Source organism: Erinaceus europaeus, chromosome 4 (assembly GCF_950295315.1).
Source record: "Erinaceus europaeus chromosome 4, mEriEur2.1, whole genome shotgun sequence".
Lineage (NCBI taxonomy): Eukaryota > Metazoa > Chordata > Mammalia > Eulipotyphla > Erinaceidae > Erinaceus > Erinaceus europaeus.
The window spans coordinates 29225052-29471433 of NC_080165.1; the positions used below are offsets into that span (position 1 = coordinate 29225052).

The 246382-nt window shown below is 39.6% G+C and overlaps 3 protein-coding genes across 4 annotated transcripts; 2 read left to right on the forward strand and 1 right to left on the reverse strand.

Moving 5' to 3' along the window:
• Positions 1-7109: 7109 nt before the first annotated feature.
• SERPINB1 (serpin family B member 1) lies at positions 7110-16698 on the forward strand. The gene is made up of 7 exons (XM_007522189.3): positions 7110-7263; positions 8383-8560; positions 10777-10914; positions 11447-11564; positions 12962-13104; positions 13187-13354; positions 16169-16698. The coding sequence occupies exons 2-7, from the start codon at positions 8393-8395 to the stop codon at positions 16571-16573; spliced, it is 1140 nt and encodes a 379-aa protein (XP_007522251.1). The 5' UTR covers positions 7110-7263; positions 8383-8392; the 3' UTR covers positions 16574-16698.
• Positions 16699-49801: 33103 nt separating this feature from the next.
• WRNIP1 (WRN helicase interacting protein 1) lies at positions 49802-73569 on the reverse strand. The gene is made up of 7 exons (XM_007522185.3): positions 72471-73569; positions 69424-69615; positions 67988-68229; positions 56905-57134; positions 52224-52379; positions 51305-51384; positions 49802-50518 (listed from the first exon to the last, which is right to left on the reverse strand). The coding sequence occupies exons 1-7, from the start codon at positions 73287-73289 to the stop codon at positions 50243-50245; spliced, it is 1995 nt and encodes a 664-aa protein (XP_007522247.1). The 5' UTR covers positions 73290-73569; the 3' UTR covers positions 49802-50242.
• MYLK4 (myosin light chain kinase family member 4) lies at positions 68179-203761 on the forward strand. Of its 2 annotated transcripts, none has more exons than XM_060189156.1 (13): positions 68179-68291; positions 105938-106208; positions 175001-175079; positions 179974-180079; positions 182060-182153; positions 182227-182336; positions 184021-184162; positions 187871-187941; positions 190726-190854; positions 191835-191987; positions 195854-195932; positions 200037-200106; positions 202942-203761. In XM_060189156.1, the coding sequence occupies exons 1-12, from the start codon at positions 68236-68238 to the stop codon at positions 200079-200081; spliced, it is 1335 nt and encodes a 444-aa protein (XP_060045139.1). In that variant the 5' UTR covers positions 68179-68235; the 3' UTR covers positions 200082-200106; positions 202942-203761. The 2 variants fall into 2 exon arrangements, with proteins under 2 accessions (XP_060045139.1, XP_060045140.1); XM_060189157.1 differs by lacking the exon at positions 68179-68291 and adding an exon at positions 101942-102110.
• The last annotated feature ends 42621 nt before the right edge of the window (positions 203762-246382 follow it).

A 246382-nucleotide genomic window follows, 5' to 3' on the forward strand; every position in this document is an offset into this window, starting at 1 on the left:
GGTCAGGTGAGCAGAAACAATGGAAGTGAGTATACCCCTAAGATTGTGGGAGGAGGCAGAAACCTGACATACTCTCACCTCGGCTAAGGCTCAAATCCCTGCTTTAGCAAAGTGGCAAAGAATTTGATCAGAAGAGCACCCTGTCAACTGCTAAGTCACTCTCTCTAGAAATGTGGATATTCTAATAAATCCTGTAGAGCCTGTACAACCTCCTCATGTCCCAACTCCTAATCTTGGAGCTGCCCGGTACACGGAAAGGCTTGGGAGAAGGGAGGAGGGAAGTGCCACCTGAAAAGTAGTCTAACACTGCCACCATGTGCATAGAAATAAGTACAAGTCACAACAGTCTGGGGGCCGAACTGAGAGCTTTTAGCCACTAAGTTTGGTGTTGACAGTTGGGCTATTCTAAGGAAATTAATCTTGTGTCTTGAACAATGGGGTACAGAGGGGTTAATGGTCAAGACTAAACCATTATAGAGTGGGAACATATATTGAAGCATATTTGGATCCATGCTCAGGACACTGGGATAATTTTTAGTTTCCCTCATCTTGAGTTTATAACGTAGTGATATCCCCCTAGAAATCAGGAAACTGATGTTCTAGTTCATGCATTAGCTCTAGCAACTAATACTTCAGTAGACAGAGCAGACCAGATGCACAGAAGAGTAGCTTTCATAGAACCCAGGTGGTGCATTAACAAGCATATTATTGCCCTTGAGACAAATAACAGGAAGAGCCTATTCTGTGTATTCTTACTGATGCTCGGAGCAACTAAGGAAGGAGTCTGGGGTCTCTCACTAAGCTTTCCAGCCAGGAAAGGATCAACAAAGTGATTATATTGACTCCTTTCCTTTGCGTGAGGCTTCTAATATGCTCTAATTTGTATGGACATTGAATTTGGCTTAACTCAAGTTTTTCCATGTTGCCACAGAAGCTGTCAATACTAGAGGACTAAAGGACCTTGGTGTCATGTGCATATCCTGACGCATACCCTGTCACAGTGATAAAGAGTCATATTTAAAAATTTGATTTATTGGGGGATTAATGGTTTACAGTCAAGAGTAAAATACAATAGTTTATACATGTATAACATTTCCACATAACAATACAACTCCCACTAGGTCCTCCTCAGTAATCATGTTCCAGGACCTGACCCTCACCCCCCACCCTTTTACTTTGGTGCAATACACCAATTCCAGTCTAAGTTCTGCTTAATGTTTTCCCTTCTGATCTGGTTTATCAACTCCTGTCTATGAGTGAGATCATCCCATATTCATTTTTCTGTATCTGACTTCTGACTTATCTCATTTAACATGATTCTCAAGGGTTACATTTTAAGAGTCATTTGTGCCAGACCACACAAGAAAATGACATAGACTGGAGGGCTCATCTCTTCTGTACCCTACAGGCAACATAGTTGGTAAAAAAATGTGGAATAAAAAGATACCATATTAAATTATTAAGAGGTAAAAACACTTTGGCTCTATAGATTATTTTTTTCTTTTTTTGCCTCCAGGGTTATTGCTGGAGCTGGGTGCCTACACTATAAATCTACTGCTCCTGGAGGCTATTTTTCCCATTTTGTTGCCCTTGTTGTAGTTGTTATTGTTATTGTTTTCATAGCCATTGTTGTTGTTGGATAGGACAGAGAGAAATCGAGAGAGGAGGGGAAGACGGAGAGTAGGAGAGAAAGATAGGCACCTGCAGACCTGCTTCACCACTTATGAAGCGAGTTCCTGCAGCTGGGGAGCTGGGAGCTCAAACCAGAATCCTTATGCCGGCCCTTACACTTTGTGCCATATGCACTTAACCCACTGAACTATCGCCCAGCCCCCAGCTCTATAGTTTTAATGAACAGCTAGTAGGATCTATGGCCTCCAAATGACAGATCAGAGACATCTGCTGAGATACCCAATGATAGAACATAGCTAGCCATGTTCATAAAAGGACTTTGGGGCATAATTAGCATATGGCTAATGCCAGCCTACAAGTTGAGCTACACTTAAGCAAACCTACAAGGGATTGTGGGTGTGTCAAAAGTGATTTAACCACCAGCCTGCCAGAAGTTGTTCTCTGTTCCTTCGAACTCAGCTGCGGTTTTCTTCTTCTTGTGCTCTCCATGCCTGCTCTCGACCCCAAGGACTGCCATGGCTGCTTCTCCCAGGACCTGTACACGTGGAGCTCAGTTCTGGTAAAACTAACTTAAAAGATTCACAGCTCTATGGCATAATGACTAGCTGATATTTGCCCCTTTGCCTATTTTGCTGTACCTAAATAATACCATTCTATACTGCACTACTGTACCACCATGTAACAAACCTACCATTTGTTTAAACCCAGCCAAACTCACACCTGTAGTTTTTTATTTTTTAATTCTTATAACCCAACACCATGAAGGTATGGAAATCAAAGGAGACAGTCACTACTCCACTCACCATGCGTCAGTGTGTTGTGTTGCTACGATCTGAGCTCATCACACCCAGGAGAGGCATCATCTGCTGGAGTTTGCATCAAGATATATGTGAGTTGAGTGTGTTGGTTCATAATCCTGAATGAAATAGGCTGCTGAGCCCTCACAAAACCCTTTGGTCCTGTTGCAGATTGGATCTGTAGAATGCACTGTACTTGAGATGGAATGCAAACCACTGAGTGAGGGGAGAGCATGAGGGCTCTGTTCTGACATATCCAAACCCACTCCATCTCCTCATAACAGATAGGGCTGCCTCCCCTGGCAAAGTGATGTCATAAGCAACCATGTCAAGTTCCTAAAGCTGTAACCACACTGACATGTGAGGACTAGACAAAGTACTTCTTAGTGAGAAGATCTTCCCATCAAGTTCCTTCTAAACATCTAACCTTCCAGCCCTAGGCTATAGCTGCTCCCAAAGTCTCCAGTCACAAGATGGGTTCCTGGAAGAAATATTTTCTGGTGAATATCTTCTTACAAGGCAAAGGAGTTCATCCAACTGTTGAGGTTATGGGCAGTTGCCTTTCATTAGCTGCTGGATCTCCTGGGAGGTGATTAGAATGCAGAAGGCCTCCAGGCACTACCTTAAGAAAGAATGAACTACAAATTGTAGCATTTTTATTGTTGTTGTTTCCCAGGCCTCACTGCTCTGGGCTGATATTTTTAGCTAACAGAGCTAGAGAGACCAAGGTAAGGTGGGGATTGGGTTAAAACCTGGGTCATGTGCATGGCAAAGTAGACACCTTCCCAGGTGAGCTATCTCATTGACCCTAGGAATTAATTTTTTAAGACTTATTTATTTTATAGATACAGAGAAATCAAGTGGAAAGGAGTAGATAGAGAGAAAGAGAGATACCATCAGCAGGGCTTATGAAGCTTCCTCTCTACAGATGGGGATAGGGAGGCTTGAATCCAGCTCCTTGTACAATGTAACGTGCACTCAACTGATAGTTCCAATGTTGATGCAAAACTCTGGCCCACAGCATATAGTTTCAAGAATGATGCAAATTGTGTAGTCCGGGAGTGACGCAGTGGATAACGTGTTGAACTCTCAAACTATGAGGTCCCAAGTTCAACCCTCGGCAGTACATGTACCAGAGTGATGTCTGGTTCTTTCTCTCTCTCCTTCTGTCCTTCTCATTAATAAATAAAATATTTTTAAAAATAATGCTGAAAATTGGTATTATTGTGTTGTCAGAAAATCCATGACACATTTTTGCATAGAGAAAACACATCACAAGTTTTCCGACAACTCAGTATTTTTCTGTCAAACTGTACAAGCAGTTCATCAAATTTCAAGCACAAGTTTCCTAAAAGTACCACCAGGGGGCCCCAGTGGTCACACTCAGTATTTGGGATGGGTTCATGTAGCTCATCCAGCTTTGTGAACATTGAACACTTGTGCACTCCTACATCAGTAACAGGAAAACTAACCTAAACAGAGTCAACACAACTAAACCAGATTCTTAGGATTGCTGTCACCAGAAATGCACAGTCATTGTGTCACACTAAAGGATAGTTACTGTTGGCACTGACTGGCTGTTCTACAGGCATTTACTGGTACCTTCAAATGGGACCCAATAGCTGCAAGGCACAAATCTCTGGCCATGCCTCCCACTTGGGTGGTTAGGCTATTACACTTTGGGTTTATCCTGGGCAAGGAGTGAATCTGCCCCACTGTGGTCATCTTCATCCCCTCCACTGTTCTGGGGGACATTACAACGTATATTGTAATGTCATATGCTCATATTAAATAAGCTTAGCAAGAAATGATAGCCAATCCAACCTGCTCTTATTGACTACTAAGATTCTACTAATTAAAAAAAGCTGTTTTCCAAGAAAATGACCTTAAATATATTCCTACCTTGCTCATAATTATACAAACAGTTCTTATACAAACAGAATGCTATATGTTCAACCTGACAAGTGTGCAGATGTGTTTTAATTAAGTCACAAGAAAATACAGGTAAGCACCCTGAGGGAGCTGACACCCAATGTAGAGAGAGCTTAGTAATCACTAGATTGATTACCTCCTGACTTCAAAGACATGGGTTAATTCCGCCTAACTTTGAATTTTTGTATAACCAGAAGTACACAGTTTCCACTCTGGTGTCTATATTCTTTTATTTAACAGTGTGTACAACTTTTTGCTATATATTGCCATGACTGGTTCATTTCCATTATTGTGTCTTTTCAGTCATATTAATTTGTGCATTCTTCTGATGATGGGTATTTATAAAGTTTTAGTTTGGACTAGAATAATATTGTGAATGTATCTTCAGGTACACATGTTCAGTTTTGCTGGATAGAGTCCTATAATATGAAGGGTGACGTTTCTGGGCCAGTTAGGATGAGCATGTGTTAGTATGTAGTAGATACACTCTATGAACTGCATGCCATTTAGAATGTCTAAGAGTTTCTTTGAGAGTGAATGTTCATATCTTTAAAGTCGCAAGTAGAACAGCATTCCAATGTCATTTGAGAGGTTAGTAACTTTATCTTGACATTATGTTAGGTAATGCAGATGTTGATTCATGACTGATATATAATGAAGAATTAAAAAACATGAATTTGTGAAAGAAAATAGTAGTGGAGACTAGGCGATGGTACACCAGGGGTTAAGCGCACAAAGTATAAAAGGCAAGGACCTGCGGGGGGGGGGGGGAAGGGGGCACTTCACAAGCAGTGAAGCAGGTCTGCAGGTATCAATTTTTCTCTCCCTCTCTGTCTCCTCTCCCCTCTTAATTTCTCTCTGACTATCCAAAAAAATTAAAATTAAAAAATGGTCACATGCACAATGGATTCATAGTGTAGGTACCAAGCCCCAGCAATAACCCTGGAGGCAAGAAAAAAAAAGTAGTCAAATTGTCATTAATACTTTGTGACAACTATGATGGTTATCCTAGGGTGGGGGTGGGGGGGAAGTCTGAGGTGAGAGTGGAACTATACCCCTATAATTTTATAATATTGTAAACCATTATTAAATGAGTAATATAAATAAATTCAGAAAAAATGGTTAATGTACAAAAGCCAATTTTGTTCTGGATCTTATAAAGTATATGTATTGATTTGGGAAATGGTTTTTAAAAATTCCAAAATGTCCGGAGGAAAAAAAATAGAACTCCTTTTCTTTTAGTTTATGTGTCTTAGATTTCAATCTAACAATGTTTCCATGCCAACCCTTGACTTGCTTACATGGAGCTCTGGGTAGGTGCTGATGAGTGGGTGCTCCGGTTGTGTCAGAACTGATGGAGAAGTAACCACTCAGGTAATCACAGGGATTTACTGGCTAAGCTTACATGGGACCTAATGGCTACATCCACTCCAAGTCATTATAACTGGCTTTCAAAAATGTTAGTTTCCATTTCTAATAAACTGTAAAGCACTCTGCAGTCTTAGTTCTTAAACTCTTGCTGCTTTTTTTTTAAACTACAGAGAGTATTTTATCATTTATTACTTTGACCTTCTTTGCTTTTTTCATTATAAAAAAAATCTATAAACCTATATGAATAAAATGTATTATTCAGACTAATTATTATCCATACTAGTAAAGCACATTATCCATCATAATGCATCGTCCATACTAATAAAATAGTAGAAATTTCTCTTTGTCTCATTTCATGAGATTTGCAGGAAAGAAAGAGAAATGTTTCATGGACATAGGATCATTTCATATCCTTAAATACTACACATCTTGGTGGAATCACACACTGAGGTATTTAAAGAAGAAAGCAAAAACCCATAAATAGTTATTACTTTTAATATTTAAGCACAGCCATTCTATTTTAACATTGCAAAGGGAAAACTAAGCAAGTAATGGACAAGAAATACTTTATTCAAAACATGTGAGTGACTGTCAGGAATGACTGGGTGTCAGGACTAGTCTCACCATAGTACATGAAAGGTAATGAAAGCAAGGATGTGGTTTGAAACTGATTCTGTTTTCTTTTGCCCTCAAAGCCTCTCTGCTCCTCTGCACAAGAAGTTCCAAACATACTTCCTCTCCACCAAAACAAACAAACAAACAAAACAACAAACTAAGCTTAAAAAAAAGACTTTGAAAAATGTATGGCGATATATTATTGCATTAGATTGTATTATGCAATAGAGTATCTCACATTTTATTCATGGATTTGGAATCACACTGAAAGTGAAAAATACAAGTGGCAAAAAAATAATAAAAAAGTGGTCCGGGAGGTGGCGCAGTGGATAAAGCACTGGATTCTCAACCATGAGGTCCTGAGTTCTATCTCCGGCAGCACATGTACCAGAGTGATGTCTGGTTCATTCTCTCCTCCTATCTTTCTCATAAATAAATAAATAAATTCTTAAATAATAATAACAAATACAAATGGCCTTTTATCAAAGGCATAATTAAAATATAAATATATATTTATTACACACATATACATACACATACACACACACATTAGAGAGGGGGGAGCTCACAATAAGAGGTCGAGCATTCAAAAAGGGCTAGCTTGCTTTCTAAGAAGTGACATGTGAGGCCTTAGCAGCCACAGCTTAGTAAGATGTCGCCCATCTGGTCCTTACTGTATAGTTTTACCCAGAACTCAGAAAGGTGGCTGTCATGGAGCGGCAAGTACTAAGGTCAGCCGCTCGCCTCCATTTCCTGGTCGGCCCTCTGGGCACACAGTCCCCGGAAGTCCTCCCGGGGCCGCCTCACCCTCCCAGCGCCCGCAGACACGCCCTTCTGCCAATAATAAGGGCAGCGCAGTGCCCTGTGCTCAGACCTGCAGCCCCACCCTGCCAGAGCCCGTCCAGCGGAGCAGCGGGTAAGGCAGACACCGGGCACTCCTGATTGTGGGTGTTGGGGGTGCGGGAGAGACACCCTCCCCCCGCTGCCACTTCCCACCTCCAGGTGTTTCATGTCCCAGGTCCCCTGCGGGTCAGGCGCTGAGATCCACTGGTCTGATCAGGATTTTGAGGCGGGGGAGAGGAGAGGCAAGCCTTGAGATTTAAATGTTTTTCTTTCCTCCGGAAGCTGTTTGAAAGCGTCTTCTGACAGTCGTGGGTTGGTGCTGCTTCTCCTTTCTTTGCTTGAAGGAAGGGAAAAGAGACTGATACTACGCGATCCTAGAAATTCATCCTCTGCAAAAATAATCCCGTTTATTACACCTAAACCACCACGACAACTGTTACTCTTCTTTGCCTATATTTAGGGAAACTGAGGCTAAGAGTAGAGCTCTTGATGGACGGGCGTCCAGGTGCTCAACTACTGCAGGTGACTGACTGTAGGGGCCATAGGGAAGATACTTGTCAGCTTTTCTTTGTCCAACTGTCCTGCCTGACCCTGAGGCCTCTGATAATTTACAAAGTTTCAAATACTACACCAGCTACCGGACTCGGGGCACTTAACCTCTCTAAGCTTTATGTGAACCTCAAGAATGAGGTTCTTGACTGGAATATGCTTTAAACCACAGTGGGAAATGATCCTGATTTTCCAATGGAAACATTCTTATTTAGGCAAATGAGGGCGATGGAGTGAGTCATTGGAATGATTCGGAGATTTGAACCCAGGGGTCAGAAATGCGTGTGAGCTTGGCAGGACCTGCCTGCTGCTGACTGCTATCCCCAGGTCTCAGGTGACTCCAGCTTGGCCTCTTCTTTAGACTCACTTTTTTTAGACTCAGTGTCCTCTAGTACACTCTGGGTCCTAGTCTTGTGTCACTGTTGAGTCTGTGACTCATCATCCTAAGGTTCACATATCTGCAGTTGGGAAAATGTCTTTGTTTTCCTGAAAGAAAGAAGAAAAAAAAAAAAAAAAGGAAAGAAAGGAGGAACTGTAGATTTCACAGTATTTCAGGGTGCTTAGCAGAGTAATGATGGGGAACTGCAATTGCTCAGTTGCTCAATCTGTGGGTGTCAGCATGTGCCTCTGTTCTGTATTGCAGCCTTTCCACCATGGAGCAATTGAGTACAGCCAACAGCCGTTTTGCGGTTGAACTGTTCCGCACCCTGAGTGAAAAGGATCCTGCTGGCAACATTTTCTTCTCTCCCTATAGCATTGCATCAGCAATGGCCATGATCTACCTGGGGGCCAAGAGCAGCACTGCTGCACAGGTGGCCAAGGTCAGTAGAAATAGACAAAAAGATTCACTTCCCTTGTTTCCTTGCTAAAACATGTATCCAAGAGTGCTGTCTGTGTATTACTGGAATCAAAACATACAGACAATCGGAAAGAATTTCAGCTTTGGCAGAGAGACGTTATTGGGAGAGAACTGCTCCATGGCAGAGGATGAATCTTGGCCTGCTAGCCATAAATAGTACCCATTACATCTCTTATTTTTTAAAATATTTATTTATTTCCTTTTGTTGCCCTTATTGTTTTATTGTTGTATTTATTATTTTTGTTGTTATTGATGTCATCATTGTTGGATAGGACAGAGAGAAATGGAGAGAGGAGGGGAAGACAGAGAGAGGGAGAGAAAGATAGACACTGCTTCACTGCTTGTGAAGCGACTCCCCTGCAGGTGGGGAGCCAGGGCGGCTCGAACCGGGATCCTTCAACCGGTCCTTGAGCTTTGCGCCACGTGCGCTTAACCAGGTGCACTACTGCCCGACTCCCACATCACTTATTTTTAAGCATGATGATACAGGGGAAACTGCATAGACAGTGGAGAAGTTGGTAATGTCGCTTTTAGAGGGCATAAGACCCCATATTTGATAACAGATGTGACTCTGAGCTGTATCTATTATGAATCTATGTGAGCAGGATGCCTGGCAACTAGAGGCCAGGGCCAAGGTGGTGACAATGTGGCAGGTCATTCTTACAGCAGGAAAGGGCACAGTGGAGTTAAAACTTCTTCTTTTCCTTAAGGAATAATTTCGAGAAGGGGAACTCTGACTTTCCTTGATACTGAGAGGAAAGCAGTAGTAAAATTAAGCTCTTTCTAACATACCACTATAACTAGGGAGGGTCTAACTTTGGGTTCAAGTTTATGGACCAGTTCCAGCTGCAAATCTCCTCCTACTACACTTAATGGAAAACCAATTATCTTCACCATACAGATTCAAAAACATTTTAAAGTTTTCAAAAATTCACTTTATTTATTTTAATAAGTCCAGTACTAATTGTTAGCTGTTTCTTTTTTTTAATTTCTTTATTGGGGAATTAATGTTTTACATTCAACAGTAAATACAATAGTTTGTACATGTATAACATTTTCCTGTTTTCCATATAATAATACAACTCCCACTAGGTCCTCTGTCATCCTTATTGGATCTGTATTCTCCCCCCACCATCCCACCCACCCCAGAGTCTTTTACTTTGGTGCAATACGCCAATTCCAGTTCAGGTTCTACTTGTGTTTTCTTTTCTAATCTTATTTTTCAGCTTCTGCCTGAGAGTGAGATCGTCCCATATTCATCCTGTTAGCTGTTTCTTATAGGGGAACACTGGCTTCTATTTTGAGACTTCCCAGGCACATTATGAACTGAGCAAAAAAATAGTTTAAGGGTCCTCTCATTTCCACTGAAACAAATTAATCATAGCGGCTACACAAACATTTCGTATCTCTTTGAGTAGTAGACTTTGTACATACATAGCTTCTTCTTCATAAGAAGGAGCCAGCCCAGCTTCATAAAACCATAAAATGACTCTTGCTTTAAAACTAATACATGGGGAATTAAACTTTTGCCTAATGTTAAATTTAAAGAAGTTGTTTTTCAATAACTAGTGTACTAGTGCCAATATTATAATAGTAGAAAAATACCATTCTCAATCTATAATGCTTTTTTTTTTTTTTTTTAAACCAGAGCACTTCTCTGCTTTGGTTTATGGTGGTATGGGATTGAACCTGGAACTTTGGAGCCTCAAGCATGAGAGTCTCTTTGCATAACCATTATGCTGTCCACCCTGCCCAATCTATAATGTCTTTGTGTACCTGCATAGGTAATGGTTCTTACTTCTTACAGAAGCTACAGACTTCTGAGAATGTTTGGTCAAATCATGTTTGAGACAAAATAAACATATGAACATATCATATGACCTCCTTTGGGAAAAATAGCAGACTTGTATAAATATTTAGTATATTAACCACTCATATTTGTTAAGCTATAATTATAACAAAAAGTGATGTAAAAGCAGGTTGGCAAAATTGTTATGTATCATAAAGCTCCAAATCTTGGTTTCAATATAATTCGTTCTCCACTGAAAAATTAAGTTTTGCACCCTTCCCTACAATTAGTAATAATAAAGCACATTAATTCAATTTAGTGAAACTAAATGTCAGAGAATCACTCTGATTTCAAAATAAATGTTTATAGGCATGTTTTCTTTATTTTAGACTCTTCATTTTGATGAAGTCAAGGATATTCACTCAAGATTTCAGAGTCTGAACGCTGATATCAATAAACGTGGAGCTTCCTATATTCTGAAGCTTGCTAATAGGTTATATGGAGAGAAAACTTACAATTTCCTCCCTGTAAGTACTTTATATCATGTTATGAAACTCACAAGACAATGCAGATATTCTTCCAGATCAAACAAGAGCCAGTGTTGCTTTTTAAAAATTTTCAGAAAAAAATAGTAAGAGTGAAAAGTGTATCAAAGACAATATTCCTATCAGTTTATGTGGTTTTGCTTTATAGTCTTCATAGTGGAAAAAATCCGACCTGACATTTACTAAAGCAAAATGAATTCCACAGTTCCCTTCAGAGTACAACTAGTACATGCATATTTATGAAAATAATAGTCAATTGAGAAAATAAATTGGTAATTTTATATAACACCAGAAATCGAAACTGTACTTAATAATAGTTCACATAGTAAAAATTTAATGGTACTTTTTTCATAATAAAGACAGTATAATGGTTAGAAAGTTTTTAAACAATGAAACTTAATCCTCAGGATAATTTCAGTTGCCTTTAGAGATTTTAGAAAACTATTTCTATATGGAGTTGGAGTTATTCACATCTTTCCTTTCCCCCTCCCTTACCCTTTTTGAATTTAAATAGGAGTTCTTATCTTCAACTCAGAAAATGTATGGTGCTGAGTTGGCCAGTGTGGATTTCCAGCGGGCCTCAGAAGATGCAAGGAAGATGATAAATGAATGGGTCAAAGGGCAAACAGAAGGTAAGAGAACGAGAAGGATATATGTTTCTTTTTTCTGCTCCTCCACTTTCCTTAATAGTGCTTTCAAATTTAAATTTTCTGCGAAGTGGAAAGCTAAACAAGATTTAACTACAGAAGCTATGTTTTCCCACATAAGTTCCCCAGAGACTACATTTTAAACTTAAAACTAATGTAGAATGTAGCATAAAAGAAATACATCTAACCAGTCCCAGATTGTTTAATATATACATATATGGCAAGGAAGATCATACTTGTGAATCAGTTTTCACAAGCTATGTGGCATACTTCATGTCTAAGAAGTCAGACATAGAGTAGATAGGATTAACTCTTACCTCTCCACTCATGAAATGAGTCAAGGCACCTACAGATTCCTGTTTTCCATATTAGGAATTGTTCAAGGCCATGTTGTAGTTATAGGTGGAGATGTGTTTCAGTAGGGTCACTATCCTACCTCTAGGATATTTGTTTAAAAAAATTTTACTTATTCACTACATATCAGAGTTTCATATAGTACAGGCCAGGCCAGAGCACCACACTGGTACAGAGGCTTGTGGAAAATTCACTTGGTCGATTTGAAAAGACTGCCATTCACAAAGCAAAATGCTCATTGTTTATAGCATACTTTTAAAAAGGAGAATTTTCTTATTTTTAGACCCTTAACACATTTGACTTGCTATAAAGTGTGGGCCCTATTTGGGGGGAGTGTAATTGTGTCATCCTGATCTGTCTCATGAATTGTTTTATTCAAAGTAGAAAGATAACACTAGTAAAAAAAATTTTTTTAAAGTGGAAACATACCAGTAGGACTTTCTAAATACTCTGTTGCAGGGAAATGAAGTAGAAAGAATGCATTTAAGGCATAGGAGACATTTCATCCAATCAACTTCACATACTCTCTCCGCCCCCCTCCTCCCTTTACCTCTATCTGTATTAAATTTGAAAAGAAGCAGTCTACTGGGAGTAGTGGAACCACCCCAGTGTCAAAGTGTTTAACTGCAATTCACTGTGAATCAAATGTCAGTTCACCCCTGGAATTCTAAGGGGCTGGGCAGTGACAAATCAGGTTAAGCGCCCATAGTACGAAGTGCAAGGACCTGAGCCCGGATCCCGATTTGAGTCCCTGGCTCCCCATCTGCAGGGACATTGCTTCACAAATAGTGAACCAAGTCTGCAGGTATTTGTCTCTCTCTTTCCCTCTCTATCCCTTCTCAACTTCTCTCTGTCCTATTTAAAAAAAAAAAAAAAAAAAAAGATGGCCACCGGCAGCAGTGGATTTGTAGTGCAGGTACTGAGCCCCAGCAATAATCCTGGAGGCAAAATAAAATTTAAAAAAATCTGGAATTCTCATGTGTGGATTTACAATCAAACAAACAAGACTTACTTTTTCTTTTTTTTAGGAAAAATCCCAGAACTGTTAGCAGCAGGTGTGGTTGATAACACGACTAAACTCGTGCTAGTGAATGCCATCTATTTCAAAGGAAAATGGCAGGAACAATTCAGGGAAGAGGCCACCACTGAAGCACCATTTAGGTTGAGTAAGGTAAGGTGAGGCCGCTGTCTAAAGGACTCTGCTCTATAAGGATGCAGATAATAGAGAATTATTTGTTTTTTCAACTCTTCAGAAAGACACCAAAGTGGTGAAGATGATGTATCAGAAGAAGAAATTTCCACTGGGTTACATTGAGGACCTTAAGTGCCGTGTGCTTGAATTGCCTTACAAGGACAAGGAACTCAGCATGATTATCCTGCTGCCTGATGACACTGAAGATGAGTTTATGGATCTCAAGAAGGTAATGCACCTGTGTTTCTTGCTTCCATTTTGTATCTGATTCTTTTGTGACTATCAAGTGGGCTGTCCTTGATAATGTGTTTACTGATATTACTAATTCTTTCTCATTCTATTGATATTTACTATGCCAGAGCCCTAAAATAAATTTTCAGTAAGCAGTTATGGTTGGGAACTTCAGATGCATACTAAATGCATCATTGGTCAATAGCACCTTGTGGAAGTTCTCTTAAATGAACTAAAATGGCTGTTTATATGAAAAAAAAAAAAAACCTTCAAATTCCAGAACAAATATAGAGCTACTATAACATCCCATTTTTGCTGCTAACTCTCATCACAATTCATATCTATTGTTATTTAAATTTCCAATAGCTGCATGATAGATGAGACTCAAAGTGACATAGCAGCTTGAAAGTTATCTATTTTTCAGTATAAGCTCTCTAGAGATTTCTATAACTAATTTGAAGACTGTGGCATCTTTTGCCAGGGTTGGGCTTAGGCAAAACTGTTAAGATTATGCTTTTTCCTCAGTATCTCTAGATCACTATGTGTTTTTTTTCTAATTGCTATCAAAAGGAACCTAAGTATAATAATTTAGTCTATAGAAGATATATTAAAATTAATATGTTTCCTCTTTCTGTTATATGTCTATGATGTCTCTTTTCTGACCATAAAGTCTCATGAAAAGCTAGAGAGGTAGCTTACTGGGTAGGGTGCCTACTTTACCTTGTGTGACTCAGGCTCAATTCTTTGCACCACATAGAAGTATCAAGGAAAGCTTGATATATGAATGAAAAAGCCGACTAGGAGTCATGAAATCACATGTAGGCAAGACCCATGCTCTGCCAAGAAAAGAAGAGGGGAAAAAAAAAAAGGAAAAAATTCCCAGGAAAAGAATAATCAGCATCAGTAGGACAATGGTTCTATTCTAATCCGTAGTGGTAATAGCTGGCATATATATAGAATTTACTATCAGCCAAACACTTTATGAAAATTAATGCTTGGGCCCAGGTGGTGGCACTGTTGAAATTTAAATTTAAAGGGGGCTTTAGCAGCGACACATAAAAGATTAACTGCAGGGTGCTAAGAATGGGTTTAAACAATTAGAGGCTTTATCTGGGTGATGCAGGGCAAAAAGGCAAATATCTAGGTACTGCAAAATAAGCGGCTCCATTTAAGGTTAAGCAAAAGAGAGGTTTATATATAAACAAACAAACAAACAAACAAAAAACCACTGTGAATGTGAGGGGGGAAGTCTAGCTAAGAAAATGGGCAAAAGTCCAAAGTCTGAAACCAACTTACCCGAGATCACCACATGAAAAGACCAGGATCAGTCTGGAGCCACACCAAATGGAGAGTGCCATGACAAAGGTAATCCAATTGAGAGTGTGAGCTGCTGCAAGTCCTTGCAATTTGTACATTCCCTAGTTAGTGTGTTTGCCCCAGGCTGATGTCATTCGTATGCTAATTGTCCCAAACTCCTTTGGGGGGTCACAACAGTGGCACGCCTAGTTAAAGGCACACATTACAGTGCACAAGGACCCAGTTCAAGCTGTTGAGTGGTGAGTTAGAGCTACAGGTGTCTCTCTGTCTCTCTGTCTCCTCCCTTCCCAATTTCTCTCTGTCGCCATCCAATAGTAAATGAATAAACATTTTTAAAAATTAGGAGTGGGGTGGTGGTGTGCATGATTGAGCACACATGTTACGATGAACAAGGGCCTGGATTTAAGCCCCCAGTCCCCACCTGCAGGAGGAAAGATTTGTGAGTTGTGAAGCTGCAGGTGTCTCTCTGTCTCTCCCCCTCTCTATCACCTCCTTCCTTTTGATTTCTTGCTGTCTCTAATAAATAAATAAAGATAATAAAATAAAAAAAGAAAAATTAATGCTCTTAAGAAGATACTATTATTCTATTTTATATGAGGAGCTCAGACCTTTTAAATTTTACTTAGGAACTATTAGAGATCCATGATCTGCAGGGATCATAGACCATTTCAGTGAGCCCTAGGGTTCAGAGGAAATAGTGACTTAAAAAGAAAAAATCTCTTGGGGCCTGGATGGTGGCTCACCAGGTTAATTGCGTGTAGTTAAAAAAAAAAATCTCATGGGGGGTAGGTGTTGGTGCAACTGGTTGGGCACACATGCTACAAAGTGCAAAGACCTAAGTTCGAGCCCCTGGTCCCTACTTGCAGGGGGAAAGCTTTGCAAGTGGTGAAGCTGTAGGTGTCTCCTCCCTTTCCTCTTGATTTCTGACAGTCTCTATCCAATAAATAAAGATAATTAAAAAAAATCTCTTGTGTGACCTGGAAGTTGGCACACAGTGGGGAAGGTGTCGTAAGGTAGACTCTCAAGCCTAAGATCATGAATTTGACCTCTGGAATTGCAGGTGCCAGAGTGGTGCTCTGGTTCTACCTTTATCTCTGTCTCCTCCCTGTCATGTTAATAAATAAATTTAAAAAGTAAAAATAAAATTTTCTTGTACCACTCATTCATTGCAGTGATGCAGCATAATAGTCTTAGGTAAATAGATGAATAGGTGGGTGGGTACATGAACAGATGGATAAGTGTGAGGATGGAGTGGATTTGTAGATAGATGGTTTATTGATGGACCAAATATACAAATTTACTATATTTGGGCTCTTGATAGCTTGGTACACAGCTCACCTCTATTATCACCAATTACTGAAAACAACTGGTGCAAAACACGAAGGAAACTCTTTGACACCTGATATTATGGGTCTATTTATTTAAATGATGCATTATTAATTTACTAACTCTAAAAATTGTTTTCACTTCTTCTCTTTGCCTATTCTAATTCCAGATTGAGGAGCAGATGACTTTGGAAAAACTGCAAGAGTGGACCAAACCTAAGAGCATGAGTTTGATTGACGTCCATGTCTACTTGCCCAAGTTCAAGTTGGAAGAGAGCTACACTCTCAACTCCCACCTGGCCAGCATGGGTGTGGTGGATCTCTTTAACAGTAACAAGGCTGATTTGACTGGCATGTCAGGAGTCAGAGATATTTTCATATCAAAAATTGTCCACAAGTCCTTTGTGGAAGTGAATGAGGAGGGTACAGAGGCAGCGGCTGCCACAGGAGGCATTGCCACCTTTTGTATGCTGATGCCAGAAGAAACGTTCAGGGCTGACCGTCCATTCATTTTCTTCATTCGTCACAATCCCTCAGATACCATATTGTTCTTTGGCAAACTTTCTTCCCCTTAGAAACTGTGGGAACATAAGGTCAGGCATAGGGCCTTATTATCTGCTTTTTTAGATGATGCCAATTTACATATATTTTTATCAATAAAACTGCTATCAAACAAAAAATACTTATTTTATAAATTCAACCATTTGGCCACTTATAGTCTTTGACTTTGACACAGTATCTATTTTATTTATTTTTATATTTAAAAAAATCCAGTGATTGTTTAAATTTATCAAGCTTAAAATAAAAAAGGAGAAGAAGAAGAAAATAAAAAGAGGAAGAGGAAGAAAACTCCCAGAGTGGGAGAAATGTTAGGGAAAGATGGCTAGATGATCCTGAAACCCAATTCCACTAGGACCTTGAAAGAGGGAAAAAGGAAAGATATTCAGAAATATTAATAGGTGTAGCTGTGCCTTAAAATGCAAAAGTAGGCAGGATCATAGGAAATAAAAGGGAAGGGGGGATTACATGAAACTAAAAAGCTTTGGGAGGGGGTAGATAGCATAATGGTTATGCAAAGAGACTCTCATGCCTGAGGATCCTAAATCCCAGGTTCAATCCTCCACACCACTCTATGCCAGAGCTAATCAGTGCTCTGGTAAAAAATAATTAATTATAAAATTAAAAAGAAAGAAACAAAATTTTTTGCACAGTTCTTAGTAGACAGTTTTGTTGGCTGAAAACTGGTTCTTGCTAGTATTTATTTTAAAAATTCTATTGCCATCTAGGTTACTGCTGGAGCTCTGTGCCTACAGTATGAACCCACCTCTCCCAACAGCCACTCCCTCCACCACCAACGCCCACCCCGTTTTCTTTATTTGGGTAAGACAGAGATTGAGAAGGGAGAGGATGATGGAAAGGGAGAGAAAGAGAAAGAGAGACACTGTTGGGAAATTGTGAGGAGCCTCACAAAGCATTAAGCCAGCTCCCTCTGCTCCACCCTGCATCCCTGATACTATGGCCTATCTACATAATCATTGTTTTGCCTGAAAGATCCCCACCCATTCCATTCCTTTGATCTATCTTCTTTCTACCCTCAAGACCCTCCCTGCCTCCAGCCTTTCTCCGCCCCTTTCCTATCCATTTCCATTTCCAACTTGCCACTTCTGGGTCTGCCCTTTAAAAGCCTGGGCTCTCTGATCAATGAAGGTACTGCATTGTCTCGCCACCACGTGTCTGTTTCGGAGTCATCTCCCTCAAATCGCTGAGTGAGTAGTAGTCCAGGCTGGTCGAGTTCTCTCCAACCCAGAGAACATGTACCTGGGAAGAGTCACCCCCACGCTAGTCCAGCAACTTACAACACTACTTTTGCCCTGCAGATGGGGACCAGGGGCTTGAATCAGGGTCCTTGTGCATGGTAATGTGTGCACTCAATCAGGCCTGCCACCGCTGAGCCCCTATTTTACTTTTTTAATTTATAAATTCAGTATGCTAGAGTCTCAACAACAATGTAGAATCAGTCTAGCAGCATAAACACAGGCACCATAGCAAACTAAACTAAAAATATTGGAATCGTTGCATGCAATTTATAAAACACTTTTTTATCATCAAGATGATTAAAGGGAAGGTTAAACATTTCAGCAACTAACACTGCATATTTTAATTAAAATGAAATGGAAATTCTAGTGATCAGGTGGGGGAGATAATAATGATTATGCAAAAGAGGGTTTTAAAAAATATTTTTGTATTATCTTTATTGTTATTATTTATTATACTATTTATTTATTATCTTTATTATTTTGTATTATCTTTATTGTTGGATAGGGGCAGCCAGAAGTCAAGAGGGAAGGGGGTGATAGGGATAGAAGCAATACTGCTTCACCACTTGCAAAGCTTTCTCCCTGAAGTTGGGGCCTGGGGACTCAAACCCAGGTCCTTGCACATTGTAATGTATGCTGAACAAATTGTACCATCACTTGGCCTTTGTGAAAAGAATTTCATACTTGACACTCTGAAATGTCAGGCTCAGTCCCTTACACCACCATAAGCCAAAACTATGCAATATTCCTATAAAAATGAAGGAGAGGGAAAGAAAGTAAGAAAGATGTTCTAAAGATAAAAAAAAAAACCATAAAGAACCAAACATAAGATTTATTAGTCTATCAGACAGAGATGGCAAAAGAGGAAAGTTGTGAGTTGTTAGATCAGAAGAAATCCATAATTTGTTCCAGAAATAGAAATATAAGAAAGTGAAAAGGATGAATAATAAAATAGTAGGAGAAGAAAGTCAAAGGAGTCAGTAAGAAGATGTTTCACAGGAAAAGAAGGGATAAGAAAGAACACTAGACAGAGTAATGTGGAAAGAGTTACCATTCATGAAATATGGAAGATGGTTTAGCAGGTAGAGTGGAGGACTGGCATGCCTAAGGCCCAGGGTTCACATCTTGCGCTGTATAACTGTATATGGCAGAGTGGTGTTCTGTTCTCTCTCTAATCAAATAGATTAAAAAAAAATTTTTTTTTCCCCCTAGAGTGCTGCTCTACTCTGGTTTATAGTGGTGGTAGGTGGTGGTTGAGGCGGGGGGGAGATTGAATCTGGAATTGAGCCTCAGGTATGAGAATCTTTTTGCATAACCATTGAACTATCTCCCCCACCCAATTTTAAAATCTTTAAAAAATAATAAAAAGCTGCCATTTGAAATGTGTATTCTAAGGACTGAGGAGATAGCATAAAGGTTATGCAAAAACAGTGTCCATGCCTGAGGCTCTGAGCTCCCAGGTTTAGTCCAGCACAAACCAGAGCTAAGCAGTGCTTTGATAAAAGCAAAGCAAATCAAAACAAGCAAATAAAAAAGAACTAGATGTGTAGTCTAAAACAAATTTTAAAAAGCCATAAATTCACAGATTCTAGAAGTCCTAGTAAAATCCCAAGCAGGACATTAGAAAAAGATCCATCTCTGGACACATCCTAGTAGAGTTGGATAACTAGGAGATGATCACAAATTAAATCAGATAGGGAGTCAGGCAGTAGTGCAGTGGGTTTAGCACACATGGCATGAAGTGTAAGGACCTGTGTAAGGATTCCAGTTTGAGCCCCCGGCTCCCCACCTGCAGGGGGGGTCACTTCACAAGCGGTGAAGCAGGTCTGCAGGTGTCTATCTTTCTCTCCCCCTCTCTGTCTTCCCCTCCTCTCTCCATTTCTCTCTGTCCTAAATGATGACATTAATAACAACAATAATAACTACAACAACAATAAAAAACAACAAGGGCAACAAAAGAGAAAATAAACAAAGTGAACAAAATATTTTTTAAAAATCAGATTCTTTAACAATAAATAAATAAATCAGATAAAAAAACAAACAAGGTACTCATAAAGGAAGAGTAGTTAAAAGGGTAACATGTATGTCAACAGAAATTCTTAAACCCAGAAGATTATAGAATGAATAATTTTATAAATTTATTCTAATTTTTTAATCCATCAGTGTATTAGGTATCTTTTTATTTTTATTAGTATTTTAATAATTATTAACAAGGCTGTGAGATAACGGGGGTATAATTCCATACAGTTCGTACCACTAGAGTTCCGTGTCCTATTCCCCGCCATTGCAAACTTCCCTATTCTTTATCTCTCTGGGAGTATGGACCAAAATTCTTTATAGGGTGCAGAAGGTGGAAGGTCTGGCTTCTATAATTGCTTCTTTGCGAACATGGATGTTGGCAGGTGGATCCATACCCCCAGCCTGTTTCTATCTTTCTGTAGTGGTATAGGGCTCTGGAGAGGTGAGACTTCGGGACACAATGTTGAGGTCATCTGCCCAGGGAATCCTAGTAGCATCTGCAACTTGATGGCTGAAAGGTGGTAAGACATAAAGTAGGACAAACTGTTTAATAAACAGGAACCCAAATGCAGGAATAGAGCAGATGAAATTAGGGGTCTTTGTGTGAGAAGAAACTAGGAAGTCTATTTTAGGTATGTTGCAAGGGGCCCATAATTTTAGGAATTTTTTGCCTGAGCCTGATAGCTAACACATAGGTGGACTAAAAATATTGTCTGGGAAGATGTTTTCAGAGTTTAGAATAAGACTAGAAAGCTGGATTAGGGCAGAAAGTAGCTTTTTATATAATTGTAAAAATAACACCAAAACCCAAATCCTGACAACTTAGAATTATTTTATACTCAGGAAAAATATTCTTCAAGATATTTCCAAACAAAAATAGAGGTCATTGTCAGCATATTTCTACTATCTCTCATCCAAATATTCTGAAGAATGTTCGTTATGCAGAGGGAATGTCAGAGTTGTAAGAAAGAAAAAGAACAAGGAAAATCTTAAATATTGGACATTTTAACGACTGTGATCAGATAAAGCAAAATGATCATTTTTGCTGCATTTCAATTATATTAGTGCAGTGTTGTAGTAGTTCAGTCATATTAGGGACAGTGTTGCAGATGTCTCTCCTCTCTGTCTCTTGTCCTCTATAAAAATAAAAAGCTGCCAGGAATGGTAGGGCATTGCAGGTTCCAAACTCTAGTATTAACACTCTTGGCAACAAAATAACAATAAATAAAAGTTCTTATTATATTATATTTTGATTAGCCAGGGATGTCTGTTGCATTGCCTAAAAACAGTCACTAAAACAATAATAAAGGGAGTTATAACTTGCAAAGTAAGCCAAACAGACTCCCAGGAGGTGTGGCCATAGAATAAGTGGGACCAAATCACCTCTCCTCCCAAGACAACAAATAAATACAAGAAACCCAACTGAAGTCATAATCTACAGCTGAAATTTCCTCAGCCTCAGGTGTGGTTGGAGCAAAAAGGGCTGTGGTCCTGGGTTGAAGAACAGCCAAGTCAAATCAGAGCTCTGGGCAATGAGGGGGCTGAGCTGCACCATTTTGGTGATTTCACTTTAAGTGCAGCAAGCAAGTAACATTATTCCTAGTGCTAGAAGAAAAGAGACAGGGGCTTAAAACCTCTCAATCTTTGATTCAGGGGTGTCTGAATTTAAGGCAAGGACACAACATAAAACAGGGCACTTGGGAGTCAGGCGGTTAAGCATGTGAAGCATATGCAGTAGGTTAAGCATGTGAAGCACAAGGACCGGCTGAAGGATCCTGGTTCGAGCCCCTGGCTCCCCACCTACAGGGAAGTAGCTTCACAGGCGGTGAAGCAGGTCTACAGGTGTCTTTCTCTCACCTTTTCTGTCTTCCCCTCCGCTCTCCATTCCTCTTTGTCCTATCCAACAATGATGACATCAATAACAACAATAATAACTACAACAACAATAAAAAAACAAAAACAAAAAAATAAATAAATATAAAAATTAAATAAATAAAATAAATATAAATAAATAAAAAAATATATATTTAAAAAAACAGGGCACTTGTGACCACAAGACAGCCCAAAGCAACCACTTCGACACCCCATTCCACCCACCCACCCGCTGCAGATCATACAAACAAGAGAAACCTAGAGATCACAATAGTACTACCTGCTGGCCATCAAATACAAAAAAAAAAATCAAAAGCAGAGAAACAGAACTAAACAACCAACTATGTCATACGAGCCAGAAAAAAATGAAACAGAGGAAACCCAAGGAATTATAGATTTAGAGAGACCCTCAGAGACAGACAACACAGAGCTCACTATGAGGAGTCTACAAGAAATTAAGCAAGAATTAAAAAGAGCATGTTACTATGGAATTAAAACATAGGAGAGGGGGTCCGGTGGTGGTGCAGTGGGTTAAGCGCACGTGGTGCAAGGCGCAAGGACCGGCTTAGGGATCCCAGTTTGAGGCCCGGCTCCCCACCTGCAGGGGAGTCACTTCACAGGTGGTGAAGCAGGTCTGCAGTTGTCTATCTTTATCTCCCCCTCTGTCTTCCCCTCCTCTCTCCATTTCTCTCTGTCCTATCCAACAACGAAAACCATCAACAATGGTAATAATAATAGCCACAACGAGGCTACAACAACAAGGGCAACAAAAGGGGGAAAGAATGGCCTCCAGGAGCGGTGGATTCATGGTGCAGGCACTGAGCCCAGCAATAACCCTGGAGGAAAAAACAACAACAACAAAACATATGAGAGAGGAACTCATAAAAGAGGTCACTAAGAATCTTCATATCTTGAAAGAAGAACTTCAGTCAGAATTTCAGGGATTAAAAGACACACTAACTGCAATCCATGCCCAGGTAGAAGGATTAGGAAGTAGATCCACACATTCAGAAGAAATAATCTCTAATCTAGAAGATACAGCCAGCCCACTCTTTCAGTTCAAAGATGAGGGAGAGAAATGGTTCAGAAAGACTGAAGCAATTTTCTGTGAAACTGCAGACTCTATCAAAAGATTGAATATAAGAGTGACAGGTATTGGGAGTCGGGCGGTGGCGCAGTGGGTTAAGCACGTGGCGCAAAGCACAAGGACCGGTGTAAGGATCCTGGTTCAAGGCCCCAGCTCCCCACCTGCAGGGGAGTTGCTTCACAGGCGGTAAAGCAGGTCTGCAGGTGTCTATCTTTCTCTCCCCCTCTCTGTCTTCCCCTCCCCTCTCCATTTCTCTCTGTCCTATCCAATAACGAACAACATCAACAATGGCAATAATAATAACCACAACGAGGCTACAACAACAAGGGCAACAAAAGGGGGAAAAATGGCTTCCAGGAGCAGTGGATTCATGGTGCAGGCACCGAGCCCAGCAATAACCCTGGAGGGAAAAAAAAAAAAAAGAGTGACAGGTATATCTGAGGAGAACAAGGCCAAAGGCCCAGAGTCCATTTTCAGAGCAATTTTAGCTGAGAACTTCTCTCAGGAAACCATCAGAACATTCTCATTCAAGAGGCAGAATGATCACCCAGATTTATAAATACAAAAAGACCAATGCCAAGTTACATTACTGTAAAACTATCAAAAGTAAATGACAAGGAAAAAATTGTTGGCTGCTAGGGAAAGGAAAGAAGTTACATATAAAGCCAGAGCTTAATACTCATCAGATTTCTCTTCACAAACTCTAGAAGCAAGGAGATTGTAATGGCATATTCAAAGTTCTAAAGGAGAGGGAATGCCAGCCATAAATATTGTATCCTGCAAAATTATCCTTCAAATATGAGGTAGAAGTAAAGGTTTTCTCAAATATTCAAGAACTAAAGGAATTTGCCACAATCAACTCCACTTTACAAGAACAACTGAACTGAATCCCACAAGGAGGAAGCAAGGAAATACACATTCCAAACACCAAGTTGCAGATGCTACCATGATGTCAGTCTGACTCACCCAGACAGATGACCTCACCAATGTACCCTGGAACCCCACCTCTCCAGAGCCTTGCCATAGTAGGAAAAGATAGCCTTGCTCCAGTAGGGAAAGCTGGCAGTATGGATCAACCTGTCAATGCCTATGTCCATCAGAGAAGCAATTACAGAAACCAGACCTTCCATCTTCTGCACCCCATAATGACCCTGGGTCCATGCTCCTAGAGAGATAAAGAATAGGAAAGCCTCCAATGGAGGAGATGGGATATGGGAACTCTGCTGGTGGGAAATGTGTGGAATTTCACTGCCCTTACTCTATGGTTTTGTCGATATTTTTTATTTTTTATTTTACAAATAAATTAGATTTAAAAAATAAAGAAAAGGAATAGAAGCAGGACCATAGAAAAAAATTGCCAAATATATATAACAAGAGCTTGGTAGCTATAGAAGTAATAGTCAACTTATATCTGTAACCTTGGGAGAATTGCTATAGTTTCCAATGGGGAATGGTGAAAACAAAACTTCGGTGGTGGGAATGGTGTGGAATTATACCCATGTTATCTCATAATTTTGTAAATCAGTGGTCCTGGAGGTGGCGCAGTGATAAGGCTTTGGACTCTCAAGCATGAGGTCATGAGTTCAATCCCTGGCAGCACATGTGCCAGAGTGATGTCTGGTTCTTTCCCTCTCCACCTATCTTTCTCATTAATAAATAAATAAAATCTTTAAAAATTTTTTGTAAATCAATAATAAATCACTAAAAAAAAATGAAGTAAGCCAAAGAGGAAAAAACAAAAAGAATAACAAATATGCACAATCAATCCCAGACCAGAACATTGCCTTAAATTGCCCCCAAAACTTGGTAGTTTATTTTCAGGAGGGTAAGAAAGTGCTTTTAGGGGCCAGGTGTTGGTACACCTGGTTAAGCACACATATTAGAGTGTGTAAGAACCCAGGTTCAAGTCCCTGCTCTCCCCACCTCATGCAGGGGGAGAGCTTCATGAGTGGTGAAGCAGGGCTATGCCCTGCTCTCTGTTGCTATGCCCCCTTAATTCCTCTCTGTTTCTATCAAATAATAAACAAACAATACTTTTTAAAAGAAAGTCCTTTTAAAATAATCAATAAAATAAAATGTGATTTCTACATTGTTCTTTTACTTCAATAGATTATTGCCATGTTCTTGCTATCCTAAATTCTTATTCAGAAATAAACCATAACCAGAATTCTCATCTAAGCAAAACTATTTTATTTCAGGTCAAGTAGACCTCACTAAAATATAATGAGGAAAGGCAGTGGGTCAGCTGTGGTGGCATGTAGGTGACAGCTATTAATATTAACACCAACCTCAAGAAGCGTCACTGTTTTTATCTTACAGATGAAAAAAATCTGTAGATTAACTACAAGGATTTCGTGTAGCCTGGAATTTCCAACCTGCCTGGGATTTCCAAGCAGAATGTTGACTCTTACCTTGAAGCTGAGTAGTGACAAAGGCATTTTGAATCATCATGAGCCAAAGTTCTAGATCTCACTGAGTTTCATCCAGAAGAACAAAAAATGCCTTCAAATCTATTTTAAGGGATTTTTGCTCTTCAAAATTAATACTATGCTTTCCTACCCAGATGTAATTTTCATCAATCAAAATGAAATATCAATTTAAAAATATCCAACTTTCTCTTGAAAAGGCAACATATAACCAGGAATTATTGGGGAAGACAGGTAAACATTTCAGCAGAACCTGGTATGTCTTTTCCCCACGACACAAATTCATCTCCCAATGCTACAAACGTTACCACTAATATCAAGGTTTATTACAAAAAGACCATAATCTGGTTGGGGATTAAACTAACACACACACACACACTCTCTCTCTCTGATGACTCTGTCATTTAAAAAGGAATTCAGGACTAGGTAAGTATTTGTTATACTTTAACCTGAGAGAGGTCAATGGTTCACAAAATTACTGATACAGAATTGCAGTATAGATACTTTCTGATCTAAAAACCAGTCAGTAGCTGCTGTAACCTAAACCCAGTTTACAGGGTGTGCTAAGGTTGTTAGCGAATGAATCAGTTGAAAAGCTACTCTGCCTGTGGATGATTTGTAGTGTGTTATGAAACAATACTGATTTCCTCTTTTTTTGAAAGCTTTTTTTTTCCTTATTAAATACAAGTTAGTTTCCATAAGGCAGAAGAGAATCTGAAGGTGATTTTCTAGTACACTGGAGAGTCTTAAAACACTTAAGCAGGTAGCTTAGCATTGGAGGATAGTGCTTTCATATCTAAGGCTCTAGAGTTTCCAAGGTTTAATCCCAAGCACCCCCAAGATCCTATTATTCTAGAGAGGTGAGGAAGCTTCCTGCATAGCATCTAAGTGAAAAGTTCTTTATCTGCACATGCATTCAATAATAAGCACCAAGTATGTTACTTCTCACTGTCCTAGATGTCTTAGGGTTAATTAATCCTCAAACTGGGTGAATTGTGCACACATCATCATTCACTTCTTTTTATTGCTTTTAGATACTGTTGGCTTTCTTTAATCATTGCACTTATCAATTTCCCTAATTATTGCCTTTGACTTTACAAAAAATATAAAGCTCTTTTAAAACACTGTTTTTTTGACAAATGGCATTTGATAAGGATTAACTAGTGTTTTTGTGCAGTGCCTTCAATACAAGTTCTATAGCTAAAAGTAAAACATACCCATGGATTCAGGACCCAGATTAAGAATTCTCCTAGCACCATAGTAACCATAGTAACCTGTGAAGGTTTTATTTGAATTTGCTCTGCTATCCAAGGAGTTTATTACTGAAGGAAAACAAAACGAAAATCAACAGAATGGGCTCAGATACAGATGGTTCTTAAGATAAAGATCATTTTCAATATGGAAACCATAGGCTCAAGAGAAAAAAAGCAATGTGACAAACATAAGCATATTCATTGATAAACATGATAAAGATCAATCACAAAAACCACATAATTCTGGAAAATGACAGATGTGGCCCAATGTTCTATAAGGTGCTTTCAGATACTACTGTTCTACAGTTTTAAAAAGGGGTCATAGTTCTGTTTATGAATGTGACTTACAGGACACCTGTTTTGCTCAAGTCAAAAAAAAAAATTACCAGGCTTGCAAAAAAAAAAAAAATTCAGTGCAATTAGTACATCTATTGACCATAATTCATTTGCTGAGGACATAGTCATAAACATACAGACACAGTGCCCAACTAGTGAGGAGACTATCCCCCTTAAATGTGCAGAAGTATGTGGCTGTTTAGCCATGGGAAGCACAGTTCCTATGTGTGGAATGGAATAGGAGAGTTGAATACATTGGTTCTTTGGGAAAGTATTTACCTTCACTTGATTGTAACACAGACATTTTCTAATGCAAAGATTCATAGACTCTTGACAAAGATTGTTCATGAGTTATTTATTTATTGAAGACTTTTCTGTCTTTCTGATAGCCAGTCATGTCGCCTGGCAACCATTTCCTTGTTGATTTCATATGTACTTTTATCACTGCTACTATCACTTCAGCACATCTGTCCTTACTCTGTCTCCTCCTACAGAATAAAGTCCCTTTAAATTTTTAACTTTCCAGGCTGTAGAAACAGACTGAAAGATCCCCCAGAGACTGTTTTCTTCCCGTTATCCAGGCAGACTCAACTTGCCTTTGATTCTGAATCATTAAGGGACAAAATTCCTATTGAGTTCTTTTTTTTAAAATTTTTTATTTAAGAAAGGATTAATGAACAAAAACATAAGGTAGGAGGGGTACAACTCCACGCAATTCCCACCACCCAATCTCCATAACCCACCCCCTCCCATGATAGCTTTCCCATTCTCTAGCCCTCTGGGAGCATGGACCCAGGGTCGTTGAGGGTTGCAGAAGGTAGAAGGTCTGGCTTCTGTAATTGCTTCCCCGCTGAACATGGGCGTTGACTGGTCGGTCCATACTCCCAGTCTGCCTCCCTCTTTCCCTAGTAAGGTGTGTCTCTGGGGAAGCTGAGCTCCAGGACACAATGGTGGGGTCTTCAATCCAGGGAAGCCTGGCCAGCATCCTGGTGGCATCTGGAACCTGGTGATTGAAAAGAGAGTTAACATACAAAGCCAAACAATTTGTTGAGCAATCATGGATCCCAAGCTTGGAATAGTGGAGAGGAAGTGTTAGGGAGGTACTCACTGCAAACTCTAGTGTACTTCTGCTTTCAGGTATATATTTTGCAGTAGTTTATGGATACGTGTGCACATAAGCTCTCTCTCACAGAAACTGGTGTATATCTAGGTTATGGGACTTTGTTAGAAAGTGAACTACCTGAGATGAAATTAGAGTGTACTATAAAAGGAATGGTCTCACCTGAGTAATGAAGCTGAAGGGTTGTCATTCCACACGTGAAGTCTCTGGACACAGTCTGAGGTGAAGCATGTTGAGGTGGCAATCGTTGCTTTGGTTAGGTTGTGATCAGCGGATGCAATATTATTTGGTTTGGATTGGGAGATGCATACGGGAAAGTGGGCCCTATCCAAGGGTTCCAGGACTGGGGGAAGTAGGGGCTCTATAGTGGAGATGTGAGGTTCCTGTTGTCTTAGGGTTCAAAAAGACAATCGATAGTTAATGTTATCATCACATTATTTGTTAATTGGGTTAACTTTGAAAAGTCCTTTTGTTATGGTTTGCTGTACAGTATCCAGTATCTTGTATATAGCTGTGCTATTGGATGCTTCTAATCTACTTGGTCTAGGCTTTTGAGAGAGTCCGCATATCAAATACACAGCCTATGTATTAAAAGGATTCAGTTTGTGTTTTGAGAAACTTTGAGACATACAATTGATTTTCCCCTCTCATATTAATTAACTACTGATTTATATGTCTACATTTTGCTAGGAGTGTACATAAACACCATTCCCACCACCAAAGGACTGTGACCTATCCCTCCCGCCCACTCCCACCCCCCACTGGCCCAGGAAGCTGCATGTCTACCCCTCACCACTGGGTTTTTACTTTGGTGCCCTACTTTGAGTTCTTTTGTTTGTTTGTTTTTATATAGAACCCATGACTTCTGGGGCAGAATGTGCAGTTTTAATGAGATTGGCAAAAGTTCAGGTTCAGATTCAATGTGATATAAAGTATTTGATGAGATTTGGATTTGCTTTCCTAGAGAAAATGAGAATTGTGCTAAGCTTTGAATTTTCAAAACAATAGAGCATATTCCTTTCTCTGGTCATAAAAATGTTGGAAGATTCTTTTTATTTTTTTGGCTCCAGGGTTACTGGTGGAGCTTGGTGCCTGCACTATGAATCCACAGCTCCTAGAGGCCATTTCCCCCATTTTGTTGTTGAATGGTACAGAGAGAAATAGAGAGAGGAAGGGAAAGCAGAGAGAGGGAGATAAGGACAGACACCTGCAGACCTGCTTCACTGCCTGTGAAGTGACCCCACCCCCACAGGTGGGGAGCTGGGGGCTGAACCTGAGATCTTTACTCCGATCCTTGGGCTAGGCGCCATTATGCTTTATCTGCTGCATTACCACCTGGCCCCCTGGAAGATTCTTAAATAGTTGTGATTTATCTTTGGAAGACACTGAGAATTTCTTGTAACTGAAAGCAGGCCAGCTGAAGTCAAGTAAAATTGCAGAAGTTCTAGGACTTGGTAGATAGCAAAATGGTTTATGCAAGAGATTTTTGTGCCTGAGAATTGGAGGCCCTAAACACCACCATAAACTAGAGCTGAGTAATGTTATGGTTAATAATAATAATAATAATGTGAGCCCAGACCTACAGGGATGCAGAGGTTATATAAGCTCCTGTGCTGAATATGACCCCAGATCAAACCAGTGGGGTTTACAGTTAACAGTATTTATATACTTTTCCCATATTTGGGAGCTACTCTCTTCCCTGATCCAGCTCTCTAGTCCTTTTTCCAACTATGACACATTCTCCCCAGATAATAACCTGGGTCCACCTACATATTAGATGTCAGGCTCAAGCAAAAACTAATAAAGTCATCGGCCCTCTAGCATATACCTAAAACAGACCTACTAACTTTTTCTAAAATGGAGACTACAATCTTCATCTGCAATTTTCATACATTTAGGTTTATGATTAGTCAACAATTTGTTCTGCATTATATTCAACTCTTTTTCAGCCACCAGGTTCCAGATGATACTATGATGCCAATCCGACTTCCTTGGGCAGAGGACCCCACCATGTGTCTTGGAGCCTGGCCTCCCCCGATTCCTGCCACACTAGGGAAAGAAAGAGACAGGCTGGGAGTATGGATCAACCTGCCAATGCCTATATTAAGTGGAGAAGCAATTACAGAAGCCAGACCTTCCACCTTCAATAATCCTGGGTCCATACTCCCAGAGGGATAAAGAATACGGAAGCTATCAAGGGGGGAGACTGGATTTGGAGCTCTGGGGGTGGACAATGTGTGGAAATGTACCCCTCTTATCTTATGGTCTTATCAGTGTTTCCATTTTATAAATAATAATAATAAAAAGTGTAATAAAGTACTGACCCTTGAAAATTGCTGATGCTTTAGGGATTTTCTTGATGAATTTGTGCTCTTCTGCCCTGAGGACTGTTGCTCACTCTCTGACAATGTTTGAATTTCCATGGCTAAGCTACACTTATTTTAAATAGGTAAGCCCTATTTAAAATAAAGCATGCTGTAATAGGAATAATAATCTTTAGCTAACATTTATGTTTTAGTGAGGATCAAGCATCACTCTTGGTGGGACAGGATCTGAGAACAATGTAGAAATGATCATGAGAGAAAACATGAGGACACTGGGTTCTGGCTCTGGGGAAAATTACAAAATAATGGGGCTTAAACACAGCCTTTGAAAAAACAAACAAAAGCACTGGCTGAAAAGTGTCCTAACTAGGGCACTCTTGTGCAGGGTGTGTGGAAATACCCAAGTACACAGTTATCAGACAAGTATAAGCTTATTCTGATTTCTCCTTCTTCCTCATCAGCCAGAGTTGAAAAGAACTATAGGTTTTCCCAAACTTTCATTCCTGTTTATATTTTTTGTGATGGCTTACATTTAGAAAACCAGGAGTAGAATTTTTGTGACCAGATAGAAGACATCTATTAGAAAACCTGACAGTTATTAGAATTATGATTTAAATTGAGATGCTGTGTCGCAAGGTAGAATTTGAACTGACATACTAATCTCCCATCTTTTATCTTTTATCTTTTCTAGAGATTTCTCTAGTGAACCAATAGCATATATAGAGTCTTTGAGGAAACTATCAATGAACTGAATGTCTTAGGAGTTTGGTTAATTGCACAGAAATAGAAGAGGGGTTCATTTTTTGTTAATTTCATAGTTACTCAGAGGAATCAGGTCTTAAATTAAAACTCCACAGCCATAACATATCAGTATTTTTATTGCATTGTTTCTTTGTTTGCAGACTAAAGTATTATGAGATAATTAAATTAGGGAATGGTGTTTACTAGAAATACCAGTGGTAAAAGTTATGGTAGACGAAGTTATCTACCAGAATAACAGTGATTTTGATCTTTTCTCTCCCCACTATGGTTCGGTTTCTGTCACATGGCAGTAGATGATACATGATGACAGTAGGAATTCGATTAAGTGATTCAGAAGTTCCTTTCCAGTCCTATGATATCATGTGAGAGAACATTGATTATCTTCACATAATCTAATCTTAGGACTGAAAGATAACTTGTTGCCTGCCTTTATTTATTGATTTATATTTTAATAAGACAAAAAAAAGGATACCCCCTTCCAAGGCAGTAATCATAAAAAGAATGTTTGATGATTCCCTTGGTTTCATTGGCTAAAGGAAATAGCACATTAAGACTGGTTTTAGCACTTCTAAACAATATCAGCTACTTCTGAAGACTCTCCAGTTATGAGAGAAAAATCTTTACAGGTTCTATTATAAAGGGGTACTAGATAGGGGGTTTTAAGATCTATTAAAAAACCACTTTCTATGGAAAGTGTTTTATAATTATGATTTTTAATTCTTCTCTCATTATGTAAGTAGACATCATCATCTCCATTTTACTAAAGAAGAGACTGAGGTTCAGAGAGCAAATGTAATGAGTCAGGAGGCAAACTACACTTGACTTCAAACCCTCCTCACTGTACCACCTGTAGCTCTCAGTGAGTGATTGTGGTGGAATCTGGGGTGAGGATGGATGGGCCTGGAGGGAGAGGGACAGATCCTGGCCACTTTTGATGGAAATCTCAAATGATAGAGAAGTTTGGGCCCATCAAACTTTACTGAACTTAGAAACAAAACCCCTCTCATACACATGCCTCCAATTTCAAAATAGATATAGGGCACTTTTTTTTTAAAACAGGAGATCTTAAATCCCAAATAGCAAGTAGACAATAAAAAGATATTTCAGAAGCAGTGTTCCACCTTGCCCTTTATCCCTGAACTAGGCTATTGAGCCAAGATTGAATTATGGCCTCCATACCTTTACATTTCCCATGAATTATTGCTGTCCATGAGTCAGAACTCTTACCCTTTTTTAAATATTTTTTTTAAATCTTCCTTTTTTGTTGCCCTTGTTGTTTTTTATTGTTGTAGTTATTATTGTTGTTACTGATGTCGTTGTTGTTGGACAGGACAGAGAAAAATGGAGAGAAGAGGGGAGGACAGAAAGAGGGAGAGAAAGATAGACACCTGCAGGTCTGCTTCACCGCCTGTGAAGTGACTCCCCTGCAGGTGGGGGCTGGAACCTGGATCCTTACACAGGTCCTTGGCTTTGCGCCACATGTGCTTAACCTGCTGCACTGCACTACCGCCCTACTCCTGAGTCAGAACTCTTAAAGGTAAGTTATTGAAACTGGATTAAAAGGAAAGAAAGGGGAGATTACTAGAACTTTGAAGCTACCACAGAAAACAGCAGGGGTAGTGTCAGCATGAGAATCATCATAATGGGCCTCCAAACCAGCAATACTTCTCTTGGCTGGTTTCCTGCAGTCTGTTTCTTCACTCATGCTTTCTTCATAATACAGGAAACATATGTTCTCACCTCCTGAGTGGCATGAGTTGGGAAACTAAGTTGAGTAAGGTTCTTTTTCATTGCGTCTTCATTTCATGTACCTTTGGGGAGTTTTGAACTTACCCTTCTTGGGAAGAGATTTGAACTTGGGCAGAATGAGTGGGTATCCCTGATATTCCATGCCTGGACCTGAGGCTTTGACTAGTGGTTGAACGTGGCACAAGGCTGGCCTTGCTGTGTTGGTCTGAAGGAAAACTTTCAGGAACCATCAGAAGATGAGCAAAGTTTCTGTCTTCTGGGGAAAGAGATGAGAAATCCCAGGGAAGCTTGTGGGAGGAAGAAAATAATTTGGAAACATGACTGGCTGTTTGATTCTATTTCTGAACCAAACACCTTCCTCCCCCCCCCCTTTTTTAATCACACCAACAGATCTAGGGTAACTTAAAACTTTGTCTCTTAACATTTAATAATAGCACAAATGCCATATTTAAACACAACCCTTTGGGCTTCAGTCTTCAGAAATACAGATTCTAGACTGGAGAGATAGCCCACCGGGTAGGGCCTGTGCCTTGCTATGTAAGGTTTGAGCCTGGCACCACATAGGAGATGCGATGGCTCCAGTGCTGTGGGTCTATTTCTCTCTCCCTGTCACTCTGACTGCCTGAATGAAAAGTGGCCCCAAAGCCATGAAAGCATGCATGTGAGGCCAAGGCAAAACAAAATAATAACAAAGACCTGAGAGAAATACTAATTCAGTAAAGGAGCTGGAACTTACCTGTGCTTCTCACAGACTTTTGGGGGTACTATTGGGCCTGGAATCTGACTTTGAGTAGCTCCATCTTAGAAAATGTTGCTGGCGGGACCAGGTGGTGATGCACCTGTTTGAGTGAACATGCTACAGCACACAAGGAGCCAGGTTTAAACCCCCAGTCCCCACCTGCAGGGAGAAAGCTTCACACGTGGTAAAGAGGTGCTGCAGGTGTCTGTCTCTCCTTCTCTGTCTACCTACTCCTCTCTGTCTCTACTCAAATAAATAAGGAGAGAGAGAGAGAGAGGAGAGGAGAGGTGGGGAGAGGAGAGAGAGAGAGATAGAGAGAGAATATTGTTGGCTGTCCTACTGGCTTTCACTTTAAGTGTCCATAAAAACTTCCTAAGCTTGGATGGGAGTCAGTTCTGTCACTTGTTCCAGTGATACTCATGTGATGGAAAAGAGTAGAAAAAAGATTCTTGAGGCCAGGTGGTGGTGCACCTCGTCAAGCACACACATTACAGTGTACAAGCCTCTGGTCCCCACCTGCAGGGGGAAAGCTTCAGGAGTGGTGAAACAGGGCTGCAGTTGTTTCTGTCTCTTTCCCTCTATCTTCCCCTGCCCTCTCAATTTCTCTCTGTCTCTATCCAATAATAAATACATAATTTTTAAAAAAGAAAAGAGGTTCTTGACATGGACTGATCTTGAGTCTTATCTCCTTACATTATTTTTTTAAATTATCTTTATTTATTGCCAGAAATCAAGAGGGCAGGAGGAGATAGAGAGGGAGAGAGACACACCTGCAGCACCACTTCACCACTACCAAAGCTTTCCCCCTGCAGGTGGGGAATGGAGGGTTTGAACCTGGGTTCTTGAGCATCATAACATGTGCACTGAACCAGGTATACAACCACCCAGCCCCCACTTTGCATCTTCTATGACTTCAACACCATCATCACTTCAACACTATTTCCTGTTCTGGGAATGGGGTGAGGACAGGTAAACAAGGAATAATTGGGCTAAAACTTCTAAAGAAAAAAAAAAAAGGAAAGGAAATAACAACAAATGAAAAGCAAATCGATATTCATTTAAGTCTTCAACTACTTAGAGTCCTTATGTCCTGAGAAGGAAGTAGCCAGGACTGCAGAGAGAAAGGCAAGTGAGCTTGGAGTAGAAAACAAACTGAGCAGTTCCTTCCATTACTGTTTGGATAACAAGCAAACTAGTGAAAAAAATGGTTTATTTACATAATTTTTCCAAATAGATGAATACCTCCTAACAATTTCAGATAAAAAGTGGATAGTCTCTTACTTTTATTTATTTTTTAGAATATTTTATTTATTAAGAGAAAGATGCAGAGGGAAAGTTTCAGGCAGAGAAGGACAAGAGCACCGTTTAGCTCTGGCTTACAATGGCACTGGGGACTGGACCTGGGACCTTGGCACCTTAGGCTTGAAAGTCTTTTTGTATAACCATTATGCTGTCTCCATAGCCCATCCCCTTACTTTTAGACAGCACTGAATGTCCAATAAAATACTTACACTTAGGATGTATATATATATATATGTGTGTGTGTGTGTGTATAATTTTTTTTTATTAGTGAGAGAGAGAAGCATCCAGGAATCTATGCTTCCAAGTTCAACATCCTACTCACTACACCACCTCCCAGGACTATTTATTTATTTATTTATTTTTGTTAGTTTGTTTAAAAGAAGTGTGTAATATAAAAGTGATCCTGGCAGCTAGATATCCTCACTTTAATTGGCTTAAATTGAGACCCAAAGGAGTTAAGGGGTTGGGCCATGGCTTTGTCTCAAAATCTGGCTTTACCAACACTGAAGAATACTAAAAGGATATAGAATGTATATTTGCATTGAATTACTCATTTGCAGAATGAGGAGTTTTCTTTGGGTGATTTCATGGTGAGGCTTAACACTCATATATCTTTAAACTTGTAGAGTTACTGTATTCTACCCTCTTCTAGAGGTAAGGAACCATAGAGAGGCTAAATATTCTAAAACTCCTGAAGCTGTCCAGATTTTATATAATCTTACACATTTACACATACTAGTGGCACTTAATATTTGGGTAGGGGAGTGGTTAATGGTTTACAGTATAGTTTTTGACACATGGGTAAAATTTCTTTAATTTTCTTTATTATCTTTATTTACTGGATTGAGACAGCCAGAAATTGAGAGAGATGGGGAGATAGAGAGATAGACAGATAGATAGAGAAAAAGAGAGAGAGAGAGAGAGAGACCTGCAGTACTGCTTCACCACTTGTAAAGCTTTCCCTCTGCACGTGGGGACTGGGGGGTTTGAACCAGGGTTCTTGTGCATTGCAATATGTGCACTGAACCAGGTGCACTACCACCCAGCCCAGGTAAAGTTTCTTACTCACTATGATAGGTATCTGCAAAACACTCTCAACCCCAGTTTTCCACTTTTCCATCATGCCCCAGGATCCCAGAGCCCCATCCTAAGCTCCTTCTGTCCTCCTTCCCCAGGGTTCTTTGCTTTGATACAATACATTAAACCAAATTCAAGTTTACTTTGTGTTTCCACTTTTCTGTTCTTGTTTCTTAAGTTCCACTCATGAGTAAGATCATCCCGTATTCATCCTTTTCTTTATGGCTTATCTCACTGAACATGACTCCTTCAAGTTCCATCCAAGATGAAGTGAAGAAGGAAATTAATTATTTTTATAACTGAATACAGAGGTCACCTTGCTCCATATCTGAAAGCAATGTCAGACTATAAGGGTTATAAGGGCTGCCTCTATAGGGAATCACAATATCCTTTCCCTTACTTTTCTGGGGTTTCAAGCAGCCACTAGCATACAAGATCCTCTTACTAGCATCTACACTCTAATACGTTTTTCCCCTGCTTCACTCAGACTTCACAGAAAGGTAAAGTAATGCTGATATGGTGATTGGATTATTGTATAGTGAGTGTGGATCCTAGTATAGAAACAAAACATTCTATTTACTATATCCTAAACTACCCAGTTATTATCCACAGTAGTTCAGCAAGCAAGGTGGGAAAGCCATTTTAGGATGTAACTGGCCCATTGTCATTAAAATATCATTGAAATATCATAGATGGGGATGTTTTGGGGTGTCTCTCTCCTTCTCCGGCGGGGTGGCCTCCAGGGGAAAGGTAATGGGCTGGTTCTTTCTCGCTCACGACAGGGGTGACATGAAGTAAAAGACACCAGGGGACTCTTAGCGTGAATCTAGAATCTGAGTCCTTGAGTCCCAGAATCCTAGAGTCCGTTTATTAGCAAAATTAACATGAGTTAAATAGCAAAGCAATGGAGGTAATTATTGTTGAAATATGACAGAAATTACAGGTTTCTTAACAGTCAGCATGCCCCCAATGTAGGGGGCTGGTATGACAGGAATTGATGAGATACAAAACAGTTATTTTCCATGACACAAGCAACTTAATTATCCACCAAAGGTATTTGAGAGAAGCATAGGGGTTAAACCAGTAGGGTGAGACAGAGATAAGATGGATATCAAAGAGCCATATAGTTTGGAATTTCTCTTATCTGGGGTCTGAGGTGTGTTCTTCTGTGATCAGAAGGTGACTTTGAATAAGTGAATCTGCAGCCATGTGGCCTGTAGTTAATGGAGGGAAGTACTGGGGTATCTGTGGGCCTGAGAGTCAAGAAGAAAAGAACCAAGTCTGAGTTTCCCCCCTTATGCTCACCTCAGTTGAGAGAGACTTACCAAGAGGTTATCTTCTCAGACCTCCATCCAAAGATGGGGGTGGTTCTCCCTAAGCTCTATCAGGCCTACACATGTTCCCAACAGGGATGTTTGCTTTTCACTTTTACTAATTTATCTAGTAGAGTGAACCAAGCAAAGCATAGTCTTTCTGAAAGCCTACCAGAGCCCCTACACTGTGGGGTTAAGTTAACATGGTTATTCCAATGGTTGTTCTCAGACACATCATCCATTTTCAGGTATACAAAGACAGACTCTGTCTTTTACATGCCCAGTTCACTGTGAGCAATGGAGGAAATAATTTATTCTAAGTTGGTGGACAAGTGAAGATGTCACACTTTTGATAGATTGGGGGGCAGGATATATTTTAAAAAACCAGATAATAAGGGAGGTGTGGGACTTGAACTCAAATATTTTGTCCTTTAGAAAGCAATAGCAAAGAACTGGGTGATGTATTAGTTGAACACACACATTACAGTGCACAAAGATCGGGGTTCATGCTCCTAGACCTCACCTGCAGGGGGAAATCTTCTGAAGTGGTGAAACAGTGTCGCAGGTATTTCTCTTCCTCCTTTCCTCTTCCCTTTTGATTTCTGTCTGCAATCAAAATAAATAAAATATTTTTTAAAAGCCTTGGGCAACACAAATATGCTTTTAAAAAGGGAAGAAAGAAAAACAGGTAGAGAGAGAGAGAGCGAGCGAGAGAGAGAGAGAGGAAGGTTGTGTGGTTCTCAGCCTGCAGGTTATGTTTGTTTGTTTTTCATTCCTACCACTGGGGTTATCCCTGGGGCTTAATGTCTGCATTATGAATCCACCACTCCTGGTAGCCATTTTTTCCTTTTTTTTTTATTGTGTTGGAGAAAGAGACATGGGGGGAGAGGCAGGGAGGTAGAGAGAAAGAGAGACAGTTGCAGACCTACTTCACCACTGGTGAAGCGTCCCCCCCTGCAGGTGGGGAGTGGGGGGGTTGTACCCTGGTCATTGAGCATTGTATGTGTGCTTGACTTCGTTTCTTCTTGGTTTAGCCTTGTATTTGGTGTTTTATGAGGTCTCTCTCTCTCTCTCTCAGTAATTTTCAATCCACTAATCACACTTGCCTGGATTGATTTGTGTCTAAGTAAACTACTTAAGAGTTAACAGTTGTGGATGTGAATAGTTGTTTCAATGTTATCTCAATCCCTGAGGTGAAGTAAAGTGGCTATTAAGCCTTCTTATGTTCTTTATCTTCCCTTCAGACTACGGGAGACTGAGGGCTTTTTAACTACAAGTAGATTTTTTAGCTTAATCACTCAGTAGAGACCAAGAGATAAAACAGGGTGAGGTGGTGGAGATAGCATAATGGTTATGCAAAGAGATTTTCCTGCCTCAGCCTCTAAGGTCTCAGGTCCACACCACCATAATAAGCCAGAGTTGAGCAGTGCCCTGGTAAAAAAATAATAATAATATATAAAAACAAACAAACCAGCAAACAGGGTGGGGGATAGACAGCAGAGATTCCCATGCCCCAAGGGTCCAAAATCCTGGGCCCAATCCCTGTTCCACCCCAACTAGAGCAGAGCTGAGCAGCTCTCTGTGGCATTGTATTTCTGAATAAATCCTAATTTCTGAGGGAATTATTCACCCTTTTCCCTAATTTATCAGTAGAATGATGTGAAAAGGCTATATTCTGACTATATAGTCCCACCTCTGGACCACCAGGAGAGTAGATTTTCTTGAGTCACCCAGCCGGTTCTCTGCCCCTGATGTTAGTATAGGGTTTCTTTGCTGCTTTCCAGCCCCCAGTAGCAACAGCTATGGATATCCACAGCTGTAAACTGGTGAGGCTTAAGCTCTCCTCCCTTCAGCAGTTTCTTGTTGTTAAAACTCAGACTGAAGGTGGTGCTTCAGCTGGCCAAGTGGTACCAGCCACTCCCAAGTAGGTGTGAACTTTTAGCCTCAGGGATAATCTCCTTAAGCCCTTCTCTGTCCATGAGCCCCACAGTGTTTGCCTCGCCCAAGGCTTGGTGGGTTCCTGGAGTGATCCTAATCTTGTTTTGCTGCATTCTCAGGTGATCCTCTTCTATTTCTAGTTGATTGTGGAGAGCAAAATGCAGCTGCAGCTACTCCTCTGTATTATATTTTTCATTCACATTAAGGAAATACTAAGGCTTTGCAGATTGCCTAGCAGAGGTCACTTGGGCTCTGGCTTCTTAAATCTGGTGGTGGATAGATCACAATCACTCACAAGTGAAAGGTACCTCCCATCTCCATATTCAGTCTGAATCTCTCTGAACTCTGTACCCAAGGACCCAAGACTTTTCTCATTTTCACTATTCCTGTTTCTATTCAATGTAAGTGTGAAAGAGGTGAGGCAGGTAGAGAATTTGAAGGTTCAGTAAGGAGTCAAGTGAATATAAAGGTATGTCTTCTTTTTTGTTTTTTTGTTTCCTTGCTTTTATTTTGTCATATTACTTTTGGAAATACATTATTACACAAATTTAGCAATATGATTATATTATAGTTCACATGTTATGAACACATTGATTTCAAACAAACTCTCACACACAACCATAGACACTGTAGCTTCCTGATAAGCCACTGTCTTCGAAGATAGAAATAGGCTAGGGGTATAGATCGACCTGCCAATGCTCATGTCCAGTGGAGAAGCAATTACAGAAGCCAGACCTCCCACCTTCTGCACTCCATAAAGATCTTTGGTCTATACTCCCAGAGGGATAAAAAATACGGAAACTTCCACTGGAGGGGATGGGATATGGAACTCTGGTGGTGGGAATTGTATGGAATTGTACCCTTTTATTCCACAACCTTGTCTGTCATTATTAAAACACTAAAAAAAAAAAAAAAAAAGGAAAATCTAAATTGGAAATGAGAAAAAGATGGGGTCATATAATATATTCATAGCTAAGCTATTTTAGTGCTTAAAGTGGGATGAGGGGTTTTACTAATAAGTTTCATTGTGTTCTTAAGCTATCTTTTTATTGGGTGTAATCTTATGCATGGTAATATTAATAACAAAAGAAGAAATTAGGAACTACTTATTTTCTGGGATAAATACTGGTAATTATCATTTTTATTCCTTTAAAATGTGACTTGTTTTGAATTTTTGAATTTATCTTCCAGAATGTCTTAATATATCATGTAATGATATATGCTCAGTTTGACATTTCAAAATGTAATAAAGTACCAAAGGTCTTAAAGAAAAAAAGAGAGAGAGGGGAAAAAAGAAATCTGCTTTTGTGTGACATTACTGGCTCCCTTTCTTTGTTGGGAATAGATTTTAAAAAGAGAAGTGTATTTTGCTAAGGGTTTTTGTCTTTCAGGCAGAAAAGGTTGCATTTCCAAGGGAATTAAGAAAGTTAATAAAATAGAAGCAGAGAAGTCAACCTGTGGGCTAGAGCAGTTGCTCACCGGTTAGGGCATATGCACTGCCTTCTGTGTGGCCCAGGCTTGAACCCCAGCATCATGTGTGAGACAATACAACACAAAGAAGCTTCAGCACTTTGATGTCTTAGTCTCTCTTTTTCTATCTGAATTAGAAAGTGATCCAGGAGCAGTGAAATAAATCTGTGCATGACTCCAGCTCCAGAAGAGAAGGAAGGAAAAAAAGAAGGAAGTTGACTTATTTAAAAATATTTTCACATCCAACTTAGCCTGTATGTTTTTCTGTGATCACTTGAAAAAGGTGCCCCCCCTATGGATTTCAACCAATACCACATGTGTCTGCCTGCTCGCACACACAGTCCTATTTCTTACTTGTGTTTGAATCTCAAGTGCAAGGAATTAACTCAGCGGCTGTTTGAAGGGGCCAAGAGATGGAAACCGGAGAGCAAAAGAGGGCAAACTCAGGTGGCGTGGGGCATGTTAGACAGGTCTCACAGCTTCAGATGACACAGCGTGTGCTTGGAGCAAGAGAGAAAAGATCAGTTTCAGAACAGTTAAGAAAGGGGGAAGTGAGGTAGGGGAGGCAAGTATTATGGTTTTGCCCTAGATCTGAAAAGAGCCTTATTGCCCCCCGGAAACCTCTTTCCCAGGTATTTTATAGCAGGTAGCACAGAGCAGCAGTTCTCTAAGAGCAGCTGCATAGACTGGCACAGACGAACATCATGTGGGGACTTGCTAGAAATACAGATATTTAGACCCACTGCAGGCTGACAGATCAGAAATCTAAGGGTTTGGACCAAGGATGTAGCTCAGTGGTAAAGCACATGTTTCACAAGTATGATGCTCTGGGTCCAATTGCTAACACCAGACAAACATTCACCTCCTCAAGAAAAATGTAAAACTCTGAACAATGCACAACATTCAGAGTTTTAACAAGGCCGTCAGGTGCTTCCAGTGCAGAGTTTGAGGGCAAAGTGGGCTGAGCAGGTTAGGGTTTTAGGCAGCCTGGTGACCTCAAGGAAGTCACTCAAGTTCTAAAATCTTTGTCTCTGTATTAACTAGACATTGCCACAGTTCTAGGTCAGATAGTCATTTCAGAAACTGTAAACTATTAACAGTTTTTCATAATGCCTGGCCAATAAGCAGAAGGGATAAAACATTCATATTTGCTTCTCTAGATGCCAGTCAATATGAAGTTTCAGGTGTCCCTGTTAGATTGTCAGCTCTTCTGTTTTGTTGCAGCTTCGTTAGGAAAGGAAATCAAAGAGGATACAGGTGGAAACTACATGGGAGACTTAAATACTGGCTCTTTCTCTCATAGCTAAAGCCTGCTCCCTAGTGGATAAAACAGCAAGGACAGTCTCCTATTTTAGGGCACCTACATACATTATCTTGGTGACAACTTCATTCATTGTGTAGTTGGGCAGTGGCATACCTGTACAAGGACCAAGATTCAAGGCCCCCTGTCCCCACCTGAATAAGGAAAGCTTCAGGAGTGGTGGGCATCTCTCCCTTTCCATGTCCTCTTCCCCTCTCAATTTCTGTCTCTATCCAAAAACAAACAAATACTGATTTAAGTCTAAATGTTGAACATAGTGAACATAGTGTTTACCATAGAATGTTTAGACTCAAATCATATTTAAGATTATGGCCAATTGCTACTTGCCTTCAAATTCTTTTTTTTTTTTTTTTTTTTTTGGCTCAATAGTGGGGTAGTTTCTTCATCGGTTCTGTTCCTCAAGTACTGCTAAGTTTATTTCTAGGCTGTTATTATGAATAGGATCTTTTCCTGGTACATTTTCTGACTATAAACAGTAGTCCAGGAACTATTTTTATATATACTCTGTATGTGTTAGCTTTTTCAGGTTATTCTTTTTGGTATAAAATCATGTAGAAAGAATTTAGTTTCTTCTAACATGTAGCACTATTAGAGATCTGTCCAAAGTAGATGTCCTTCATTGTTTCTGCAAACCTACTTTCTAACCTTCCTACCCTGATTTTTTTTTTTTTCATCATCAAAGTTATCATTGAGACTCAGTGCCTGCATAATTCTACCATGCCAGGTAGTTTTTTTTTAATAGAGGATGAGAGACAGAGATAGAAGAGACATCTGCAGCACTGCTCTGCTTATGTATCTTCCCCTCTGCAGTAGAGACTGGAAGATTGAACCCAGGTCTTTGTGCATGGTACTGTGTGCACTCTACCTGGTGCACCAATACCCTATTTCCCTAACCACCCTGGTTCCCTTACCACCCACCCACCCTTGCTTTTTTTTTTTCTTTTTCTTTTTTTATTTAGTATTTTATTTATAAAAAGGAAACACTGACTAAACCATAGGATAGGAAGGGTACAATGTCACACAATTCCCACCATGAGAACTCTGTATCTCACCCCCTCCTCTGAATAAATAGCTTTCCTATTCTTTAACCCTCTGGGAGTATGGATCCAAGGTCATTATGGGATGCAGAAGGTTGAAGGTCTGGCTTCTGTAATTGCTTCCCCACTGAACATGGGTGTTGACAGGTCGATCCATACTCCCAGCCTGTCTCTCTCTTTCCCTAGTGGGGAAGGTCTCTGGGGAAGCGGAGGAGCTCCAGGACACATTGGCAGGATTGTCTGTCCAGGGAACCCTGGTTGGCATCATGCTAGCACCTGGAACCTCCACCCTTGCTTTTTAACCCCAAAAACTTCTGGTTGGTTCCACCAGTGGGAGGCATCAGCAGATCAGAGAGTAAGAGAGGAAAAAAGACAGACTATTCCTATTTTTATATCCTGCCCACCTCCCCATTCTGCTCCCTGTTCCTACTGAGAGGAGCCACAGTTGCTGGTTTTCCTCCTTTGATGAAAGAATACAGACATATCAGAAATCCTGACTATGAGTCCACGATTCTCAACTTCTTGCTCTTGTTTCTTCAATACTTGAGGCAGAATGGCTTCCTGTCATTGCAAGCTATTTCTTAATTACTTTAAATTAAGCATCATAAATATTATCAATAATCAAGATGATGAGCAGAATACATACCTAATTTGGTATGGGTTCCCAAGCCCCAGCATTACAGTATTTTCAGGGAGAAAAGCACTTATCAGAAAACAATCACAGGCTTCTCTAAAAGAGCAGTTAAGGGAGTCGGGCAGTAGAGCAGCGGGTTACGCACATGTGGTGCAAAGTGCAAGGACCAGCCTAAGGATCCTGATTCGAGCCCCCGGCTCCCCACCTGTAGGGGAGTCGCTTTACAGGTGGTGAAGCCGGTCTGCAGGTGTCTATCTTTCTCTCCCCTTCTGTCTTCCCCTCCTCTCTCCATTTCTCTCTGTCCTGTCCAACAACGATGACATCAACAACAATAACTACAACAATAATAAAAACAAAAAGGGCAACAAAAAGAAAATAAATAAATTTTAAAAAAGAGCAGTTGAGAGAGCTCTTGGAAATTTATTTTTAAATATTTATTTTATTATTATTATTATTTATTCTTTCATTTATTTTTAACCAGACCACTGCTCAGCTCTCGATTATAATGGTGCTGGGGACAGAACCTAGGACTTGAGAGTGTCAGGCATTAACTTTTTTTTTTTTGCATAACCACTATGCTATCTCCCCAGCCCATCTCGGAAATTTAGAACAAGATGTCAAAAATGACAGAGTGAAAATTAAGTTGAGGAAGTCTCCCAGATTTAGGGATAGGGGCAGGCAGTGGTGCACCCAGTAGAGTAAATGTTACTGTGCTCAAGGACCCAGGTTCAAGCCCCGTCTATACTTGTAGGGGGAATCTTCACAAGTAGTAGTGTTGCAGGAGTCTCTCCCTTCCCCTTCCCTCTCAATTTCTCTGTGTCTATCCAATAAATAAATAAATAAATAAATAAAAATAAAGACCAAAGGGATAAAAGCAAGCTGGGAAAGAAATATTTACAAGGGATAAGGAGAACCAAAGCCTATGCTGTAGAAAGAGACCAGAGGAGATAAAGGTTATGGGAACCCAACCCTATGTAAGAATATGGGCTCTGCCTCAGATAACCCTGGCCTCACCATTTTTTACCTGTCAAGTTGCTAAAACATTCTATGCCCCAGTCTTTTTTTTCCCAAAATGTAAATAATGTTATTTAGCTCATTGGGTTGTTATAATTAGTTCAACCACTATGCTGAGAGCTGACTTGGTAGGTATTATATTCTCAGTAAGACAGCCATCAACTCCTCTTACATGTAAGCACCACACCTGTCATTGATAGCAACTTTCCCTTCAAATATAATTTCTCCCTTCAGACCACTTCTTACCATCACCATCTCTCACTGCCTCTCCTAGAATACTGCAAATGCTCCTCTGCTGTCTTGCACCTTTGCCTACACTGCCACCTAGTCTCAACACTGCGACAAAAGAGATTCTTATAAAATTTAAATTCAGTTCTGAAAGACAGCTCAATGTGTGAGGTCCTAGGTTTGAAACTCAGAACCTATATTGGAATTGCTATTAACACACTGGGGAAAGACTCATGGATGGTGACACGTGCTGTGGTTTCTCTCCCTCTGAAATAAAAAAAGTGAGCTGGTCTTTGAGTGGTAAAACCACATGTGAGGCTCTGATGCCATAATAAAAATGAAAGATTCACAGTCAACACTATTTATACACAATATTTATACACCTTCCCCATATTTGGGAGCTACTCTCTTCCCTGATCCAGTTTTCTGGTCCCCTTTTCTAGCCATGACATCATCTCCCTAGACAATAACTTGGATCCACCTGCATTATCAGGTGTCAGCCTCAAAAAAATAAAACAAACGAACAAAAAACTAGTATAGTCATGGGGTCTTTGGAATATAACTAAAATAGGACTACTAACTATCTACAAAACGGAGACCCCCAAACTTATCATCGGAACCATTCCAGCCGTTAGGTCCATGATTAATCAACAATTTGTTTGGCTTTATATGTTGACTCTTTTTTCAGCCACAAGGTTCCAGATGCTAGTATGATGCCAACCAGGGTTCCCTGAGCAGATGACCACACTAATGTGTCCTGGAGCCCCACTTCCTCAGAGCCCAACCCCATTAGGGAAAGAGAGAAGCAGGTTGGGAGTATGGATCAACCTGCCAATGCCCATCTTCAGTGAGGAAACAATTACAGAAGCCAGACCTTCCACCTTCTGCACCCCATAACGTCCCTTGGTCCATACTCCCAGGGGGATAAAGAATAAGGAATTGTAGGACCTGATCAAATTGTAAGTAGGGCACCAAAGTAAAAACCCAGTGGTGAGGGGTAGACATGTAGCTTCCTGGGCCAGTGGGGGTTGGGAGTGGGCGGGAGGGATGGGTCACAGTCCTTTGGTGGTGGGAATGGTGTTTATGTACACTCCTAGCAAAATGTAGACATATAAATCAGTAGTTAATTAATATGAGAGGGGGAAATCAATTGTATGTCTCAAAGTTTCTCAAAAGACAAACTGAATCTTTTTAATATATAGGCTGTGTATTTGATATGCGGACTCTCTCAAAAGCCTAGACCAAGTAGATTAGAAGCTTCCAATAGCACAGCTATATACAAGATACTGGGTACTGTACAGCAAACCATAACAAAGGGACTTTTCAAAGTTAACCCAATTAACAAATAATGTGATAATAATATTAACTATTGATTGTCTTTTTGAACCCTAAGACGGCAGGAACCTCTCACATCTTCACTATAGAGCCCCTACTTCCCCCAGTCCTGGCACCCTTGGATAGGGCCCACTTTCCCGTATGCATCTCCCAATCCAAACCAAATAATATTGCATCCGCTGATCACAACCTAACCAAAGCAACGATTGCCATCTCAACATGCTTCACCTCAGACTGTATCCAGAGACTTCACGTGTGGAATGACAACCCTTCAGCTTCATTACTCGGGTGAGACCTTTCCTTTAATAGTACACTCTAATTTCATCTCAGGTAGTTCACTTTCTAACAAAGTCCCATAACCTAGATATACACCAGTTTCTGTGAGAAAGAGCTTATGTTCACACGTATCCATAAACTACTGCAAAATATATACCTGAAAGCAGGATTACACTAGAGTTTGCAGTGAGTACCTCCCTAACACTTCCTCTCCACTATTCCAAGCTTGGGATCCATGATTGCTCAACAAATTGTTTGGCTTCATATGTTAACTCTCTTTTCAATCACCAGGTTCCAGATGCCACCAGGATGCTGGCCAGGCTTCCCTGGATTGAAGACCCCACCATTGTGTCCTGGAGCTCAGCTTCCCCAGAGACACACCCTACTAGGGAAAGAGAGAGGCAGACTGGGGGTATGGACCGACCAGTCAACGCCCATGTTCAGCGGGGAAGCAATTACAGAAGCCAGACCTTCTACCTTCTGCAACCCTCAATGACCCTGGGTCCATGCTCCCAGAGGGATAGAGAATGGGAAAGCTACCATGGGAGGGGGTGGGTTATGGGGATTGGGTGGTGGGAATTGTGTGGAGTTGTACCACTCCTACCTTATGCTTTTGTTCACTAATCCTTTCTTAAATAAAAAAATTAAAAAAAAAAAGAATAAGGAATTGTGTGGAGTTGTACCCCTCTTATCCTATGGTTTCTTAAAAAATTTTTTTATATTTATTTATACCCTTTTGTTGCCCTTATTACTTTATTGTTGTAGTTGTTGTTGGAGAGAGGAGGGGAAGAGAGAGAGGGGGAGAGAAAGACAGACACCTGCAGACCTGCTTCACCACTTGTGAAGCGACTCCCCTTGCAGGTGCGGAGCTGAGGGCTCTAACCGGGATCCTTACGCTGGTCCTTGCGCTTTGCGCGCTTAACCCGCTACGCTACCGCCTGACTCCCATATCCTATGTTTTTTGTCAGTGTTTCTTTTTTATAAATAAAAATTTAAAAAAGGAAATTTCACTTGACACTCCTTGCTAGCCTTGTAAAAATCATCCATCCCCCACCACCAGCCCACACACACCCATGATCAAAAAGCTTCTACACAATCTGAATCCCATCACTCTAACCTCAACCTCAACCACTTTCTCCCACTGCAGTTAGGCAGGTTTCCTTTCTGGACACCGTATCAGTGAGGTAGTTTTCTTCCTGAGGGCATTTGTACTCACTGCCTCTGCCTGCTCGTCTTCTCCATCCACCTGAACAGCATGCCTACTTCCTGTAATTCCTGATACACCTTTTCCCAGAGATCTACCCTGGATTTTGTTTTTTACTAGAGCACTACTCAGCTCTAGCTTATGGTGGTGCTGAGGGTTGGATCTGAGACTTTGGAGCCTCAAGCATAACAAGTCTCTGCATAACCATTAGGCTATCTACCCTCACCCCACCCTAGTTTCTTCAGACTCAAATGGAAACCTTATCTCCCCAATCCCTGACTTTCTCCTTAGAATTTGTCATTAACTGACATTAAAACATTCATTTTCTTTTTTAAAAAAGATTTTATTTACTAATGAGAAAAAGAGAACACTGCAGACATCAACTCTGGTACATGAGCTGCCAGGGATCAAACTCAGGACCTCATATTTGAGTCCAACATTTTATCCACTTCACCACCTCCCAGACAGTTTCATTAAGCATAGGATATTTGGACTCTTGCTAGCTCAGCATCAAAAGTGCTTACCAAGAAGCAAAAACTCAATACTTTTTGAATTAAAAACGAGATTTTACTGTAACCTGAAGACATGTGCTTCAAGGTGGTTCACTGAGCACTCAGTAAAACCACCGAGAACTTTTCCAACACGAGGAACAGAAAGAGAATTCTGCAAGCTCACAAAGGCCACAAATGAGAACATCTACATTTCTCCATTGCAACCTGAACTAAAGAGTGGAACTAGAGTCATAATTTTGACCTAAAATTTATTACAAGTCTATCAAACAGATCTGAAGTAGAACAAAAGCATTTTCAGACTTCCGAGGCTGAAAAATATTTGCCACCCACATACCCTTGAGCCATAAAGGCATTCCAGGATGCAGATCACCTAAATAGAATCCCAGTCAGAAGACAGGACACAAAGGAATGATGACATCTAGGATGACAACAGTACACCAGAACACAATCAGAACCTATTGGGGATGGGGGGCAGAGGGCCTCAGTCATTGATGCTGACAACACTGGTAGAACTTGTCTTGTATAAAAAATAATGAAATAAATCAAGAAGGTAAGGCATGCTATTTAGAAGACAGGAATTCTCATTCAGGAGAAAGACAGATTTCAGTCAGTGAGGAAGGCAATCCCCAGGGGAGGGTGCATGAAGGGGCAACATTCAAGATATGACATTATGGGCCCATTCTGGTGGACGTGTATAAAAATGACTGGTCAGAAAAAGCAGCTCAAAGGGAAATAGAAAGGGAAACTCAAAGCAGGATTTGACTGAATTTGGAGTAGGGCACCAAAGTAAAAACCCTGGATTGAGGGTGAGGGTGGATGTTCAGCTTCATGGGGTATGGGGTGGGGGGCATGAGATGGGACACAGTCTTTTGGTGGTGGGAATGGTGTTTATGTACACTCCTATTAATCTGTAGTCATATAAATCACTATTTAAAAAAAATAAAAATGACTGGTGAGGAATCCAAAGAGTCTTAAGTAGATAAAAGGGGTGGGGGTGGATAGCATGGTTATGCAAAGAGATTCTCATGCCTGAGGCTCCAAAGTCCCAGGTTCAATACTGTGCACCACCATTAAGTCAGAGCTGAGCAGTGTTCTGGTAAAAAACAAACGAAAACACAAAAAACAAAGCAGGAGAAAACTAAGGCGACTAAGCCACAAGATAGTGGCGATGATGCAGCAGGTAGAGCACATGCTCCACATGCATAAAGCCCTGGGTCTAATCCTTGATATTTCACATAATGTAGCAGTGCCCTGGTGGCTCTCATAAAACAATTTAAAAAACGAAACAAAATTTAAAAAGCTAATCTGGATAAGTACTTATGTATATGGCATCTTTAACTTTAGTTAAAACAACAATAAAACAGGAATGTACCACTCAGAAATCAGGAGCTACAAAAGAAACTGGAAGACAGTGAGAAATGGCAACGGAAAGCTCTTAGATTCCTTTACAAGCCATTTGAAACAGTGCGTATGTATTCCTTTAAGACCAGAATGAATTTTCAAAACATGTATAGCAATTTCTCACTAAGTTCTCCAATCTTTAATTTTTTTTCTCCACAGTATTTCCTTGCTAAAATGTGATGGTGAACAATGTTGGTGCCTAAAATCCCAAGTGGGAAAAATAAAAGAATTGAAGAATACTTTGAAATAGTTTTATTGGCTCATAAGACCTTTGCATATAAAAAAAATACTCAACACTATGCAGTATTAAATCACAATTACATTTTTTTTACCAATTGAAACTACCCAGAATATACATTTTTAAAGAAAAGAAATCCTACAGAACTGAATTCTGAAATGACATTATGACTTAAATACTATGACAAAATAGATAATTCCTTATAACATTAATTCATTGCACAAAGCTGCCAGATATTTTCATAAGCATAACCAATGCACAGAGTGCCAATGAACACAATTTCAATGTTATACATTTAGCTGAAGTAACCGTGCCTCCACCTAAGGGCCTCTGACAGAATGTTGGTCTGTTTTTAACTTCCACCTAGTAACTGACTTCACATCCTTTCTGCCCTCACTAAAAACAAGATACCTCCTTCCATGGCCATAGCCTCAAAACAGTCAGCATCGCCTCTGCTTAAAGAAATCAACTCCTCTCAATTCTTCTGGTAGGTAGTCCTGATCCACAGGTTCACTGTACACGGGGTTGTACTTATAGCCCTTGCCGTAGCCCAAGTCCTTCATCAGTCTGGTGGGTGCATTCCTCAGGTGCAGCGGGACCGGTGGTAGAGGCCCTTGGTGGTTTCTCAGACAGGCTTTGACATTGTTATAGGCACTGTACACCTCAATAGACTTGGGAGCCCTGGCAAAATAGACGACACACTGGGCCAGAAGCACCTGGATGCAAAAGGACACATCTTATTAGGAAGATCCAGCAGGTTCCTGGATTGTAGAAGACAATGTAGTCTCAAGTTAATTTTTTTTTTTCTTTCTTTTTTTTTTTTGCCTCCAGGGTTACTGCTGGGGCTCAGTGCCTACACCATGAATCCACTGCTCCAGGAGGCCATTTTTCCCCCCTTTTGTTGCCCTTGTTGTTGTAGCCTTGTTGTGGTTATTACTGTTATTGTTGATATCGTTTGTTGTTGGATAGGACAGAGAGAAATGGAGAGAGAGGAATACAGAGAGGGGGAGAGAAAGACAGACACCTGCAGACTTTTATCATTGTCAGTTACCCAGACTTTAGGTCGTTAACTCCCCTAAAGTCTGGATAACTGACAATGATAGAAAGGAGGGCTCTAGCAGATAAGTAGTTTCCTTTCTATTTATAGCAGAAAAACTTCTGAGGTTTTTCTTGAAATCCTAATAGAAAACAGATAACTAAGAAACTATTTTGTTTTCTGATGAACCTGCAGAGATTTAAGTGTTTTAATACTCCGACCCTAAAAACTCTGAGCGCTACCACTGAACCAAAGACTCCTGAAAACAGATTAAGGGCAAGAATCCCTTGCACTGTAGGCCCCCATTCCCACCTACATTCTGCCCCCAAGATTTAAAAATGTGAATCAAAAACCTGTAGTTTCTCCTGTGACCCAGTTATTAATGAAGGCAGACCTTATGGACATATCCACAAAGGGAAAGAGCTCAAGAGAAAGGAGCTGCTTTGCAAAGAACTAAACCAATTACCTCACATTCGGGCATGCCTATGAAGTGACAGCCTTGGTAGGCAGCAACGGCTTGTGTTAATGCAGATGGATCCGCCAGACCTGTCACACAAAAGGCAAAGAAAAATATGAATCATGATGTCCTTCAAACCTTGGTTTGCCCTTGTGCCAGTCAGAGATAATCATTACTTTTTGACCAAAAAATTCCAGTTAGTTGGAGTTGGTGTATTGCACCAAAGTAAAAGACTCTGGGATGGGAGGTGGGGTGGGGAGAGAATACAGGTCCAAAAAGGATGGCAGAAGACCTAGTAGGGATTGTATTATTATATGGAAAACTGGGAAATGTTATGCATGTACAAACTATTTTATTTATTGTCGAATGTAAAACATTAATCCCCCAATAAGAAATTAAAAAAAAAAATTCCAGTTAGTAAAATGGCCTGTGTGGTGTCAGAAACTGGTTCTTCATGGAGGAACCAAAACTACATCTAGTAAGTGCGGTGGGGGGTATGGGGGGGGGAGATCATATACAAAAATTAAGGAACAGTGACACTGAGTGAACACATTAAAAAAAAAAAAACATTTCCTAGCATTGAAAAAAAGTAAAGCTTTTCTGACCCTTTCAGTCATGACTAGAATCTTCTATTTCTCTCTCAGGAGCTATCCAATAGGATTCTACACGTCTAACTCCAAAGAAAAACTTAATATATTTCTTATTACAATACTAATATTAGTCAAATTATTACTAAAGAGAAAGATGAAAATGACAGGTTTTAGGAATATAAAATTCTCAAAAGCACACAGTACCATGAAGTGAACTATTTCTCACACATCCCACATAGTAGGATGTCCGGAGTCAAAAAGCTGCAGCAAGCCCTCCCCTCAAGCCAGTTCGAATATATCAGAATGTCCTGGCTTCTGGGTCTCCTCACCACACTCACCTATGTCCTCACTGGCAAACCTCACAAGTCTCCTGGCCACGTAGAGAGGGTCTTCTCCTCCTTCAAGCATGCGTGCAAGCCAATAGAGGGAGGCACTCTGGTCTGAACCCCGCATGGACTTATGTAGTGCAGAGATACAGTTGTAATGCTCTTCTCCTGGACAACACACACACAAAAACATTTGCTGAGGTACAGGTAGGAAAAGGGACTCTGAAGGGCTCATAAGACTCATCTGAATTATGTGTTCATTTCACTTGACTAGTTTTAAAGAAGCCCAACCTAATAAAGGACCTGAGGTGATGTGGTTGACAGTGTTCTCAAGATGCTGAGTGGTGGCACCCACTGAGGGGAGAGGTTCCAACTTTGAAAGGTCCTTCTCCACACCGCTAGAGGGAGAAGAAAGTGATTCTGAGATTCTAGTCCCAGCACAAAATCCCACTGTCACTCTGAGAAAACTGGACCCCAGGCCTGGCTGTAGCCATTAGGCTATAGAATCAAATGACAAGGACAACTGTTATAGCCCATTTGCTCGTTGGTGTCATTTCCAGCTGCTTTTGTGATATCTGAAGCCTGTGGTAATCTAAACCCCGTATGAGGACACCTGTGGAGCAGGATCCCAAAACAACTGGCACATGGAACAACAGCTTGTACTCTGAGAATACAATAGCCCCTCCTCACACCAGGACTTAGTCCATTTTTTTTTTATCCTAGATTCATTCACACATAGACATTATCAGTGAAATGTTCTCCAGTTCTCCAGAAAACCACATTTACAGAGAGAAAAGTATAGCTGAGCATGTGCATTTACACACATTTCACTATCGTCTGACTATCCTCTTCTGCAAGTTCAAAAGAGGATACTTTCTGAGAAAGCAGAGATGATACTCTATTAGTAACAGTTCTTCACTAGAAACTCTATAGTCTGAGTTCCTCATCAAGCCAGTGACACCAACTTTGCAAAGTGGATAGACCCCAGAACAAATGCTGGAAGCTGACCACAATGATGATACTTGAGTCTTCAGAAGATATGGTTCAAGATTGCTACCAAAGGAGAGATGGCCTGAGAAGTTGACTGTAGGCACCCAAGTACCTCCCATTACAGAAGCAGATTCACACTTTTTAGTCATTTCTGTGCAAACTGAGCTGTTTCCTGTCCTGTTTACTCAGCTAAGTCACAGTGCATGGGAACTGATTGAGAAAAGGTTCCTGGGTCTACGGCCAAACCACCCTAAACGCACCCCATCTCATCTGATTTCGGAAGCTAAGCAGAGTCGGGCCTGGTTAGTACCTGGATAAGAGAAAGGTTACTGGGAGAGGTGCGTATGGTTCTGTCCTCCACAAACGCTACACAGATCTCATCTCTCTGATCCTACAGTACCTCAGGCTGAAGTTGCATATGGGAAAAGAGCCAGGCAGTGCAGGCTTTGCCAACTCTGACATGAAGGTGGAAGAAGTCATCTCTGCTTCACTTTCTATCAAATGTTAACAAGGAGATAGCAATAAATACTCCTGACAAAGGTCAATTGTTTTTTTTTAGACCTTCGCTGGCATCCAATGCTAAGAGACATATGATGAAGAACATGAGTTCTGGAGCCAGGCAGCACTGAATGTCACTTACTAGGTCTGAATATCACTTACTACCTATGTAACCAGGGGCAAATATTGGTCCTTTGTTGAGTCTTGGTTTCTTATGTAATGTGGGAATATAATTTACTTAGCTCAACTTGGTTGCACTACATAGTGCTTATCTGGGATACTATTTAAGAAGTTGTATATTATTCTATACTAGCCTTCATATTTTGTTATTTATATTGCTCTAAAACCTTAAACAAAACCACACTATTTATATAGAACTCTGATCTCCATGTGTGCCAGAGAAATTATTCTCACCTGAAAACTTCTTCACTCTGACGTATTAACATCTGACCTAGTTACTAGATCCCACAGGTGGGTAGCTAGCTATATCCTAGATGACATGTAATCACTAAAAATCTGAGAGTAAAAGTCTGCCTCACCAGAGTTTAAAAAAGCCAAAGAATATAAGCTAGCAGGTTTCCATGACAATGCTTCTATCATTCCTATTTAGGGAACAAAGTCTGTAAGGAACAATTCTCAGGATTGGTATTTATGAATATCTACAGAGTTATTGTAGAGATGTACATGAGTGTAGGGGGTTGGGTTGATTACACTAAGTGTAAGATTTGACAATCATATATGTGCATGCACTCATATATGTGCATATGTGGACGCAAGGTGTTGAGAGTAGGTTAATGCATGTGTGAAGAGGGTTAAGTGTGATTGTGTGTGAGTGGATGGCACTGGTGGCGAGTCTGGGGCCTACAGAGCAGGGCTGACCCAGAAGTAGCACAGACAGGGGAAAAGATACAGACCTGCATCTGAGAATGAACTTCAAGACCTGCATCTGAGAATGAACTTCACCACTTGCTTTATGAACTGAAGCAAGTTTTATCATCTTTAAAGTGGGAGTAATGTTAGTAGCAAGCTCATTTTTGAGAATAATAGTAAGATAATGTATTGGTAGCCAGAAAAGTCATGACACTTTTTTTTTTTTTGCATAGAAAAGTATGTCATGACTTTCCTTTCTTTTCTAGATTTAATATTTACTTATTTATTCCCTTTTGTTGCCCTTGCTGTTTTATTGATGTAGTCATTATTGATGTCGTTGTTGTTGGCTAGGACAGAGAGAAATGGAGAGAGGAGGGGAAGACAGAGAGGGGGAGAGAAAGATAGACACCTGCAGACCTGCTTCACCGTTTGTGAAGCGACTCCCCTGCAGGTGGGGAGCTGGGGGCTCGAACCGGGATCCTTCCGCCTGTCCTTGCTCTTTGCATCCACTGCGCTACAGCCCGACTCCCAGTCATGACTTTTCTAACAAATCAAAACATAAAAGTCTCAAAGATTCAATGTTAACTATATCTATGTTAAACAGTAGTAGCCCTTTCGATTTCTGCCAGTTGGATATGAGGTGAAGATCAGGTTTGGTCAGTTCAGGCAAAAGACGAAGTTTCACTGAGGACACTTAAATCAAGAGAAAAGCCCGAGACAATACAGACTCCAACATGCAGGGGTAATTTATACCCCTTAATGTTAATTCCTATCTCTAATTCTTTTATTTTGATAAAAGTAAAGCAAAATTCTCTACATCCAGAAAGTTCACTTTTCATTTTCCAAGCAGGCTGTAACATCTAGGAAACAGGAAGAATCAGATATCTTAGTCCATAGACAGTGTTAGGTAGCCCTGCTACAGGTTCACATTAGGAAGGAGACTGACTGCTTGCTAAGTGTGTCTGTGGTAGCCTCATTAATGTGTCCCTAATGCTCCTCAGCCCAGTCCCACTGTCAGGGCACACTGAGGCAGGAGCACTTCAATCACCCCCTAAGGTCACACACAGTGTATTCTGTTCACTCATCAGGTGGCAGTGCCTGGAACCACAGTCATTCCTGAACAACTCTATTCTTTTCAAGCTATGAAGAAATACTCTCATCTCCAAAATGCTTCTGGAAATATTGTAGAATAGTTCTGGCTTATGTGGTATCTGGAGTGTTCAATTATCAGCTTCTTGTTCTGGCAGGGCTTTTAATAGCGAGGAAATTTGATTCTGGTTACTGCAATATGAGTCCATCTAGAATCACACAAGTACTAAAGCCTCAGAAATCCAACCTAATCTACGGGATGCTATCTCATCACAAACTTCTTTTTATAAGGATACAAATGTGGTGCACATATGATACTTAATATTGCCAAGTCCTGGATCTGGTAAGAGTTGGCATCAAATTTGATATCTATAAATGTGATTGTGTGAAAACAAAAAAGCATGCACAACAAAATTAACACTTCAAATACTTCAAAGTTAATACTTCAAATACACATCAAGATTCACATTAACTTATTAGTTTTAAGACTCTAAAATTTTAGGATTTTAATTCTCATTAAACAAATAAAAATACTTCATTTATCGAAAAAAATCCTCTTGTGAATTCATCACTACTAAACTATACCTACAAGAGATAAAAACCAGGAGAAGATTAAAGACAAATCATGGATTTAACAGCAAACTCAAGTCAACAGAAGGTTGGAGGATGGTGGCCCTGTAGAGGGCAAGAGGTGAAACAGACTGTGATATAGGAATATACTAGTGCTTTTGTAGGGGTAGTGGTAGGTTAGTCCATTTTGAGAAGGTGAAAATTGTACTTCAAAACACATACAGACTTGTAAGCTAAGGTTAACTCAAAAACAAAATTACAAGAAATACTATCAACTGAATGCATGGGCTTCCATAAATGCTTATGATCTAAAAAGTGGAGAGAAGGTAATAGAAAAATATCTAAATATATATATATATATATATATATATATATATATATATATATACACACACACACACACACACACAAGTTTGAAGCCTGAAAATTTAAATCTGAAAACTCTTTAATTCTTATCACATCAGCTGGAGATCAGGAAGCTAGTTCTGTACCTCTCTTGAAGGTCAGGGACCTAGGTCTTTGAAACCAGGCTCTGGAGGGAGGCTTAACTCTATTTCTAAGATGGAGTGCCAACTCAGAATCAAGTTCACCTTTGGACCCAGCTAAAGGTCAGACTTCTGGAAAAACAAATGTTATTTCAGTAAAGTTTCATTCTTTTCACATTACAGTTGCTTACCTGCTCGATCATATAAAATGTGAGACCGCTGGAGGCCTTCCTTCACGTCATTTTCAGTAATCAGGACTCTACTAGGAGAATAGGTTTGCCCACTCTTCTTACAAAACATCTTCCTAGAACTTAACCTGGCCAACACTGCCAGCTGCAGTCCATTCAAGCCAGCCCGGGCATCCCCATCACTCAGATAAGCCAGAGTGTCCACTGCTTTGTCCTCAATGAATACGGAGGGTCTGCAATACAATCAGTGTTAACCTTAATTTCTGACTGTCACACTCTCATTAAAATATTCTGCAGCTTTTCTTAGCAGGGTCATTAAAAAAAACTAGACTAGGCTCAAGGTTTCTGACTCTCCCCTTCCCTCCGCACAGAAATTTATTTTAGAGAGAGAACCAGGGATTCACTCTGCCATACACAATGTCAGGGACTAAACTCAGAACTTCATGCTGAGTCCAATACTTTTTTATCCACTGTGCCACTTTCAGGTAATCTGCATTTTAATTCTTTTTTTATTTTTTTATTAGATAGGACAGAATCAGGTAGAAAGGGAGAGAGCTAGAGAGATACCTGCAGATCTGCTTCACTGTTCTTAAAGACCCTCCTCTGTAGGTGGGGTGTGGGTGTCTAGACCCAAGTCCTTGTGCGTGGTAATGTGTACTCAATCAGGTGTGCCACCACCTAGCCCCAACTGAATTTTTTTTTTTAAAAAAAAGGTACAGAAACAGATCAATGAAAGAAAGATGATAGGCTTTCTAGAAAATGATGTTGGTGTTACTGTACATACACAGGCAAAAATATTAAACCAACAAAAATGTCATTTAATTCTTTTTTTTTAATTAAATTTTTTTTTCCTATTTATTGATTTTCCCTTTTGTTGCCCTTTTTTATTGTTGTTATTGTTATTGATGTAGTCATTGTTAGAACAGAGAGAAATGGAGAGAGGAGGGGAAGATAGAGAGAGGGAGAGAAAGATAGACACCTACAGATCTGCTTCACTGCCTGTGAAGTGACTCCCCTGCAGGTGGGGAGCCGGGGGCTTGAACCAGGATCCTTATGCCAGTCCCTGTGCTTTGCGCCATGTGCGCTTAACCCACTGAGCTACCGCCCGACTCCCTCTTATTTAATTCTTAACTCACCTGTTAACAGGTTACCCATTACCAAGACTGAGAACCAACTTCATCTTAAGTCATGAATGTGTTTTATTGTATAAGCACGTGCATAAACACATATAAGGGAGAAAGCAAAGGTTCTAAAAAATTAATATTTGACATGTATTCACCCCAGTTCTATTCTGCAGAATAGTTAAAGCTGCAGAAATACCAGCCCTAATTATAATGTACAAAAAATATGCTTCACAAACCATGTGTCCAACAACAAAACAGGAAAATAAGCAAAAGATTAAAGATGAATCATGGACTTAACAGCAAACTCAAGTCAACAGAGGGTTGGAGGGTGGTGGGCCTATAGATGAAAAGAGGTCTAATCGATGAGTGGCTGAGAAAACTGTATATATACACAATGGAATACTACTTAGCTATTAAAAATAGTGATCTCATTTCCTTCACCTCATTTTGGATGGAGCTTGAAGGAATCATGTTAAGTGAGGTAAGTCAGAAAGCAAAGGATTAATATGAGATAATCGCACTCATAGACAAAAGTTGAAAAATACCACCATGATGCCAACCTGCTGTCCCTGGGTAGACGATGTCACCAATGTCCTGGAACCCTACCTCCCCAGAGCCCAACCACACTAGGGAAAGATTAACAGGCTGGGCGATAGATCTACCTAATAGATCTACCTATCAACGTCCATGTCCAGCAGAAAAGCAATTATAGTAGCCAGACCTCCCACCTACTGTGCCCCATAGAGATCTTTGGTCCATACTCCCAGAGGGATAAAGAATAGGGAAACTTCCAATGGAGGAGATGGGATATGACAAGCTGGTGGTGGGAGTTGTGTGAACTGTGCCCCTCTTATCCCTCAATCTTGTCTATCAGTATCAAATCACTAATAGTAATAATAATAATGAAAATAATAAACTGAAAAATAAGAAAACACAAAGAACTTGGACTGGCTTTGGTGTATTGTACCAAAGTAAAAGACTTTGGGGGGGGTGGGAGGAGTGTTCAGGTCCTGAAACATGACTGCAGAGGAGGACCTAGTGGGGCTGAATTGTTATGTGGAAAACTGAGAAATGTTACACATGACCAAACTACTGTGTAAAAGCCATTAACCCCCCTAAATAACTAACTAACTAAATAAATGTACCTATCTAAAAAAAAGCTTCATACGTAGTCTAGTTGCAGGTTAAACAGGTAAGTTCAGTAATTTTTCACACAGGCAAGAGGCAGCATTGCAATGTGAGGCTATGAAAGGAACAAGATCTGCAGTCGTATTTCCTCACTTCACAACACACTAGGTTTGTGATACTGTGCAAAGGAAGACCTAGAAGCAGGTCTCTGGGAATTTGGCCAGAGAATGAGCTTCCAAGTGAGTATAGGTAGTCCAATCCTGAAACATGGTCAGTGAAAATTTTGTCAATAAACAAGGAACTGACCCCTAACTGGTATTTCAGGTATAATGTAGTATACTGATAGGTGGGCTTATCATTCATCTTTAGATAATTTAATGTCACCTATTTTTTTAATGTTTATTCAGTAGTGTGCTGTACATCATACTATAATAAAACATAGAAAAAATAAACTGTACTATAGGATGTACAATAAACAAGCTAGTATATCCTACACTGACTGCAGGAAAAGGACTGAAACTAAGAGAGGTAATGGGAGACCAGACACTTGAAGCTGATCACTTCAACAACTTATCAGAGAGCTGGTCATAACTCCAAGCAGTTAACAAACAAGTAGATCACTACATGGGGAACAGTTGTATTACTCACATGAAGTCTGCACAGAACAGTGGGTAGGGGTGGGGGTCACTAACCTGGGCATCTAGCTAGAAAGACAGCAGCAGACTTGTGTCAGAACTTATCTGTGAGACCAAGAGTAAGTTACCCAACTTCTCAAACATCAGGACTACACATAAAAGAAGGCCTATGACTGATTTTCAGGCTTAATTAAGCAAACCTTTTCTAATTTTTTAATCTTTTTATTTATTTACTGGATAGAGACAGTCAGAAATTGAGATGGAAGAGGGAGACAGAGATAGAGACCTACAATGCTGCTTCACCACTAGCAAAGCTTTCCCACTGCAGGTGGGGACCGGGGGCATGAACCCGGGTCCTTGTGCATTGTTAACATGTGCGCTACACCAGGCGTGCCACCACCCAGCAAAACTTTTCTATTCTTATTCCATAGGGAATCTTGTCTAACCAGTTTAATTACTTAGAGAGGTCTTATTAATTTCTGGCTGAGCTGATAGCTACACATTTGCAAAGTAGAAAAAAATAGCTTTCTGAAAAAATATAGCTCACCCAATGACATTACCAACTTTCAGTTGAAAATGTCTGTATTAGAAATGTACAAATCAGAGACTTAGAAAAAACACAGGCACCATCTGATGGACTGAATAAATGGCTGGGGTGGTGTATGGAAGAGGGTACAGCTTGTAAATGAAGGTCGAGGCTGAATCCCTTACTGCACACTCATCCCCACTACTTTGGCAAATAGTGTGAATAACACTAGTTTGTCTTTTATTCACTGAAAGATTTCAAACATCTTTAATGTCTTCTTCCTTTCCTCATTTATCAGAGCCAAACCTTCTATTTATTATTTTTGTGTCTCTCCCCAAATCAAAGGTATCTGTTTTGTCTTACTTAGATATCATCATACTTCTGACTACTGCCTGGGCCCCAGAGCTATGCAGTTCCAGTCTAGAGGCTGTCCTTACTCCCTCCTAACCACACCTCACTGGCACTTTGTAAAGTCAACTGACCATTTCTCTAGTAGTAATTCGTAGATTTCAAATGATTTGGAAAGAAATGACAAAACATATACTAAAAGAAAGACGTAAGGAGGGATCAGCATCAGAGGGGGCGCAGTAGCAGCCAAAGTGAATGAGTAGGTGTGTGTGTGTGTGTGTGTGTGTGTGTGTGTGTGTGTGTGTGTGTGTGTAGATGCAAAGTGCCTAAAATCTCATTTCAGCCTCAGAACTAATAAAAACAATGTTTGCCATTTTCTTTATAGCTTTCTAGTAACAGAGCTGAAAACCCAGTTGCAGGAAGAAAAAGGGAACAAAACAGGAGTCCTAATCAATCCTAACTGACTAAGCTGAGCCATTTTTGTTTTTACTACATCTGTCATCTATCTTCACTAAAAGCTGAACTCCCAAAGGAAAAAAAATAAGTTTTATTCTGTCACCTTTGTGTCTGGTAGAGCTTTCAGTAGTCATAGACTAACTTAAAATTTCTCCCAATCTCAATGAAATATGCATTTTTAATTATAAAATATGGAATGCATTTTTATAAAATTCCCATCTCTACTACTTGGCAGTAGATGACAGCTACTATGTCATGGGCTACATGTCCTCTAGGGTCCACTTCCCCTTTCACAACCATGCACCTAATATCTAGTTTTAGAATAATGCTATGCAGAGTTTGTGTCTTTAACAAATATTTTTTTTACAAAAACAGGTGAACTACTCAGAACTACAAATAGTCCCTTTTTTAAAGCAAAATTTATTTTATATTAAATTAAGAAAATAGAAACAAAGGTATTAAAATCAGCAATAACAACATAATAACGATGACAGCAACAAAATGGAAAAAGTGGCCTCCAGGAGCAGTGGATTCATAGTGCTGGCACTGAGCCCCAGTGATAACCCTGGAGACAAAAAAAAAAAAAAAAGAAAGAAAAAAAAGAAAAGAAAAGAAAGCAACAGGCTGGAGCCAGGAGGTGGCATATCAGATAGAGTGCACAAATTACCTAATACACTCATCAACAAGCACAAAGACCCAGACCCAAGCCTCTAGTCCTTCACTGCAGGGGAAGCTCCATAAACCATGGAGATGTGCTGTAGGTATCTCTTTCTCTCCTTCTCTATTTTCCCCCCTCCCTTCTTTTTTAAAATTTACTTATTCTGGATGGAGACAGAGACACTTGTAGCACTGTTTCACCGCTTATGAAGCTTCTCTGTGGGTGGGGACCAGGGGCTTGAACCAGGTCCTTGTGCACTATAAAACACACTTGACCAGGTGTCCTTCCTTCTTAATTTCTGCCTCTATTTAATAAAGAAGCCAGGTGGTAGTAAATAGCATAACAGTTATGCAAAGAGACTCTCATGCCTGAGGTTCCAAAGCCCCAGGTTCAATCCCCCTGCATCAGCATAAGCCAGGGCTAGGCAGTGCTCTAGTAAAGGAGGAGGAAGAGGAGGAGGAGGGGCTGCAGCAGCAGCCACCGCTGCCAACAGGCAGAATGTTCCATATGTTTATAAACATGGGTCTAAAAATGAGTATGTATTTTATGTGGTAGAAAAATAGGATCCATCTTCCAATTTTAAAGCTCTGAAGAAAAGCCCTAGTTATTCTGCAGTTATCCATTTTAATCAGCCTGGAATCATGGGAATGGGAGTGCTGCCACTTTAAATGAAACCAGAGTTGAGTATTTTCATAAGCTCTCCTCACCCTCACTCTTCTTCTTCTTCCACATGATCCACATTCCAAATTTCACCCTATCCAAAAATGAAGGAGTATTTTTAAACTCAAGTGAATCTGAGCAGCGCAACTCTGTTCAACTAATAAAAGTTGACCACTGATGGCACTCACAATGGTCACAGTTAGTTACCATGTAGAAATTTGCTAAATAACACTGTATACACTCAAAACGCTCTACCTGAACTCTTGATTTTCTCCACTGAGGTTCTGAAGAGTAAGAAAGCAAAATGCTTTGAGATCTTAGGAGAGAGAGTAGACGAAGATGCGCAGGCCAAGAATGTTAAAATAAGGATTACTTGTACTGATACTGGCAAAATTCTCCTGCAAACAACAACAAACTGTGGCATTAGAAATATTATAATCCTAATTAATAAAATTTTAGAAAGCTTAGTGTCTTCAGTGAAGAGAAATGCTTTGACCATAGGAAGATGGGAAGCATTTTACAGAAAGCTTCCTCTTGTCCTTTTTCTTCCAAGGGTCTGAAACTTTCTGCATGTTGATTTTCCTAGTAAATGGTGTTGGGACCTGGGAGTATTTTATTTGGTTACTTATTCATTTATTTGTTTATTTATTTATTTATTTATTTTGTGGGGCTAAGGTCTCATGCATGTGTGAATTCTACCACTCTTAGATAAACTTTTTCTAAGTAGGTAACAGAGACGGAGAGAGTGTAGGAGAGATTCTATGACACTATCCCACCATGCAATTGTGCTCCTATGAAATGCGAGGGGTTGAAGAACTCAGATCCTGGTACTTGGTAAGGCATGTGCCTTACTAAATGGGCATCTAGTTCTATTTAGCTCAGTAGAAATTTAAATTGGAGGAGTAAGAGAAGGCAAATGTACCTATTTTATGACACAATGAAAAGTATATGGCTTAAAATTCTCCCCAAATGATACCTTGAATCTTTTCCTTAAGAGCATTAAAAGAACATTCCAGGGTCAGTAACAATTTACAAAGTGATAATCAAGCAAAGGTGTACACAGGACAACAGAGAAATTTTCTAAATGTAGATATGTACACCAAATCATAGATCTATCTGCTAGTCCTGAGATCTTCATGGACAGACCATGACTACACGTATTTTCAAAATGTATCCCTGGTATGTGTGATGGCAGATCATGCTAGAAAACATTAGAATAAAATTACAGATGGAAATCTTTGGTCACTAGCTAATCCTTTATGAATAATCTGAAAATAAAGAGCTAACCTTATACAAAGAATACTTATATACAGAGAAATAATATATAGAGAGAATATATAAAAAATATAGAGAATGAAGAGTTGCACTTACACAAAGAAATATAAAGAGATGGGGGCCTGGAGGTGACACACCAGTTAAATGTATGTGTTACCATGTACAAGGTACCACAAGGCCCCCAGCTCCCACCTTCAGGGGAGTGGGGAAGCTTTACAAGTAGTGAAACAATGCTGCAGGTGTCTCTCTTCCTCTCTATTTCCCCCTCCTGTTCCTCTCTGTCCTATCAAATAAAGGGGGGGGGGGGGAAGGAAAAAAATGAACACCAGGAGCAGCAGATTCGTTGCAGACACCAAGCCCTAGCAAGTGGCAATTAAAAAAAAAAAAAAAAAAAAGCAAGGAAGGGAAAGAAAAGTTACAGTATTAGTATTCACCACAGCATTTTAACTTGATACTAAATGTAAGTAGTTCTTCTAATCTGGTACCTAGACCACTTTAAAAAGCTAAAGTAGTTCAGTAGTTAAACATACCTTTAAAAACTGGCTCTGTCACATAAAAGCTAGGTGATCTTGGGCATACTATTTAACATTTCTGTGCCTCAGTTAAGTCCTTTAATAAGGAAGATACAGTGATATCTATTCTGCAGATTAGAGGAAATACAGACATGTAAAACGTTTAGAGCAGTACCTATCACATCATGGTACTCAATAAATGTTAGTTTTTAAAAAAATTATTATTGATGAGGACCATTTGCTGCTCAGTAGCATGTGTTTTAAAATAGCAAATCTACAAGGAAAATTCTCTTAATTTTACTGCTCCCAACATAATCAACAAAAGTGAAAGTAAAAAAAAGTTACTTTCAACCAAATAGAGAACACTTAAATTATACAGATGATAGATGTCTCCATTAACCCCAGGGTGGTGGTATACACATTTCTAATCACATCACAACACATACCTGGTCAGATGTAGTGAAATGAATAGTGCCCTCAAAGATATATTCAAGTCCTAATACCTAGGGAAAAAAAAGCCTGTGGATTCAACTGTGTTTGTTTAAAATCTCGAGATAAGATCTTTGTGGTTTTAGAATGGGTCCTATATCCAATGACAAAAGTTGCTATAGGAGATAGTAAAAGCAGACAGACATAGAGAAGATCATGTGACAATAGGGGCAGAGATTGGAGTAATCCTGCCACAAGCCAAGGAGTGTCAGCAATCACCAAAAGCCTGAAAGGACTCTCTTTAGTGTCTTTGGAGAAAGTGTAGCCTTGACAACAGCTTCATTTCAGATCTTAGACCCCTAAAGCTGTGAGAGACTCATTTCTGTTGCTTTCAGCCACACAGGTTGTGATAACTGATCATGGTAAAAAGAGGAAGGTGTAGGAGAGCTACTCCAGTGTTTGCTCTTATGCCATCATTTACTAAGCCATGTTACTGTACTTCTTTTTATCAAAACAGTTTAGGAAAACTTACTAAAATCTACTCTAGTGGTCCAGGAGGTAGCACAGTGTGTGAATAAAGCATTGAACTCCCAATTAAGAAGTCCAGAGTTCAACCCCCAGCAGCACAAGTATCAGAGTGATGTCTGGTTCTCTTTCTCTCCTCTCATTCATAAATATAACACTTAAAATCTACTTTAAATCTATAACCCATTCTAGCCAGTACCTTTAGTCCTGACATTCTTTTTTTTTGTTTTTAATTTTTTTATTATCTTTATTTACTGGATAGAGACAGTCAGAAATTGAGAGGGAGGGAGGGATAGAGAGGGATAGAGACAGATGGACACCTGCAGCACTGCTCCACCACTTGTGAAGCTTTCCTCCTGCAGGTGGGGACTGGGGGCTCGAACCCGGGTCCTTGTGCAAGTCCTGACATTCTACTATCTTCTTTTCAATGCTAGAATAGAATTCAACTGTTTTTGAAATGCAAGCAAAACAGTTCAAGTCATTATTAAAAACGAAGACAAGGGGAGGTACTTCAGTGGGTATAATACTTGCCTACCATGTTTGAAGCCCTAGTTTCAGCCAAGTCACAGTTAAGTAAAGAGTACTGTTTTGCAGATATTTCACTAAAGCTGGGAGCTAAGAAGAAGTTGAAGTTCTGTCCTTTGGCCCTTCTTCCTTTTGGTGCTTACAATACAGATGCAATGGCTAGAGTCCCATTAGCCAACAATATAGATCTGAGAGAAAAGTTTTACTTAAAATGGCTGGACAACCCAGCCAACTCCAGGTACCTCTATTAGGAAATCACTTATAAGGTAAGAGCTTTTTTTTATGATCTATGACACTGTCAGAACAGCTAACAAACAGACCAAATAATCAAGCTTAAGTCTTTACTTTCACTTAGCCTGTTGCTTTAGTTTGCTCAGGCAACAGTAGTAAAAGGAACAGACTTGCTACCTGGGTAATGGGGCAATCACACCTTATACTGGACTGTGGTGTCCCCTCCACTTCTACCCCAAACTGCTTTTCTCAAACTGAGAGCTAGTAATTAATTATAATTAGTAAACTACTAATATTTACTAAGCACTATTTCATGCTAGTCACTATGCTGGGTGCTGGAGATATCAGCAGAAGGGCAAATTCCTATTCACCTGACCTGCCAAGGTAGTGTGGGATATAAGGTAACTAAGAGAATAAAATCAACTCATAATTAGGATTACTGTTAGGGGCATCAAAGTGGAAAAAGTAAACCACCTATTAGGTATGAGAGGCTGTTTCTGACTGAACTGCAACTTTAAGAACCACTGGATCATTTTTTGCATTAAGATCTGTTTCATTAATAAATCTTAATTCTCTCACTAAATTCTCTCAAATTTGAATCTGTATGCAAATAACCTGAGAATCCAGTTGAAATGCAGACATCCTTCATGAAGTGAGCGCTGTCCTCCCTTCACTCACTTACTGATGGCATGACAGTGATTGGAGAGAAGGCAAAACTTGACGGAATCTTAGTAAATATTCCATGCAATAGTGGCACACAAAAGCTTTTGAGGCATGATAACCAGTATACAGAAAACAAACCAACAACAACAAAAAACACTGTCAGAGGTTAGGATGCTTCCTGCCTCATTCTTTTAACATTCAGTTATAGGACTTTTGGAGTGAATTGTAGCTGAAAGCAAAACTGTTCTTGAGGAGGAGTTGGCAGTGGTCCCTTTCACCCCTGACAAGCGTTAGCACATGGAGGACAACTAATGGGAGGACACCTAACATTCCCAGAAGATTCAAGCTTTTTAGTCACGATTCTTGATGGCTATCCTATCACAACTCTGCAGTGATGCAACTTTGTTCTGCTTGGGGATCCTTTAGCCAAATGTTTCCAGGCTTTCATGGGGGCACAGTCTAATTAACTCCTCTTTGTTTCTGAGAGAGAAGCAAATGTTAAAAGGCCAGACACATTGGGTGAAACAGTTGAAATCTAAACCCTGAACCTAAAACTATGCCTTGTACTTTAATCCTCAGAGAAGAGTGGCACCAGAACTTGGCCTCAGGGCAGCTAACAGCAGCTGTGAGGTCCTCAGTACCAGGGGGTGGACATCAGCTTCTCATCTGACCAGATTCTGTTCCACTGCACTATTTCAGCTGATACAAGAATAAATCTTAATGTGAAGGAAAATCTTTGACACAAGTAACCTAGTAAATCGTTCACAATCTACACCATGCATATTAATGAACTTAAGTAGCACTTATAACAGAAATAACTTACCAAAGGAAAGGGACAATTTCTAATACACTATTTTCAATTAAAACTCCTTTACTTCTATAGAATTGAGTTTGACATTTAGAGAGTGCAAAAATCATCCTAAAGAGATTTAAATAATACAGAAAGACTTTCATTAATTTTTACTTAAAATTTTGGAAGAGCAAGTGTGGAAAATGAAATTAGAATCTGCGTATAAGTCTAAAAAAAAATTGTAAGTTCAGAACATGAAGGACAATCATCAATAAGTTTCCCATAGTCTTCCAAATCTTAGAAGAAAAAGATGTGCTAGGAAAAGAATCAAATCCCTAAGTACAAAAGTAAGAATTAATAGGGGCCAAGCAATAGTTAACTCTAAAAAATCGTATTCATACATTAGGCTATAACATGTATCATTAGAGAAAGGAAATGTTTGCAAAGATATATCTGTTGGCTGATACGTATAATCCTTCCTCATTACTAGGTATCACTTCTCCTCTGTCCCCACCCCCTCCTTACTGCCAGCCAACCAGTTCTGGATTCTGGCCAGGAAATTCTCTGGGAGGTGTGTGCCTCCTGGATATAGCCAACTTACTCAGAACTGCTGTTGCTGCTATGGCTCAGAGGGTCAGTGGGACGACTGGAGTCTAAGACATGGATTCCCAGTGAGTTGATTGCTCGCATTAAAACAGTCACCATTGCCTCTACTGGAAGCTTCTCAAGAACAATAACTCTACAGCGGCTCAAAAGAGCAGCATTGACTTGGAAGGAAGGATTTTCTGTGGTTGCACCAATCAGTGTGATCGTCCCACATTCCACGTGAGGCAGGAAGGTATCCTAACCATGGGAGGAAAACAGAAGAAAGATATTTCAGTCAAGGCGAACCTGCAGAATCTTAAGTAAGTTGGCTATCTATTCCTTCCTTTTCCTAATTGTGAGTCACAGTTTTAAAGTCATAATGCTATGTTGGGGGAGTGTGTTATAGACCTTTTTATGCCTAATTCACATTTTTTGGGAAGCTTGTTCCCATGCTGGAAAACTTTTAGCTTAAGTACAATTCTAACTAGTGATTTCTTTACTTAGGATGGTATTTTCTATTCCAAGACTAAAACAGACCATGTATATAGTATTTATTTTTAGAAGTTATAAGAAAACACATATAAAAATCTCTTCCCCTGAAAATATTTGATCATATTATTACTCGTCCTAACAGACTTGGTGAATCTGCATTGGCTGACTGTACACTGCTGAATGCTGTCTTTCAGGGGAAAAAAGGCCAACATAAGTTAATGTTTAATCAGAAATCTACAGTGGTAATACTCAGTTAAAATTCAGAAAGGTTGTTTTGGTCAAAAAGACTAAAAAAAAAAAAGGCTTAGGAGGGTCTTGTGAAATATTTCTATTCATGATTTTAAAAGCTGCAACAGATATATCAAAGTAAAAACACCAATAAAAAAAGTTAATGCTTAGGAAGACTATAAAGTGGATTTATTTATAAAACTTGCCCTTTACTTTTATTTCTGAAAATAGTAAGTAAGTAGCAATGATTATCTTATAATGGTCACCTTGATAAGAGAGGGCCTGAAGTCATAGAAATAGATTTTAACTTTGGAAAAAAAAAGGCACCACTTTGTAGTGGATACATTTTAAAAAGACTAACATAATAATAATTTTATAATGAAATTAAACTACTCACGATGACTTCTAATATTTAGATTAAAAATTTCTACACACAAAGTGATTCAAAGAGTCTTTTGTGATATTTATATGTAGCTTGGGGCTAGACCAAGAATTGCATTTATCAGAGAGAGCGGGTTTTTTTTCAGTCACACATACACAATTAAATGGAAAAACAGGCTCAAAGGAGATGGGCAGATAATCTATGTGTTTTGTAGAGAGAATTAATAATGAATGATACATTCATTCAATACTAGCATTGGTACAGCACTTTATTCTTTCAAAGTGATTTCACATATTCTATATTCTGTTAGATGTCCACCATGACAAAAAGGCAGAAGGAAGTTGATATACCTGTTGAGATTTATTGAACCGATGAATCTCATCAATAAAAAGGATGGTTTTCCTTTTGAAGAAGCTCTTTTCATTCTGAGCTTGCTTTATGACATCTCGCACATCATTTGTTTTGGCATTTGTCGCAGACAATGTCACAAATCTTATGCTATGTTTCTTGCTGTTGTTAGCTATGATGTGAGCCAGAGTGGTCTAGAAAAGAGGACACACAGAATTTGGAAAGCTGGTCAGACACAGAGAAAAACACCCAAGGGGTCCTAACCTAAATAGTATCCACCTCTGAAAAATGCTAACAGCGCACAGTCTGAAAAACACATCACATTAAACAAAATTGTTTAAGTTCTAAGTATAAAGGAATGCAACAAAATCACAAGTTAACCTGTATCTTTTCTGCTACGTATCTAGACCCCATGTTATTCTTTTGTGGGGGTCTAAGATCTTTGGAATCCTAGAAGAGCAGCTGTGCTCATTTAGCAGAGCCTAGTTGACAGCTGTGACCTCTTCCAGCCAAGAAAATATTACTACTGAAGGACTGACTACATGTAGAACCAGAGTGCAGACCCTACAAATCAATCAATTCCACAACTGAGAGCTCACCAGTGCAGCTTTGAAAAGGCTAGGGAACCTCCCAGCGGAAGGACCATTGACAACTACTTAGCATTTAAGACGACTGCATGCAACTTCTGTCTACTTTGACAGTAGATAAGACAACGGTACCTTGATCATGTCAGTACTTACTGAGAAAATAGAGGCAAGAACCAACGCACTTCTTAAGAGCATTTAGCATGAAAAAATTGTTTGTGGTAAAGTAGTAAGGATGGGAGTAAAGAAAAAAACGATGACTTAACATGAGCCAAACTTACCCTTAAATGAATCTGAAAAGGAGGCACTTTTGATTTCTTAAGTTTCTGCCACCTTTGATAGTGATCGTTTTCTTTAGCAAATTACACTCTATGGGCTCTATGCTAGACTTACATCACTGAACAATCCAGCTCACTAAATCTCTTGCCTGGCATCTTTTGAGTTCATCCTACTTATTTCCTTAGGGACTCTGTTCTTGCCATCTGGGAGCAACTGTTGATCAGTCTTCCTCAGGAGCTCATGAAAAGAGTTCATAGAGGAGCCAGTTGGTGGTGCACCTGGTTAAGCACACTACAAGTAAAGAGCTCAGGTTCAAGCCCCAGGTCCCCACCTGCCCAGGAAAAAAACGAGTAGTGAAGCATGGCTGCAGGTGTCTGTCTGTTTCCCCTTCTTTTCTCAATTTCTGTCTGTATCCAATAATAAATAATATTTTTAAAAAGAAAAAAAAGTTCACGGGCAGTAACTACGAATACCACTTACTGCTCAAATGCTAAAAGGTTTAGCAACTAAAAATCTTTCACAATGGCAAAATGTTATTGGAGGTAGATCTGGCCAATTCCTGACTGAAGGAAATGCATGAGTGCAAACAAGACAGATGGCATAAAACCATCAGGATGCATACCAGGAATGGAATAAAAAGGAGGGTGCAGGGGCCAGGCGGTGGCATACCTGGTTAAGTGCACAAGGACCAGGTTCAAGTCCCTATTCCCCACCTGCAGGGGGAAGCTTCAGGAGTGGTGAAGCAGGGCTAGAGTTGTCTCTGTCTCTATCCCTCTATTTTCCCCTCCTCTCTCAATTTCTGTCTCTATCCAATAGTAAATAAAAGTATTAAAAAAAAAAGTGTGATCAAGTGGTAGGAAATAAACCTGGACTGAAAAACGAGAAAGATCTTAATAGCCCAGGGTTGGGGAGATAGTTCAGTCTGTCAAGAGAACCAACTTGTATAACTGAGGCCCAACTTGTCCAATTCCTGGCACTACATCATGGGTCATGGTAGAGTTGAACAGAGGTCTTGTCTCTTCCTCTCTTCTAATACATATTTAAAAAGACAGTCCTAACAGCCCTAGTGCACTAGTACTCTGAATCTCAAAGTTACCAAGGGCTCTTTACACCCTAATATTAAATCTTGATGTTCACTCACTGGTGTTCATTCTCCATCCTCCATCTAGAATACAAACAAATCAAATATTTAAATACCTCTTAGCCTTCTCTCTCTCTCTCTCTCTCTCTCTCTCTCTCTCTCTTCACCAGGGCACTGTTCAGCTCTGGCTTAAGGTGGTGTGGGGGACTGAACCCCTGGACCTTGGAGCCTTAGGCATTGAGAGTCTCTGCATAACCATTATGCTATCTACCTCTGCCTCACCTTCTTCTCTCTTTTTAAAGTGTTCTTCCAACCATATGATTTCAGACCCACAATATCTTATAACTGCCCTCCACTGGAAGTGTGCTAATTCCTAGGACACCGACCTGCACTGCTGTTACTTCTCTAAGGCACACAGCCTTATAAGCAGTGTTGTCAATGCCTGATGAAAATCACTTGCACAGGGAATAACAGTTTGCCTATTCTCTTCAATGTATTTTCAAGGACAGATAAAAATCAGTCTTTTAAGCCAGTAGCTAGAAGGAGGTGGGAAGGAAGTACAATCCATTTTTTTCTGTACAAAAAAAATTCAATTATTTTTTTTCAAAGCTGACTTCACATCCCTCTAATGGAATCCGCCAACGTTCCTCTGCAAATTTTTCTATCTTGCTGCTTGTTTGCAAATTAGGTCACTAATGTGGTGTTTGCACACAAAGGTCGAATCAGATCTGATCGTCCATATAAGTCTTGTAAATCTGTGAATGCTGACATTTTGGTGAGTGAGACACACACACACACACACCCTACATCTTGGTGTGAGTGAGAGACACACACACACATACACACACACCGACCCAAATCGTGTTCTATGAGGGGGAGGGGCAGGGGGCGGGGGCGGGTTGCACCCGCTTTAACCCCATCAGGGTCTCCGCCCGTGGCCCCGGTCAGTGCCCATCTCAGACGGTGGCAGAAGGCTCGGGCCTCAGTATCCAGGCGAGAGGGGCGGACCGCTGGGGGCTGGGGGAGGGACGGCTCAGGGCAGGTGAACCCCGAGCCGGTCCCCGCACATCAAGGCTCGGGAGCCCGCAGCCTCGGCCGCACTCACCTTGCCGCAGCCCGGCGGCCCCCACAGGATGAGCGAGGGGATCTCGTTGGTGTCCAGAAGCGACCGCAGCAGGGTCTCCTGCCCCACGGCTCGGTTCTGCCCGATGTAGTCCTGCAGCGTGTCGGGCCGCATCTTGTCGGCCAGCGGCTTGCCCTCCAGCATCTGCCGGATCTCCTCTGCCGCCAGCGCCCGCGCGTGCGGCCGGCCGGCCCCAAAGGCTGCGGCGTCGGGGGCGTCCGCATCCCAGTGGCCCGGGTCTTCCTCGCCGTCCGCATCGGCGTCCCCGTCGCCTCCCGCCTCCTCCTCCTCCGGAGCCTCCGCCTCGTCCCAGCTCCGCGGAGACGTGCTGCTCGCGGCCGCGGCGGCGGCGGCGGCGGCGGCGGCGGCGGCCGGCCTCTTGCCGGAGCCCTTCCTCCCCGGGCTGCTGGAGCGGGCCACGGGGAAGTCGGGGATGAGGCGGGCGCCGCTGGGCGTGGGCGGCGCGTCGTAGCTCTCCCGACTCTCGGTCTCGCCCCCGTCGTCGCCCTCCTCGCCCTCGCCCTCGCTGCTCTCGGCCGCCGTCGGGGTGGCCGGCTGCTTCAGCGCCGAGCTCTCCGACAGCCGCCGCTTCTTGGCGCTGGGCGGGGACGGTCCCTTGGGCCGCTCCCCGGCGCGATGCGGCCCGGCCGCCGGCTCAGCGTGCCCGGCGGGGTTGAGCAGCAGGCAGCGGTCCAGGTGCGAGTTGATGTGCGCGGCGGGCATCATCTGCTGGCACACGGGGCACTGCACCTGGTGCAGCTGCGAGAGGAAGGGGTCGTCTTCCGGCCCGCTCACTTCCATGGTGGCCGCCGCCTGCCCCCCGCGCCCGGCGCGGCCGCTGCAACCCCTGCCCACGCCCAGGGCAAGCGCGGCCCGTGGCTAGGCCCTGCACCGCGCGACCCTCGCTCCGGGAGGAAGAAGGATTCGAGCGGGCCGGGGGAGGGCGCCACTCATGCCTCACGTCCGGAGCTTCCCGCGTCCTCCCGCCCTCGGCAAGCCCGCGGCGTTGCCACGCGAGGAGCGTCGGGAAGAGTAGTCCGTATAGGTTGGCCCCAGCTACCGCGGGCCCCGTCTCGCTCGGCCTGTCGGGAAATGTAGTCGGTGGGAGTCGGCCTCACACACACACCCCCGACACACCTACGGCCGTTGCTGGCCGCGTCTCGCGTGGCCTATCGGGAAATGTAGTTGGAGGTTGCTCTCTCTTTTTCCACCGCTCTCCCACTTCCGGCAGACCCCTGGACCCACCTTAGTGTGGGCCTTTGAGATCCGAGTGTGACAGGTGCGCAGGACAGGGCAAGAGGAGCCGCCCTTGGGCACCCTTAGAGGCGGAGTCCTCAAGAGATGCTGGGAAAGTGACTTTCTTCTCAGGGGAGCAGAACTCACTTGTGGGGAGGAATGAGTGTGGGAGCGATTTATTGTAGTTGGAAGAAACCAGGGAGCGAGGTGGGATTCACAAATGCCGTTCTAGGAAACTGGATAAAGGGATCTGACTAAAAGAAAGAATGCAAGCGACTAGGCAAGATTTAAAAAAAAAAAAGTGTCCCTCCCTATTGAGCAGAGAAATGCAAATAAAGAGAACATTCCACCTTATCGTTGAAAATTTTGGTCTCCTACCTCAAGTATACACTTAAATGCTTGTCTCGTATTTATTTATACCAGAGCACTGCTCAGCCCTGGATTATGGTGTGTGGAGGACTGAAATCTAGGACTTTAGAATTTTAGTCAGGAAAATCTTTTGCATAACTACTAGGAGATTACTTCTCCCTACACATCTGCTATTTTATAGTTAAAAGGTGAACTTATTTAGTTAAGTTACACACACAAGATGTGAAAAGCTACGTGGCTTAAAAATCAAACTAAACTTCCAATGAAGGGGATGGGATATGGTGGTGGGAACTGGATGAATTGTATTCCTCTTATCCCACAATCTTGCCGACCAATAATAATTTTAAAAAGAAGTTGAAAAATAAGAGAACACTAAGCAGAACTTGGACTGAAATTGGTGTATTGCACCAAAGTAAAAGACTCTGGACTGGGGACCTCGGGGAGTCGGGGTTCAGGTCCTGGACCGGGCGAGGAGGACCTAGTGGTGGTTGAATTGTGGAAAACTGAGAAATGTTGCATAAGTACAAACTACAGTATTTTACTGTTGACTGTGAACCATTAATCTCCAATAAAGAAATAAATCAAACTACTCAAAAGCATTAAATATTACATTGTAGACAGAAAAATGTAGACCATAAGGGGGGGGAATCACTAAAACATAAAAACAGTTTTCTACATCTGTGAATGATGGGGTTAGCATTCCCTGTGGGTTCACTGCCCCCCCCCACCTGATTTTCTGCCCTTTTTTCAAACTGTATCCTGGATGTGAGAACGATCTAGCTGCGACATCAGTCACCCCACTGGTGGCCTGGGTTGGTTCTGCTGATCTGGCTGGCTAGGTAGGTGTCCCCTTCCTCCCTCACTGCTCCATGTGCTTCCTTCCTGCTCTCTGGGTCTAAGAGGAGTCCTTCCCGAATAGAGGTAACTGGTCTTCCGTTGAGGGTATATGGAGTAGCTGCGCTCCCCTGCTAGAACCTCCAAACAAGCTCTCAAACTGTATCTTAAATACACACTTTTTAAAAATAGAGAAGTAGAGAGAGAAAGAATAAAGAGACTACATCACTAGTACTTCCTTCAATGTGGTGGAGGTTAGGCTGGAACCTGGATTGTATATACATGGCAAAGCACTACTCTATCCAAGTGAGCTGTTCACCAGCCCTAAAATGAGTTTTTTATGTAATCTACTATTGCACAAGAACTTCTTGAAAAAAACTTCTTATCTAAAAGCAAACACTGGGAAATTTCACTAAACTGTTTGTAGGAGGTGACTTTTTACAAAAGGAGGAGTAGCCTCACAAAGATCTAGAGTAAGGTAAAGAATAATACTAAAAAATATCAAAAATAATTTCTTTAATTGATATTGAATATAAAGTAGGTACCTGGACATCTTAATAATTATAAGTAATGAGCTGATTTTTTTAAATGACATTTCTAACTTGAAATGTTAGGCTCAAAAATAAGATTAGTCAGAAGGTTAAGCAAAAATTTGTTAGAGGTGGGGTACGGTCCTGGGTTGAAATGCTGGTGCCACATCTTGGGCCTCACAGGAGGAATCTTCATAAATGCTGGAGTAGTTCTGTGGTTTCTCTCCTGTTTCTCTGTCTCTCTAAATAAATAAGAAATGGAAAATAAATAAATAATGAGTTCCAGGGGTCTCTCAGCAGTATCATGTATATGTGAGATTTAGAGTTCATTTTATGCTCCATTACAAAAAATGAGTTAAGTGAAGAATGTTTATTCTCTGGTCCTACATAATTTAAAAATGTGCAGGGTAGGGCTGGAGAGACAGCATAATAGTTATACAAAAAGACTTTCAGGGTTAAATCTCTAGTACCATCGTAAGCCAGAGCTGGGTAGTACTCTTGTATATCTATCTATCTATCTATCTTTTTGTATGTTTCATTAAAATTAATAATATACACAAACATATATAAGAAAATGTTCAGAATGGATGATCATTCACTTTTTAAACATTTTTTATTTGTAAAATGGAAATATTGACAAGACCATAGGATAAGAGGGGTACAGTTCTAAACAATTCCCACCACCAGTACTCCATATCCCATCCCCTCCCTTGAAAGCTTTCCCATTATAGGGTGCAGAATGTAGAAGGTCTGGCTTCTGTAATTGCTTCTCCACTCAACATGCGTGTTGGCAGGTCAATCCACACTCCCAGCTTGCCTGTCTTTTCCTAGTGGGGCAGGGCTCTGGGGAGGCAGGGTTCCAGGACACATTGGTGGGGTCATCTGCCCAGGGAAGTCAGGTTGGCATCATGGTAGCATCTGGAACCTGATGGCTGAAAAAGATTTAAGGTATAAAGCAGAATAAGTTGTTGACTAATCATGAACCTAAAGGCAAGAATATAGCAGATGAAGACTTGGGGGTCTCTATTTTGGAAAAAGCTAGTAGGTCTATTTTAGGTATATACCAAGGGGCCCATGACTTTACTAGTTTTTGCCTGAGCCTGACAGCTAACATGCAGATGGACCCAAGGTATTGTCTGGGGAGATGGTGTCATAGTTGGAAAAAAGGACTAGATCAGGTAAAAGAGTAGCTCCCAAATATGGGGAAAGTATATAAATATTGTTGACTGTAAACCCCATCAATCTGATCTGGGGTCCATAGTCAGCACAGGAGCCTATGTAACCTCTGCATCCCTGTAGGTCTGAGCTCATATTCTACGGTCATGGCTAGGAACTCTCCAAGCTGCCCCAATTTCAGGACCCATCTTTCTCAAGTGGTAGAGTATGTTGTCTACCCTCCCTTTCGAGAATGGAACAGTCCCTACCACTGTTGATCCACATTGAGAGCAAGGTCCTGTAGGGGCTCAAAAAGGGGTCCATTATGTTTTTCCTGATGGAGATGACTAGTGACAGTGGTAAGAGGGATCTGTTAGAGGACTAGGCCCATCTTGGCTGTGTGAGAATCCCAGGACTCCCTGACTAGGACCCCAGGTGGATCATTAACTTTTATAGGTATTTATTTATTAGAAGAAGAAAGTGAAAAAAAAATGCAGTAGGGGCAGGCTTGAACATGGGCAAAGATGGACACAGATGGCAAAGCAGCACACTATCCAAGCGAACTATTTCACTAACCTGATAGGCGTTTATTTTACTTAAAGTTTCTTTCTTTTAATATTTATTTAGAGGAGAGAGAGAGAGAGAGACACCAGAACACTGTTCAGCTGTGGTAAATTGCCGTGTGAGGAACTGAATCTGTGGTCTCTGAGATCTCAGTCACGCAAGTTGGTGTTCTAAAAGGCTGAACTATCTTCTTGGCCCTATAGCTTTTTATGTATCTTTCAGAGTAACAGGCACAGGAACATCTCCGAAGCAAGTACTTCTCTGGGAAGAAGTTGTAGAGGAGGAGAAAAAATATTTTCCCTCTACTCTTTCAAATTCAGTAGTGGAGTCTTATAAATCAAAGGAGTAAAGGACAGATTAAAAAGAGAAAAATATTAACATGCAATAGCATGCATGTGGTAGTACTTAGTAAAGTACTAAGTACTTAGGGGTGATTAGAACCTCAGCTTATTTAAAATTTCACCAAAGGAGCTATAAATATGTAGAAAAGTGACAAGATGAAGAAAAGTGTGGTGCATTTTCTTGGGTGGCAGCTTGTGGAATGGTAAGTTTATCAGGGAAGCAATGACAGATAAGGAATAATTAGTAGAGCTTCTTATATAGGTCCATCAAGTCCCATCTGGGTTGCCAAATTATGTTCTGGGGAAAAAAAGGGTGGGGGTAGCATCTGTCATGCTTTTTTCTCAGCAAAGAATTGAAGGGAGAGCATGATATTCAGGTAAATTGAACTTTATTTAAAAAAAACATTCAGGAGTCAGGTGGTAGCACAGCAGGTTAAGCGCACATGGCGCAAAGCTTAAGGACCCCTGTTAAGGATGCAGGTTTGAGCAAGCCCCACCTGCAGGGGAGATGCTTCACAGGTGGTGAAGCAGGTCTGCAGGTATCTATCTTTTTCTCCCCGTCTGTCTTCCCCTCCTCTCTCCATTTCTCTCTGCCCTATCCAACAATGACAATATCAGTAACAACAACAATAATTACAACAATTCTTCTTCTAGCGTTTGCCCTTCTTCCGTAGCCAGTCAACAGCATCAGGTTGAGCCTGATGTAAAGTTTCGAGACCTCCTTTGAATCTGGAGAGGTGGCAGTCGTTGACTATGTGGGTCGTAGTCTGTCTGTAGCCGCAGGGGCAGTTCGGGTCGTCTCTGGTTCCCCAGCGATGGAACATAGCGGCGCACTGGCCATGGCCTGTTCGATAGCGATTGAGGAGGGCCCAATCATAACGTGCTAGGTCAAAGCCGGGTTGACGCTTGCAGGGGTCTGTGATGAGGTGTTTGTTCTTTACCTCAGCTGACTGCCAGCTCTGTTTCCAAGAGACTGGAACAGAGAAGTTCAGTGTAGGCATAGGGGACCAGATTGGGTGACGAGACGTCAAGCGTTGAACAGGGTGGGCGAAGATATCCGAGTATATTGGCAGGTCTGGTAGAGCGTAGACGTGGGAAATGAACTTAGATGATGCCGCATCACGACGAATATCTGGCGGGGCGATGTTGCTAAGAACTGGCAGCCATGGAACCGGGGTGGAACAGATGGTTCCAGAAATGATCCTCATGGAGGAATATAATTTGGAATCGACCAAGTGGACATGGGGGCTACGAAACCATACTGGGGCACAGTATTCTGCAGTAGAATAGCATAATGCCAGAGAGGATGATCGCAGTGTGGAAGCGCAACAATAAAAAAGGGCAACAAAAGGGAATAAATAAATATTAAAAAATTTAAAAAAAAAGAACTTTCATATGTTAGGGCATGAGAGAGAAGAAGAGAGAGAAAGAGACTGACTTACATTGTGGTGGTCACATGGTAATCCAGAAAGAGGGAGAGAGAGAGAGAATGAAATGTTCAGCCTTTTAAAACCAAAGCCCCACCTACACCTTCTAAGTCACACCTGAAACCACTCCACTTTTCTGGGTGGTACCTTCTCCCTCAACATTCAGATGCCATCTCTGGACAGAGTTGTCTCTGGTGATTAACTTCTTGTGTGAGGTCACTGGGGCTTCACTCTAAGCCAGGGTTTTCAGACAGAAAGACAGAAATAAAGACAAATACATCACAATACTTAAGCTTCCTTCATAACAGTGGGGACCCAAGCGGGATCAGATGCATAACAAAGCAAGTACACTATTCAAGTGAGCTATCTTGTCAGTTGCACAGTAATTAACTTCTGCCCTTTCTGGTGGAGAGGGGAGGGAAAACATCTTTACAAACTTACGTCCTGCTTTTAGGCAAATAGGGGAGGACAGAGAGTTTTTCTTATATCTGTCCTTTTTTGCTTGCTTATTTATTTGTTTGTTTGTTTAAATTGTTGTCAGGGCTATTTCTGGAGCTCTGTGCATACACAGTGGCGACTTTTCCTTTCCTTTTTTTTTTTTTCTTTTTGATAAAGACAGAGAGGGCAAAGGGGGAGAGGGAGAGGGGGAGGTGAGGGAGGAAGAGAGGGAAAGAGAGAGAGAGAGAGAGAGAGAGAGAGAGAATCTTTTGTAGCACCAAATCATCATTCATGAAGCTTCCTCTCTGCAGGGTCTTGAACCCAGCTCCTTATGCCTGGTAATGTGTGTACTCTACCAGGTGCACCACCACCCGGCTCCATATCTGTTGTTTTGTAATTCTCTTTAGCTCAAAAAAAAATCTTATCAGAGTATTTTGATGGGCATATTATACTACCTTTCAGTTTTAAGGACTGCCCTTAAAATAGATTTTGAAGGAAAGTATTACTAGATATGTAAAAAAAAAAAACTACATAAATTTTAAACATTTATAGAAATATGTGTGCATATGGTCACCCTTAACAGCTCCCAAATATTTTGAAACAATGACTCATGCTAGTCAACAACTGTGAAATTTTTTGAATACTTTTTTTGATAAATGTAAGCCCTAATATTTTTTCTAAAAATAGTACATGTTTATTATGGGAAATACACTGAGAGATCATTATTGCTAATATCTTAGGAGCTTTTCCTAGTCTTTTAACTGTATTTCAAGACTATGTTATATTCTGAGGTTCTAGTTTCAATCCCTGACATCACCATCAGCCAGAACTTAATGCTCTTGTCTCTCTTTGTCATAAAAGTAAATTCATTAATCTTAAAGAGATTATACTGGGTATCTGTTTTTTCACACAAACACTAAATATTCATTTTATTTTAATTAGCAAGATAAATAAATACAGAAAATCTGAGTTCTGATCAACTCAAGGTTATAGAGGTTCTGGGCATTGAACCTGGGTCCTCAGAGGATTAGGCAATAAAGTCTTTTGCATAACCATTATGCTACTTACCCATATATATGTATACATATACACACACACATATGCATACACAAGCATGTGTATATATATGCGGAGATAGACAGAAAAGCAAAGCTTAGCTCACGTTTATGACTTTGCCATAGAATAAGTGTTGGGCTGCTGATTTAAAGTCCTGTCTTCTTGTAATGAAGAATCATGTGCTCAATTTCTGTTTTCTTTCTTTCATCTTTTTATTTGCTTCAAACTAAACAAATTTGAACATAGTTTTCCTGAGTGAGAAGGACATTTCTCAAAATGGCTGGTTTATACTACTCTGTATTTATTGATAGATGTAATTTTGTACCTATCTTGACAGTTACTTAACATGCCTTTTTAAAGCTACTATAATGAAAAAAATATCATTATGCAATGTGGAGTAAAGTTTAAAAGATACAAAACCAATTTTTACAGTATAATTCTATCTTTTCTTTTAAATAAATGTACTTTCTTCCCATATGTTTATAATATATAAGAAAAAAAATAAGAGAAGACAACATTCTGAATATATAAAGATGTTTTGTTGGATTCTTATTAAATTAAACAGTTATGTATTTAATAATCCATTAGACATCTAGGTATATACATTCAAAAGAAATGAACACATGACTACAGAAAAACTATCATAGTATACATAGTATATATATGTATCACTATCATGTTTACATACAAGAATAAACTTGAATTATTTATTTATTAATTTTAGTTAAAACAGAGAAATTCAGAGGAAAGGTGAATATGGAGAGGAAGAAAGATTGACACCTCCAATACTGTTTTACCACTTGTGAAGCTTCTCCCCTGTGTATGAGGACAGGGGACTTAAGCCTGGTTCCTGATACTCTGTAAAATGTACATTCTACTAGATTATCCACCAATGACCCCCTAAAATTAAATTTCTTTACTGTGGTGTACTCTGAAGTGAAAATAGCACTGGATTTGAATTTCTGGTTTGGGTTTGAATTAGTACCAGAATGAACTTGGGCAAATTCCCTCTTTTCTCAGCCTCAGTTTACCAGTCTAAAAAAGGAACGCTAATACCTGCCTTATCCTCCATTAATGCAAATTATCTAATTTTATTAGGACTGGTGAGATAGTTCACCTGGGATAGTGCTTGCTCTGCCATGCATGAAACCTGGTTTCAAGTCTAGTCCCCACGGGTATGGCTGAAGGTCCTTCAGTGTTGTGTTGTCTCAATATCTGTCTGTATATCTAAAAATATAAACTCCAGCAGAGAAACCCTGGCTATGACTACACACACATACACACACACACACACACACACTTTTTAAATTAATGTAAAATGCATTCTTTCTTTCTGAACCCTAGCTCATTTTGTCTGAAGTTCCAAGTTTTCTCCACTAGATGGTGATACTAGAAAAATAAAATAAACTATAACAAATTTTCTGACAAAATTTACTCAAAATTGACTCAGCGTATATACAAATTAATTTGGATTATCTTAAAAGATCAAAGGGTTGAGCTCAATGTAAAACAATCCAACTGAGGCTTAATTTTTCTCCATTTACACCTTAATTGCTTTCACCTGACCTTGGTTGTTTACTGTAAGTAGTGTCCTTCTTTGTCCTACTCCCTCCCACCCACCCATGAGAACAGGGATGCTGTATTCAGTAGGTCACTCAAGCCCACTATTTAATGACCACAAGTCAAGTGTCAGTCTGGCTGAGATGTCTAGGCACAGGTAAATGATAAGCTTCCTGATATTATCAGCCCTCTAGACATCATCTTGCACCCTCATACATATTCACACCCAAGGTACATTGAAAATTTTGAGTCCAGTTAATCCCACCATGAAGCACATCCCTGACATTTTTAGTCACCAACTTAGAAGTTAGTATTGTGCTCATCTGTTCCCCTTCTACTTTGTGATTCCTCTCTCCCAACTCAATAAATACCATGTTCCTTTCCTGACTTTCTGCTGGTGTTCTTTGGAATCTATGCTATATTTGTATGTTTGTTTGGGGGATGGGGAGGGGGCAGACACCAAGACCAGAGTGCTATTCAACTCTGGTTTATGGTAGTGGGGATTGAACCTGGGACCTCTGGGACCTGGGTGCTTAGATCCTGTGTTTTAATACATTAAGTTATCTCTCCAATTCTGTATTTATTTTAGTAATTTATTTTTGCCTCCAGGATTATCGCTGGGGCTCAGTGCCTGCACTACAAATCCACTGCTTCTGGAGGCCATTATTTTTTTCCTTTTTTAAAAAAAATAATAGGATAGGACAAAGAGAAATTGAGAGAGGAGGAGGAAGATAGAGAGGGGGAAGAGAAAGGCAGACACCTACAGACTAGCTTCACTCTTGTGAAGCAATCTGCCTGCAGGTGGGGAGGGGGAGCTGGGGAGGGCTTGAACTGGGATCCTTGCACGGTGCTAGGTGCTATGTGCGCTTAACCTGGTACTCTACTGCCGGACTGTTTTTTTTTTAACCAAAGCACTACTCATCTCAGGCTTATGGTGCTGCTGCAGATTGAACCTAGGACTTCAGAGCATCAGGCATAAATGCTTTTTGCATAACCATTATGCTATCTCCTGAACCCTTCAACCCTGTATTTTTTTTATTAAGCTTGATCTAATAAATTGCATGCATTATTTGCTATTGTAAATAACACTTTTTGAATTGTTCTATTTTCTAATTGAGTTGCATTGACATAAAATTAATACATTGGTTTATTAATTATTTAATATTTGGCCTTTTGGATGAACACTCTCATTTAGATTTTTTTTTTTTTATGAGAGGTAGAGGGAAATCAGGGAATCTCTCAGTCGTGTGGAAATAATACCTGGGGTCTCACATATGCAAGGAATATGTTCTACTTACTAAGTTACCTCCCTGACTACATAAGTGATATCCAGTTGGTAACTGAAAAAAAACATAGCTGGTCCTTGTCCCTGGTTCCTGGTACAGAATTTCAAAACCTTTTGGAATTTCCTATTATATTAAAGAGATGATTCCCTTTGGACCACTAGATAGTTTCAAGATGGAAGCCAGTCTGAGGAAAGATCAGTCACATAATTAGAGAGTTGAAACTTGTGTGGAAAAGAAAAAAAGAAAAAGAAGGAAAAGAAAAGAAAAAAGAAACTTGTGTGTGTGTGTGTGTGTGTGTGTGTGTGTGTGTGTATATGTATTTTTTTTTTTTACAAGAGCAGTGGTCAACTCTGACTTTTGGTAGTGATACTGGGGATTAAAACTAGAACTCAAAGTTGCAGACTTGAAAGTCACTTACATAGCCATTCTGCTGTTTCCTAGCCCTAGAGGGTTGACGCTTCTGGCCAGTCATCATTGGAGAGAGGAAAGATGTTGGAAACTGAGTTGAACCATAAGGCCAATGATTTACTCAGTTGTGCCTAATTAATGAAACCCTAATAAAAACTCTGCCTAGAAGGTCTGTATCTGGGACCATGTAAGAGTTCGCCCTGTTCCTGTCTTTCATTAAAAACAAACAAACAAATAAATCAGTCATCATGAGTAGAATACTTTTGGTGAGTTCTGTGATTGGTTTTATTGAGTTAACAAACCTGGGGGAGTTGTGGAAGATTCTCAAATCACATCCAGCTGGTCAGCAGCATGGATGATGGATCCCTGAAATGTAAGACTGGTGTCCGAAGTGAGGTCTTCCTTCATAGGACTTGGTTCTTAACCTATGGAGTCCACTTCGAACTCTGAGTAGCTGAAGCTAGAGCTAAACTGAATTTTGGGACACCCAATGGATGTCAGAGAATTGGTGTCAGGATTGTAGTTTTGCCTTTTCCTTTCTATACATTTATCTCTTATTTTTCTTTCTTTTTTGAATTGCATTGGTTAGTATTAGGTTTGCTAAATTACAAGAAAAATCAAATTTCTTTATCTTATAAAGTGATATGTGAAGGAAAATTCTATTTTAATCCTTTATTTTAAAAGCTTTCTAGGAATCCCCTTTTCTTTTTCCCCAGAGCACTGCACCACAGATATCTATCTCCTCTCTCTCTCTATCTCCTCTTTCTCTATCAATCTGTGCTGTCAAACAAAAACCATAAGGTCTCACATCATGCCTATGTGAGTTACTAAAATTCAAATAACTGACAATAACAAGCATTGCTGAGGATGCAAAGTAGCTGGAACTTTCATATATTTTTGGCTTCTTACTAGTGAAAATAAAAAACTTTGAAAAACTTTTTGCTGGTTTCTCATAAAATTGGACATATACCTATTTTATGATCCAGTCATTTCACTCTTAGGCATTTTCCTCGAAGTAATGAAAATAGATGTCTGCAAAAAAAAGACTTGTAAAAGGATGTTTATAAATCCTTTGTTAATAATAATGGGGATGAAAACTGGTTAAGTTAGTGGGTGAATGAGATAAACATCGTGGCATATTCATACACTACAGTGTGTGAAATACTATACTGTAGGAAAAAAAGATGAGCAACTGATATATGCAGTGACATATTCTGATAAATAATATGTTGAATGAAAGAATTCAGACACAAAAGATCACAGACTATATGACTATATTGCTAGGAAGTTCAACACCAGGCAAGGCAAGGGAAGCTTCATGTTAGAAATCTGAAGGATGGGTTTATTTATTTATTTATAAAACGGAAACACTGACAAAACCATACGATAAGAGGGGTACAACGCCACACAATTCCCACCACCAGAACTCTGTATCCCATCCCCTCCCTTGATATAGACCAGGTCCCATGAGCCTATGTTCACATGTATCCATAAATTAGGGCAAAATATATACCTGAAAGCAAAAGTACACGATAGTCTGCAGTGAGTCAGTATGAAGTTCATAATGAAATAGGGTCTACTTAGACTTAGATACCCTCCTTACCTACTTCCTATTATACTTTTCTCACTCACTCCCAAGCTATCAAAGCAAGGACTGCAAAAGCTGAATAAGGGCAAGAGACTGGCATACTTTAACGATGACTCTGTAGTCACTATCAGGCCACCCCATCAACTGGGGCCCTAGTCGGGAGTCCTGAGATTCCCAAACAGACAAGATGGGCCTAGACCTGGAATAAATCTCTCTCTCCATTGTTAAAGGTCATCTCTATCAGGAACAACAAAACAGACCCCTTTGTGGGCCCCCATAGGATGAGCTAAACATCCCTCAACTTGGATGAACAACGGTAGAGAATGTTCCATCCTTTGAAGGGATGCTGGACAACATACTCTATGCTACACCTGAGGAAGATGGGCCCCGATATTGGGGCAGCTTGGAATGTTCCTACTCATGACCACAGAATGTGAGCTCGGATCTACAAGGATGGGTGTTTTAAGAATGTGAAAGAATGAACTGAAAGGGGGCATAATGGAAATGCTTGATAGGTTGATTGAGATCTTCGGTAATCAGATGTATATGCCTTTCAAAACCCTTAGAACTGTGTATTTAAGATTTGTATTTTTTACTGTCATAAAATATTACCTCAGTTCAAATAACACAATAAATTATAAATAAATAAAAAATAAAAACATCTACCCTCAGCTTGGATAGATAAATACACTATTAATATCATCTCCCCCCCGACCCCCTGAAGGGTGCCCAGCTTGGCAGAACTAGAAAATCCCTTAAGAAAAAAAGGAACTATAGCACTCAGTTCACTCATACCTCTTTGGATTTCCTCTTTTTTTTTATTTCTTTATTGGGGAATTAATGTTTTACATTCAACAGTAAATACAATAGTTTGTACATGCATAACATTCCCCAGTTTCCCATTTAACAATACAACCCCCACTATGTCATTTATCATCCTTCATGGACCTGTATTCTCCCCACCCACCCACCCCAAAGTCTTTTACTTCGGTGCAATATGCCAATTCCATTTCAGGTTCTACTTGTGTTTTCTTTTCTGGTCTTGTTTTTCAACTTCTGCCTGAGAGTGAGATCATCCCATATTCATCCTTCTGTTTCTGACTTATTTCACTCAACATGATTTTTTCAAGTTCCATCCAAGATCAGCTGAAAACGGTGAAGTCACCATTTTTTACAGCTGAGTAGTATTCCATTGTGTATATATACCACAGCTTGCTCAGCCACTCATCTGTTGTTGGACACCTGGGTTGCTTCCAGGTTTTGGCTATTACAAATTGTGCTGCCAAGAACATATGTGTACACAGATCTTTTTGGATGGATGTGTTGAGTTCCTTAGGATATATCCCCAGGAAAGGAATTGCAGGGTCATAGGGTAGGTCCATTTCTAGCTTTCTGAGAGTTCTCCAGACTGTTCTCCACAGAGGTTGGACCAATTAACATTCCCACCAGCAGTGCAGGAGGGTTCCTTTGACCCCACACTCTCTCCAGCATTTGCTGCTATTACCTTTTCTGATGTATGACATTCTCACAGGAGTGAAGTGATATCTCATTGTTGTCTTAATTTGCATTTCTCTGACAATCAGAGACTTGGAGCATTTTTTCATGTGTTTCTCGGCCTTTTGGATCTCTTCTGTGGTGAATATTCTGTCCAAGTCCTCCCCCCATTTTTGGATGGGGTTATTTGTTGTCTTGTTGTTGAGTCTGGCAAGCTCTTTATATATGCTGGTTATTAAACTCTTATCTGATGTATGGCATGTAAAGATCTTCTCCCATTCTGTGAGGGGTCTCTTGGTTTGGGTAGTGGTTTCTTTTGCTGTGAAGAAGCTTTTTAATTTGATGTAGTCCCATAGGTTTATACTTGCCTTAGTCTTCTTTGTAATTGGATTCGTTTCATTGAAAATGCCTTTAAAATTTATGCAGAAAAGAGTTCTGCCAATATTTTCCTCTAAGTATTTGATAGTTTGTGGGCTAACATCGAAGTCCTTGATCCACTTGGAATTTACTTTTGTATTTGGTGAAATACAGTGATTCAGTTTCATTCTTCTGCATGTTTCAACCCATAGTTTCCAACACCATTTGTTGAAGAGACTCTGCTTTCCCCATGTAATGGTCTGGTCCCCTTTGTCAAAGATTAGATGTCCATAGGTGTGGGGCCTCATTTCTGGGCTCTCAATTCTATTCCACCGGTCAGTGTGTATATTCATGTTCCAGTACCAAGCATTTTTGATGACAATGGCCCTATAATACAGTTTGAGATCTGGGAGTGTGATGCCTCTAGTTCTGTTCTTTTTTCTCAAGATTGTTTTGGCAATTCTAGGTCTTTTCTGGTTCCAGATAAACATTTACAGCATTTTTTCTATTCTCCTAAAAAATGTGCTTGGGATCTTGATGGGGATAACATTAAATTTGTGTATGGCTCTGGGTAATATATTCATTTTGATGATGTTAATTCTTCCAACCCATGAACATGGAATATCTTTCCACTTCTTTGTGTCTTTTTCAATTTCTTTAAGTAGTGACTCATAATTTTCAGTATACAAGTCTTTCACTTCTTTGGTTAGGTTTACTCCTAGATATTTTATTGTTTTTGTTGCTATAGTAAAAGGAATTGATTTCTGGATTTCAATTTCTTCTAACAGTATTTGCATAGAGGAATGCCACTGACTTTTGAATGTTAATTTTGTAGCCTGACACCTTACTGTATTGCCTGATGATTTCCAAAAGCTTCTTGCTGGATTTCTTAGTTTTTTCCATGTATACTATCATGTCATCTGCAAATAAGGAGAGTTTGACTTCTTCTCTTCCAATCTGTATTCCTTGAATTCCTTGCTCCTGCCTGATTGCTATGGCAAGAACTTCCAACACTATGTTGAATAGTAATGGTGATAGTGGGCATCCCTGTCTAGTACCTGATCTGAGTGGAAATGCTTCCAGTTTTTCACCATTGAGTATGATGTTGGCTGTAGGTTTGCTATATATAGACTCCACTATCTTCAGGAATTTTCCATCTATTCCCATTTTTTGCAGTGTTTTGATCATAAAGGGATGTTGTATTTTGTCAAAGGCTTTCTCTGCATCTATTGATATGACCATGTGGTTTTTGGTCTTGCTTTTGTTGATGTGGTGGATCACATTGATTGATTTACGTATATTAAACCAACCTTGCATGCCTGGGATAAACCCCACTTGGTCATGATGAACAATTTTTTTGATATACTGCTGTATCCGGTTGGCTAGAATTTTGTTCAATATTTTTGCATCTATGTTCATCAGACATATTGGTCTGTAGTTTTCTTTTTTGGTTGTGTCCCTGTCTGCTTTTGGTATCAGGGTGATGTTGGCTTCATAGAAGCTGGCAGGGAGTATTCCAGTGTCTTCAATCTTCTGGAAGACTTTTAAAAGTAGAGGTATTAGTTCTTCTTTGAAAGTTTTGTAGAATTCATTTGTAAAACCATCTGGTCCAGGACTTAATTTTGGGGAGACTTTTGATAACTGTTTCAATTTCATTAGCTGTGATGGGCCTGTTCATGTTATCCACTTCCTCTTTACTTAGTTTTGGAAGTTGGTAGGTATCTAGGAAATCGTCCATTTCTTCCAGGTTCTTTAGCTTGGTGGCATATAGTTGTTCATAGAAGCTTCTCATGATATGTTGAATTTCTGCGGTGTCTGTTGTGATATCTCCTCTTTCATTTACTATCCAATTTATTTGGGTCTTCTCCCTTTTTTGTTTTGTGAGTCTGGCTAAAGGTTTGTCGATTTTGTTTACTCTTTTGAAGAACCAACATTTACTTTCGTTGATCTTTTGTGTGGTTTTCCTATTCTCAATGTTATTTATTTCTGCCCTAACTTTAGTGATTTCTGTCCTTCTCGTTGCTTTAGGGTTCCTTTATTCTTCTTCTTCTAGGTCTTTAAGATGTGCACTCAGGCTGTTTATTTGTGCTTTTTTTTGTTTCCTAATGTGTGCTTGTATAGCTATGAACTTCCCTCTTAGGACTGCTTTAGCTGTGTCCCAAATATTTTGATAGCTTGTGTCTTCATTTTCATTGAACTGTCGAAACATTTTGATTTCTTCCTTGATTTCCTCTTTGACCCAGAAGTTGTTAAGAAGTATACTGTTGAGCTTCCACATTTTGGGACTGTTACTAATCTTTTGTTGATTGTTAAGTGTTAGTTTAATTCCACTGTGGTCTGAGAAGATGCTTGGGATGGTTTCAATGCTCTTGAATTGGCTGATGCTATCTTTGTGGCCTAACATATGGTCTATCCTTGAGAAAGACCCATGTGGCTTTGAGTAAAATGTGTATTCCAGTTTCTTGGGATGAATGACTCTGAAAATGTCCAATAGTTCTAGTTTATCTCTTCATTTAGCTCCCTTATGTCTTTATTGATTTTCTTCCTGGATGATCTGTCAAGTTGAGAGAGTGGGGTGCTGAAGTCCCCTACTATGATTGTGTTACTGTTAATATATTGCTGTAGCTCTTTCAGTAGAAGCTTGATGTATTTAGATGGCTTCTCATTGGGTGCATAGATGTTAATAATTGTTAAGTCCTCTTGATTGACTGATCCTCTGAGCATTAAGTAGTGTCCATTCCTATCTTTTTTAATCTTATCTATTTTAAAGTCTATCATCTCAGATATGAGAATAGATGCTCCTGCCCTTTTGTGGGGGCTATTGGCTTGTATGATAGTTTTCCATCCTTTCACTTTAAGTCTGTGTTTGTCTTGTTGAGTTAGGTGGGTTTCCTGTAGACAGCATATTGTTGGGTTGTGTTTTCTGATCCATCATCCTACTCTGTGTCTTTTAATAGGTGAATTCAGGCCATTGACATTTATTGATATCAAAGATTGAAGATATTTTAACACCATTCTTGTAGAGTTTTAGAGTGTTTTGATATATGTCCTATTTGTGGTGGTCTGGTTGTTCATAGGAGACCTTTCAGAACTTCTTTCAGGGCAGGCTTGGTGATTGTTGATTCCTTCAACTGTTGCTTGTCTGAGAAGGTTTTGATGCCTCCATCTAGTCTGTATGACAGTCTAGCAGGATATAGTATTCTTGGCTGAAAGCCTTTCTCATTGAGCACTCGATAGATATTTTGCCATTCTCTTCTGGCCTGTAGTGTTTGTATGGAGAAGCCTGCTGCTAATCTTATGGGTTTTCCTTTGTAGGTGACTCTTTGTTTTTCTCTTGCAGCCTTGAGGATCCTTTCTTTATCCTTATTCCTTTCCATTCTAAGTATGATATGTCTTGGTGTCTTTAGGTCTGGGTTAATTCTGTTTGGGACCCTCTGGGCTTCTTGAATTTTTATATCTTTGATGTTGTCTAGACTAGAGAATTTTTCAGCTACTATGGCCTGGAAAATGCTTTCTTCCTCTCCTTCTCTTTCTTCCTCTGGTATGCCAATAATGCGTCTATTGTTTCTTTTGAAGTCATCCCATAGGACTCTGTTGTTGTTTTCAGCATCTCTTAATCTCTTTTTGAGATCTCTTACTTCTTTTTTAGTTGTTTCTAATTCATTCTCAATCTTGCTAATTCTGTCTTCAGCCTCATTGATTCTATTCTCTCTGCCCTCTACTGTTTTCTGGAGTTCATCTATTTTGTTGCCCTGCTCTGATACTGTTTTAGCTTGTTCAGCTAGTTGCCTTCTTAGCTCAGTGATTTCAGCTTTCAGCTCTCTAATAACCATGAGATAATTAGAATTTTCTTCCATATTCTCATTTGTTGTTCCTGCATTTCTGATTACATTTTTTTCAAATTCTTTACTCACTCCTGTTATTATTTCCTTAGCTAATGTTTGGATGTTGAACTCGTTATTTTGTGCTTCACCCTCTGGAGGACTTTTAGCTGGGCTCTTGTCCTGGTTCGATTCTCCAATATTTTTTCTTGTTGTTTTAACCATTTTATATATTATGTTATGAGTTCCCTTTATCAGTACTTTTCAAATTATTGATCACTATTGCCTGGATTGACTTGTGTCCAAGTAAGTTAATTAAAGGTTTCACGGTGGAAGTTAACAGTTATTTCAATCCCTGAGTTGGAGCTCAGTTGTTTAAAAGCCTCTTTCTTTTTTTTTTTTTTTTTCCTTCCCTGTAGGCTATGGGAGCCTGAGGGCTTTTAAACTATCAATAGGCTTCTTAGCTTAACCACTGACTCTTGACCAAGAGATAAAGCAGGGTGTGGCAGAGAGACTTTCACAGCCCCTCAGCTATGCCACTGAGGTATAGGTCTTCTGGGTTTCCTGTTTAGATCTCTGTCCCCTGGTGTCCCTCCCTGTCGCTGCTCCATATTCTGAGGGTAGTAGCAATGGAGACTCAGAGTTGCACTTGGTGAGTCTCTGGGGAGTCCTCTCCTCCCTTCAGCTGTCCCCTTGTTGGTGGAGCAGACTGGAGGTGGTGTGTCAACTGATAAACTGCTGAACTGTTGGCAGTCACTTAATCTCTCCTTAGGCCCCTCTCTCCTCTCTGTCACCAGCCACACGTGTTTGTACTCACCGGTGATTTACTGGGTTCCTGTGGTCATTCTAGTCCTGTCTTGTTTCTGTCCCGGGTGGTCTCCTTTGGTATTCCTAGTTGATCCAGGAGAGGAGAGAAAGCGATCTGCTGCTCGTAGCTCCACCTCCCAAAAAACTCGGATTTCCTCTTGATTAGTAGTTACTTACAATTTTATCATGCCCTTGGTATGTCTAAGAAAATTCACCAATGTTTTATTTTATTTAGCACTTGTAGTTGGCTTTAGCAGGAATACAGATCTAAGTTTCAGCTGCCACTATTGGAATCATCATCATTATCATCATCACCGTGCCATCATTGTCAGGGCTTCTCACAACTTTGGATTTTTCAGATAGGAGGAGAGAGGCAGGAATGAGGAAAAGTGTCACAACACTGAAGCTTTCCCTGAGGTGCCCGTGTGGCCTTCTGGGAGATTCAAACCTACACATTATTATTTTTATGTAATATTCTTTTTTAAGAAAACTCTTTATTTATTATAGAGTCAGAGAGGAGCTGAAAGGGGTGGGAGAGATTTGGAGGAGAGATAGAAAGAGAGAGAGACCTGCAAGACCTGCAGCACTGCTTCAACATTTGTGAAGCTTCCCCTCTGCCCTCTGCAGGTGGGGGGCAGGTGGGGAGCAGGTGGGGAGCAGGTGGGGAGCAGAGGCTTGAACCTGGGTCCTTGTGCCTGGAACCATGTATGCTCAACCAAGTGTGCCATCACCTGGCCCCCTGACAGATCTTTGATCTATTAAGCTGACATCTCAAATGTTAACACCCCATAGTAATTATAAACCACAAGTAGATCATCCCTTATGAATATTGGTGTAAGATGTGGGATAGTCTTTTGCCACTCAGCAAGAGCCAGGAGACAAATATTCTAAAAGTGCCTTTCTCAGCAGAAGTGTGGCTGCCTGTGGATTTTCAACTTGCCTTTACAATCCACCTGCGTAGAGGCTGGCTCTTGAAGTCATGAACTCATTTTTTTTTCTTTTTAATTCCTCTTTTAATGTATATTTTTAAATTTTATTTATTTATTTTAAAAAGGAGACATTAACAAAACCATAGGATAGGAGGGGTACAACTCCACACAATTCCCACCACCAGATCTCTGTATCCCATCCCCTACCCTGATAGCATTCCCATTCTTTACCCCTCTGGGAGTATGGACCCAAGGTCATTGTGGGTTGCAGAAGGTTGAAAGTCTGGCTTCTGTAATTGCTTCCCCACTGAACATGGGTGTTGACTGGCCGATCTATACTCCTGTAGGACTATGTGAAAGCTTGGTAGAGCTTAGGGAGCTCTCCCATCCTTGGATGGAGGTCTGGAAAATATACCCCACTTATTAGTCTCTCCCTTATAGGGGATGAGCCAAGAGGGAAAGCCTCCCTGACTCAGTTTCCCCTTGTTAGCCTCTCAAGCCCACAGAAAGCCTACAAGCCTCTCACACTTAGTTCCCCTTGCTAGCAGGCCAAATGGCTGCCTGCTTGAGGGTTCACTCAAAGTTCACTATAGTTATTCAGAGTTCACACATTCACTATAAGTTCACCTTTTGATCATATAGGAGAACACACTCTATCATACACCCTTGCCAGTACCTTGCAATGAGAACCCCAGATCTATTTCCTTGATTTTGATATCTATGATTTACATCAAGCCTTGTCTCTTTCTGTTACATCTAATTCTACTGGTATAGCCAATATGTTTTTCTTAATATCTTTGGATAATTAAGATGCCCGCATGGAAAACAATTACCTTGACCTTTTGGTATCACATCAATTCTTGTCATTCCTACCCCTCACCACCATAGGGGTAAGTTGACCTTTAAGAAACCTGTAATTTCTGATATATGTGAAAAATGTGCTTTGTTCTGTTTGCTATAAAGCCTTGTGTTTTGGGAGTTGGGCTGTAGCGCAGCGGGTTAAGCGCAGGTGGCGCAAAGCACAAGGACCGGCATAAGGATCCCGGTTCGAACCCCGGCTCCCCACCTGCAGGGGAGTCGCTTCACAGGCAGTGAAGCAGGTCTGCAGGTGTCTATCTTTCTCTCCTCCTCTCTGTCTTCCCCTCCTCTCTCCATTTCTCTCTGTCCTATCCAACAACGATGACAACAACAATAATAACTACAACAATAAAACAACAAGGGCAACAAAAGGGAATAAATAAATAAAATTTTAAAAAAAGCCTTGTGTTTTACTCTGAATAAACTAGAGGTTCATATTAGGGTCTCTCAGCATTCTTACTGCATTGCAGAGTCCCTAGAACTTGCGATGAAGAAGCCAGTGGCTTACCTTCTGGTTGGAGGCACTCCACATGAGTGCCAGCATACTCCCAGTCTGCCTCTCTCTTTCCCTAGTAGGGTGGGGCTCTGGGGAAGCAGAGCTCCAGGACACATTGGTGGGGTCGTCTGTCCAGGGAAGTCTGGTCGGCATCATGCTGGCATTCAGAACCTGGTGGCTGAAAAGAGAGTTAACATACAAAGCCAAATTGTTGAGCAATTATGGACCTAAAGCCTGGAATAGTGCAGATTAAGTGTTGGGGGGGCACTCACTGCAGACTATTGTGTACTTTTGCTTTCAGGTATATATTTTGCCCTAGTTTATGGATACGTGTGAACATATGCTCTATCTCATGGGACCTGGTCTATATCTAGGTTTTGGGACTTTGTTAGGAAGTGAAACACCTGCAATGGAATTAGAGAATACTATGAAAGGAAAGGTCTCACCCGAGTAATGAGGCTGAAGGGTTGTCATTCCATACGTGAAGTCTCCAGATACAGTCTGAAATGAAGCATGCTGAGGTGGCACTCATTGTGTTGATTAGGTTGGGATCGGCGGATGCAATATTATTTGGTATGAATTGAGAGAAGCATGTGGGAAAGTGCACCCCACCCTAAAGTTCTAGGACTGGGGGAAATATAGGCTCTATAGTGGAAATGTGAGGTTCCTGTGTCTAGGGTTCAAGAAGAGAATGGATAGTTATTGCTGTATTATTAAATTATTGTTTGGTAAATAATAATTATTATTTGGTAATTGGGTTAACTTTGAAAAGTCCCTTTGTTAGGATTTTCTATATAATACTCAACATGTTGTATATGGCTGTGCCACAGGTTGCTTCTGTTCTCTCTGGTCTAGGCTTTTGAGAGAGTCAACATATCAGAGACTCACCCTATGTATTAAAAAAAGATTCAGTCTGTGCTTTAAGAAGTTTGAGACACACAATCAATTTTTCCTCTTTCATATTAATTAATTAGTGATTTATATGACTACAAATTAATAGGAATGTACATAAACACCATTCTCACCGCCAAATGACTGTGTCCCATCCCATCCCCCCCCACCCCCCACCGCCCCAGGGAAGCTGGATGTCCACCCTTACCCTCACCCCAGGGTTTTTACTTTGGTGCCCTACTCCAGATTTAGTCAAATCCTGCTTTTAGTTTCCCTTTCTGTTCTTCTTTCTCAACTTCTGTTGATGAGTGGGGTCATTCCATACTTATCTTTATCTTAAGTCATGAACTCATTTAAGTCTTGAGTGAGAAGAGTCCTTAAGTCTTGAGTGAGAAGAGTCCCCAAGGACTTGGTAGAGGTGCAGGAAAAGAAAGAGAGAGAGAGAGAGAGAGAGAGAGAGAGAGAGAGAGACTCTGCAGAGTAAGAAAAATTCTAGATGAGTCAAAGAAGTCAGAATGGAAATCAAATATTTTGAGCGAAATAATACAGATTGGTACATATTTTCAGCTTGAGAGATGTGACTAAGGCAATATTTAGAGACATGTATCCTTAAATCCAAAAAATATTTTTAAGGGAAAATTGTGAGGTGATCTCATTCAATAACCATAGATGTGAAAATCCTGAAAATAAAACATTAACAATCAGAAATACAGGAAAATGTTAGTGCCCAATAGTCAAATTGAGTTATTCCCCAAAACTCAAGACATTATTATGCTATTGTTCTTTTGAATTACTAAACAAATTTAAACATATAAAATAAAACTAATAACCTTTTATGAATATTGATTATAACACAATTGATTTTTCTACCTACTGATGTGATTTTTGCCTTTTTTGTTGTTGTTGTTAACATTCTTATTTATTTATTTATTTATTCATTCCCTTTTGTTGCCCTTGTTGTTTTTATTGTTGTAATTGACATCATCATCATTGGATAGGACAGAGAGAAATGGAGAGAGGAGGGGAAGACAGAGAGGGGGAGAGAAAGATAGACACTTGCAGACCTGCTTCACCTCCTGTGAAGCGACTCCCTGCAGGTGGGGAGCCGAGGGCTTGAACCAGGATCTTTACACCCGTCCTTGCGCTTCGCGCCACATGCGCTTAACCCAATGCGCTACCTCCTGACTCCCCTTGCCTTTTCTTTTTTAAATAACTTATTTAGAGGGCAGGGTGGAATGCTTCATGAGTGGTGAAGCAGGTTTGCAGGTGTCTCTCTCTCTCCCTCTATTTCTTCTTCCCCTCTCAATTTCTCTCTGTCAATTAAAATAGAAAGAAAAATTATTTATTTGTTCTTTTTTTAAAATAGAGAAATCAACCAAAGTACCACTCAGCCATTTATGATGTTTATGGTGTCCTTCTTGTTTGTATATGATTCCTGGATCTAATCTAGGGTCTCATGTATACAAGGCGTGTGCTCTACCACTAACCTCCCTTGTCTCAGAACTTTTACCTTTCAGAGAAAACAGCACTTCTCAGAGAGTGTATGAAGTTTTCAATCCATCTTCCATCAGTCCTCAATATCCGCCTTATTGCAGTCATTTTCCCCATGGAAAATTTCTCTTCTGAACCTTACCCTCTTGAAAAAGCAAACCAATATTTGATATTAGGTCAGAAAAGCATGACTTGGACTTTGGCATGGCTGTAATTTCATGCCTTGTGACTATGATAAGCCTCTCTCCTAGATCTTGAAATTCATTTCCAGTCTAGAGGGTAAAAAAGAATCCCTGAGAATGTAAACATAAATATATCCTTCTTTCAGTTCTTAAAGTTAGGAAATGACATTTTGTGCTGCAGGAGTGAGATTTTTAAAAATTGGCTATGAACTATCTTGGACTTTGTCAGTTGTTTGGAACAGTTACACAGTAGCATGAATTTCATCTTATGGCAAGCATTTTGTTTTGTTTTTTCATTTTTAGGCTAAAAGATTAAGGAAGAAGAATTTGTATATGGGATTGGGAGACAGAAGGAATCCTTAGTATTGGGGCTGGGATTAGAAATGGATAAGTATGAATTCATGATTTAGCATATATATATTTCTTTTTTTTAAATTAATAGGAGTGTACATAAACACCGTTCCCACCACCAAAAGACTGTGTCCCATCCCATCCTTAGAAATAAGCTCTGTCCATTGAATGTATTAGAAGAAATGGCATTCCACATCCTAGTCTTGATTTTGAAATATTCTTTTCCTGAAGGGGTCCTTCAAGGAATGGCAGATTCTAGAAACTGGGCAAGAAAAATACAGGGTGAGACTTCAGCTCCTTGTTATGCCAGAAAGAACTTTGCAATCATTGTCATGGTAGTTTTTTTTTTTAAAGATTTTATTTATTAATGAGAAAGATAGGAGGAGAGGGAGAAAGAACCAGACATCACTTTGGTACATGTGTTGTCAGAGATTGAACTCAGGACCTCATGCTTGAGAGTCTAATGCTTTAGCCACTGTACCACCTCCCAGACCACATCATGGTAGTGTTTGAACATTTTGATCATCCCAATAAGACTTTATTTATTAATCCATGGCCCAGATCACAGCTTTACATGCCAACTAATTCTACTTTTTGAGTCTAAAGATTTGCCTTTTCTGGACATTCCCTATAAATGCGACCATATGTCATTTTTTTCAGACTTTTATTCACTTAGCATAAAGTTTCTGTTTATCAAGTTATAGTCAGGAATCAACATTTATTATATGAAGAAATTTGTTGAATAGTACTCTATATATGACAGTATATATTATATATATATTTATCAAACTAATTGGTAGACATTTGGGTTGTTTTAGATTGAAGAGGCTATGAGTAATGCTGTTAGGAATACTCAGTGAATAAGGCTTTGTGTGTTCATCTTTTTATTTTTTGTGGGAAGACACCTAGCAGAAAAATTGCTAGGTCATATGGGACAGAACTTTTTAAAGAAACTGCCAGTTTTCCAGAAACATCTGCCCCATTTTATATTCTCATAATCATGTGACCAGATGTCAAATTGCTCCACATCCCTGCCAACATTTGCTTTCCACTGTTTTCTTTATTATAATTTTTTTTAGTATTTTTTCTAGTGAAATGCTATTTTATTGTGACTTTAGCCCGTATCTACTTGATGACTGTTTTGAACATTTTGAACATCTTATTACCTACTCATTGCTATATCTTCTTTGATAAGATAGCTATTCAAAGGGCTGGGCAGTGGTGAACTTGGTTGAGCACACACATTAGCACCACTGGAGTTCCTAACAATGGGCTTTTAAGAGTTTGTTGTATATTCAGGATAAAAGGTCTTTATCATGTATGTGATTCTACAGTATTTCTTCCAAGTCTTTACATGAACCTACCTTATCTTAACTCCATATGGTATCTTTTTAGTAGAAAATATCTTGAATTTTGATGAAGTGCAATTTGTCAATTTTTGCTTTTATGGGTCACACTCATGGTACTTTTTGAAATGAAGAAATGTCAGTAGTAGCATTAATAATAACAATACCGTCCACTCACATTTTGATATATGTAAAAGTTGCTCCACTTCGGTGTGTAAATGTTCAAGAGGTCATGCTGCTTTGGAAACATTCAAAATGCTTCATACAAATAGAAATTGCCAGGACTTTCTGGCTTGGTTTGAATGCCAAACAGTACATATTGTTCTTAATGCATCTATGCAAAGCTGTTTCCTTTTTTTGCCACTGGTGTTATAACTGTTATAACTGGAACTTTGTGCCTACATGACTGTATTATTTCCAGCTGACTTTTTTTTTTTAGAGAGAGAGAGAGGAAGAGGGAGAGGGAAAGGGAGAGAGAAAGAGAGAGAATGAGACACTTGTAGCACTACTCCATCTCTCCTGTGGTCAGAAAAAAAAGAAATTAATTTTTGTCTATTTTCTTTCTTTCACACATTCACACCCAACCTATTATGAATGGAAATTTTGATTTATAAAAGGTAGGTAGATTTTCTTTTTCTTTTTTTTTTTTTTTTTTAACCAGAGCACTGTTCAGCTCTGGTTTATAGTGGTGTGGGGGATTGAACCTGGGACTTTGGAGCCTCAGGCATGAGAGTCTGTTTGCATAACCATTGTGCTATCTACCCCTCAGATTTTCATTAATAATATTATATTTTCTCTGGTTCACAAATTGTAACAAGTATTTCATATCTAGGAAGATGTTGAAATAGGGGAAACTGAGTATGGGAGATAAAGAAAGTCTATACATTACATTTTTTTTTTTTTTTACCTTTTTTGTTAGTCTAAACTTACCCTTCTAAAATTAAAAAATAATTATTAAGAAAAGAATGGGAAGAGCAGTCTGTTGACTTTGGCTCATCAGAGCTTGCTACAGATTTGTTGGCATGGAGGGAACAGATAGTCTGGATGGTCAAACCATCCGATATTAATATGCTCTCTTTCTTTTTTTAAATAAAATATTTTGCTTATTTATTATGTATTGGATAGAAATAGATAAGTTGAGAGGGAAAGGGAGGAAGAAGAATGGAAGAGAAAGAGAGAGAAAGAGAAAAAAAAACGATTTCACAGCTAATGAAGCTTTCCTCCTAGAGTTGGGGACCAGGGGTTTGAACCTGGGTCCTTGCTCATATTACCATGTGCATTCAACTAGGTGTGTCACCACCCTGTCCATCCCTATAAGCTCTATTTTTTTTGTGGGGGGGGTGATTTGTCATCCTGTCATAGTTCTCACACATAGTTATAAGAAAAATGGGTACATTTAAATCAGTTCTAGTTATCCATTTCAATTTTGTTAATTTTTTTTTTTTTTTTTTTTTTTTACCAAAGCACAGCTTAGCTCTGGCTTATGGTGGTGTAGAGGATTGAACCTGGAACTCTAGAGCCTCAGGCATGGGAGTCTCTTTGCATAACCATTATGCTACCTACCCCCTCATAATTGGTCATTAACAAATATTCATTATTAGATGTCTTTGACACTTGGATTGTAGTATTATATACTCTTTGCTTAGCTACTCTTCCTGACCAGTAAAGTTCTCTAATCCTAGTTACTCAAGTTCTACTTTAAAAAGAAGAGTCTGACGTTAGTGCAGTGGGTTAAGCGCGGACTGGCATCAGGATCCAGGTTCCAGCCCCCAGCTCCCCACCTGCAGGGGAGTCACTTCACAGGCGGTAAAGCAAGTCTGCAGGTGTCTATCTTTCTCACTCTCTGTCTTCCCCTCCTCTCTCCATTTCTCTCTGTCCTAACAATGATATCAACAACAACAATAATAATAACTACAACAAAACAACGGCAACAAAAGGGAAAATAAATAAATAAAATATATATATTTTTAAAGTTGTTATAATTGTTTCTGTGCTACTAAGAATGGAAGCATGTATTTTTTATCTTATATGGAATGCATTGATCTGAATTAAAAAAGAGAACTTGAAGTTTTTGAAAAACAAAACATTAAAGGTTGATATTAGTAAAATCAGTAGTCAGTGAAGACTCTATATGTGAAAATTTTTTAGGACTTAAAAGATTTGTAGAATAGTCTATACTCATAGTTCTAGGTTTATGTTACTTAATTTAGGAATGTATCACTGTTAAATTAGAGAGGAAAAAGGCTGTTTGCATGTGAATTCTATTCTTTCTCCTCCTCTTTCTCCTCCTCCTCCTCCTCCTTCTTCTCTCTCTCCTCTTCCTCTCCTTCTCTTTCTCCTCCTCCCCTCCCCCTCCCCCTCCTCCTCCTCCTCCTTCTTTTCCAGGTTGCTGCTAAGGTCTGTTAATGGTGGTGCTAGGGATTGAATCTGAGACTTCAGCATCCCAGGCATGAAAGTGTTTTTGCATATACTTTATGCTATCCTCCCAGCTCTCTGATATGGATTCTCTTGTGATGGAAGGCTTAGGAGAGTACATGAAAAGCCAGCCTTTTATTTATTATGATTTTTTTAATAATTCCAATTCTTTGATGACTGCCTTTGGCTAACCACATGTTATAAATATTACAAAAAATAGAGGAAATTAAACAGTTCTTTTTAAAAAATATTTATTTATTCCCTTTAGTTTCCCTTGTTGTTTTATTGTTGTAGTTATTGATGTCATTGTTGTTGGATAGGACAGAGAGAGGAGGGGAAGGCAGAGAGGGGGAGAGAAAGACACCTACAGACATGCTTCACCGCCTGTGCAGGGACTCCCCTGCAGGTGGGGAAGCCAGGGGCTCGAACTGGGTTCTTTACACCGGTCCTTGAGCTTAGAATCACGTGCGCTTAACCCACTAAGCTACCACCCGACTCTTAAACATTTTTTTTTTAATATTTATTTATTCCCTTTGTTGCCCTTCTTGTTTTATTGTTGTAGTTATTATTGTTGTTGTCATTGTTGGATACGACAGAGAGAAATGGAGATAGGAGGGGAAGACAGAGAGGAGGAGAGAAAGAGAGACACCTGCAGACCTGCTTCACTGCCTGTGAAGCGACTCCCCTGCAGGTGGGAAGCCGGGGCTCCAACCGGGATCCTTATGCCGGTCCTTGTGCTTTGCGCCACCTGTGCTTAGCCCGCTGTGCTACAGCCCGGCTCCCGACTCTTAAACATTTCTGAGTCTTCAGAAGACCTAACATATTCTTGTTTGATATGTTCAACATGGAAGATGGGCAAACTGTTGTCGTTGTGGGGTTCCCTCAGCCTTAATACTTCTGTTGGGGAAGAGCATGTAAATCATCCTAAGTCAGAAAAAGGAAGAAAGGTAGAGGATATGACACAAATACAGTTTTGTAATTCTGAGAGTATTGCCACACTGAAGAGAGGGAAAGATGAAGGTGATATTTCATCCACTGTTCAGTTAGTCCTCTCCTTACCTGACCTCTGAAATGGAGCCTAGTGACACTAGTGAAAAGCCTAGTGTCTAAAATTAATATTCTTCCCCATCTGACTAAGAAGGCAACAGCTGAGCAACATGAGATCAAGGACATATTAGTTTAAACAGGGGCTCAAAGTGCTATTTGAGAGAGAGAGAGGACACTTCCTTTCAGAGTGAACACTTGTCTTTTCAGAAGTCTTTGGATGAGTGTAAAAGATTTTCATCAGAGAACTGAGGGTTTGTTCTGAATTCTGCAAAACTGCCCTTTATCTGGCAAAACTTAGACTCTACACTGGAGTGATCCAAACTCTAAGATGTCCTCCTATAATTGGTAATTACCTTTTTTAATTGTTGTATCTGTCAAATATTCTTCTCTTTATTTCTACATTGATTTAAATTAATTGTACCAAACTATAGGTAGCCCTTAATATTTAACAAACAACATATTTTGAACTTAAACTTCTGTTTTGGCATGTGGCTTCCTGATTGTACATGAATATCATCAGTAATAACCTCTGAAACTTTAATTATAATATGTTCTATAAATAGCCATGTGTCTGTCTCATTATTGTAATTTTCAGGGTAATTTGAATACTGTCAATACTATTTTATAATGTATTTAATCTATTAGAATAGATTGCTTTCTGTTCTTGTTGACTCTTTTCCTTTTTGTTTCTATTTGTTATTTTCTGTGGATGGTTTTCTATAATGTTCTTATCTACTGTAAGTATGTTTCCTATTTGCCTTTGTGTTCTATTTTATTTTGTGGTTATCATAAATATTGTTTCTAGCTTACAGTATCTATGAGTCCTTTTCAAGTTGACCTTAGTTCACCAACATTGGACTATGTCATTCTGTTTTGCTCTCCCCTTTCCTGCATTTAGTTTTCCCTGTTGTTATTATATTCCTAGTTCACTAGGAATATAACAATATATTCTAATACTGATCATCACATAAAAACTTGGGATTCTTTTTTTTTTTTCTTTTCATGTGGGACTCCTCTCAGTATTTCTTGCTAGGCAAGGTTGATAGTGGAAAATTCTTTCAGTTTCTGAATGCTTGCAAAGATCTTTATTTACCCCTCACATTTGAAGGATAATTTAGCAGGATACAGAATTCATGACTGATAATTCTTATCTTTTAATACGTTGAATATGCCATTCCACCCCCACCTTTGTCTCTAGGGGTTGTGATGAGAATTCTGATGAAACCCTGATCTTTCTGTCTTTGTATGTGACTTTCTTGCTTTCCCTGGCAGCCTGAAATATTTTTCCCTTGTCCCTGGTATTGGGTAGTTTCACTATAATGTGTCTTGGTGTGTGTCATTTTGGATTCAAGAATTTAAGTGTGTGTTCACATTCTTAGATTTCTATGTTTTGAACACTGCTCAGGTATGGAAAATTCTCTGTTTCAATTTCTTTGAATATGTTCTCTACATCTCTCCCCCTCCTTCTTCCTCCGGGATCTCAGTAACTCTGATGTTCATCTTTCAGATAAAGTCTGCTATTTCCGAGAGAAGTGCCTCATTTTCCCTAAACCTTTACTCTTCAAGAATTTTAAATTCACTGAGTGTGGTGGTTGTGTCTTCTAGTGTTGATATTCTCACCTCCACCTGATTAAGTCTACTTCTGAGGCCTCTTACCTCAACCTGAACTGCATTCAAAGTACCCTTTAAGCCCTGAAGTCCTGTTTGGAGTTTTTTTTTTTTTTCCCCAAGTCCTTGAATCTTAACTTTAATTTCTTGACTTGATTTCATAATGAGTTTTCTGAAACTGTCTCAGCTGCAGATCTAATTTTGTGCCTGCTATGGAAGTTGGGGGGAAGAATATTTTGAACATGAGGCAGGTTCCCACAGGAATTCCTGAGGTCCCCTGCTGGAGAGTTTCTGAAATGTGCTTCTACAGATGATTTTAAATTGAGAATAAGTTAGTAGAAGCACATTTCAAACTCTCCAGCAGGGCACCTCAGGAATTCCTGTGAGAACCTGCCTCATGTTCAAAATATTCTTCCCCTCAACTTCTATAGTCAAGTGATGTGTAGATGCATACATAGGTGTAGATCTCTAGTACTAAAGTGATATTATGTTTATTACTTAACTTGTAAGGCAAGTATTCCAAGGAAAGGCAAGGATTTGAATTTCTTGGCAGCTATTTGCTAGTAAACATGCAAGGCAAGAGCTCTGGATAGCTTCCCTAGGAGAGAGGATTACAAGGAAACATATTTCTTTCTTTTTTTTTAAATCTTTATTTATTAGATAGAGACAGCCAGAAATGGAGAGGGAACGGGGTGACAGAGGGGGAGAGAGAAAGAGAGGGAAACACATTTCTTAAAACTAAATAACTAACTTCAAATATTTCAAGGTGTAAACAGAGAAGAATTTTGAAAATGGCTTATATGGTGGAGATTACTTCTTTTTCTGTTTGTTTTGAACAACACAGTTCACAGGTTTTGACTTAATTATTTAACATATTTAGACTTCCACCTAGCAACTGAATGATACATGTGTTATATTTATTTAGAGACAGAGGAAGCAGAGAATGGAGGGGACTATAGCACTAAGCTTTTTTAAAAAAAAGATATTTACTTATTCCTTTTTGTTGTCCTTGTTTTATTGTTGTAGTTATTGATGTCGTTGTTGGATAGGACAGAGAGAAATGGAGAGAGGAGGGGAAGACAGATATGGGGAGAGAAAGACAGACACCTGCAGACCTGCTTCACCGCCTGTGAAGCCACCCCCCTACAGGTGGGGAGCCAGGGGTTCAAACCTGGATCCTAACGCCGGTCCTTGAGCTTCGCGCCACGTGCGTTTAACCCACTGCACTACTGCCCGACTCCCTGTGGAGATGACGTCTAAGTAGGGAGCAAAATTCTCAGGGGAAGTATGACAGACCACTTATACAAAAAGTGCTTCTCAGCAAGGATCAGAACAAAAGGCAAGGGAATTCTGTATTTCCTTCTCTTCATTTATTATTTCCATTTTTTAAAAGGTAGGATGAAACAGGCATATATATATATATATATATATTTAATTTATTTATAAAATTGAAATATTGACAAGACCATAGGATAAGAGGAATACAATTCCACATAATTCCCACCACCAGAGCTTCGTATTTTAGTGATTTCTTATTATTTGACAATACTGTACATATTTGGAAGTAGAGCCCTACTCCTTTATGTGTGTATAAGACTCATAGAACCTAATACCAAAATTTCAAAGCCATCATATTAACAAATTAAACCTCTACCCATATCGCCCACTCTTATACCTCTTTCTTTCTGTCAAGTCCCATATTTTAGAGTTTGAGTTGTTTTTTGTAGTGTTTTGCTTACTTTGGTAATTTATATTCTGCATATGAATGAAACCATCTGGTAATTGTCTTTTACATCCTGACTTATTTTACTTTGTAAAAATCACCTCAGCTTTGGACTATGTTGTGGAAGGTACAATTTCATCTTTTTAAAGGGTTGAGTAGTATTCCTTTGAGTGCCTATCTCATAACTTCTTTACCCAATCACTTATCCACGTGCATCTATTTTTATCTTTAAGCTGTTCAATCAATATAAATTTTACTTTATGTTTGTCTAATTTTTGACCAGACTGTCACTTAGTTCCTGCTACTGGTGTTGCTGAGGATAAAACCTGGGTTGTATTGCATGCAAATCCTATGTGCTACCACTGTACTTTCTCCTAGACCCTTAAATCTTACATTTTGCAATGAAGAAAAATGTTTAGCCTCTCAGTGAAACTTCAGCTTGTTTCTGATTATTTTTTTGAAATAAGTAAAAACTTTATTCTTTTAAAATGCTAGCATTTGAAACAATATTAATATTAGTATTTCTGTTCTTTATTATGTATTCTCCAGTTTAAGTAGAAGAGACTTCTAAATTCTCATGGGTCATTTCTATTAGACATCAAATAGGTGAATGATGAGAATTTACTTTGTTTTTAAGTTTTATTATTTTCATGAGAGTGAGGGGGGAGAATGGAAGAAGAGAGAGAGAGAGAGAGAGAGAGAGAGAGAGAGAGACCAGTTTGGCATATAATGGTACCAGGGATTAGACCTGGGGTCTCTGGGACCTGAGTCCTCAAGCACATAAACCTAATGCTCTGCTGATGAGCTATCTCCCCACCATCTTTGTTTTCTTTCTTTATAGTCAAGAGGAAGGCACCATCAAAAGTCATGAGTGTGTCCTGATTTACAAAGCGGAGTCAGAGGGAGATGGCAACCACTCTGCAGACAATAACCTAATTGGACTCACCACCAAGGTGTTCACAGTGAAGAAACTGGAAGAAATCAACACGTGCTACAACAGTAATGGGCTGGAGAAAATGACAATTTTTCAGTGCATGGATAAGGTTGAGAAAGTGAAATGTTTTCTGGAAGAAAGTTCTAGTGAACAGGATTCAAGATCTGGAAAGAATGAGGTAATTGTGTGCTAATTTAGTTTTCAAAAAGCATGAATTCTACCTTATCTTTTCTTACACAAGTCAATAAATGTTGCCCAATAAGACCCTTTCCAAATGCTTTCCATCTAGGGACTATTTCTAAATAGGTAAATGTCCAGTGTCTCTGAAGACTGGATGTTGTAAACTACATGACTAAATATATGAAGTCCTTACTTAATATTGTCAATCAGAGTTCACGTTGCCAGTATGCCGGGCTAGCTTCGCGGTGGGAGACAGACAACCAGGGACACATGGCTGAGCGGAGAAGCAGTATTTCTTTATTCATGAGCTAATGGTTCAAAAACCTAATCTAATCTAATCTAATCACAACCTCATTCTGTCCTGCATCCTTTTCCTCCAGTGGCAACATCAGGAACCCAGGAAGTACCTAGGATGGGGGGGGGGGGAGCGGGGAGAAGCAAGAAGCTTGAAAAGGCAAGGACTAAACCAAAATCTGCCCGAAGCAGGGGGAGTGAGACCAAACCAAGGTAACAGAATGACCATGTAAATAGACCACAACATCAAGCAATGTAACAGAAGGGATTCCAGAAGCAGAACTAGAAGCATACCAACATAATATTATTATTTGGTTCTTGGGAACTGTGACTTTAGTATATAGAAAAGCGGACTGTAGGGGATTGTTTTCTCTTCCTCATCAATGTTATAATGATACAGCATTGACTGAAAACAATGTTACTTGAGGACCTGCTATAAACGGGAAGATTTTTCGAGCTACTTTACATTTTGATTAACAGTTTTGAAATTAGGAAAGAGAAACACGTTTCTTGTGGGTCATCTTCAAAAAGAGGAATTTAGATATAAAGCTCACAGATGTCCTGCAGAGGTGCAATTTCTCTGCAAAAGGAATTGCTAACTTCTTCAAAGTCTTGAACTCTACAGGGTAAGCAACTGGACTGGTGACAATGACTATTAGAGGCAGGGCTAGCAAACCTTGCCTGATGGCACACCTGTTATATACATCAGTTGTGCAAAACAAGGGGTCTAAGCATGTCTGACTGCTTGGTCTTTCATGTGGGCCTTTCTTTGTCAGTGCTTACTCATGAATTCATAGAGTTTCATTTCCTAACTCAGCTTGGTTCTCATAGCATTTACTTAAGAACACGCAACTGTTTTCGGTGTCACCTTTTCTCTAGACAATGCTTCTCAATGTCTGGGGAAAATGATATCCACCCATGCCTTCTCAGTAGCTTTCCCAGTAATGAGACATCAGAGGTATTAAAAATCATCAAGGCCAACTCTGCATTCTGGTGAAAAGCTAGCAATAATGATTTTTTTTAATATTTATTTTATTTATTTATTCCCTTTTGTTGCCCTTGTTGTTTTATTGTTGTAGTTATTATTGTTGTTGTCGTTGTTGGATAGGACAGAGAGAAATGGAGAGAGGAGGGGAAGACAGAGAGGAGGAGAGAAAGATAAGACACCTGCAGACCTGCTTCACTGCCTGTGAAGCGACTCCCCTGCAGGTGGGGAGCCGGGGTTCGAACCGGGATCCTTATGCCGGTCCTTGTGCTTTGCGCCACCTGCGCTTAACCCGCTGCGCTACAGCCCGACTCCCCAGCAATAATGATTTTTAAGAATCAGAGCAGATGACTCTTATAAGGTAGGTCTGGCAAATACCCTTCCTGGTGCAGTTGTTATTCTGATATACACAATTCAAATAGGAAGGGACTATCTAAAGATACAACATAAAATTATACAGAGACTCTAGATGTAAAGGACAGAGGAGATTTTTTTTTTTTTATCCCAAGTGAACAATGAATGATAAAATGTACTAGGAAGAAATGAAGCATGTTGGAACTTACATTTCTTGAGATCTACTATTTTCCCCCATGAGTTAATAATATCTTCACTGACATCAAGCAGAAATTTCCATAGGCGAAATTTAAGCCAGGTATGAATGACTTGCCCATTAGAGTTGCTGATAATACCGATGAATACTGTATTACAAAATTCAACAGAAGGATTTCCTCAGGACAGAAAAGACAAAAAATATTCTTAGAGACCTTTGGAATAGTCAAATGTCTATAAGTATGTGTATAAATTTTATTATTTTCATGGAACTGATTTTTTTCAATTTTTTTATACATGGCCAGTATCTCTAAAGAGGGAGATGGCATAAAGATGGAACATAAACATTTTTCGGAAGAACTGCCTTTGTGATCACAAAGTACTCCAGAATGTTGGCAATGGTTAGAAGTGAAACATTTGTCCAGCTTGTTGAGGGAAAGGTTGAAAATGTTCCTTAGAAATCCTAAAAAGAAAAAATATATATAAGTAAGGCCTTTGCCAGACTGACAGAATAACAACAGTTCAGAGTAAGGACAGTGAAAACCCCCAGGCTTATGACATTTACAGGTGAAAAATTAGCAGTCAGCTTCTAGTCATTGTGAATATCAAAAGAAAAGGCTTCCATATCTGGCAATTGAATAGGAGGTAATTGAATGATACAGAAATCTGCCCTGAAGCCAGGGTGGCTAGCTATACAACTTCTTCACCCCATGTCCTACAAAATTCATTTTCTGTTGTAGGAATATAACCAGTGCACTCCTGCCTAGCAGAAGGCAGTTGGTTCTAGCTCTTTGCTGGCATGCCCCCTTCTGTATCACTCATGAGACAGATGGATCCTTTTTACTGTTTATTCTTCTCTTCCCTTGGTGACTATGTCTTAACTTGTTTATTCCAATAAACTTTCTGTAGCTTCAAAAAAAAAAAAAAAAAGAACTTCCTTAATAGCGAGTTTAATATCCCTTGTGGGGCTCTTGATTTCGGTCCTGTAATCCATGCTGTAATAAGTGAGGAGGAACAACTAGAAATTTCAAGTGTCTCATTCAGTTTCTTCCTTACAAATGGCCAGAAACATCAGCAATAAATTTCCTTGTCTCTCTTTTGCCTAGTGGAGAAGGGATGGGCACAGGAATGCAAGGCGCAGAGTTCTCCTTTCTGTGGCTGCCAAGGGCACCGCACTGGAGCCAGAAGTTTTTGGCAGTGGGTGGGTGGGGAAGGGCATTCCAGAAGCTCAGATGTCTTCAGGGGTGTAGACAGAACTGGATAACATGCCTCTACTGTCTGCTGGGCCTGGTACATCCTTTTGATACCACCCTTCTCCCTCTAGAGACTACAAAAATATGCTCGTCATAAATTTCTCCTCCTGCTCTTCTTTCTCTTTGATGCCTTCTCTCTTAAAGAAGATTATCACTGCTAATCATAGTAGAAACCTTCACTGTGATACACTGAAAAGAATTTACTCTGAATTTTTGATATTAATATCAAAATTTTCTTTCTTTTTTTTTAAGGCTGGCAAGATCATAAATTTTATGACTTATATTTCTAAAAGCTTGGTGAAACTCAGATTCTTTTTCTTTTCCTGCCCTTAGCTAGATTTAAAAAATTCATATAGTTTTTTTCTACACAGAATTTATTCATTTTTTTCCTCCAGGGTTATTGCTGGGTTCGGTGCCTGCACCATGAATCCACCACTCCTGGATGCCATTTTCCCTCCTTTCTGTTGCCCATATTGTTGTAGCCTCGTTGTGGTTATTATTATTGCCATTGTTGATGTTGTTCGTTGTTGGATAGGACAGAGAGAAATGGAGAGAGGAAGGGAAGACAGAGAGGGGGAGAGGAAGATAGACACCTGCAGACCTGCTTCACCGCTTGTGAAGCGACCCCCTTGCAGGTGGGGAATCGGGGGCTTGAACCGGGATCCTTATGCTAGTCCTTGAGCTTTGTGCCACCTGTAATTAACCCGTTACATTACTGCCCAACTCCCTACCCTGTTTCTTTCTTTCTTTTTTTCTGATATAATATATATTATTTATAAAAAGGAAACACTGACAAAACCATAGGATAAGAAGGGTACAACTCCACACATTTCCCACCACCAGAACTCCATATCCCATTCTCTTTCCTGATAGCTTTCCTATTCTTTAATCCTCTTGGGAGTATAGACCAAGGTCATTGTGGGATGCAGAAGCTGGAAGGTCTGGAGTCTGTAATTGCTCCCCTGCTGAACATGGGCATTGACAGGTCGATCCATACTCCCAGCCTGCCTCTCTTTTTCCCTAGTGTGGTGGGGCTCTGGGGAAGCAGAGCTCCAGGACACATTGGTGGGGTTGTTTGTCTAGGGAAGTCTGGTTGGCATCATGCTAGCATCTGGAACCTGGTGGCTGAAAAGAAAGTTAACATACAAAGCCAAACAAATAGTTGACCAATCATGAACGTAAAGGCTGGAATAGTGCAGATGAAGAGTTGTGGGGGTCCTCTGTTTTGTAGATAACTAGTAGGCATATTTTGGTTATATTCCAAAGGGCCTGTAACTGTATTAGTTTTTTTTTTTTCCCTGAGCCTGAAATCTTATATGCAGGTGGATCCAAGTTATTGTTGGGGAGATGATGTCATGGCTGGAAAAAGGACCAGAAAGCTGGATCAGGGAAGAGAGTAGCTCCCTAATATGGGAAAGGGCTATGAATATTGTTGACTATAAACCCCATCGATTTTATCTGATCTGGGGCCCATATTCAGCTTAGGAGCCTATGTGACCTCTGTATCCCTGTAGACCTGAGCTCACATTCTGTGGTTATCAGTAGGAACATTCCAAGCTACCCTAATATTAGGACCCATCTTCCTCAGGTGTAGCATAGATTATGTTGTCTAGCCTTCCTTTGGAGGATGGAACATTCTCTACTTTTGCTGATCCAAGTTGAGGGCAAGGTCCTATGAGGGGTTCACAATGGGGTCGATTTTGTTGTTCCTAATAGAGATGACTGGTAACAATGGAGAGAAGGATTTATTTGAAGTATAGGCCTAACATGTCTGTTTGGGAACCTCAGGACTCACCGAATAGGGCCCCAGCTGATGGGGTGTCCTGATAGTGACTAAAGAGTCATCGTTAAAGTATGCCAGTCTCTTACCTTTATTCAGATTTTGCAGTCCTTGCTTTGATAAAGTTATCTTTGGAGTGAGTGGGAGAACTGTAATAGGAAGTAGGTGAGGAGGGTATCTAAGTCTAAATAGACACTATTTTATTATGAACTTTATACTGACTCACTGCAGACTATTGTGTATTTTTGCTTTCACCTACCCTGATTCTTAATGACTTTTCTCATTCTACTATATTCTAAATTACCTACATAGTTTAGAATTTAAAAAAAACTTAAAAATGTTTTATTTTATTTTATTTTTTATCTTAGTGAGAGAGCTATAAATACAGAAAGACAAAGAAAGACCAGAGCACTGCTCAACTCTGGCTTATGATATTTTTGTGGTCTGAACCTGGGACTGAAAAGCTACAGGCATGAAAGTCATTTGCATAACCATTATGCTGTCTTCTCAGGCTGAATTAAAAAATTAAAACTTTTTAAGAGAACTCCACAGTAAGCTAGGTCTACATCTATATAATATGGTGTTGAAATCAAGTAAAAAAATATAATATGACATGAGTGATGAGTTTAATAGCTACTGTGTTAATATCACTAAGTCATAAGTGGTTAATGACTCTCATAACTATAATTAGTATTATTTTTATGTAATCAAAGCCAGATTTTCCTCTTTCATTAGTTATCTGTTATATAAACTAATGCCTTAGAGCTAATTTACTATCCACACACACATTTCTTATTTGTTTAATGACAGATAAAAGATCTAGAGAATCTCAGACAAATAGACTCTGTTTGGTTCTGTCTGCCCCTTTTTGCTCTCCCCCATTTCTTTACCTTTTTAAAAAAGTCTTAAAACATTTTTAATTAAAAAATAAATTAGGGGGTCAGGCGGTGGCGCAGTGGGTTAAGCACACGTGGCGCAAAGCGCAAGGACCGGCGTAAGGTTCCCGGTTCGAGCCCCCGGCTCCCCACCTGCAGGGGAGTCGCTTCACAGGTGGTGAAGCAGGTCTGCAGGTGTCTATCTTTCTCTCCCCCTCTCTCTCTGTCTTCCCCTCCTCTCTCCATTTCTCTCTGTCCTATCCAACAACAAAACAACGTCAACAATGGCAATAATAACCGCAACGAGGCTGCAACAACTAGGGCAACAAAAAAAGGGGGAAAAATGGCCTCCAGGAGCGGTGGATTCATGGTGCAGGCACCGAGCCCAGCAATAACCCTGGAGGAAAAAAAATTAAATTAAAAAAATAAAATAAATTAAATTTTTAAAATTGTATTTACTTATTGAATAGAGACAGCCACAAATTGAGAGGGAAAGGGGACATAGAGAGGAAGAGAGAAAGAGACACACCTGCAGCACTGCTTTATCATTTGCAAAGCTTTCCCCCTACAAATGGGGCCTGGGAACTTGAACCCAGTTCACTGCACATTGTAACATGCACGTTCAGCCAGGTGCACCACCACCTGGTCCTCTCTCCCCCATTCCTTACATGCATTCCTGGTTTTCATACCCAAGATGTAAGGTGAAGCTGTGGGGGTAGAAATTAAGGGTGACACAGGCCATGGGGCAACCTGCCAGCTTTTAGGGTGCTTGTATGCTGCACAGGTGCTCCAAAGACCAAACAACAAATTATTATTTTTTTAAAATTTCTTTATTCAGGAATTAATGTTTTACATTGAACAATAAATACAATAGTTTGTACATGCATAACATTTCCCAGTTTTCCATATAACAATGCAACCCCCACTAGGTCCTCTGTCATCCTTCTTGGACCACTATTCTCCCCCCACCACCCACCTCAGAGTCTTTTACTTTGGTGTAATATGCCAATTCCAGTTCAGGTTCTACTTGTGTTTTCTATTCTGATCTTGTTTTTCAACTTCTGCCTGAGAGTGATATCATCCCATATTCATCCTTCTGTTTCTGACTTATTTCACTTAACATGAATTTTTTAAAGTCCATCCAAGATTGGCTGAAAATGGTGAAGGCACCATTTTTTATAGCTGAGTAATATTCCCAAACAACAAATTATTAGTGGGTTGTGCAAAACAATGCAATGGACAGGAGAGCTGGAGCAATGTATGGTTCTTGGTAGCTTTGGTTGCTGTTGGTACATTCAACAAAACGTGGCATTTTCTGACTCCCCTCTATGAAATTGTCCAAGCAGTGGTGTGTACTATAACTTAGATCTCAAAATAACATAGCTGAGGGTGGTGGATTTGTGATTATATTGTATTTATTTACCGGAGCACCTCTAAGTTCCAGCTTATAGTGGTGCCAAGAACTGAATCTGGGATCCCTGGTGCCTTGGGCATGAGAATCTGTCATCTCTAAAGTGCTGTTATTTCCCTAGTCTAGATTTATGAACTTAATTCCCTTGGATCCTCACCAGTAAGATAGGAGAAGGCTCCTTGGCAGAGTACCAGTCACAGAGGCAGATATGTGTTTCTGCCAGTGCTAATTGTCCTTGAACTTGGGACAAGCTCATTTGCACTGGTGTCAGCTGCAGCCAACAGGTTCCCTTCTGACCCTTCACCGGTTTCAGATTTCTCACCCATGCCATCCAGTTTTTCCTTTTAAATAAGCAGGTTATCTGTTGATGGTGTAACTGGAAATACTTATGGCAAAACTCTACAAGAAGCTTCTGCAGTTCAGCAGCAATTACTTTCCAGAACAGAACAGAAAATAGAACGTATGTTCGGAAACGAGCTTGTGTTAGCACAGGGGAGGGAAGAAGTGTATGAGCCAAGTGACTTCTATAACTGCACCCAGACAATGGACATGTCCTTCAGAAGAAAAGACATCTGGATGATAGGGAGCATGTGTCTTCTCTCATCTTCGGTTCTCTGGCTTGTGTTCCGGTCCTTGATCACCCGCAGAAGTCCCAGACAGACTCCCAAGGACGCACAGGTAGAAATAACACTTCACATGGAGCTCTGGTGGTGGCAATTGTACCCATTTTATCTTATGGTCTTGTCAGTGTTTCCATTTTATAAATAAATTAATTTAAAGAAATCTTAAAGAAAACACACACACACACACACACACACACACAAGAAGTAACACTTCACTAAGCCAGACTCATTTTACTGTTCTGTTTGAATGTCCTCAATATCCCAGTGTGTGATGCTTACAAGAGGATGGGATGCATGTCCCATTAGTCTTTGCTCAGGACTTGGATCTTAGGAATAATAATAATAATAATAACAATAACATGTGGCACAGGGCAGCATGTCAAAAACATGCACCAACTTTCAGGGGAAATGCCTCCCCCAACATCTATTCCTGATGTATGTTAAAGCTGCCAATATATTTTTGTTGTGAGAGTTAAAAATAATGTTACTATCTCTTCATTATCTCATTTGTGATATGGCTTAATTTTGAAAAGAAAATAACATGAGAGCAAAATACCCTCTCCCCTTGTTAAGAGGATAATTGCAAAAATAGTTTCAGAAGAGCAGCCATGTCTTCTGAGAAAGCTATCGAGTACAACCCTCTGAGATATTTTCTTTGAGCTGTTGCCTGATGATGCCTTCCACTGACACCAGAGCTATTCTAGGTATGGCATTCAGTCAGGAAAGTAGAATTCTGACAGGAGAGAAAGAACTTAGAATAGAGGTTTTGGCACTTTCTAAGAAAGCGTATTTTAATGTGAAAATGTTTCCTCCCACATATCTAATTCTCTATTTCAATTAGCAAATAATAAATTGTTTTTAATAACAAAATAAAACAGCTTAGAAAATATTACATGAGGGGCTGGGCATTGGCTCACCCAGTTAATTTTACATAGTACAAAGCTCATGGACCTGCACAAAGTTCCGGGTTTGAGTCTCTGCTCCCCACCTGCAGGGGGGAAGCTTCATAATGGTGAGGCAGGTCTACAGGTTTCTCTCTCTCTCTCCTCTCTCTCTTCCTCTATCAATTTTTCTCTATCCTACCCAATAAAATGGAAAAAATAGCTGCCAGGAGCAGTGGATTCATAGTGATGGCACCTAGCCCCAGTGACTGGAGGCAAAAAAAAAAAAAAAGGAAAGAAAGAAAGAAAATATTACATGAGACTGTCTGAAGCTACAGCAAGTTTCCTCAGACTTTTCCATTATTATCTTCTCCCTTCACAGAGGTTTGACAGGCTATTTCCCCAACTGGATGAACCTCTCCCATGAAATTTTAATATTACGGGTATACTGCCCATTTATTTTGTGCTTTGTACATTAAAAAAGAGTAAAATATTTAAAATTGATCCTAAAGAACCAATTTTCAACCCTGTGGGGGTGATATTCTCCACTGAGAACACATGATTTACAGTAAAAAAAAGGAACAATTTCTCCAGGATAGCTGGGTAATTTATTCATATACCTGTATATCATATTTATTTATAATTTGAGGAGAAATCACTAACCCAATATCTTGCTGATGTATAGAGGACTGAGAATGTTCACAGTCACTCTGATTCTCCTCAGAGAAGCTAGCACAATATCAGGAACCTTTAGGTTCATGCTCTATCTTAGAATAGTTTATCATCTGGTCTGTCTTAGTTGAGGGCAAGGTAGAAGCAACAGGAGAATAACTGACAGACGAGAACAGGCTTTTTTAAAAAAAGTATGTCCCCTTATTTTTTATTTTCTTTTTATTATTAAACAATTATTTGTTTGTGATAGAGAACCGGAACATCATTCGGGCACATGTGGTGCCAGGGACTGAAATTGGGAACTAGTGCTTTTAAGTCCAGCTTTAAGTCTGTGGCACCACGTCCTAGGCTGCTAGTATGTCTCTTTAGATCTGACCAAACAACACGGTTAGCTGTATATTTTCAGGGTTAGTCACTACTGCTCAGTCATTAACCATTTCAAACATCTATCTTACCTCCTAAGACAAATGCTATGGAGAAATGTCGTCTTCTATATAGAAAAGAGTAAATTATTCAACCAAGCATAAGAATCTAACATTCGGATATCAGCAGTGGCACACCCAGTTAAGCATACATAGTATGAAGTACAAGGACCCCTCAATAAACTGGGTTTGAGTCCCCGATTCCCACCTGCAGGGGGCTCTGCTTTATGAATGGTGAAGCAGGTCTGCAGGTGTCTATGTTTCTCTCTTCCTCTCCTCTCTCAGTTTCTGTCCAAGCCCCAGCGATAACCCTGGAAGGAAGGAAGGAAGGAAGGAAGGAAGGAAGGAAGGAAGGAAGGAAGGAAGGAAGGAAGGGAGGGAGGAAGGAAGGAGGAAAGGAAGAAAGAAAACATTCAGTGTATTTCCCAAAGAAAAGGACAACATGGTGCACAGACTAATTAGTAATGTTGTGGGTATGTGCATTCAAAAAGTTTTGCACTAGATATTCAGAGTAGTGCACATGGATAGTGTGCTTGCCTTTTCATGCCTGTAACCCAGGTTCTAGTTCAGTCCCTACCACACTGGGGGAAACTTCTGTGTTGTGGTATCTCTCTTTCTCCTTCTATCTCGCTGTATCTGAAACAAGTTGACTCAGAGGATTGAAGTCCCAGCATTGTCCCCTCAATTCCTTATCAATTAGTTGGTCTCAAGCAGCTTCTGGAATGGAAACCCAATGTACTTTATTAATTGTAAACAAAGTGTCTCAACATAATATTTTATAACATAGTCTCATAGTTTTCAATGATTATATAGAAATGTAGGTAACCTACTAACCATCTTGGTAATTTCCAGAAACACATGATTTTAGAAATCTTTTGATAGAGGTATCAGAGAGCCTTATTTCAGTGTTCATGTACTCTTTGTCTCCAATCAGGATATTAAATGATTGAGTGGTTTTCATTCAGGATAGGTACCTGTCTCTACAAAGTTCTCGGTGTTACAGGCCAGACATAACAGATCAGTCATTTTTATGTATGTGTCATTTTTGGTTCTCAGAATAATGATTCAGATTATGGTAGTTTTGTGGTATTTGACATAATAGAAGAAAGAATATCTTTTAAATTTTTTATTATCTTTATTTATTGGTTAGAGACAGAATTTGAGAGGGAGGGGAGATGAGAGGAAGAAAGACAGAGAGACACTTGGAGGTGGGGAGTGGGGCCTTGAATCCAGGTCCTTGTGCATTGTAACATGTGTGTTCAACCAGGTGCACCACCACCTGGTCCCCAATATCTTTTCTTTCTAAAAGTTAAAACAGTGTGGAGGAGCTGAGGAGACAGCATAATGGCTATGCAAATAAATTTCATGTTTGAGACTCTGAGCTCCCAGGTTCAATTCTCAGCACCTCGTTAAAAACAAGCAAACAAACATTGCAAGTCTGTGTACCTAAGTAAGAAAATGTTTAACATATTTGATCACAAAATTCATAAATATAATTCATCAGCTATGTCCTTATCTACTTAACCTGATACAGCATGACTATAAAGATCATGTTTAGCTATTAGCACTTCCAGACATGGATTTTTCCCATACTATCTTCATGATTACATATATATTAAAAGTATGTGGCTGGAAAATTGGCTGATTTGGATAATATATTGCTCTGGCATGTGCATGACCCAAGTTCAAGCCTGACTTCCACTGCATTGAAGGGAACTTCAGAGCTATGGCTTCTCTCTCTGTCCCTCACTGCCTTTCTACAATTTTTTAAAAATATATATTTATTTGTTATTAATAGTTTGTTACAAGATAAACACTATAGTTCTCCCAAGTCTTATAGTTTGCTGCTTATGCTTTGTTTGGATTATTTTGACAAGTTCATGTAAATCATATCTCTAGCTTTCACATATAAGTGAAACCATATGGTAGTTGTCTTTCATCTCCTTACTTATTTTAATAAACATATTTACCTTCAGTTCCATCCATTTTGTCCTAAAGGACACCCATATCATCTTTTTCTGATTTCAGAGTAGTATTCCAAAGAATATATATCCCATAACTTCTTTAGCCAGTCATCTGATAAAATAAAAAACTACGTAACATTACATACTTTTATTCTTTTTTCTAACAAATTTTTATTAGTGACTTAATATTGATCTATAAAATTATAAGATAACAGGTATAGTTCTGCACTGTTCCCACCACCAGGGTTCCATATCCCCACTCCCACCACTGGATGCTATAGTAGTTCTCCCAAGGTTTCAAATATGGGTTGACTAAAATTTCCACAACTATTCGTCTATAGTTATGTATATCTGCCCACTTTTTTTTAATGGTCCTTCCTTCCAAGTCACACCCACACCTATCACTACTTCTGAGTGTCTTTCCTCTTTCCCTCTTCTCTCTCTAGGTCCTGATGGAATTGGAGTTCAGAGTTCTCTGGTCATCTTCCCCTATCATTTCTCTTTCTCTAGGAATATGGACCAAAATTCTTTTTAAGGGGTGCAGAAGATGGGAGTTCTGGCTTTTGTAGTTGCTTTTCTGCTGGACATGGGCATTGGCAGGTGGACCCACACCCCCAGCCTGTTTCTATCTTTCCCTAGTGGGGCAGGGCTCTGGAGAGGTGAGGCTCTGGGACATATTGGTGAGGTTGTCACCTAAGGACATACTTTAAATTTTTTTAGCATTTAAAAAAAATTTCTTCCTCTGTTTTGGGATCTTACAATTATTGGTTTTTTTTTTATTAGTGATTGAATAATTATTGACAAAATTGTGGGAGAAGAGGGGTATAGTTACATACAATTCCCACCTCCCTCCACTGGAAGTGTCCCTAGTCTTTACCTCTCTAGGAGTATGGACCAAAAGATTTTTATGGGGTGGAAAGAGGGACATATTTTTATTCCTATTGATTTATATTTTATTATAAAGACATTAAAAGTTAGTAAAAGTGGTAAGTAGACTGAAACTATGGCTTTGATGTTCTTAGTCTAGCTTCAAAATACACAGTAACACATTTTAAAAAATGCCTAGCTAGTTACAACCTAAACTCAGTCACCCCATTTCTTAGCAATGATTTGGTTTCAAATACCCTGTGGAATGGACAGTCAAGAGGCTCTTTCAGGGTCTTTTTATAAAGTTATAAAAAGTAATTATGTAATTGCTTTTGATAATACAGAGAGAACTTGAGAGGGGAAGAGAAACACTTGCAGCACTGCTTCACCACTCTTCACCACTGCTTCTGTCCTGCAAGTGGATCCGGGGGACTTGAACCTGGGACTTTGCACATGTTAATGTATACTCTCACCTTAGTGCTCCACCACCTGGCTCTTATTTGTTGCTTTTAACTCAGGTTCTCACAGTCTATTATCATGGAGTGATAATAACAAAAGGGAATGGTTGATTTTTTTAAAAAAAGGAAAGGATCTGATAAAACAAGGTAATTTTATTCAGTGAATAAGTAAGTGCAAGATACATATTTAGAATACAAATGATTTTTTTTCTTTCCCTTTGTTACCCAGAATATTTTTACAAAGATGATTCATATTAAGGTCTTACATTTGATTGCTTGTTAATCTCTATTTAGGTTATCTTTACTCTCTAAGTAGAAAATGGATAATGATAAATGTCAGGTTCTGTTTCTTTCCAGACTTCTGGAATGAGCATGTTGAGTTGATATGACAATATGGATATCTTTCTACCATTTTTTTGAAACAATATTTATTTGTTTCTGCCTTCTTAAGGTGGTGTTTGTGTTCACTTATGTGTCTAGGATCTATGAGATCTAGTTATTTATCTATCATATTTAACACACGTGTAAGTGACCCTTATTGTGCTTCAAACCCCTTTCTAAGCACCTTACACATAATAACAATTGCTGGCATTCACAATGAATTTACTATATTATAGGCCCTATGCTGAGGACCTTAATATAACATCCCATTTAATCCTCACTATAGAGCCATGAAATTGGTATGGTTTTCATTTCTGTCTCATAGATAAGTAAACTGAAGCTTAGTGAGATTAGGGACTTACCCAAAGTTATGCAGCTGTCCATAATATCTCTTCTTGAGTGAGTTGGCTTGTCTAACACATGAAATAGGTTATTAAGTTCATTTGTAGAAACTTTAACTGGAATCCTTTTTCCCCCAACTATTTGAAAATAAGTCATTTATGATGAATTATTTGAGGACATATTGTATTATTTCACATAATATGAGCTACAGTTCACATTTGATGATTATTTTAATTTTTTGTTGGATTCCTTTCTCCAAACACAACTAAATAGAGTAGATAAAATGGTCCAGTTTGTCTGAAAGGGCAGTTTGTCTTGGAACAGTGAGGTCATGGTGCCCTCTAGTGGCAATAAATGGTAAAAGTTGCTGAATCTTACGCTGAAGGCAGATTGCTTTAGGTAATTCCCCATTCTAATAGTGATAAATCTGTAAAACAATTCTAAATCTATTTTAAAATATTTTTTAAAAGAAACCAATATTTTATTATTTCGGTAAATCCATTCTCTGTTCATAAACATGAAATAGACACTAGTAACTTGAACTAATAGTCTTTAAAACATGTACAAACATTGGGAAATTATAAACAATTCTACTTGTCTACTTTAAAAATATATTTTTGCTAGAAATATATTCATCAATATTTCCTGTATTTATTGTACTATATTCATTATCACTATTTGTCTTCACTAATGAATGGAATTGGCTGTTTACTAAAGAAAGTTCATGAAGGTAGATAAGATACTCCAAAGCTTATTTTATTTACCTTTCTATATATTTTTCAGTATATAGTTTCAAACAAGACCACAACTTCAACTTCTTCTCTTATCTTTATGACACTGAGCACAATGTATACATTCTGTATCTTTTAGTCTATGTTTAATAGCACTAATTCTACAGAGTTGTTATATATAGCTGTTCAAACAAGAATTTGACACAGGTGAATAAACAAGTGGTAGCTAAATCTTTACATAACTCTGGGCATCTTTTCAGTAGCTTGGACTCTTCTACTATGAGCTCCACAGAGCTAGATTCCTGAAGGGAAGAGAAGAGGTTTTATTTTATCAAAAGTATGTTATCCGCCATGCCTTGAGTATTATTGTACAATGCATAGCTAGTTCAAGCCTGGATTAGATAAAGTTTACAGAGGTCTATAAACTCTCAATTTACCTTCACTATCCCAAATATGACAAATTGAACTAGAGAAGATTCCACTGGTGTCCTGTTTACATCATTGTCTCTTAATATTTCAATTGGTGAATGATCAAATTCGACTTATTGTCAGAAACCATGGAGGAGGCTGTGTGGTGGTGCACTGGGTTGAGAACTCACATTACCATGTATGAAGGAAGACCCAGGCTGGAGCCCTTGCTCCCCACCTACAGGAGTGGGGGAGAATTCATGAGTGGTGAAGCAGGTCTGCAGATGTCTCTCATTCTTTCTCCTCTTTTTTTTTTTTTGTACCCTCCTTCCGTCTCAATTTTTCTCTGTCTTAGCTAACAACAACAACAACAACAACAAAAAAGGGTAGGGGAAAGTGTAAATAGCCACCAGAATGGTGATTCATAGTGTAGACACTGATCTCTAGTGGTAACCCTGGTGGCAATAAAAAGGAGGAAAAGAAAAAGGAGAAGGAGGAGGAGAAGGAGAAACAACTATGGAAATAGACACGTTTCTCCCACCTTCTCTCTGTTTTGGTTCCCTAAGAATTGTCCCTGATCTTTCATTCAGAAGATCACAAATGGTATATTATAGAGTTGCATATATAATGAAATTAGCCAGGGATAAAATGAAGAATTTCCAGAAAGTTATCAGCCTTAATGTCTAGCTCTTAAGTGAGTCCACTAAAAGATAAAGATGTAAACTTATAGCCTATTGGAATCTACTTCTGTTATTCTAACATTGCTTTTGCATGGTCAGTATTACTTTATGTAGCATTATTCATAATATTCCCCAACACATTTGTTGGAAATCTCAGTGCATATTGGAATGTTAAAGGCTCTGGGCCACTTCCTGTTAAAGCAACAAACATTTTAAACCAGGCACACAGGAAGAGCTCTATCAGTGTTAACTTTTGCTTGAAACATTGTTAGCATTATAATTTACCCTCAGAGCTTTTGAAATCTGTACCACCAGTGAATTCTGCTGCTTCTTGAATCATGATCACATCTCAGGGCATCATAAAGTGAACCTTGGGATATGCTGGGTAGAGATGATTTTGACATTAGTATAAAATGAACCCAAATTCAAATGGTAGTGGGATTTCTTGCCAGCTGCATGACATTAGCCATTTAACTGAAGTCTTGGTTTTTGGTTTATGAAAATGATGTAATAGCACCAACCTTGCAGGATAATTGGGAAGGTTACATAACCTAGTCTAGCTGTGTTAGTCTGTGTAGCTGACAAAGTGAACAATAATCTGTTATAATAATTCTGTTCCCACTTCTTTATTATACTTTATTATTTCATTATACTAGTTATTATTTATTTATTATTTAATTTATTTATAAAATAGAAAATGTCAACAAAACCATAGGATAAGAGGGGTAACATTCCACATGTTTTTTTTTTTTTTTACCACCAGAGCTCCATATCCCATTTCCTCCACTAGAAGCTTTCCTATTCTCTGGGAGCACAGACCCAGGTTCATTATGGGGTGCAGGAGGTGGAAGGTCTGGCTTCTGTAATTGCTTCTCTGCTGGACATGGGTGTTGGCAGGTTGATTCATACTTCTAGCCTGTTTCTATCTTTCTCTAGTGGGGCAGGACTCCAGAGAGATGGGGTTCCAGGGTACATTGGTGAGGTCATCTGCCTGGGAGAGTCAGGTTGGAATCATGGTTGCATCTGCAACTTGGCGGCTGGAAAAGCATTAAGATATGAAACAGAACAAATCATTCAATAATCAGGAACCTAAAGGCAAGAATATAGCAGATAAGATATGAGGTTTCCATTTTGGAAAAAGTTAGTAGGTCTATTTTAGTTAAATTCCAAGGGAATTTACTAATTTTTGCCTGAACCTGATAGCTAACATGCAGGTGGGCCAAAGGTATTATCTAGGGAAATGGTGTCAGAGTTGTAAATAGGACTAGGAAGCTGGATCAGGGAAAACAGTAGCTCCTAAATCTGGGGAAAGTATGTAAGTACCACTAACTGTAAACCCCATCAATTTGATCTGGGGCCTATACTCAGTGCAGGAGCCTGTGTAACCTCTGCCTCTCTGTAGGTCTGAGCTCACATTCTGTGGTCATGGCTAGGAACATTCTAGGCTTTGCCCATTGTCAGACCCATCTTCCATGAGTAGTAGAGGATTTTGGTCCAACCTCCCTTTGGAGAATGGAATAGTCCCTACCATTGTTGATCCACATTGAGGGCAAGGTCCTATAGGACCCACAAAGGGGTCCATTATGTTTTTCCTGATGGAGACGACCAGTAACAGTGGAGAGAGAGATCTGTTAGAGGTGTAGGCCCATCATGTCTGTGTGGGAATCCCAAGTCCGGACTCCCTGACTAGGGTCCTAGAAAATGAGGTGGCCTCGTAGTAAGCCAAAGAGCCATCATTAATGTATGCCAGTCTCTTGCCCTTAATCCAGCTTTAGTAGTCTTTACTTTGTCTGACAAGGCTAGCCTTGGAGTGATTGAGGGAAATGAATGTGAGCTTAATGTGCAGCTTGACCATACAAGAATCCGGCATGATGCCCAGCCAGTCTATCTTGGCGTTACTCTCGATCGCACCCTGTCATTTCACGAACATTTCATAAAAACTGCAGCAAAGGTGGGCGCGAGGAATAACATCATTGCAAGACTGGACAGCTCCTCCTGGGGCGCGAGCGCTTCCACACTACGATCATCATCTCTGGCATTATGCTATTCCACTGCAGAATACTGTGCCCCAGTATGGTTCCGTAGCCCCCATGTCCACTTGGTCGATTCCAAATTATATCCTCCATGAGGATCATTTCTGGAACCATCCGTTCCACCCCGGTTCCATGGCTGCCAGTTCTTAGCAACATCGCCCTACCAGCTATTCATCGGGATGCAGCATCATCTAAGTTCATTTCCCACATCTACGCTCGACCAGACCTGCCAATATACGTGGATATCTTCACCCACCCTGTCCAACGCTTGACGTCTCGTCATCCAATCTGGTCCCCTACGCCTACACTGAACTTCTCTGTTCCACACTCTTGGAAACAGAGTTGGCAGTCAGCTGAGGTAAAGAACAAACACCTCATCACAGACCCCTGCAAGCGTCAACCCGGCTTTGACCTAGCACGTTATGATTGGGCCCTCCTCAATCGCTATCGAACAGGCCATGGCCGGTGCACCGCTATGTTCCATTGCTGGGGAACCAGAGACGACCCGAACTGCCCCTGCGGCTACAGACAGACTATGACCCACATAGTCAACGACTGCCACCTCTCCAGATTCAAAGGAGGTCTTGAAACTTTACATCAGGCTCAACCTGACGCTGTTGACTGGCTATGGAAGAAGGGCACATGCTGGAAGAAGAAGGAAAATGAATAGTAAGCGAGGAGATTATCTAGGTCTAAGTAGAAACTATTTGATTAAGTACTTTATGCTGTCTTTTTAAGGTCTTTCTACTTGCTTGCTACACTTATTGGGTCACTGAAAATTATTGTTCACTTTTGCTTTAAGGTATATATTTCCCCTAATTTATGGAAACATGTATACATGTGCATTGTCTCTTGGGCCCTGGTTCATAAGTGTTGGGGCTTTGTTAGGAAGTACACCACATGAAATGTAATTAAGAAGTCCTATGAGCTAGGAACGGTGGTCTCACCAGAACCGAACGATTGACATTGCAGGCCTGTCGTCTGTGGACATAATCTGAAGTGAAACCTGTGGAGGTGGTACTGGCTGCACTGATTAGGCTGAGATCAGCAGATGCAGTATCAACTGCTATGGGTCAAGAGAAGCCTATTGAAAAACGAGCCATGCCCCAGAGGTTCCAGGATTGGGAGAGATACGGATTTTATAAAGAATGAAGAGGGTTCCTGATTGTCTTAGGGTTTAAGAAGACAGTAGATACTTATTATTATAACCAGGTTATTTGGAAATTTGGTTCGTTTTGAAAATCTCATTATTAGGAGTTTCTGTATCATGCAAGACCTCACCATGATTTATGTCGTTTAATGCTATTTACATATAGCTCTATCTAATATAGTGACTCAGCTAGTTTCCGCTGGTCTCTCTTTTTTCCTTCCTCTCCTATGACTTTGAAACTCTTCTCTGTCCTTTAAGAGTACTCTTCCAATCTCATCACACTTGAGCTTTGTAATCTGACCTCACCAGTTTAGATTGCTTATATTGTCCTTTAGGTATAAACTTTTAAATTCCCCTGCCATCTATGTGAAAGGTTCTGGTGTTCTTTTTTTAGTTTTTATTTCATGGGTTGGGATTCTACTACAAGTTGGAACTCCTTCTCTTTGGAGTATTTGTGTCCTTTAGTACAGCCCCATTATACAGTGTCTGTTCTTAATCATGTTCCATTAACTCACAAAACAGCTTAAAAACATTTTTCACATTTTAAGTTTTTAGACATTATAGTTATTAGTATATTTATTTCAAGTATTTAAACTAAGTAATGAATATGTAGTCTCTATCTTTCGATGTATAAAATATAATAATTCAAGTATTTTTTTCTTATTAAAGACTAAAGATGTCATTGTCCTAAGGGAAAAAAAGAAAGAAAAAATTTGGATTGAGAGAATCAGGTAGTTAATGAGCGAAATAATATTTAGGTCAAATATCTATTTCTAGAAAATGTGTTGCTATGTAGATATTTTTGATAATGTAGTGATCTCTTGGAATGAAAGATGATGAAACTCTCAAATAATAATACAAACTATTTACATCATGAGCACTTCTTTTGCCTGGTTTATAATTGATGGTTCAAACCTAAGGAACATTTTCCCCCCTGAAATGTAAATAAGCAATAACTAAGACTAGACAAAAAGGAAAACCTTAAATAGTATATAAAAGGAGTGATGACAATTTTTTTTCTTAATTCATGCTCAACTGACCCTAGCAACTTTATTAAAAAATTATTTAGAACTATAGCCAACAGATCTTGTATAGATACTCAAGTCTTTTTTGGAATCAACTATTGAAAATTATAACACAAGAAAGAAGAACATAGTTTTAAAATATTTTTATTTATTCATTTATTTAGGCTAATTACAGAGAGAAATTGAGAGGGGAGGGAGACAGACAGAGAGACCTGTAGCATTGCCCATCATGTCTGTGTGGGAATGACCAGGGCCCCAGGTGGTAGGTTGGCCTGGTAGTGACTAAAGTGTCATCATTAAAATATGCCAGTCTCTTGCCCTTATTCAGCTTTTGTGGTTCTTACTTTGTCTGACAAGGTTAGCTTTGGAGTGATTGGGGAACATGTAATAGGACGTAGGTGAGGAGGGTATCCAGGTCCAAGTTGAAACTATTTGATTAAGTACATTATAGTGTCTTTTTTGGTCTCTCTACTTGCCTGCTTCATTCATTGACTCACTGCAAACTATTGTGCACTTTTGCCCTAAGGCATATATTTCCCCCCAACTTGTGGATACATATGTACATATGCCCTATCTCATGGGCCCTGGTCTATATCTAAGTTTTGAGGTTTTGTTAAGTGCACCACCTGAAATGGAATTAAGGAGTCCTATGAGCTAGGAAAGGTCTCACCAGAGCACTGAAGCTGAAGGGTTGGCATTCCATGCCTATCATCTCTGGACACAGTCTGAAGAGAAACATGCCATGGTAGTACTGGTTGCATTGATCAGGTTGGGATCAGCAGATGCAGTATCAGTTGGTATGAATTGAGAGAAGCATGCAGGAAAGAGGTTTCAGGACTGGGAGAAATATGGACTTTATAGAGAAAGAGGAAGGTTCCTGCTGTCTAAGGGTTTAAGAAGGCAATAGATAGTTATTGTTATAGCCAAATTATTTGGTAATTGGGTTAACTTTGAAAATCCCATTGTTAGGATTTGCTGGAGCATACAGACCTTGCCATAATTTGTGTCCTTTTATGCTATTTACTTATAGCTATAGCTTATAAAGTAACGCCACCAGTTACTTCTGTTCTCCCTGGTCTAAGCTTTTAGAAAATTTAATATTTCAAAGAACAAGTGATTATTAGAAATGTATTAACAATTTGAGACCGTTGTTGGGAGTATGGATCGACCTGCCAATGCTCATGTTCAGTGGGGAAGCAATTACAGATGTCAGACCTCCCACTTTCTGCACCCCATAATGATCCAGGGTCCATAGTCCCAGAGAGATAAAGAATAGGAAAGCTATCAAGGGAGGGGATTGGATATGGAGTTCTGGTGGTGGGAATTATGTGGGATTGTATCCCTCATATCCTATGGTCTTGTTAATATTTCCATTTTGTAAATAAAAATTTTAAAAAAGCAAAAAACCTTGCAAAATATTTTATTATTTTTTAAATTTTTATACACATTACTCTTCCTTTTTCAACCTAATTAATTTATTATTGGACAGAGACAGAGAGAGCTTGAGAGGGCAGTGGGAGATAGGAAGAGACAGACACTTGCAGCTCTACTTTAGCACTCATGATGCTTTCCCCCTGCAGGTAGGGAGTGGGTGCTTGAACCCAGGTCCTTGCACACTGTAGTGTGTGTGCTTAAGGAGGTGCACCATCTCCTGGTCCCCAGAATAGCTTACTATTTAGCCCATTTTTAAAAAACTCATTTGGGTACCATTTCTCATCTTTTGTGAACATTGTCCTTTTACATCCTCGTGTACCACAACCCCAAACTTCTCTTCAGCCTCTCCCTCTCTCTCCTTCTGCAGAGTCTTTTTCTCTAGTGGGCCTCGGTGCCTGCACTACGAATCCACTGCTCCTGGAGTTTATTTTTTCTCTTTTGTTGCCCTTGTTGTTTATTGCAGTTGTTGTCATTTATATTGTTATTGCTGCTGTTGGATAGGACAGAGCGAAATTAAGAGAGGACGGGAAGACAGAGAGGGGGAGAGACAGACACCTACAGACCTGCTTCACCGCTTGTGAAGTGACTTCCCTGCAGGTGGGGAGCCAGGGGCTCGAACCGGAGTCCTTAGCCGGTCTTTGCGTTTTGCGCCATGTGCGCTTAACCCACTGCGCTACCGCCCAGCCCCTGAGTTTTACTTTGTGTTCTCCCTCCCTGTCCCTATTTACTAGATCTGGCCTCTAAGTCAGATCATTCTGTATTTGTCCTCTTTTTTTGTTTATCCAACTTAACATGATATCTTCAAGTCCCTCCCAATTTTCAAGGTTTTTCTGGTAGAATGTGTGCCTTGTCAAGTGTGCTGCCCAGGTTCATGTCCCAGCACCACATAGGAATACCATGGCACCGGGGGAAGCCTAGGTGCTGTGGTGTATCCTCCTTTTCCTGTGTCCTTTTGAATGAAAGGCAGCTTGGGACCTGTGAAGTTGTACATACATTGGGCTTCAAGCTCTGGAAAAAAAAATCTCCAGTAAATTTTTATGAGTTAACACTGTTGCAGGGTAACCATTAGGTTACTTTCTTTCTTTTCTCTCTAGTCTTGCTCCTATCAGGAGATGTCAATTGACACCTAAAAAGATGATGTTGGGACAGGATAAATAATAAAATTATATTAAATTTCAAAAAAATTGAATCTTTTACAGTTAAAATATTTCTGTGATCATCTGAGGTTTCTTATCTATAGAGTGAAGCTGATATTAAAAACAAACACATTTGCAGTGGCTCAGCTGCTTAAGCACACATGGCGCAAAATGCAGGGACTGGCGTAAGGATCCTGGTTCGAGCCCCCAAATACCCACCTGCAGGTTGGCAGGTGCTTAACTTTCTCTCCCCCTCTGTCTTTCCCATCTCTCTTGATTTCTCTCTGTCCTATTCAAAAACAACTACAGCAATAACAATAATGGCAGCAACAAGGGCAACAAAAATGAGCAAAAATGGCCGCCAGGAGCACTGAGCCCCAGTGATAACCCTGCAGGTAAAACAAACAAACAAACAAACAAACAAACACACATTTTAGGTGGCTCTTGGCTCTTCTTCTTCTAGCGTTTGCCCTTCTTCCGTAGCCAGTCAACAGCGTCAGGTTGAGCCTGATGTAAAGTTTCGAGACCTCCTTTGAATCTGGAGAGGTGGCAGTCATTGACTATGTGGGTCATAGTCTGTCTATAGCCGCAGGGGCAATATCCTCCCGTGAGTACCCATTCATTGGGGAAACTGACGATCCTTCCTAGCCGACTGAATCCACATGGATCCCAGTCACTTTCAAAGCCAGCAACAAGCAGCTCCTGACAGCTCTTGGCTCTAAATTAGTATCACACGAATGCCAGTTGATATCATTGAGTTTCTGTCCCCTCCTGTTGTTTAACTTCTGATGCTCTGGTGATTTTGAATTTATGGACAATTGTGGATATATTTCTATTTTCTATTATCTATTTATTTATTGGATAGAGACAGTCAGAAATTGAGAGGGAAAGGGGAGATGGAGAGGGAGAGAGACAGAGAGATACCTGCAGCACTGCTTCTCCACTCGTGAAGCTTTCTCCCTGTGTGGAGGAACATGTGTGTTCAACCAGTTGCACCACCACTTGGCCCCCAATATATTTCCATTTTTACCATAATCTTTTCTATCTTTGCATTGGCTGCATCAAGACTAAATAGATATTTTACAATAAAAATTTTGGTTCTTTCACTTCCAGTAGAGTCAGAAATCTTTCTCTAAGAGAAAGTAGACTTCTTCCAAAGTTTGGAAGAAAAAGATCTAATAGTTAGCTGAGGTGGCAAAAGAGAATCCATGCAGGAAACAAAAAAGTCAGATGGAAATAATTTTAAAAGAAGTATATGACACGAAGACTTCCTGAGGAATGACGTTGAGAATTATTTTGTAAGGTGTGATGCAGGTAGAAGGGCCTGTTTCTATGGATAATTATAGCAAAGTAAACCTTCCTTGAGGCTATTTGAGGAGCTGAATGAAATCCAACCCTGGTGTTACTGGCCCTAAACATTTCCACAAATAGGAGAGAGCAGATGGGGACAGGAGGTAAAAGAAGGTTGGGAGTGGATGCATGTTTGGGAGGAACAGCAAGAACTTGGTGGAATGAAGCTCAATTCTCTGCAATGTTAGGTCATTATTAGCAAAAACGAGGTCCCCTGTGTGGTCCTTTTAGCCATTCCTGAAAAGCCCTCAAGCTTTTCAGCTCTATGGCATTAGTGGAAGATTTGGCTAACCTCCTGGAATGCTGGGCCCATACTCTTGCCAGACTCTATCGACCTCGGGGTTCACTTGATATAACCAGTGCTGCACAGTCTCTGGGGTCACAGCAGAATTGGCCAATCCACTGTCAACACTTGGGTCCAGCTCAGATGGAATCTGTATGTGTGGCCTGAGCTGGATGCTACTAGTTCTATAAATACAAGCACTTGTGTTGTTCTGCTCAGGCCAACTGGAAAGTATTTATCTAATGTTCCCTGAGTGCTCAGGCACCCCAGAGGTTCCACAGAGGAGGCCAATGAAATGGAAGTTACAGCTTAGGAGCCTATGTGACCTCTGTATCCCTGTAGATCTGTGCTCACATTCTGTGGTCAAGAGCAGGAACGTTCCAAACTGCCCCAATTTCAGAAACCATCTTCCTTAGGTGGAAGATAGAGTATGTTGTCCAGCTTCCCTTTGGAGGATGGAACATTCTCTGCCTTGATCTAAGTTGAAGGCAAGGTCCTATGGGGGCCCACAAAGGGGTCTGTTTTGTTGTTTCTGATAGAGATGACCAGAGAGGGATTTATTTGAGGTCTAGGCCCATCTTGTCTGTTTGGGAATCTCAGGACTCTCCCAGTAGGGCCCCAGCTGATGGGGTGACCTGATAGTAACTAAAGAGTCATCATTAAAGTATTCCAGTCTCTTGCCCTTTTTCAGCTTATGTAGTCCTTACTTTGATAAGGTTAGCTTTGGAGTGAGTGAGAGAAGTGTAATAGGAAGTAGGTGAGGAGGGTATCTAAGTCTAAGTGGATACTATTTTATTATGAACTTTATGGTGTCTTTTTAGGCCTTTCTATGTGCTTGCTGCATATACTGACTCACTGCAGACTATTGTGCACTTTTGCTTTCAGGTATATATTTTGCCCTAATTTATGGATACATGTGAACATATGCCCTATCTCATGGGACCTGGTGTATATCTAGGTTTTGGGACTTTGTTAGGAAGTGGACCACACGAAATGGAATTAGAGAATCCTATGAAAGGAAAGGTCTCACCCGAGTAATGAGGCTGAAGGGCTGACATTCCACACTTGACGTCTCTGGACACAGTCTGAAGTGAAGCATGCTGAGGTAGTACTCATTGTGTTGATTAGGTTGAAATCAGCAGATGCAGTATCATTTGGGATGAATTGAGAGAAGCATGAAGGAAAGTGAGCCCCCCCCTAGAGCTTCCAGGACTGGGGGAAATATAGGCTCTATAGAGGAAGTGAGAGGTTCCTGCTGTCTTAGGGTTTAAGAAGGCAATAGATAGTTATTGCTGTAATCAAATTATTTGGCAATTGGGTTAACTTTGAAAATCCCTTTGTTAGGAGTTGCTGTATCATACACAACATCACCATAATTTATGTCCTTTGACATTATCTGTATATAGCTGTGTCTTATAGAGTAATGCCACTGGTTGCTTCTATTCTCCCTGGTCTAAGCTTTTAAGAGAGTAAACATCTGAAAGACTTGGACTATGGTCTCTGCACTAAAAAGTTTGAGACATTCAACCAATTTTCCCCCTCCCATATTAATTAAATAGTGATTTATATGACTACAAGTTAATAGGAGTGTACATAAACACCATTCCTACCACCAAAAGATGTGTCCTATCCCCCCCACCCCCACCCCTCACACACACACACAGTGAAGCTGAACATCCACTCTCACCCTCCATCCAGAGATTTTTACTTTGGTACCCTACTCCAAACTCAGTCAAATGCTGCTTTGAGTTTCTCTTTCTGTTCTTCTTTCTCAACTTCTGTTTATGAGTGGGATCATCCCATACTTGTCTTTGTCTTTCTGACTTAGTTCACTTAACATAATTCCTTTTAGTTCCATCCAAGATGAGTCAGAGAAGGTGGGTTCATTGTTTTTCATAGTTCCGTAGTATTCCATTGTGTATATATACCATAGTTTTCTCAGACATTCATCTGTTGCTGGGCACCTGGGTTGCTTCCAGGTTTTAGCTATTATGAACTGTGATGCTATGAACATTGATGTATGGGCCCCAGATCAGATCAAATCAATGGGGTTTATGGTCAACATTTATACACCTTTCCCATATTTGGAAGCTACTCTCTTCCATGATCCAGCTTTCTGGTTCTTTTTACAACCATGAAATATCTCCCCAGACAATAACTTGGGTCCACCTGCATATCAGATGTCCGGCTCAGAAAAAAAAAAAAAAACCACTAGGGGAGTCAGGAAGTAAAGTGCATGTGGCGCAAAGTACAAGGACTGGCATAAGGATCCCAGGTCCAGCCCCTGACTTCTCACTAATATAGTCATGGACCCTTTGGAATATAACTAAAATAGGACTACTAACTATCTACAAAATGGAGATCCCCCAAATCTTCATCTGCACTATTTCAGCCTTTAGGTTCATGATTAGTCAACAATTTATTTGGCTTTATATGTTAGCTCTCTTTTCAGCCACCGGTTTCCAGATGCTAAGATGATGCCGACCAGACTTCCCTGGGCAGACAACCCCACCAATATGTCCTGGAGCCCCGCTTCCCCAGAGCCCTACCCCACTAGGGAAAGAGAGAGACAGGCTGGAAGTATGGATAGATCTGTCAATGCCCATGTTCAGTGGGGAAGCAATTACAGAAGCCAGACCTTCTGTATCCCACAATGACCTTGGGTGCATACTCCCAGAGGGTTAAAGAATAGGAAAGCTATGGGGGGGGGGGATGGGATACGGAGTTCTGGTGGTGGGAACTGTGTGAAGTTGTACCCATCTTATCCTATGGTTTTTATCAGTGTTTCCTTTTTATAAATAAAAATTATTTTTAAAAAATGGAGGTTACAGTGCTCACCTTGATTAGTTCTTGTCTTACATTATGTATTTAAAATATGGAGTTCATTATATTGCTCTCATCTGAGTTTGTAGAATATATAGAGATGGTGTGCCAAACATGCATTACTATGAGTGAATACTCAGTAAAAAATAGCTAATCTTATTGATTTTATTGTTATTACTACTTTAGAAGATTGTCATTCAGTTGAGGTAGGAATGTCTGATTATATGAATCAGGAAAAAACAAAATTTGCAATTTCACATGTGGTCTTGGGGACTGTACATTTCTAAACTTTACTATTTATTTATTTTTGCCACGAGTGCCTGCATGATAAATTCACTATTCCTAGAGGACATTTTTACTATCTATATCTATATCATATCTATCTATCTGTCTATCTATCTATATAAATTAGACAGGACAGAGAAAAACTGAGAGAGGAGGGGGAGATTGAGAGGTAAGGAGAAGGATGGACACCTGCAGTTCTCCTTCACCATTTGTGAAGTGTACCCCCTGCAGATGAGGAGCAGGGGGTTTGAACCCTGGTCATTATGCTTGGTGATATGTGTGCTTAACCATGTGAACCATCATCCAGCCCCTAGAACTGCACTTTTCCACATGTAGCTGACTGGTCTAAGCAGGCTGACTTCCAGGAAGTCTATAGACTACCACTGTTAAGGTCCTCCTTGACTCCAACTGAGGTTTATACAGAAGGGCAGCCACTCCTCTGGCTGTCAGGCACATTCTCCAGCAGTGGCTTTACTACAGTGTAGAAGAGATAATAGGATGATCTTCTGTCAGGGTTATTCTTTCTTGCCTGCCTATTGTTAGTCCCCTTAAAACTTGAACTTGGATGGAGAGCTTACGGGCTTCTGGTATATGATAGTGAAAAAGGATCCAAGTTGGGGGGAGAGAGTGTCTTATTGATACTTACTATGGGGATGAGAGGTTGTACCTATGCATATTGCAAACCATAAACTCCTCAATAAAGTGAGAAAAAAAAACTTGAATTTGAAACTGCAAGTTCTGGCATTTGTTCTTTCCACTAATACTCATTGAGTGCCCAATTGGGAGGTATTGGATAGAAGAGATTGGATTCAGTGGTGTGTGAAAAAAGAAGAGCCAATGTAGGAATTTCCACCTTTATGTGTGAGTGTTTAGGAACTTCCATCTATACCCGAAAGATGAGCAGGAATAGAATCAGAAAGCCTACTGGAAGTGGTCATTTGGAGTGAGTGGAGGAAGGATGCAAGGCAGAGGAAGGACAATGAGCAGCTAAGCTTTAGATCAGTAACTAATGTTCTGGATTAGCTAGAGTCTATTGGACTACAAACCTTCTGACCAACCCTAAGGTGCAGACACCAGTGGAGGACATGTTCTTATTCCTTCAGCAAGTCTGGTTTCTTGCTAATATTCCTTCCATTACGTTGCCATCCCTTAAAGTTCGGGTGTTTCCAAAGCTCAACTTGGGACTTCTTAGAAATTATTTCTGGTGCTACTTCCCTTCCTTCTGAAATTACTATCACTATATTTTTAGCACATTTTAGGGGAGTAAAAGCATTACTTACCTCAGTTTTCCATAGAACCACTTCTGATGAACTAGTTCTTTTAAATCCATTTTTTTTTTCCAGGCTATCCAACCTGAGTTAACTTTTTTGTAAAGAAAGGTCTTTCGTGGTTTATAAATTTTAATGCAGGATGCTAACTGCCAGGATAGTTTTTGGATCACAACCAGGGATTTAACCAGCTTTCCTTAACAGATGAAATGGGGCGAGCCTGCCTGGCACCTGGATACAGTGGCCCTTTCATTATTCACTTTCAAAGTCATGGCACCTCCTGGTTTTAACCTCAGGACGTCAAGAATTTTCTTTTAAAACTTGTTTCCTGGAAACAGGTCTTTGCTGTGCTAATGGATAATTTTTCACTCTGTATTTTTTTAAGGTGCATAAATTCAGTTTTTTTTCCTCTTGTGGAAAAAAAAATCCACTAGGGTGTGGATGGGGGCATGAAAAGTGCCTCCTCTGTACTAACTACCACAGGCCATCCCTGTCTTGGATTTTTCAATATTTCATTAGCAAGAAGTGATTTGTACACTGCCCTATTCATTCTTTATTCCTCCTCAGACACTGGGCTGATTATTTTGATTAAATGTGCTGAGTAAGAGAATGTGACCTGAATATTAGCTTAAGTGAATGCCAGAGCCTTTAACCACACAAGGACCCGTTCCCTGGATATTCAGAGTTCCTTATTTAATGCTATTATTAAGGAAAGCTTGGTCTTTTCAGACTTGACTGCTGTTTATATTTTCATATCCTTTCTCCCCTTTTGCTGGGAAATTCTTCTGCAATATAGGGTCACTCCATGCTGGCAAAGCACTCTTGTACAAAATTTAAAAAGGTGTCTCTCTCTAGGGCAATAGATTTCTGGGGACCATTTTTTCCCTCCTATATGTTTCTTGACTTGACATCTTGGCAACTGTTGTTTTGGGAGAAGAAAATGACATCTCTTGATTGGACTTAGCCCAATTCTCCCAGCCCATTTGCCTTCTAGAAGGGCAGTCATTTTTTTTTTTTTTTTTCTCCTCCAGGGTTATTGCTGTGGCTCAGTGCCTGCACTACAAATCCACTGCTCCTGGAGGCTATTTTTTTCCCTTTTGTTGCCCTTGTTTACCATTATTGTTCTTATTGTTGTTCTTATTGCTCTCGTTGTTGGACAGGACAGCGAGAAATCGAAAGAGGAGGGGAAGACAGAGAGGGGGAGAGAAAGACACCTGAAGACCTGCTTCATCGCTTATGAAGCGACTAGAAAGGCAGTCTTGTTCAGTTTGTGAACCATACACTCAATGGCAATATCTTGCCAGAAGGCAAGACTTTGCTATTAGCTAGTTGTCTATTCATTCTTGTTGAATCTCTTAATTTCTCAGAAGACTCTAGACAATGTCTTTGCAGAAAATAGTGGATTTTCCCAGTAAGGCAGTGTTTTTTTTTTATGGTTTATTTCTTCTTTTTAAAATTTTTTTTAATTTATAAAAAAGAAACACTGGCAAAAAAACATAGATAGGGTAAGAGGGGTACAACTCCACACAGTTCCCACCACCAGAACTCCCTGATAGCTTTCCTATTCTTTATCCCTCGGGGAGTATGGACCCAGGGTCATTATGGGGTGCAGAAGGTGGAAGGTCTGGCTTCTGTAATTGCTTCCCTGCTGAACATGGGCGTTGACATACTCCATACTCCATACTCCATACTCACAGCCTGTCTCTTGTTGCTGAGGAGTTATTCTGATGCAGTCTCCGCCCCCAGGTTTTACTACGCCCTGCGAAATCCTAGCAGTGCCCCTTCAACCAATCCTGGCCCTACACCGCACCCCTGGTTGTCGCCCTTATAAAAAACCCCCTCACCCTCCCCTTCTCTCTCTGGGCTCTCAGCTCTCCCTCTCTGAGGTCTCGCTCCCTGCTCTCCCCCCCCCCCCCCCCCCCCCCCCCCCCCCCCCCGTGGACAGGTAGTGGGGACGGCCATTGCCGGCTGGCCCCACGTGGTCTGAACCAAACCCCCCCCCCATCCTATAATAAAGATTTGTGTACCCCTTTGCTCTGGACGTCCGCTCTCTTCTCCGCGGTGCAGCCCGACACCAGACTGCCACAACAACAGTCTCTCTCTTTCCCTAGTGGGGAAGGGCTCTGGGGAAGCTGGGCTCCAGGACACATTGGTGGGGTCATCTGCCCAGGGAAGTCCGGCTGGCATCATGTTAGCATCTGGAACCTGGTGGCTAAAAAAGGAGTCAACATATAAAGTCAAACAAATTGTTGACTATGTTTTAAGGGGGAAAACTGACCTTGTGAAGATTGCAGGCAACATTTCCACCCAGATACTCATAAATATTGACCTGGGCTCAGTACTTTTTCTGTAGGAATTGCTAATGTCATCCTAGTTGTATAAATGGGAAAAGAAATCACAGAAATCACTATCATTGGTTAATTTTAATCTTTATTATTTTAATGTATTTATCTTTATTATTTTAATTTATTAATTAAATTATCATTATTAATCTTTATTATTTTAATTTATTAATCTTTATTATTTTAATTTATTATTGGATAGAGACAGAGAGAAATTGTGAGGAAAGGGGGAGAAAGAGAGGGAAGAGAAAGAGAGATACCTGCAGTACTACTTCAGCACTTGTGAAGCTTTCTCCTTGTGGGTGGGGACCAGGGGCTTGAACCTGGGTCCTTGCACACTGTAATATGTGCACTCAACCAGATGAACCACAGCCTGGCCCTTCATTGGTTAAGTTTTAATAGAGGCATTGTCAAAAACTCCCCTCCCAATAGTGGGTAAATGCAATGAGGAGTAGCCTTCTCAAAAAAACCAAGAGATCTTCAGCTTCTTCCTAGAGAGGTTCAAAGTTATTAAAACACATCTTAAGAATTAAAGTCCAGAGTCTGGGTGGTAGTGCAGAGGGTTAAGTGCACGTGGCGCGAGGTGCAAGGACTGGAGTTAAGGATCCTGGTTCGGCCCCGGCTCCCCACCGGCAGGGGAGTCACTTCACAAGCGGTGAAGCAGGTTTGCAGGTGTCTATCTTTCTCGCCCTTTCTCTGTCTTCCCCTCCTCTCTCCATATCTCTATGTCCTATCCAACAACAATGACATCAGTAACAACAATAACTACAACAAGGGCGACAAAAGGGATAATAAATAAATAAATAAATAAATAAATTTTAAAATAAAAATAAAAATCATTAAAGTCCACAATCTGGAGGGTATCGCAAGAGGTTTAACAAAAACAAATCGCGTTGAGGGGATCTGATTACTGCTGCCAAAGGAATCATAGGATGCTAGTGTGAAATTTTAATGTCAGATAAACAATGGCTCCTTTTAGGCTATGTATGTTCATGCAATGTTTGGAATATATTTATTCCAAACAGTTACTTATCTGAAATTGAAATTTTACTGGGCATCCTCTATTTTGATTTGTTAAATAGTCATGGCCTGGTATGCTGTCATTGCATATCAGACTTGGGTGCTTGAAACTGCAGATGTCTCAGCTTCACTCCCTAATATGGAGATATGCTGGAGAGAAGAGGTGCTTTGGTCTTTGTATCATAAATATACATAAATAAATCTTAAAAGAAAAAAGGTTGCTATTGAGGTGATTTGTGCTATGACTCTGAGCTATAATGCTAGACTTTGGGAGATAAGGTGTGTATGCTTTTTCTGAAATGGGTTGCAGGAGAAGTGAGAACACCTGCAATCCATTGATCTACCCATGAACAGTGATGGGGAGGGTGGCGCAGCAAAGGTGTTATTACTGTTCAGGGACATTATTAACAGCAGCCTACTGGTACCTATAATATACAGAGGGACAGAGGTACTCTCTTGCTTTTTTTTTTTTTTTTTTTTTGAAGATGGGGCTTGGTTGGTAGAATCATGAGAGTCTGCTGGTTGGGAAATGAGGGTTCTATGAATGAGGTTGAAAGGACAAAAGCAAATCTGAATACACTCATTCTCTAAGTTACTGAAGAAATGTTCACTAATTACAAAGGACTGTGCTACTATGTTAACCATAACAGAAAATCTAGTGTGGGCTTTGCATCCATAAGGACAACTGCCATTTTCACAAAGCTAATCTTTAGCTTATGACTCATATCCAATGCAATATAACTTTTTTCTTTAATGTGGGGAATTCACACTACAACAATTAGCAGAATGGTGGAAGTAAAGGTACAGACACTTAAGACAGTTCCTTGGGAGACAGAATAGTTAAAAATAGCAGCTGAAGTCCAGAGAGATTCTTTGCAGTTGTTCCTTCTCAGGGAAGAAGGATCTCTTCATAGTGAGACAGGGGAAGGCTTCAGGATTATGGGTATAGAGCCCAGAAAGCAGTTCAATCTGGCCTGATTTGATGTCTATATTTATTCCATATTTTAAAGGCATTTTCTCAGAACCACCTGTTAATTTTAATTTAGCTGTGTTCTTTCTCACAGCTGGATATTTACCTGTTAATTGCCTTTCACACTTCTGTTTACTGAGTAAGTCACTCTCTCTTGCCATTCACTTAGCTTTAGTGAAGTGTCACTAGTCCCAGCAGTCCTCTTTTTTTTTTTAAATCAATATCTGTTGGGATCATTACAATGTCAAGTTATATAACATCTCCCTCAGTTAGGCCCATTACAGTACAAGTATATATAACAGAAGAAAAATATATACCCTGGCCCCTTTGGCTCCTAGTCCCCACTGAAGGCTCTATTTTAGGAGGCATGGTAGGCAACTTAATGGGGCAAGGGTACATAGAGGAAAGTCACAGAAGATCATGTGTTATTGAATAGGATCTACAAGCAGTTCAAGTAAAACAGGAAGTGGGAGAAGATGAGGCTGAAACGTAGGTAGATTCAAGGCCAATAAGAATCTGATAGGAAGGCTTGAATCTCCTGAAGACTGGACATTATCAAAAAATTTCTGTCTGTTAACTTTTCTTCAATTAGTTTTTTATTGTTTTTAATAGTTTTCTACTGAACTTAAAAATTACCCTTTCTTCAGATAATCCGTAGTAAATTATATAAAAGAAATGTAACTGGCCCCTCCAGCAGAGTGGGGAACTCAACCACTCCCATTCGGCATAAACCAGGAGCGCCACACTACCCAGCCCCTCTCATACCTTTTTCATTTCCGTTTTTTACCACAAAAGTTTCATGGGACTTTTTTTTTGGGGGGGGGTATAACTCCTTCTTTGGGTCAGAATTTTAGAATAGTTAAGTAGTGGAATTCGTGCTTTTTTTTTCTTTCTTTCTTCCTTTCTTTTCTATATTTTTTTAGATTTTTAAAAATTTAATTTGATAAGGCAGAGAGAAATTGAGAAGGGGGAAAAAGAAAAACAGAGACAGAGAGACACCTACAGGACTGCTTTGTCACTGGTGAAGCTTTTCCCCTTCACATGAGGGCCCAGGGGATTGAACCTGGGTCCTTGTGCATGGTAACATGTGACTTAACCAGGTGCGCCACTGTCTGGCCCGAGTTCAAGCTTTAAAAAAACCATTTATTTATTTGTTTATTTTTATTGCATAGAGACAAAGATGGGAGGGGAAGAGGAGGTAGAGAGGAGAGAAAAAGAGACACCTGCAGCACCGTTTCACTGCTTGAGATGCTTTTTCTCTGCAGGTGGGGAGCAGAGATTTGAACTTGGGTTCTTGAGCACTGCAGTGTTACAACGTGTGCACTCAGCCAGGTATGCCACCCTCTGGCACCTTTTTATGTGTGTGATGGGACAGGATTCTGTTTCATTTCAAAGTAGGTAAACTTTGTGTCTAAGTAAGTTAATTAAAGGGTTCACAGTGGTGGAAGTTAACAGTTGTTTCACTAGTATTTTAATCCCTGAGTTGGAGCTCAGTGGTTTAAAAGCATCTTTTTTTTTTAATTCCCTGTAGGCTATTGGAGCCTGAGGGCTTTTAAACTATCAATAGGCTTCTTAGCTTAATCACTGACTCCAGACCAAGAGATAAAGCAGGGTGTGGCAGAGATAATCCAGTGGTTATGCAAAGAGACTTTCACAGCCCCTCAGCTATGCCACTGAGGTATAGGTCTTCTCCTGAGTTTCCTGGTTAGACCTCTGTCCTCCGGTGTCCCTCCCTGCCACTGCTCCAGATTCTGAGGGCAGTAGCAATGGAGACTCAGAGTTGCACTTGGTGAATCTCTGGGGAGTCCTCTCCTCCCTTCAGCTGTCCCCTTGTTGGTGGAGCAGACTGGAGGTGGTGTCTCAGCTGATAAACTGCTGAACTGTTAGCAGTCACTTAATCTCTCCCTAGGCTCCTCTCTGTCACCAGTCACATGTGTTTGTATTCAAAGGTGATTTAATGGGTTCCTGTGGTCATTCTAGTCCTGTCTTGTTTCGGTCCCGGGTGGTCTCCTTTGGTATTCCTAGTTAAAGTAGGTAAACTTTGGTTTTCATGTTGATACAGCTTTTTTTTTTTTTTTTAAGGCTTGCAAAGACTGACAAAGAACAGAAATAGAGCCATCTCCTGTCCTTGGAGTTCCTCTTGTCTGCATCTGTGCTCCTTGAAACCACAGTGGAGTTTATTTGAACCAAATTTTTGATAAGAACAGAATTTGACATCTATTTAAAATTTACAAGTATTCACATTACAGAGTTGGTCTTTCCTTTTGTAGATAATAAGTCAGTTCAAAATTATTCACACAACAATTTGTTTTGCCCTGAGTTATTATTTGACTATATAATAAAGAAAGCAAAGGATTCAGGGGTTGCTTTGGTCTGGGCTTCCTTTGAGTTACACCATTCCTTGTAATGCCTTAACACTCTTGCCATGGCTTTTGCTTCCTGAAGGCTGGTGTGAATGATTTCCTCAGTGTCTAAAAGGAGAAGGCACCAAGGATGGATATACTTATGTAGACAGCTAGCCTTGAGATCTGGTTTCATAAAAACCATTCACTTAAAAGTCTCAAAAACACTTCATGCCATTTCCCAGTAAATGGTTATGCCTTTGTGTGCCCAGAGCTCCTTCATTCCTCTCACCTACTACATCTTCTCAGCTTTTTATTACATATGTCTGTAACTTGAAACATTTTACTATTTTGCAACTCTGTAGTTACAGGGTCTCAGTGCCATTTATAGACCTTAACCAGCAGTGTGGATTTCTTTCAAAAAGTGGGTATGTAGATTATTTTCTAGCTTTCTTAGAAGTGTTTTAATGCCCACATACCTCATGAAATACTTGGTAATATAATGTATGTAGTTGGTAATGAGAGAAGTCAGCTAAGAGAAGAGCCAGTTCCCTACCTCTGGACCCCATCTAGAACATCAGTGTCTTGAAGTAGAGTAGATGGGGTCACATAATTTTGAGATTAATAAATTTTTTAAAATTTCTTTATTGGGGAATTAATGTTTTACATGTAACAGTGAATACAATAGTTTGTACATGCATAACATTTTCCAGTTTCCCCTATAACAATACAACCCCCACTCTGTCATCCTTCTTGGATCTGTAGTCTCCCCATCCACCCACCCCAGAGTCTTTTACTTTGGTGCAATACACCAATTCCAGTTCAGGTTCTACTTGTGTTTTCTTTTCTGATCTTGTCTTTCAACTTCTGCCTGAGAGTGAGATCATCCCATATTCATTCTTCTGTTTCTGAATTATTTCACTTAACATGAATTTTTCAAGGTCCATCCAAGATCAGCTGAAAACAGTAAAGTCACCATTTTTTTTTATAGCTGAGTAGTATTCCATTGTGTATATATAGCACAATTTGCTCAGCCACTCATCTGTTGTTGGACACCTGGGTTGCTTCCAGGTTTTGGCTATTACAAATTGTGCTGCCAAGAACATATGTGTACACAGATCTTTTTGGATGGGTGTGTTGGATTCCTTAGGATATATCCCCGGGAGAGGAATTGCAAGATCATAGGGTAGGTCCATTTCTAGCCTTCTGAAAGTTCTCCAGACTGTTCTCCACAGAGGTTGGACCAACTGACATTCCCACCAGCAGTGCAGGAGGGTAACTTTGACCCCACAACCTCTCCAGCATTTGCTGCTGTTACCTTTTCTGATGTATGACATTCTCACAGGGGTGAAGTGGTGAGATTAATAATTTTTTGCAGAGCTTTTTTCCAGTGAAAAAATATTTTTTAATTTTTTTTACTAGTGATTTAATATTGATGTACAAAATTATGAGATAACAGGTTTAATTCTACAATGTTCCCACTACCAGAGTTCTGTGGCCCTATTCCCTCCATTGGAAAATGCAGTAGTTCTCTCAAGATCACAGATATGGGTTGACTATTATTTTTATAACTACCTATATTTGTATATATATATTTGCCCATTTTTTTCTATGGTCCTGCCTCCCCTTCCTTTCTAAGTCATACCTACAACTATTACTACTTCTGAATATCCTTCCTTTTTCCTCTTTTCTCTTTGGGTCCTGGTGGAATTGGAGTTCAGAGCCCTCTGGTCATCTTCCCCTAACATTTTTCTCCCACTTAGAGTATGGACCAAAATTCTTTTTGGGGCTCATAAGGTGAGAGTTTTGGCTTCTGTAATTGCTTCTCTACTGGACATGGATGTTGGTAGTTCAATCCATACTCCCAGGCAATTTCTTTCTTTTCCTGATGGGGTAGGGCTCTAGATAAGGGCAAAAGACTGGCTCACTTAATGAGGACCTTTTTGGTTAATACCTATCATCTGGAGCCTAGTCAGTGAATCCTTGGATTCCTACATAGATACAATGAGTCTGGAAGTCTAATAGATCCCTCTCTCCACCATCAATGATTACTTTCATCGGGAACATTATCACAAGCCCTCTTGTGGGCTTCTCCAGGACCTTGCACTCACTAGAAAGTAGCAATGGTAGAGACTGCCTCATTTTCCAAAAGGAGCCTGAGTTATCCTACCATGCCACCATGGTCCTGAAATGAGTACAGTTTGGAATGTTCCTAGCTGTGACCATGATCTTGCAAGTTCAGACTAAGAGGGACGCAGAGATTATATAGGCCCTTGTGTTAAAAATGAATTTATATGGGCTCCGGGTAAGATTTATGAGGTAAACATTTAATTGTATATATATTTTTTCTTTGAGTTTGGTAGCTACTCTTTGCTGTAATCCAGCTTTCTAGACTCATTCTCAACTCTGACACCATCTTCCCAGAAAATATTTTTAGGTAACCTGCATGTTAGCTAGCAAGCTCAAACAAAAATTACTAAAGTCATGGGCCTCTAAGAACACACCTAAAATAGACTTCTTAGCTTCTATCCACATTAAGATCCTTATTCTCATCTGCTATATTCCTACTTTATAGTCAATATTTATTAAACATTTAAAAAATTATATTTATTTATATTCCCTTTCATTGCCCTTGTTGTTTTTTATTGTTGTTATCGATGTCCTTGTTGTTAGATAGGACAGAGAGAAATGGAGAGAGGAGGGGAAGACAGAGAGGGGACGAGAAAGACACCTGCAAACCTGCTACCACCCAAATCCCCCATTTTTTAAAAAATTTTTAAAAATATTTATTTTATTTATTTATTCCCTTTTGTTGCCCTTGTTGTTTTATTGTTGTAGTTATTATTGTTGTTGTCGTTGTTGGATAGGACAGAGAGAAATGGAGAGAGGAGGGGAAGACAGAGAGGAGGAGAGAAAGATAGACACCTGCAGACCTGCTTCACTGCCTGTGAAGCGACTCCCCTGCAGGTGGGGAGCCGGGGTTCGAACCGGGATCCTTATACCGGTCCTTGTGCTTTGCGCCACCTGTGCTTAGCCCGCTGCACTACAGCCCGACTCCTCCAAATCCCCTTTTACTAAACATTTTCTCCTGCTTTATATCTTACTGTCTTTTAGTCACCAAGTTGCAGATGTTACTATGATTCCATCCTGAACTACCTGGGCAGAGGACCTCACCAATATGCCCCAGGACTTCACCTTTCTGCAAAGCTTTTAATGAGTAATATCAGTTGTGACCCCTCTTTTCTCCATAATCTTTCAGAGATATTTGATCAATCTGAATTTCATTCTAGAATGGTTTATCTCTAAATATTGCTGATATCCTATAATTTACACTCTTTTTAATCCTGGAAAGGCCACCTACCCTGTTTTCTACCCTTTTCTTTCTTGTTATAATCTTATTTAGAAGGAAGAACGTAGTATTTTTAATACCTCATATGTCTGCAAACAACTTTATTTTACACAAGGATAACATTTTATTTGAATTTTAAATCTAGGCTGGAAATCATTTCTTTTCAAAACCTAGAAGATACTGTACCACTGTCTTTAGACCTTAAATCTTGCTATTGGGGAGGTCAAATGAGTTCAGAACAATGGTCTTTTGTATACAGCACATATTTTTCTTTCCTCCAGTTCAGAAGGTTATTTGTTCTTGAGATTCTAAAATTTCATAGATTGAGCTTGTATAGGTGTTTCATTCATTGTGCAAGACATTCACTGATTCTGAGGGATATCTTTCATCCTACAAAATATTCTTGGGTAATTTCCTATTCTCTTTGTTTTGTTCTGAAACTCCTATTTGAATGTTGGATATGCTAGTCTGGTCATTTAAATGTGTTTCCTTTTTGTCTTTATTTTCTTCTCTTGTATCTGGTTGCTCTGCTTTCAGAAAAGTTTCTTACATCTTCTTATCTATTTCATACTCTTTATTTCCAAGTGTTTCTCTTTATTCTCTGATGTGAATCCTATTTTTGTTACATATATTTATACATTTTCTATTTCTTTGAAAATGTTGTTTTTTAAATTTTCAATTTTTCTACATAATCTGTCTCCTCCATTTTGCTTAATTTTATTTACTTTGGTCGTTTCCTTTCATTGTAGGACTAGAGTTCTAAAACTTGTTTTCATATGCAGCTCATACAGAAACCTTTTAAAATTTAAACCCAAGCCACATGTCAGACCAATTAAATGGTAATATATGGGGATAGGACATAGGTACCAGCGCTGTCTCTTCCCACTCTTATATGTGTAGACAATCATAAATCCTTTTAGTATTATACTAGTGGGGCTTAAAGGAGGAGAATATGTAGAATCAGACTAGATAGAAAAAGGCACTTGAAGGAAGTGAGTTTGAATTCAAAGGATCCTATTGACAGATACACACGTATATTAGTATTTCAGCTACATTTAACTTTTGTAAAAGGGATTACTGTTTAAAAATAACTCAGGGGGTCGGGCGGTGGCGCAGTGGGTTAAGCGCACATGACGCAAAGCACAGGGACCTGCATAAGGATCCCGGTTCGAGCCCCTGGCTCCCCACCTGCAGGGGAGTCGCTTCACAGGAGGTGAAGCAGATCTGCAGGTGTCTATCTTTCTCACTCTCTCTCTTTCCCTCCTCTCTCCATTTCTCTCTGTCCTATCCAACAACGAACAACATCAACAATGGCAATAATTAATAACCACAATGAGGCTACAACAACAAGGGCAACAAAAAGAGGGGGAAAATGGCATCCAGGAGCGGTGAATTCATGGTGCAGGCACCAAGCCCAGCAATAACCCTGAAGAAAAAAATTAATAAATAAAAAAACTCAATTTTTTCTTTCACTATGACTGGTTCATGTTTAAACCAGTAAAACCCTTTGTAGTCAAAATTCAGAAATTTATAATTAGTTATAGCGATCTTGGTTAAAGATTACATTTTTTCTAATTGGCAAGAGAGGACACTATTAAAAAAGTAGTGTAAACAAGACTGCAGATTGGTAATAAAGGTAAGAGAGAAAACACTCAAGGATATTATTAGATCGTAAATGTAGAAAGACAAATAATTCTTGTTGAGGTGAATCTGACATGACATGCAATTGGATTATACTTCATTAACTATTAATTTTATTACTGAATTAGTAGAACTGGAATAAATTCATGCTCCTTTTTAAACAAATTTCATATCACTTTACAACAAACTTTTCATCAACCTGAAGTCATCATTGTTGAGGATTTGTTGCAACACAAATGACAAACAGTGACATGTAACTAAGTAAGTCATTAAACACAGATAGGTGATTCAAATATAACCCAATGCCACACACCCTCACTTTCAATACAGTTACTTGGCACATTTAGTTCTGTAGTGGGGTGGGAAAATACTGTATTTAGTTACTTTTATACTCATAATTTCACCTGTGAAACAGGCACCCCTCTTTGAATATTCCCAGGGACCCTTATGAAATATGGGGAGAATTATCTTTCAGTCTTCCAGTGGGGGTGTTGTTGGTTTATTTCTTTTTAACACTACCCACTGACTTTGCTTCCTTCCCAGCTTCCTCCCCACCCATCTTCCTTCCTTCCTTACTCCCTTCGAACGTTCCTCACTGATAAACATTCATTGTGCTGGTCTTTATTTCTGAAGATACCTGGAGTGTTTTTTTTTTCCTGATGTGTGGGTGGCTATGATTCAAGGTTATAACCCAAGATTTAGTCACACAGCCTGCTTTTTGAAGAGAGAGAGAGAGAGAGAGAGAGAGAGTGTGTGTGTGTGTGTGTGTGTGTGTGTGTGTGTGTGTGTGTAATACTGACTTTCTTTAAGAATTCCCAGGGCTTTGCTCAAATCGAACGTGTGTGTGTGTGTGTGTGTGTGTGTGTGTGTGTAATACTGATTTTCTTTAAGAAGTCCAGGGGCTTTGCTCGAATTAAATCTCCCATTTTTTTTCACTCCTTGTTATTGTAGCTGGTTTGCAACAGTTGTCCAACACGATGTCAGTGCTATGGGTGGAAGAAAACTACATTATGAGAGAGAACGTTTCTTTATGGATCAAATGGGACTAGTGTCTTCCAGCCTTATAAATATGTGGGGGAAAATCACAAACTCCCTTATAATAGTTGCTATATTTCTGTTATTTCCTGTTGAGAAAATACAAGACGAAAGGCTATTTTTATTCAGCAATTCTTTCAAATAAGTTTGAATTTTACTTACCACACCAGTATAAACAAACATTTGAACAATGGTCATACACTTAACTACTTGCAAATATTTAGTCAGTGTGCTACTTAGGCACACATTGTATGTGACTTCTAGAAATAGAGCTGTAACTTTGGTGCATATAAAGGTTTAGATCCTCACAATAAACAAGTCTAGTGTTGCTGTTTGAGAGTTGAGATTTCAGGTTGGGGAGCTAGCACAGTGGTTATGTCAAATGAATCTTATGCTCGATGTGCCAGAGGTCTCAGATTCAATTCCTAGTACCACCATAAGCCAGAACTTAACCATGCACTGGTAAGATAAATAAACAAACAAATGAACAAACAAACAAGTCTCTGAAAGAGAAGAAGCAGGAGTGATGGATAGGAAGGAAGTTTCCCTTGAGAGTTTTCTTTTCTGTTTCAATGGCCACCCCATCTCATTCACCCAAGCAATCTGAAGGATGTGGCTTTCTGGTAGAGTACATTAGCAAGGCATCTGTTAGAAGGGAAGATGGGAGAAATTATAGGATAGTCTATGACATGACCAGTCTGAAGGCCTAATGCTGAGAGTGTGTCTGGAATCATAGGTAACAAGTGTGCTTCTGTTGGAGACACATAACTAGAAGGTCAGGATTTCCTACTTTTCTAATAGTATCAGACTTTATGAATCTGGTATTTTTTTGGGGAGCTAACTTTAAGGAATTTCTTTCTTCTTAAAAATTCATTTTTTTTTTTTACTTTTATGAGAGAGAGAAAGAAAAAGACTAGAGGACTGGCATGTAACTGTGGAAGGAGTGGGACTGAACTTGAACCCTCAGTCATGCAAGTCCTGTGCTCTAACATGCTGAGTTACCTCCTCAGCCTAAAGCTTTTCTGCAAAAAAAAAAAAAGATAAATACCTACATCATCTCCCCATAGGTTCTTGTGAACATTGAACAAGATGATATATTATTTTTTATTTATAAAAAGGAAACATTGATTAAACTATAGGATAAGAGGGGTACAACTCCACACAATTCCCACCACCAGGACTCTGTATCCTATCCCCTCCCCTGATAGCTTTCCTATTCTTTAACTCTCTGGGAGTATGGACCCAAGGCCATTGTGGGTTGCAGAAGGTGGAGGTCTGGCTTCTGTAATTGCTTCCCTGCTGAACATAGGCGTTGACAGGTTGACCCATACTCCTAGCCCATCTCTCTCTTTCCCCTAGTGGGGAAGGGCTCTGGGGTAGCAGAGCTCCAGGGCACATTGGTGGGGTTGTCTGTCCAGGGAAGTCTGGTTGGCATCAGGAACCTGGTGGTTGAAGAGAAAGTTAACATGCAAAGCCAAACAAATTGTTGACCAATCATGGACCTAAAGTCTGGAACAGTGCAGATGAAGAGTTGGGGCGGGGTCTCCGTTTTTTAGATAGCTAGTAGGCATATTCTAGTTCTATTCCACAAGGCCTGTGGCTATACTAGGTTTTTTTGTTTGTTTGTTTGGGGTTTTTTTGCCTGAGCCTGAAATCTGATGTGCAAGTGTGGAAGGAGCGGGACTGATCTCGAACCCTCAGGCATGCAAGTCCTGTGCTCTAACATGCTGAGTTACCTCCTCAGCTTAAAGTTTTTCTGCAAAAAAAATAAATACTTGCATCATCTCCCCCATAGGTTCTTGTGAACAGCGAACAAGATAATATATTATTTTTTAATTTTTATTATTTTATTTTACTTTTTATATTTATTTATTTTCCCTTTTGTTGTCCTTGTTGTTTAACATTGTTATGGTTATTAACGCCATTGCTGTTGGATAGGACAGAGAGAAATGGAGAGAGGAGGGGAAGACAGAGAGGGGGAGAGAAAGACAGACACTTGCAGATCTACTTCACCACTTGTGAAGCAACTCCCCTGCAGGTGGGGAGCCAGGGGTATCCTTAAGCTGGTCCTTGAGCCACGTGCACTTAACCTGCTGCGACACCGCCCAACTCCCAAGATGATATTTTAAAAGCCTCATAGCAGAAACTCAGAGACACTGATGTTTTCAATGTGACCTCTAGTTGTGGAGATCAAGGTCATATGGACCTCAGATTGGGTGGCGGCTAAGGATAGGTGAAATGCTCAATCTTTACTTTGAATCCCCAGTCTATTGTGCTAAGATGAACATGCACTACACTCATTTCCCATGGTCATATAGCATGGTGGGAATGACTGGAGTCCCGAAGGAGGTGCAAATTGGATTGCAAGAAGTGTGAGAACTGCTCCACACTGCGTGTCTATGCTCTATGGATCTCTGTAGGTATCCACTTTATATTTCAGGATTTTAATTTTTTTATACTAGCTCATTTACAAATGTTTGATCAGGTGTGAACTTCTGCAAAGAAGACTATAAAAAAGCAATTTAGCTAGTGAGTCTGAAATGCCATACAAAAGGTCAGACTTTATACAGATTTACGTCCTGTACTTCAGAAATGAACAAAGCTTCATTTTCTTTTTTCATTTCCTTGAGAGGCTCCTATAAGGAAAGTTCAGGAGTTCACAGTGACCTATTTTGGACTGTTCTTCAGGCAATTACATCCCTTTGCTTTTTCTTACATTCTTCTCTTTTCCTGAAATGTCCATCATCTCTCAGTCCACCTGGCATAGCCCCATTTATCTTTCAAGACCAGACACATGCAGAATCTCCATGCCAAAGTCTAGATAACCCAGGGCCCAGGCAGAAGAGTGCCCTCTTCTATGTGCTGATTTGCTACCTGTCTTGATGTGATATCCTGATGATTATAATAGCATTTATGGAGAGTCTGCTACAGGATAGGCATTCTTCTAAATACTTCAGAATACCTAACACTTATAAAATATGTGACGACTATTATTCTCCCGATTTTACAAATTAAAATTGAACACAGAAAGATTAAAATAGCTGGGCAACCAGGTGGTGGCACACCTGGTTAAGCACACACACTATAGTGTGCAAGGACCCAGGTTCAAGCCCCTGATCCTCACCTGCAGGGGGAAAGCTTCAGAAGTGGCTAAGCAGGGCTTTAGGTATCTTTCTCTCTCTTTCCCTCTCTCAACCTCTTCCCCTCTCAATTTCTCTCTTTCTCTATCCAATAGTAATAATAAAAAAGATTAAAGTAGCTTCCTTATGCCCACACAGCTAAGAAATTCCAAGTCAAATTTTGAACTCATTTTCTTTAATAATTACAGTACAACGTATTAATTACTCTTTTTAGCAATGTACTTACCAGTTTCCCCTACAAAATAATAAATTTTCTGTTAAGTTCTCTTGCTTATTCTTCTGAGCATATATAATAATTCATCTTGAAAGAATGAGTGAATGAATGCGTGAATGTGTATATATACTTTGTAGCATGAGTAACACAGTCACAGAAAACTTTAAAATGAAGATTGATTACTCTGTCACTTCACAATAAACACTGGTGACCATTTCTTATGATTTCTCCTGAAAGCTTTAATAATATATGTGTAATTCTTAAAAGGATTTATGGAACAAGATTTAAATGACTTATCCAAACAGGTTCACAGTTGATGTTCCTTGCTTATACACGCAGATCTATTTTCAACTTAAAAAATAAATAAAGTGGACCGGAAGGTGGTACAGTGGATACAGCACTGGACCCAAAACTTGAGTTCCTAAGTCTGATCCCCAGGATTGCATGTGCCAATGTGATGTTCTGGTTTGTGTTCTCTCTCTCTCTCTCTCTCTGTCTCTCTCTCTCTCTCTCATAAATAAAATATTTTTATGAATAAGTAAAAACCCAAAGAAGGGGTTAGTCATAATATTTTGATTATAAATTGATTTTGTATCCATCAAAATGTTTAAATTATTGATCATAGCCCTACACTAATATATTTCAAAATGTTTTAAGCACATGACAGTAACCTAAAGAGTCCTTTGGGGGGCCTGGGAAAAGCCATAAGGAAAGAGATAATGATCGATCTTAGTTAACTGCTTGTCCAAAGTGTGAACTGATAATCTTTTAATTTCTGTTATTCTTCTGCATTTACAACACAGCATTTACTAGAGTTTCTGTTTAAGAAGTCAGAGAAAAAAAAAACTTGAGCAGAGCATGAAGACTCTAAAATTCATAGTAGAATCTTGAGAGATGGAATATTGGGTGTGCTTGCAGGCTGTGGTTTCTAGGTAGCACAGAAAGGGTTCCATAAATCTTGTACTTCCCAAGAGACCTTGGTTTCACACATGTTCTGAGTTCTTCTGTGCAAATATTTCATCCCTTTCTCTGGCAGGAAAAACACCTTCATTTTCCATATGGTGCAAGTTCACATCTCTTTCCAAAATAGCTCAAGATAACAAGAATTTGGGGAAAGGGAAACTTGAGAAGCTCATAGTCACTAGTGATTTGGATCCTCAACTACAGACTAAACACTTGTAGTGGATCTAGCTTGTTCTTGAAAATCAGCACAAAGTTCTGTTTGAAATGTCCTTTAGGGATGTGCTCTTTTGTTCTTCTGACAGTAGAGAGACCCTCCTGTGCTCAGATTAGTGCATCAGGAAGAATATCAACACATCATTTTCTCTACCCACACTTATCTGAATCAACCTTTTTTTTTCCTATGCAGAAAGTTGTCAAATAACACAACATATATATTTAGCTTCTACTATCAACAACAATAAAAACAACAAGGGCAACAAAAAGGAAATAAATAAATATATATTAAAAAAGCAAAAAAATTAACAAATTTACTGTATTAATCTTTTTGAAGTGTATATAGTTTAAATGGTATTAGTATACTCATACTGCAGTGTAAATATCACTGCTGTCCATCTCCAGAACTCTTTTCATTTTGTAAATCTGATACTCTGTGTTTATTAAACACTCATCCACATTTCTTCTACCTCATAGCCCCTGGAAAATCACTTTCTGTCTCTATGAATTTACCTACTCTAAGGACCTCATGTAAACAGTCTTTCTTTTGTTTTCTTTTCTTTCTTTCTTTTTTTTTTCTTTTAGAAGATCAGTCTATTTGACTGACTATAATGTTTTTAAAATTTATCCACTGTGGCATGTCAGAATTTACTTCATTTTGAAGGCAGAACAATATTCCCTTTCTCTATGCACCACATTTTGTTTATCCAGTCACTTGTTGATGGATATTTGGCTTGCTTTCATCTTTTGGCTATTGGGTACTATGCCACAGTGAACAGGGTAGTGCAATATCTCCTTGATTCTTCTTGGTTTGGGTTTTTTGAGATACATACTCAAAAGTGGGATTGCTTTCTTACATAATATATATATATATATATATATATATATATATATATTCCATCATAGCTTGAGATTCACTGCTACAGGCTGACTTTTTCAAATAGAAAGAGAGATACTGTGAGATATAAGAAGAGATATTGTAGCACTAAAGCTTCTCCTAGTGCTGTGTGGGCCAGAGGCTTGAAGCTGGGTTGTGCCCATGACAAGCTGGCACCATCCTAAGTGAGCTATCTCCCTACCCCATATACTTTTTTTCCCCTAAGGAAATACCATTTTATTTTCCATGATGGCTATACCATTGTATATCCCACTGATAGCACATAGCACTATGATTCTTACTTCTTCACATCCTCACAATACTTGTTTATTTATTTTGAGTAGTAGTCAAGCTAAGTTTGGGTTTAAGAGGGCAGCCCCTTGTGTTCTTTTTACTACTTTTCATTCCAGAAAAAAATTATTCTTCTTCCTGAGCTTAGGTGAGAGCAGTCCAGTCTTGTTTGTGTTTTGAAGCAGAGCTCTCTATTGAGTGGTATCTCAGGACATATTTACTGCCTACCTTTGGGACTAAATATGGAATCTGACCTTTCAAAGGGGCTGACTGGGACACCCTGCATCACCTGACTGTTTGCTCCTCAGTGACCTCCCCATGGGAGGTCCCTGTGGTCTGATCCTGTCCTGACACCCAGGGTGGGACTCCCCTGTTTCTAACATAATCCTGGTGACTGCATTATTCAAACTTATGTAAAGGCCTCATGCTTCCCCTAGTGCCAAGGTTGTGCACTCATCCTGTTTCAGTAGTGGTGACAGACTGAGAGACACACATGGAGCACTCTCTCTTTTGCAAGTAGAAGGAGAGTTCAGAGCAAATACTGCAGGCACTTGAAAAAGCTTATTTGAGGAAGATGATTTTTTTTTCTTCTGCTTTTCTTTTTCCAGAAACATTTACAGATGGTAAATTCTAACTTAACCTCACAACAGTCTTTGGAAACAACAGAAAGGAAGCCCATTTGATAAAGAGAAACTTAGTCTTTGAGACTTTTTTTTAAAAAAAGATTTATTAACCATGGTGAGAGAAAGTATCTCTCTAACATGCTAGATACTGGGAATTGAACTTGAAACCTTGTGCTCCTGAATCCATTGTCTAGCTATTTTGTCACTTCCTGGGCTACAATCTTTCCTGGGCTATAATCTTTGAGATATTAAATGCTTTAGCAGAAATGAGGCCAGAACCTAGCTTTCTGACTCTAGAACAATAGTCTATCTTGATGGAAATGATTCCATTCGGGTGTTAACATAGATTTGAACAGTTTGCTTTCTTCAGGATTTTTTACAGTTGAAATTAGGTACCTTGTTGAGTGGTGATAGAGAACTTTCTCCTTAAATCATGGTATGATAGCCCAAGGTAGGAACTTTGTGAAGACAGCTGGGCCTCAGCTGGGCCCTCTCCCTCATTGTCTCAGTTCCTTTCCCCCTCATTCTCCTTCTTCTATTCTTCCACCTTCTATTTCATTTCATTTTAAATTATTAGTGATTTAACAAGTGCTTATAAAACCATAAGATTACATGGGTATAGCTTCACAATCATTGTGCCCACTATCCTAGTTCTTTCCCAACACAAACATACTTCCCACCCATGTCCCAACACAATCCCCATAGTTTTCACGAAGTCTTGATGACAGTGTGGCTACTGCTCCCCACCCCCATAAATACATGTATTTCAATTCAGGGCATTTGGTAACAGATACAAGCCATAGCAATAAGAACCCTTGAATATAAAACATTGAAGGATAAGACTTGACTTTTCCTCTTCCCCAGCCCCACACATTGTTTCTTAATGCACAGTGGGGAGGGGGTTTGAAAGTAGGGGGTGGTGGGAAGTAGCACAATCATTATGCAAAAGACTTTCATGCTCTAGGCTCCAGAATCTCAGGTTCAATCATCTATGTCTTCTTAACACTAGGAGGTAGTACTTAGTAGTTCTCAAATCCTTGTTTATAGTTGATTGGTCTTCCTTAGTTTAAGCTTAGAAGCCATTACTTAAAACTTTCATGATCATGCTAATCAACTTTTCAAAACATGACAATTATAGACTAATGAATTTGCTGAAATTTATTGTTACTCTTAGCTCAAGTTAGAAGTCATCTGGCATTTATATCATTTTGGCTTATTTCCTCCAAGCTCATCTGTCAGTTCTGGGGACCTCTGCTGAATATGATCCCAAGAACATCATAAAATTGCTGTTACAGGGATAATGGTATCAGAGGGTTTTAGAATACTGTGAATGTAGTGAAGGTGCGGTGACTGTTTCTTTATATAATGATGTTCTTTGAATGAGTGACCAGTGACTTCTACTGGATTTGATTATATTTCACAAGAAGAGAATGAGAGAGAGAGAAAATGTTCTGACGTGTCGTTCTGGATATAGAACCTGGGGCTTTCCATATGCAAGTCCTGTGCTCTACTCTACTGGAGTCACCTCCATGGCTGACTTATTAAGATTTTTAAGTGACCTGAAGTATAGAAGATTGGGCAGAACTCACAGGACTATTTGCAAATATAAGAGCTTCTTCATAAATTATTTATCTTCAGGGTTAGGTGGTGGTGCACCTGGTTCAGAGCACATGTTACAATGCTCAAGGACCTGGGTTCCAGCCCCTAATCCCCACCAGCAGGGGGAAGGTTTTGCGAGTAGTGAAGCAGTGTTGCTGATGTCTGTCTGTCCCTCTGTCATCCCATTCCCTCTCAATTTCTTGTTGTATCTATCCAATAAATAAAGATGATAAAAAATTAAAAACTTAAAAAGGTATTAAAAAGAGAATTATTAAAAAATCATTTATATTCTGGAGTCTGTTAACTTGACATCTAAGAGAGAGAGAGAAGATGGGTACCCATGAGCTCAGCAGCTGAACACCATTGATAGACAGAAACCCATGAGATTTTTGGCTTATTATCTCCAAGATTATCCATCGTCTCTGGTGACCTCTGCTGAATATGATCCCAAGAACATTATGAAATTGCTGTTACAGGGATAGTGGTATCAGAGGGTTTTAGGATACTGTGAACTTAGTGAAGGTGCCATGATTGTTTCTTTATATAAATTAAACTAACAACAGTTTCTATCCTGCTGCTAAACAAATTCACAGACACACAAATGGGCAAGAAATGTACTTTTGAACCTCCATTTAAAGAGCGTTTTACTTTTGTAAGTCTTGTTCTAACTGGGACTGCTTCCATAAACACAATGTCAGCATCTTCAGTTTCCACTTAGGCTAACATTTTAATATCTTAAAGAAATTCTATCTTATTTAATGAAACAGTGCTCAAATATGGAAATTTTTCTTTCATTTCACCTTATCTCTTTGAGGACAGGGTCATTTCTCTGTTTATTTCTCTGTTGGTCAATCCTAATACATCACCAGCACATTCTATTAAAAGTTTGGTTAATTAAATGCTAATTCACCAAATCTGAAAAAGACATCTTGGCTGGTCCAATATGGTTCACATTTCACAAACTTTGCAAATTAAAAAGCTAGCACCTTAACAAGCTAACTTGAGGGCAATGGTTCCCAATGTTAACTGCATATTAAAGTCATACAAGCTGCCAGAGAAAACATGTAGGATACCCGTTAAAACAATTTCAGATAGGCCCAACAAGACAGCTCACCTGGGAGCATGTCAGCTTTGCCATGTGTAAACCTACATTTGAACCCGGCCCCATGACATTGCTGTGGCGTCTTTCCCCTTCTCTCTCTGTCATTCCCTTTCAATCTGAAGAGAGAGAAAAAAAAATTTTTAGTTATCAATGAAGAAAGTGCTTTCCTTTTCTTTTTAAAATTTTTTAAATTAAGTATAAGCATGTCCCAAATTTTATATGGGGCATATCATCCTAAAATGATTTGTATCTTATCTGGAATTTACACTTAACTGAGGAGCCTATGTGTGTTCATTTGTTAAAGTTGAGAACTCTAAACCTCTCAAAAACACCTAAGTGTGGACCCCTTATAGAGAATTGAATATAGTCTGGGATGAAAGGCGAGTATGGTGCTTTTCAAAGCTTCTCCAGGTAATCCTTTTTTTAAAAAAAAGTATTAATAAAAAGGAAACACTGACAAAAAACATAGGGTAAGAGGGGTACAACGCCACACAATTCCCACCACCAGGACTCCGTATCCCATCCCTTCCCCTGATAGCTTCCCTTTTCTTTATCCCTCTGGGAGTATGGACCCAGGGTCATTATGGGATGCAGAAGGTGGAAGGTCTGGCTTCTGTAATTGCTTTCCTATTGAACATGGGCATTGACAGGTTTATCCATACTCCCAGTCTGTATCTTTCCCTGGTGTGGCGGGGCTCCAGGACACATTGGGGGGGTCATCTGCTGAGGAAGTCTGGCTGGCATCATGGTAGTATCTGGAACCTGGTGGCTGAAAAGAGTTAACATATGAAGCCATACAAGTTGTTGATTAATCATGAACCTAAAGGCTGGAATATTGCAGATAAAGATTTGGGGTCTCCGTTTTGGAAATAGCTAGTGAGTCTATTTTAGGTATATTACAAAAGGCCCATGACTTTGTTTTTGCCTGAGCCTGACATCTGATATGCAGGTGGACTCAGGTTATTGTCTGGGGAGATGATGTCATGGCTGGAAAAAGAGCGAGAAAGCTGGATCAGGGAAGAGAGTAGCTCCCAAATGTGGGAAAAGTGTACAAATACTGTTGATTGTAAACCCCATTGATTTGATCTGGGCCCATATTTAGCTGGTGCTGAGGGTCACTGGCCTCTGCAGTTGTGGATCACTTAAGAAGGACCATTTAGGGAGTCAGGCAGTAGCTCAGTGGGTTAAGCGCACGTGGCGCGAAGCACAAGAACTGGCGTTAAGGATCCGGGTTCGAGTCCCCGGCTCCCCACCTGCAGGGGAGTCACTTCATAGGTAGTGAAGCAGGTCTGCAGGTGTCTATCTTTCTCTCCCCCTCTCTGTCTTCCCCTTCTCTCTCCATTTCTCTCTGTCCTATCCAACAGTGACATCAATAACAACAACAGTAATAACTATAATAACAATAAAACAATAAGGGCAACAAAAGGGAAAATAAATAAATATTAAAAAATAAAAAAAGAAAGACCATTTAGTCTGCATCCTTAGGCAAGTTCACTGTATGCAAATATCAGAGGTGAACAAACCTTGATTGTATAACACCTCTAGGCCATTTGGGGTAGCCTGTTGAGATCACTATTGTAAATATTTCATTTGTTAACTGGATCTTTCTAAGCTATCTTGTGTTTTAACTTATAAATCTTATAAATCACCTCAGTGAATTGTAGACACAAATATTTGATATGAAGTTGGCCCTGGAGGGCCAGGTGGTGGCACACCTGGTTAGGTATTCACATTTATAGTGCAAAAGGACTGGGGTACGAGCCCCTGGTCTCCACCTGCATGGGGGAAGCTTCACAAGTGGTAAGGTAGGATTGCAGGTCTCTCTCTCTCTCTTCCTCTCTATCTTCCCCTCCACCATCAGTTTCTCTTTGTCTCTATCCAGTAACAGACAAATAAAACTTTGAAAAAATGAAGTTGAACCTGCTTGCATCCTTGACTTCTCTCTGTCCTTTCTTAAATGAGTTTTGATTTTAGGAATTTGTCCCTATTAGAATTTTTTGGGAAGTGCAGAGCCACTAGGTTCTTTTTTGGTACCTCAAACTGCTGTGTAAAGCTTAGGCTGACCTTAGCCTCTACGTAGTTCAAACACTTGTGTTTCATACCATAATTAATACGTGTTTTTCATGAGTATGGTCCTTTTAGACCACATCCATACAATAGCGCCCCTTTTCTCAAGATGCTCCAGGTATTACTATATGAATTTGTTGGACTCTCTTCTAGAGACCAGAGCTGCATCCTCAGACCTACGCTCAGTATTCAGGGTCTTATTAACCAGGATCAGACCTTTCAAAAAATAGTTTTCCTGATCAGAATTCCAAGTACGTTTCTCTGTGCCATTTACCTATCTGAACTCTGGATCTTGCCATGACCGTGAGTTCCACATGTACCTCCTTCATAAGCCATATTCGGTGACAGAGAAGTTTTAGTGCATGTAGGTTTGGCTCTGTCTTGTTTTGAGTGGGATCCTATCCACTAGAAGACCCACAGATGTCATAGCACTATTGACAGAAATCAGAACAAGGCTCAGGCAAAAAAAAACTAGTAAATTCATGGGCCCCTGGACTATACCTAAAATAGACCTACTAGCTTTTTCCAAAATGTACACCCCAAATCTTCATCTGCAATATTCTTGCCTTTAGGTTCATGATTAGTCAACAATTTGTCTGGCTTTATATCTTAACTCTTTTGCAGCCACCAGGTTCCAGATGATACCTTGATGCCAATCTGACTTCCCTGGGCAGACGACCCCATCATGTGTCCTGGAGCCCCACTTCACCAGATCCCTGCCCCACTAGAGAAAGAGAGAGACAGGCTGGGACTATGGATCGACCTGCCAATGCCCATGGTCAGCAGGGAAACAATTACAGAGGCCAGACCTTTTCAACATCTGCACCCCATATGGGTCCATACTCCCAGAGGGATAAAGAACAGGAAAGATATCAAGGGAGGGGATTGGATGTGGAGCTCTGGGGGTGGGAACTGTGTGGAAATATATCCCTCTTTTCCTATAGTCTTGTCAATATTTCCATTTTATAAATAAAAATAAAAAATAAGGGAAGCTATCAAGGAAGGAGATTGGATATGGAGTTCAGGGGGTGGGAACTGTGTGGAAATGTACCCCTCTTATCCTATATTTTTGTCAATGTTTCCATTTTATTAATAAAAATTTTAAAAAAGAAAGTAAGAAAAAGTGAGGTGCAGGATGTTGAATTTTTATTTATGTAGGTAAAGTCCAGAAGAAGGTTCAATGTTAAGATCTCATCATCATAGGGATTTGGGGAATAAAGACACAATTTTGAGATCATTTATATAGTTTATTTGACAGAGTTGGTGAGTTTTCCAGGATGAATAAAATCTTGGTCTAATGTTTATAGGTGTACTAATAGATGTGTAGCTAGGTAGTTTCATGATGAGCGAAAGAAGGAAGGAAAGCCAAGTTGTTATTAGTTTCTGATTCTGCATACAAAATAAGGGTCACTAACAGAATAAGATCTAGGATGAAGAAGATGTTAGAGAATCAGCATCATCTGAAGTCAGATGGTACACAGTCACAAAAGCAGGCTAAATATTTTATCTGCTTTGGGTAGGGGGTTTGCCAAGTGATCATTCCTTCACTCCTGGGCCCACTTTCTCACACTTTGGATAATATATACATATGGAGAGAAGAAGAGGGGGAGAGGGAGAGGGAGAGGGAGAGGGAGAGGGGGAGAGGGAGAGGGAGAGGGAGAGGGAGAGGGAGAGGGGGAGGGAGAGGGAGAGGGAGAGGGAGAGGGAGAGGGAGAGGGAGAGAGGGAGAGGGAGAGGGAGAGAGGGAGAGGGAGAGGGAGAGGGAGAGAGGGAGAGGGAGAGGGAGAGGGAGAGGGAGACGGGGAGGGAGAGGGAGAGGGGGAGGGAGAGGGAGAGGGAGAGGGAAAGGGAGAGGGAGAGGGGGAGGGAGAGGGAGAGGGAGAGGGAAAGGGGGAGGGGGAGGGGGAGGGAGAGGGAGAGGGAGAGGGAGAGGGAGAGGGGGAGGGAGAGGGAGAGGGAGAGGGGGAGGGAGAGGGAGAGGGGGAAGGAGAGGGAGAGGGAGAGGGGGAGGGGGAGGGAGAGGGAGAGGGAGAGGGAGAGGGGGAGGGAGAGGGAGAGGGAGAGGGGGAGGGAGAGGGAGAGGGGGAAGGAGAGGGAGAGGGAGAGGGAGAGGGAGAGGGGGAAGGAGAGGGAGAGGGGGAGGGGGAGGGGGAGGGAGAGGGAGAGGGGGAGGGGGAGGGGGAGGGAGAGGGAGAGGGAGAGGGAGAGGGGGAAGGAGAGGGAGAGGGGGAGGGGGGAGGGGAGGGGTGGGGGAGGAGAGGGGTGGGGGAGGAGAGAGGGAGTGAGAGAGAGGGGGGGAGGGAGAGGGAGAGGGAGGGGAAGGGGAGGGGAGAGGGAGAGGGAGAGGGAGAGGGAGAGAGACAGAGAGAGAGATAGAATAAGGAAGGACAAGACATTACCACACCATAACATCTTTGAGATTTCTTTGTTGCTGTAGTATTTCCTTGTTGCCATGATATTGTGGTACTCCCATGTGGTGCTGGAGAGGGAATCCAAGGTCTCATACATGGTAAGGGGCATGCTTTACCAAAGGTAGCTATCCCTTAGTCTTTAGATATTTTTATTTATTTTTTTATTTATTTTTCATTTCTTTATCGGGGGATTAATGATTTACAGTCGACAGTAAAATACAATAGTTTGTACATGCATAATATTTTCTGGTTTTCCACATAACAATACAAGCCCCCACTAAGTTTACCTCTGCCATCATGTTCCAGGATCTGAACCCTCTCCTTCAACCCAGAGTCTTTTACTTTGGTGCAGCATGTCTTTGATATTTTTAAGTGCTATATTAGAGTTGGTCACTGAGAAAAAAAAAATCAAAGTTTTTAAGACTATAAACTGCATAAGCAAATATATTTACTGAGGTATAGAAGTCAGAGCATGACAAAAAGAATACTATAATGTGAACATTCCATTATAGGTAAACCATACAGGGAGAAGATCATAGCTTTTCATTTAGGAACTGGAGAGCATAGTAACAAGCCAAAAGATTAAGTTGACTGAAGCATATAGTCCTGAACACAGCTAAAAAACTTCCTCTTACGAAAGCACAAGTAGAACCTGAACTGGAATTGGCATATTGCTCCAAAGTAAAAGACTCTGAGGTGGGGGTGGGGGGCGGGGGAGAATACAGGTCCAAGAAGGATGACAGAGGACCTAGTGGGGGTTGTATTGTTATATGGAAAACTGGGAAATGTTATGCATATACAAACTATTGTTTTTACTGTTGAATGTAAACCATCAATTCCCCAATAAAGAAATAAAAAAAAAACTCCTCTTAGAAGCTGAGAGCTACCAGAATTCCTATGCTTATTAAAAGTAGCCAATTTATTTCTGCTCAACCCAATGATAAAGGAAACTGGTGGCATAAGTCAAAGAAAATATACTATTTCATTATTTTTTATTGGATCGATCACTCTGTCTTTTTTGTTAGCAGAGGAAATGTAAATAAAGGTGAATCATGAAAAATATATTCTTCACAACTGAAATTCATGGCAATGAAGATCACATTATATGGCAAATCTGTCCAGATCAACTTTGACAAGATTAACTATTTGTCATCCTCTGAAAAAATAAATGTTAAAGGAGAACACAGCAAAATCTAATGCTTAAAGGCAGGTTTTCAGAAATGGAGTTTTCCTCAGAAGCACTCATCTGTTATTTCTAAGCAAGTGTATGTCTATCATTCACTGTTAACTTTCCCTCATTTTTGAGCTGATCAGTACTTGAATTTGGTAAGATAATTTATTTTAACATTATTAGTTATTCAAATGAAACACTTTTTTGACCAAGTTAGTTTAGATGTAAGGTTGGGGTTGATTCTATCAAAATTCTTATTTGATTAAATTTTGATAATGATACTAGATAATTAGGGGAAGAGATTATGTACGCACTTTGGACCTGAATTTGGCTAAATAAGTATTAGCAGGAGCCATAGTTAGTAAAAATATGAATACTTATGAAATACATATGATGTGCTATTTTATTAAGACCTGTTATCATGTTATATAATGGATTGGCCTTAGTTATTCAAACTCTTTAAAAATAGATCTTACAGATTCTGAGCTGAGGATTTTTTTTTTTTTTTACCTGAGTTTTCATTTAATAGAGTATGGATTTTTCAAAGGAGGTTCAATCCTCATCTGGCTAATTTTGTTTAAAACTTAAAAGAAAGATTACATTTGACTTTGATATTTATGGTCACACTTAATAGGGGGGAAAACCCTTTTGAGGTGATACTAACAAAAAGAATTCACTAAATGTGCTTATTACTTTTCATTACATCTACCTGGAAACTGAACTAATTTACATTTAAACAGAGTTTCTCTCTTGGATAGGAAAAGTTGGTGCCAATATGAATAATTTGGGGGCAGTGAATAGAAAATGAACAACAGCGAAGCATGTGAGGAACTTTTCATGTTCAGATGAAACCAATGCTGCAACACTAAGTTATATATTTGTATAAATTTACTCTACCAATAATGAGGTCAGTTTGAGAAACACATTACTTATAACTGAATTAAATCAAAATGAAATATTTTACAATGGTTATTAAATGCCAAATTGAACTGATCTCATTATATGTGAAATTCAAGTATATTTAGACTATTGCTTAAATTTTAATACATGAAAATAATGAGATATGACCAGAATCCTTGGACAGTGTTATTTCTGTTTTTTAAAGCAGTTTCTCATTTCACTGTTTAGATTTTCTGGAATTTGATGAAATAGTTTAGCATATAAGTATGGAATACATAATACTCCTCAGGAAAGGAAGAGAGGACATATACAGACTTATACTGTTCCATGCCAGCATTTTGCTCATGACATTTATTTAAGGTTGTTAACTTTGTGTATAAGTCAGTGTTCACAAAGCAGGGAAAGTTCATTAGGCACTTTGAGAAAGGCACAGCTGCATGCAGTAAACATAGATGGAGCACAGCTTTATATGGGGTTTCTAACTGAAAACAGACTTTAATTCTAGTCTTGGAACACTCACAACCAAACTCTCCATCTGTGCTTTTCTGCTGCAGAGGCCAGCTGTCACTCGTAGTGGGCACTTATTTATTTATTGCTATTCTGGGTGTAGGCAGTCAGAGGAGGAACTCTGCATTACTTTCGATTCATATACAGAATCAGGTCATGGCTCTTCTCTCCTGGGATGGGGTTTCCAAGTGGGACTCTCAAGCACAGAAACTAAGGAAGCCACCTGTTACCATTCTGTGGGTCAGTCTAGTCCAAGGATGAAAAGTCTCTTTAGATACTGCATTATTTTCTTCCCCCTGTTCTTTGCTATGTCTTATTGGGGAGTGAAAATAGTCACTTCAAAGTTGACATATGTACTTCTTATTATAGCAACTTGATATCAAAGCATAGATTAATACCAATGTTATACTTATATCAATATCTATTTTTAATATGTACTTTATTTGTTTATTTATTTTGGATAAATAAAGAAATTAAGAGGGAAGATGGAGGTAGAAAGGGAGAGAGAGAGAGAGAGAGAGAGAGAGAGAGAGAGATACCTCCAGTACTGTTTCATGGCTTGTGAAGCTACCCCATGTAGGTGGGGATTGGGGTTTTGAACCTGGTTCCTTGAACATTGTATGTAATGTGTGTGTGCAACCAGGTGCGCCACCACCTGCCCCTCAACTTCTATACATTGTTGAATGTACAATAACAAATGAGAATAATAAAAAACAAGTACACATTTGAAAAATGTAGGGGGCTGGGTGTTAGTGCAGCGGGTTAGGTGCACATAGCATGAAGTGCAAGGACCAGTGTAAGGATCCTGGTTCGAGCAACCAGGTCTCCCCTGGCAGCGGGGGGGTCTCTTCACAAGCGGTGAAGCAGGTCTGCAGGTTTTTATCTTTCTCTTCCCCTCTCTGTTTTCCCCTCCTCTGTTAATTTCTCTCTGTCCTATCCAACAACAAAGACATCAATAACAACAGCAATAATAATAACAACAACAATGATAAGCAACAAAAAGGAAAAAAATAGCCTCCAGGAGCAGTGGATTCGTAGTGCAGCCCACCAAGCCCCAGTGATAACCCTGGAGGCAAAAAGAAAAAAAATTCAATGTGGTGTGTAGATGTTTGTTAAATAAGATAAAGCAAAGGCAGAGAATTATACTATTACATTTATATTTTAAACATTATACAAATCTCCTATAATTAGATGAAAATGAGTTATGATCTTAATTTTTATCTTTAGATGAGCTACAGGCTCTTTAGTATTTCTTCAAATTCAAAATGGATTTTGTGATTTAGTACATTTCTTTTTTTTGTCTGATCCTATATTATTATTATTATCAATATTTATGTTGCTACTGGGTGAGAGTTACAGAGAGAGAGGGAGAGCTAGAAAGTGAGAACAGGAGAAACACCATAGCACTTCACTGCTGGCGAAGCTTTCCCTTTGCTCCCATGGAGTGGCCAGGGACAGGTGTCTGAGTCCTTGTTCATGATAGAATATGTACTTTGTCAGGTGAGCTATCTCCTGGTCCCCTGATATCGAACTTGTAGGCTATTGTGGTTTTTAATGGTAAATTTTGTGACTAGGGATACAAAATAATCACATATTTAACTCATAGAGTAGTGAGGCAAAATTCTCCCGATAAATAGAATCTTGAAGCACTGCTTTACCGATTGTGAAGCATCCTCCCCTGTAGGTGAGGACTCAGGGATTGAACCTAGGTTCTTGAATAAGATGATGTGTGCACTCAACCAGGTATTCCACTGCCCAGCCTAGAAATTGAATTCTACTATGGCTTCCTCCATAGTACTAACAAGCTATAGTTGGGAGGGTAGTAGCTTTGTGTCTACCTTTCCCTCTTTTTTTTAAATTTACTTATTTATTTATTCTCTTTTGTTGCCCTTTTTTGTTGTTGTAGTTATTATTATTGTCATCGTTGTTGGATAGAACAGAGAGAAATGGAAAGAGAAGGGGAAGACAGAGAGGGGGAGAGAAAGATAGACACCAGCAGACCTGCTTCAATGCATGTGAGGCGACTCCCCTGCAGGTGGGGAGCCAGGGGCTCAAATTGGGATCCTTACACTGGTCCTCGCACTTTGCGCCATGTGTGCTTAACCCGCTGTGCTATCGCCCTACCCTTCCCTCTTTTTCAGTTCTTAATTTCCTGTTTTGAGTTCATAATGTAACTGAAGGGGTAGATAGGTCTGAGGTGCCAAGATTTCACAACAGCCTATTCTTTTCTCAGCAGATTAAAGTCTCTTCCTCTATAAATCTCTTCAAACAGCAATGCATTGTCCTGTGTGTGGGGAGGCTTTTGTGTTCCTGGAAGAAGGTGTCTTTCTGTGTCCCACCACCTGGATTTGAACGTTTTTTCTCAATCTGTGGAAAGTTTGCTTTTTCATGTATTATTGTGGATGCTAGCAAGGATATCCAAGCCCACTCTACTGGGTCACCTTGGCCCCACCTACTCTCTTTTTCTTCTTCCTAAAAGACATTAATTTCATCAGAGGAACTCTATCTGGATTACTTCATCAAAACCTAGTTACCTCCCAAAGACCCACAAACTAAAAACCACAATATTGGGAGTAAGAGAGTCAAAATATGAATTGGGGGAGGGAGACAAACATTAAACTGATAACAGAACCTTTATACCTTAATGTTTCATTTCTGTAAGGCCTGAGTTTAGAGAACAGTGACAAGCTGTACCACCTGATAATCAGTTTTGCATTCTCTTCTGAGTCTCTGCCAGGACTCAAGGATCAGTGTCTAGATTCTGAATATTCTGTGAAGCTCACTGATACTCCACACATGGTTGGATTGCCACTGGCTACTGCCTTGAAAAACAGCCCACATCTACTTCACCTAATGACTGTCTTGGCTCCTTACTCTCCCCCCCCCAACCCCCCAATCATCCCACTGAGTTCCTATAAACATGCTATTTGCTCCTTGTAGATGGAGACAAAGTTTAAGCTGAGGAAAAGGAGGCCCTGATATACATTTCACAAAACATTGCTTCACACCAAGCCATTGCAGATGATACTGAGGTTCAAATGTTCCTCAAATGTTTCTGTTCATGAGAACCCCCTGGGGGGTTATTAAATACCAAATTCTGATTGGGTAGGTAGAGGGGTGTGGTATGAACACCAGCATTCCTAACAAACTTCCAGTTGATGCTTGTCCTTGGGATTACTTTGAGTGACAAAAATGAGATAACAAAAAAAAAATTTGAGGATCATCTTAGACTATTAGTTCACCTCTATAGAGTTTGCATGACATATTTAGATTCAATGATTTTTTTTTTGAAGGCCTTTTCAGTTTCTTAATGTGTTTCAGAGTCTTGTTTAAGCCACTTTGTTTTGCAGTGTTCTTGCAGAATTTGCTTCATAGGAGGAATATGTGGCAAGGTCACTTATTCAGAGGTGAAATATTTTACTCAGTGATCTGAGTTCAGGTCTTTGTGCTTGCTTTACAACCTGTGGGACCTCATGTCACCTAACCTTAGGAAACACTGAGTTCTCTGGAGCTTCTACTGGAATCTGCCACCTTCACAAGCCAGGCTGTTAGGAGAGACTGATCCTAAATCCTTTCCCACAGCAGAAGACAGGAATGATAAAAGCAAGCCTAAAATAAAATTGAAAAGCATACTGAGAACACCATGTGAAATGATTGCTTATAAAACTGTCTGCAGTAGGTGAAGGAATCAAAGGGTTTTATTAGGTAGTGAAAAAGAAAAAAAAAAACATTGTAAACTTCATGGGAAAACATTCCAAGTTTGGTCTTATCTAGTATAGAAAAGGAATTTTACTAAGACTCAAATTAGCATCCAGGAGCTATAATCCCATTTGTTCTGCATTTGAAATTAGTTAAACACACAGAGAGAGAGAGAGAGAGACAGAGAGAGAGAGAGAGAGAGAGAAAGGGAGAAAATAAGAAATACAGACACACAGAGAAATAGTATTGCTCAATTTTGGCTTATAGTGGTGCTGGAGACTAAATTTGGGATTTTGGAGACTCAAACATGAAAGTCTTTTGCATAACTACTATGCTGTTTCCCCAGCCTGAGGGTTGTAGTTTCTTATTGAGGTGGCTACACAGTTTTTCAAGCTCTCCGAGGCTATCCCAAGAAAACAAAGGCATGCTATAGTTGATGATTTTTAAAAATGACAAGAAACCAGTGTATTTTTATGTTAAGCATTTCCTTAATTCAAGAGTCTTCTCTTCTGCTCATATTTGTTCTGGTGGAAGAATTAATTTACTTTTAGTTTATGAAATTTTGTTTAGGAATCCAGGCAAAGTAGTCAAGTTAAGGACCAGAGTCATGCTTGGGCATGCTGACTTCTTAAAAACATTTTATTAATGAGAAAGATAGGAGGAGAAAGAGAAAGAGTCAGCTACCACTATGGTACATGTGTTCCTGGGGATTGAACTCGGGACCTCATGCTTGAGTATCCAATGCCTTATCAATGGTGCCATCTCCCGGATCACTGAACATGGTGCTTTTTAAAAAAAATTGATTATCTTGCTTGGTACTAGCTTCCCCCTCCCCAGGATAATTTTTGGAGGGAAGTCCAATATTGTAGTCTCTAGGACAGTCTATCTTGGACTTATACTAGTGAACCACCTGGAATGGAATTAGAGAATCCTGTGAAAGGAAAGGTCTCACCCATGTAATGAGGCTGAAGGGTTGACATTCCATGCCTGACATCTCTGGACACAGTCTGAAGTGAAGCATGCTGAGGTAGTATTCATTGCATTGAATAGGTTGAGGTCAGCAGATGCAGTATCAGTTGGTATGAATTGAGAGAAGCATGCTGGAAAGTGAGCCCCACCCTAGAGGTTCCAGGACTGGGGGAAATATAGGCTCTATAATGGAAGTGGGAAGTTCCTGTGTCTTAGGGTTTAAGAAGGCAATAGATAGTTATTGGTATAATCAAATTATTTGGCAATTGGGTTAACTTTGAAAATCCCATTGTTAGGATTTGCTATATCATACACAACCTTACCATAGTTTGTCCTTTGAATATATTATATTATATTATATTATATTATATTATATTATATTATATTATATTATATTATATTATATTATATTATATATCTGTATTTTATAATGTAATACCACCGGTTGCTTCTGCTCTCCTGGTCTAAGCTTTTAGGAGAATCAACATTTCAAGGAGTCAGCCTATGGTCTGTGCATTAAAAAGTTTGAGACAGTCAATCAATTTTCCACCTCTCATATTAATTAAATAGTGGTTTATATGACTACAAGTTAATAGGAGTGTACACAAACACTATTCCCACCACCAAAAGACTGTGTCCCCTCCCCCCCCCCCCCCCACACACACACTAGTGAAGCTGAGCATCAACCCTCACCCTCCACCCAGAGATTTTTATTTTGGTGCCCTACCCAAACTCAGTCAGATCCTGCTTTGAGTTTCCCTTTCTGTTCTTTCTCAACTTCTGTTTATGAGTAGGATCATCCCATACTTGTCTTGGTTTTTCTGACTTAGCTCACTTAAAATAATTTCTTCTAGCTCCATCCAAGATGAGTCAGAGAAGGTGGGTTCATTGTTCTTCATAGCTGCGTAAGATCAAGATATGTTTCTTAGGATGCTCTAGAAGTCTTTTTTTAATGTTTTACTTAGAAATAATTAGCATATATCTCCATATAAGTTTAAAATTTGCAATAGAATTAGGTTATTTGTATGCATTATGAAATGGTAATACAACAGGTCACTCATTGTGTGTAGATACAATAAATGTAGTAGAAACAATAACAAGAAAAGAAAGGATAAAGGACAAAAGAAAAAAACAACAACTCCTCATGATGAGTACTCTTAGGATTTACTCTCTTAAATTTCCTAATATCATAAATCAGTGTTAGCTATAGTCACCATATGGTACATTTCATTCCTCATACTTAATATTTTATATATTTTTGCCAATTTTCTCTAATTTCCTTTCCCTCCCCACCTCTGGTAATCACAAACTCAATGTCTTTTCCTATGGGTTTTTAAACACACTTGTAAGTTCTACATATAAGAGAGATCATACAGCATTTGTTTTTTCCTGACTTATTTCACTTAACATATTGCCTTCAGGGTCCATCTATGTTGTCATGATCAGTTTATTTATTTTTTTTTCTCCCACCAGGGTTATTGCTGGGGCTTGGTGCGTCCACTGCTCCTGGAAGCTATTTTTTCCCTTTTGTTGCCATTGTTGTTTATCGTTGTTGTAGTTATTATTATTGTTGTTATTGTTATTATTGTCATTGTTGGATAGGACAGAGAGAAATCGAGAGAGGAGGGGAAGACAGAGAGAGGGAGAGAAAGATAGACACCTGCAGACCTGCTTCATCGCCTGTGAGGCAGCTCCCCTGCAGGTGGGGAGTTGAGGGCTTGAACCGGGATCCTTATGCCAGTCCTTGCACCTGGCCCTGATCAGTTCATTTTTTTATAACTGAGTCATTCTCTCTATCTGCCTCTCTCTCTGTTTCTTTATCCAGTAATTCTCCCACGAGCATTTAGGTTGTTTCTATCTCTTGACTTTTGTCTGACAGTTGGGTGGTATACCTGAAGAAAGACTATTCTCACATGAGAGGTCAGTCCTGAAAATACTTATTCCTTTGCCATTCATATGACCTACCACTGTGTAATGATTTAGATGGACCAAAGGTGATGAGAAGAGTGTATTCTATCGGGGGAAGTGACACATCAGTGGATGGTACAAACAAATAAATGATCATAATATGGCAGGAGTCCAGAGGAGACAGCGTGTATCATAGCCTTTTTCCAGCAGTCTTTTTGCACCTTTGAATTATTTATTAGTGATTTAATAATGATTAATAAGATTATAAGATAACAGGGGTATAATTCCATACAGTTTCCACCACCAGACCTCTGTGTCCTATCTCCTCCATTGGATACTTCTCTATTTTTTATTCTTCTGTAATCTGGACCAAAATTATTTTTTTACATATTTATTTATTTATTTATTATTGGATAGAGACAGAGAGAACTTGAAGGGAGAAGAGGAGATAGAGAGATATCTGTAGCCCTGCTTTACTTTTTGTGAAGCTTCCTTCATGCAGGTGGGGACCAGGGACTTGAACATGGGTCCTTGTGCACTGTAATTTCTGGAACTGATTAGCTGTGATAAATGAGGGACGAGTGTACTAGAATCGAACTGACAGTTCTAATTATGAACTTGCCTTTAAATTTGCTAGTCAGAATTATTCTTTTCTTTCTTTTTTGAAAGTATTTTTCTTTTAATGTATTTTATTTATTTATTTGGGTAGAGACAGAGAGGAATATAGAGGAAAGGGGGAGATACATATAGGGGGGCAGGTGGTGGCACACATTACAGCTTACAAGGACAAAAGTTCAAACCCCTGGGCCTCACCTGCAAGGGGAAAGCTTCATGAGTAGTGAAGCAATGCTGCTGTTGTCTCTGTTTCTCTCCTTCTCTATCACCCCTTTCTCAATTTCTCTCTGAGAAGTAAATAAAATAATTAAAAAGTAAAAAAGAGGGAGGGATAGAGAGAGAAAGAGAGACATCTGCAGCACTGTTTCACCATTCACAAAGCTTTTCCGCTACAGGTGGTGACCAGGGGTTTGAACTAGGTACTTGCATATTGTAGCATGTACGCTCAGCTGGGTGCACCACAGCCTGGCTCTAGAATTTTTTTTTTTTTTCTAAAACACATATTTCAAACAATCGGAATGTGAGACATAATGCTCTTTAGAAGTATGGTCTCCTGGGAGCTGGGCGGTAGCTCAGTGGGTTAAGCGCACATGGTGCAAAGCGCAAGAACTGGTCCAAGTACAGGGGCCATTGTAAAAATCCTGGTTCAAGCTCCCCAGTTCCCCACCTGCAGAGGGTTCGCTTCGCAAACAGTGGAGCAGGTCTGCAAGTGTCTATCTTTCTCTCTCCTCTCTGTCTTCCCCTCCTCTCTTGATATCTCTCTGTCCTACCCAACAACAACAGCTATAACAACAATAACAACTACAACAAGGGCAACAAAATGGGAAAAATGGCCTCCAGGAGCAGTGGATTTGCAGTGCAGGCATGGAGCCCCAGTGATAACCCTGGAGGCAAAAAAAAAAAAAAAAAGAAGTATGATCTCCAAATTGCTACTAGTACAGGACATTAAATCATATCTTGATATATTTATTTTCTTATTTATAGACTACATGCATTAATAAAGAATACATGCCCATGGGGGTGAGAGAAGAGAGAGGAACCTGAACATTGCTCGTGTAATTTCACCACTTCAGGCTACTGTTTCATTGGGGGTGGGGAGGGGAGAGACTGGAACTTTCCTCTGTTATAGCATATCCCATTTAGTGAGGGCCTCAAATCTGGGTCTGGGAATGTAGGCACCCTACCCAGTGAGCTCTCTCCTGCCCTCTATATTCATTTTTATAAGCAGCTTTTAATATATTATAGACACCTAAAATTATGTGTCTAATTTTGTTATTATATTTTAAAGCATAGGTAAAATAAAACTTTTAAAAGAATAGAAATATGCTCTAACATTTTCTTAAAGATCCCTGAAGACTGCCCCACTTAGAACGCCAGTCTGGGAAATAGGGCGAAGGGAGAATAAATTAGTGTGTTGGAAGATGATGAGTCACCCCCCTCCAATGATTCCTCTTGCTCATTAGTATGAATTCAAGGAGGAAGACAATCTGTGATATTTTCATCCATTAACAGAGGATAATCCTTTCAAGAGCATTATGTCCTGTTCTCTTTTCACTTTAGAACAACAAATAAGACATAAATATACTCAAGCTTGCTATTTCAGCAATTTCTCCACTTGGTTTGAAAACAAAGTTAAAGCTTTTCATAATGAAGTTGCTTTCTAGAAAGCAAAGAAATAACTCATGCTTTTGGAAAACTCTTTGTTCAAAGTTCCTCTAGATGTCAGTATTACATAGGGAAATGGAAATAGCCTGAAAAAGACCCTTTCACATCATTTAAATGGTAAGATATATGTGATATATAGTAGGCAAAAAAAAAAAAATGACAGCATCATTTTGAAGTTGGTTTCATTTATTCTTCAACATGAACAGCTTATCCTGTTGGTCAAAGCAGATTGCTGAACCTAGGAATGCTGGTGCATTGTGTGTATGTTTAGCACTGACAGCTCTGAGTCAAAAGCTGATGGATAAGCATTCTAGGAAATTTTACAGCTACTTTCTGTTTGTGATGAGTTGGTGGATGGAAACTGATTGACATTCCAGTTTGTCTGATTAAGTCCACACAAGTTTTTACTATTGTGTTCAGGCATTCTAGAACACACCAGAAGTCCAGTGTTTATTTACCAGGAGTTTTCACTTCAGACTCTTTCAGCTATAAAATAAACACAAATTATTAAACTATCTGAACTTACTTATTTTCACAAATGTTTTTTTAGATGTAGGTTTAAATTCTTTCTCCTCTCTTCTGTTGATCCTAATCTTATGACAGGTAAATTTTATTTCTGTACTCTATTGACTGATTTTTTACTTTATGTCCTTCTTGATCTTCTTTTTTTATCTTCCAAGATTCTGAAGGTATGGTAGTCACTAAAAGTTAACAATGCATCTAGAGTAAAATCTTTCTAATCTTTTTTTCTTTCTTTTTTTTTTTTTCCCCACCAGAGTGACAGTACAGTGCAGTGGTTAAGAACAAAGACTGAATTAGACAAATGAGCTAGAAACCTGGCTTTATAATTTTTAACTAGAGTTGGAAAATTACTTAGCTTCATTATAAGATGATTTAATAGTATCTACCTCCAGCAGATTTTTATGAAGAGCTACTAAGTTAATAATGAAACATACTTAGAAAAGTGCTTCATGCATGGTACAAGTTTAGTATATATTAGTCTCCGGGCCGGGTGGTGGTATACCTGGTTGAGCACACATGTTACAATGTGCAAGGACCAAGGTTCGAGCCACTGCCCCCCTTAGCAGGGGGAAAGCTTTGTGAGTGGTGAAGCAGAGCTGCAGGTGTCTCTGTTTCTCTCCCTCTCTGTCACACCCTTCACTCTCAATTTCTGGCTGTCTCTATCCAATACAGTTAACAAAACTTTGAGATATATTTATTTAAGTATGTATATGTATAAAGTATATTTATAATATATATATTAGCCTCCACTACTACTGCATGATCATCATCACTATCAATATTATCACATCAGCATGTTAACTACCACCACTACTATAATAATTATCACTATTATGTGCAAACTCTGGTATAAATGCCAAGAATTAGAAAATAAACTAGTCTTTTTTTTGGTCCATTTGAGACTAATAACCTATTGGAAATTGGTAAGAAAAAGGGTCAGTAAAATGTCGCAAGGAGCAGGAGTATAGAGTGCTGTGCAAAATATGGAGGTGAGAGCTTTGTTAAGGAAACCAGTGGACACTTTCTTTGCATTTTCAGTTAAGAGAAAATTACAACTATGAGGTGCTAATATCAAATTATATATATAAAAAAAACCGCTGAGTTTTGCATAGATTTACCAAACATGCCTCTATGCTTCAAGGCCCTTATCTGAAAAATGGAATTACATTGGACCCTATGAAACTGCCCTTTGGATTGTTTAAAAAAATATATATATTTTTGTAATGTATTTTGATATCTATGGGCTCCTCTTACAGGTAGTTCCATGCTTGCAATTTACCCTAAGGAAAATTCAAGACAATTCTTTTTCCTTCTAAAAGACTGATTCTATAATGAATTAATTTATAAAATACAGCTTTAAAAATTGTAATAATTTCAGTGGATTGGACTAATGTTTACCTCTTATGTGACATTTCAAAAGAGTTTGCAAAACTAATTCAGAGAAGCAAAAACTGTGATAAGAATGTTTATCTGCTTAGGAAAAGGGCCATCTGTTCTAAGCAATGTAAAAGCTTCATTTATAAAAGCCTACTCTGTAGTTAACAAAACCTAGTCACACGTATCTTCTTATTTTAATTTTATTTGTATTTGGACTGTATCCACAAAATATAAACAAAGGGTGGTATACACATCATCAAAGCTGGACCTTTGCTCTGCAAACCATGCCAGAGTTTTATATTTGTTTATTTCTCTTTAATTTTTATTTATAAAATGGAAATATTGACAAGACCATAGGATAAGAGGGACACTACTCCACACAATTCCCACCACCAGAACGCTGTAGCCAGTTCTCTCCCCTGATAGCTTTCCCATTCTTTATCCTTCTGGGAGTACGGAACCAGGGCCATTATGGGGTGCAGAAGATAGGAGGTTGGGCTTCTGTATTTGCTTCCCTGCTGAACATGGGCATTGACAGGTTGATCCATATTCCAGCCTGTCTCGCCAGAGTTTTATAGAATGTGTTTAGATGTAAATGAATGCATTTGTTGTCAGATGCTGCCGTTTATTCAAGATGTTTAATTCAGAAATATTTTGTCCTTTAATTTTTTTTTCTGACTCATATAGCAAAGTGGTTCTAAATCTAGTCAACTTGACCATTTCTGGAGAGTTTTCTGGATGTCACAACTGGGAGGTAGAGAACAGGAATGCTGTTCATCATCCTACATTGCTCCTGACATTCCTCACGACAAAGACTGAGACAGCCTCAAGTGTCATTACTGCTATGAACATTGATATAATAGGTAATTTCAATTACCCAATTTTGTATCCGCAGGCTAAGGAGAAAGCATGGCCACACCCCAACCTGAAGGAAATTGCACATGGCAAAGGAAAAAGGACCTCAGCTCTCATAGGTAACATCTTTAAAAGGCTAGAAATGTGTGGTTAAAGGAAACTCTCTATTGAAAGTGATGCTCTTCAGAAGAAATTATACACTTATAAAAGCCTATGTCAGGAAACATACTGTTTGAATATCTTTATTTGATTGGCTCTAGGTTCTCCTAACTGCAATCTAGAAAAGATCTGGTAACCCAATTGTCAGTCAATTGGTCAAAATCATATCAATCTTGTTTTTCAAAAATGTTCTGCTGATAAAGGGAATCCTGCATAGAGCTGTCATTATGTGAAGACAAAAATTATACTAATCACACGTGTCTTCCATTAAAAGTGTTTTGTTACTTGTGGTGGCTTTTAGAGAGATCTTCCCAGAAGAACCAGCCCTTCTCTGAGAAAGAAATGGTTAACAAATTCAACAGGAAAAATGCTGAGAAGACCAGTGTCTTTCTAGTTCAGAGAAGTTTTGCCCCATTTGAAGCAGAAAGACTACAAGACAAGGTAGAAGATTTTCCTTCAAGAAATTTCATAGAGTCAACAGAAAATAAAGATGGAAGAGACATTTCTTACCTAGAGAGACTAAACAGAAAAGAAAACGATACGGTTAGGGAAAATACACAAGTATCTGTAGACAAGACTGAGCAGTCAGTGTTGAAAGAAGAGAAAAGTGAATTTCATTCTAAAGAAGATACTAGTGAAAGTGACACTGAGGAAAAAGGAAAAGCAACAATTGCAAATGACACAGTTCTGGACAAGAGTTCAAATAAGCAGGAATGTGTTGATAAAACTAATGGTGATCAAGTCTGTGAAAGGTAGGATTTAAAGCATTACACTTTGACAACTTATTTTTTTTTTGGATAGATCTATATTGTTAAAATTTAAGGTCACATCAAAAGGATGAATGAATTTAATATTCAAAACAATGATTTAGAATCTCCTTTCTGGGTTTTTCTTATTTGTGTTTTTCTTCTGGCCTGTCACGTTCCCAGGCATTCATTGTTTCCTAAGTCTTCTGCTAAAACTGATAGACGAAGATAATAATTAATTTAGTGTTGATCTTAAATTATTAGTGCTCATATAAAATGTTCTAATTTTTAGACATATAGATCACACTCTTCTTTTACTAGGGGGTTCAACTTAGTATCAACTTGTATCCCATATACAATCAAAATAAAATAGAGTAGCAACAGTGCTTGGAGAAAGGTCTGATTTATATAAGATTGGCCAAAGTAATAAAGAGAATGCAAAGTGTCTCAAATCTACTTTCTAGGGAGAATTAAGGAAAGGTGTTTTATCAGACAAGATAATGGTGAGAAAGAACTTTAGGGAGGAAAAAAGGGAAATCTGTATAATTTTGTGTAATCAGATTTCTTTTTTTATAATTTTTTAATCTTTATTTATTTGCTGGATAGAGACAGTCAGAAATTGAGAAGGAATGGGGGGTGATAGAGAGGGAGACAGAGACACTTGCAGTACTGCTTCACCACTTGTGAAGCTTTCTGCCTGCATGTGAGGGCCAGGGGCTCAAACTTGGGTCCTTGTGCACTGTAACCTGTGCACTCAACCAGGTGCGTCACCACCTGGCCCCGTAATCAGATTTCTTGATATCAACTAAAGCTGGGACTGGATTGTAAGCACTGTGATTGTTAACTAAAGATGGCATAGTAATTCTAGTTATGTTTACAAAGGGGGAATTAAAATAACAGAGACTCAATTACATTTTCTATATATAAGAATTAAATAGTGATCAGATATACCTTAAACAACTCACCTATTAAAATGTTTACTTACACAATTATAATTGAAAAGTTGAAAAAGAAAAAACTTCAACCCCAAATTTGTGGGGATTGAGTAAAAAGTAGATTACTGACTCTTCCTCAACTGAAAAACTACATATAAATTCAGGTAATTACATTTTTAAATTTTCTAGTCATAGTTGAAATCATGAGGTATCAGAATTTATCTTTAAATCTTTCACCATTTTATTAAAACTTCTAAATATCTATACATAAATCTCCTTTAAAGAGAGGGAATTTAAGTGGTGCTGTCTATGTGTAGACTGTATATAATCTGTCTTGATGCATGTTCCCTTTGCTTAATTTGAAACTTAATTGTTACTGGACCAAACATAAGAATAATCACAATGCTAATGAAACTCTTAGCAAAGACAGTTTGGTAATCATATACATAGTTCTGTAAATAGTATTACAACCTCCTTCTTTTCTTTTTGCAGTATAAGATTTATTTATGCTGCATTCTTACCATTAGTAGGTCTTTTGAAAGCATATTTTAAGATAAAGTATAGTGTCTTTACATTAAAAAATTCAGGAATTAAGTAGTCATTATTCCACCTTATGATATACTTAAAACAAAGAGGACCTAAATATCTGTATTCTTATTGGGGGAGGAGGTATTTAAGATGTCACCTGCTTGGGGGCCTTATGTATGTGCAATTAATTTCACTGTTCTGTGCCACTTTTTTTATTCAGAGAGAAAGAGAGAGACACCACAGCAACAGAGCTTGTTATCAGAGAACCTCCCCTGTTATTCTGGGGCTCAAACCACGGTCCTACCCGGTGAACTATCTCTCCAGCCCGAGTATCTTCTTATTTTTAATTATGTATTTTACAACTAAATGTGAAGGAGCCTTGTTTTTGAAGAGTTAAGCATAAACACCAATGTTTACTAAGAAACCTGTCTGTAGAGATGTGCCTACGAAATCTGGAGCTGTCAGAAAACTGAAACTAGGTCAATTATTAAAGGCTTATTCTCATTACTGCTAATATCCAGAGAAATTACTGCTTTTAGTTATCCCTGAACATAATCATTTCTATTGTCTAAAGGGCAAGGGAAAAGAAACAAACAAACAAACAAAAAGATCAAATAGGTTAGGTGTGCATAAAATGACTTTGTAAAAGGGCAGTGGAATAGTGATGGGTTGCAAAGAAGTCACTAGAGAGGTTCTAGGTAATTCTAGTTTTCCACATCCCTTATAATGCTACTTAGATTGGAATGGGACATGAGAGCTCCACTTATCCCAGACCACTGAAATGACAATCTATGTCTCTCCACCAAAACACCATTTGGAAGAAGTGTAAATTCAAAGAATTTTGATCATCTGAAAGCTCTCATCCTTGAAACTTTTAGAGCTGCAGCTGGGTTTTATTTTCTAGGTGCATCAGCAATGCAAAAGCTCTTTCTTCACAAATCCCAGGAAATTCTGCAGTAGGACCCATTTTCCAGAATGCGGAGCAAACAGATCATACTAGCAATAGTAAGCGAAGAGTGCCAGAGGAGAGCTCCATCAGAGAGGTCAACAAAAAGAGCAGAACAGATGTAGCAGATACAGGAGAAAGTCACATAGCCAAAAGGACACAGGAAACCAGACAAGCCCAGGGAAGTTTACAAGGTCAAACCCTGGAATCTACTGGAATTAATATTTGCCAACCACAAGATCTGGTGACCCTTTTGGGTAGGAAATAACTTTTATTTAAGCCTTTTTAAAGCTTCTAAACCGTTTCCACCAAGCATTTACAATTAAATTTCACTTAATCTAACAACCTGATGGAGATATATAATGCTACATTGATGTTATTTGTTTATGTAACTCAATTGCTCTCTTTCTTTCTTTCTTCCTTTCTTTTTGGTCTGAAGAGATGAATGCAATCAAGAAATTTCTTTCATGACTTTTTAATTTCTCAATGTATTTATGGTGTGAGAGGGCAATGTTTATATCAAAACAGTTTTTGGAGATTGAATATCTTTTTTTTTTAAGATTTTAAAACTTGGCAGAGTGTCTAGCACAGGACAAGTACTCAAGAAATACATGCAGAAAAAGTGAAAATTTAAAGCAAAGTTGTTATCTACTCACCTGTCTTAATATACTTTGAATGCATGTAATAAGCTGCATGCAGGACACGTTTAAGTAATGACTAAGTGGAGAAATGAATAGGCTCATGCATGAAATTTTTAACAGAATTCTGTAACAGTATTATTGAGTAATTATGCATTGTATAACTGAGGTGGAATAGAGTTTAAACACCTTGGTTAGAAGGGAAAAATGGGTGAAATTTGAGAGCTATGGAATATATATTCCTCCCACTTTTACTGGGTGTTTTATTTCCAGCCAGTCAGGAAAAATTCATCTTTGTACCTTTACTGTGTCTTAAATAAAGCCTAAAATACTTTGGAAACTTATATATAATACTATCAAGCACTTCAATAACAAGAAAAAACTTCTCATTTTTCTTTTTTGCTTTAATTAAAATAATAAGCTTTAAAAAAGTGATGTTTAAAATGGATCAAATAATTGCTCATATTTGAATTGATATCATCTCAGTCTTGGAAGTATTACCAGTTTGGGTTGTTTTGGGGTTGGAGATTTTCAGCTATTTTGACATTTCTGAAATCTGTCCAGCAGTGGTCTTAACAGTCTTCTCCATACATATTGGGTATCATCTTCCTGTATCACAGATCATAACATGAAATGAATATATTTTTTAAAATTCTTTATTGGGGAATTAATGTTTTACATTCAACTGTAAATACAATAGTTTGTACATGCATACCATTTCCCAGTTTTCCATGTAACAATTCAACCCCCACTAGGTCCTCTGCCATCCTTTTTGGACTCCCCCCCATCCCCAGAGTCTTTTACTTTGGTGCAATACGTCAATTACAGTTCAGGTTCGACTTGTGTTTTCTCTTCTGATCTTGTTTTTCAACTTCTGCCTGAGAGTGAGATCATCTCATGAAATTAATATTTTTATTTGTGCATCATTAGGTGTAAAACAGATGGCACATAGCATTTACTATTAAGTGAGCAATCTTCTACTCTGAGATCCAGTGCTTTGTGTTATAAAGAGGTCTGGTAACTAGGTAAAGGATGCTCTTTCTTTTCTTTTCATCTTCTAGATGATCTCCAGGCTCCACCTGCCCCATTTAATCATCGCATTGTAACAGCCAAGCAAATAGCCATCAACAACTACTATACTGTGAACCGAATGGAAATTTTAGGAGGGTAAGCAGTGCTTAGTTTTTCCGTAAGAGAAGAGAGATTTCAAGGAGACAAGGGCTTCAAAACATTTGTCTGTCGGCTTTGAGCTGAGAACCTAAATCATCATAAACACAATGTAAGAGATTTAAACCATTTCTGAAAATTCTCACTTATACCAGAAAGGGTGATGCACTGACAGTGACTAGATCTCACATTATTATTTGCTTTGCTTCCCATGTTGTAATGTCTGAAAAAGAGAGAAACCCAATGTGAGTCACCAGGAGCTTTAGAAGCTGTCCAAAATTTAAATCCTCAGAAACATAGCATAGCAATGCCTGATAACTCTGTCTTCCTTGTAGCACTTGCTATATCCTTTAAAAGCAACATTAGTGGTCCTGCAAGTGGCTCAGTGGATAAAGCATTGCGCTCTCAGGCATGAGGTCCTGAGTTCAATCCCCAGCAACACTTGTACCAGAGTGATGCTCTGGTTCTTTCTCTTTCCTCTTATCCCTCTCAGACACAAACAAATACATAAACAAAAGAGTAAATATATATTAAAAAAATAAAAGCAACATTGTAGATTTTCTATTTATATGGTTTCCATACTAGTTATCCATTTAAACTGATAACTTTCCTCACGGAAGATCATCTTAATGTACACTCTCACTATGACAAAGGAGAGCAGAGTACATCAGGGACTGAGCTCATTGCTGACAATGATCCTTCTTCCTTCCTTGCCACCACTATTCCCCTTAAGACCTACATTATAAAGTTTACCATTACTAGTGTGCATATGTAAAATAAGGGGAGGGTAGCCAAAAATTTATATAACATATGTACATGCATGTGGGAATCATGCATAATTATCAGAGTACTGGTTGCTATGATGGCTTACTAGGGAGTTGTTGATATTTGAAAGCCCTTTTACTCTTTCTCCATTTCATATTTCTTTTGTCCTCTGCTGCACAGAATCACTTGGCCTTTCGCACCTCAGCCAATTGGCCATGTAGAACTCCCCTTAAGACCATGATAAAGCGCTCAGAAATTTAAATTCTGGGGTTGGGCAGTAGAACAGTGGGTTACGTGCATGAGGCGGTGAAGCAGGTCTGCAGGTGTCTGTCTTTGTCTTCCCCTCTCTGTATTCCCCTCCTCTCTAAATTTCTCTCTGTCTTATCCAACAACAATAACAATAACAAGGGCATCAAAAAATGGGGGAAATGGCTTCCAGGAGCAGTGGATTTGTAGTGCAGGCACCAAGCCCCAGTGATAACCCTGGAGGCAAGAAAAAAAAAAAGAAATTGAAATTCTGAAGAATGAATAGATGTGATGAGAGTCTGTGGTATTACTGTATACGGTAGTTTATTTGGGTCTCAGGGACCTTATTGGCAAGTTAACAGCTGTTTCCCTAAAGCAGGATGGGTATTGGCAGAAGAAAATTTGAAACACGCCACAGCATTTTTTGATGTTTCTGATCAATAGTAGTCAGTGGCTCCTTCAGAACTTCTTTTCTGTCTCTTTAGGTAGAAACAAGTCTTCTGGGTTGTACAGAAACCTGACCCGGAATGTAATCGTCTGTCCTGGGCTCTGCTAAATAATTGGTGGCCAGGGCATGTTCAGTAAATAACTTGAGTATATAACTTGAGTATAATTAAATCTGCACTGTGTCCTTTAAAAAACAGAGTTTATCACTGCACAGTTGGTATACATCTTGCGCCAGGTAGTAAGTCTGGAGTTTTCTCATACCCACCCACCACCTAGTAGTCTCTAGAATAGACATAATCACTATATTCAATCAGCACGAGACTCTCAATCTGTTTGGACAGCAGGAATCGTGTGGGGTGACCTACGGGATCAAAGCCCTTGCAGAACAAATTGTGTGAGGATAGCGGGTGTGAGGACATGAGGGGTGGTCCAACTTAAGTGATGTGACAGCCTTGCTACACCAGACATTGCTAATTACACACTGTTGAGCCTCACACTGAACATTCTCCCCTTCTCCGGCAGAGGGCGCTTTGGCCAGGTTCACAAGTGTGAAGAGAAAGCCACAGGTCTGAAGTTGGCAGCCAAGATTATCAAGGCCAGAAGTGTCAAGGAGAAGGTAAGGACTGTGGGATGTGGATCTCCCCTGGCTACTCTTCCCCATGTGCTAATGTGCCTTTCCTTCTGCTAAGGATGAAGTGAAGAATGAAATCAACATCATGAACCAGCTGGATCATGTCAACCTCATTCAGCTATATGATGCCTTTGAGTCTAAGAATGAAATCATCCTGGTCATGGAGTAGTAGGTGTTTCTTCCTGTCTGTTTTCATAATCTGAAAAGTTCCAGAGCATTGTCCTATAGAGAGCTGCCCACAACTCTTTCCTACCTCAGAAGGGGCTATATTAATGCTTGACTTACCGTTGATTATGACTTGCATGTATCACTTTCATAAAGGACCTGATTTAGAAACAGACACCTCTGGCCTGAATTTTTACTGATATGTAGTTGATAGAAAGGGAGAGCTAGCTTTGTATTTAATCTATACTGTCAAAAATCCAGCCTAAAGAAACTTTCTAGGTAACAACGAGGGAAGTGAGTGTTGAACTACTATTCTTCATCCTCAGCCTAATAGTTAGTACAATGTTCAAGGCAAATTCTGAATGATTAGAGCTAGGAATATTCCATTTACTTGTATATTCATATATTCTTTCTTTAAATTGTTTTATTATCTTCATTTATTTATTGGATAGAGTCAGCCAGGGGATGAGAGATAGGAAGAGTGACAGAGAGACATCTGCAGCCCTGCTTCACTGCTTGTGAAGTTACCCTCCTGCAGGTGGGGAACAGGGGCTTGAGCTCAGGTCCTTGTTCACTATAACATGTGTGCTCAACCAGGTGTGCCCCCACTTGGCCCCTTCATTTAATTTTTCTAATTGAGGTAACATTGGTCTATAAGATTATGTATGTTTCAAGAGTACAGTTTCATATCTCTTCAAATGTATGTACCCACAGATATATACCACCCAAAATGCCAATGTCCCCCTACCACAGTCCTTTTGACCTGTACCACCCTATACTTCTTATAACCTCACTTCTGGGGTCAGAATTCAATAGTTTGTTCTTCTTTGGCTTTGTCTGTTTCATTGCTTTAATCCTATATATCCCACATGAATAAAACTACTTGGTATTTGTCTTTCTCCTAATTTATTTCAGGAAGTTTCTATTTAAAATCACCTTGAGGAGGTCAGGTGGTGGCACATTGGGTTAAGCAGACAAAGTACAAAGTGCAAGGGTCCATGCAGGGATCCCTGCAGGTGCTGGGAGGGGAAGGGTGGCTTGACAAGCAGGTCTGCAAGTTTCTAATTTTCTTTCCCTTTCTCTATCTTCTCCTCCCCTCTCAATTTCTCTCTGTCCCATCCAATAAAACAGAAAAATAAAGGGCCACCAGGAGCAGTGGATTCATAGTGCTGGCACAGAGCCTTAGCGATAACCCTAGAGGCAAAAGATAAAATAAAAGAAAATAACCCTGATAAAAAGATTTAGTTTTTAGGGTTTTTTTTTTTTTTTAGATTTTGTAGTACAGTAAGGAATTTTGGATAACACAATATCTCAGATCAGTCACACTGATGCTAGTTTAAGGAAGCTCTGCCTAACCTTTATTTGGTGTGAAGTAAGGTTAGGAATTCCCTTTCCCAGCTTCTTAGAATCCTCTTTATTTTCACCATCCACTAGAAAAGTACTGATATGACCTATTCTGCAGGATCTAGAGCTGTAGCCACTGAATGAAAGGGTTTTGAGCTTTTCCATATGTGAAACTGATGGTAGCTAAAATAGGGACCTGCAGCAAGAGAGTCATCTAACTGAAAGTGCAAGAAAGTAGAGAAAAAACAATGGTGCCCATATTTGCTGGAAGAGTTAAAAGTATAGAAAACATGTTTTCATTAAGGAACTGTGGCTCAGGATATTCTTCCTTTTCTCTCTACAGTGTGGACGGAGGAGAGTTATTTGACCGCATCATTGATGACAACTACAATCTGACTGAGTTGGACACCATTCTCTTCATTAAGCAGATTTGTGAGGGGATAAGACACATGCATCAAATGTACATTCTCCATTTGGACCTGAAGGTAGAGTTTTTTTTTTGTTTTTTTTTTGACTTTTTTTTTATTTTTATTTTTTTTTTTATTTTAGGAGGGGTACAACTCCACACAATTCCCACCGCCCAATCTCCATATCCCACCCCCTCCCCCGATAGCTTTCCCATTCTCTATCTTTTTATGTTATTGAGAACCCTTTCCAACTTTCTCTCTCCCTCTCTTACTTTTATTATATATATATATGTATATATATATTTATTTTACTAGAGCACTACTCAGCTCTGGTTTTTGGTGGTACATTAGATTGAACCCAGACCTGCAGAGCCTCAGGCATGAGAGTCTCTTTGCATAATCATTATGTATTCTATCCCTGCCTTCCAACTCTCTCCCTTCATAGGGCTCAGTATGTCTCTCAGATACTATACACTAATTTGTAGTTTATTTTACTTAGCCCCAGTAGTAGACTTATTCAGATTTCTTGAGTCTTTCATTGGTTGCAACGATTTTATAGATGTCATAGTGGAAGCAAGGTCAAAAGCAAAGGGTCATGAATTAAGGGAAGAAAAAGGAAGTTGACTTGGCTCCCTATTGCTCCCTAGCTGGGAAAATTTATGCTGCCACTAGGTACATGCATTGGAATTAACAAAATTATCTCTTTAGTCCTAGCTTCAATCATAAAATAATCACATTTTCCCATATTTAGAAAGTACTGTTGAAATTATTTGTGGTCTTAAATGCTACAGAGCAGGGTAGCATGGTAAGTGTGGGTTGGGCACCACTATTCCACAGATGGTGGAAGCCCATATGAACAATAGGGAGCCAAGTCATCTTCCTTTTTCTTCCCTTAATTCATGACCCTTTGCTTTTGACTTTGCTCCCACTATGACATCTATAGAATCATTACAACCAATGAAAGACTCAAGAAATCTGACTAAGTCTACTACTGGGACTAAGTACAACAAAATACATCTTGTGTGGCTCAGTCATTTCTCAGTTCCCAGTTTGCATAGCATGACAGTGAGATAAAATATGTTTTCTATATCACACACCATCTATTGAAAATCATTGGGGATTGTAGAGCTAAGTAAATTTCACTTCCTTAAATAGGTTTCCACTGGCCTCCCTTTCTATAACTTGGCTGCCCTAGCTACCTTGATTTATGTGCATTGCTTCCTTCATTTACAGGGGTTAAGGAAATAGTATATAAAATGACAATGTCAGAGGTTAAAAATCATTAGCAAAGCCCTTGACTATAAACTGGGTTTGATAATGCATATTTTCATGGAGCATTTTTATTGACTTAGGACCAGACTTAGGACCTGACATACTGTAAGTCAAATAACTCCATATGTGGCTTCATAATGTTGATTGAAGACTTGCAATGGCAAATTTAGTTAGGGCTGTTTTGTAAAGATAATAATAAAGGTAGCAGCTGGATGTATCATTAAGGATCAGCCATCCCTTTCAAAAAGTTCCTTGGAAGGAAAGGGGCCAGAAATGTTGAGTGCTTGTCACTATGTTGGGGAGATGAGAGACAACTTCAGCATGGCTTTCTTTATATTTTCTGCATTTTGGACTTAGTCAATAAATATATTTTAACTTTATTATTTTTTAACTTTAAAAATATTTATTTATTCCCTTTTGCTACCCTTGTTGTTTTATTGTTGTAGCTATTATTGTTGTTGTCATTGTTTGATAGGACAGAGAGAAATGGAGAGAGGAGGGGAAGACAGAGAGGGGGAGAGGAAGACTGACACCTGCAGATTTGCTTCATTGCCGGTGAAGTGACTTCCCTGCAGGTGGGGAGCCAGGGGCTCGAACCAGGATCCTTACGCCTTGTGCTTTGCACCACCTGCGCTTAACCCACTGCGCTACCACCCTGCTCCCATATTTTAATTTTATAATAAGAGAAAAAGTATTTAAAGTATCCTCAGAGCTGCTTCTTTGTATTCTGAGAATAATTTTTTATGCTATCATATCTTTTGACAATTGGATAGCTTTATGCATCATCAATTAGTTATTTAAGCATGGAACCAAGTGTTTCATATTTAAATATTTATTTTTTTGAACCAAGTATCCTTATACAGCAACCACTTCTCTGTAAAACATTTTTTTATGTTTTTTCTTCTTTTTTAAAATGACACATGTTTGTTTATTTATTTATTTTTATTTGTTATTGTATAGGGACAGAGAAATTGAGAGAGAAGGGGGAGATAGAGAGGAAGAGAGACAGAGAGACACCTGCAGACCTGCTTCACCACCTGTGAAATGACTCCCCTGCAAGTGGGGAGCTGGGGGCTCGAACCGGGATCCTAACTGGTCCTTACACTTTGTGCCACGTGTGCTTAACCCACTGCACTACCGCTCAACTCTCTGCAAATCGTTTTTACTTATAAGGGGATGGGTGTTGATGCACCTGGTTGAGCGTACTTGTTACAATTCACCATGACTTGGCTTTGACCCCCCAGGCCTTACCTGAAGGAGGGAAACTTGGAGTGGTGTAGCAGTGTTGCAGATGTCTCTCTTCCTCTCTATCACTTCCTTGCCTCTCGATTTCTGACTGTACTGTCTTTATACAATAAATAAATAAAGATAATACAATTTTTTAAAGTTTTTACTTATAGACATCTATTTTAGAGATATTTTATGAAATTATTTCTAGTCTAAGGTAATACTGAATATTGACAAGAATAAACCATGTCATTACATTGTGCTTCCACATCACTTATGGTCTTAGTAAACCAGGAAAGGTAGGCAAAGGTAGTTAGGATACCATCTAAAGTATGACAAGTGGAATATTAGGGTTTCTGTGACGTGGCTACTGCTCCCCTGCTGCACATACATACAGAAAGACATACCACTCTCCTGTTTTTAGGAAAGAGTTGGAAATAGAGCTTGAAAGTTCCAGGCAATTCTTTGACAACTTTATTTCTTTTTCATGGATGACCTTAGCTTTAAATACATAATTTCTTATGTTTCCCAGACCTCAATTTTTCCATCCTAACAAATGTAGGTATATTTGTAAGACATTCTATAAACACCAAGTTACAGGATTTCTCTCTACGTTTTTCTGTCTTCACACCAAGATTGGCAGGGCTAAGTCTTACCAGAGTCAAATTCCAAGGGAACACTTAGTCAAGATATTTCAGTGTGGAGACAAAACTCAGCAGAACTTTGAAATTACAGAGCCTGAAGAACAGAGGGAAAGACTTCCTTTTGCATATGATTTTCCCATAGACAAAGCACAAAGGGACAGTCTAGAGGTCAGAAGCCGTCACATTATATTGCAGACTCAGTGAGGCTGTTTGAATGAACCAGGCCATTTCTCTTGGAACTCATAAATCCTTGGGAAAAACACTTCTGCAAGAAGGGGAAATTCATACTTAATAATTTTAGGGGATGGCTATGTCAAGTCTGAGCTGGCCTCCCAAAATCCATTCGGAAAACACTCAAGCAGTCTCCTTTTCTTTCTTCCCTTATGGAAGCTTCTGCCTGAATCATGCCTCAGTTGTGGAAACAGCAAGAGGACAAGCAGGGTAATGCAAGATTGGCAGGGCAACCACAACCTCATTCACCACATAATTAAAAGAGAAAATACCCAACACAAACAAGCCAACCCCAAAGTGAAAGGGCTGATATGTTTGTCCTGAGCATCGTTGTATTTTTAGTTGTGGTTTAAGGATGATTTGAGTGAATGATGGTTGTTTTTATTGCTAATGTGTCTCTTTCTCCTGGCAGCCTGAGAATATCCTGTGTGTGAATCGGGATGCTAAACAAATAAAAATTATTGATTTTGGATTGGCCCGAAGGTATGTCTATTTGGATATAGAGTATGAATGAAGTTAGGAAGCATGATAAAGTCTCTTGCAAAGATAAATTGAATATTTCCCCTGGATTCCTACTCTTTATTTAGATTTCTTTTTTTTGCCTCCAGGATTATTGCTGGGGCTCAATACCTGCACTATGAATCCACTGCTCCTGTGACCATTTTTTCAATTTTTTGGATAGGACAGAGAGAAAGTGAGAGGGGAGAGCATGACAGAGAGGGAGAGAGAAAGGTAGACATCTGTAGACCTGCTTCGCTCCTTGTAAAGTGAACTCTCTGCAGGTGGGGAACCAGGAGCTTGAACCCGGATCCTTGGGCGGGGTCCTTTTGCTTCCTATTATGTGGCTTAACCCAATGCGCCACTGCTCACCCTTATCTCTTATTTACACTTTACAAAAAAATATGTTCAGTTTTACCTGCTGATTTTCAGATTTGAATTTGAATACTGAGAAATTTCCATATTGTATATAGATGAAAATATGAAAAAATTAAGAGCTAACACAGTGAAATTATTAAACTTGAAGCTATTAATTTAGAATTTGAATGAATTCATTTGGGTCTTTTATATTTTTCCCATCTATAAAGAGAAGATTTACTTAATAAAGAAACTAGCATTTTAGGGAGCCTGGTGGTGGCAGAGCAGGTTAAGCGCACATAGTGTGATCCTGGTTGAGTCCTTGGATCCCCACTTGCAAGGGGTTCGCTTCACAAGCTGTGAAGCAGGTCTGCAGGTGTCTGTCTTTCTCTCCCCCTCCCTGTCTTACCCTCCTCTCTACATTTCTCTCTGTCCTATCCAACAACAACAGTGGCAATAACAGCAACTATAATAACAACAATAAACAACAAGGGCAATAAAAGGGGAAAATTAAAAAAATAATAATAAAAGAAACTAGCATTTTAAACAAACTTGCAAAAGGTTCTGACTTGGATAAACATTTTTATCTTCTTTTTAAAAAATATTGTATTTCATTTGAGAGAGAGATACAGAGAGATACAAATAAATAGACCAAAGCACTGCTCAGCTCTGGTTGACCCTGCTGCTGCTGATTCAGTCAAGGTTATAGCTGGGGCTTGGTGCCTGCATGGTGGATACATTGCTCCTGGTAGCTATGTCTCCCCCCCCTTTTTTTCCTTTTCCTTTTCCTTCCCTTTATTTCTCCCCTCCCTCCCCCTCCCCTCCCTCCTCCTCCCCTCCCCTCCCATTTCTTTCCATTTTGCTTCCCTTCCCTTTTGCTTCCTCCCTTCCCTTCCCTTCCCTTCCCTTCCCTTCCCTTCCCTTCCCTTCCCTTCCCTTCCCTTCCCTTACCTTACCTTACCTTACCTTACCCCTCTTTCATTCTTTCTTGGATATAGATAAACAAAAACAGAGGAAAAAGAGGGACAAAGATGAAAAGAGAGAAAGACACTTACCAGTAGCACTGCTTCAATAATCATGAAGCTTCTCCTCCAGCAGGAAGGGACCAGGGACTTGAACCCAGGTTCTTAAGTACAGCAAGGTCACTTCCTGGCCCCTTTTTAGGGGAACAAAGACTATACAGGAAATTTAGCACTTTATTTATTTATTTATTTCACTAAAGTTGTTGCTGGGATTCAGTACCTTCCCGTGGTGCATCCCGTGAGTACCCATTCATTGGGGAAACTGACGATCCTTCCTACCCGACTGAATCCACATGGATCCCAGTCACTTTCAAAGCCATTAACTGGCTAGGGAAGAAGGGCAAACGCTAGAAGAAGAAGTGCCTGCATGACTTTGGGCCTGACTCCAGTGGTCATTTCTTCTTTTCCTTTCCTTTCCTTTCCTTTCCTTTCCTTTCCTTTCCTTTCCTTTCCTTTCCTTTCCTTCCCTTCCCTTCCCTTCCCTTCCCTTCCCTTCCCTTCCCTTCCCTTCCCTTCCCTTCCCTTCCCTTCCCTTCCCTTCCCTTCCCTTCCCTTCCCTTCCCTTCCCTTCCCTTCCCTTCCCTTTCCTTTCCTTTCCTTTCCTTTCCTTTCCTTTCCTTTTTCCTTTCCTTTCCTTTCCTTTCCTTTCCTTTCCTTTTTCCTTTCCTTTCCTTTCCTTTTTCCTTTCCTTTCCTTTCCTTTTTCCTTTCCTTTCCTTTCCTTTTTCCTTTCCTTTCCTTTCCTTTCCTTTCCTTTTTCCTTTCCTTTCCTTTTTCCTTTCCTTTCCTTTCCTTTCCTTTCCTTTCCTTTCCTTTCCTTTCCTTTCCTTTCCTTTCCTTTCTCTCTTTTAAGATAAAGGATGAAAAACAATGAGAAACTGAGGAAAGAGAGAGAGAGATAGAGATAGAGACAGATAGATAGATAGAGAGAAGGACATTGTTACAGCACTGTTTCACCACCTGTGAAGTTTCCCCCAAAGGTACTCCCATGGGATGGCCAGGAGCTCAATCCCAAGTCATGGAGTACAGTAACGGGCACTCTATTTGGTCAGCCACTTCTTGGCCCCCAAGCTTTAGCATACTGGTGATTAGTAGAAAATGGATGCCATAAATTGTTGTATTTTGTTTATTCATCAAGAGAGGCTTCTTCAAGTCATATACATGCCAAGAACTGTATATCTTTTGATCATATTAAATAATTCAGTTGTTTTAATTATCCTAGTGACTTTTGGAACTCTAAGTATTTTTTGAAGTGTTAAAATAAGTCTCTTAAAGAAGTGATTCTATTTAAAGTGTATTTGTGTTTAACTAGCTGTATGGCTGAATCTAAATCTGTTCAAGTTCTGTGATTTTTTGATTGACACTCCCCACCTTTACCACATTAATTTCAGATACAAACCTAGAGAGAAACTGAAGGTGAACTTTGGAACCCCAGAATTTCTTGCCCCTGAAGTCGTGGATTATGATTTCGTTTCCTTTTCCACTGACATGTGGAGTGTGGGAATCATTACTTATATGCTGTAAGCAAATCACCCGTTTTTATGATACTGATCTCAGTTCCTTTGCCTAGTCTATGACTGTTTGCCTCTTTGAAAGGAAAGATCACTAATGTGTGTCTTTTACTTTTTCTTAATTTTTATAGGAATGAGAAAGAGAACAAATCATATGTGGTATCAGTGATCAACCCCTGGGCCTCTTCTATCCAAATTCTGTGCTTTACACTCAGTCACTTTCCTGGATGCATAGCTTAGACCTTTATAATCTGAACAAATTATATCCAGTTAGGCTTCACTGAATCCTATGGGGAAAAGGAAAACATCCTTTCTCTGTACATCACTTGAAAAAACAAGTGCATGTCTATTTTACTAATCATTTCAACTGGCCTAAAAATGTAAAGAAAACAACTTGTAATGACTAATTCTTTTTTAAAAAATTATTTTATTTATAAAAAGGAAACACTGATAAAAACCATAGGATAAGAGGGGTACAACTCCACACAATTCCCACCACCAGAACTCCATATCTCAACCCCTTCCCTGCTAGCTTCCCTATTCTTTATCCCTCTGGGAGTATGGACCCAAGGTCATTGTGGGGTGCAGAAGGTGGAAGGTCTGACTTCTGTAATTGCTTCCTCGCTGAACATGGGCATTGACAGGCTGATCCATACTCCAAATGACTTATTCTAACCTTCCTCCAGGTTACACTCTGGCATATACTGTCAGAGCAGAGTATGGGAGGCTACTTTGACAATTGTAAAATGTTTTGTAAAGGAAGTTGCCCTCTTTGAGATACATATTGGAGTGTAGCTGTTGCTGTACTTGCTATTATTAATTCATCAGGAGTAGGGGAGGGGAGAAGTGGGCATTTACTTGATGTCAAGTATATATTGCATTTTATATTTAATTATTGGTTTATTGCCTTGCTTTCAGTTTTAACTGGCAGAACAAAAAAGGTAAATAATTTATTATAAAGTACTTACCCTGGATTCTGTGTCATCTAGACTTAGTGGTTTATCTCCCTTCCTGGGTGACAATGATGCTGAGACTCTGACCAATATCCTGGCCTGCAGATGGGACTTGGAAGAGGAAGAATTTCAGGACATCTCAGATGAGGCCAGGGAGTTCATCTCTAAGCTTCTGATTAAGGAGAAGAGGTACCTCAAGTTCATTTAATTCTCTGGAAGAAGTAGCGGCAATCAGGAAACAATTTATTAGAATTCATATCAGGCACCTACCAAATTTCTTAAGTTGTAAATGGGTGAGTTTGATATTTCTGAATCAATTTTCTAAACCCTTGCTCAGGAGGCTTGAAGAAGACTGTAAAAACACCTTTACTACTATTTTTAAAAAAATTTGTTGGTGGGGGTGGGGTGTTGGTGGTGAATGGTTTACAGAATAACCTTTAGCACATAGGCACAACCTCTCATCTTCCTTGTATTGGTGTCTAGGAGACAGAACAGGATCCCAATGTCCCTTCACACTGTCCTGCAAACAGGGGCTCCTATTAGACTTTAGAGAACCTACCCTAAAAATGAGGGGTTTGGGATAAGTTATTGCTATATTACTATTTCATATTTGTAAAGAATTTATGGTTCAATATAGTGAAATAATGAACTACCACATCATTTAAGAACCTATTGGCCAAACTATACTCATTTTTTTGTAGGTATGATCTCTTTTGATCCCTACCCAGGCAAAAACTATTATCACTATTTATGGTTGAAACTAAGTAGTTTGGCCGCAATCACATGGTTAGACATTGGTGGGGCTGATAACCGAACATAAGTTGGTCTTCCCCAAGGGCTGTGTATACACATTAATTCAAAATTCTGTGGATGAAGAAGAGTGATATGATGTTGAAGTTTCCAGAACTTGCATTTTAAAATTCTGGTGAAGGGAAGGATGTTGTGATTAACACAACAGGTACACTATTGCAGTTGATTTTACACCTACCACTTAAAATAGTAGGTAATATTTAAGATTTTAGGGATAATACAAACAGTATTGTTTATTATCTTTACAGTGTTTAAGTTATTAATAAACATGATCATGGACCAATAGAGAACTTTGGTAGACTGAGGGATAAAACGAGTAACAGATATGGCACAGTGATATTCAGAAAGTTCCTTCACTGAAGCACTCAACTGAGTATCTATAATCTGCCAGGAAATTACCTATGGTGTTGATAATAGCTATATAAATCCCAGTTCCTGCTTTATAAAAGATGAATTATAGGAGAGGTGAATGTCTTTCAAAAGACACAATACTATGTCATTAATGCAGAGATAAAGTGTACTTTTTAGGGACCAGAACTGAGCCTTAAGTGGTAAAGGAGGACTTAGCCAATTTACAGGTTTTAGAGGAGAGACAATGGGCAGATATTTAATAGATGCAGGTTATCAGCATGATGCTATTACTATTACACATTACTGTGTAGTGAAGACATAAAAAATGATGATAACTTTTATGTCTATGATAGATGAGAAAAAATACATTTTACAAATATTCTTTTATTTGTAATATGCCTTAATGGCAATACAGTGGCAAATGCATATTATCAACTAGCATTTTACAGACTGAGAAAACTGATGCTGTAAATCCATTCCTTCTGGTTTGTGTGTAGGTTCATTAATACTACAGGATATAAAATATACATATGAGGAAAATGACTGCTAGTTAAATATGGAAGTCACTACTGGAATGAAACAAAAGTCAAAGTCAAATGCCACTATCAAACAATAAACTTCTGGAATACAATAGAAAATTTGAAATTGTACTGAAGAGCTTCAGGAACGGTAGAATAGAGCTGCAGGTGTCTCAGTGTCTCCCTCTCTATCTCCCCCTTCCATCTCAATTTCTCTTTATCCGATAATAAATAATTTTTTATATTTTCACTATATATATACACATTTAGGGGTTTCTACTAATAGTGATGCCATCATCTAGTCACTAAGCTTTCTTACATTGACTAAAGTAAAGGCTTATATATTCTTCAAGTCTTATGGTTCAATTATTGGGTATCTGGTAAGGTAGTTTTATTGAAGCCTATAAACTAAATCTTCATGATTGCTTAGAACTACTTCCTTGAAATAAGCAGACTTCAGATTGTTATACAAATTTATAGGTTTATAGTTTTTATTTTAAAAAGTCACTGTTTAATGTGATAATTGTTAGAACACAAGTCAAATTTACACACCTTTGCCTCATTATAGATAAAGATCTTTATTATTCTTCCTTATATCAGCATTTTGAAATTGTTTAAATCTTTGCTGGGTCAAAAGGTCTAAAAAGAAAGCTCTTTTTAAAGATACTGAATTTTTTCTGTAAGAAAAAGAACTACAAGGCGGGGAAGGGAAAAAAATGAATTACTTGGTATTTTCAAATTTATTTCATTCTTCAAAACTTCATTCAGAAGTCAGATACACATATCATTCAAAGTTTAATATAATATTGGTTTTGCAACCATAAAGGATCATTATAGCACTTTATTGGTATAATAATAAATATGCATTTGCTTTCTAACTGATTAACAGAAATTACATTTAGAGAACTAAATTTTTTCTTTTTTTATTTATAAAAAGGAAACATTGACAAAACCATAGGATCAGAGGGGTACAACTCCACACAATTCTCACCACCAGATCTCCATATCCCATCCCCTCCCCTGATAGCTTTCTTATTCTTTATCCCTCTGGAAGTATGGACCCAAGGCCATTGTGGGATGCATTGTCCCACCAACAATTTATTTTATTTTATTTTACTTTACTTTATTTTTTAGCATTCAAATTTGTTTTATTTTATTTAAGATGTAGCGTTTGATATGCAGCATTAGTTTTTTTTTATTTAAAAAAAGGAGACATTAATAAAACCGTAAGAGAAGAGGGGTACAACTCCACACAATTCCCACCACTAGATCTCCGTATCCCATCCGCTTCCCTGATAGCTTTCCTATTCTTTATCCCTCTGGGAATATGGACCCAAGGTCATTGTAGGTTGCAGAAGGTGGAAGGTCTGACTTCTGTAATTGCTTCCCCGCTGAACATGGGTGTTGACAGGTCAATCCATACTCCCAGCCTGCCTCTCTCTTTCCCTAGTAGGTTGGGGCTCTGGGGATGCAGAGCTCCAGGACACATTGGTGGGGTCCTCTGTCCAGGGAAGTCTGGTCGGCATCATGCTAGCATCTGGAACCTGGTGGCTGAAAAGAGAGTTAACATACAAAGCCAAACAAATTGTTGAACAATCATGGACCTAAAGGCTGGAATAGTGCAGATGAAGAGTTTGGGGGGGGGTGTCCTCCATTTTGTAGATAACTAGTAGGCATATTTTAGTTATGTTCCAAAGGGCCTGTGACTTTACTAGTTTTTTTTTCATTTTTTTCCCTGAGCCTGAAATATGATATGCAGGTGGACCCAAGTTATTGTCTAGGGAGATGATGTCATGGCTGGCAAAAGGACCAGAAAGATGGATCAGGGAAGAGAGTAGCTATCTCCCTAATATGGGAAAGGGGTATAAATACTGTTGGCTGTAAACCCCATCAATTTGATATGGTCTGGGGCCCATATTCAGCTTAGGAGCCTATGTGACTTCTGTATCTCTATAGATCTGAGCTCACATTCTGTGGTCATGAGTAGGAACATTCCAAGCTGCCCCCAAATCAAACCATCTTCCTCAGGTGTAGCATAGAGTATGCTGTCCATCCTCCCTTCAGAGGATGGAAGAGAGAACTAGTGCATTTTATAAAGAATAGTTGCTTATATTTGAAAGTGCATACTCAGTTATTAACAATGATTTTTAAGTTTTTGCCTTGCTATTATCCTAATTGAACTTCATGGCATCATGACCTTAAATAAGGTTATATATACAATTATTGATAACACAATTTTAGAGCAAGTGGTTATCTGTGAATTAAACATTCAGATGTTTAGTCTACCAAATATCAACTTAGAGGTTGAACAGAGGAGTCAGCCCTCAGTTAGTGTGTCCTTACTAACAACTAACAACTTTCTGCATTTGCTTTTAGTTGGAGAATAAGTGCAAGTGAAGCTCTCAAGCACCCTTGGTTGTCAGACAATAAGCTCCACTCAAGACTTAAAGCAGAGGTAAGTAATCAAGGTGTGTTTTTTAGACTGCTTCAGTCTTTTGATGATCAGATGAGAGAGGCATCATGACCTTAAATAAGGTTATATATAGTTCCTTTTCTCACAGTTCTAAACAGGATACATATGCCTTTTAAAGGAAGTCTTTAGAATTCAAACTTCTATACTTAACCTCTGTCCTGGGCAAAAGAAGTCTTAAGGCTCAGCTCAGTCCTGATTGTAATATAAATATATTTGAGGATTCTTCTTTTTTTTTTTTTTAAGTACAAATTGTTGAACAATCATGAACCTAAAGGCTAGAACAGTGCAGATGAAGAGTTGGGGGGTACTCACTGCAGACTGTTGTGCACTTTTGCTTTCAGATATATATTTTGCCCTAATTTATAGATACATGTGAACATATGCTCTATCTCATGGGACCTGGTCTATATCTAGGTTTTGAGACTTTGTTAGAAAGTGAACCATCTGAAATGGAATTAGAGAATCCTATGAAAGGAAAGGTCTCACCCAAGTAATGAGGCTGAAGGGTTAACATTCTATGCCTGACATCTCTGGATATAGTCTGAAGTGAAGCATGCTGAGGTGGTACTTGCTGCACTGATTAGGTTGGGATCAGCAGATGCAATGTCATTTGGTATGAATTGAGAGAAGTATGCAGGAAAGTGAGCCGCACCCTAGAGCTTCCAGGACTGGGGGAAATATAGACTCTATAGAGAAAGTGGGAGGTTCCTGCTGTCTTAGGGTTTAAGAAGGCAATAGATAGTTACTACTATAATCAAATAATTCGGCAATTGGGATAACTTTGAAAATCCCATTGTTAGGATTTGCTGTATCATACACACCATCACCATAATTATGTCCTTTGACATTATTTGTATATAGCTATGCCACCAGTTGCTTCTGTTCTCCATGGTTTAAGCTTTTTAAAGAGTCAATATTAAAAAGACTCGGCCTCTTTCCATTGTTACTGATCATCTCTATCAGGAACAACACAATAGACCCCCTCTGTGGGCCCTCATAGGACCTTGCCCTCAACATGGATCAACCACAGTAGAGAATGTTCTATCCTCCAAAGGGAGGCTGGACAACATATTCTATTTTCTACCTGAGGAAGATGGGTTCTGAAATTGGGGCAGCTTGGAACATTCCTACTCATGATCACAGAATATGAGCTCAGATCTACTGGGATGCAGAAGCCACTTAGGCTCCTAAGCTGGATATAAGCCCTAGATCAGATCAAATCAATGGGATTCATAGTCAACAATATTTATATGCCTTCCCCATATTTGGGAGCTACTCTCTTCCCTGATCCAGCTTTCTGGTCCTTTTTCCAACCATGATATCATCTCCCAAGACAATAACTTGGGTACACCTGCATATCAGATGTAAGGCTCAGAAAAATATAAATAAATAAACAAATAAAAAATAGTAGACTCATGGGCCCTTTGGAATATAAGTAAAATAGGCCTACTATCTATCTATAAAACGGAGACCCCCCATATCTTCATCTGCACTAATCTAGCCTTTATTTATTTATTTATTTATTTTTAAAGAAAGGCTTAATTAACAAAACCATAGGGTAGGAGGGGTACAATTCCACACAATTCCCACCACCCAATCTCCATATCCCACCCCCTCCCCTGATAGCTTTCCCATTCTCCATCCCTCTGGGAGCATGGACCCAGGGTCATTGTGGGTTGCAAAGGTAGAAGGTCTGGCTTCTGTAATTGCTTCCCCGCTGAACATGGGCATTGACTGGTCGGTCCATACTCCCAGTCTGCCTCTCTCTTTCCCTAGTAGGGTGGGTCTCTGGGGAAGCGGAGCTCCAGGACACATTGGTGGGTCTTCAGTCTAGGGAAGCCTGGCCGGCATCCTGATGACATCTGGAACCTGGTGACTGAAAAGAGAGTTAACATACGAAGCCAAACAAATTGTTGAGCAATCATGGACCCAAAGCTTGGAATAGTGGAGAGGAAGTGTTAGAGGGGTACCCACTGCAAACTCTAGTGTACTTCTGCTTTCAGGTATATATTTTGCAGTAGTTTACGGATACGTGTGAACATATGCTCTCTCTCACAGAAACTGGTGTATATCTAGGTTTTGGGACTTTGTTAGAAAGTGAACCACCTGAGATGAAATTAGAGTATACTATGAAAGGAAAGGTCTCACCCAAGTAATGAAGTTGAAGGGTTGTCATTCCACACATGAAGTCTCTGGACACAGTCTGAAGTGAAGCATGCTGAGGTGGCAATCGTTGTGTTTAATCTAGCCTTTAGGTTCATGATTAGTCAACAATTTGTTTGGCTTTATAAATTAACTCTTTTTTCAGCTACCAGGTTCCAGATGCTAAGATGATGCCAACCAGACTTCCCTGGGCAGACAACCCCACCAATGTGTGCTAAAGCCCCACTTCCCCAGAGCCCCGACCCCCTAGGGAAAGAGAGAGACAGGCTGGGAGTATGGATTGACCTGTTAACGCCCATGTTCAGTGGGGAAGCAATTACAGAAGCCAGACCTTCCACCTTCTGCACCCCATAATGATCCTAGGTCCATACTCCCAGAAGGATAAAGAATAGGAAAGCTATCAGGGGAGGGGAGGGGATACAGAGTTCTGGTGGTGGGAACTGTGTGGAGTTGTACCCCTCTTATCTATGGTTCATGCCAGTGTTTCCTTTTTATAAATAAAAATTATAAAAAATATGCATTATAAAATAAAGAGAATGAGAAGACAGAGATTAGAACACCACACAGCTCTGGCATAAGGTAGTACTAGAATTGAACCTAAAGTGTCTGGAGATATAGACATGCAAGTTCTGTGCTCAAACAAGCTAATTATTTTGTGCCTAAAGGAGGCACTCACTGCTTCTTAAGCAAATGAAAGTTTTTTTTTTTTTTTTTTTTTTGCGATTAGGTTTAGTAGTTTTATGTCTTCTGCATTATGCACAAGACAGAGACTCTCAGCCTGGCCTCCTCCTCACCCATCCATAGATAACCTCCCTTCCATCAGAAACAACTTTCAGCTAGGGTGGTACCAAGCATTCCTGAATGACAAATCTATTCAAACACAGCAAGCCTATGCTGTAGCCTTCACAAATATTTGGGGGGGACAGGAAGAGAAACTGAACAAATATATTGTTTTCTCACTGAATGAGTAAGTCTTCTACTTTTCTTCTTATTCCCAGTGTAGTTACTTTAGCTCATGTCCTTTTTGTACTTTACTGAACTAATGAAATAATCACAATCTCCTCTAATTCATTAAAGCATCATTCCTTTAATTGCTAATATAACACTACCTCTTGATCAGAAACACTTTGTGTTCTCCGTTGTCTACACAAAACATTCCCCATCCTGCAGTCCAGAACTGCTCCTATTGTCTGATCTCAGTTTTCTAGCATTGCCTCCACTGCTCCTTCCAGATAATCCTCACCTAACAGCTGTCTAATATTTACTGTAAATGCTCCCTCTTTGAAATGCTCTTCTCCATCTCCAAACTAGAGATGTTTTCTCTGTCTCCTAGATTCTCTTCTGTGACACAGAAATAACTCTATTTTTAGAGATCTTATTTATTTTCAGATGGAGGGGGAGAGAAATAGCAGAGCACCGATAATCTCTGGTATGCGGTAGTACCAGGAATTGAATCTGCAATTTTTGGAGCTTCATGCACCAAACCTTTATGTTATTTCTGCAGCTGACACTTAAACCACTCTTATCTAGTGTATTTGAACACCTGGAAGAAGTAATTTCTGTGTATGACTTACCTTTGTGATCATTGTAGCCTAGAGTCAGACACTTAATGCTTTACTAAAGTGAGTATGTATTGACAAAAACATGTGTAAAAAATTATTATTAGGTGCTATGCTTTTTATCCCTGACTCTGAGAGGAAAGGGAAGGAAGAGTCACAGGAGATTTGGAGACACACTGAGTTGGAGGTTGATCTGCAGACTGGTCATGTCGGGAATCTACCATAGCAATTTAACTTCAAAAGCATCTCTTGAAGAGTAACTTCTCTTCTGTAGTTAGTATTTATTCCAACTTTTCTCATTCTATAATTCTGAAACTACTGAAACAAGTTCTAACTTTCTTCAAATATCTTCTGGTTTTCCTAGAGAAAGAATTGCCGCTCTGATGGTCAGGATCCTGTAACCAAATAGTTTCAGGAAGGTGCCAGTTTGAAAGGTTGGTCTTACATATTTTTCTGAAAGGGTGCTCATGTAAACCTTCAAAGAGAGGAACAAGCAAGAAATTGAATGTTGTTGTGTAGAGCAGGGCAGTGCTTGAATGAGAGTGGAGATTCCAAAATCAGACTTTTCTCTTTACAGAATGGCTCTGCCATTTCTAGCAAAGGAATCTCAGGTTCCTGTTTCGTAGGTTGGGAATAGTCCTATGACTGACTTGTTGAGTTACTTCAACAAGATAGTATAAATAAAGCTCTAAGACCAGGATCCGGCCCATAGCAGGTATTCAGTATTTATAGTCATATGTCACTTCATGATGGGGACTCATTCAGAGAAATGTGTTATACTATTGTGCAAATACAGAGTGCACTTCTATACTCCTAGGTGGTACGGTGTATTACATACCTAAGCTGTATGGGGTAGCCTACTGAAATCACTGTCATATATGTATGTAGTCAGTGTAAAACACCATAAGCATTGCATGGCTGTAGTTTAATAGATGCTATAACAACAGAAATGGCCTCTGATACAACTGTGTGAAAACAAGGGAAATAATATCTTTTTGGTAGAGAAGAAGAAACAACATCTTAGATTCAGAGACGGTTTCACTAGCCCCCAATCATGCTGTTAGCAGTGGTGATGTATTAATAGCTCTGATGTCACCAAATCTAAAGCTCATACTAGTTTTTCTTCCCTAAGCTGCCTTCTGGTCTTGGAACCCAAAGAAACCACAACTTCATACAAAGAAATATGTTCTCTTCTACTACACAAAGAAATATGCTCTTCCCCAGAATTTTGTCAGATTTATTAAGAGATCATTTTACACCTGAATACCTTCTAGTAGAGCAATAAATTGACTCAATTTATGCCCCTAGAAAATTTTTTTATTATGGAGGACTTTTAGAAATCCCAACATTGAGATCTTTTTTGGGGGGTCATCTACTTTCCAGCCAGTTAGATCCCTAGTCTTGGGCAATAAGTCCAAGATAATTTTTGCAACTCCATTTTAACAACTATACAGGACTTAACAGCTTATAAGTCTGAGTCTTTGCTGTCCATTGGTATTACTTATTGTAATTTGTATTTAATCTGGTCCTGAGGTCTTTTTGTTTATCTTTTGACAATCAAAAGATGCTGTGAATCTCTGTTAGGATAAGATTAGGTATAAATAAATGGCAACTTTTACTAAACATCAGAAACCAGAGTCAGGAAAGCATTCAAGCTTTGATGGTAAAGTCACTCAGTTAGGAGTCTCTCACTTATTTAAAGAAAAATCTATGGACAGTCAACAGGAAGACTTGTGCTTTCTATTTACAAAGACAACTCTTGTTTGTCAAATTAAAAATGGCATAAAAGTTTTGGGGAGCGTAAACGACTTGTGTCTTATTACAATGTGGAGAAAGATCCCTGAGGCCTTGGTTGTAGTGCTCACCAAGGTAAAATCCAGCCATCTCTGTACTGGTGTTTGTCGGGTGTCTGCTCTGTGTCTTTTGTCTTTTCCCCTAGAAGCAATTTTTTGCCCCTAGCCACCACAAATACCACGGGTTTGCCACAAACCACCTTCCCACCATAAACACTGTTGTCACTTGGGAAGCCTGGTGGTCATGAATTCTTTGGGTGATGGAGCATTGTTGACAGGGTATGGTGGGGGATGAATGAGGAGAAATGGTGGTGGGAGGTGGTGTGTCCTTACTACTAGCTTGGCTCTTTGAACCCAACATGATGGAAGATAGTGACTGGGATGTAAATTGAGACAAAGGATTTGAGCTGGTAGCATGATGCAGTCAGATGTCATCTCTGCCAGCCTTGTTGGATGAAATCCTTTCTAACCTCAGTGAATTTTCTCTTCAGCAGAACTGGATGCCCTCCCTTCCTGGGGTGCCTCAAGCCCCACTGGCCTCAGAACTTTATCTTCATTCTGCTGTAGGTCGTGGTAGCAGGAAAAAAATTTTTTTAGGTCTAGGTAGTATAGATGCTTCTTAGTTTATTTTGCTTTTATATTCCTCTCCTCCACAAATTAAAATTCAAGCATAAGATATTAACTCTGGAGCAGCCTCATCACTGAAGAGTGTTCAAAAGATAGACCACTCTTCACAATCGTATTTCCTGCCCGAGTAAGATGAGGTTTGGGGCCAAGATATGTTTACAAGTAAAACCAACTTAGAGATAATATTGCTTTTTAAAATCTGGTTGTTGAAAATTATTCCTGTGAATAACTTTCACGGGAATAATTTTCAACTTCCAGGCCTGAACAATAAGGCATAATCCACAATGTAAATTAAGGCATATAAATCTCCTGCAATTTGTTAGAGGTTTTTTGATGCATGGAGGAAACCTTCTAAAAAATCAACCTGGTGGCATTTTGTTTCTTGTTTCTGTTGCCTCTTCTGCCAACCTGGGAGACAGACATTCAGGACACCTCTCAGATCTCTGGAAATGATGTGAGGTGGCAAAGGGTGTGTGGATCCCAGGTCAGATATGATGGAAAAGAGATGCAACTATTTCCACATGCTCTGAGGTCTCCCTTTGATGCCGAATGAAGCTGACAAGACTTAGGGAGCTGGCCTGTTTCATATGAATCAAAGAAACCTTGCCCTTCAATATTACAGACTCTTAAAGTATCTTGCATAAAGTGGAAAAAAGCAGGAAAAAAATAACTCTGGTACGCAGTGAAATCCTTCAAGGGGTTTCTTCCTGCTTGTCCCCTTCCCCCTCCCCCCACCACACACACATTATAAAAAATCATCTCTGGTTTTCTCTAAGGGGCACAACCAACTAATTACAATTTTAAAAGCTCTGCTGAATTAACCAGAGTCATATTTTGTTTGCTTTGCAGGAAAACTGCTGCGGTTGCTGCTGCTTTGAGAAGAGTTTTGGAAAAATCAGCAGTTCTGATTCCTTGACCCTGTGATGACTGTTGGCCATAGTGGAGAAGTTGCAACCGTGTTTGTGTTTGAACTTTGAGAACCTCTGCCACAGTTGTGGGGGTGTCCAGTACTGTGATCTGGGGGTGCAGGAAAGTCTCACACCTCTTTAATCACACCCCAATATCCCATGGTAGTATACAAGTGGGACTGTGTCTCCTTGCCATGTTGAGGTGTTTCTTTTTAATTTTTTTTAATCTCATGGGTCTATTAGTTCTGTTATTTCTCAGATCACTAGTGTGATCATACTCGAGTTATTTGATATTTTTCTTAATACCTAGGGGTTTCATTTAAAGAAAGGAGCTGCTTTTATATTTAACTGTACTTTGTATTTCAAATGAGTACTTTTCAAATCATCAGAAAAAAATTTGAATATTGGGAGACCTTTGAGTCCTTAGGTTCTCAGACTGCATTATTATGATTTGGTCAGAAATCAGGTGAGTCCAGTTGACAATGATTTGTCTCCTGGAGCATATGTTTCTTTGAATTTTGAAGCGAGAGGCCTAAAACCTGACCTCGTCCGTTTATTCTGAGTTCTTCTTTAAACCCATCAGTTTCTTCCAAGCAGTTGCTTTTATTTTATAATGAGTAGCACACATTTTCACAATGCGTTTACTCCCTTTTCTCTTCCGATTGAACATTGACTAGTATAAAACATACTGGTTTTGATGCGAAGTATAAGGGGCATCAGTTGATGGTTAGTCTTTAAAATCATAACTTTTGGAGTAATGTTAATTAACACTCAAGTGAGCATCACCAAAGCTGCAGCTGTGAGAAGAGAGGGGGTCTTACATGTTTGAAGAACAGTGTTTGGCTTCCAAAGGTTTTTGGACATGAGAATGATTTCCATTTTCACACACACACACACACACACACACACACACACACACACACACACACACAACTATTAAGGGAATAAGCCTTCCTATCTTTGGCACAGAAAGACACAGGGCCTATAATAAGAATAATGTATATCTTTTCTTTATTCAGAAGAGTCAGTGAAAAAAGTCACACTTAGCTCCTATCCACATAACATCAAGCTCACCATTCAGCTTCTTAAACTATCCTCAGATCCTCCATTTCCAAGTAACTGGTGTGTTGTGATCACTTACAGTACCGGATTATCTGTAGCTGTAAATAGTTATTGATGCTGGTTATTACAATAGTGGTGAAATGAAATAAGAAGTACTTGTGGGTGAGGGTAGATTTAATTTTCATTTATTTTTCTCCATTTTTACCTTGTATCTACCCAGTGAGTCCTATAACATGCTCATGGATAAATAACTATCCATGCAGAGTTCTTATTCTCTTATGTAAGGTAAAGGGGAAGGAGAGACAGAGAAAAAATGTATAATTTAGTCAAGGCCATATGCCAATTTTGTGGTCATTCCAGCTATAAAACTGACTCCTTTCTAGCCTCTGCTTTTACATTATGAACCATTCTTTCCCCCTTAAGCCTGCACATTTATCCAAAGCTGGTTTCTCCTATTCCTGTTATGTGACTATGCTTAAAATGTTTAATTTAGTTTCCTTTAAAACACATACACACACAACAAAGCTCTGTGACTGAAGTGTTATATTACCATGCTATCTTTAGCTGATGGTATTCATTGAGTCTGGAAAAACACAAGCCAGTGCATGTATTAATACTCAGACCACAGAGAGCTGGCCTTCATTCAAAGGCTAAATAAGACGCAAGGGTCTGATTTGAAACCCCTTATGCATGGGCGTTTTCTGTCCTGTGGTGTGGATTCTCTACCACTTGAGCAGGAGGCCCCTCTTTTGCATGATGTGCTGTTCACATCATCATTTCTGACTCATGTTGGCAGATAAACCTTACTAAGATCCTGCCACACATGGAAGAAACATCTTGGGCCAAATGAGGGACTGATTTCTTTGCCACATTAATCCACTAATTAACCTGCCTATGGTGGGTATAATTTTTTTTTTCTTAAAGAAGTTTAGAGAGGAGACTCTACTTTGAAAATGGTTCTCCTTTGAATTTGTAGTTAGACCTCCACATTTGGATGAGGAGGTACCCCCTCCAACCCAGTGGGGTGCCTTTTATAATAGAGCTGAGGATAGTTTGCATTGCAGAGTTGATTTTTACAGTCTAGGGTTACTGTGAAATGGAAGTGCTTCAGCCTCATGTTCATCCTGTCCACTCCTGCTACCCCTCCCCCACACCAATGTCTGGCTGCATCGAAATAATCCTGTAATCTGTTAGATTGCTGCTCTGACGAAAGTGGGGATTTTGCAAAGCAGTGGAATCAAACCAGATGCAAGCATGGATGTGAGAAAGTTGAGTGTTACTAGACTGAGATTATTATAATCAGTTTTTCCAAGAAGACATCAAGACTTGGGAATCTGTATTTCTCCTCAACCCCTTCAGTGTGCATTATGGTTTCACTTACACATACTAGATAGTTGCCATTAAGTTATCACCCATCTGGCACCTCCCACTGCCTGGAATGAACTAAATTCACTATCCAATAAAGGAAAAACTATTCCCCCATTCATTATTTGTGAGATACCAATATTTAACCAGAATCTGTTGCTTTTGAAAAATTATGGTGAAAAGTGGGCATGCCCCACTTGAGGAAATGAAGATTGAGTCTCATCCAAATTGATTCTGTGAAAAGACTTCTAGATTGACATTGGTAATGTCACTTACCCATCTCTCACATCTGTTGAGTATCATGGCATTTTGCATGGCTTGTATTCTTTTTTTTTTTTCTGAAAAAATGAACAGAGGCATGCTGCCATTGTCACTGCCCACTCTGCTGTGAATGTGTTCTGAAAGATGTGCAAGCATGCATTTTCACCAATTTTTAGGAGAAATTAATGTAGCAAAACTACTTCCTGTCTTAGAATTACAAAATGTATTGTATATTCAGGAAATGAGGCTTGCTTTCCGCCACCCTCCATGTTCCTTCTGCTCCCTGTCAGCTAGCCAAGCAGTGTTGATACCATACATGTTGTCACTCAGTTTGGACTGCAGGCCAGTGATGGAAACATTATTTGGAAAATTCATTTGTGTAAGTGTAATGAGCAGAAGAGACAGGTACCTCATTGGTGTGGTCATTAGGGTTAATCCAGTTCTGTGTTCCTACTAATTCCATCAGGATGTACCACCTTTGGGCTTCATGTTTCAATAGCCATCATGAAACCTACTTTGCCTCACTCTGTCTTTAATTTTTTTTTTTCTCATTTCTTTTTCACTCTCAGTAAAAAAAAAAATTCTCTGTGTCCATCTTCTTATTCACCATGATGCTCCCCTAAAGATTTCTTGAGATGAAGACTATATCTCCAAAAGTAAGTTGCTTTCTGTCCTAAAGAAAGCTTGATAGAGAATTCATTAGATGGTGAGCTACTATATTCAGATGAGTAAGTTCTTTGGATATCATGAACCATACCACTTTTTTTCATATTACAAGTTCTCTGTATTTCTCTTTGCTCCATTTTAGGCAGGTAAATTTCTGTAACTTGAGCAATTTCACCTTCCATGAAGGCTTATAACTCAGCAACTACTCCTTATTCAAAAGGTCAGGAAAAACACCTGATACCCAGTTGTACATATATTGACTTGAGTATCTTCTGTACTTGTCTCAGATAATTGATGTCCATGGGTCTTTTTTGATGAGGTTTATCAGTGTGGCTAAGATATAAATGCAAATTCCTTATGTGGTGATTGGATACATCATGTATGTATTTTATGTTTAAACACAATTACATTCAGTTCTACTTTTTTGCCTTAAAATATGTAAAAGTCATTTATGTATACTTTATTGAAAAATAAACATGGATCTTATTTATTCTTTGGTTATGAGCTAAATTATTCAATGAAGTGGACTTGTAAAATACAAAACAAACCTCTCTTATTCAGTGCCAGGGCCTCCTAAATCAGGACCTCATGTATGCCCAGCCCTATTGATAAGCAGCCTCTTGGCACAACTTTTTCACTATTTCTTATGAGAGAGTAGAAAAAAGAGAAAAGAGACAGACAGCAAGAGACACCATGACATTGTTTTACCATTCACGGAATTCCCTCTGTCCTGCCCCTGGTGTTCCCCTGTGGTACTATGGTTTGAACTTATGATCTCATATGTGGAAGGTATACACTCTACAGGGTGAGCTCTCTCCCTACCCTCAAACTCTCTCATGAAAAGGTCTGACATATTTGCTTCACAACCAGTGAAGCAGGTCTGCAGGTGTCTATCTTTCTCTTTCCCTCTCTATCATCTCCTCCCCCTCTCAATTTCACTCTGTCCTATTCAATAAAATTGGGGAAAAAATGGCTGCACAAAGTAGTGGATTTGTAGTACTGGCACCGAGTCCCAGCAATAACCTTGCAGGCAAAAAAAAAAAAAATGTCTGACATATTCAGTCCTGAGATATGAAGAAATCAAGGTGGTGTAAAAGAACAATGTCTCAGAGGATTCCAGAACCATCCATAGAAATACATGTCGGCCTCATGGGAGAAAAACAACTCCCACATTTGAAAGAATGATAATTACAATGTACTAACACAAGATTCAAGGTTTTTACTCTATTAATACAAAGCTATATCTGAGATATCGGTAAAATAACTGTGTCAAAACAGTGTTTAATAGGCCAAAAGGCAGTTAATAGCAATTCAACCCCATTTTAAGTACCTTTCTGAATATTCTTTTTTTTTCCCAGGGTTATTGCTGGGGCTCATATTGCCTGCACCACAAATCCACTGCTCCTAGAGGCTTCCCCCCCTTTTTTTGCCCTTGTTATTCTATTGTTGTGGTGGTTATTATTGATGTTGCTATTGATGTAGTTGTTGCTGGATAGGACAGAGAGAAATGGAGAGAGGAGGGGAAGACAGAGAGAAAGATAGACACCTGCAGATCTGCTTCACCACTTGTGAAGCGACCCCCTGCAGGTGAGGAGCCAGGAGCTTGAACTGGGATCCTCACGCCAGTCCTTGTGCTTTGTGCCATGTGCACTTAACCCACTACACTACTGCTCGAGTCCCCCTTTCTGAATATTCTTTATATATATATAAATGTATTGGGGAATTAATGTTTTACATTCAACAGTAAATACAATAGTTTGTACATGCATAACATTCCCCAGTTTCCCATATAACAATATTCTTTAGACCCCAGAAGGTACCTGCTTCAGTAAACTTATTACTGAGAAACCCCAGGATGAAATAGCTGTGAGTCACAGGTAGCCATATTGTTTTGCTTTCTGAGGTCAGTGTCTTGGCCAGAAATGCTGCTGTTCAGTTCTAAGACCTGCACATGTGCCTACCGATGATATTTAGGTCCATCTCAGAACTCCCATTTTAGCCCAACAGTTGTCAGTGTCAAAAAAAATTCCTCAACAAAATCCAACTTGAGATAATCCCATTGAATTTTCTTTATTTTCAATTATAAGCAGAGAGTTTTCACACAAAGTGATTCTGCCCTCTTTTTTTTTTTTTTTTGTACTTTAGTCTTTTCCTACTTAAACTTCTAAGTGAGGCATTCTGACTTCTTCCTCAAAACAAGGACAATTTGTTGACCATCTTGAGTCATTAAGATATCAAAGAACTATGGGTCTGACTTTGCCTCTGGCACAGAGATCATTAAGTCCTTAGAATCTCCTGAACAATAGCAATGAGGAAAAAATTGTTGTTATTAAATGTAAATGCCTTCCAACCACACATGAATTTACTGCATGGAAGTGACTCATAGTATATGTCTGATGGTCATGGGGGAACCAATCATGTGATTAAGAGGGTTTTAACCCACTCTTCCACTTCCTGAAAAGGAGATGGTTCTGGGGATTGGCCCCATGGTCACATATTCTTATCAATCATACCTATGTAATGGATCCTTTATAAAAACTCCTTAAAAAGGTGGTAGTGGTGGGTATTGGAGAATTTCTGAGTTGATGAACAAAAATGCAACCACATAATTAGGGGATTGGTTCACCCCAAACTCTACAGAGACAGGAATCCCTGTGCTTAGGCTCTTTCTGTATCTCAATCTCTGTACCTTTCCATTTAGCCGTTAACTTGAAGCATTTGTTACTATAGCATTTATAATATATTGGCAATAATAAGTAATATTTACTTCCTGCATTCTATGAACCATTATGATAGGTTATTAAGCCAGAGGCTGACAGGTGGCTCACCTAGTAAAGCATATCCTATCATGCACAAGGACTTGAATTTGAATCCTGGGACGCCTAAGGGATCACCGACAGTGAGGGGTTTCAGGAATGATGAAGCAATGCTGTGGTGCTGTGTTGTCTCTCCTCTCTCTCTCTGCTTTTTTTTTTTTTTTTTTTTTTTTTTTTTTTTTACCAGAGCACTGCTTATGGTGCTGGGGATTGAATCTGGGACCTCAGCACCTCAGGCATGAGAATATGTTTGCATAACTATTATGCTATCTCCCCAGTCATTTTCTCCATCTCTGTATCTCTCCACCTCTCACCTTCTATCTAGAGGAAAGAAAAACAGTGACCACCAGGAGCAGTAGTGTTGTACAGGTATTGAACCTTAGCAATAACCTTGGTGGGAAAAAACAATCTATATGGAGGGAGAGAGAATAAGAACTTTAGAAGAAGTCATGGAAAGTCCTGGTTTATAGTCAAGTCAGAGTGTAGATAACCTGAGGGATGCTACTTGTGACTGTGTCTGATGTGGGTTCAGTCTTGTAGAACTGAGTCCTTATCTTGTGCACTATTTCTAAGTACTAATTTAATGTGAAGGTAAGACTCCTACATATTTAATCTTAATTGTAATGTGTAGCTAAGCAGCTTTCCTTTGCCCTCTAATGCCAGCACAAAACTGGCCCTGGTAAATAGGTCTATCTTTTACTAGGAATAGATTATCCCAGCTGGAATTACAAGGAGCTGAACTTGAAGATAAAGATGACCTTCATCCTCTGTCAAATAAGGGTGATCTTTCTCTTCTCCCAGCCCTGAGGTTCAGGAAACTGGGGGGTCTCCCTCGCTGTTGTCTCCACGTCCAGCATGGAGTAAAGTCCAACGATAAGCCTGAGAGAAGGAATGAGAGGTGATTGGGGTAGGGAGGACCGTGCCAAAGACATGGCAACTTTATTTCTGAGTCTCCAAGATTTATACGGAAAGCAAGCAATTCTACACAATACAAGATTACACAAGACAGTTCTACACAATACAAGATATCATGATTTACTGGCAGTTAAAGATCAATCGTTTATTGTTAAGATCAAGTAAGTTACTGGATTTTGCTGTCCTCTGCTAATTATTTACTTACAAATTTATCCTTCTACAGTTGCTATGTTCCCATTACTATTTTTCTATATGTACCTAGTTCCAGGAATATGATCAACTGAGCATAACAGTAAAACAAGGGAGTGGTTACATGCCTTCAAGTCTACATCAGCCAGCCGAGGCATAAACAATAACAGGGAAGTTAGCGGAGCGCCACCAAAGGTCATGGTGTATCCATGTCACCCCTCCTGGCTGACCCTCTTCTCGAGGGGCCTGCAAGGGGTACCATGCCACCCCTCCCAGCCATCCCTCTTAACGAGGGGCCTGTAAGAGGTTTACCTTGAACGCTGTTCCCAACACCTCGCTATGCCTACTTGATTTCCTCCATTGACTCTTCCCAGATCTAAAAGGGGGGGCACAAAGCCAAATTCAGGATTTCCATCTACTAGATAGGTAAGTGGTTCCCAATGCTCCCTTTCTGTAAATTATATACTCTAACATATGTCTTCCTCAAGAGTTTTAATTTATGTTCCTGGGATGTTAGTGTACAATTAGGGTCCCATGAACAATGCTAATCTGTATTTAAAAGACTCATGACCTCCACTGCAGATCTCAGGGCCTCATAGCTCCCTCTAGCTATTTCTATATACTTTCAAAATATTCTCACACAAGCTTAGAAACTTACATGTTAGCAAAAATTGTCTCTTCTGGCAAGACACCACCCAAGGGCACTCCCACAATTTCCATCAGTTCACCCAGCAACAGATGGCTTTGCCAAGGCACTGCTTCCTGTCTTCCCTGGAGGTCAGCCCACCCAGGTACAAGTGAGAGGCATTTCCTGGAATCCCAAACCACACTAAGGCTATGGGCACAGTCACTCAGAAGTTCAGCATATGTTCACTATCTTTGTCAGCAAAGGGAGTCATCACATTTCATGGAATCCGCTCCAGAACTGTTACTATTCCAATAGATAGAAGGTGTCTAAGTGAAAACAATAGTCTACTCCCTCATCACTTGACTTCTAAGTGATAATTGGTGATGCAATCAAAGGAAGGTTCAGCTGAGTTCAACCATACCTACATGTAGTGAATAGCAGATATAACCAAAGTTATATGAACATCCTTCAAATGAAGCCTCAGTTGCTTTAGGTCATCTGGCAGTGCCTTACATGAAAAGGTCACTCAAAGCAGATGTGAAAATATTCTGATCCTAATATCCATAGGTAATTTTTGTACAGTGTAGTACTAGCATAAAGGGAAAATTATAAGAAAAACATGAAAATGTAACAAGTTTATCCACTGCATAAAAATTAGATAAGTAACATAGTTGTGGTAAGGCTTACATTTTTAATCAGTGTATATCCCTCCCATATGCAAAACACATAAACCCATTCTATATATTCCTCAGTCTCATCCCATTATAATATCAGCTCCAAACCAAGAATTTCATCTTCTGCATCAAGTCTAGTTGTGCAAGTTTATTTTAGATACACACACACATAATAAATAAATAAACCAGAAAGAGAGAGAAACAGAGAGATAGTGACACAGAGGGACAGAGGGGCAGAGGAAGAGAGGGGCAGGGGAGAGAGAGAGGGAGAGAAAGAGAGAGAGAGATTGACTAAAGCAGCAAAATTTCCTTCAATGTGGTGGGGGCCAGACCTGAACCTGGGTTGTATATATGGCAAAAGAGCACATAATCCAAGTGAGATATTTTCAGCTCTAGAAGAGGTTTTTGCATGAAGTTATTTTACCCATGTGTCAACAACTGCACTGTAAACCAACCCCCAATAAAAGGGAAAAAAAAGAAGAACTTCTATATTAATTGGTGGATAGGAACAGTACAGCCACTAGAAATGTTTCTATTCAAAGTGAGGGGAAAGGGACAATACACAAAAACCATTGGTCCATAGTGATTAGGAAATCTGGCAGGGCAAAATTTGAGAGCTCCATGTCTAGGACTGAGCTTTCCCCTTCCCAGGAATGATTCACTGTAACTCTTGGCTCCACCCTGTGACTCTTGGCTTTACCTTTGAGTCATTCATCCTTGTCTATGAATGTGAAGCTGTATAGGGTTCTCAGTATACTTCCTGCCAGCAGAAGTTGAGAATATAAAGGCTTCTTTCCTCTTTGTGCTCTCTGCCCATTTCAGTACAAGCTGGTGGAACACCTGGCAATATGAACCTTTTAAAACTTTATAGGTCTCCTGTGAATTTTATTGGGGTTGACTCTATTAGACAAAGACCACACCCACATGTTTCTTTGAGATAGACTCTTCTTTGGACATTTGCTAAGGCTTTTGTAGGACCACCACTTGCAAACTTCTAAGAAGTCTTTTTGTTTGATTTTCTGATGCACTGTCTGGATATTTCTGAGTCTTTTTAAATAACTGCAAACATTTGACATCATGTCTAGATCATGTTTCTCAGCATCTCCTGAGTTTGATCTTTACCTAGAAACTATTTTTTGCTGTCTGGAAAGTCTGAGAATGTTAATTATTTTTTGTGTAAAAGTTCTTCTTGGGGGCCAGGCAGTAGTGCAATGGGTTAAGCCCACATGGCAATAAGTGCAGGGACTGGTTCCAGCCCCAGCTCCCCACCTGCAGGGGGGTTGCTTCGCAAGTGCTGAAGCAGGTCTGCTGGTGTCTCTCTTTCTCTCCCCCTCTCTGTCTTCCCTTCCTCTCTCGATTTCTCTCTGTCCTATCCAACAACAACAGCAAGAACAATGATAAACAACAAGGGCAACAAAAAGGGAAAAAATAGCCTCCAGGAGCAGTGGATTCATAGTGCAGCTACTGAGCCCCAGCAATAACCCTGGAGGCAATAAAAATAAAGTTCTTCTTTTAGTTTGCCTCTGTCTTTTCAGAGCTTATTGTAAATATCAAACTGAGATCAGGAAGTACCTTCAATAATCTGTGGAAATCTGTTCAGTTAGATCACACAGCTCATTAAGTATGTTTTTGACATGTCTTACTATTTATTGCAGGTGACATGGTTGGTAAACTTTCTACCATTCCATAAAAAAGATGATTTTCTTGTAGTTTTAGATAACATGTTCTTCACTTTCCTCAATCCCTCACTCACAACCCCTTTAAAAGTTACTAGAGCTGGGAGTCAGGCAGTAGCTCAGCGGGTTAAGTGCTGGTGGCCCAAAGCGCAAGGACCAGTGTAAGGATCCCGGTTCGAGGATCCTGGTTCTAGGCTCTGGCTCCCCACCTGCAGGAGAGTCTTCACAAGCGGTGAAGCAGGTCTGCAGGTGTATATCTTCCCCTCCCCCTCTCTGTCTTCTCCTCCTCTCTTGATTTCTCTCTGTCCTATCCAACAACAACAACAAAACAACAAGGGCAACAAAAGGGAATAAATAAATAAGAATATAAAAATCAACAACAACAACAACAAAAAGTTACTAGAGCTACAGGGAACACTTGTTAAGGTGCTTCAGGCTTTCATTAATACTTCTTCCAAAGTGTTTGGATTTCTACTTTCCTCTACCCCACCAGTTCTTTGTGTTCTAGTTATGAATCCTTATTTTGCTGGATTTGGAATGATAATATATCAACACTATTAGAAAGACTTACTAAATACACTTCCCATTGTATCTAAACTATAATGTTCCTTTGGCTCAGATTATTTTTTCCATTCTATATCCCATCACATAACTGATGGCAAACAGGTAGACTATTATGAATAAGTAAGACTTTATTTTCCATGTGAATTCATAATTTTAAGTTATTTCCTTGATACATATGCTTATAAATATGTCAATTTGAGAGAAAACAATCCAGCAATGATATTAATAATTCTTGCTAATTAATGTCTGAACTTTTTTTGCCCTCAATTACTTCACACACCTGTTCACTGTAAATTTCCTTAGCAGTTTTTACACCATATTAACATTGCCCAGAACTTGGATATACACATGAAGCTTTTCTGAATTTTAATTATTTTCAAATTAATTTTAATATTCTGAATAAATTAAAACTTACCCATATGCTTAATAAAATTGAATTTTATATTTCAAAACATTATGAAGTTTTACTAAGGTTTCAAAAGACAATGTATGTTCTGCTTTTATAAATGCTTTTAAAGTTATTTAAAAAAAGTTTCACTGAAAATCTTCCCTTTTGCCCCAGATCTTAGCAGCTTTTCCCATATGCAGTAGCTCAGAGCTTTCCAAGATAAAATGTATTTTTTGCTACTCTGCCAAGTTCAACTTCTCTCACTTTGCTTAAATCAGAGTCCATAGTTTTGGTTCTTATTCTCCTTACAATGATTTCAACTTTCCTCTACCCCACCAGTTCTTTGTGTTCTAGGCTGTGTTTAGTTAGGAGACTCACTGCTTAAAATAGTCCACAACATTACATTACCAATATAATAATGAGCACAAATGAGTGTATGATTGCTCTTCCTGTGACAGTCTATTGAGACTTGTAATTCTCAGACTTTAAAGTTTAGAGTAAGAGGATATCTTTTTAAATTTTTATTTATTTGCCTCCAGGGTTATTGCTGGGGCTTGGTACTGGCATGACAAATCCAGTGCTCCTGGTAGACATTTTTTCTGTTTTAAAGGATGGGACAGAGAGAAATTGAGAGAGGAGGGGAGATAGAAAGGGAAAGAGAAAGGTAAACACCTGCAGACTTGCTTTGTGGCTTGTGAAGCATCCCTGCTACAAGTGGGAGTGGAGGCTTGAAAGCAAGATCCTTTAGCTTGTGCTTGAAAGCAAGATCCTTAGCTTGTGCTAAGCTCCGTATGCCACTGCACAGGCCCTGGAGTAAGAGGATAACTTTAAAACTGGCCAGAGCTGGCTGAGGGGGCAACACGCTGCTTCAGGGAAACTGGTGGTGACGGTTAGTGCACAGAGAAAGACACAAACCTCTGGGAGTACTTCAGAGAGACAGCTCAGCAGGCGGGGTGAAAATGCTGTGGTTTAGGGTAGGGGAAATAGTGGCGATCCAATCACAGAGCCATACCTCATACCACACCACCGTCATGGCCATGCTCTTAGTCAAGGAACTTGTGATGAGAGAGTCTCCGCCTCCAGCCTGGAGTTTTAGGCTCCAAGTTGGGTCCGTAAAGTGGAGAAGGGACACGCCTACCGCCTCTCTTGGGGAGGGCTGAGGTCTACCCTCTCAAAACTCGATGCAGAGATGATAGGCCTCAATGGGAGGCGGGGGGGGGGGGGGGGGGGGGGTTCCGATATCTCCCACAACCCCCAGTCTGGCATTGTATCTTAATAGCCCTTTTGATTTAGTTGTTGGTTGTTTTCACATGGTAACACTATAGAGATTGCTTAGGGGAATAAAATGTATTTATATATGGCATATGAATTTTCTGGCTTTAAAAATAACTTGTGTTTCATATATGTATTTATGTATGCACACATGCCTAGATGTATTGTCAACGCAATGGAAAAACCAGATAAAGACAGATTAATCTCCAGAACCAAACTTATAAGCCAGTTCTTGCCAATTCATCATTTCCAATTATCCTTTATTGCAACAAAGGCAGATATATTGATAACTAACTAGAAACAACTGAGATATTGAAGATTCTGTGTTTTAGTTAAAATGTATCTATTATTTGTGATTTAACATTGGTTTACAATGTAAGATTTCAGGAATATAGTTATGCATCCACATATGTCTATAAACTTACCGCACTCATCACCAAAGTTCTGTGCCCCCACCCTGCCCTAAAGATACTTATTTTAGAAACCTGCCAAGGAATAACCTATTTGAATGACTACTGTACTCAAATAGTTCTTCTCTATATCTGTGCCATGTTTCCCTTACTTCAGGCACTCTTAGAAATACCCACTGTCCTTTTTCTGTAAAGGTTTCTTTAAAAATTTGTATTATTTCATAACTGGGGGACTGACCCAACTGATAGAGATTGATCTTGCAAGCCTGCAGTTCCCAGTTTAACTCCAACAGAACATCTCTCTGTCTGTCTGTCTGTCTGTCTGTCTCTCTTTGTGTGTATGTAACTTCATTGGTGCTTTTAAAAGTAGTTTTTGAGTCAATACAGGAGGGAAACGGGGAATCTAAGAGCAAGGGTAAGGAAAGTACACCCCTAAATGACTAGTATTGGGCAGGCCTAGAGAGAAAGGTTTAATCCATGCCTCTTTGTAACCCTTCTTTCCTGTCCCTCCTATTTCATTCCCATATTACTAATACAAATATTGATCTGTTTTCCAACGAATAAAACACTGCTTGCTTCCCCTCCTGACTTTCATATATATAGAATCATACAGAATATACACATTTTTGTTTGCTAGTCTTCATGAAATTTAATTATTTTTAGATTTGTTCATGCTATATCAAAAGTTCATTACTGACTACTAATTCATTTATGGAAACACCCTTTTTGATGTATTCACTTGTTGATGGACATTTGGTTTGTGATCAGATTGGCTTTTTATAAATAAAGCTACTATGAAAATTCATGTATAGGTCTTTGTATAGATATATGTTTTCTTTTAAGGGGATACATATCTGGGAGTGAAATTGCTGGATAGCATGGTTGTTGAATATTTAATTTTTAAAGAAACTGCCAAACTTTTTCACAGTGGTTATACTATTCTATGTATACAACACAAAGTTCTTTCACGTCTTTTCTGATGTTTGGCAGGTGCAGTTGTTTCTTTTAACTTTAGTCGTTCTAGTAGATGTGTGGTGGTATCTTGTTGCTTTCATTTCTTAATGGCCATTTCTTTTGCGTGTCCATGCTACATTTATATATCTTACATGGTAAAATATCTTATCAACCTTTTTGTCCTTTTTATTGAATTGTTTTTCTTATCATTGCAATTTGAAAGCTCCTGGTGGACATTTTTCTATTGTTGTGGGCATTGCTGCTGGCTGCTGTTGTTGGATAGGACAGAGAAAAACTGAGAGATGAGAGGAAGACAGAGAGGGGCAGAGAAAGATAGATACCTGCAGACCTGCTTCACTACTTGCGAAGCAACCCTCCTGCAGGTGGGGAGGCGACTTCTAACCGGTATCCTGGAGCAGATCCTTGCGCTTCACACTATGTGCATTTAATCTGGTGCTTTACTGCCCAGCCCCATCTTGATATATTCTTGATGCAGATGCTTTAGCAGATGCACAATGTGAAAATATTTTCCTCTACTTTGTGACTGACTTGTCTTTTCATTTTCTTGACAATGTCTTTCAAATGCAGGAGCTTTTAATTTTGAAGTTAGGTTCAGCAACTACTCTTTTTGGTGATGATACTAAGATATATTTGTCTAAGACAAAGGCACAGAGATTTATTTTTTTCCTCCTACATTTTCTTCTGGAAATTTTATTACAAGCTTTATGTTTATGTCCATTACTCCTTTTTGGTACCTTGAATTTTTCCTTGTACCATGAATTTTTGTTCATGGTACAAGGTATTGATGAATGTTTGTTGTGGTGGTAATGTGCTGTTTCAGTACTACATTTTGGGGGGAAAAGACTTCTTTGTTGCAATGATATTATACCTTAGTCTAAAAGAAATTAGATTTACGTATGTAGTTTAAACTCTCTAGTATGTCTCATTCATGTCTTAGTCTATCCTGATGCTAAGATCACACGTGTTTTGATTATTGGAATTTTTTTCTACTATGTCTTGAAATCAGACTCTTAAATTTTTAGATTTTTAAATCTGCTTTGGTATTCTAGGTTCTTTAAATTCCCCTATGAATTTCTGAATGAGTTAGTTAATCTCTAAAGGAAAATCTTTTTTAGAGTACATGTAGTCTTGGAACTACATTGAACCTATAAATTATTTGGGGGGAGGATTGATATTTTAAAAATACATAATCCTCTGATACATAAACACAATGTTTATACATCTCATTAGATCTTCAATTTCTCTCACTAGTGTATTTTAGTTTTCATTGTTAGGGTCTTTGACTCTTTCTAGTAGATGTCATTACTAAATATCTTGTATTTCTTGTGTAATTTAGTCTTACTCTTTAATGCTGTTGTAAAAATAAAATAAAACTGATTTTATACATTGACCTTTTTTTTGCCTCCAGGGTTATTGCTGGGGTTCAGTTTCTGCACTATGAATCCACTGCTCCTGGAGGCTATTGCTTTTCCCTTTTGTTGCCCTTGTTGTTTATCATTGTTGTGATTATTATTATTGTTGTTGTTGCTGTCGTTGTTGTTGAATAGGACAGAGAGAAATTGAGAGAGGACGGGAAGACAGAGAAAGGAAGAGAAAGATAGACACCTGCAGACCTGCTTCACTGCTTTGAAGTGACCCCCTGCAGGTGCAGAGCCCTGGGCTGGAACCGGGATCCTTATGCATGTCCTTGCGCTTTGTGCCATGTGTGCTTAACCCACTGTGCTACAGCCCAACCTCCATACAGTGACTTTCTATCTTGCAACTTTACTGCACTCAATAATTACCATGGAAAATCTGTGTATTCCATTTAATTTTATAGGAAATCATGGAATTAAGATAATTAAGATATTTTATGTAATATTTAAAAATAAAGTAAATAAATAAAAAGATATTTCATGTAAAACTGAGACAAATTTACTTTTTATTTCCTATCATGGACACATTTTATTTCTTTTTTATTTCCTAGCCAGCACCTCTTGTACAGTTATTAATATAATAGTAGGGTAAGGACAGACAAACTTGTCTTGTTCCTGACCTTAGGAAAAAAGCAATTTACCCTTTCAACACTAAGTGTGATGAAGCATTTTGTTCCCTCTACGTACCTATAAAGTTTTTCCTTTTAAAATTATGATTTTTATATTGATTTTTTATATTGATTATATTTCCAGTGTTAAATCACCCATGCATTACTAAGGTAATTTGATTATTATTTTTCATATATATGTGTATAGATATATATGTTAGAGTCGATTTGGTAAAACTTTATTTACTTTTTTTTTTACTTTTTTTTAAATAAGAGACAGTATTGTGTAGCTTTGTTGTGCTATCTTTTGGTATAAAGGCCTCAAAAAATGTACTGAGTTTCATTTGCTTCTTCAATATTTTACAAGAATTTACACAGAATTGATGTTATTTTTTCCTTTCATGTTTCAAAAAATTCACTAGTGAAGTCATCTTGCCTGGACTATTCTTTGTGGAGAGTATTTTTTATTGCAAATTCAATTTAATTTCTGTATTAGATAAAAGACTACTGACAGTATCTTATTCTTAAATTAATGCTTGCAAGTAAAATCTTAAGAGGAATTTATCTGTTTCATCTAAATTTATAGGCTTCAAGTTGTTCAAATCAGTCTTTATACTCTTCCAAATAGCTGCAGAGTCATTTTTGATTTGTGAACTTTATCAGTTTTGTTGACTTTCTGAGAGAACCAACTTTTGTTTTAATGCTTTTCTTTATGATCTTTCTACTTGCTATTTTATTTATTTCTGTTATTATTTTTTATTGTTCTCTTTCTTTTCTTTACTTGGTTTTAGTTTTCTCTTTCCTTGCTAACTTCTCATGGAGGAAGCTTAGGCTACCCACTTGAAATATTTCTTTATTTCTAACATTGGAATCTGATGTAAATAATTACCCTAGGTACTATTTTGGTGATAATTTCAATGAATTTCATATTAAAAATTGGGCCATAATCTAGAATGTTCCCAGCTGTGACTATGGACTGTGAGCTGTCTGACAAGGACTCATAGGTTGTACAGGCTCCTATGCTAAATATGAATGGATATGGGCCCCAGGTTAGACCACTGTGGTAAACAGTTAATTGCATTTATATGTCTTCTTCAAGTTTGTGAGCAACTCTCTGCCCTAATCCTGCTTCCTAGTTCTACTCTCAACTCTAACACCATCTTCCCAGACAGTATTTCTGGCCCACCCCCATGTTAGTTATCAAGCTCAAATAAAGAGTATTAAGATATAGACTCCTAGGAATATTCCTAAAAAAAAGTCTTCCTAGCTTCCTTCTACCTTAATGTCCCTACTTTCATCTACTCTATTCTTACTTTATGGTTCCTGTTTAATTAAACATTTTGTCCTGTTTTCCATTTTACTGCATTTCAGCCACCACGTTCCATTTGATACTATAATTCCATCCTGACTTCCCTGGGCAGATGACCTCACAAGTGCTTCTTGGAACCTCACCTCTCCAGAGCCCTCCCCCAGAGCTTTCAGGGAAAGATAGAAACAGACTGTTTGAGGAAAAAAAAAGTTATTGGTGATTTAACAATTTAACATTGATTTATAAAATTATAAGATAACGGGTAAAACTCCTCACTGTTCCCACTACCAGAATTCTGAATCCCCAATCCCTCCATTGTAAGTTATAGTAGTTCTCTTAAGGTTGCAGATATGTGCTATGATTTCTACAACTATCTGTCTATATTTACCCATTTTCTAAAAAAAAAAAAAGTTTTAGATTAGTGATCATGAATTCACATATAAAACATCAGAGTGCAGTCAACTTGATGCTGGAAAACTGTTTCAAAATACAAATACACATGAAAACGTACTCATAAGTAGATTTTCCTCTGCACATTGCCTTGTGAAGTCTGCAAGGAAAAGCTACACTTTTAAATGGAAAAATATGGAAGCATATTTGGGCTAATCAGATATCCCAGCCTTTTTCTTAGGTAAAATCAGTATTTGCCAGTGAAATTATTCATTGTAAACATGTCTGTGAGCTTCACTGATTAGATGCCCCTGTCTAGCATCTGTTTTAAAATTGATCTGTAAAGTGTTCCATTACTTCTACACCTTAACTTATGGTCTGAAGCTGTGTTCATAGTTGTCATCCATTCTAGAACTGTTTAAATTAGTGCAAGCTTTTTAATTGAGTGCCAATATACTCTAGGGATAAGCTGGCCTCACAGTTACCCAAAATGTTTAGCCAGATCCTGGTAATTTATGATACTCGGTAATGACATGGCTAATAAAAGGTCTTCACTATTAAGAGCTTATCTGAAATCCTTCCTCTTGCCTTCTGATTCCCTACTGTGAGCTGCTTGGGGATTTGTTTGTCCTTGTTTCTCCACCCGTGAGAGGACAAGAGTTTTGTTCCAGGATGTCAGTTTCTCAGAGAATTAGAGACATCTACTCCAAACAGCAAGGTGATGTGACCTCCACAGAGCAGCCTGGACATATTCAGCTGACATTTCTAAAGTGGCAGAAACCTTCTTCTTCTTCTAGCGTTTGCCCTTCTTCCGTAGCCAGTCAACAGCGTCAGGTTGAGCCTGATGTAAAGTTTCGAGACCTCCTTTGAATCTGGAGAGGTGGCAGTCGTTTACTATGTGGGTCATAGTCTGTCTGTAGCCGCAGGGGCAGTTCGGGTCATCTCTGGCTCCCCAGCGATGGAACATAGCGGCGCACCGGCCATGGCCTGTTCGATAGCGATTGAGGAGGCCCCAGTCATAACGTGCTAGGTCAAAGCCGGGTTGACGCTTGCAGGGGTCTGTGATGAGGTGTTTGTTCTTTACCTCAGCTGACTGCCAGCTCTGTTTCCAAGAGACTGGAACAGAGAAGTTCAGTGTAGGCGTAGGGGACCAGATTGGGTGACAAGACGTCAAGCGTTGAACAGGGTGGGCAAAGATATCCGCGTATATTGGCAGAAACCTGAAGATCATCCTCTCTCTCCAAAGTTCAATACAGCACAGGTAAATCCCTCCAGGCCATTTGGCAAGTGTCCGTTCGCTCTCAGAGCTCTTATTACACACATGCATATTATGTCCATCCATGTCAGGAATAAGGCGAAGGTATCAGATTATCCCTAGTGCATCCTGTCTACTGTTGAGATCTGGGACTAGCTTTGCAGGTGCAAAGCACAGGGCAGGAAGTGTGCCCTTGGCTTGTCTGAAGGAACTGGATACCATTAAAGTTAGATCATTAAACCTTCACTGCACGCTCGTTTGTGTGATGCCTTAATCTAAGTTTTAAGATTGTGGCACAGTGGTGGCACACAAAGTTCTTCCAGAGTCAGGAAGACCCATGTTATTACAGTGTTACAAATCAGAGGATCAAGGGAAACCTTGAAATTGTTTCAAACTCACCTACTTGTGTCTGTGTAGCCTTGAAGGGGTACCCAAACCATCTCTTAGAGTGAACTGCCTGACCTGCTCCTTTAGCATCTCACATTATGATGATGAGTTTGTGACCATTAGAAGGATGGATGGTGCTAGTCACCCTCCTTTCATTGGGTCTGGATTTCCCACAGCACCTGTGCCACACACTTCAGCCCCCAACCCCTGATGTTGGTACAGCTGCACAGGCAGGTGTACCCAGTTGACTCACCCCTTAGAGCCCCAGGACTTCTTTCTAAGCCATGGAAATTAACTTTGTCTGAACAGGCCCAGCCCTAAAGCAAATAACTCTTGGGGAAGTGCGAAATAGTGAGCCATATCCAACTTCTTCCCCTCAAGAGAGAAACTGAGGCGTGATGTTCACAGTTCCCTAACAGATCCTCATCATAGCTGAAATTTGTCTCTGCGGTTATCAGTTCAACAAGTCTCCATGAAGGTATTCCATCCTTTAGGCTTTTCTGCATCCTCTTTCTAATTCACTGGGCAGCTTTGCTCAAAATTCACCTGCCTCCAGTGTCCTAGGCTCAGTTTTTGAAATAACTCAGAACAAAATTAGACGCCATGCCAATTCCCTTAATGTTGTTGGGTCTATGTGTTAACAAGATGACCACTTAGATCATTCAGCTAACTCTCCACCACCTGATTAAGTGGAAAAGAAGGTTGATTTAACTGAATAAACAAGCCACTGAGGATTTAAGGACATGATGTTCTCTATTACTATTATTACTTATCTGACTTTTGTAAAATATTTTTAAATTTTATGTGAAACAGAGACCAGAGCATCACTCCATAGTATGTGAAGCTAGTGATCAAACCCAGGACCTCGGTCATACAAAGCCGGTATCTTGTGCTTATTTTTAAGACAATGAATGTGAAAGTGAAGACTCCTTCCTACATGTCTCCTTTCCATACATACCATCAAATTCTAGACCTCTCTGGACTCATTTCTTCCTCATTTCTCTCCATTCTGCTTTGCCTATAGCAGTTCTCCCTGCAAGGTTCTATATATCCCTCTCTAAAACAGTCAGGACTCCTTAAGACAGTTGAAGTACAGGAAAAAAAAATCTCTTTGCTAACCAATCTCTGATCTCCAGTTCTGTTCCCAAAGACAGGTAGCTTCACTCCTGAAGTTTCTAGATTGTCCTGCTGAAATGAGAAAATTCTGCCATTGTCATTGCTCCTTTGATCAGAAGAGTTGACCCATTAGAAAGTGAAAGAGCTGAGCCTGTGCTAATTTTTAAACTTAGTCAAATACTCAGAAAAGTGGACAGAAACGAGGAAGAAATGAATCCAGAGAGGTCTCAAATTTGATGGGGAAATATGGTGTCTGTATGGAAAGGCGATGTGTAGGAAGGAAGTGGTCTTTACTTTCCATTGTCAGACTAGCACTCAGTAAATATTGAAATGGAGGTTGCATGGGGGGAATCTAAATTTTCTCTGGACTTAATGAGGCAATATTTACATATAGTAAAACTCAGGCATTTGAAATGCACATACTTGACACTGCAAACACAATGCATAGTACAGTGTGATGACTTTTTGTAGTTTTAGACAATGATCCCAAGACACAGGACATTTCTAACCACACAAGAGTGTCCTTGTCTCTCTTTCTCTCTCAAGTGAAACTACCTCTATATACCTCATGTGAAATAGATAAATCTTTAAAAAACAAAAGACAAAGGTGGGGGTAGATAGCCTAATGGTTATGCAAGGAGACTCATGCATGAGGCTCCAAAGTCTCAGTTTTAATCCCCTGCACCACCATAAGCTAGAGCTGAACAGTGCTCTGATTATAAAAAAAAAATAATAATTTTCTGGGAATTGAAGATTCACATATAAATGTGTGTGCCTATCCATATCTGTGTCTTCATGTTTATGTGTAGATTTGTATTTCAATATGTACATGTTCACACACAAATGTTTGTCTATATCTATGCACGTATACTTTGGTGTGTTCATACATGCATGTGATTATGTGTATGCAAGTATGTTGAGAGATATGGGGAGGAGAGATCAAAGTGGAATGCTTAGAGAATGGCAACACTCTGATTCTCCATCATTTATTCCAGAGCTAGTCAGTTACATTCTTACTTTAAGTTTTTGTTTTTTTGATAGAGACAGAAAGAGTGAAAGTGACCACAGTACCAAAGTTTCCTTCAGTGCAGTGGGGGCTGGGCTCAAACCTGAGTCTTGCACATGGCAAAGCAAAGCACTATCCAAATTCACCAGCTCTACATTTATACTATAAGGAGGACAGCAGAAGCAATTGCAGGAGTGAAGGTGATATTCTCAAGGCTCTGCTTTCAGCTTTGGTCCCTGTTTATATATTTTATGCCATGTCTCCCTAATAAGTCTTGATTCTGTCAGAGGTCAACTGCTCACTGCTAAAAATGGAATGTTTTTTATTCATTTTTTTAATTTGGGCAGATGACCTCACCAATGTGTCCTGGGATCCCACCTCCTCAGAGTCCTACCCAACTAGGGAAAGACAGAAATAGGCTAGGGGTATGGATTAATCTGCCAATGCCCATGTCCAGTGAAGAAGCAGTTATTGAAGCCAGACCTTCCACTTTCTGCACCCCATAAAGATCTTTGGTCCATACTCCCAAAGGGATAAAGAATAGGGAAATTTCCAATAAGGAGGTGGGATGCAGAACTGGAACTCTAGTGGTGGGAATTGTATGGAATTGTACCCTTTTTACCCCAAAATCTTGTTGATCATTATTAAATCACTAATAAAAAAATGATGCATTGTTGTGAACATCTGCACAATGGAATTAGTCCTTGAATTCAGAATGACACTTATCCTGTAGTTAGGATACCTAGACCCTACTCTGACCTCCTTATCAGACCCTCCAAGGAAGTAGCCTGAGCATTGACTTTTCAAATCTTCTCAAGGGATTCTCATGGTAGAATGTTGATGAACATTCAGTGCCAGAAGGAGGGTTGATAAAATGTACTTGGGTGTGTGATGATGAGAAGATCTAGGTTGTAGACACCTACTATGGGGAGATGAGAGGTTGTAGCTATTTGTCATCAGCTATACTGTAAAGTATTGACCACCCAATAAAGTGGGAGAAAAAAGTACTTGGGTTTCTAGCTGAATATCAGTACTCAAGTGTTTCTTTTCCAATCCTCTCTTCTGGCTTTCAGTAACTCTATCCACATTTGGAATCCCTAACTATTCCTAAGAAGGCAGTTTCTATGATGAATCCTGTGTTTCCCTCAGGCGTCCTTGATCACAGCATTTGAACTGCCCCAACACTGATGTTTATATTTGTACCTCTTTGCATGAGCAAAGTTAACATAATTCTTTTAGCAGGAAAATGAGTAAATAAGATGAATGTTGAGCTGTAGGAAACAGACAATCTTTCAGAGTATGCTTTCTTTTGTTTTAAAGCGTCAAACACTCAAACAGACACATAGATTAAGTTTTCATAGGAAGCTGTGCAAATCCTCTAACCGCAGCAATATAATTCAGGGCTATAATTCTCTACTACTGAAAAGAAAAAAAACACTTTTGAGTGAAGATAAAAAGCAAGTGATAAAAATGAGTAGTGTAGGACAATTGAACTACAGTCACCAACTCTTATACTAAGAATGCCTAAGAAAGCCAGATGTGTGGCTGTAAGCAGGCTCTATTTAGATGACTTCCAATTCCATCTCTTTTCTAGGCCTGGTCAAAACTGCAGTGGCTTCCCACTTGGTAAGTTTTGTCTATCAAGGTCTAGTTCTCCTGTGACCTAGTCTTTCCTTTCCCCAGGTTTTCCTGGAAACCACTGGGTGGTTACACTTCAATCACCATCTGGGTGGCCCTGAGCCTCTAGGCTGATTCTTCTTCTTCTAGCGTTTGCCCTTCTTCCGTAGCCAGACAACAGTGTCGGGTTGAGCCTGATGTAAAGTTTTGAGACCTCCTTTGAATCTGGAGAGGTGGCAGTCGTTGACTATGTGGGTCATAGTCTGTCTGGAGCCGCAGGGGCAGTTCGGGTCGTCTCTGGCTCCCCGGCGATGGAACATAGCGGCGCACCAGCCATGGCCTGTTCGATACCGATTGAGGAGGGCCCAATCATAACGTGCTAGGTCAAAGCCGGGTTGATGCTTGCAGGGGTCTAGGCTGATGAATTAGGGTGTTGGATGGGTGAGCCCCTGTGTGGTCCAGCCTGATCACTGGTTGCTCTCCAGATACCAATCAGGCACTGGTTACATGGGATCCAATGGTCTCCAGTCTTAGTTGACCTTCCTCCAACCCCCAATGCACTGTTAGAAGGAGAGGAGTGGTGACTCATGGGGAATGGAGTTGGAAAAATGAAGACTCCCTAGGAGGCAGTGCTTCATTGTGAATCTGGACAAAGTAGATCTTTCTTTTATCTTTTCGTCTCTCTTCTCCATCACCCATCTATTATTATTATTATTACTAATTTACTTACTTATGGAACAGCTGGCCTTGCATCTGCATAACCTCAAAGCTCAGAATCACTTTTTATTTATTTATTTATTTAATATTTATTTATTCCCTTTTGTTGCCCTTGTTACAGTTTTATTGTCATGGTTGTTGGATAGGACAGAGAGAAATGGAGAGAGGAGGGGAAGACAGAGAGGGTGAGAGAAAGACAGACACCTGTAGACCTGCTTCACCTCTTATGAAACGACTCCCCTGCAGGTGGGGAGCCTGGGGCTCGAACCAGGATCCTTAAGCTGGTCCTTGCGCTTTGTGCCACGTGCACTTAACCTGCTGTGCTACCGCCTGACTCCCTCGGAATCACTTTTTCATTCTGACATTGGGCACAGGAACTTCATCCATTATTATAGTATCTCTCACGTGGTGCCAGATATTGAACCTGGCCAGTGCCCCTGGCAAGGCCTTGTCCAGTGAACTACCTCACTGTTTCCAGGACTGAGAGGATCCTGACCAACTATATCCTTATATTTTTCTTTTCTAAGACAGAGGAACTCACCTTTCTGTAAGATTCCCCGAAGACAGCTCTACCATAACACACCTATCTCGATGGCTCCTGTCAAAGAAACAGAAAGTAAAAAAGCGTGAGTAGGTGCAGAAACTAGAACCCATGTACTACTGGTGGAAATGTAAAATGGTGCAGCTGCTATTGAAAATTATATGGAAAGTAGCCCATCATTTGATCCACTAATTCCTCTTCCCCTTCCCATCATTCCTCTGTCCCTTCCACTCCCCCCCCCTTTTACCAGAGCACTGCTCAGCCCCAGCCCACATGGTGTGAGGGATTAAACCTGGGATCTCAGAGTCTCAGGCATTAAAGCCTCTTTGCATAACCATTATGCTATCTATCCCTGCCTGGCTCACTCTCTCTGTATCTCTAGTTCTACTAACCATACTAACCACTACTAAGCATAGTAATAAAATATTAAATAAAAAAGAATTTGGGATGGAGAGACAGCTAGTAGTTATCTCTCTCTCTTTAAACCTATCTCTCATTAAGAGAAATATTAATAAAGTATAGTAAAATATTTTAAAAAGAAGTACTTGGGCTGGGGAGACAATTCAGTAGTTACCATCATTCTCTCTGTATCTCTTTCTCCGTACTAAATATAATAATACAATATAGTAAAATTAAAATATTTAAAATAAGAGAAGACCTTGCGCTTAGGAGCCATTCTAATAGTTCTGCAAAAGACTTTCATGCCTGAGGTTTCAAGAACCCAGTTTCAATCCTCAGCACCACTGTCATCTTGAGCTGAGCAGTGTTCTGGTATTCCTCTGTGTCTTTCTCCTATTTCCCTTTTTCTTGCTTTTTTTTGTTTTTTAACCAGGTCTGGCTTATGGTGGTGTGGGGGGTTGAACCTGAGACCTCTTGAGAGTCTGTTTGCATAACCATTATGCTACTTACCTCTGCCCTGGGCTCTATTTTTCTAACTGATACTTAGAACTCCATTAGCAAACATCATTTTTCCCACAGCAAGATTTTAATTCTCTAGGCACTCTAACAACAAAATAAACTCAAAAGTCACTTTTTATATTTTCTTGAAGTTGAATCAATTTATTTTGGGGGTAGATCTTATACATAAAATTCTGAGCACTTCCTACTTTGGAATACCATATCTAAATATAAATGTATATATATTTTCTACTTTACTGAAGGTAAATTTCTTAAATTGTTCCCTTGAAAGAATGTCAAAGTGTCTTACAAAAATGGATCTTGTCAATCTTACCCACACAATAGTCGAGTGGAATGGAAACAAGAGTGGAAGAACTAGACTTCTTCCAGCTATGAAGAAATAGAGTTGAGGCTTCAAGATTGCACAGCCAGGGAGTGGAAAAACCCAGAAGGGATGTGTCTTCTTTTACTACAATACTCCACCCCAATTTCCAAGTATGCTACAACTTTTCCTCAGTCTAGACGGGAGGTATTTACAGCAAGTGGTTGAAATTTAATGAAACGCTCTGTTAACGACAGACTTCATCAAGCTTGGATTAAATGTTCAACTTCAAGTGCGTGGATGAGAGAAAACGCCAGATTTCTGCCTCACAGAGAACCTAGATTCTGGGCTTATATATCATAGCCTTACTAAACTAGTATTTTTACTTAATGAAAAAGAAGTATTAACCATTCATTCTGCCAAGGTATTTCACAAGCATTTATGGTCCACAATACATTAGTAGAGACAGAAAACCAACATTATAAAATGCCCTTTAAGAACCTGAGCCTGGTCCCGGAGGTGGCACAGTGATAGAGCTTTTGACTCTCAAGTGTGAGGTCCCGAGTTCCATCCCTGGCAGCACATATCCTAGAGTGATGTCTAGTTGTCTCTCTCCTCCTATCTTTCTCATAAATAAATAAAATCTTTAAAAAACAACAACAACAAAAACTGAGCTTTAGCGAATTCTGAACTATCTAGAATTTTCATTGACTCTCTGCAGACAAAAAGAAACACTAACTTTTAAAAAAGTGGTATTTCTCCTTTTCAGATTATGCTTTCAATGGTTCTAATGCTTGCTGGGGAATTCTTTTCATCGCTGGATGATGGTTACAACGGGATTACTGGGCAATCTTCTTTGCCTTGCAAAAGCCCAAAATTCAAACCAGTGTCTGTTCTTCATGGATTCTAGCTCTAGTTGGCCATCAGAGGGCAGTGTTGTCATTCACTACGCAAAAGTCCCTCTTAACAGTTTGGTGTGGTTGCCAAACCATTTGGGGCATCCAGCGCTTGGAGTGGACTCCATTATTATTTTTTGATTTATAAAGCGCCATTCCTCCAGATTCCCCACCCCCAGCTGCTTTACAGAAAGTCCGCAGAAGCGTTAAGAAGCATGGAGAGCAATCCCTGCAAAGAGTAAGGTGGCCTGTTGGACATGCGCAGGTGGACATCTGGAAAGAAATCTGCTGACAGAAGGGCCCTGGGGGCAAAGGCACAGGCCAGGGTGGGGAAGGGTCACTGGCAGGGCGACACGTGTCCTTGGTGAGCCGGGAAAACAGCTCTATTCATTGGGGCTCACGCAGGAGTTTGTTCCCATAAAAGTAGGAGGGAAGACACTTTTGGACGTTGGAAATCAAAACATTCCCGGCTCAGACCTGCTGGGCAGCAATCAGGCCTTGTTCTGCATCCAGCCCCGGGGAATGGCTCCGGAAAGGCCCCGCTCAGTCAGCGGGGAGCAGAACGTGCTTCCCATTGTTTAGGGAACTGATGCAAATGAACCTCCTGATCCGGGAACTGCGGGGCGCTGGGGAGGCTCATCAGGGCGGAGGCTACAGATGGAGCCTTTTTAAGGACAGCTGAGAGGAATTATAAATACGCTGTCCTGGGACTCTGCAAAGGAATAAGTCACTAATGAGGGCAAATCAGAGGGGAATATGTTGATGGGATAATAACACAAAGAAAGCCGTTTGATAAAAATGACACAGACCTTGGAGTGCAGGAAAAACTCCAGGACACACAGAGAGGTAGTGGGTTACTAGGACACCACCTGGTGTTGTAATTCATCTATCATGCTGTCTCAGCACCTTTTAAAGCATTTCTTCCAAGAATCTAGCAATGTAGGCAATGCTCACAGCAATACAGATAAAGAAGCTGAAGGCTCTATGTTCAAGGTTAATTATCTTGTGAGATCAGAAGGAATGAAGCCCCTTGGCTCTCAGACACCAAGACCCTTTGCTACATTTTTATGGGCTTCTCAAGAAAAACATGACGATGTCCTGGAATCGTGAGAGTGTGAGCCCACACAGTCACCCAAGCATGTTTGCCTTTATTCTCAAATTGTTCTTGCAACTGAAAGGCAAGGGGTGACCAGTGGAGCGGGGGGGATGCCAGGGCTCTTCTTTATTTTTATTATTATTTTTTAATGACTCAAGGCCCTTTTTTATTATCTTATCTATTTATTTTATTTTCCCTTTTGTTGCCCATGTTGTTTTTTATTGTTGTAGTAGTTATTATTGTTGTTGTCGTTGCTGGATAGGACAGAGAGAAATGGAGAGAGGAGGGGAAGACAGAGAGGGAGAGAGAAAGACAGACACCTGCAGACCTGCTTCACTGCCTGTGAAGTGACTCCCCTGCAGGTGGTGAGCCTGGGGCTCGAACTGGACCCTTATGCTGGTCCTTGCGCTTTACGCCACATGTGCTTCTTCTTTATTTTTTAATCACATAGGGTTATCATTTGGGGCTGGGTGCTTGCAGGAATCCATCACTTTCATTAACCATTTTATTAACAGAGGGTGAAGGTGAGAGAGGAAGAGATACCTGCGGCATTGTTCCACTGCACACGAAACTGCCCATTTATAGGTGGGCACAGGAGCTTGAACCCAGACCCTTGTACGTGTCAACACCTGCACTCTACTGGGTGAGCCTCCACCTAGTGCAGGGCTACTCTTCTCTGTGTAGTTTCAGGGTGGAGCAAGGAGTGGACTTTATCTTCTTAAAAGAACTGGCCCAGAGGGTTCCTTCCTGTTATCTTTAGTCCTGTTTTTGCTCCCTTTCTGGAGCAGTGGGAATGGGAGGTGGGGAAGGGGGCTAGAAAGTTGCATCCCAGAAGGGCAAGGAGGTAACACATTCAAGAACTTGTTAGAACAAGCCTTAGAGAACATATCCAAGTCATTGTCACCCAGACCAGGGAATGAGGCACATTTGGTTAAAGAAACTGAAAATTACAGCCCGGAAAAATGTTACTCTCAACAAAGATGCCATGGGTTTATATCCTTACTAGTCTTGTTATTTTAGTTTGTTTTGGAAAACAGTAACATCATTCTGTTTTAGGTAAAAGATAAAATTGCAAATCCTGGGGAAAAGCCCCTTCAGTGGTTGATGTCATGATAAAATAAAATAGCACACCTGTGGCAGTGGTAAATCTTGGGATAAAACAGGAGAGAAGGTTCCTCAGAAGAGACAGATGGGGAGGTGGGAGCCCTCTGGGGCAGCCAGGCCTTAGTCTGAGCCAGTCCAGTAGATGAAGGAGGTGAGGAGGGTCTGGAAGGATTTGCTGATGTAGTTATTGATGAGCCGGCAGTGGATTTCCAGCCCTCAAGAGAAATCTAAACACAAGATGGAAAAGGCAGGAAAGTTGGCCTGGGGGATTTGTTTATAGTTGACCTGCCAACTTTTTGAAAGAAAAATGGATCCTAATGAATCAAAGAAAGGGGAACACCAAGAGGAGGAAATAAAGGACAATGTGATATCACCATGGGTGGGATATAGAAGGACCTTTTGCCTTTGAGCCCTGTTCCTGGACTTGCCTCTTGATAATGTCTCAGTGCTAAGGGTCTGGAAGTGGAGGGCACACCTCACCATCTATTTTTTAGAGTTACTTAAAATTTATTTTTATACATATAGAGAGAAATTGAGAGGGTATGGGGAGTTAATAAAGGAGAGAGAAAGAGAAACACCCACAGCACTGCTTCAGAGCTTTTAAAACGTCTCCTCTGTAGTTGGGGACTGGAAGGTTGAAACTGGGTCCTTGTGCATGGTAACATGTACTCAACCTAGTGTGCCATTATGCAGCCCCTACACAGTCTATTTTTGTCTCACACATTCGTGTGATCTATTTAAAATTTCGGCTTGCCAAGTTCAAATGGAGATGGGTTTGAGCCATTACTGTCTCAGTACCTTCATGGATGGACAGTTAGTGCTGGGATGGGGGTCTCCAAGGTGGATCTGCATAGTTGTTGTGATTTTAAAGACCTTCACTGAGGAGCTATCTCAGTTTGTCTGGGAAAGCAAAAATCTGAATGAATGAATCCCAATATGATGTTGGGATGTCAACAGCTGCATCTCTCAGAATTCCTTCACTAGCTTCTTCCTCATGCATGTGATTCAGAGGCATTGAACCATGAGGAAGAGCAGCCCCCAGTTCTAATTTTTCTGGAATAGGCTTTTATTATATGGGCAGAGAGAATTTGAGACAGAAGTGGAAGAGAGAGACAGAGAGAGGGAGAAGGAGAGGGAGAGGGAGAGAGAGAGAGAGGAAGATACCTGCCACACACACACACACACACACACACACACACACATGAGAGAGAGAGAGAGAGAGCTGCCACACTTCTGCATCATTTGTGGTTTTCCTTCTACAGGTGGGGACTGAGGACTTGAAACTGGGTTCTTGTGAGTAGTAGTGTGTATGTTCAAGCATTCTATTGGGTACACCATCTTCTGTCCCCTCTGGGATTGACTTCGAAGGTCAGAGATGTTCAGTCTCCAAGAAAGTCACCACATTTTATGGAAAATGATTTTCCCCAAAATTTATTTTGTAGTGTTCAAGACATTTTAAAAAAAAATCTTTGTAACTCTCAAGTCCTAGGTATTTTGTAGATCAGAAGTTACCCATGTTAAGCTTCAAGTCATTCAAGGAAATACAAACTATGATACCCATAGTTTCTGTAGGTATGGAAATAGAAACCTTTTGTAGTCTTGTGACTCATTCCAGGTCTTAGCTGGTGGTAGTAAAGTTGGGATTTAAGGAACTGGTTTCTTACTCAGACGTTTGGAATCTTCCTTTTTTGATCTTTTTTTCCCCCCAGGTCCCATTATCTGGGGATAACCAAGAACACCTCAATAAATGTTCTTCAAAACATCTTCTTTTTTTATTTTTTATTTTTCCTGGTACCTTTGATGGATACTTTTCTCCCAGACACCAGCAGTGACTTCCTTTTATCACCCCTTGCAGTCTAATCTTCCTCCCTCAACCACCTTCTCTAGGCAACCTTAGTTCTGTTATCAATATTCACTAGTTTGCTTCTTTATTCTGTTTAATTTGTTCATTAATTTTGCATCCTTAATACTATAGACATGGGTGCAATCATCCAATAACTGTCTTTTCTCTTCTAACTTATTTTACTTTACACAGTTCCCTTGAGTTCCTTGTACTTTGTCCTAGATGACAAAATGCCATCCTTTTCAAAGCTGAATAATATTCTATTAAATGAATGTACCATGTTTTCTTTATCCAGTTGTGTATTACCAGGCACTTTGGTTGCTTCCACATTTTAACTCTTGTGGGGCAACCCTACAATAAATATTGGAGTAGAAAGATAACTCTCACCTGCATTAAGTTTAAGACAATCATGTTATTCCTACTCCAGGTTATTTCTACTTGAAAATTGACTATGACACATTTAGTTGAGTTAAAGCAGGTGACTATTTGGTCTTTGTGATTGCCTGAGTGGGCCTGTGGGATTCTGTGGAAAGAGTCCCCCTGACTCTGCACAGTGAATCTTGGTTCTTATTTTTCTGCCAGTAGGGAGGGCCTCACTGGGTCTTTTTAATCATTTCTCTGAATGCCCTGAATGGCTGTTTGACCAAGACAAAGATATTACACTTTCACCTATAGAAGGCAAGATTCCATAACTGCAAAGGTTAACAGCCATCTTCATCTTCATTCTGTAACTTATAGGGCAACATCTTTGTGTTATTTAATTAATTTTTTTTTCTGGCCAGTAGACCAGGAAAACGGTAAGAGTTATTCATGACAGATGACACAAAGTGATATTTTCCAAGAGAAGGAAATCAAGTTTAGAGAATTTTGAACTTCATAGAACTGGGGGGTGATAAGCATTTGAACCCTGGTCTGTCCTGCTTCAAGGCCTGTGTTCTGCATCTCTATGCATCACTGTTTCCTTAAAACACATTTCCATCATGTGTGAAAGAAATGCTATGAGTGAGAAGAGTCTACGGGGGAAAAATACCAATTTGGGGCTAGGACAAAGAAAGATTGAGCAAAGCTTAATTGGTAGTAAACAAACACGTGTACACACCAATAATGCGCACAAGTAGCACGTGGCCTCGTACCTTCTTTTTGAAGTGTATATAAATAGCCAGACCTGTGCTCAGAGTTGTGTTGCTTAACCACACTTTGGTATTCAAAGTAACTCTTGGAAACTACTTTGTTTTTATTATTATATAAAAAGTGTGCTAATTATAGTTTGCCTTCCTGAGTCAGATGAGAGAGGTAAACTGTTTTTGGCTTTGAAATGGTGTTTGTGAAATCCCAGTGGCAGTGACTATAAATTGATTTTAATGTATGCTTACTAAGTGGTTTAATTCTCCTAAGGAAAACTGGCTGAGCCATACTAATTAATGAAGAATTTTGACGGAAGACATTGTAAATGCTGACATTCAAGAAGGTGAAAGGATTAAATAATGAGACAGCTGCTTCTGGGGATTGTACTTGTCTGGAAAAACAGTTCATGCTGCAGAAAGAAAGAAACTTGGGGTGTCAATAAAAATTGATTTCTTGCGTATCAGAGACCAAGTCGGTCAGTTTTGGGGGTAGTGGTCTTCCCAAAGGTACGCAGGGATCTCCAGCCTTCCCTGTGACAGTACTGCTGTCTTGAGCTCATGACTTCTAGGTGTACCAAGAAGAAGAAAGGAGCTGAAAGGAGGACAAGTGAGAACTTTTGTTGTTGTCATCACTTTTCTTTACTGTTGAGATGACATTTCCAGAGAAAAGAGAGAAAGCAGAAAACAAAACAAAACCTTCCTCCAGTGTGTTAAGAGCCACACTCTGACCTGAATTGCATGTGTGCCAAAACAGGCATTACCCCACGTGAGCTAACTCACTGACACCAGGTGGAAAGCTTTAAAGATCATATTCTAGCATCTAAGTTAGAAGTTCGGTACCACCCTCAAGTAGACCAAGAACCAGTTAGGTGCCTTTGTGAAAATCAGGTCTACTTTTCACATTAAAAAAATACAAATATTATCTGATAGTGAGATCACCTGGTTGTGCATACACGTTGCCATGTTCGAGGACCTGAGTTTGAGCCCCTGGCTACCAAATGGGAGTCCTGTGCAAAGAAGACTCTTCACATGTAATGGAGCAATGCTGTGATTATGTCTCTCCTCCTCTTCCTTTTCCTCCTTCTTCTCTCTCTCTCTCTTTTACTCTCTAAAATGAAAAAAAAAAAAAAAACAAACTCTACCCCTGAAATAAGTAGAATTATGCAGGCATGAAGTTCTAGAGAAGCCCTAGTGGCAAAAAACAAAAAAAAGTAAAACAAACATATATTAAATCAACATCAGTTTATAACATTGTATATGTTTCAGGTATGCAACATTATAATTTGATAGCTGTATCTATTATATTATGATCACCACAAAAAGTCTGGTTTCCATTCATCAGCATAGAATTGATTCCCTTAAACTATACCACCACCACAATAACCCTTTCTTTCTGGAAGCCACCATTTTTTTCTCATAAATAAAGAGTTTGTTTTTGTTCTTTGTCCTATGCTTTTATTTTGCCTTCCACATATGTTTGAAATCATGTGATGTTTCTCCATCTTACTTATTTCATTTCATATAGTAACTTCTGTATCCATCTTTGATGCAATATATGGCAAGATTTCATCTTCTTTATAGTTGAGTAATATTCCTCTGTGTTGTGTACCATTCAGATGTACCATTCAGATGTGTACCATTCAGAATATTAATTCTATCCATTCAGATGTTGTTTATGGGCACTTGGGTTGTTTCCAAATTTTGGTGTGCAGAAAATATAAGAAATAATGTTGTAATGAATGTATGGATGCTTTTATTATTCAAATTAATATTTTGAATTCTTCAAATAAGTATCCAGAAGTGGAATAGCTGAATAATACGTTATTTCTCTCTAAAATTAAGGATAGTTACAAAACGGAGACACTCCCCACCCCCCCCCCCCAACTCTTCATCTCAACTATAGCAGCCTTTAGGTTCATGATCAGTCAACAATTTTTTTTGGCTTTATACATTAACTCTTTTTTCAGCCACCAGGTTCCAGATGCTACCATGATGCCAACTGGACTTCCCTGGGCAGACGACCCCACCAATGTGTCCTGGAGCCCACTTCTCCAGAGCCCCATGCCACTAGGGAAAGAGAGAGACAGGCTGGGAGTGTGGATTGACCTGCCAACGCCATGTTCAGCGAGGAAGCAATTACAGAAGCCAGACATCCTGCCTTCTGCACCCCATAATGACCCTGGGTCCATGATCCCAGAGGGATAAAGAATAGGAAAGCTATCAGGGGATGGGATAAGATATGGAGATCCGGTGGTGGGAATTGTGTGGAGTTGTACCCCTCTTATCCTATGGTTTTTGTCAGTGTTTTCTTTTTATAAATAAAGAAATAAATAAAATTAAGAATAGAAATACCATGCAGGAATTTATAGAAATATCATACTCATAGAAATATTGAACACTTTCTCATAAATAAATAAATAATTAAAAAAAGAAATATTGATCACCATTTATAGAAGTATCGTAACCTCTACCAATTCCATCCATTGTGTGTCAAAGAACACATTTTTGTCTTTTTTTGTTGCAGACTGGTGTTCCATAAAGTATATATTCCAAAACTTCTTTAGCTAGTTATCTCTGTTTTGGCATTTAGGCTCCTTTTACTCTTTGGCTATTGTGAATAATGCAATTATGAATATAGGGGTGCATGTGTCCCTTCAAATAAATATTTGTATATCCTTTGGTGGAATGCCTATGAATGGTATTGCTGGATCATAAAGTAACTCCATTTTTATTTGTTTAACAAGAACATAATGTGTCCCAAAGAGGCTACATCATCAGTTTGCATTCCCATTAGCAGTATAATACAGTCCCTTTTTCTATGCAACCTCATCAACACCTGTCATTTCCTGTTTTGCTAATGTACACCATAATTTCTATAATATAATACTACAGCATTTTATATTTTAACATTTCATGCCAGTTCCATTCTCTTCTATTAATTTTTTATACATTCAAAATTTTACTTCAAAAACTGTGGAAAGTCATAATCTTAGTTATTTTAGCAAATATTTTGTATTCCAGTGCTTTCTATTTCTTGGTAATGTAGGTAATTTCAATTGAATTTAAATTATCATAATTTTTATCTTACAAGCTAGTTGCTGTTAGGCTTCTCCAAAGAAATGAGACAATAGAATGTGTAGGAAATATTTCTATAGACATAGGTATGGAAAGAAACAACTTTTCTTAAGTAAAATTTATGATCTCCATATATTAATATTTATATGACTATTTGATGCTAATGTTTCCTTTTGTGACATCCTCCAGTTTTATTTGTTTCTTTGTCTTCCCTGGGCTTAGTGCAAACACAATTTCATTTTCATTCAGAGAAAGAGTTACAGAGAGACAGAAAGAATCAGTCAAACAGGCAGACAGATAGAATGGAAGAGACATTGCTGCCCTAGAGCTTCTGCAGATGTTCTCATATCACTCCTCATGAAGTGTCAGAGCTTGGACATGGACCATGCACATGGCAAGGCAGTTGCTTTACCTCAGAGCTATGTCCTAGGGGAATGTTTTTCTGACCAAGGTTCATGAACATCAGTCAATCACAAAATAAATAAAGTGAGTCCTGATTGCCAATTTACTGTTTGTGAAATGGATTTGATTATTCAAACATAAATAATAATTTATGTACACAGTTATATATGAACACACTGTGAAATATTCAAAACATCACAGACATTCACAGAGCAAAAGTTGACTTTAACATATTTTTAAATGGGGCTATTTGAAGATTGAGAGTGGAAACTCCATTTTCCTAATTTGTATTTCTCTGAATATGAGAAATTTGATCAGTTCTTCCTTTTTTTATTGAGTAATGAATCACTTTGAACCAGCTAAAATCAGGTCCATTCGTCAGATCTGGAAATCTTCCATTTGTCACTTTAGGGTGATAAATTTTCAAGCCAGCATGTCTTTTAAATCTTACTTTCTTTGTGGGATCACTCATATTTTTAAGATCACCCCCAAGAACCAGTAGTCCAAAAATCTAAGTTCAAAAATCCTTGTTCAGAAACTCTTTCTATCCACCAACTTTTCATTAAACAGTGTAAGCTTTATCTGACTTACTTGTAGTTACTGCTTTCCTTTCTGTCCCCTCTTCCTTGCGTTACTCCATGAGACACTGAATTTGGGTTTTTCAACCTCAGCACTATTGACATGGGACTGTGTAATTCTTTGCTGTGGTGACCACTGCATTTTGTAACTAGATGTCAATAGTACCCCAGTGTAACAATCACAATTACACCCACAAATGCTCCATGTCAAGAACCACAGACTTAATTAAAGCACCAAAGTTAACCAGTAGCATATATTCTCAGAGAAAATTCTCAACTGCACAGCAAATTCTGATGCAGAAAGTAGTGAGACTGTTGAAAACACCACCTTCCCACCTGATTCATACTTCCCAGCATTGCTGGTTTTTTAGTTATCCTAAATTTTTAGGTTCTGGCCAGGGCTTATTTCACTGTCTGCTATATTTAGGAGGAATAATTTATGAGTCAAACTATTATGGTTAAGACAAATTGAGAGCAAATATAGAAAGAATCTGTCTTTTCTTTCTATGGCCGGAAGTAGTAGTCACCTAAAATGGACTTTGGCTTAAATATTTCTGTCTCCATTATTGAATTTTCTCTTATGCTTTTACAGTGGGAAGGAGGCTGCCACATGTTATTACTATTTGTTGCGTCTTGATGTTTTGGAGAGCTTCAGTTAACTGAGACTCACAAGTATAAAAATCTTCCCTTAAAAACAAACAAACAAAAAAAACCTTCCCTTATTGACAAGTCAGATACAAGTCAGTGACTGTAATCTGAGACAAAGAACTGGAAAGAAGCTGAAATGTTTTTCCAAAGTATAAAAATGAGCAGCATAAGGTTCACTGATGAGTTTTTTTTTTTTTTTTTTTTGTCCCTAGAGCTATGATTAGTGCTCAGAGTCTACATTACAACTCCATCATCTGCTCCTGGTGGCCAATTTCCCCCCTTTTTCTTTGGGTAAGGTTGAAAGAAAGACAGAGGGAGACAGAGACAGAGGAAAAATATTTGTAGAACTTCTCTACTGCTAGTGAAGATTTCCCTCTTCACTTAAGGACTGAGACTTGAACCTGAATCTTCACATATGACTGACTCTCTCTGTCTCTCTCTGTCTCTCTTTCTCTCTCTCTCTCTCTCTCTTTCTCTCTCTCTGTGTGGTGTGTGTGTGTGGTGTGTATGTGGTGTGTGTGTGTGGTGTGTGTGGTGTGTATGTATGTGGTGTGTGTGTGGTGTGTATGTGTGTGGTGTGTATGTATGTGTGTGGTGTGTGTGTGGTGTGTGTGTGTGTGGTGTGTATGTATGTGTGTGGTGTGTATGTGTGTGGTGTGTGTGTGTGGTGTGTGTGTGGCTTGTATGTATGTGTGTGGTGTGTGTGTGTGGTGTGTATGTGTGTGGGGTGTGTGTGTGGGGTGTGTGTGTGGGGTGTGTGTGTATGTGTGTGGTGTGTGTGTGGTGTGTATGTATGTGTGTGGTGTGTGTGTGGTGTGTATGTGTGGTGTGTGTGTGTGGTATGTATGTATGTGTGTGGTGTGAATGTGGTGTGTGTGTGTGGTGTGTATGTGGTGTGTGTGTGTGGTGTGTGTATGTATGTGTGTGGTGTGTGTGTGTGTGTGTGGTGGGTATGTATGTGTAGTGTGTGTGTGTGATGTGTATGTGTGTGGTGTGTATGTATGTGTGTGGTGTGTGTGTGTATGTGGTGTGTGTGTGTGGTGTGTATGTATGTGTGGTGTGTGTGTGTGTGTCGTATGCTTTACATTGGTTTGTTCTAGCCCTCCCCCGCCAAGAGAATTGGATCAGTCCAGTTAATTTCGCGGGCCTGCTTGGCCCCACCCCAAGGAACCCCGAGAGAGGGTTCCTGAGTCTGAGAGTTCCTGAGTTCCTGAGTTCGAGAGTTTCAGGGTTACAGAGTAAGAGAGAGTTCCAGTGTGCCAGACTTTCAGAGGGTTCCCCAGTACAAGAGTTCCAGAGTGAGAGAGTAAGAGAGTTCCTGAGTTCGAGAGTGCCAGAGTTTTCAGGGGGTTCCCGAGTCCGAGAGTTCCTGAGTTCCTGAGTTCGAGAGTAAGGGAGAGGGTTCCTGAGTTCGAGAGTAAAAGAAAGAGTGCTTGCGCCGCCGCAAAGAGACAGCGGAGTTCTGTTTGGTGATTAGTTTGTCTTAGTTTATGAATCGTTGTTCCTGAATAAAGAAATACAGCTTCCCTGCCCAGCCATTGTCTCCGCGTCTCTGTTACCCGCAGTGAAGCAAGCCAGCCCGGCCAGAGCCACGGAATTTTAACAACATGTGTGTGTGGTGTGGTGTGTGGTGTGTATGTATGTGTGTGGTGTGTGTGTGGTGTGTGTGTGGTGTGTGTGTGTGGTATGTATGTATGTGTGTGGTGTGAATGTGGTGTGTGTGTGGTGTGTATGTGGTGTGTGTGTGTGGTGTGTGTATGTATGTGTGTGGTGTGTGTGTGTGTGTGTGTGGTGGGTATGTATGTGTGGTGTGTGTGTGTGGTGTGTATGTGTGTGGTGTGTATGTATGTGTGTGGTGTGTGTATGTGTGTGGTGTGTGTGTGTGGTGTGTATGTATGTGTGTGGTGTGTGTATGTGTGGTGTGTGTATGTGTGGTGTGTATGTATGTGTGTGGTGTGTGTGTGGTGTGTATGTGTGTGGTGTGTGTGTGGTGTGTGTGTATGTGTGGTATGTGTGTATGGTGTGTATGTGTGTGGTGTGTGTGGTGTGTATGTATGTGTGTGGCGTGTGTGTGGTATGTATGTGTGTGGGGTGTGTGTGGTGTGTATGTATGTGTGTGGTGTATGTGTGTGTGTGGAGTGTATGTATGTGTGTGGTGTGTGTGTGTGGTGTGTATGTATGTGTGTGGTGTGTATGTGGTGTGTGTATGTGTGGTATGTGTATGTATGTGTGTGGTGTGTGTGTGGTGGGTATGTATGTGTGGTGTGTGTGTAGTGTGTATGTGTGTGGTGTTTATGTATGTGTGATGTGTATGTGTGTGGTATGTATGTATGTGTGTGGTGTGTGTGGTGTGTATGTATGTGTGTGGTGTGTGTGGTGTGTATGTGTGTGGTGTGTATGTATGTGTGGTGTGTGTGTGGTGTGTGTGTGGTGTGTATGTATGTGTGTGGTGTGTATGTGGTGTGTGTATGTATGTGTGGTGTGTGTGTGGTGTGTGTGTGTGGTGGGTATGTATGTGTGTGGTGTGTGTGTGTGGTGTGTATGTATGTGTGTGGTGTGTATGTGGTGTGTGTATGTATGTGTGGTGTGTGTGGTGTGTGTGTGTGGTGAGTATGTATGTGTGTGGTGTGTATGTATGTGTGTGGTGTGTGTGTGGTATGTGTGTGGTATGTGTGTGGTGTGTGTGTGGTGTATGTATGTGTGTGTGGTGTGTGGTGTGTATGTGTGTGGGGTGTGTGTGTGGTATGTATGTATGTGTGTGGTGTGTGTGTGGTGTGTATGTATGTGTGTGGTGTGTGTGTGTGGTGTGTATGTATGTGTGTGGTGTGTGTGTATGGTGTGTATGTGTGGTGTGTGGTGTGTATGTATGTGTGTGGTGTGTGTGTGTGTGGTGTGTATGTATGTGTGTGGTGTGTGTGTATGGTGTGTATGTGTGGTGTGTGGTGTGTATGTATGTGTGTGGTGTGTGTGTGTGTGGTGTGTGTATGTGTGGTGTGTGTGTGTGTGGTGTGTATGTATGTGTGTGGTGTGTGTGTGGTGTGTATGTATGTGTGTGGTGTGTGTGTGTGGTGTGTATGTGTGGTGTGTGTGTGGTGTATGTGTGTGGTGTGTGTGTGTGGTGTGTGTGTGGTGTGTATGTATGTGTGTGGTGTGTATGTATGTGTGGTGTGTGTGGTGTATGTATGTGTGTGGTGTGTGTGATATGTGTGTGGTGTGTGTGTGGGGTGTGTGTGTGGTGTGTGTGGTATGTGTGGTGTGTATGTGTGTGGTGTGTGTGTGTGGTGTGTGTGTATGTGTGGTGTGTATGTGTATGTGTGTGTGGTGTGTATGTGTGTGTGATGTGTATGTATGTGTGTGGTGTGTGTGGTATGTATGTGTGTGGTGTGTGTGTGTGGTGTGTGTGTATGTGGTGTGTGTGTGGTGTTTGTATGTATGTGTGTGGTGTGTGCGTGTGGTGTGTATGTGTGTGGTGTGTGTGTGGTGTTTGTATGTATGTGTGTGGTGTGTGCGTGTGGTGTGTATGTGTGTGGTGTGTGTGTGATATGTATGTATATGTGTGGTGTGTGTGTGGTGTGTGTGTGTGGTGTGTATGTGTGTGTGTGGTGTGTATGTGTGTGTGTGGTGTGTATGTGTGTGTGTTTGGTGTGTATGTGTGGTGTGTGTGTGTTGTGTATGTGTGTGTGTGGTGTGTGTATGTGTGTGGTGTGTGTGTGTGCGTGTGTGTGTGTGTGTGGTGTGTGTGTGTGTGTGAGTGTGTGAGTGTGTGTGTGTGTGTGTGTTGTTTTACCATGAGAGTTATTCCTGTGGCTCTATGCCTGATATTTCTGCTCCTTCTAGACTCTTTTTTTTTTTTCTTTTTTTTCTTTTTAGTTTGAAAGACAAAGAGAAGAGAAAGGCATAGATAGAAATAGAGACATCACAGCTTCTGAAGCCCCTCATGCATGTGGATTGGGGGCACTTAAACTTTTTAACATGTTCACTCTACTAAGGACAATAGTAAACATCAAAATAAAGTCAAATACTCTGATATCAAGACCTAAACAGCCTTAGAAGTCTGAGGTTATCTAAAATATAAGAAAGCTTTCATTTACTCCTGTGAATAATATTATAACACTATACATTGTTGAATGTATATAATGAAGATGCAGAGTCATCAAGGTTCACTGCATTAAGATGATCCATCCTTATGAGTGCCAATGATGGTGGCTATTGACTAGCAATATGAATCTACTTTATGCCACTGAACAGTACACTCAAAAATTGATCACAATGGAAATTTTATGTGATGTCAATTTACCACAATAAAATAAATTATTAAGAGGACTGGGGAGTTTAAAATATGTATCAGAAAAAAATGGTTAGGATTAAAAGTTAAAATGTGCTCCTTAAGAGAATAAGGAAGTTATCTTAACATTTCACTCATGAAAAGGGTCTGTATCAAAAAGCTCAATATGTATGATGTCACTGGAATTTGTTCAAGATTGGCAAGAAATCATATTTTATATGGAATTTGATGTCATGATTTTTTGAGACTGGCTTTTTTTTTTTACTCTGACGATGAAATATGACTACAAATCTTGTGGTTGGTTAATGAAATTTAAAAAAAAAAGAAGAAGAAAAGAAAGAAAAAACCTGCATTCTGAGACTGGGCTTATGGTATGGCTAGAGCCCAGCCTGGCTTCTAGGATAAATGTTAGCTTAAAGATTCCACCTGAACAGCCAGGGTTGATGGATGAAGACATTTACTTTCTGCATTGATATCAACAAACACATTCCTGGTGGCCAACACTGAATACAGGCAACCTTCAAGTCTTCCTTGGGATCCACTATTTTTATTCATAGATATGACCATATAGAGTTCATTGTGATCTTAGTGGTGGTGACATGAAGAATTGATTTGGTGAAAGCCCATACTATTAGACATGTTCCCAAGAACATGCCAGGTGCATTCTAAGGAGTTTTGTTATGTCAACTGAGAAGGTTGGACATTGCCTGCTTCCTGACCATGGGTAACTTAGCTAAATATTTCTCTTTCCATTCCCATTTTTAACATTAAAATGCAGGGATCCTAAAAGGAGTGTCACAGAGTATTGACCAAAAGATTGCACTGTGTTTACAAACTCGCATGGTGTTTTCCACAGGTGCTCCCAATGATTAGCTAGTCATCTATTTTAACTGGGTTTTTTAAAAGATTTTTTTTTATTAATTAGAAAAAGAGAGAACCAGAGCATCACTCTGGCACATGTGATGCTAGGGATAGAATTTGGGAACCTCATGTTCACAGGTAAGAGGCTATACCTGTGTTGCTTCCCAAACCACTTATTTACATTTCTAATTGAAGTCTTATTGCATTGTGACACTATATAGGTTTAAGGTGTGAATCACTGAGGTTAACTTGTGTACCCCTCTCCCCATCTTGATTTAAGCCCTCCAGACCCACCACTCTCTTCTCTTCTGGTAACCACAAATAGTTCTGTGGTCCAAAAACTTATTATTGTTTTAATTAGTTCATGTTTTCTTGGTTTCTCTATATACCACTACATGAATGGGTTTAAAATGTTTACCTTTTACTGTCTGATTTATCTCACTAAGCAAAAGGCCCACTAGGTCCACCCATGTATTTTCAAATAGCAAGATTTCATCTTTTGCAGCTGAGTTATATTCTACAGTGTACATATACCATATTTGCATCTATTCATTGATCTTTGGGCACTTAGGTTATTTCCAGTTTCTGAATATTGTAAATAATGCTTCAATAAACATAGAAGTACATATATCTTTTATTCACATTTGTATATTTTTGGGGTAATTATTCAGAAATGGGATAACTTGGTTGAATGGAATTCTTTAAAATTTTTAAAAAATATTTATTTTCCCTTTTGTTGCCCTTGTTTTTTATTGTTGTAGTTACTATTGTTGTTATTGATATCATCCTTGTTAGATAGGACAGAGAGAAATGGAGAGAGGAGGGGAAGACAGAGAGGGTGAGAGAAAGACACTTGCAGACCTGCTTCACCACCTGTGAAGTGACTCCTCTGCAGGTGGGGAAATGGGGTCTCAAACCTGGATCCTTATGCCTCTCCTTGCGCTTTGTGCCATGTGCGCTTAACCCGCTGCGCTACCACCCTACTTTCTGAATGAAACTCTTATCTATCTATCTATCATCTATCTATCTATCTATCTATCTATCTATCTATCTATCTATCTATCTATCTATCTATCCATCTATCCATCTATCTATCATAGGTCTTAAGAATTGCCATATTTTCACTGTGGCTACATCAGTTTACATCCCTACCACCATTTGAATAATTTTTTTTTTTGTAAGAAGTGTTTAGCCTTCCTTTTGGAAAATGAGATGAAGAGTTTTCCTTGGGTCCTTGTTTTTGTTTGTCTTACAGAGTGAGACCTCAAAGTCTCTTACAAGAGTGTTAACTAGATATTTGCTGAGGGCAAATAGATTCACTCAAAACTCATTTCCATATGAGTCTCAAATCCACTTCCAGGATGAAGGGCATTACAAGAGGAGGCAGACATCCTCCACTCAACATATAAATAGAATTAAGAGTCTGAAAATAGTCCTCTTGGGAACTTTGGGTGGCCCACTGGGAAGGAATTCTCTGGGGAAAGAACGGACTTTCCTGAATTACTTCCTTAAGAGGAAAGTAACCAGCCTGATTTTAGCCTCAAATATTCTAAATTATTTCTTAAAGTCTTTAGAGAATTTTCAATTCATTTCCAAAAGTTTTTACAAAGTCAAAATGACTGAAATCTCCTGCCCAAGTATGGAGACCCTGGCTGAGTGGGTAGGGTATGATTTGGTTTTCTGAGAACTTGTTTGGATTTCAGGAAGTAAACAAGATAAGTTGAATGGCCTCTTCCTGCTGATTCTAACCTACAAAGACTCTTACACAAGGATGCTTGAAAGAAACCACTGACATTTCCTAACTTCAAAAGAACAGAAATCTAACAGGGAGAGAAGAAAATCACAATTAGAGGTTCGGGATGCAACAAAGACACATCAAGCAACAATGCAAGTCGTGACAAGTTTAGGATAAACACAGCACACTGGAGTGCTTATCTGCAGTTTGTTTTTGTATGAACTTCCCTGTTCAAAAGGATGAACTTGAACTACACCTGCACTGTCTGAAATATTTCCCCTTTTCCTTCCATTT

Bases quoted from the DNA above. Each gene is read 5' to 3' on its own strand.
- SERPINB1 (XM_007522189.3), top strand. From the start codon at position 8,393: ATGGAGCAATTGAGTACAGCCAACAGCCGTTTTGCGGTTGAACTGTTC. The intron at 13,105-13,186 runs GTAAGGTGAGGC...TCAACTCTTCAG, and splicing joins CACCATTTAGGTTGAGTAAG to AAAGACACCAAAGTGGTGAA. The intron at 13,355-16,168 runs GTAATGCACCTG...TTCTAATTCCAG, and splicing joins AGTTTATGGATCTCAAGAAG to ATTGAGGAGCAGATGACTTT.
- MYLK4 (XM_060189156.1), top strand. From the start codon at position 68,236: ATGGGAGGAAAACAGAAGAAAGATATTTCAGTCAAGGCGAACCTGCAG. The intron at 106,209-175,000 runs GTAATTGTGTGC...TTGTATCCGCAG, and splicing joins CAAGATCTGGAAAGAATGAG to GCTAAGGAGAAAGCATGGCC. The intron at 187,942-190,725 runs GTATGTCTATTT...CATTAATTTCAG, and splicing joins GATTTTGGATTGGCCCGAAG to ATACAAACCTAGAGAGAAAC.
- WRNIP1 (XM_007522185.3), bottom strand. From the start codon at position 73,289: ATGGAAGTGAGCGGGCCGGAAGACGACCCCTTCCTCTCGCAGCTGCAC. The intron at 52,380-56,904 runs GTAAGCAACTGT...TGTGTTGTCCAG, and splicing joins CATTTTATATGATCGAGCAG to GAGAAGAGCATTACAACTGT. The intron at 50,519-51,304 runs GTAATTGGTTTA...TTTTGCATCCAG, and splicing joins TAGGCATGCCCGAATGTGAG to GTGCTTCTGGCCCAGTGTGT.